Source organism: Tiliqua scincoides, chromosome 7 (assembly GCF_035046505.1).
Source record: "Tiliqua scincoides isolate rTilSci1 chromosome 7, rTilSci1.hap2, whole genome shotgun sequence".
Taxonomy (NCBI): domain Eukaryota; kingdom Metazoa; phylum Chordata; class Lepidosauria; order Squamata; family Scincidae; genus Tiliqua; species Tiliqua scincoides.
In genome coordinates, this window is record NC_089827.1 from 61,927,216 (window position 1) to 62,156,759 (window position 229,544).

At 43.6% G+C, this 229,544-nt stretch overlaps 4 protein-coding genes and 2 pseudogenes across 4 annotated transcripts; all 6 read left to right on the top strand.

Moving 5' to 3' along the window:
- The first annotated feature begins 14,684 nt into the window (after positions 1-14,684).
- On the top strand, positions 14,685-38,308 carry LOC136657569 (sodium-coupled monocarboxylate transporter 1-like). Its single transcript, XM_066634487.1, has 15 exons — positions 14,685-15,035; positions 15,838-15,903; positions 20,991-21,042; positions 24,099-24,166; positions 24,577-24,731; positions 26,539-26,679; positions 28,807-28,936; positions 30,293-30,381; positions 31,559-31,671; positions 32,016-32,083; positions 33,243-33,329; positions 34,910-35,082; positions 36,918-37,021; positions 37,570-37,655; positions 38,177-38,308. The coding sequence occupies exons 1-15, from the start codon at positions 14,685-14,687 to the stop codon at positions 38,306-38,308; spliced, it is 1,815 nt and encodes a 604-aa protein (XP_066490584.1).
- Positions 38,309-40,581: 2,273 nt separating this feature from the next.
- LOC136657570 (sodium-coupled monocarboxylate transporter 1-like) lies at positions 40,582-80,580 on the top strand. The gene is made up of 15 exons (XM_066634488.1): positions 40,582-40,950; positions 46,809-46,874; positions 53,017-53,068; positions 55,512-55,579; positions 57,013-57,167; positions 59,261-59,401; positions 61,790-61,919; positions 63,848-63,936; positions 65,768-65,880; positions 66,660-66,727; positions 69,237-69,323; positions 71,174-71,349; positions 72,333-72,436; positions 74,927-75,012; positions 80,572-80,580. Exons 1-15 carry the CDS (start codon positions 40,582-40,584, stop codon positions 80,578-80,580), a joined length of 1,713 nt encoding a protein of 570 aa, XP_066490585.1.
- Positions 43,058-44,059, top strand: LOC136657019 (sodium-coupled monocarboxylate transporter 1-like; annotated as a pseudogene).
- LOC136657765 (5S ribosomal RNA) lies at positions 68,223-68,339 on the top strand (annotated as a pseudogene).
- Positions 80,581-86,570: 5,990 nt separating the features above from the next.
- Positions 86,571-153,260, top strand: LOC136657571 (sodium-coupled monocarboxylate transporter 1-like). Its single transcript, XM_066634489.1, has 15 exons — positions 86,571-86,936; positions 88,965-89,033; positions 94,589-94,640; positions 96,198-96,265; positions 97,414-97,568; positions 99,861-100,001; positions 110,862-110,991; positions 118,554-118,642; positions 121,467-121,579; positions 127,162-127,229; positions 128,634-128,720; positions 131,722-131,897; positions 142,654-142,757; positions 146,800-146,885; positions 153,099-153,260. Exons 1-15 carry the CDS (start codon positions 86,571-86,573, stop codon positions 153,258-153,260), a joined length of 1,866 nt encoding a protein of 621 aa, XP_066490586.1.
- A 1,353-nt stretch (positions 153,261-154,613) lies between these two features.
- Positions 154,614-228,091, top strand: LOC136657572 (sodium-coupled monocarboxylate transporter 1-like). Its single transcript, XM_066634490.1, has 14 exons — positions 154,614-154,985; positions 156,911-156,979; positions 158,825-158,876; positions 162,065-162,132; positions 164,228-164,382; positions 168,720-168,860; positions 193,838-193,967; positions 207,439-207,527; positions 208,401-208,513; positions 213,497-213,564; positions 217,828-217,914; positions 218,739-218,914; positions 224,415-224,518; positions 227,955-228,091. Exons 1-14 carry the CDS (start codon positions 154,614-154,616, stop codon positions 228,089-228,091), a joined length of 1,761 nt encoding a protein of 586 aa, XP_066490587.1.
- Positions 228,092-229,544: the final 1,453 nt, after the last annotated feature.

Here is a 229,544-nt window from a genome sequence, read left to right on the forward strand (position 1 = left end):
AGTTTCAAATTTAATAAGCAGTCTAGTGTTTACATTAACCACATGAAGTCCATATTTGAGTGTTTTTAGCTTTTGTCACGTCCTATATTTTTCTTGAATGTTCTACATTTTGGACATGAAGGGCACTGTTGTCTTCGATGGCTCCACATCAGACCCCTTTGACATCCGAAGCGGCGTGAAGCAGGGCTGTGTTCTTGCACCAACCTTGTTTGGGATTTTCTTCGCTGTCCTGCTGAAGCAGGCCTTTGGAACTGCAACAGAAGGCATCTATCTCCGGACCAGATCAGATGGAAAGCTCTTCAACCTCTCCAAACTGAGAGCAAAGTTCAAAGTCCAGCTGAAATGTCTTCGTGACTTCCTCTTTGCCGACGATGCAGCTGTCACTACCCACTCTGCCAAAGATCTCCAGCAGCTCATGGATCGTTTTAGCAAGGCCTGCCAAGATTTTGGACAGAAGATCAGCCTAAAGAAAACATAGGTCATGATTCAGGATGTGGACTCACCTCCCTGCATTACAATCTCTGCGCATGAACTGGAGGTTGTCCATGACTTTGTGTACCTTGGCTCAACTATCTCCGACACTCTTTCTCTCGATACTGAGCTAAACAAACGCATCGGTAAAGCAGCTACCACGTTTTCCAGACTCACAAAGAGAGTCTGGTCCAACAAGAAGCTGACAGAACATACCAAGATCCAGGTCTACAGAGCTTGCGTCCTGAGTACACTGCTGTACTGCAGCGAGTCATGGACTCTCCGCTCACAACAGGAGAAGAAACTGAACGCTTTCCACATGCGCTGCGTCCGGCGCATTCTCGGCATCATCTGGCAGGACAAAGTTCCTAACAACACAGTCCTGGAACGTGCTGGAATCCCTAGCATGTATTCACTGCTGAAACAGAGACGCCTGCGTTGGCTCGGTCATGTCGTGAGAATGGATGATGGGCGGATCCCAAAGGATCTCCTCTATGGAGAACTCGTGCAAGAAAAGCGCCCTACAGGTAGACCACAGCTGCGATACAAGGACATCTGCAAGAGGGATCTGAAGGCCTTAGGGATGGACCTCAACAAGTGGGAAACCCTGGCCTCTGAGCGGTCCGCTTGGAGGCAGGCTGTGCAGCATGGCCTTTCCCAGTTTGAAGAGACACTTTGCCAGCAGTCTGAGGCAAAGAGGCAAAGAAGGAAGGCCCATAGCCAGGGAGACAGACCAGGGACAGACTGCACTTGCTCCCAGTGTGGAAGGGATTGTTACTCCTGGATTGGCCTTTTCAGCCACACTAGACGCTGTTCCAGAACCACCTTTCAGAGCGCGATACCATAGTCTTTCGAGACTGAAGGTTGCCAATTCAATACAAAATATACATTTTGGGGTGCCTGGTCCTCTTTAGGGGTTGTGACATCGGATCACGTGGTGTTCACGTGCCAGATGCAAGGGAGGGCACCAGGATGAGGTCTCTTGTTATCTGGTGTGCTCCCTGGGGCATTTGGTGGGCCGCTGTGAGATACAGGAAGCTGGACTAGATGGGCCTATGGCCTGATCCAGTGGGGCTGTTCTTATGTTCTTATGTCCTGTTCTTATGTTCTTATGTTGGCTGCCACTATGTATACCTTCCGTTGTCAGTTCCATAAATGCTGTATTTCTTGTAGATTCGTTTCCAATGTTTCATGTTCCTGATAAATGAATGCCAGTATTATTTATTATTATTTTGCAAAAGTGCATCAAGGATCAATTCTTAAAAGTGGTATCCCTCACCTGTTATTGAGGAGGCCTAAGAACACCAATGGTACGCAGGCAAGCTTTTGAAGCCCAGTTTAAATTCCTACTATGCACACTTGGTTCCCCTGCTAAAGTTCAGAGCAACTTGCTTTCAGCTAAGTCAATGTGTCTCAAACTGTGGGTCAGGACCCACTAGGTGGGTCATGAGCCAATTTCAGGTAGGTCCCCATTTCAATATTTTATTTTTAATATATTAGACGTGATGCTACTAAGGTATGTGACTGCATCTGTACTTTATGGGGAAATGTGACACATCTGTACTTTAACAGGTAATATATATGCTTTTAACAACCATAGTAAATGGGACTTACTCCTAGGTAAGTGTGGGTAGGATTGCAGCCTAGGATTGTTAAAAATTTTCCTGCTTGATGATGTCACTTTGGGTCATGACATCACTTCTGGTGGGTCCTGATGGATTCTCATTCTATAAAGTGGGTCCCTGTACTAAATGTGTGAGAACCACTGTGCAAAGTATGCTTAAAAAATCTCATCTCAAAAAGGACATAGTGGAAATGGAAAAGGTGCAAAAGAGAGTGACTAAGATGATTACTGGGCTGGGGCACCTTCCTTATGAGGAAAGGCTATGGCATTTGGACCTCTTCAGCCTAGAAAAGAGGCGCCTGAGGGGGGACATGATTGAGACATACAAAATTATTCATGGGAAGAATAAAGTGGATAGAGAGATGCTCTTTACACTCTCACATAATACCAGAACCAGAGGACATCCACTAAAATTAAGTGTTGGGAGTGTTAGGACAGACAAAAGAAAATATTTCTTTACTCAGTGTGTGGTTGGTCTGTGGAACTCCTTGCCGCAGGATGTGGTGATGGCATCTGGCCTGGATGCCTTTGAAAGGGGATTGGACAAGTTTCTGGAGGAAAAATCCATTATGGGTTACAAGCCATGATGTGTATTTGCAACCTCCTGATTTTAGAAATGGGCTATGTCAGAATGCCAATGCAAGGGAGGGCACCAGGATGAGGTCTCTTGTTATCTGGTGTGCTCCCTGGGACATTTGGTGGGCTGCTGTGAGATACAGGAAACTGGACTAGTTGGGCCTATGGCCTGATCCAGTGGGGCTGTTCTTATGTTCTTAGGAGTAGGGTGACCAGATACAAAGTGGGGGAACAGAGTATCTCTACCTTTCACCATTGTATAGAAGGGGACTTTGGGTGGGTGCTGCTCTACATGGAAGGGTTTAAAATGCTGCACCTGCCAAAATTCCCTCTTTTATACAGTGGTGAAGGGTAGACACTCTGTCCCCCCACTTTGTATCTAGTCACCCTACTTAGGCGGGTTCATTGGTTTTGCTTTCATTACATTGCTAGTTACTCCAATTAGAAGTAAGTCCCATTGTGTTCAATGTGGCCTTATTGCGATCAATGCAGCCTTATTTACTTATGGACTTGCACATCCCTTTCTCAGAAGGTTAGCAACCCTTAAAAAAAAACAGCATTGCAGGTGGAGAGCTCACATCCCCCAATGATCCTACTAATAAATGACCCCCTCCCAAAAAAAAGTCCTGTGGCGCACCTGTGGATCATTCATACACCACAGCATACTGGTTGAAAATCACTGATCTGACAAGTAACAAGAAGTTCACCTGTTGTTGTAGGACGTGATAGCAGGTGAGCTGCCCTCTAAATGCAACATTGGTTATTCTTGTTATCTTTTCATGAGTCATACCCTTCCATCCAGCTTCTCCCTTTTAAAGAAGGCGAAAGAAAAATATTGAATATCTTTAAAAGTTGGGGGAGGGTGTGCAACAATGATGGTAGCTGACTCTTGCCCACCAAATCATCAATGTATGTATAGGAACACAATTTTTTAAACAGCTATAAGGCAGTTCCTGACTCTTCAACGTGGTTCCATGCAGTGGATTTTTGCAGTATGTGAGCCAGTGTAACAGAGTGGACAAAAATGTTGAACGTGGCCCAGGGGAGAAATCCCCTCTTGGTCATGGAACTCAGTGGATGCCCCTGCCACTAACTGTGACTATCTTATCTCACAGGGTTATAACAATAAATTGAAAAGGGAGGGATGATGAATGCAGTTCTGAGCTCCTTGGAAAGATTCCTTGGAAACAATCACGGAAAGATTTGATTGCACTGTTTATTTATAGTAACATCTACAGTACTGTATTTTTCTTGCCAAGATTATAAAACATAATACAGGTAGATTACATCTTGTTAGACTGGCAACCTTTTTTTTTTTTTTTTTTTTTTGCAGTGACTGCAGTAAGGTTGGATCTTAACTTAGCACCCCATGAAAAGATGAACTTTCATATACTGAGCACTAAGATAGGATCCAATCTCGAAGTCCATATTTAGGACTGCAGTCCAAACTTTTTGCAAGCAATTTTTCAAAGAGTGGCTTGGAGCAGCATATTTATGAATCCTTATACCTGGAGGTTACACCACTCTTGAGTTTCCAAAATGCTTCATGGAACATAGCACCAACGCTTGACAAGCTGTCTTCAGGAAGGTCACTATAAACTCTCTTTCCTCTCGGCTATCCTTCCCCTCCTTCTCTCTCTCTCCTTTCCCCTTAAAATTAGGCTGTGGATCAAAAGAGTAAGGATCCCTTTAATTCTTAGTCCCTTTTTCTTACTTTTCTTGGTGCACAAAATACACATTGCAGACTTTCATACACCACAAACCAGAGACATTGCACACAGTGTTGTTAGTACTGAACCATTGGTGAAAAGGTACCTTTGATGTATATTATTTTTTATGTTTCTTCTTTTTACAATACATCTTTAACTTATTTCATTGGAGGCTCTCTCTCTCTCTCTCTCTCTCTCTCTCTCTCCATCCCCCCCCCCCATATTCCTATAACCAGTTTAGAGATTCCTTATCAACAAAAACTCTTTCTACTTTCTCCCTGGAAGAGGCAAGACTGGCCATCCTGTGTTCTTCTTGGGAGAAACCTTCATTAAACAACTTCCCATACAGCTTCCTTGTTAACAGTGACCATTGTAGGTACAAGGTGACCCACTATGGGTAGCGGCCTGGCTGAGAAGAGACCGACCAGAGCAAATGCAGATAAGAGATGAGGGAGAGTGGTACACCAAGAAGGATGCCAGCACCAACAAAATATTTATAGACCTAAACCAGGTTATATTAATATAGCCTCCTAAACTCCCCTTCTGTGGTCAGAATAGCTTCACAAGAAGTAGGTTGTCTCACAGTGCATGCCTATGCATGTCTACTCAGAAGTAAGCACACTAAAGTAAATGGAACTTACTCCCAAATAAGTGCATACATGGGATTGCAATTTGAATTGACATAATTTCAAATTTTGAACGATAAAAGACCTGATCCCCAAATAAGAAAAGCATGTTTTGGGGTTTAAAAAATCAATGAAATGTCCTTCAAATCATAGGTGCTATCCAACAAGTGTCCACAACAGCCATCATTATTTACATGTTTACGTTTCATTGTTTACAAGTCTAGAGCAACTCTACTGTTCAGCTCTCTGAGATCTAGTTTCAACCTTTCCCAGATATACATTAGATTGCACTAAGAAACTACTGAACCGGTTTAGCTGGAGACCATAGTGGGGCACCAATAAAAACATTTCAACATAGGCTATGATTGCAATACAATTTGTATTAAAATGGCTGAACACAGTCATGTTCTGGCAACTCCTGCGACACTGGTGGAACCAACCGTATTGGCTTCTGCCTTTCCATTGGACCATTTCAGCGACGTGGAGAGGGGGGATTTGCTGCATGGGTAACAGCCTATCCTCCATACCTACTTTACCCAGGCTTCGCGCACTGGAGAGGACACTCTGTTCCAGAACCACCATTCAGAGCGTGACGCCATAGTCTTCCGAGACTGAAGGATGCCAACAACCTTGTATCAAAATTGATCATCTGTTCTGCTTTCAGGTTCAGTTTTACAGCTGAATGTATGGGCTATTGATAGAAGACTGCTTCAGGGCCTTCTAAGGCAGGGGGTTGGACTAGATGACCTTTAAGTCATGATTCTATGATTCTATGAAATACAAATGCTTGAGAGAAGAATGGACAGTGTCTTTAGCAAGAGCAAGCAGAAACTGATATGATATCAAGTGATGGCAAGAATGGAAAAACCACTGTTGCCAAATGAAGACGAAAGGAACATTCTTATGCTGAGACACACTGCTTCTGGTGAACTTCCTGGTGAACATTTGTCAGCTTTTTCTCATATTAACCTGGAGTTAACAAACTGGTTGAATCATAAATCTGTTTTTGTGAAATTAAAAACCTTAAATAAACAAGGTTATTGTTTCTAAAGCCAAAAGGATAAAGTTCAAATGGGCGTAACTAACTGGTCTTTTGCCATTAAGGATTAAGGAAGGCATGGGATGAATGGGACATTGTACATTTTGCTTGCTCCTTCCCAGAAACCCAGCAGCCTCTGCCCATAATAAGACTTGTTTGTACAAGTATAGATGTTCTTAGGGTGTGATGTATCAGAAGCTATGCAAGCACAGCGACACAAAAAATGACATTGTGACAGATACATTAGTGTGACTGTTTAAATCATGAACAACAAGAGGGAAACAATTGTACATAACAAATATTGGTTATTATCAGGGATGGGAACTCAAGTCAGGTGACTTGAGTCTAAGTTGCAAAAACATGTGTTTTTTGATGACTACACTCAAGTCACACGTGTCAATGACATGACTTGAACCATTGAGTCTGAGGCCACTGACTTGGCACTTGGTCCCCAAGCATCCAGACTTGAGACTGTCTGTGTTTGGATGTGCTTGATATTTTTTTTCCCCCTGTGGTGTGAAGGACCTTGTGGGGCCATCATTCAGACCAGGTGAGCATAAGGGAAGTTCCAGCCAGGAGGCAGGGAAGAGTTAATGTTTTTCTTTTGCAATGAGCAGGAGGCAGGGGGGAGACAGCAGCAGGCTCTCTTTTCCCTCTCTGAAAGATCATTGGACAAAAGATGAATGGTCTGATTTTTTTTTGATGAGGTAGGACAGAAAGAGGAGCCCAAGTGGGTTCTTGCCTTAGAAATGGCTGGACAGCCAAAGAGAGGGGAAAAGGAGATGGGGAAGACAGGGGGAGGCGGTTCATAGCAATCACGCTTTCCAGTCACATGGCTCCTGTGAGTTCCATTGTTACTTGGGAGGAGGAAGCCTCACTGAATGACTGACCGCAATGGTACTACTTCTGAGTAGAGCTGCAAAGGATGTGCAGCCTCCCAGTTGCTGCACATGACCCTCCTCCCTCTTGCTGCTTCTGTCCCTCTCTCACCGTGTGTCCCACCCCTCCTGCCTTGTAGGGGGAGTGGTTAAAGATAACTCTCTCTCTCTCTCTCTCTCTCTCTCTCTCTCTCACACACACACACACACACACACACACACACACAAACAGAGCCTGGCAGCAGCTGTGTTTTTTTTTTTGGTTTGTTTTTTTTTGCAGAGCAGCAGCTGGCTTTTTAAAAGGAAAGACTTGAGTCTTTCTGAGTCACCAAAATGCTCTGGGCAACTCAGGTAGGCCTCCTGGTAGGACTAGTTTTCAAGTCGAATTGCAGGAAGCAGATTCATGACTCAAGTCAAGCCGTGCTGGACTTGCCCATCCCTGGTTAATATCCCAGCCGCATTTATGAGACTGTTACCTCTCTTTTGTATGTGACTAGTGAGCATACTTTTAAAAATTTACTTTAAAACAAAGAAATACAAAATAAAGCAGTATTTTTTCTTGGATCAACTTTATGCTTATTATTATTATTATTATTATTGAAAAAATTATAAAGCACATTCTACAAAGGTAGAACTTGGCCATAAGCAACCAAATAATCACAAAAGAGGCAACAGGATTGCACTGCACAACTCTATGTCTCCATCTAACCCATCCTTATGAAGATGCAGCCCTGCACTCTTTCTACATGTTAACATTACAACAGCCAAGAGAAAATTATTTCCCAGGAAGAGGCGATCCCTATTTCACAATTGTTTGTGATGGTGCCATTTTTAACTTATAGTATATATTGCTGGTTTGAAAACTGCAAGTCTGTTCTCAGAATTAAACAATTTATTGAGCCAAATAACCAATTATGTTATTTCTTTTGTGTTCTAGTGGCAAAAAAAGAGATGGCTTTAAAATCTTGAGGTGACTATAGGATGACTATGTGCAGTGAATGGTTTCATCCTGATTTGCGTCTTTCTAAAATGAGAGCTGTTTATCACTCAGGAATATGAACCCAATAAACTCATAAGGAATTACTCCTGGCACTGCCATATCAGCCATCAATGACATGACAAGTCTCGAAACTGATGCACAATCAGTACGGAAGCCTGCCTTCCCACACATCCTCAGCTGGTGTATGCAAATCAGTTTCTGTGGTGTTTTGGAGACTGTCCAGTAAGTGTCACACCTTCCAAGGCTTTGAATGTTATGATTGAGTCCCACATAATTCAAGTTATGCTTTGTAACAAAGATGCTACTGTCATGAAAGCATAACTCCCTGGATTATGTATATAGGCTTCAGCTAATATTTTATGTGCAAGCCGAATACTATTTCGGCCATATTAGGAGAGCCAGGATGGTGTAGTAGCTCTGGTAAACTTGTTCAAATCCCAGCTCAGCCATGAAGTTTCCTAGGTGACCTTGGGCCATCAGCTATCTCTCAGCTTCATCTACCTCATAGGGTTGTTGTGAAGAAAAATGTTTAATGTTTATGGTGAATATATGGTAAATATATTTAAGAATTTAAAGGCTTCTTAAATATTGCACACCCAAACATTTCTCTTGTGGCTCTCAAACATCTGAAGTTGATCGTATGTGGCTCTTACATTATGTAAATTTGGCTACCTATTTTGTGGGAACCAGAGATAGAAAGAAGGTGGGGGGGGGGCAGTCTATATTAGTTGAGGCTTGTTTTTGTCTGGAAAATGTCTCCTTCAGCTGCATCAAAAGTCCAACCTGCTATGTTCTTGCTCTCATAAGCACCCTGCTACGTTCCTTTAACATCTATTCAAAAATTAAAAAAATTAAAATGACTGATGATACTCTTTGTCTGCTATTTTGAGTTTCCTGTCCTTAATCTGGATGCAGCAGTCAGCTCCTAACACTACACGGGGGATATGCATTCCTCTTCCTAAACCTGAGCGCTCTTCATTCAGCAGATTAACAGGGATCATGATGACATCAGTTACACTTACACTTCCCTCCCAAACACATTTGTGTAGGAGGGAAGTATTGCTCCAGCATGAACTCCTGCTAGTTGGCCTCACAGCTCATGCACTCAGCTGGCTTGACTATTGGGAAAGAACGTGAGGCAGATGTACACTCTTCCTGCAAGTTCAGTAATGAGAAGCCAGGCAGCGAGGGTGGAGATAGGGATAAGTTACAACTTTTGCCAGTACGCTGCATATGCCTTATACATCATTGTTTAAGAGTCAGTCAGTACATGTTTTCTTTGGCAATAATGGCTATGTAGAAGTGATTGATGGGCTGAGCAATTGGTTGGCAATGAAGACCACACTGAAAATATCATATAAAACCATAGTATCACATGGAGGGCCAGAATAAATTAGCGTATTACTGATCAATGTAATCTTCTATATAGAATTGGTTTAAAATGTAGAAGTTGCCTAAAGCTCTCCCATGCCACTGACTCAATGGCTGTAATGTCATGAATTGATCACAAATATTGCTTGTGACATACAGATCACAGATATATGCTTGTGATGAAGCAGTGACAGAATGTTGACAAAATGCAGCTGTTGTGACAGGTATGTAGGATCCGGTGGGCATATTCTTGCCAGGAAGCTGTAAATATATATACATATATTTTAAATTTCTAGTCCCTTTCTGTCTTTGTTTTCATGGCAATGGGGGCAGATGGATTGGGCCTGGGAGGGGGCGGAGATAGGGGCTGCTGGCACATGCCGTATCCTATCCCCCTTCCCAGACCCAGTCTGCCTTCATGGATCAGCTTGGACTTGCACCAGCAATATCACTGGCACTGATCCAAGTTGACCCATTACAGTTGCTGAGGCTTACCCTGGGGCAAGAGGACAAATGTCCTTACCCTGAGAAGACCTCCAGTAGTCAAAAGTCCCCCATGGGATACCACGCAGCCTGTGCCAGCACCACTGCATTGCCGCAAGGGAATTTAGTTAGGATTGGACTGAAAGTAACACAATTAAGGGCCCAATCCTATCCAACTTTCTAGCACTGGTGTAGCTGCAGTGCAAACCCGAGCTACGGGAACAAATGTTCCCATGCCTTGAAGAGGCCTCTGTGACTGCCTCCCCACTGCAGGATGGAGCACATGCCCCATTGGCACAGCTGCACCAGCACTGGAAAACTGAATAGGATTGGGTCCTAAGGCTGCAATTCTGTACAAATTTTCTGGGGAGTAAGCCCACTGAACACAATAGGACTTACTTCTAACTAGACATGTATAGAATTGTGCTGTTAGTAACATAATATAGGAGTGCAACACAATTAAAGTGTGATGAAACAGACATTTGAAAAGCAGAAGAGTTGAGAACCGAGATAGCTGAGAGAAGCTATTATATATGGGGGTCTGAAAAAAAGAATTGTAGTTACAGTCAATAGATATTAAAAAATGACATACAGTAGAAATATCATAAAGAGAAAATAGATAGGACTTTGATAGGGCACAAATATGAGCCAAAAACAAACATTAGTATGTTTAAAGCAAGAAGATGCAAAGTATCTGAAGAGAGAGATTAAAGATATGGGCAAGAGATGGAAGAATGGACAAAGCAATCAATAAAAAGTGAGAGGGAACTTTATGAGGAGGACAAGTGGGCTGAACAGAACCATTTCCAGAAGCAGAATCTGGAGAAAAAGAAGGAAAAGAAAAAAACATGAGGAACTGGTAAAGTAGGAGGAAGAAGCCTACCCCATAGATTCCTCATGAGGAAGCTGCTTGAACCATTCACTAATGAGGCTGTACTATATCTCCAAAACTAGACATGATAGGGTAAAATGGATGCCATTTTTGGAATCGGCACCCCAAATTCATATCAAACCACCATAAAGTTTGGGAAAAACTTTTATGACTCTCAGTTTTGTAGGCCTGTGTTATTTATAACCATGCCTGAATAGCAATGTTTTCAACTATATGTAATAAATGTTTTAGCTCTTCAGGAAAGAAGTCCAAACCCCGCCCCCCCAAAAAATAATGGTGCCAAGGTTAAAATACTGCATTTGTTACTTTATTCATTTTCTTGTTTGTGTGTCCAGAAATGAGTTCTGACTGCACATGTGGGCGAAAAAAAGAACATTGAGTATCACTGCCACACAAATATCAGAATGATGACATCTTGTACATGTGAAATTTACATGTGGATACATTATCAATAGTGGGTAAACTTTAAAATTGCCCAAGTGTTGAAGAAATAATCTAAGAGAGGCTTTAAGCCATACAGTAAACTAAGCTGTCTATTTTCTGTAGGCACATTCATAGGTATCATAAGGCATACATCTATTGTAGTATATCTACTATCACAGCTACTTTCAACCAATGTGCTGCAGGAGATTGGGGGAGAGTAATTTATTAGTAGGGCAAATTGGGGGGATGTGAGCCCCTCATCAGCATCATGGTGAAAATCTTCCATTGTCAAAAAACCGATGGTATGCCTTGACAATTTTAGTACCTTGTCAATGTGCCATGAGATGAAAGAGGTTGAAAATTACTGAACTAGACACTGAGAAGAAGTCTGGATAAGTGTAGAGCAGAGGAAGAGCATCTGATTTGCATGCGGAAGGTCCCGTGTTCAGTTCCTGGCATCTACTGATAGGGCAGGAAAAACCTTGGGAGAGCTACTGCCAGACAGTGTCAAAAATACTGAACTAGGTCAGCCAATAGTCTGAATCAGTAAAGGTAGCTTCCATTGTTGCGCAGCACAAAACAGAGCACACATATAGGAGGAAAGCATGAGTTTATAGTGATCAAAATCAGAAGGAAAATTAGATCATCATGACAATGGGAAACAGAGTACAGTTCATCTATTAACTGTGAGAAAATCATAAGCACCCAGCAGCATCAAAGGGAGATTACGAGCTCTCTCTTCTCTTCTTAATTACAACAGTGCACTTACTAGCTAATCCTGCCCTGATTAATTCATGCCTATAAAATGGCTTCCACCCTAAATGTGCATCATACTCTGCTATTTAGGAGCACACCCTCATCATATAGGTGTGGGTGTTTCTAAGTCACTGTTTCTCAGCACACTATGGAAATTTTCATTCTAAGCCAGGGGTGTCCAAAGTTTTTGGCAGGAGGGCCACACCATCCCTCTGACACTGTGTCGGGGGCCAGGAAAAAAAGAATTAATTGACATTTAAAATTTGAATAAATTTACATAAGTTTACATAAATGAATATATTAAAGATGAACTTATATGAATGAAAGAAGGTTTTGCAATAGCTCAAGGCCTATAAAAGGCCTTGCACAAAGCAAGGCTGGCTATTCCTTTGCTGCCACTAGTGCATCACAGACGTGAAACAGCAAGCAGTGGAGGGAGCAAGAGGTCAAACTGCTGAGCAGTTGCATTGGGCCAGTGCGGGCTCCAACAAATTTGCGGAGGGCCAGAGGCTCCTTGGAGACTAGGGACTCCTTGAGGGCTGCATTGGGAGTCTTCAAGGGCCGCAAGTGGCCCCAGGGCTGGGTTTGGGCACCCCTGTTCTAAGCCTATCAATATTCAGATTCCTCTTGGAACTAAGTTCCACTTGATGGTTTTAAATGGCATTTACTATAAAGTAAGTCTAATGTCTCACATAGTTAAAAATGAGTCCTTTTTATTTTAGTGAAATGTTACCAAATAAGGTACTTGCGGTTTTGTTACCATGGGGTCAATAGTAATTTGGGTTGATTGTATGATTTAGGCTGCAAACCAATTCACATTTCCCTCTGAGTGAGTTCAGTTGAATTTAATGCATCTTTACTTCTGAATAGTCACACATAATCTTATGATAAGATTCAGACTTGGCCCAGAGGAAACAGTATGTGCAACTATCTTCCTGTCACAGCTCAATGGGTACAAACTGCAAGAGAAGAGATTCTGATTGAATATCAGGAAAAAATTCCTGATAGTAAGGGTGGTTCAGCAGTAGAAGAGATTGCTGCAAATCTCCCTCGCTGCAAATCTTCAAACGGAAGCTCAAGAAACACCTGTGGGAGATGCTCTAGGACAGCAATTTTTAACCATTGTGCCACAGCACATTGGTGTGTCGCAAATCGTCTGCAGGTGTGCTGTGGGAATTTGGGGGAGGATAATTTTTTAGTAGGGTCATTGGGGAATGTGAGCCCTCCCCACCTGCAGTGCATTGTGCCTTGCCAATTGTAAAAAAAAAAAAAGGATGGTGTGCCTTGACAATTTTAGCAGCTTGTCAGTGTGCCATGAGATGAAAAAGATTGAAAATCGCTGCTCTAGGAGGATTTCCTGCTACAGGCGAGGTTGGACTAGGTGACCTTTTAGGTCACTTCCAAATCTATGATTCTATTACTTCTGAGTAGATATGCATAGGATTGTGCTGTTTGTCTGTTGCAGCAGCAACATCAGTGAAGCATACTGGAGTCTCATGATGATCTTTATCACAAGAACAGGAGCTGGCTGGGCCAGGGTCGCCCTTTGCAGACACAGGAAATGTCGAAGGTGCAGGAGGGGACCTGTTTTGCAAGAAGAGATCAAACAGTGAGTGGACAGAGGCCTCCTGGCAGCAGCAGAGATGCCACCCACGAGCCAGCCAGCCGAAACCACCAGGGCACAGCAGGCAGGGGTTGGGGGTGGGGGCTCAATTTGCTCTGCCTCCAGGGTGCCCTGGTTTCTGGAAGGAGGCCTGGCTCAGCGAAGCCTCAAAGGACAGACCCAGGGCCCGATCCTATCCAATTTCCCAGTGCCTGTGCAGCTGTGCCAATGGGGACTGCACTGCATCCTTTGGTGGACAGGCAAAGCAATCACAGGGGCCTCCTCAAGGTATGGGGACATTAGTTCCCTTAACTCGGGGCTGCATCGCGGCTGCACTGGTGCTGGAACGTTGGACAGGATTGGGCCCTGAGGCTGTGATCCCATCCACACAGTCCTGGGAGTAAGCCCCATTGACTACAACGAGACTTACTTCTGAGTAGCCATGCATAGGACTGGACCCTGAGGTTGCACTCCTATCCACCCTTTCCTGGGAGTAAAACTCATTGAACACAGTGGGACTTACTTCTGAGTAGACTCGCACAGGCTTGGGCTGCCCTGCATAAAGCAAGACGGGCATTGCCCCAGCAGGGACGTGGGTTGCTCCGGGGGGTGAGTAAGCGCCCTGCATCCGGGCGTGCCTCTTGCCCTTCCCACAGCCGGCAGGCCGGAGATGCCCTGCCGGCTCGCGTGCTCAGCCTACCTGGGCCGGTTTCACGGCTCCTCCTCCCTCCCCTGCCCAGGTCCTCGCCGCCTCGCTGCCGGGGCGCCAGTTGCTCCTGCGGGCGAAGAGGGAGAGGAGCTGCCGCCGCCCCTCCGCTCCATCGCCCCGCGCGCTCCCAGGGGCGCCTCCCCAGCGAGAGCAGACGTCCCCGGCTAGGCATCCCCGGAGCCGGCAGAGCGGCTCCCCGGAAAGCGACACCTGCAGGGCGCGCTTCTCTGTGGAGAAGGAGTTTGGGCTGCAGTCCCAGCCCCTTTCCTGGGAGTAAGCCCCATTGACCTTAATGGGACCTGCGTCTGAGTAGACACGCACAGGCTCGCAGCCGAAGCTGAGCGCAGCCAGGCCACGTGCGCCAAGCACAGGCGCAGCAGGTGTCCGGGACGCACGTGCTGAGAGCGCGGCGCCCAGCCCGGAGGCGCGAAGACCAGGGAAGCGAGGCTACCAGCAGGCCCCCCGAAGAGGGCTGAGCCGCGGATTTGCGCACGGCCCTTCCGGGGGCAGCAGCGGCTGCAGCCATGGGTGCCTGCAGAGCCGACGGGGGCTTCCACGCCTGGGACTATGTGGTCTTCGCGGCCATGCTGCTTATCTCAGCGGCCATCGGCATTTACTACGCCTTCGCGGGCGGTGGGCAGAAGACCGCCAAGGACTTCCTGATGGGGGGCCGGAGCATGTCGGCACTTCCCGTGGCCCTGTCCCTGACAGCCAGCTTCATGTCAGCCGTGACCGTGCTGGGCACCCCGGCCGAGGTCTACCGCTTCGGCGCCAGGTTCGCCCTCTTCGCGCTCACCTACACGCTGGTGATTGTCCTGAGCGCTGAGGTCTTCCTGCCCGTCTTCTACCGCCTGGGCATCACCAGCACCTATGAGGTAGGGCACAGGTGCATCTCAGCCTCTCCTCCCTCTTTGGGGGGCCTTATCCTGTGGGAATTCTCCCGCCTGGCATCCACCCTTTGTCCTGTGCCTGAGTCCTGCAGGGATCCAAGGCCATCAGAGCTCCCTCAGGTTGTTCCTCTCCCTTAGACATCAGAGTCTCATCTGGAAATCAACACAAATGATGGAACTATCGAATCAGTGATTCAGATCTATTTGACACAGTGGCATAGCTAGAGAGAGTGCAAGAAGCACTAAGTTTGGCAGGCGCCAGAATGTGCATAGCCTCCCTTTTGTTTCCACTGCCTGGATTGGCTCCAAAGAGGAGGGGCTACACCACTCTAGCTACACCACTGGTTTGACAGTTCCTTCAGTAGCAGTCAGCTAGGGTGAAGCCAAGTCTGCTTTGTGAATTAGGCTGCAATCCTAAACACACTTTCCTGAGAGCAAGTTCCATTGCACACAATGGAGTTTACTTACTTTTGAGTAGATGTTCATAGGCTTGTACTCTCAGGCTGCTAACCTCCATGCATATCCCTAGTTGTGTGTTTATATCCATATTTTAAAAGGTTGCTTGATAAGTAATATAAATGTGTATACTGTACACACATTAAATATATTTGTTACAGAAGTAGGCATGAGAAAAAGTTCAGTTGACTAAAATCTGAGTATCAGATAATAAATGGAAAAGCAATCTTTTTAACCTCCAGGTTAATGTAACTTTCATGAACAAGAGATACAGAAGTTTTTCCTACAAAGGTATCTAACGTATGTGTTGAAATGTTTTGTTTTTTTGCAGTACCTAGAACTTCGATTTAATAAATATCTACGATTGTGTGGAACAGTGCTGTTCATTATACTGACGGTAAGGAAACTGATATTTCCTTACTTATTCTTATCTGAACATTTCCCAACCTTTGTCCTCCAATTTCCCACTTTCAGTGGCCCGCTTACTGGAAGTAACTGGCGATGATGTCATGACATGTCTTGAGGACATGACAAACAGAGGTAAGAGGCTCAGGGAGGGAAGGAGGGCTTTTTCAAGTATGTGAAAACTGAGGGCTGGAGCTCTGCCTACAAAGCAGAACTTCTTACTGGTGTCTGAATTGCTGTCTCACTGTCGGTGGCAGGTGCCTGGGCTGCTGGGCTGCTGTGTGTACTACTGGTTGGGAAATGGCGCTATTCTAAAGCAAATTTCTACACAGTTGCTGTTTTCACTAACAATAAAAGTTCATTTAAATCTACTATAACAAGTAGTTGTAACAAAGTTTGCTTTAGGAACTTCAAAAATTAACCCCTGCTAATTGGGTAAGAGGCACTTTTTTAAGTGGGTGCTCCTTTTTTTAGCAGGGGGAGAGTAACTGGCCCACCTCACCCCAGCACTGTCTGTTCTAGTGGCTGTCTGCTGGTATTCCTTGGCATCCTTTTAGATTGTGAGCCCTTTTGGGACAGGGAGCCATTTAGTTATTTGATTTTTCTCTGTAAACCGCTTTGTGAACTTTTAGTTGAAAAGCGGTATATAAATACTGTTAATAAAAATTATTATTATTATTAAAAATATTTATATATCATTTTTTAACAAAAAAGTTCACAAACTGTCTGGCCCGATTCTATCCAACTTTCCAGCATTGATGCAGCCATGCCAGTAGATGCCAGCTTTTATAAAGCAAATGCCAGCTTTAATAAAATGTGCATGCACTGTGCAGTCATGAATTATTGTGTTAGCTTGTGGTCAGTCACTGTATGTTATATATTTGTAAAGAAAGAAAGAAATTTGACTCTGCCTGCTAATCCTTCTGTTTGGAACCAGTGAATGGGGTGTAACATGAGGCAAAGTAACAGGATAGGTAATGTTTGCGGTATATAAATACTGTTGTTGTTGTTGTGGGGTCTGGAGGAGGAAGACAATTAATGCCAAGCAGGGACTGGAGTCAAAGTCGGATAGCCAGAACATTTCCATGGAACAGGCTGCAGGGTTTTAACTAGCTTGGGGTGGCCAATGGGGAAGTGAATTGAGCATATAGACCTGTCAGGACTTCCTAGAGCAGGGGTGCCTAAACCCCGGCCCTGGGGCCACTTGTGGCCCTTGAGGACTCCCAATCCAGCCCTCAGGGAGCCCCTCTGGCCCTCCGGAGACTTGCTGGAGCCCGCACTGGCCTGATGCAACTGCTCTCAGTGTGACGGCCAACTGTTTGACCTCTTGCATGAGCTGTGGGACGAGGGCTCCCTCCACTGCTTGCTGTTTCACATCTGTAATGCAGCAGCGGCAGCAAAGGAAAGGCTGGCCTTGCTTTGTGCAAGGCCTTTTATAGGCCTTGAGCTATTGCAAGACCTTCATTCATTCATATAAGTTCCATCTATAATATAGTCATTTATGTAAATTTATTCAAATTTGAAATGTAAATTAATGCTTTTTTTCCTGGCACCCAACACAGTGTCAGAGAGATGATGTGGCCCTCTTGCCAAAAAGTTTGGACACCCCTGCCCTAGAGTTAATTCTCTTTCCTAGAATTCTACTGTAATTGGCAAGAATCAAGCAGATCAGATTACTGTCTTGTTGTCTTGTCTTATCTACTGTATTGCTTTATTTACAGCCCAATTCCGTTCCCTGCCACACAATCAAGAATGGTTGCATTTAATGTTGCAGCTATGGGTGTTGATTCTGTTGGGCTTATTTATTAGCTAATGATGCCTTACTGATTCCACTACTGTACTAGTTGTTCAAAAGTTGTTCAAGTTTTTTAGTCATGCAAGGCTGTCTCTTAGGCAAAAATGAATGTATCTGCATCAGCTGCAAAGCTTGGTTTCTCTTACAATAAGGCAGGGCAATTGAAGTGAAATGCAATTACTGTATTAAGTCAATATTACAGTGAACTCTTGATTTAATGGACCTCGATTTAACAGACTTCAGAAATAATGGATGTTGTCTGTGTCTTTAAAAACTAGTCACATGTTTTTTGCATGCATGTGTGCATTGTTGTAAATGCACTTGGATTTAATGGACTTTCAGCATTAAGAAACATCCCTTCCCCTCATTAGTCCATGAAATCAAGAGTTCACAGTAATTAAATTACAGTGCAGTTACTGACCTAGGGTTTACAAAGTTTTACTGCTCCATAACATTTTGGAAAAGAGTAGGTTGAGGGTTGAAATGTATGTATGAAGAAACTTTTTCTCTCTCCTTCTGTCATACTGTGCATCTCCCTTTCCTATTAGCCTGAATGGAAGAAGGGGGCAGAAAAACCCTTTTAATAGGGAATAAAAGGAACACCAAATTCAGTCTTCTGATCAGATGCTGTGTGATTCCCATTTTCCATCATATAAGCAGCATAGCAAAGCAACTAAAAAGGGGGTTTAGTAATTATTTAACCATGTCCTGCCTTTCTTCTATTATGAAACTCAAAGCAGCATACATGATGTTCCCAAGTGGTCACTGATTCAGGCACTGATCAGACCTAGATCTACTTAGTTTCAGCAAAGTGGTAGTTGTTTATCATGTGCTCTTGAGGTTATGCTACAATGTTTGTTAATTCAGTAGAGACAGCAGCAATTGTATCTCAGCTCAACTCAGGTTCTCAATGGAAATGGGATTGTTGAGGGATTTAGACTGCATGTGATAGGTTACACTTGGACCTTTTGGAGGAAGTTGTAGAAATATCCTGTCCAGTTTTAGGTTCAACAGCTTCTTTGTTATGGATACCTCTACCAGTGTGATCCCAAATCTTTTTGGGGAAGTAATGAGATCAGGGCCTGCTAAAGACATTGAACACAGTTTAACAAATTTTTCTTTGTGGAGTAGAATCCTACAGCGGTATTTTGGGGATAGATGGGTAGGGTAGCCTAAGAGCTGACCAGTCTGAAGTTTTTCAGTGCTAAAGCATTGAAGTCAGTCCATCAAAAACCTCAGACTGGTGAGCTCAGGCTGTCGTACCCATCTGCCCCAAAATACCACTGTAGGATTCTATTCTGCAAAGAAAAAAAATCACAGAGCTATGAACGATATGCTGTTCAATGTTACGATAATTAGGAAATCAGTTGTGAAAGTTCAGTACTACAAAAACAGTACTGAACTCTTGCAATTATGAAGGGACTACAGGAAGGATAGTAATTAGTCCTTCTTCACTGAAAGTGAAGAAGTGGCTCAGTTTGCATGTCCTCAAGGCTATGACATCCCCTGCTAATTGGACTGAGGTACCTATTAAGTGGTAGCTGCTTTATATTTATCAGGAGGAGAGTAGCTATCCCTATTTACTCCAGAATAGTATCCTTTCCAGTTCTTGTTTGCTGATGTCTCTTTTGCATCGTTTTTAGATTGTGGACAATTTTGGGACAGGAAACCATCATTTCATTTATCTCGATATGTATGCTTCTTTGTTAAGTGGTGTATACATATTTTGAAGAATAATAATGTAATAATATTCCATGTTTATATTGCTCAGAAAACAATTACTCTAGGTTCGGGTATTCTACAGCTGTTGTCTTGCAGAGGCCACAAAGAGCTTTGTTGCACCTTAAATATTAACATTTTTATAACATGAGCTTTTGTGGGCAAGAATCCACTATATCTGCCTAATCAGTCATGCTACCATATGTTTGTTAATCTTTAGGTGCCATAAAGTTACTGTTACAGATGGCCCCCTGTATCCGAGGATCTGATCCAAGTGCCCCCCCACGCCCATTAACATCCACTGATCCAAGCCCCCCCCCCCCAGCCATTAACTTTGGTTTTATTTCTACCAGTAGCACCAAGGATGAACATGTCTTGCTTTTACAATTTGCTTTAAGCACGAAGCTTACAGACAAGGCAGACAAGCAGATAGGAAGCCTGCATGTTAGAGAGAACAACTCGTGGAACATGAAGCTCTTCTAGTTAACACTCTCTGAGTTGTCCTCTCTAGCAGGTAGCCTTCCTACCTGCTTTTCTGTCTGTAAGCTTCATGATTATAGCAAACTGTAAAAGCAAGACACGTTTGTCCTTGGCGCTACTGGTAGGAATAAAAACAAAGTTAATGAATGCGAAGATAGGGTTCCTCTGTATCCGTGGTTTCCATATCCACAGGGAGATCCTGGAACACATCTGCCATGGATACAGGGAGATGCTTGTACTGTTCCTGTCATTGCTACTGTTAAAGTTGGACTGTTTTTTTTCTTTCTACAGTTTCATTAGAATTCACAATTTCACAAAACTACAGCACAAATACACAAGGGAAACAAGAAGTGTCATGACTTTAGGTTAAGATTAGGATTATTTTGCGAAATGAATTTTGGTTCATATTAGTTTCAGTCTGATGGTATTGTGAGGATTATAATGCTGAATATTCTAATGCCCCAAATCTTTGGTTGTTCAGAGTTTTGCTGACATTTTTACACCAAACTTTCTTCCTTTTCTTCATTATTTCCACTTTGACAACTACACCAACGTTACTAATAGCTAACTATTTTTTACCATGTTTGTCTCACAGAATAAGAGCTATCTCACTTTACTGGAGTGCTACAGAATTTGAAAAACTTCTTTTACATAATTCTGGATGTAATTCAGAGTGCACTTGCTTCAAAGTAGTCTCTCTAGCTAATAAAAATACTTCAAAATATGTGGTTTGAGGCAATAGGATTCTGCTGGTATAAATGGATGTGAAATTTGCACATGTAGGATATGTGCAACCTCCTGATTTTAGAAATGGGCTATTTCAGAATGCCAGATGCAAGGGAGTGCACCAGGATGCAGGTCTCTTGTTATCTGGTGTGCTCCCTGGGGCATTTGGTGGGCCACTGTGAGATACAGGAAGCTGAACTAGATGGGCCTATGGCCTGATCCAGTGGGGCTGTTCTTATGAAACTCCTACAAATGCCTATGAGCTTCAGTAAAATGACAGGATAATAAACAATGTCTACAAATGCGTCAACTTTACATTACTAAAATTTTTCATGTTTTTTTTTTTTTGTCTTCTCCAGATATTGTATACTGGAATTGTCATCTATGCTCCAGCCTTAGCTTTAAATCAAGGTAAGGTTCAGTCGCATATCAAAGTCAAAAAGCTTTATTGGCATAAACAATAAAACCAGGGTGTTAAACAGAAAAGTGTCCATATGCATTAATTAGACTCAACTTCTTGAGACAATTCTTGTATAAATACAATAAAGGTACTTTGCCAAGTTAGGGCCCAATCCTATCTAGTTTTCCAGTGCTAGTGTAGCCTTGCCAATGGGGCATGCGCTGCATCCTGTGGTGGGAATGCAGTCACAGAGGCCTCCTTAAGATAAGGGAATGTTTGTTCCCTTACCTCGGAGTCCCATTGTGGCTGCACCTGTGTTGGAAAGTTGGATAGGATTGGGCTCTCAGTTGTTAAAATTTCATTCCTGCTGGTTAGTAACTGTAGTCGCATATCAGATTGTGTATTGTTTTATATCAAAAAAGTTGATCATTCCATCAAGAGTGTGAAACATTCCAAGACTCCTGCTGACTTGAGCAGAATTTTGTTTAACTAAAGTTCCAGCATTAGAACTGCAGCTATGAGAGTTTTAAGAAGAGACTTGGCCGCAGTGTCTCTGCAGAGACTGCAGAGTGGGGGGGGGGGCTGCAGATACTTGCCCCCCCCACTGATGCAGCCGTGTCAATGAAGCGCTTGCTATGTCTGTGGTGGGTGTACATCTGCAGTGGAAGTCACAGCGGTCTCCTCAAGGTAAGGGAACATTTTTTCTCTTACCCAGGGACAAGACTCTGCTGCCCCAGTCATTTTGCTGTTAAGGAGCGTAAAGGAGAGGGATGAGGAGAGGGAACATGGATAGGTTCCTTGTGCATGCCAGAGCTGCCTGGTTCCACCTAATCCCTCCCAGTTCCCCTTCCTGCCTGTCCCCTCCCCATCTTGTTCTTCCAACTGCCAACTTACTGGCGCTGCAGGTAGGAGGCCTCTCAGCCAGCCTGCGTATGTTACATATCAGCCATATGCACTGGCAGTCCCATTGCACACACTAGAGGTACATCTCTTATGCTGCTAGGCCAGCATATTGTGAAGGCCAGTTGAACACACTGACAGAGCACTTAGTTAGGATTGGGTCCTTAGTATTAAGCATCTTGAATATGTAAACAATCTAAGTTTCTGGGAAGTCAGCTGTGAACCTAGCATCCCACATGCACTTTTAAGGAAAAATCCAAATAACTGAATCCCTAAAAACAGATTCCTAGAAAATCCACGTGGCTGCTCAACTCACATGAAATATTTGCTATATGAATGCTCTGGAAGCAAGTGTGTATTCTCAGATCGGTCATTTTCTGTCCTAGGTATTTAACACTAGTTGCACTCCAGACAAAGAACTCCGCTCCCTATAGGTGTGGAAAACTGTGCAGCTACTACTATGTACCAGTTTGTTGCGTTAATATGAACGATTATATGTCTACAATGTATTTGGCTCCCTCCTTTCTCTGTTTTAGAAACAACAGAGGATTGTTGCATAGTCTGTCAAGCTACAAAAATAGGAATTATTATTATTATTTTATTAATTTATATCCCACCTTTTTGCCCCATGGGCACACAAGGTGGCCTACAACAATTAAAATATAAAAATAGCAATTAAAAACAATAATTAAAACAGTTGCACATATTAAAAGATCTAAAACAAGCCCCGTGGATTCTAATATAAAAGAGAAGGAAGCCAGCCAGCCTGTCAACAATTAAAAGCTTTTTGAAATAAAAAGGTCTTCAGTCCATGCCAAAATATTAGCAACGAGGGAGCAGTTCTCAATTCTAAGGGAAGGGTATTCCAAAGTTTGGGGGCCACTACCAAGAAGGCCCTCTTCCTGGCCGCCGCCCCTCTCACATCTCTTGGTGGCGGCACAGTCAAAACGGCCCCCCCAGATGATCTAAGAGTACGGGCAGGATTATAAGGAAGGAGGCGGTCCCTCAAATACTCCGGCCCCGAGCTGTAAAGGAAGCTTACTAAACATCCAGTAAGCCATAGTATATGGTGTTACAGTCCTCATCTTGTAAACATCAACATTTTTGCTTAGTGATCAGACCAGGGTCCACCTAGTCTAGTGCTCTGCTCCTAACCACAGCCAGCCAGATGCTTTTGGGTTTCACAAGCAGAGAGTGAAGATGATGAATTTCCCTTACTTGTTGCCAGTATCTGGTAATCAAAGATATAACTGGAGGTTCCAGTTAGCCGTCATAACTAATAGCCATTGATAGAACCTGTTGTGCAGGCTTGCTCTGTGCATATCATCCTAAACAGAGGATGTTTAGGAAGAAACAGTTAGGGCCTAATCTATTGGGCCACTGTGCCACCTTAACTAATGTTTGAGCATCACAGCATGCTTTATGGCTGTTGCAAAAGGTGACATGTCATACTGTGTGACTGGGCCACTGCTGCAAGTGGCGAGTGGCTGCAGCCTTGCACCAGCAGCATGCCAAGGAGCCCCTGCCCCTGGAATGTCAGCATGGGAGGCAGGCAGAAGGTGGGTGGAATGAGGCAGGGACCTGGGTGGGAAGGAGGGCTGATTGTGGCCAGGAAGGGGGCTCTGTCTATTCCAATGCCACTGCCAATATTCTATCCCCTTTCCATCTTTTCTGTCTTCTTGGCTCCACTTGGACTTGCATCAGCAATCATTGGCACAAGTCAGAGTAGACCCATTTGGTCAGCAGAGGCTTATCCAAAGGAAAATTCCAGGACTGCAGCCTCCCACAGGATGCAGCATGCACTCCAGTGATGTGGCTGCATTGGCTGGGGAGGGGATTTAGGGCGCAATCTTAACCAACATTCCAGCACTTTCATAGCTGTGCCAGTGGGCATGTGTTGCATCAGTCAGTTGGGGGGCCGTCATGGAGGTCTCCTCAAGGTAAGAAAATGTTTGTTCCCTTGCCTTGGAGTTGCATTGCCCTTACCTCAGTGCTGGAAAGTTGGTTGGGATTGCCTCCTTAGTTAGGATTGAACTGTTAGAGGCCCAAGACCCAATAAAATTATTTTCATCATTCTTTTTATCTATTGTTCAATTAGGTAAAAATCTACTGTTGTGCTAGTATTATTTAAATTGTCATCCTTTACACTTTGTATTTTCTCTTCTAGTTACAGGATTTGACTTGTGGGGTGCAGTGGTTGCAACAGGAGTAGTCTGTACTTTTTATTGCACACTGGTATGTCCAGAGATCATTTTAAAGCTGTTGGTTTCTTATTGATTTTTTAAAATCACATATAAGCATAAGATATTACACTGAACTTTTACTCAGACTCGACATTCTCCATTCTTATATCCTTCCCCACAGCTGCATATAATTCACTGTGAAACTCTTAGTTTATTTTAAGAGTTCTGCTTCTGCTAAATGTAAAAAATTGTTTGGTTCACCTCCTTTTAAGTAGAAGTCAGCTGTCAGGAAACAAGAATAGCTTATTTAGAGAAATGCACTGTGAACCTTTTAAGAATTAATGCACATTAAATTTAAAAAAAATTCCTTCTCTGGTGCTTTCCCTTTTCTTTCAGTATATGTTTTCTGCTGAGAAATGTTCTGGCTTGCATGTTGGAATATATTTGCTTTTCCCCATATAGGGTGGTCTAAAGGCAGTAGTATGGACAGATGTCTTCCAAGTTGGAATCATGATAGCTGGGTTTTCATCTGTGATTATACGTGCTGTGGTGGTTCAAGGTGATATTGGACGTATTCTGAATGATTCCTACCATGGAGGAAGATTAAATTTCTGGGAGTAAGTTTTAAATTTGTTTGGGCTGCAACATAAAAGAAGGATTTCACAACAACATCTTAAGCACATTTATTTTATGTTCTACTGAAAAGTGGCATATTTCTGATAATTTGCTTAAGGTTAGACGGTGTTATGGATGTCCTAAAATATTCATGGAGTGAATAACGTGATAGCTTTTTGTCAAGTAAATAATAAGTTTTGATCTTAATAAGGTAATTTTGATCAAAAGCAGCATTTATGCACTTCTAACAAGTTTAAATTTGCTTGTTACATTTTTATTGTATATGTCCCATAATTATATATTTGTTGTGCACAATTGGTAAATACATATTTCTCCCTGTGTTCTACCTGTCAAAACACTATACACTGAAATAAGTTCAACTGAAACTTTTTAAGACTTAAGGCACAATCCTAACCAACTTTCCAGCACCAAGGTAAGGGCAATGCAGCTCCGAGATAAGGGAACAAACATTCCCTTACCTTGAGGAGGCCTCCGTGACTACCACTGAACTGCAGGATGCAGCACACGCCCCATTGGCACAGCTTTTTCAGTGCTGGAAAGTTGGTTAGAATTTGGGCCTTAGTTTCACTGTAATATGCCAAGGATTGGCATGTCAATGCAAGAGTTTTTGGGGTACAATGGGAATAACTTTATTTGAAGCCACTGAAGTCATACTGGTACCATAGGACTGGTAGCATTGGCACCCCAAACTTTTAAACATATAATCCATAATTCCAGGCCCATTAACCCAGGCCCAATTAAATTCCATCACTAGGAGGGGCCATCACATTTCCAGGTGGGGCTTCAAGAACAGAACAGAAAATCAGTGGTTTCTTTATAACTAACAGAAACATCCATAAAACTGTCACAGAGTCCAAGTGTGTGTGTATTTTAGTGTCTATGCATTGTTGAAAAACCCACCCTGAGTCAGAGGTAATCTTTAGTGTGCGCTGCTGAGTGGGCTGTGGTTAGGAGCAGTCCCACTCTCTTTAACTACTACCAGTGCAATTCTCTGATGATGGGATTTGGATGATGAAGCAGCAGGGATGACAGCCAGAATGCAGGAGGAGAAAGTGAAGTATTCAAGATAGAACTGACTAAACACAGGATACAACTCATTTTAGAGCTTGCTCTGTGGCAGTGATGATGGTCAAGCTATCATACTTTATTAGCATCCTTGCATTAGTGCACCATCTACTAGCAGAGCTCTTAATAGTTCCAGCAGGGAGCCTGGTTTCTACTAAGCCTTGAAGGAATGATTATTTAGTGGTCTGTTGTAACATGTTTGCAAGATACTTTGCAGACCAAATCATTTCAGTTTGCCGGAAGTATCTAGTAAATGTTTTTCTGAGAGAGGGGGTAGTCCTGGGGCTGGGGGGGAACACAGAGAGAGAGAGAGAGAGAGAGAGCCCGCTCTGTTTTGAAGTGTTAACTGAAGAACAGACGCATTCCCCCACAGTGGTCTATACCCAAATGATTCAGAGTCTCTGCCAGGGTTATTTCATTTAGGATCGATGTGCTTGGTTTTCAGAAATTCTAAACATGTTTGCTACTGAAGTAACAGCTCTGCCATGAACATGATCTTGCCTATAAAAAAAATCTACGAATTATATATTTTCTACTCAAATATATATATAATTTAAAATGTGTGTTTAGTTACTTCAGTTTAATATTTAAACTCTGTTGTCAATATTTTTACAAATTGAGTTTGAGAACTTGAATATACATTGAATGTGAAGATGGAAAGAAAATATGCAGATAACCACTAAACATTCAATATTGTAAGAAGGATTGTTTTCTTCATTGTAGTTTTGATCCTAATCCTATGCAAAGGCACACCTTCTGGACAATTGTTATAGGTGGAACTTTCACTTGGCTTGGTATATATGGAGTAAACCAGTCTCAAGTTCAACGATACATTGCCTGCAAAAGCAGATTTCATGCAAAACTGTGAGTCAGTTCATTGTTCTCTTTCTTTTGCCGGAATATATGCTTTACAAGACATGTTTACAAAAATTAGCACCCAGTAATGAAAAGTAATAACAATCTGTGCCTTCTGCTTTGTGAACTATGTCAGAAGCAAATAATTCCAATATTTAGTTTAGACATAATTTATAGTAATCACCATAAGATCCCTACTCAGTTAGGTCAGAGATTCATCTAGTTCAGTACCCTGTTTCATACAGTGGCCCACCAGCTGCTTCTGGGAAACCCACAAGCAGGTGCGAATGGCATACTTCTCTCCCATCATTGTTCCCATGCAACTGTCTCGAGGTAGCATATAGCCATCATGAATAGTAGCCATTGATAGACCTGTTTTCCATTACTTTATCCAGTCACCCTTTAAAGTCATACAAACCAGTGGCCACCACCATACCTTGTATCAACACAGAATAATTCACAGAATAATTATGTGCTTTGTGAAGTAATACCTCCTTTCTCTGTCTTAAATCTCCCACCACTAATTTCATTGGATGTCCCCAGTTCTAATATTCTGAGAGAGGGAGAAAAACTTATTTCTCTCCTCGCTATAGATATTTTTATGTCTCCATCAAATCCTCCTTAATTGCTTTTTTTTCCAAGCTAAAAAGCTCCAAAAGCTGTGGCCTCTTCTTGTAAGAAAGGTCCTCCACCTTCTGATAATTTTGATTGCCCTCTTTTGCATCTTTCCAGCTCTACAACATCTTCCTTGAATTGTGGCAACTAGAACTATACACAGAATCTCAAATATGACTGGACCATATATTTTTTAGGGGAAATATAGAGGAGTGGCTTGCCTGAGACCATCTTGTGAGCTCATGGCAGGGTGAGGAAGTCCTGGGAGAACTCCTTATTCAGGGGAAGTCCTGATTCACAATTCAGTCTCTGAGCCACTATACCTGCTCTCGCAACAAAAGTGCTATACAAATTAGTACTATTAAATTAGTACTCTGCATCATCCTGAAAGTTCAGAGGAAGCAACAGTAATTTACTTGTCTAAAATCAACTAAAAACCAACTAAACAAACAAGAATAAAACAAAAGCAAACTAAAAACCTCACTCACAATCCAATTCTAACCTGTGCTGATGCAGTGGGGTCGTACTGTGCTGTGCCGTATCCAGTGCTAGTTAGGAGGATGTTGGAGATCTACTTGGGGGAACAGGATATTTTCCCCCTGTAAAGCTCCTGTGCAAGCTAAATTGCTGGAGCAAGTCTAAGCAGCTCCATGTAAAACTATCAGGCCCAGGAAGGTGGTTAGGATTCAGCAGAGGCTTCCTCTGCCAATTCTGCCCCCTCCTGGGCCTATCCCATCCTTTGTTCCATCCTCCCTCTGCACCCCCTCCCCATCTCCAGTCTGCCCTTCCCACAACACTGTGCTGCTCACTAGAGTATTCCCCTCTGGCCAGAGATTCTCATGAAGCTCCGGTGGGCTGGCACAGGTCTTTCTGTTGGCGCTGCTTGCTCTAGAGTAGTCACAAACATGGTTTAGGACACATTTGCAACACTCTAGGCTGGTGCAGTGGCTGCTGCACTGGCTGAAGAGGAGGTCAGAACTGTGCTGTCATATGTTTAACTGAAATCATCAGAATGCTTCTGAAAGGTATTAAGGCTTTAAGCAAAGTGTTCTTGGCTGTGACAGAGGAGAGAGGCAGTCCTGTGTTGGACTCAAGCTAACACTATAGTTTTGTAAAAAGCTTGAAATTGTGTGGGCAGTGTGTAGTATCTACTCAGAATTCAGAAAGAAAACTGGGAGGGGTTTCCAGAGGTGATTTACTGTTCCAGAGGACAGTAAAAAAAATGTTTGTAAATATCCTGTATTATCGCAGCTCAGGGAATAGTGGGTTGGTGACAGCAACTTCCTGGCCAGTGACATGCAACAACCTGTTTTAGCCACATGTACACACAAGTGCTAGCAACTTTGCATCACTTCTTTAGCCAAAGAAACTAATCTATCCTTATCTAACAATGATCCCTTTTTCTTTGGCTGCCAGAGAGGAAATGAATACAGGTCAGTACAACACATAATTACACCGTGGTACAACACTGATATTTTCTCACAGTTCCAAGATGAAAAAGCCATGCTTATTTCCTTATAGATCTCTTTACATAAACCTTGTTGGATTATGGGCAATTCTTGCATGTGCAGTGTTATGTGGATTAGCAATGTACTCTATTTATAAAGATTGCGACCCTTGGACAGCAAAATGTGTGTCAGCACCAGACCAGGTACAGTATTAGACATTCCTTATACATCAAAAATAATTAGAAAGTAGATTAGAATTGTGATTTGGGGTTTGGCACTGAGATGCTATGTTGAGTACATGGACTCTGATGATAATGATATAGGTGTAGCCATACCTAGAGAAGAAGAGCGTTTGGAAAGAGCTATTAAGGGATAACATTGTAGCTAGTGTCCTGAAAGGATGACTTGTACAATTCAAAAATGAATGAAATCTAAGTACTAATGCAAAACTTATACCTAGAATTTATTGTGCCTGAAAAAAGTTCCTATGAAAGACCATGGGTGGCATTTCATATTTCTGCCTTAGGGAGCTTCCTCTGCAAATGAAAGCCTCCTCTATGAATGGATTGTTCTGCTCATAAGTGGAATGCTAGTTTCATTCCTGGAGGAAGCTTTCATTTGTGGAGGGAGCTCCCAACATCAGAAATGCTTATTGGGATCCCAGCCATTATTCCTCATATTTAAATTCATTGTTACAAATATGTATGTATATAAACTTAGAGAAATTGTAAAGAATGAAGATGACAAAAGCTATACAAATTATATAGCAGGAGTGGCCAAACCACAGCTTGCAAGCCACATGTGGCTCTTTTAACATATAATATGCGACTTGCAGAAATATGTTGCCTGAGCTCCTTTTTGCATCACAATTAAGATATAAAAGGTAAATTAAAAAATTTTAAGCTTTATAATCATTTACCAGGTACAAACTGAGAGTCTACTGGATTAAATGTTTATGGTAAATATATTTAAGAATTTTACTGCTAATTTTAATGCTAGATTTGAGTCAAGGATTAAAGAAAATTTGAATCTGCAAGGATTACAGAAGAATTGTACTGCAGAATCACTAATTATACAAGCCAGTGTTGACATTGTTAGTTTTGATGAGTGTGGCCTGTGACTGTGTGTTTGTGGTGTGTGTGGCTGTGTTGCGGGCAGTGAAATTATTAGAGTATTAGGGCACAATCCTAACCCCTTATGTCAGTGCTTTCCAGCACTAACATAAGGGCAATGCAGCTCTGAGGTAAGGGAACAAACATTCCCTTACTTTGAGGAGGCCTCTGTGAGTGACACGCAACCACAGGATGCAGCACGTGTCCCATTGGCACCACTATGCCAGTGCTGGAAAGCACTGACATAAGGGGTTGCATGCTTAGTGTGATATTGGGCAATGCAGAGTTTGGTTGCACTGCATGTTGGAGTGGCTCTCAAACATTTGAAGTTTATCGTATGTGGCTTCTAAATTAAGCAAGTTTGTCCACCTCTGATATGTAAGGGGTGAGTGCAAAAAACTACATGAAAATGAAATGTCAATGTATAACAATATTTGAATTTTTCAGCTCATGCCGTATTTGGTACTGGATATTCTACAGAATTTTAAAGGCATGCCAGGCCTTTTTGTGGCTGCTGCTTACAGTGGAACATTAAGGTAACTTCACTGGAAAGATCCACTGGAAAGTGATTAAAATGACTATAGTAACTCTTTATCAATTTAATCAATAGTTCAGTCATTTGAAGCTGTTGATTAATTGGTGGGGGCCAGTTGTAGGGCTGGAGCTCAGTGGAGCTCAGCGCCAGCTCTGGGTGTCACAAATGTGCCATAAGGCACATCCGTGGCACTCAGGAGGAGGGGCCACCAGTGCTTGGCCAGTACCACTTGGCACTGGGCCTCAGCGCCAAGAGGAGACACCATGGGAGCACCTGGGGGTAAGTTGCACTACAAGGTGGAGGTGTGGGTATTCGGGGTATAAGGGAGGCATCAGGGCAGGGGAGTTACTGGCTCGGAAAGATTCTATCCTCCAAGTTTGATTGCAAAGCCTGACATTGAGGTTCTCCAGTCTGCACCAGCAAAACATCTAGGGCCTGCGCCCTCACTCCGGGGAAGGCCCTAACCCCGAGGAGACCTCCAGCGGCTTCTGCAGGGCCGCTGCACCTGGCAGCCCTGCCGGGGATAGGATTGGGCTGTTCATTGGCAACAGCAAATTTGAATCCATGGGGATGTCTACTTGTTTATTTTTTGTTATTTTGCTTTAATTTGATATACTGCTATTAACAAACAATGAAACAAGCTATTAAAGATGGACCTTCGAGACTGTGATGAAAATCTCAGATAAATTTCTTTTACATTTCTACCCATTTTTAGCCCCTCTAATCCCCTGGAGGCTTATGTGATGTCTGTGCATCCTAAAATGTTGCTAAGGCATCCTGCTGCAGTAGCCAATTGGATATTTTTGAGTGTTCAGGGTAGTCTTCGGTGCTCCTGGAAGCCATTTCTTGGTTGTGCAAAACCCCCCCCAGCCCTGTCTCACCCCAGAATGCATCATGCAATCCATTCTGGGCTGAGCTAGGGCCAAGGGAGGCAGTGACTTCTAGGAGCACAGAAGACTGCCTTACACACCTGAAAACAGGGCGATATTGCATTGTGAAAGTGGAGAAACTTATTATCTGACTTATTTTGACACTTGGACTCCTAAGTGGACTCTGATATCTGCAGGAATCTGTGTGAGCAGTGGGGGAACCAAACAGAGGAATGGGGGAACCAAACAAACCAAATGCAACCATAAGTAGGTATCAAATTAAAATGTGCTATATTTTGTCTTCCTTAGTACAGTGTCATCTAGCATTAATGCTTTAGCTGCTGTGACCGTAGAAGATCTCATTAAACCCTATTTTAAATCACTCACTGAAAGGAAATTGTCTTGGATTTCAATGGGAATGAGTAAGTCTGAATATTGATATTTCCAATTTTTATGAAGCTTTTGCAATCTTGATATCATCTTTTATTTCCAGTGGAATCAGAGTGCATTCCTATCTTGCCAAAGCGCCGGCACAGTGACTGCTGTGCTGATGCTGTGTGTCACAAACATGCCATAAGGCTCATTTGTGGCACTGTACGAGTAGGCTGTGCCAGCGGGAAGGCCTGCAGAGCCCCACTGATGCTGCGTCCGCAAGGATGGCCATGGGTCAAGATAAGAAATGTGTGCAGATTGACTGTGTTTGTGAATTGCTGTGACAAAGTCATAAAAATATAATTTGACATCTCTGGATACATCACTCCTTTAGGTCTGTTTTATGGTGGAGTATGCATTGCTATGGCTGCTGTGGCATCACTTCTAGGAGCTTTGTTACAGGTAAGAGTTAATAGTTCCTCAGTTCATTTTAAGTTGTCAAGGACAACCGACCAATCAGTGATCATTCCGTTTTATCCTTTATACTTTGAACCACTTACTACATCGATAGCCTTAAAAGTTATTGCGTAACATAAGAAATCTGAGGATCGGTTTTACAGTTTTGATACTATAGACTTGTATTTAATCGGGAACACATTGTTTTACTTTCAAAAAGGCCAGTCAAATGCATCATTTAAAATGCAGGAGATTCAGGGCCCAGTCCTATCTATCTTTCCAGGGCCAATGCAACTGCAGTGCAGCCCTGAGGTCAGGGAACAAATGTTTCCTTTCCATGTGGAGCCTCTGAGACTGCCTTCCCACCACAGGATGCAGCACGCACCCCATTGAAACAGTTTCATTGGCACTGGAAAGTTGGATAGTATTGGACCCTAAGCTAATTTAGACTAGCTGGTTGTGAAATATAATCGTTGAAGTGGGATACACTTACAAGTAAGAGCAAAATTATGTGTTACGTAAAACTGCATGTAATTAGCTCATTGGTCTATTATTGTAAAAACTGCTTCAGAAGGTGCAATTGACATTGGAGAATATGTTGAGGAGAGAAGTTATGTAACCCTTGTCTAGTGCACTTTTTCTCCACTCTAAATCATACCCTCTGAACGGCTTTTGCTCATATGGACAAAAACACATTTTAACCCTACAGAATGCCAAATTGGGAAATATGGAGTGGACAAAGGATTAAGTATCCCCCCTTCCCACCACTTTTTCATTAACACTCACACCCTCCTGAAGTGCCTTCTAACTTGCTTATAGTAATCTATGGGCCAGCCCAATCCTAACCTGCTCCTGCAGTGGTGTCTTATGGCACTTTTGTGATACTTCTGGGCCTGCACAAGAGCATTTCTGGATTGCATTCTAAGTCCATGATGATATATCCTGAAGAAAAAGAAAGAAAGAAAGAAAGAAAGAAAGAGAAAGAAAGAAAGAAAGAAAGAAAGAAAGAAAGAAAGAAAGAAAGAAAGAAAGAAAGAAAGAAAGAAAGAAAGAAAGAGATTCCAATGAAGTCAAGTGTTCTGTATGGGTTTTAATTTTTTTAGTGTTCAGCACTATTTGAGGATTTTGCTTCTTCTTTCTGATTATGACCTTTTTGCTTTCTCAGGCAGCTCTCAGTATTTTTGGCATGGTTGGTGGACCTCTCCTGGGATTGTTTTCTTTGGGTATCCTTTTTCCCTTTGCCAATCCAGTGGTAAGTAGAAATTCTGTATTTCCTTGTCATAAAGAAGCAACTGATTAGTACAGTATTTATTTAGTTAATTTCTACTCTGTCTTTTGCTTCAAGAAATTCCCCAAGGCATAGATACTAAACTGGTATCAAACCCATTTAAAACCATGAAAAACCTCCAGTCAAATAAACCAGAATAGAAAGTACACAGTGTCAGATTAACAGTGTCAGCAATTAGCCAATCTCATGAGGTTTTATTAATTAAAAACGAATTTACTACCCTCCTTAAAGATTTATGTAAAAACTATCTCTGTGCACAGAAAACTGGCACATGAGACAGCAACTGCACAATCCTGAGGGTTTATTCAGAAGTAAATCTTGTTCAGTGGAGTTTACTCCTAGAAAAGGGTGGCTAGGATTGCTGTTTTAGGCCTAAATAAGCATCAGTGAACACAGTGAGACTTACGTCTGAGTAGATATACAAGAATTGTACTGTAAATTATAATCAACCTCATTCTCTCTGTAAGTTATAATAGACTTCATTCTCTTTTAGTTTTCCACTAACAGGAAATTTTCACAGGGTGAAACATTAACTATTTATAACCCTCCTTAATTCTAAAGTTATAGATCAGGCTTAGTGTAGAAAATAATTATATATGGACTACACAGGATATGATGGGTTAGTTAGTAAATATAGCACTTTTAAATTTGAACCATCTATAATCACACCAAATTTATGCTGTATTCATTCATATTCACCCTGTTTTCTAATTGAACCCCTTTCTAAAAAAGGGAGGACTGCAGATGTAGTAGCCAGAAAAATAGCACTTTCATTCAGTTAAGAAGTTTATGAAAATGGATTGTTATTATTTATTACTATATTTATGCTGTAAAACAAATACACACTATAAAATAATAAACGTTTTGAAATTCTGCTTCTCTTCATTAGGGAAGGGTTTTAAAAATTCATATTTTATTATTAATATAAGCACATTTTTAAAAATGGTCTACGATCACCACTATCCTTAGCTAAGGAGGTATTTTCAGTCCCTTCAGGTTGGCAATGGTGCACAGTCAATGACAGTTATATGGGCAGCCACTAGAACTTTCCCCAACTGTTTCGTGTTCCAGGGGAATGCAAAGCTGGCAGTTCCAATGCCCAAGGCAACAGAGATACTAGATCTGGAGCTCCTGCAAGTGGAGGTTTTGTGAGAAGGGGGAACTGAATGGGCACGTACAGCTTGCCATACTGGTTTTAAAACAGTTCAGGGCAGTGCTGATGAGAAGAAACTGGTGGGCAGCATGGCTGATAGTTTTGTCCTAGGAAAGTAAAGGACCAAGGGAGCAAAAGCTGAGATAACGATAACCTTGGAGAACTACATAACTTAATCTCAGGTGACAAACTGCTGAGGTGTTTGAGGAGTGAAAGACTGTGTGAGCACCCTTCAGTGGTAGCTAGGGACATTATTTCTTCTTTTTCTCCCTTCCCCAATGGGTAAATCGCTTTACAAAATGAAAAAATAAGGAAAAAACCACATTTGTTTCTTGCCTTCGCATTTTCCATTTCCTTAAAGTTTAAAAATAATTTAACCTCTTTTTTGTAGGGTGCATTTGTAGGACTCATTGGTGGATTTTCTGCTTCCCTTTGGGTTGGAATTGGAGCTCAGATTTATCATCCACTCCCCAACAATACTATGCCATTAAGTCTTACCACTACTGGCTGTAACATGACAGAAGCTACAGAGCTGCCAGCATTAGTTTCCTTTGAAACTCAAAGGTACGTAGCAAATTTATTCCTTATCATCCTACATCTATCAAATCTAAAGTAGTCTGCATAGAAAAGTTCTCAGTATTTTCTTTGCTGACAGACCTTATGGATCTTGGCTCATTAGAATCTGAGCAACCCTTCTCACAATTTTATAAGGGTTTGTACTGAGTTCATTTAGATGTGAACAGTGGTATTCACGACCCATCTCATCATTCATCTCCTGCCACTAGTCCCTAGCTTACCACAGTTTGGCTTTCCATGGTGTCCTGAGGGAGTGAAGACACTTCCCTTCTGATTCTTAACCTGTGGGTCTGCTTATCTTCTGGTAACCTGGCATCTTCCAGAGCTTAAGGCAGGAATAAAACAGAATCAACACAGGTCTTCAAACAGGACCCAACTGTATCCAACTACCAGGGCCCAGTCCCACCCATCTATCCAGGGCTGATGCAGCCATGCCAAAGGGTACCAACAGGTACCTTGGTCATACCTGTTGCTTTCTTGCCCCTTCAGTTCTCTATACCAGTCTTCTGTATACATGCAGTCTTAACCACTTGTCCAGTTGCCATGAGCATCCTGGAATTTTTGTTGGGCAAATGAAGACATGTTGATTCTTTTTAAAGAAAACTTTTTTTTCCTGTGCCCCTGCAGGCAGCAGCAGCTCCAGCAACACTTGGAAGTGTGAGTAGCATTCCCAGTAACTGGTTGCTGCTTGTTGCTTCCCCTTTTTCCTTTTAGAATGTGCTTTGAAATAGCCTTCTGAAATGACAAAGGGTTGTCCTGAAACATTCTTGGGGGGGAGGGGAACCTTTATTAATAACATAGTCCACATATACCAATCTTTGATTTATTACCAGAGCTTTAGCCAAAAGTTCCTGATCGAAAGGCTCTTTCTTCAGTGGAAGGAGTCTTTCTGATGGGACATAAAGCCTTTCAGTTTGTACTCTTGCTCCTCCTTAGTGGATCTTCAGCCCAGATAATTTGGATTATTTGAGCAGCAAACTAGATGGGGTGATGGCAGATTTAAGGCATAGCACGTTTTCCCTGTCCTGCTTTTTATCCAAAACTATTCTTCTGCAGCTGTTTCTCATCCTGTGGGGCTCCAAAACTAGATATAGCTTCCAATAGATGCAAAACCACTGGGAAGAAGCAGTTTCAGAAAGGAATAAAATCCTGAATATTTTAAAACGGAAAGAGCTAACCACAAGATTGGCAAGCATCTTAATTCAACTATCTGACGCACACAGCAAGAAAGGAAAGGCTTCCAGAGTGGAAAAAAAGATCTCCTGTGGAAGGATGTTCAAGAGTTTGGGGCTTCCAGGCATCAGGCTCTGTTGCTTATGCTGGACAAAATAGTCTTCAGACAATTTGGAACTTTCAGCAGGCCGTCAATAACTGATGTTGGGGAAGGGGACCTGTGGGAAAATATATACCCTGAGTTAATCAGGAGACAGGCGGTTCTAGGTTTTTAAAAATTAAAACACAGCACCTTGACCTGGGTCAAAAAATGAACTGGCAGCCAATACAGGTGTCTCCAAGCTGGTGCAATGCTAGTGTGCTGACAAGAGAAGCCTTCTATAGGAATTTGGCATGGTCTGTACTCTCAACACATGGGTGAAGCCACTTTAATGACTAGTTTGCCCATATTTTTACGTAGAATTTCAGAGTTGAGTTCAGAATTATTGCTATCTTAGCTTGCTCCAATTGTCCTCCAGCAGATTACTCTCCACATATTAAAAGCAAAATACTTTTTGTGTTCCTCGTTTTTCTTAGTCTTTTAGTTTCTGTTGTCAGATTTTCCACATTTTGGAAAAGTGGTCCAAATAAATTCTGTTTTTCTCTTCTAGACTTGCCCTTGCAGATTATTGGTATTCTTTATCTTATCTGTACTTCAGCACACTTGGAACCCTGGTCACCCTTGCTGTGGGGATAATTGCCAGCCTTTTGACAGGTACTTAGTCCTTATTTTTTTATTTTATTGCAACATAGATTCAGGGCTGGTGTCAGAGGTTAACTAGGTTTGGCACTGCAAAGGGCCAGTTGGGGGTACCGGATGTCCAGCTGACCCCAGAAGCCTCCTGGTACTCACCTTTACAGTGGAGTGGTGGAACAACATGCTCAGCTGAGCATGTCCCTCTGTTACTGCCTTCCAAGCATGACTGACTAAAGAGCAGGGGAAGGAGAAAGAGCCAGTTGTGCAAGCCCTTCCTTCACTCCTGTCCAACTGGGTGGTCTCAGAGGTCTTCTGAACATCGATGGGCCCTGGTAACAAAACTCTGCAAACCAGAGATAAGTTCTGGATGGAACAGGACAGCATAAAATGTGAATTGAAAATTCATCCTTGCAAAACTGGATTTTAAATACAGCTTCTCATATTTAATACCTAAACAAGTAAATACAATTTTTGTATTTTATTCACATTCTTTAAAAATGCTGTCCTATCCTAAAATGACTTACAACCTACAGTGAGCTTTGATTAACCAAAAGGATGTTTTTCAGGAGGTTTACGGCAGAATGTGGATCGGAAATTCATGCTTACAAAAGAGGATTTTCTGTCCAACTTCTCATTTTTTAAACCAAAACAAGTAAGTACTGTTTAATAATTTTCATTTTTAAATTTATTGTAATCTCATATGACTCCTGGGCAGTAAGAGATGAAAATATACTAGGATGTACATTTTATTCTAGTATATATTTAAAAATAGTTTCATTATGGTCCAAGAGAAGTGGAACCTTGTGTTCAACTCACTTGTTTGGCATTCTGCTTGTTTGCAATACAATATATCCCTTGAACAGTACTGGGATGTAGTTGAAGACAAAGTTGTACAGCTATACCACACCCATTTTCAATGGGGCCCATAAAGTTACAAAGCACACTGTAATGTAGTGGTTCTCAAACTTTTTAGCACCGAGACCCACATTTTAGAATGACAATCTATCATGGCCCACCAGAACTTATGTCTTTAAACTGGAAGTAATGTCATGGCCGGAAGTGTTTTAATGGAAAATGCTAGAACCAAATTCAGAAATCTCTTCTACTATGAAATATCTTTTCTCATGTTTAATAGCCAATGTCTTTCTTCTTTGCGAATTTTTATTTTTCTAGGATGAGAAAGTCAAAGTTTTGACCTGGAAGCCTTATAACATAACAGATGAAGGAATTGATAATCCAGCTTTCAATAATATTGAAATGAATTTCACAGACAGTAAAGACAAAGTCAATGGTATTCATATGTGAAAGCTCCCTTGAACTTTGTGAAGTTGGCAACTACTTCAGGGCTTATGAAGCCTTTCTACTTATGAAGGCAGGATTCAGTTCAGTTCATCTCAGTCTCCCAATCATCACAATTCCTATAAAAAATGTTAATTGTCTACTCTTCCCAGGACTGTGGGCAAAAGTTCTGGCCAAGCTGCACTCCATCAATGTTAAGCGGCAGATTCTTGGAGCAAGGAATAAACTGGACGCTATGAAAACTGGAAAAAATTGACAAAAATGTTTAATCCAACATTAGTGATTTGAGAATACACAGTAAGCAAATTTAGAAAATTTAAAATATAAATCCCAGAGAATGTGAAATGAGAACTAAGCTGCAGAATTATTTGACTGTTTCATGGAATTTAATGTTTTGTTTTCCATGTAATCCTGATTCCTCACTCACTTGTGCAGTTTTCCTGTGAGCTAGTTTCCACAGGTAAAAATGAAACGAGAAACAGACCTTCTCTTATGCAAGAGATTATAATATGATAGCAACCTACATATGGTCCTTTGTGGAATTAGTGTCCAGTAGAAAATACTACTATTAATCATGTTTTCAAAATGCTCGCCCATTAGGAGCCCAATCCTATGTGTGTCTTTGGTGCCTTTGGTGCCACTTTGTGTGTCTTTGGACTTTGGTGCCACTTAGTCCATAGGATTGTTGAATGTTGGACTCGACTGAATATGGCTTGAAGAAAAAGGATAGGATTGAAGCCCCTGTTTGCAATCGTCCTTGAATTCAAAGAGGCTTACTTCTGAGTAAACATAAATGGGATTGTGCCATAAGAGAGGGACTTTTTCTTAGTTCTGTACTGGTTGGTTTAGAATCCTGCACACAATTACAGTTTCCCTCAAAAAAAAAAAAGTTACAATTCTTATAAAACCAAAATAAAGTATGCATACTTGGTATGAGTTTGTTTGGTAATAGTTTGGTTTATTTATTTCAGTCATTGGCCATAACAAAACATAAAGAGAATACCAAAATAAACCCAATCAGGCAATAAACAAAGTAATATGTATGAAGGAACCTCACAGAATAAAAACACTCCAAGCAACATGAAGGAACAGTGTTTCCTTGAAAAGGCAAATGATTGGAGCAAATGGTTGATTTGGTGAAGCCAGATGTCTGAACTGGCCAAGATACATTGCAATTCTTCATGTAAATAGAACTTTGACAACCTATTGTCTGGTACACAATCTATTCAGTCAAAAGTTAAACCGAAAGACACCAGTTTGTCTATTCTGAGGCATGCGTCTATGCAAGTTTCAGCAAATATTTGATTTATTTATGAAAATTATCAAATGTTGATCAATAAAAACTCCAACTTTTGGCACCATATAATGCCTGATCATAGTTTCTAAGATGTTCAAAATTGTCACCACCCATTGCCTGCTTGTAAGTTCCAAGATTTCAGTATACCTAAAACCGGTCAAGTCTGATCTAGATTGCTCCCCCTACACCCTTCATTGTGCTCAACATAATATAATGCTACAATATCGCTGTGGTTCTACTAACATACTCTGGACTTTGTGGAAGTTACTACTCATTACAGGCAAGGTAAAAATTGTCAGGCTGACCTAAACTGTGGAAACAGGCTGCACAAAAAAGGCTGTTTTGAGGAGAGACACCTAGTGTCTGGGCACATCCATGTCAACTGCATGCACTGCATCCTGCAGTAGGGGGGCAGTCATGGAGGCATCCCCAAGGTAAGTGAATGTTTGTTCCCTTTCCTTGGGGCTGCATTACAGCTGCATCAACACTGGAAATTTGGATAGGATTGGGTCCTTAGTGGGGCTTACTCTCCTGTGTGGACAGGACTGCAGCCTGAGAGCCTAAGCTTATGCCTGTCTACTCAGAAGTAAGTCTCATTGCGGGCAGTGGGGCTCACTCCCAGGTGAGTGTGGACAGGACTGCAGCCTGAGAGCCCAAGCCTTTGCCTGCCTGCCTGCTCAGAAGTAAGTCCCATAAGAGACAGTGGGGCTTATCCCAAGTAAGTGTGGGCAGGGCTGAAGCCTCAGAGCCCGTCTATGCGTATCTACTCAGAAGTAAGTCCCATTAAAGTCAATGGGGCTACTCCCAGGTTCGGGGAGAGGCTTGTAGCCTGAGCCCAGAGCGCCACTGAGGCAGGCAGTGGACTGAGGAGCACTAACGGACAGGCCACGCCCACCTGGCGCGCGTCCAAAAGGCAGGGAGCGCGCGCAGCTCAAACAACTGACGTTCTTGCGCCAGCTCTGCCCTGGGCCGCATGGTCGCCATGTCGACGACGGACCCCTTCCAGGCCTTGACCAGCGCCAAGGACCACTTCACGTCTCTGGACTACGTCATCTTCGCGCTCATGCTGATCTTCTCCGCGGCCGTGGGCATCTACTACGCCCTCAAGGGCGTGCACAACTCGCAGGAGGAGTTCATCATGGCCAGCCGCAGCCTGCACTGCGCGCCCGTGGCGCTCTCGCTCACGGCCAGCTTCATGTCGGCGGTGACGGTGCTGGGCACGCCCGCGGAGGTCTACCGCTTCGGCATGAAGTTCGGCCTCTTCGCCATCTCCTACGCCGTCATGGTGGCCATCACCGCCCACGTCTTCCTGCCCGTCTACTACCGGCTGCGCATCACCAGCGCCTACGAGGTGCCTTCCTGGGAGTAGCCCCGTTCACTGCAGTGGGACTCGGTGCACAGGCACGGGACGGGCTCTCAGGCTGCAGTCCTGTCCACACTCGCCTGGGAGCGAGCCCCACTGCCTGCAAGGGGACTGACTTCTCAGTAGGCAGGCACTGAGGCTGCAAGTCCATCCACACTTTCCTGGGAGTAAGACCCACTGCCTCATGGGACTTACTTCTGAGTAGACAGGCACAGCTTGGGCTCTCAGGCTGTAGTCCTGTCCACACTTGCCTGGGAGTGAGCCCCACTGCCTGCAAGGGGACTGACTTCTTAGTAGGCAGGCACTGAGGCTGCAAGCCCATCCACACTTTCCTGGGAGTAAGACCCACTTCCTCCAAGGGGACTGACTTCAGAGTAGACATGCATAGAATTGGACTTATGGAGGATTCCCTTCTACCTCCCCACCACCACCCACCATGGTCCTTCTTGAGAAGGATAATTGAGTAGGGTTTTCTATGAGCCAATATTCATCTCACCTCCAAAAGTACAAAGGGGGTGCACAGAAACTATCTACAGAAGTTCTGCTGGTTTGGAGCAAAGGGCCATCATTCTCCCTGGCTGCAAGAACCTCTGGGGCAAGCTGCCCACTCTGGTGGCCATGGTAGAACTTGCAAATTAAATGGTAATTGTTAAGAGAGCCGAAAAGCCGGTTCTCTTTGTCCAGCAGTGATTAGCCAAAATATAGACTGTGACCACAGTCTTATCCATACTTTCCTGGGAGCAAATCTCACTGAACCCAATGGGACTTACTTCAGAGTAGACATGCATAGGCTCAGGCTGTGGAAAGTTTAAAAGTCCTGCCGTACAAGACCCAGTGCCTGGTTTTCAGAGGTGCACCATAAAGAGAATCTGCCGTACAAGACCCAGTGCCTGGTTTTCAGAGGTGCACCATAAAGAGAACCTTGACAGACCTATATGGATTTTTACCAGGCCACTCTAGTCAACCAAATCAGCAGCCTTAGCCAAGCATGCAATTAGTCAGTGTATTCTGTGCATCAGTGCTTCCCAAACCTTTTAGCACCAGGACCCATTTTTCAAAATAACAGTTGGTCACAACCCACATAGCTTTATTAGACAAAAAAGATGTAAAAAGAAATATTTATTAATAATCAAGTGTTGGTTAATAATAAGGATGCTGTGCTCACTAGGCTGCTACAGACCTTACATATTACTCTGTACATTCGCAACACTCTCCTTAGAAATGGAGTTGAAGGATTTCCCAACCCTTTACAGTCATTCCATGGTATCCAGAAGACTGAACTGGAGAGCAGGATGTGCAGTTAGGGACTTCCAGGCCAGAGAGCAGGCTGAAACTGGGTTCACACTTGATCTACAGCAAGTTAATTAGAACAGGGTTGTCCAAACGTACTGGCAGGAGGGCCACATCATTGACACTGTGTCAGGGGGCTGGGGGGGAGTTTACATTTACATTTCAAATTTGAATAAATTTACATAAATCAATATATTAGAGATGGAACTTATATGAATGAATGAAGGTCTTTATAGGCTCATGGCCTATAAAAGGCCTTGCACAAAGCAAGGCCAGCCTTTACTGTCGCTGCTGCATCACAGATGTGAAACAGCAAGCAGTGGAGGAAGCCCAGGTTCCACAGCTCTTATGAGAGGTTGAATAGTTGGCCATCATGCTGAGAGCAGTTGTGTCAGGCCAGCACAGGCTTCAGCAAGTCTCCGGAGGGCCAGAGCTCATTGGAGACTGGGGACTCTCCGAGGGCCAGATTGCGAGTCCTCGAGGGCCACAAGTGGCCCCAGTGCTGGGATTTGGGCACCCCTGGTATAGAAAATAGGGAAATGTGACATTTTAATTTGGAAGATTACCTCATGGCAGAGGTTGGCATTCTAGCCAGGAGAGTGGTCTCTCCAGCTGGATTGCCCTCTGTTGCATGTCAACCATGCTGAAAGGAAGTCTGGCATTGCATTTAACATGTAAGCCTTAGAGCAGCCATTTTCAACCACTGTGCTGTGGCACACTGATGTGCCACAAGTGGCCACAGGAATTTGGAGGAAGGTCATTTATGAGGAGGGCCAATAGGGGATGTGAGCCTCACACCGGCAGCATGGTGTGCCTTGTCAATTGTGAAAAACCCATGGTGTGCCTCGACAATTTTAGTGCTTTGTCAGTCTGCACTAAAAGGTTGAAATTTGCTGCCTGAGAGGGTGGAGGGCTCCGACTGTTCCCTGAGGAAATGTCTTCCATTTTGAACCCTTTAAGGGAAGTTGCCTGAAGGATTTCAGTAGGTGAGCTTCACACGAGCAGCTCCTCTCTGCACATGGGAAGAGGAGAGAGCATGCAATCTGTGAGGGGAAAAATATCTCCAGTCACAAGAATGGAGAGTCACTGTTGCCCCTGAGCAGGGATGTGCAGTGTGTGGGGAGGCAGGTGAGGCTGTGCCTCCCCACCAAAGTCCTTCGAAGAGCGCCGTGGTTGTGTGAGGTGCCCAAGCACTGACTGCGGCGCTCTTCGAAGGACTCCGGTGGGGAGGCACTGCCTCACCTGCCTGCCCACACACTGCAGTACAGAAAGGAAAGCAGCAGCATAGGATGCAGAGGGAAACAGCACCAGCGTAGTTAAAAGGGCTTGGGCGGGGAGAGGGGCGCTCTGAGCAGTAACGGTCGCAGGCCTCAGCCACCAGTGCGTGTGCACAAGGGGCGGGGCCGCGCAGCTCGAATAACTGCCGCGCACAGGGCTAGGGCCCCGAGCGCGCTCTGTCTCTGGAGTGGGCGCCATGTGGGAGGCGGGCGCTCGCCCGCCCGCGACTACTTCACCCCCCTCGACAACATCATCTTCGCCTCCATGCTGATCTTCTCTGCGGCCGTGGATGTCTACTACGCCCTCAGGGGCGTGCACAAGTCGCACGTCATGGCCAGCCGCAAGCTGCACTGCGCGCCCGTGGCGCTCGCTCACGGCCAGCTTCATGTCGGCGGTGACGGTGCTAGGCACGCCCGCGGATGTCTACCGCTTCGGCATGAAGTTCGCCCTCTCCTACGCCGTCATGGTGGCCGTCACCGCCCATGAGTTCCTGCCGGTGTGTTACCGGCTGCGCATCACCAGCGCCTGAGGTGTGGGCTTGAGCTGCAGTCCATCCACGCCTTCCTGGGAGTAGCCCCGTTGACCACAATGAGACTGACTTCTGAGTAGACATGCAGAGGATTGGGCTCTTGGAGGGCTTCCTCCGCCCCGCTCCCCACCTTGGTCTGCCTTGAGTAGGATACCTGAGTAGGGACAAGCCGCCCGCTCTGGTGGCAGTACTTGCAGAAATGTTACTTGGAAAAGTACTTGTGGAAAAAGAGCAAGGACTAGCTGAATTCCTGACTGAAAGCACAAGCCTATACTTGTCAACTCAGAAGCATGCCCCATTGTCTTCAATGGAGCCTGCTCTCAGGATAGTGTGCATGGGATTCGAACCTGTGAAGATTAAAAGTAGGGCGTGCACTGCCCCACAAGGGTTTGTGCCCAGTACCTGGTTTTCAGAGGTACACCATAAACCTCAATAGGCCTATTCTCCATTGGTTCTTACAGGTCAACTCACTAAACCAGCAGCCAGAGCCAAGGGTATGATGGTGTATTCTGTATGCTAATAATTGATAGTAAGGCTGGAATCCTATGCATGCTTACCTCAGAGGGAACAAGTGGTACTTCCTTCTGTGTACCTTCTGTGTTCCTTCCTTGAACTCACTAGGGTGTCAAGCCCTAGAAAGGTATACTGTTGTGCAATCTTTTGAAACTGCACTCATTTCTGTATCTGGAACTTAGTTCTCTTCAGTTCATTTGAGGCTGTTTCTCAGAAGTGAACTGCACATTGCAGTTGGAAATATTTGATTTATTGCCTGAATTTGACGGGAGGGATGTTAAACTAAATGAAACTATGAGGGGGCTGCTGTTTGAGAGGGGAAGTGGTATAGGACTTGAGGGCATCAAACTGTTTGCTTACCTCTTACTCAAGCAGGTAATTTGTGAGGGAAAGTCACACAAAGGCAAGGTAGATATTCCTCTGTTTTTTCTGGTGGATTAAATAGTAAATTAAAGGAGTGATTTAGCTCAAGTCAGTAGTGTAGGGGAAAAGGATGAAATGCCTTCTACTAAAATTAGCAGCCCCTCAGCTGCATTTATTAAAAAGACAATGATGAAGTTGGGATATCATCCATGGATCTCAGTATAATGTGAAGTTTGAGCATCAGGAATTGTGTATACCGCTGCAGCTGTGCAATCAGATCTGATGGATGGTTGCTCAGAAGCAAGCCTCACTGACCTCAGTGGACTTGTTTCTCCCAGGTAGAAACACATAGTACCATCCTTAAGGAGCAGGGCCAGCTTTTAGCCAACTGGACCAATTGCTCCCAGTTGGGTCTGCCTAAGGGGCCCCTCTATGCTAGGGCCATCTACTGTAATGTCTTATTCATAGTGATTTTTAGAAACTCCCATAAGATAATTTGTTCCTAACAAGGCTGTTCACTGACATTTCCATTCTTCCAAAGAGATATAAAGTCCATAATAAATTTTATTTATATCATTGGGTCCCCTTAACTGCAGACCCCGTATCTGTGGATTCTGTTATCTGGAGATCAGGGTCTCCTGTGCTCCCCATATGCATTTCATAGCCTTTTTTATTTAATTGTACTATAAGCCTGATGTTTCTTCCTTTAACCAAAGGAAACTCCTGCTAAACTGAAGAGTGATGTGCAGGCAATCAGCCTCCACACTAGAGGAAGTCTAACTGAATGTTAACAGGACATGCTTTCTGTTAACATTCAGTTAGGCTGCGTTTGTTTCTCCATTAGAAAATAGCAGGAAGGGACATTGCTGGCATGCCTCTAGCATGTTTCCAGCTCTGCTAAAAAAATGACAAATGATGTTGAGTCATTAGACTCAGATGCATGAAGGCTGCAATTTTCTGCCTTTCAATATAGGCTGCCATGGTTCTGCCATTAGAAATGAACTGCATGGAGGCTGCCATCAGTAATAGCTTCAAGCCAGAAGGAAAAATAGTAAGCCTGGTGAGCATGCTTGAAACAGAAAGACAAATGGAACCCTAGCATACTGCTAAGAGGAAAACAAACTGCTCTGTAGTGCTACTAGCACTAGAATCTGAAAAAACAAATGCAGCCTTAATCTCCTGTCTGTAGCGTGCAGGCTCGCTGCCTGCATGTTGCTCTTCAGTTTAGCAAGAGTTTCACTTGGTTTAAGAAAGAAACACCAGTGCTTCCAGAGCTATTACACAAAAACAAAGGTAATTTAATGTGTATGGGGGGGTAGCACAGGGGTTTGCTATAGTTTTTTCCATATCTGCGGTTTTTGTATCAGCGGGGGGGGGGTCTGTGGAACAGATCCCCCCATAAATACGGGGGCACATCTGTATCTCTGAGATTCTACAGACATCGGCTTTTGGTAGGAAACCTGGAGGCCCCACAACAAGTGTTTCCAGCTGTGCTCCGCAGCTCCTAAGGTTGGCCTTGTTAAGGAGCATTTTTAAAAAGATGATTTGTCATTCTGTTTGTACATATAGAGTATATTATTTTTAACATTATTAACAGTATTTATATACCGCTTTTCAACAAAAAGTTCCCAAAGCGGTTTACAGAAAAAAAATCAAATAACGACTGGCTCCCTGTCCCAAAAGGGCTCACAATCTAAAAAGATGAAACACCAGCAGACAGCCACTAGAAAAGACACTGCTGGGGTGAGGTGGGCCAGTTACTATCCCCCTGTTAAAAGAGGAGCACCCACTTGAAAAGTGCCTCTTACCAGTTAGCAGGAGTATATTTGTGTACTTAAGTTTTGTATCTAAATGTAACTTGCTTCTTTTGCAGTATTTGGAGCTTCGTTATAACAAATGTCTGCGTATGATTGGAACAGTCATGTTTATACTGCAAACGGCAAGTAAAGCACAACATACTATTGAGGATCCATACATGTTTGATGCTATGCCTTTTGTTTCTTCTTGTTCATGTGTTTGATGGCTTTACCTCTTATTGTGTTGTTTTTATTTGAGTATGTTAAAACTTTAATGAAATTGAAGCCTGTCTAGATCAGTGGTTCTCACACATTTAGCACCAGGACCCACTTTCTAGAATGAGAATCTGTTGGGACACACTGGAAGTAATATTATGACCGGAAGTGACATCATCAAGCCGGAAAATTTTTCACTATCCTAGGCTGCAATCCTACCCAGGATCAAGTCCCATTCATTGTCAATGTTAAAAGGATATTCATAGTAGCTTGTTAAAAGTACAGGTCTGTAACATTTCCCCAAATGCAGTCACATCCCATGGTAGCATGAAGTCTAACATATTAAAAATAAAATATTGAAATGAATGGGGACTCACCTGAAATTGGCTCGCAACCCACCTGGTGGGTCCCGACTCACAGTTTGAGAAGCACTGGTCTAGATTATCTCATTACTGGAGTAGAAAGGTGGCCTATAAGCTTTCTAAATGAATCAAAATGTATTTTAATTAATTTTCAAGGGTTAGTTTTTTAAAGGAAGACACAAACCATTTTGTGGACTCTTTATAGTGAAAAGTCATGTATAAATATTCTTTAATAATATTGTTGTACTGTATGTAGCTTACAAGGGAGGATCAGATATTAAAAAAATAGCTGTCCAAGACTGAGTAAAGCATGTGACTGCATGGTAAGACTATGATGTAGGTTTTACAGTCTGATTGCCCAATCCTGAGCTCGGCGCTCTGGCTTTCCGCTGGAGTGCACTGTTGCAAACATGCCGTAAGGCACATCTGCGAGGCGTACCACCAGGCTATTGCCCATGCTAGCTCAGCGCTGGCCGGCACTGGGCTAGCGCCGGGTGGGGTGGGGAGGAGGTTTAACGGGGAGACTGAAAGCGGAAAAAGGGCAGGCGGGAACCTTTTGGTTGGTGGTAAAGTGAGTAGTCCCATTGTGGGACTGCTTCACCTTCTACTGAGGCGCCACCTGCGGCAGGCTGAGGCACACAAGATGCAGCGGGAGCCGTTCTCAGCGCCGCTGCAGACGCGCGCCCTGGGAAGCTCAGGATTGGGCTGTGAATGGGTCTGTATCACAGTAGTAAATGGTAGACAGATTTATCCTCTTGTTCCCTGCATGGTTGTGTATTGGTCATAGCTGGAGAAGAGAGGTCTCCTAACTTCATGAAACAGTATCTTCCTAGTATCTCATGATGGAAGATGCTAAGATTATATGGACTTGGGGATACATTTAGTAGGAGGTAAAATGCAAAAGAAACAAAAACTACCTTTGTTAGTTTTCTTCCTACTTTTTATATAGAGTGGTTCTCAAATGGTGGGTCACAACCCAATGTTTGGAGGCTCATCAAACTGACAGGCTGATAGCTGATAAGGAAAGTTTATTGAGTCCTTTGGAAAGTAAAACTGAGCCACACTGAACCTTAATAAAGGCTGCCAAATTTTCATAAATTAATCACGCTTTATTTGTCCTCTGTATATTCTGACTTTATTAGTCAATTTTTCCAACATTACTGTTTGCCAGGTCCTGTTCAAAAATCTCTGTAATGGAAGATCTTGGGGATTTCTCTTTTTGCAGTCTCGCACCTTGCTACTCCAATAAGATTTGCAATTTATTAGTCAACTTCTCATTTCCCCCAGTGAATAGTGAAAATAATAATGATGTTTCATTCCCAAAAACTTTTTGATTAGTCAGTGTTCCTATTCATTTAATTATTTCACGCCAATATTTTTCTATTTTAGGACAGGAAATCCACATATGTTCCAATGTACCCTTCCTTCCACATTTCCTCCAACACATGTCTGAGATATCTCTATTACATTTATATAATTTTGTGGGGTACAGATGTCATCTATGAACTACCTTTAAAACCATTTCTTTTGTTCTAGATGATATTGATTTATAAAAGTATTTGGTCCATATTCCCATCAATACTTCCTCTGGTATATCAATATCCAGATTTGTTTCTCAAGCTATTTTAACTCCCATACCCTTTCCATATTCTCTCTCAATAATGTGCTTATATAAAAGTTAATCCTTTTCTTTTTTTCTCAATACAATATTGTTCAAATTCCATTAATAGTCTCATAGGGCCAGATTTTTTATATAATTGTATCACAAAATTCCTTACTTGTTTTATTTGTAGCCAATTAGTTCTTATTTGACTTGTTTTCTCTTCTCATTGTCTAACTGATTGGTTTCCCTGATTCAGAGCCCAATCCTGTGGTCGGCGGCACGGCTCCATGCCGCTGAGCACAATCGCAAACGTGCCATAAGCCACGTTCACTGGGCTCACTGCTGGTACTAGCCCAGCGCCGGGCGGTCACCCAGGTTCCATGGCTCGGCAGTCTCCCGAACCGCAGAGCAGTGGAACGGGAGGTGGGGTCATGGAGGAGGCATTCCAGGGAGGGGGGAGGCCGGTGGGGGCGGAGAGAGGGCAGGGAGGAGGTGTGCTGGGGGGCGGGCAGGAGGAGGATCCATGGAGCTGTGTTCTGCAGGATCCAGGGTGCTCGTGGAGGGCTGCGCGCCCTGCGCGAGAACCTTTTCGTTACCGCCGACCAAAAGGTCGGTGGTAAAGTCAGTAGCCCCATTGCGGGGCTACTTACCTTACTCAGGGGAAGGGGACAAATGTCCCCTTCTCCCGAGGAGCCTCCTGCAGTAGCATGGGAGGCGCAGGATTCGGCGGCAGCCCTGCTTAGTGCCCCCGAGCCTGGGCACTCCAGGCAGCTCAGAATTGAGCTGTCAAATGAATCTCTAATTCTATGAATTCCAATTTGTCTCCAATGTTTAAATTGTATATATTTCCCCTGGGACTTGAAATTTGGATGATTCAGCAAAGGAGATGTAGGAAGAGCAAGGGTTTTCATATATTTACACCATATTCTTAATGTTTCAAAAGTAAAAGTGTTCTGTATTTGTTGTAATCTGTATCTGTATTTTGTTATATAACAAAATTGTTTAGAAAGGGACAACTATATTAACTATACCAATACAGTAGTTGGTATATTAGCTATACCAATTTCTCCATCTTCCTCCATCTTGACCCAATCAGGAGTTTGATCTCTCCGTATAAATTTAGTTATTTGATTTAATTGGAAAGCTTCATAATATTTTTCCAATGGTGGTATTCCTAAACCTCCTTTTGCACTTTGACCATTTTTAACACTCTTTATAAACCATATTTTCTTTCCTGTTCCCGTGATAAATTTCTCCAATTTTTTTTTGCCATACTTTTATTTATGGTTAAAAATAAACCATAATATCTGGTTGTAAAGGTATATTTTGGAATAAAAATAGAAATTTTGGTAAGAGGTATGCTTTAACTAATGCTATTCAGCCTAACATTGATAAATGTAATCTAGGTCTTCATTTTCTTCTTTGTAAGTTGAAATAGATGTTTATAATTTTTATTACATAAACAAAAAAGCATTACATACATACGTGCCCACGAGTTACATACTTTAAAAAAAAGTTGTTTATAATTTCTAAATATTAATTGGTTTACATAAGAACATAAGAACATAAGAACAGCCCCACTGGATCAGGCCATAGGCCCATCTAGTCCAGCTTCCTGTATCTCACAGCGGCCCACCAAATGCCCCAGGGAGCACACCAGATAACCTCATCCTGGTGCTCTCCCCTACATCTGGCATTCTGACTTAACCCATTCCTAAAATCAGGAGGTTGCGCATACACATCATGGCTTGTACCCCATAATGGATTTTTCCTCCAGAAACTCGTCCAATCCCCTTTTAAAGGCGTCTAGGCTAGACGCCAGCACCACATCCTGTGGCAAGGAGTTCCACAGACCGACCACACGCTGAGTAAAGAAATATTTTCTTTTGTCTGTCCTAACCCGCCCAACACTCAATTTTAGTGGATGTCCCCTGGTTCTGGTATTATGTGAGAGTGTAAAGAGCATCTCCCTATCCACTCTGTCCATCCCCTGCATAATTTTGTAAGTCTCAATCATGTCCCCCCTCAAGCGTCTCTTTTCTAGGCTGAAGAGGCCCAAACGCCGTAGCCTTTCCTCATAAGGAAGGTGCCCCAGCCCCGTAATCATCTTAGTCGCTCTCTTTTGCACCTTTTCCATTTCCACTATGTCTTTTTTGAGATGCGGCGACCAGAACTGGACACAATACTCCAGGTGTGGCCTTACCATCAATTTGTACAACGGCATTATAATACTAACCGTTTTGTTCTCAATACCCTTCCTAATGATCCCAAGCATAGAATTGGCCTTCTTCACTGCCGCCACACATTGGGTCGACACTTTCATCGACCTGTCCACCACCACCCCAAGATCTCTCTCCTGATCTGTCACAGACAGCTCAGAACCCATCAGACTATATCTAAAGTTTTGATTTTTTGCCCCAATGTGCATGACCTTACACTTACTGACATTGAAGCGCATCTGCCATTTTGCTGCCCATTCTGCCAGTCTGGAGAGATCCTTCTGGAGCTCCTCACAATCACTTCTGGTCTTTACCACTCGGAAAAGTTTGGTGTCGTCTGCAAACTTAGCCACTTCACTGCTCAACCCTGTCTCCAGGTCATTTATGAAGAGGTTGAAAAGCACCGGTCCCAGGACAGATCCTTGGGGCACACCGCTTTTCACCTCTCTCCATTGTGAAAATTGCCCATTGACACCCACTCTCTGCTTCCTGGCCTCCAACCAGTTCTCAATCCACGAGAGGACCTGTCCTCTAATTCCCTGACTGTGGAGTTTTTTCAGTAGCCTTTGGTGAGGGACCGTGTCAAACGCCTTCTGAAAGTCCAGATATATAATGTCCACGGGTTCTCCCGCAGCCACATGCCTGTTGACCTTTTCAAAGAATTCTATAAGGTTGGTGAGGCAAGACTTACCCTTACAGAAGCCATGCTGACTCTCCCTCAGCAAGGCCTGTTCGTCTATGTGTTTTGAGATCCTATCTTTGATGAGGCATTCCACCATCTTACCCGGTATGGATGTTAGGCTGACCGGCCTATAGTTTCCCGGGTCCCCCCTCTTTCCCTTTTTAAAAATAGGCGTGACATTTGCTATCCTCCAATCTTCTGGCACCTTGGCCATTTTGAGGGACAAGTTGCATATCTTAGTCAAGAGATCAGCAACTTCAATTCCTTAATAACCCTTGGGTGTATGCCATCAGGGCCCGGTGACTTATTGATCTTTAATTTATCAATGAGGTCTGAAACATCTTCTCTTTTAACCTCTATCTGACTTAACTCCTCGGTCAGGAGGGGCCGTTCGGGCAGCGGTATCTGCCCGAGGTCTTCTGCCGTGAAGACAGATGCAAAGAACTCATTTAATTTCTCTGCCATCTCTAAGTCTCCTTTTATCTCCCCTTTCCCTCCCTCACCATCCAGAGGGCCAACCGCTTCTCTGGCGGGTTTCCTGCTTCTAACATATTTGAAGAAGCTTTTATTATTTCCCTTAATGTTGCTGGCCATGCATTCCTCATAGCCTCGCTTGGCCTCCCCTATCACCTTCTTACATTTCTTTTGCCACAGTTTGTTCCTTTTTATTCTCTTCATTAGGGCAAGACTTCCATTTACGGAAGGAAGCTTCCTTGCCCTTCACAGCCTCTCTAACTTGGCTGGTTTACGTTTTTTATTATCCATATACACAAATATTTGAAGCTTGAATAGCATAACTCAAATTGAGACCTTTTTAAAATTTCTTTTTGTTCTACTCTAGTCAGATTTAAATATAACAACTTAGATTGCTATCTCCTAGCGCATCACTTAGACAAAGACTGGGGATTTTGAGCAGGATTCTCTGCTGTCCATGGTTTTGGGTATCCATGATAGCAGCAGGAACATATCCCCAGCAGAAACATAAAACATATTCTGCTTTTCTGCTATTTATAGGCTTTTGATGTACCCTCAAAGGCTTTCCAGTACTTTCTGAAGAGGACCCTATGACCGTTACCACAATACATTGATCAGATAATAGATACTATTTCTCATTTGAACTCATGTAAACTAGTGTAGAACAAATAAACTCTGATGGTCTGTTTATATCGCATTCATATATTTATTTGTTCTCTCTCTCTCTAGGTATCTTACTCTGGAATTGTTATATATGCTCCATCTCTTGCCTTGAATCAAGGTAATATGAGTACAGGTGCAACCTACTTATTCACAGATTTTTTATTTGCCGATTTATCTCAATCTGGTGGGGGGCACTGAAAGTCGAACACACCTTTGCCTCCTTTGCCCTGTGCTGGCTCTTTTCAAGGTAACCCAATACACAGCAAAAAGGCTTTTTTCTTCTCCCAGGCAGGGAAATAGTCCTGGAGCCATGGAAGAGGTTCCCCTTTTGAAGGAACACTCCTGGAGTCCCTGAGCCAGCAAAGAGGCTGAAGAGGGGAAGGGAGGGAACCTCTGTAGCCAGAACAACACGTGCAGCGAGTTGGAGTGTGCGCTCTCTCTCTCTCTCTCTCTCTCTCTCTCTCTCTCACACACACACACACACACACACACACACACACACACACACACACACACACACACACACACACACACACACACACACACACACACACACACACACACACACACACGGGCAGTAGTAACAGGGGATTACAGACTGAGATGGTGCAGGCTGTCTGTGCTCCAGCCTGCACAAACAAAACAGCCCAGCAAGCAAGTCTTCCCAGCAAGCCAAAGCAAGAGATTTAGGCTGCAATCTGATCCACACTTTCCTGGGAGTAAGCACCATTGACTAGAATGGAACTTACTTCTGAGTAGGTAGGCATAGGACTGGGCTCTCAGGCAACAATCGAATCCACACTTTCCTGGGAGTAGCCCATTGACCACAGTGGGGCTTACTTCTGAGTAGAAATGCATAGGACTGGACTCTTAATAGCTCAGCATCCCACCTGTGCAAGAAGCAGGGACAGCTGGCAACAGGGAGGGCTGAGTACGGAGTGGAGGAGGGGGAGGTGAGTGGGAACTGCTGCCTTAGTTTCCATCCATCCCCAAGTGTCAGGCTGCAGCGTATTTGCATAACTCAGCCACTTTCAACCACTGTGCCGTGGCACACTGGTGTGCTGCGAGTGATCCACAGGCGTGGCACAGGAATTAGGGGGAAGGTCATTTATTAATAGGGCCAATGGGAGATGTGAGCCCCCACTGGCAGCATGGTGTGCCTTGTCAATTGTCAAAAACCTTGACCATTTTAGTTCCTTGTCAGTGTGCCGTGAGATGAAAAAGGTTGAAAATCACTGGCATAACTATGCAATTTAGCACAACGAGTTTTTGCTTAATCGCAGTGGGTCAGGGGATGGAACTCACATGCATAAATAGGCTCCACCTGTATATTTTTTTGCATACCAAGTTTGTTGTTAAACTACAAAGAAAAGATCATAGTCAAATGTGTAGTAAAGGCAGGCTCACATATCCATTGGGGAACCATTCTGGGGATTCCTCGCACATACAGAAACTTAGGATAAGGAGTACCCTGTCTCTGTGCCCTCCTCGTTGTGCCCATTAACATTAATTAAATGCTCACCTGAGAGAAAATGTTCTTGCTTTACAGGGTTGCTGTAAGCATAGAAGCTTATAAAGAAGCATAGAAGCTGCTTGCCTCTTGGAAGCCTAAACATTTGAAAAGACTATATCAAGGTTAATAGGTAGCAGAAGTTAACTGCTTTCTGTTATCCTCAAACTAGTCTTTTCAAACTTTCAGGCTGCCAAGAGGCAAGGAGCACATCACTATAAGCTTGTATGCTTACAGCAGCTCTGTAAAGCAAGAATATTTTTGCTCAGCTAAGCATTTAAATAACATTAATGAGGACGGGGAGGGTGTCCCCAAATCCACATAGAATCCACAGGTACCGGATCTGCGGCTGCAGGGGCCTGCCTGTAATGTAGACTCCTGTAGGAGCTTTGCTTGTTTGAAATGTTCTGTGGCCATACTGGTTTTAAATGAATGTGAAAAATTCCTCTTGAATTCTTTCTGCTTTGCCATATGTGTGAATGGTATGACTCTGATCAATTTATAAGTATATAGTATTTGTGTTGTGGTAGAAATAATGACTCTCTTGATTGGTCAGATAATGAAAGCTGTTAATTAAAAAAATGTTTAGCTCCTTTATAAAGAGAATGAGTGAGGGAAGCGAGAAGGGAGAAGAATTAAGTAAATAATAGACTTGCTTTTTGAGTTTAACATGATTTGGGTTCTAAAGAACTAATGATGATTTAGGAGGATAACTTCTTGTGACTTTATACTTAAAAACAGTTTAGTATTTTGATCATTGCTCAGAAATTCCTAAAATATATATGCTATTCACCACCATGTTACTCTGGAGATTTGTTGTTGATTATCAGCTTCAAATTTACAAATGTGATGAGGGAATTTTTAAATATATTTTTAGTCTTTTAGTCTTTTTCGTTAATTATTCAAACATTATTTCTTCTACTTGTATCTCTAGACGTATTTAACCGTTCAATCGTATACATGTTTACTAAGAAATCAGTGCCAGTGGGGCTTATTTCCAGGAAAATGTGCATAGGATTGCAGCCCAAATTATGTATTTTTCATTTTTCAGTTACAGGATTTCAATTATGGGGAGCTATTGTTGGAACAGGAATAATTTGTACTTTCTATTGCACTCTGGTATGTTAACAGCTCATTTTCATAAACAAGCTTTATCGTTATCATAACTACCACAAGGTAACAAACTCATGTGAAACTTTCAGCTTAGGTATAGCATTTTAATACTTTGCTACATATTTATATTGATTTTATGCCACTGTATTAGCCATCTCTTCTCAGAATTCTTTAGATTATAGTTGTGTGAGGAATTCTCAGTTTAGAGATCCATATCAGTCCCCACTGCAGAACCCCCAGATTCTCTGGGAAGAAAATATGATTCTTGCATGTATGGACAATTTTCTTTTACCTTCCCGTTCCCATTTTAAATGGAAGCTGAAAGAAGGAAGTTTGTGTTTCCTGTATCTCAGTACATAGGTTTATGTATGAAGTGGTTGGAGTATGCAATTGGGGAAAAACATATTTCTTCAGTGCTGTAGATTTAAGTTTGCAAACCTCTCTTTAAATGGTTTGCTATCCATATAAATGGGAATTTTATGTTTTTCTAAATTAAAATTTGAATTATGTTTCCAACTTATACTTTTGTTTAAATTAAAAAAAAAATCAAAACCTGGAATTGAGAACAGCTCCCTCTTTAGAGTCCTTTTGGTGGGGGCTTAAGACTTTTTTATTTGGGGAGGCCTTTTATGCTGACGCCAGGGGGCATGGCACTTTTTGAATGGATTTTAATTTGGGATCCAGGTTTTTATTGTGTTTTATTGTTTTTAATGTCTTTTATATATGTATATGTATATTTTATGTTTTTAATATTTTTTTAATTATGAGCTGCCTTGTGTGTCCTTCATTAGATAGAAAGGCGGGATATAAATATCTAAAATAAAATAAATAAATAAAAAATAAAAATAACTGGGCTTGTTTAGTTTTGAAATGGAATACAAATGGCAGTTCACCACATTTTGAGAAGTTGTTTTCTGCAGACAAATGTATTCTGATATGTTATATAAGAACATATATTCTATATTCTTATATATTATAAGAATAATATATTATTCTTATTCTTATATATTATATAAGAATACATATTCTTATATATATTATATAAGAATGTGTATTATTATATTCTACCCCTGCTAATTGGATAAGAGGGACTTTCTTCAAGTGGGTGCTCCTCTTTTTAGCAGGGGAAGAGTAACTGGCCAGCCTCACCCCAGCAGTGTCTTTTCTAGTGGCTGATGGTGTTCTTTTGCGTCTTTATAGATTCTGAGCCCTTTTGGGACAGGGAGCCATTAGTTATTTGATTTTTCTCTGTAAACTGCTTTGTGAACTTTTTTTGTTGAAAAGCGGTATATTAATAATAATAATATGATTCAGTGCAACATACTTTGAGCCAGTGGGACTGTTTGCGAAAGGCCATAAGAACTAGTGTTTAATCATAAAACTGTGCTTTTAGTTGGAACAGAGTTTATACTGTATGTTGTATCTGCTGTTTTCAATAGGGAGGCCTAAGGGCAGTAGTCTTGACAGATGTTTTCCAGTTTCTACTGATGATATGTGCATTTATATTAGTGATTGGACGCACTGTGTCAATTAAAGGAGGACTCGGACGTATTCTGGATGATGCTCGACATGGAGAAAGATTGGATGTCTGGGAGTAAGTGTCCTTTTACTTAGACAGCAGTATAAATCTCTCAGATGGTCTTAAATGTTTTGAAAAGTTTGGAAGTTTAAGTTCTAGCTAGTGGGACAACTCTTGAGTGAGTGACTTTGTTGATACTACCTCATGAATATATTTCTGAGATTAACAGCGCAATCCTATATATATGTCCAGGGCTGAACGTACCCAGTTCAGGGAGTGCCCTGCCTAGTGAGCCCAAGTCCAGGTGCAAGCCAGGAGGGCTTGGAAACACTGGCGTTCCTGGAGGCAGGGGCAAAACACTAAGTTTCTTCAGGCACCTGGCCACTGGTATAAAATGGCCCCTCCTCCTTGCTTTCAGAGCCTGTTGCAACTGCAAAGGCTTTTGCAGTCATGACTGGCTCTGAAAGCGAGGAGAAGGGGCTGTTTTATACCAGTGGCAGGCACCTGAAGAAACTTAGTGTTTTGCCACCCCCACCCCCACCCCCAATGCCAATGCTTGGAAAGGCCTAGCAGAACAGAACGTGAGCTATCTGTTGGTTGAGCAGAGCTTGTCCCAGTGGCAAGTATCTGCAGGAACCTTCCCATCTCGTAGGAGAGGAAGCATAGAACTCAGAGGGTGACCAGGCAAGGAGGGTGGAATGAAGAAGGAGGGAAAGAACTAACCACTGCCTGGAGAATATAAGGAGTGGGCAATGGGATGAAAGGGGGCTGACTGAGGGCTGGAGGATGGCTGGAAGACAGACTCCAGTCCTGGGAATCTGGAAAAGGCTCTGAGGCTGAGTAGGAATAAGGGGCTCTAAACCTCTGCCCTGCCTTTGCTCTGCTCTGAGGGCCAGACTTGAAAAGCCCTATTGTGGGGCTTGGGGCTTTTCCTGAGATAAGGGGATTATTTATTTATTTATTTATATCCCACCTTTCTATTCAATGAAGGGCACTCAAGGCAGCTTACAATTAACAGCCCCCTCCCCCCGAGGAGACTTTCGGCAGCTTCCTGGTGCCCACTGGAGACAGTGATAGTTGCTTTGTCACCGCTGCTCCAGCTGGGAAGCATAGGATTGGCCTGTCAGTGGCTCCCAGCACTTAAGAGATGTTGGTGTCAGTTGGAAAAAATAACAGAATACTTTTAGGGGAAAGGCGGGAGAGGGAATTGGCCTGCTTGAACCAATTGGAGATGGGGAGATGGAACACTTTGTTGCAGATCCCTTTTGTAAATGCTGGCTGGATTTATTCCTAAAGATAATACAGGTGAGCGCTGCTATGCAATGCTCCAACCAGTGATGGGCCACATATGCGACACCTCCACTGGTCCCTGCCCCTCTGAAGCTAAGGGGAATTCTGGTCCCCTCACCTCTGGAGGCTTTTCTGAACCTCGTAGAGGCAGCAGATGTGTGCTGCCTCTGCAAGATTCAGAAAAGCGTCCGGAAGTGAGGGGAGCGTAGTTTCCCCTCTGCTTTGGAGGCTTTGTATATCACCAAGCCTTGCTTGACAACAGGGTGCCGGTCCTCATTCCTATCGCTAAGTGATGTGCAACTGTCTGTCTCTGACTCCTCTGACTCCTCTATCTGCTAGCAGAGAGGTTTCGCAAGCCAACAATATACTATATTTATCAAGAAGGAATAACTCCCACCTTGCTCATAGTGTGTCTATCTCAGCAGCGAAAGGCAAGTTTCCTTGAGGCTGTGGATAAGGGAGATGGTTAAGAGAGTTAGATTGCTTAGGAAGGAGACTAAAGCTGTTCCATTCCTATGTTAAGATGTAAGAGATGGCTATTCCTGGGCTTAACTAGTTAGGCTATAGTTGTAGTACATTTATCAGACATTGATGCAATATTTGGCAATAGGATTATGCAAGAGATTTCAGTACTGCCATGACGTGGGTCATACAGGAGGTCCTAGTTTTGGACGATGATGAGTACATACAATGTCAAGGTTAGTTTGTTGACCGTCTTATATTAGGAAGAATCACCCCGACTGCCCTACTTGCATTAAGAAGAATAGAAATGTATCTGTAAATTTGAAATTATATTTTCCTTCTTCTGAATTCCTTAGCTCTGTGAAAGACACAGGTTTAAAGATGATGATGATGGTATTTTTTTGTCTTCTTTTTAGCTTTAACCCAAACCCTCTTCAAAGACATACTTTCTGGTCAATTGTTATTGGTGGCAGTTTCACTTGGCTTGGTGTGTATGCAGTAAATCAATCTCAAGTTCAACGATACCTTTCTTGCAAAAGTCAAGTTCATGCTAAACTGTAAGTTCCTATATTATAAATTCATAAATCCAACCTCATGATGTTCCTGTGCAGCACTGGGTTATGCAAATTCTCCTACATGTGAGGATGTGTGCTTTGACTGAGGAATGCAGGCTTTGTTTTCTAGGCAGTGTCTTCATTTACATGAACCTGATCCAGAAAGTTGATCTGCACATGGGAAGCTGTTTCTGTAGATTGGGGTCGGCAAACATTTTGGCAGGAGGGCCACATCTTCTCTCTGACAGTGTGTCAGGGGCCTGGAAAGAAAAATAATTAATTTATATTTGAAGTTTGAATAAATTTACATAAATGAAAGCATTAGAGACTGAACTTATATTAATGAATGAATTTTACTGAACATATTTATAATACACATGAGAACTATAATACAGGCATGTAAAACTGTTGCAGGGTAGAAAGAAGGCAACTCAAGAAATCTCGGTACTCAGGAGTGAATGTTTGCAGGCTTTATTTCATTGCAAGCAATGGGCATCTCAAGGGACTCATGTCCAAAACATTGAGAGCAATTTCCCAATATTAACTGGACCCTTTATAGCATTCTGGGTTCTTTGTTTGAAAATTGCCCATTGGCTGAAATTTGACATCATAGATGGGGCTGACGCTTAATAGGCTATAGATAAATTTAGAGACACCTGATAGGCTTGTTTCAGGTTACAGTTCCAAGAAAAGGTAAAATTAAACAATTAAACATATTGAATTACAAAGTTTTCAGAAACTAGTAGAGTGTGCTATAACATCATCTATCCAGTGTTGACGCATTGTTGACCCTTTTTCACATCCATCAATTCAATTAAAAATGGTTTTGAGAAGGTTTAGACTACCCTCATTAAAAGAGATGACACAGTGCTCAAAGACAGGTGTGAAGACCTCACCTTTGGCAGAACTTCAGACCCATTTTTTGGCATACATCCCCTTCAGACTCATCCTAATTAGGATAGCCTTGCTTGAGCCACCTATCTTATCTCTTCTACATTTCTTCTCCTGGGTTTAGTAAAACACTGTGGGGCCCTCTGCAAGCCTCTGCAAAGCAAAGACCTTTAAACTTCCTATAACAGTTTCACCAAAGTCAAACATTTTGACTTCTGTGTCTTAATTCTATATAACTATTGTGACCTTTTACTTTGGGTACATACTTTGGTTTGGTATCAAGGGTCACTTGGTCTTCATATGTATACTTTTGCTCCTAAAAAGTATTTTAGGAACCTCTTGCACAGTGAAAACAAAACAGACCAAGCCAGGAACACATTGAGACAGAAGTTGTTCAGAGATAGTTTGGGGGGGGGGAGTTAAAATAATGCCCAGGGAAAAGCCAAAAACACTTGGAGACTATAAAAAGCCTTGCTCTAACTTGGCCCACAGCTAACGTCTGGCAGTCGTAGGCCAGTGTGGGCTCCCACAACTACCAGTGCAGGCTCCCATGACTACCAGTTCAGGCCACAGGCTCATTGGAGACTGGGGACTACCTGCGGACTGGATTGGGGGTTTCCAAGGGCTGCAAATGGCCGCCAGGCAGAGGTTTGCCCATCCCTGCTCTAACACAGCACACAGCTTGCGTCTGGTGCTTGCGATCAGGATTCATGGGCCAGTGCGGGCTCCAAAAGTCTCCAGTGGGCCAGAGGTTCATTGGAGACTGGAAGCTTCCTGCAGGCCAAATTGTGAAACCCCAAGGGCCGCAAATGGCCTCCAGGCTGTAATTTTCCTGCCCCTGTTTTCATTCATTCATTCGTTCAACCTGATCCAAGTGTTTGAAATCTAACTACTTTATGGGGTAGTTGTATGCAACTGACTGGCTGGCTATAAGCAGAAAAGCATATAAGATTTTAATGTAGCCACATGCAGCCAATTACCATATGAATCTGTTATTAGATGTTACTTCTATACAATGAAGGAATGCAGTCTTCATGAACACTCATATCTGAAAATATTTTTATTATGAACTATAGAAAACTAGAGCTTTTGCATTGCTCTTTAGGTAATCAGTGTATTCCTATCCTATTTATTAATTTATTAGAAGAGTTCTGCCCTGCCTGTCCCTCCACATTAGGGTACCCAAGATGACCTGCAACATTAAATATAAAAACAAATCTCAACAAAAAACAATACAAGATTAAAAATCATACTAGTGTGCTTGTATAATAAATAATTAAATAATTAAAAACGGCAGCATAATGGCAAAACTCAGACCAGTTCTCCCCCCCCACACACACACAAAACCATACAACACACTATTTACTTTGTCTTTATATTGTCAATACTTGGATGCTTAACATGCTTTACTTAATGCATAATGTTGGCAATGCTCTTCAGTCTCTGCATCAAGAAACAAATTTCTTTAATGATCATAATTTTTCTAATTTTTTTTTGCAGTGCTCTGTATGTAAATCTTTTGGGACTCTGGCTAACCCTCAGTTCTGCAACATTGAGTGGACTCGCAATGTACTCTGTGTTTAAGGATTGCGATCCATGGACTGCAAAGAAGGTTGCGGCCCCAGATCAGGTTTAGTATAGTTACAAGTGAACTCCTTAAATAACTTGTTGTTTAAGGACAACTTTTTTAAAAAATTATAAATAAAAAAGTATAAGTGGTTCAGCTTTAATCAGGTCCTTTGGAAAAATAACTATTAACATGTGATTGTCAGGAATTAAAATCCAGTTTATTACTTGAAAATAAAGGATGGATATAACCAAAAAGCAAGGGATCCTCTCATTCCTAAAAAAAGCTAGTTGTGTGTGTGTCCACACACACACCCCCACTGACTACCTTTGCAAGAATTGAATGCAGTACCTCATGACACAACTCAAAAGATGAGGAGAAGACACAACAGTATATGGTTTTATTGTGGAGATACTGTAACTGGGAGGGGGAATCAAAATGGAATGAAATGCAGAGGGGGAGAGAGCCAGGCATTACATGTCACCGTTTCTAGGCAGGCCAAAAAGAGAAGAAGGAAATCCTTACAAGGAAAAGGGATGTGTTATGGCACAAAGTGGAGGAAGGAGGGGGAACAGAATGAAAAAAATCAGGAAAATTACCAAGGAGGAACAGAGAACTTGTGCAGTAGAAAGGGGAGAAGGGTAGAGGTGGATGTCGGAAAAAGAGGGAGAGAGAGAGAAAGCTAAGAAAGTACCAAAGTTCCAGCTGCAGCATCAAGTCACAGCCTGAACTGTGACTGCACGTGAAGAGTGAGTCCCTCAATTGGACTGTAACACATTTCACTCATTGTAGTGCAAAAGTTTGACTTTTACGTCACCTGATTGCTATTAGTCGATGTTCCAGGTCTCCAAGATGGGGATCTGGTGGAAGTGAGGATTCTCCTTTTTCTCTACTTGATAGATTGGTTAAAGGGAACCACGTTTTGGAAGCCTACAGCTAATCACTATTGGCTTTTGGCTATTGGCTTCTATGAACAATTCCAAGGTCTGGTATTTATCTGCTAAGCCGTAAGTGGTATGGACCCAGTTTACTTTGGAATCTGCCTAGTTCTGCGTGAGATCCTTGCCTTTAAAGATCCAGTGGCAGGATCTGCTCCAGGTTTCATCTTAGAAAGCAGTATCTTCTGTGATGATGGTTCAGAGCAGTGTTTTTGATTGTAACGCTCCAGTTGTAGAATCCACTCCAGAAAGAAGTCTGCCAGGCCCTGACTATACCATCTGGAGGTTTAGGAACTCTTTCTTGTTCCAGCAAGGTTTGGAGCAACACTCTCTCTTACTGTAGTGTTGTAGTGAATTTTTTTTATCTGGATATTTTGGTGACAACATTTCAAAACTTTATTTTAAAATGTTTTGATGTATTAATTGTGAACCTTTTTTTTTTTTTTTTTAAACCTGAAAGTGCTGTAATAAATAAAATGGGTTCTGAAACTCTGGATGATTTTTCAGCTGACTAGCTTTTCTCTTGGTTGTCCTAATTGATCTGGAGAACTGTAGACAAGCTGTGGTCATTTTTATGGTATTCTCAAATCAGTGATTTGAATAATTAAGGGTGCAAAAACCTAATTTATGCTAAATTCCTTTAAATAAAGATTTAAATTTATACTTCTGACGCTTCCTAAATAAAAATACATGCTAATTCTCTCTCAAGAAGTTTCTTAATAAAAATGCCTGCAGTCAGGTCTCTTTGACCAATGTTAGAAAATATTGAAGATCGGAAGCTGAAAAGAATTTTGCTGTTCCCCTGTGAACCATATAGATAATTATGTGGAAAGGGTGTTAGTCTGAAACAGATTGGATTCACAGAAGGTGGTTAACAAGCAGAGAACTCTCCTCCCACCCTAGTTTCCTCTTCCCTGTTTATTTGAGTTTTGATCACTACATAATGATATTGCTGAGGTTAAAATAGTTAATAGTAGATATTTTAAGTGGAGGCTTAGGGAGATAAGACCATAAAAATGTTTAGTGTAATATCTCTATTGTGAAATTTTTCAGCTCATACCATATTTGGTGTTGCAACTTTGGAAAGATTTTCCAGGAATTCCAGGACTTTTTGTGGCTGGGACCTATAGTGGGACACTAAGGTTAGTTGGAATCATGGAATTGGGTTCTGGAAAGTAATGCTGAAATCTAGTCCATCATTTTATGCTTTAGGTTAGAGATCTAGTGAAGTGCCAAGTAAACCCTTACCAGCTCCCAACATTCAGATCCAGTGAGCAGCAGGAAAGTTCCAGCCAGGAGGCAGGGAAGGGTTAATGTTTTGCTTTTGCATGGAGGAGGCAGGAGCAGCCCTCTTGCCCATCTGACAGGAACCTATGATCATTGGATAAAGGATGGGCGGTCTGATTTCTTTGGATGAGATAGGATAGAAGGAGGAGCCCAAGGGGGTTCTTGTCCTAGAATTTCCTAGAGAAGCCTAAGGAGGCAGTTTGTAGTAATCACTCTGGGTCCTGTGGGCTCCAGCAGGGGTGTAAATCATTAACTTTTGCAGGGAGCTTCACCTCAGCTTGCAAAGCACTACATGTTCCAGAGCCTCACTGGTAGCCAACTGGAATGGCTCTGAAGCAGGGACATGTAGTGAAGGGCAGCAGGTGAGGCAGAACCACCCTATTGTAGTCCATGGAAAAGCACCACAACTGTCCCACCTGATTATACCTGAGGAGGTTCTCCTTATATCTGAGAAAGCAGGTATAACAAGAGCCTCCTCGGGTGTAAGCAGGCAGGACAATTGTGCTTTTCCATAGGCGATGACGGGCAATTCTGCCTCACCTGCTGCCCCCTCTCTGAAGGGGAGGGGGTTGTTTGCACCTCTGTGGTGAGGCTTCAGGGAACATGTAGTGCTTTGCAAAACTAGGTGAGGCTTCCTACAAAATTTAGTGCTTTGCACACTCCCTAGCTATGCTACTGGTGGGCTCCATTGTTACTTGGAAGGAGAAAGCCTCTTTGAATGACAGGCTGCAATGGGGCTACTTCTAAGTAGAACTGCAAAGGATTGGGTCATCCTGGTAAGTCTTGCAGCTGCTGCGTGTGACCCTCTTCCCTCTTGCAGCTTCTGTTCCTGCTCTCTCACAGTCCATCACACCCCCTCCTGCCTTGTTTCTAGATGGGATGGGACAACAGGGGAGTGGTTAAAGAGAACACACAAGGCAACGGCTCCGTTTTTTCCATGGCTGGCTTTTTAAAGGGAACAACTTGTGACTTGAGTCTTCAAGTCATGGAAATGCTCAGAGAAACTTGGAAAGAACCCCTGTCATGACTTGTTTCCGAGTCGTGGGAGCGGAGACTCGTGACTAGAGTTGAGCTGTGCTGGACTTGCGCATCCCACGTGTGTGTGTGTGTGTGTGTGTGTGTGTGTGTGTATTTATATAAAACCCCAAAGCGTATTACTAGTTCTAGCTAATGAAAACTAGAAGCTCTGGATGGTGTTAAAAAATTCTAGTGTTGCTTAGGAAGAACTAGAAAGTACCGTTCCTGTCAGGAGAAATTGTTCCTGCCCCCCCCCCACCAGATGTGACCAGAGATTATCTGGTAGCATCTGCAGGTGTTCTGAGACCAGGAGATCAGCATGCAGTCTGGAGGCTGTATTGGAGGATAAGAACCTGTGATAAGTTAAATCTGCAGGTTCCAAATTTGTAGATAAACAGTTTGGACCTGTATATGTATTTAATGGAGGCCTATTGTAGAGCCAAGAGTATTAGGGCAACCCCCAGTAAAAGAGCAACAGAACATAAATCCTCTTATATGGGCCTTGGGAACCCTGAATTCATCTGTATTTTGCTCTCTGTCGCTGTTTCTGCAAATTGTTAGAGCTATGCCTCTTTTCTTATTTCTTAATTGTCCCAGTTTTTAAACTTTTGTGAAACCATAATTGATGAAGGTACAAAATTGAGAATATTTTAATTTTGTATTCTTTAGTTCAGTGTCTTCCAGCATCAATGCATTAGCTACAGTAACTGTACAGGATCTTGTTAAACCTAATTTCAAAACGCTAACTGAAGCAGATCTGTCATCAATTTCCATGGGAATGAGTAAGTTTTCATGAGGTTTTCCATTTTAGGTGTTTAAAAATGGAAGTTAGTAGAATTATCTTAGAAAATAACCTGATTGAGGTTATGATAATTTATCTTATAGCTTTTATACATAATAAAATAGTTGTAGCAACTGCCTTCACTTTGTTTCTTTGTGACCTCTTTACCACATGCTACAACTAAATAGCAGGCGCAGCATAACCATGCCTGCCACTCTCAACCAGCCACAGGATTAAATAGAAAACTGTGCAGAATGTTGCTTTCTGATCTGTTTCCTGGGCCCTACAGTCCTGTTCAAGTGCAGATATCAAAATGTTTGAAATGATAAATTGAAAACACTATGAAGTAACCATCTGGATGTTTTCAATCTTTTCATCATCTCATATCAGAAACTCAGAGGACCAAATGAGATCTGTGCCTAAATATGCAATGTGACATAATAGGAGGGAGTTAGGGTAAAGATTCTTGTTTGTAGGGTGTGTGAGTTTTATCACCACTTTGTAATTTGTTTCCACCACTGTTTTGATCCCAGGAAGTTTCTGCATGCAAGGAAGTTCAATCCTTGCCATCCCTAAGTAATAGGACTGGGAAAGACTCTTGTCTGAAACCCTGGAGAGCTGCTGCCAGTCCATGTAGATAATCCTGATCTAGATAGAACAAGTGTCTGTCTCAGTAGAAGACAGTTTCCTGTGTAACCATTATAAATGTAGCCTTCTTAAACTGTTATCAGGTGACATTTGAATGCATCATATAAACATTTGTATAAATCATCTCTTTAGATCTGTTGTTTGGCACAATATGCATTGCCATGGCTGCAGTGGCATCTCTTTTGACCAGTGTTTTACAGGTAAATGTTTAACAGTACTAATGTAAGTATTAAACTATCTATAAGTGGTTTAGATGTGAAGAGCAATCCTATACATGTATACTCAGAAGTCCTGTTAAAGTCCATGGGACTTACTCCCAGTTATGTGTATACCTTTCAGAACATTAATTTCCTTCTTCAGTGTTTGCTTTGATAATAAAGTGAACTAGAGATATGCCCAGTATGCATCATAATTCCAGTTACTTAACTAGAACTATTATACCCTTACAAAGTATAAAATTTAGCCTAGAACTATAAGATCTCTGATTTGAGATACTGTTCATCCAATTAAAAGATAGCTGAATTGATTTAAGTAAAACAAAAAATCACTTAACTACTTTTCCACAGTTCAGAAATGTTTTCCTAGGTATGTGAATGTCTGTAAGTATGTTTAAAGTATCTTAACCTCTCTTTTCCCTTTGTGGAACTCAGGGTGACTTACAATATCAATTAAATTAATATCATAAATAATAATAATAAAAAATAAAAAACCAATATTACTATAAAGCAAGCAGATGCAATTAAACAGCATTTTAAGTAGAAGTATTCTGTGTGTTTTTAAGTTCTTACTGCTGTTTCTATAGTAGTGTTGCACTCAATATCCTTTGTTTATGATTCTCAAAGGAGAGAAATACCTCTCTGCATCAATAGATAAATATTTTGAATAAGCCAAAATTTTCTAGTTGTTGTTATTATTATTATTATTATTATTATTATTATTATTATTATTATTATTATTATTAACAGTATTTATATAACAGTATTTATAAAAGTTCACAAAGCGGTTTACAGAGAAAAATCAAATAACTAAATGGCTCCCTGTCCCAAAAGGGCTCACAATCTAAAAAGATGCAAAAGAATACCAGCAGACAGCCACCAGAACAGACACTGCTGGGGTGAGATGGGCCAGTTTCTCTCCCCCTGCTAAAAAAAAAAGGAGCACCCACTTGAAAAAGTGCCTCTTACCCAATTAGCAGAATCTCTGAAAAAGAAAAACATGCCTCCCTGTGTAGAAGAATCTTTTATTACGGTCACTGACCAGTACATAAAATATAAAACTATGCACTTGAAAATATCAGTGCACAAGGAATAAAATTTAACAATTATACAATTAAAAACGTTGAACTAAACAATCAAAAGACCCAAACCCATCACCCATTCTCAACGGCAAACTTCCCAACAAAAGCGGCAGCTCTACTGAATTTAGTCCACTTTCAGTATCAGTGTCCTGATGTGTATCGCTGAAGCAAAGAATCTCGCAACACTAAAAGTAGTAGCTGGACTTGTGTCAGAAAGCAACAAGTTCATATATTGTTGTTGTGTGTGTCCCAAAAAATGGATCAGCAATGGAGTGATAAAGGTGGCACGAATGTTCCTGTAAAAGGAACAGTGAAGCCTCCCTGTGTAGTTAAACCCACGCACTAAGACAGTGCAAAGGCAGGCCACTAGCATGAACTTATGATGAGCACTGTGTAGTCGCAGCAGCTGTTATCCTGCCCATGCCGGATCTCGTCTGATCTCAGAAGCTAAACAGGGTCAGGCCTGGTTAGTACTTGGATGGGAGACCGCCTGGGAATACCGGGTGCTGTAGGCTTATACCATAGTCTTTCAAGACTGAAGGTTGCCAACCATCTGCAGGTTGCCAACCATCTGCCAACGGTTGTAGTCGTTCATACAAGCTTACAATGAAGTGCAGGCAGTTCTGAATGCTTGAAAAGACTATTGAACAGTAACGGGAAGCAGGAGGTTAGCTGTTTCCTGTTAGGATTTGATAGTGTTATATAGTGGGTCCATGCAAATAAAGGAAGGCATAGTGATAACAGCTCAATACGTTTATTCCATCTTCAGAACAGAACCTAGCAAAATACAAGGCAAACCCCTGGCTTTTTATAGCCTTTAACTCTGCCCCGACTTCCCGTGATTGGTGCAATTGAAACCTTAACTAGAGGGCCAATCGGATGGTAGGATTTCGATCCATCACCCGATTGGCCAGCCATAAGTCTGGGCCAATTGGTTATGCAGGATTTCGATCCTGCATAACTTACATACATAACAATAGTCTTCTCAAGCATTCAGGCTGCCTACAGGTGGCTATTCCTCCCTGAGAATTACATTTGCATTATAACTGATGCAAAGTTCATAAATGCATATTACACTCATTATATAGGCTTGGTTTGTAAAGAATTCTGTGGGTCGGGATCATTACCTAACTGCCTGATCTCAGTATTGTTCTGTGATTTAAAGCTTGTTTATTATCAGTGTGTGGATTCTTTGGAAGATGAAGCATTTCCCAAACTCTTTGGAGCTCTTCCTCCCTGAAAATGATAAAATTATACAATGATGTCTCCAAGTGAAAGGGAGGAATTACCCACTCAGGGATGCCTTTCCTTACACTGAAGAGAATTATTATTTGTGATATGACCAACATTCCTCTTTGTTACTTCTTGCCTTTACCAGAGATTGTGATTTGTTTTTCCTTTTCGTTCCTTAGGCCGCACTCACTATTTTTGGAATAATTGGTGGACCTCTTTTGGGAATATTTAGTTTGGGTGTCCTTTTGTCTTCTGCCAATTCTAAAGTAAGTAATTGATTTGCATCTTATTGTTACTAAATGAAATGGTGTGGGGGGGGGGCCTCATTTTACACTTGGGCAGCCCAATCCTAACATGCCCTGGAGCAGTCTGGCCAGGTGGCCTGCGCTGCATCCAGAGCAGAGCTGAATGAGTTGCAGTGCAACTTGGAGTAAGGGGAATTAATTCCCCTGATGCTGTGTTGCAGGGCATCTGTCCTTGTAGGAGCTACTCGAATCTGTGCCACCTAAAGAGGTGGTGCAGATCCGAGCAGCCTGGTACTAGGCTGGGTTGCTTGGGACCGGGGTTAGGATCCAACCTAAGTGCTAGATCTTAGCACACACACACCCCCAGTCCCGTCCTCCTACCAGCCCGCTCGTACCACTCCCTGGAACACCCCTTAAAACTTTCTGCCACCCTCCTCAAGTCTGCACGCTGGCTTTCCCAAGCCAGTGCTTACTTACCAAGTCTAGGGTTGGATCCATCGGGAGCAGGCTGGTGCATGTCCTTCCACCGTCACAGTCTGCCCCTGAGTCATCACAGAATTGCCTTAAGGCACTTTTGTGACACCCCAAGGCCAGTGTAAGGGATGTGCACCAGCCTAGGGCACAGTTTGTATTGCACCCTTAGTATTGTTTTACTGGCTCAGAATAGCATCTGAATAGTTTTATATAAACAAAGGGGTAGTTTAGGCATAATGCCAAATCTTGGGCTTTTACACTCCCTTCGCTCTCTGTATCCCTTGTGTAAGGAAGCCATGCCTCCTCTCTTGGTTTGAAGCAAACTACAGGTTCAATCTTGTTATAGAAGGGATTCGACTCAACATGAATGGCCACTGCAAGTGAGAAGGAATATGCTGATCCCTGGAGAAGGGGAAAAATTCATCCCTTTAAAATCACACTTTAAAAAACTGCTTTTCTTACTGTTGTATGAATTTTTCTACCTCAAAGTGATTAGAAGGGCTCTTTAAATTAAAGGAAAACAGTCTTTTAACAATAGCCTCATTAATAGGAGAGAGGACAGCCTGCTGACAATCTATCATTCTCTCTCCAAGGCAACCAACCCCTTCCTTCCCCCTGAGCCAGTGAAATATAATCACTTTCACAGGCCTACAAAATTGAGGGTCAGAAAAGTTTTCCCCAAACTTTATGGTGGTTTGATATGAATTTGAGGTGCCGATTCCAGAAATGGCATCTGTTTTGCCCTATCACGTCTAGTTTTGGAGATATAGTATGGCCTTATTAGTTCAAGCAACTTCCTCGTGAGGAATGTGCATGTGGGCCTTGTCCTGCATTGTAATGATTGCTGAGCCATTGCCAGTGTCTAAGGTCCAACAACCTCAACAGACCAGTGAACTGCAGTAAAGCAGCACACTAATACAACCGTACCTTGACTTTCATCCACTTGGTTTTCATCGCTTTACTCTTTCAGCTATTTTCAGTCATTTCAAATTTCATCCATGTGCTTTTCTTTTTGTCCAATTTCATCCAACCTTCCACAACATTCATAAACATTCTTATTTTTTCTTTTATTTCTCTTTATTTAGGTTTCATAAGCATTTGCATGAGTTATATAGTTAGTTAGTTATGTGTTTTGCCAGCCAAAATAAATTTGCAAGTTAAAAATGACTATACTTCTACATTCATCCTTTTTTGACTTTCTTCTATGCTCTGGTCCCTAACCAGATGAAAGTGCAAGGTATTGCTGTAACAATCTGCTAGAGTCATATGAGGTCCACTTTAAATATTTGGTAGGTGGTTTAAGATCCTTTTAAAAGTAAAAAGGGCTTTCAGTTCTTGGAATGATTTGTTACTTTGGTTGTTTTTATCCTTACAGTGTGCATAACTTTGTTTCTTAGGGTGCATTTTCTGGTCTCGTTTGTGGATTTATTATTGTGGTGTGGGTTGGAATTGGTTCTCAGTTGTACCCTCCACAACCTCACAGAACTGAACCATTACACCTTTCAACTGCAGGCTGTCATGTATCCAATTGGACTGTGCCCACTACCATTGCGAAACCTCCAACAGCTCCAAGGTTTGCACAGCCTATTAACTGCATACTGAATATCGGTCTAGATCAGGGGTGTCCAAAGATTTTGGCAGGAGGGGTGTCCAAAGATTTTGACAGATCATCTCTCTGTCACCGTGTTAATTTACATTTCAAATTTGAATAAATTTACATAAATGAATATATTAAAGATGAACTTATATCAATGAGTGAAGGTCTTGCAGTAGCTCAAGGTCTATAAAAGGCCTTGCACAAAGCAAGACTGGCCTTTGCTGCTGCTACTGCATCACAGACATGAAACAACAAGCAGTGGAGGGAGTCCTCGTCCCTCAGCTCACTGAAGAGGCCAAACAGTTGGCCTCACGCTGAGAGCAGTTGTGTCGGGCCAGTGTGGGCTCCAACAAATCTCTGGAGGGCCAGAGGCTCATTGGAGACTAGGGGCTTCCTGAGGGCCGCATAGAGAGGCCTTGAGGGCCGCAAGTGGCCCCAGGGCCGGGGTTTGGGCACCCCTGGTCTAGATTTACTTACTTACCAGTAATAATTTGCTTGCAAAAACTTGATCCATTTTTGTAATGATGCAGACCTAATTAATAGCCTCAAGGTTTGAGGAGCTTAGTTATGTGACCCATTCTTCACCTGCCCCCACTACCTGTCATTGCTGGACTTGGGGAAAAAAACACACCAGAAAAAAGATGCTCAAACATTTATCTCCCTATATTTACTCAGCTCAGCTCCTTCCGAACTGCAGTAGCTCAGCTCTTTGCACGGCAGTTAGAAGCTATCTGATTTTTGAATATCCTCAGAGATTGAGACAGATATCTGATCTTTCTGTTACCTGGGTTTCATTGGAGGCTCTCCAGGACCCACAAGAAACTGGGTCATGATTCACCAAGTGGGTTCCAAGTCACAGTTTGACAAACACTGAACTATGGTATATTTTTAGTAAGTTTGTTGCTATTCTTGCATAATTTAAAAGGCAATATTACATCTTAACTTTCTTTCTCTTCCAGACCCTCCATTGCTGAAAATTGGTACAGCATGTCATATCTATATTTAAGTGCATTAGGAACCCTAGTCACATTCATGGTGGGAACAGTTGTGAGCCTTTTAACAGGTTAACATTTCCAATTTTATTTAGTATAAATCCATTTCTAGTTTTTTTTTCAAATTGCTATATGACCTCAATATAGCAACATGTGTATGTAAGGCGTAATAAGTTATTTAATATCTGCATGAAACTATTTGGTGAGGTCATTCAGAGATTTGGAATTGGGTGTTGCCAATATGCAGATGACCCCCAACTCTACCCCTGTGTTCCATGGAATGGCATGGAAGCAATGGAAATCTTAAACTGATGTTTGAGGTCAGTAGGAGACTGGATGAGGGTAACCAAGTTGACATGAATCTGGACAAAAGTCCTCTTAGTTCAAAGACTTGTGATGCAATGGATTCAGCAATGGGATAGCACTCTCTCTGCAGGAGCAGATCTGCTGTTTGGGAGTCCTCCTGGATTCATTGCTGTACCTGAAAGCCCAGGTGGCAGCAGTGGCCAGGGAGGAGGTCTTTGTCCAACTTTGGCTGCTACCGTAGTGAAATTGTTCAGTTCCTGGCTGGAGTACCCCATGTACTGGTTTCATTGCAACTCAACTGCTTTAACTCACTTTACATGGGTCTGCTCTTGAAGACCATTCAGAAGTTGTGGTTGGTGCAGAATGCAGAAGCCTATGTGGTATTGTGAGGAGGTTAGACTGTTACACAGCTCTTCCTCCAGCTGCACTGACCTGCTGGTTCAGTTCCAAACGCAATATGTACAAGATACTGGTTTTGGTCTCTAAAGCCCTTCCAGGCTTAGGGTCAGGATATCTTAATGATACACTTACTTCCATATGAAACAGCCAGCCCTTTTTTCTTGTCTGGGGGAGCATTCCTACATGTGGTATCAGCTTCTGAGGCTTGGGTAGTGGCAACAAGGGGGGAAACCTACTGAGTAGCAGTGCCACAGTTACGGAACACCCTCTATGTAGAATTAAGATCTGAACCTTCCCTGTTGGCTTCCAGTGTGGGGTAAGACAGTGCTTCTCCCTGGAAGGGGTGAGGCTTGACTGCTTCTAATCAAGACCATGGATCTAACTAAGGGCTATGGATAGAAACATAAGGCTGAAGCACTGTGGGGGATCTGTGTGTCTAAGGCCTTGCAAATTTGGGCTCCCCACTTTGGCATAATCTCATTTGCAATTCACCTTAATTGCCAGTGGCCAGAGCAGTTGGATAGTCTTTTCAGACTCTTCCTCCATAACTTCTCTTTGACCAGCAGCCCAAGAATGAGTGATTCACACACCCTGCCTCAACTGTTTGTCCCTTCTGGAATTTCATTGATTGGGGTGAAATTCAACTTTGTGTCCTCCTGGAAGGATGCACCTTAGTCCAGTTAAGCCCAGGAAACTCCTTGCTGCATGTCCAGCAGATGCTCTGGATACCATTATTTGTCCAGGAATGTTTTTGTATTCTTTATCTATATCCCTCCCCTGCACTGGAAGAAAAGCTTTGGAATGTTTATTCCCTTCCTCATTGAACCTGTTCACACTGCCCATTTTGGTACTCCCTCCCTCCAATTTTTTTTCAGTGGGGGGCCTGCATTTTTCCATGGAGACAGAGAAAGTTATGTGATCTGAAGAGCACACCAGTGACCCAGAATTTCTCAAAAATAGCTGGCTAATGGAAATATGTTGCCCTATAATAATACCTGTGGTAATAATTATTGTATTATCCAGAATGTTTTAGATATTTCATCACAAACCTCAGTTAGAGGGAGGTGATTTTTGTTCCCTGCCAGGACTTCAGGAGAAAATCTCTCAAAGAATTATAGAGTTGGAAGGGGGCCTAATAGTCATCTAGTCCAACCCCCTGCCATAGGCAGGAAATCCTCTTAGAGCATCTCCAACAGGTGCTTGTTGAGGCTCTGCTTGAATATCTCTAGTGAGGGAGAGTCCACCACCTCTCTCGGCAATCTGTTCCACTGCCGAACCGCCCTAATCCTCAGGAATCAAAATCTCCTCTCTTGCAGTTTGTACCCATTGCAAACTGGGTACAAACAGCAAGAGAGGAGATTTCTGTAAAACCGTGTTTCTCAACCAATGGTGTGGGTACCACTAGTGGTACTTGAGGTAGTATCTGCTGGTATTTTCAGGACCCTTGGACCTCTGCCACCCAACAACGAGATCAGGAACACGACACAATAAGTAATGGTAGGAGGCTCAGCTTGGTGGGCAGAGCTGCAAAGCATGTTTTTCCACTCAAAAAAGCCCTCCTGTCCACCCTGTGCCTCTTATGGGTGTTATGGCCTGCCAACCCAGAAGTTACTGGTAATAATGTCATTGCCAGTTACTTCCAGTGGTACTTTGAATAGGGGAACCATGCAAAGTGGTATGGCAGAGGACAAACTTTGAGACACCAGTATTCTAAGTCTACGTAAGCTGCAAAAGAGGAACAGATCCATGAGGCTGTTAAGTTCAAAGGCAGAGTGCCTGGAGCTGGCCGGGTCAGTATCTGGACTGCAGCAGCCTTGGTATGAGACAATCATGTTGTTAATCAAATTATCTTCTAGGAGGACTGAAGCAAGATATAGACCGCAGCCTTCTATTTGGCAAAGAGGACCTGATAGAAGACTATGAATACTTGAAAGCTAAAGCTGTAAGTACACATTTGCAAGTTCTCCTCTTGTGCTTTCACACAGAATGGTAGTATTCCCTTCAAGAAAATATGAATATTTTCAGGTATTTTCAGGAAAATATGAATGATCTCAGGCATCCGGTACAAATGTGCAGGCGCTATCAGTATGACACATTGACCCTATGTTTAGAAATAATCTTGCACAACTGCGGGCTCCATCAAAGAGGCTTTCTGCCTAGCAGATGCTTAGGGCCCATCACCCCCTCATTAGTATTTCTCTCCCCTTCCCTGAAAGAGTGATTGGCAGTGCATGTCTAGACAGGATTCAACAAGAGGCTCCTCGTATGCAGCCACAGGGGTTGGCTGCTGGGGTTTTTGCCTGAACAACACATTTTTACTTACGCAAAATCTGATTGAGAAGATGATCAAAACATACAGTCCAGTTTCAACCTATAGATTGCAATGACTGTACTGGAGCAAGATTTGTCTGCTTTTAACACAACCTTTACAAGTAGGCCCATTGAAATCAGTGACCTTCGGTGTGGTTGACTTTGCATTATGTTGTGGCCTTTATAAAGAGAAACAAAGAATAAGCTCTCGAGGCATTAAAAAAAATAAAATTATGACCATTATGTTTACAGGCAGTGATATATGAAGCCTTTCATCCGGCACAGCATGAGGTTTCTGAATAAGGCTGTTGGAGTCACAGTTTGCTGCATTCATTGCTGCAGGAGGTGCTGATCCTCTGAAGAGACACAGAAGAGTATTCCTTCTGTAAATGAATTGCTTTGCATGTGGCAGTGTATAAAGTCCAGAAATGTTTGGTTTTTATTATTAATTGACATTAAAAAATGGAGAATCTGGATTTTATCAATAACTGCGTTTTGAATTAGAACTCAGTTTGGTAACTAAAAGCTGACTTGAGAAAGTTGTCTCCTGCCTTAGTTATATGTACATTAGTGCTTATTGTAAAGCAACAAACCATCACAAATATAAGCAAACATTAAAAGTTCAATATACACACATCCCTTGTTTAAAAACCTTAAATAAAATTTTGTTTGACTATTTGTCACTTCTCTATAGAAGAGACTGTGCTGTGAATACTTTTCAAATGATAAATGCTCTAAATTGTGTAAACACCATGGTATTGCCAATGTCTGTTGCTCAAGAAATAAAATAAAACATAATCCAAAGTGGCGATGTCAAGAATTTGTCCTCCTTTTCCTGTACAAACTACTATTTTGGGTGGTTTTTCCTGTTCTTCATACTCTATAACAGGGGTCTCCAAACCCCGGCCCGGTGGCCAGATGCGGCCCACAGCAAGCCTCTTTCCGGCCTGTGGCCAACTTCTTGTCCCCTGAAAGCCTCTGGCCCACTCAACTGAACATGACCAGAACTGTGCTCTCACAAAGACCTTTGACTTCCGACGGGTGGACTTCCCTCAAATGATGAGGCTGGTTAGAAGGAGGTTGAAAGGGAAGGCAAAAAGAGTCCAATCTCTCCAGAGTGCATGGAGGCTGCTTAAAACAACAGTAATAGAGGCCCAGCAGAGGTGTATACCGCAAAGAAAGAAGGGCTCCACTAAATCTAGGAGGGTGCCCGCATGGCTAACCAGCCAAGTTAGAGAGGCTGTGAAGGGCAAGGAAGCTTCCTTCCATAAATGGAAGTCTTGCCCTAATGAGGAGAATAAAAAGGAACATAAACTGCGGCAAAAGAAATGTAAGAAGGTGATATGGGAGGCCAAGAGAGACTGAGGAACACATGGCCAGCAGCATTAAGGGGAATAATAAAAGCTTCAAATATGTTAGAAGCAGGGAACCCGCCAGAGAAGCGGTTGGCCCTCTGGATAGTGAGGGAGGGAAAGGGGAGATAAAAGGAGACTTAGAGATGGCAGAGAAATTAAATGAGTTCTTTGCATCTGTCTTCAGGGCAGAAGACCTCGGGCAGATACCGCTGCCCAAACGGACCCTCCTGACCGAGGAATTAAGTCAGACAGGTTAAAAGAGAAGATGTTTCAGACCTCATTGATAAATTAAAGATCAATAAGTCACCAGGCCCTGATGGCATCCACCCAAGAGTTATTAAGGAATTGAAGTTGCTGATCTCTTGACTAAGATATGCAACTTGTCCCTCAAAATGGCCAAGGTGCCAGAAGATTGGAGGATAGCAAATGTCACGCCTATCTTTAAAAAGGGAAAGGGGGAACCCCGGAAACTATAGGCCAGTCAGCCTAACATCTATACTGGGTAAGATGATGGAATGCCTCATCAAGGATAGAATCTCAAAACACACAGACGAACAGGCCTTGCTGAGGAAGAATTAGCATGGCTTTTGTAAGGGTAAGTCTTGCCTCATGAACCTTATAGAATTCTTTGAAAAGGTCAACAGGCATGTGGATGCGGGAGAACCTGTAGACATTATATATCTGGACTTTCAGAAGGCGTTCGACACAGTCCCTCATCAACGGCTACTAAAAAACTCCACAGTCAGGGAATTAGAGGACAGTTCCTCTCATGGATTGAGAACTGGTTGAAGACCAGGAAACAGAGTGGGTGTCAATGGGCAATTTTCACAATGGAGAGAAGGAAAAAGTGGAGTGCCCCAAGGATCTGTCCTGGGACCTGTGCTTTTCAACCTCTTCATAAATGACCTGGAGACAGGGGTGAGCAGTGAGGTGGCTACGTTTGCAGATGACACCAAACTTTTCCGAGTGGTGAAGACCAGAAGTGATTGTGAGGAGCTCCAGAAGGATCTCTCCAGACTGGTAGAATGGGCAGCAAAATGGCAAATGCGTTTCAGTGTAAGTAAGTGTAAAGTCATGCACAATGGGGCAAAAAATCAAAACTTTAGATATAGGCTGATGGGTTCTGAGCTGTCTGTGGCAGATCAGGATCATTAGAAAAGGTATTGAGAACAAAACGGCTAATATAATGCCATTGTACAAATCGATGGTAAGGCCACACCTGGAGTATTGTGTCCAGTTCTGGTCGCCGCATCTCAAAAAAGACATAGTGGAAATGGAAAAGGTTCAAAAGAGAGCGACTAATGATTACTGGTCTGGGACACCTTCCTTATGAGGAAAGGCTATGGTGTTCGGGTCTCTTCAGCCTAGAAAAGAGGCGCCTGAGGGGGGACATGATTGAGACATACAAAATTATGCAGGGGATGGACAGAGTGGATAGGGAGATGTTCTTTACACTCGTATAACACCAGAACCAGCGGACATACACTAAAGTTGAGTGTTAGGAGGGTTAGGACAGATAAAAGAAAATATTTCTTTACTCAGCGTGTGGTTGGTCTGTGGAACTCCTTGTCACAGGATGTGGTGATAGCATCTGGCCTGGACGCCTTTAAAAGGGGATTGGACAAGTTTCTGGAGGAGAAATCCATTACGGGTTACAAGCCATGATGTGTATGGAACCTCCTGATTTTAGAAATGGGCTATGTCAGAATGCCAGATGCAAGGGAGGGCACCAGGATGAGGTCTCTTATTACCTGGTGTACTCCCTGGGGCATTTGCTGTTCCGCTGTGAGATACAGGAAGCTTGACTAGATGGGCCTATGGCCTGATCCAGTGGGGCTGTTCTTATGTTTTTATGTGCTCTGATTGTGTCTGGAGGGTTTTTCTGACGGCCAGAGAGGTTGAATGAATGAGCCCATTCATTCATTTATTCACTCATCTAAGTTCCATCTCTTATTTATTTAAATTTTATATTTAAATTTTTTTTCCGGCCCTCCACACCATGCCAGATAGTTGATGTGGTCCTCTGGCCAAAAAGTTTGGAGACCCCTGCTCTATAAAGTAAGCCAGAAAAATCTTTAACCAAATAACTAAGGGTGCAATCCTGAGGCACCCTTGGGCTGGCACAAGTCCCTTGTGCCTTGGGCCGGCCCAAGAGGGTCCGCACACCTCCTCCTCGTGAGTTGGCTGGGCCGGCACAAGGACATGCACCGGCCCATGGAGGCTGAATCTAGGGCGGGCGGGTGGCAGGTGGAAGGGCTGGAACCCAGCTCTTATGCCAGATACAAACCACCATTCCTGAGCTGCATGGAGTGGCTTCAAGCCACTCCATTCTCCTCTGTCTTATGCCACCTTAGGAGGTAGCACACGTCCGAGGAGACCCACTGGGGCTGCAGTGGCTTACCTGGGGGATAAGGGGAATAGTTTCCCCTTACCTCTGGCTTAGCTGCTTCAGGGCTGTATCTTGCACTGGATACAGTGCAGGCCTTCTGGCCTGCCTATTCCAGCCTAAGATAGGATTTTGCTATAAGAGCAGAATCCCAAGCACTCTATTGGCCAGTGAAAATCCCTTGCAAACATGCAATAAGGCACATGTCTGCAATGACTTGGCAGTCGGGAGGTCATCCTTCTGCACTGGAGCAAGCTCTGGGTCAGATGACTGCACTGCCTGCAGGCTGTCCGCTTGGGGGTCTGGGGAGAGCAGAACTGGGATGTTCCAGGATGGGGTGAGGGCAGGTGAACGGGGCCCAGGAGGGGGTGGACCCAGGATCCCACACTTTGGCCAGATCCTAACCGCTACAGCCTGATCTCGGAAACTGTGATTATAAAGGAGGAAGTCAGTGTAATAGCTAAGGGGAGGTCAACAGGGGTACATTTCCCTGGGTACCACGCCTTGAGGGGATGTCTTAGAGGGCTATGAAAGGTGGTTTTCAGTTTTTGCCAAAAACTGAAAGTTCCTTTTGGAGGCTTCTAAGATACACCTTCAAGGTGTGGTACCCAGAGCCTCAGAAGGGCCTCTAAGCTGTCATATGGTGGTGTGCATTAAATTAGGGGGATGTTATGGGGCATGGGAGGTATTAAAATTTTTTTGCTTCCACGTGCCAAATGCCCTACCTGCACTACTAATACTCTGTATTATCGAAGTCCCAAATATTTTACATCTTTATTTTTTTTATATTTTTTTTCAAAAACCTTTATTGGCATAATCCAGTGGTGCCCAAACCCTAGCCCTGGGGCCATTTGTGGCCCTTGAGGACTCCCATTGTGGCCCTCAGGGAGCCCCCAGTCTCCAATGAGCTCTGGCCCTCCGGAGACTTGCTGGAGCCCGCACTGGCCCAACACAACTGCTTTCAGTGTGAGGGCAAGTGTTTGACCTGTCACGTGAGCTGTGGGATGAGGGCTTCCTCCACTGCTTGCTGTTTCACATCTGTGATGCAGTAGCAGCAGCAAAGGAAAGGCCGGCCTTGCTTTGTGCAAGGCCTTTTGTAGGCCTTGAGCTATTGCAAGACCTTCATTCATTCATATAAGTTTATCTTTAATATATTCATTTATGTAAACTTATGTAAATTTATTCAACTTTTAAATGTAAATTAATCCTTTTTTTCCCCAGCCCCTGACACAGTGTCAGAGAGATGATGTGGCCCTCCTGCCAAAAACTTTGGACACCCCTGGCATAAACAATAAAACCAGGGTGTTAGACAGAAAAATATCTGTGTACATTACTTAGATTCAACTTCTTGAGATAATTCTTGCATAAATACAGTAAAAGTACTCTGCCGTGTTGGTTGTTAAAATCTCATTCTTGCCGGTTAGTAACTGTCTAACTGTGTCCGTTTCAGATCCATTAAATGACTTTAAAAAAGGGTATAAGTAGTGGCTGTGTTGCAAGGTTCAAAAGCAAAACTCAGTAGGCAAGAGTGGTAATCGTCTGCAAGCTTTATTTCGTTGCCAGCAACGGGCGTCTCAAGGGACTCCAGTCCAAAGCAGTGAGAGCAATTTTCCAATCTGAGCCTGTCCCTTATATTTCATTTTGGGTCCTTTGTTTGAGGAGTTTTACACTTTTCATGGGCTGGAGTTTGACATCATAGATGGGGCTTACTCTGGGTTGGCCAGAGATAGCCTTACAGACATTTGACTGATGAGCTTCAAGTTACAGGTTTCAAATAAGGCAATACCATACATTTAAACATACAGAAAACTTTGTTTTCAGGTACCACTAGAGTGCACTGTAACCTCAATTTTATTCAGAACTGGCCTTTTGGCATGTCCTTCATACTTATTTCTTGGCATCCTTAATTTGGATGGCCTTGGTAAGAGCCACCTGTTTATCTCTTACATTCTTTCTGTCTGTTCCCATCAGACACTGTGGGCTTCCTGCCAACCTTTGTTAAGCTGAGCCTTTTCTATTCCATGCTGTGATCCCATATGTGACCTGTTACCTTTGGATGTATAGTGGTGTAATTTATTATGTTTAATACAAGACAAACCAACCTCTTATTGTAAAAAAGGATTTCCTTTAAGGAGTCTTATTTACTTTTAACCAAATTACATTTCCCTCTGTTTGTTGCAGCCCAGACAAAGGCTTTCTCAAGAATGTTTCTGCTTATCTTATGTCTAGCTGTTTGTATCTTTGTTTGTTAGGAATTCTTATTTTAACCTGCCAACCGATAAGCTGTCCTTGCATTGCTTCTCCACCATAATGTTGCAAATTTGTGTGTTTTCAGCCTCATAACATTCCAATTTTCCCGCTTTCTGGTGCCAACAGAGCCTTATCTATCTTTGAGATGCTACTCCCTTGTTCAAATTCTGCAAGACTTTGAGTTCTCAAGGTCTACAGAGATACAGGATTAGTGAATGCTTTTGCCAAGACAAGAGTGTTATCTTTGAGAAGTTGTTTTTCCCACATTCCAAAGTCTCGCTGTGAGCTGTCTGTGAGACAGACCTTTGATTTTTAGCTGGAAATAGCTTTTTACCTTTCTATGTATTTTTATGCTTTTATTAAACTTTCTAACAGTTAAAACTCACTTCTAAAGCCACTATGCCTTTATATATATATTGATTACACTTTGAGACAATAACTATTAAGGCATTGAAGAATATTTGGCAAGCATGCAAATATTGTAATCCCTTTGGCATTTCTATGAAACTTTGGTATAGTACCTTCTAAATAGCTCTCCTAGTGTTATAACACTGTCCTTTTGGTTTAAAAGAACCTGAAAGAATTATGATTTTAAAATTGCAAACTTTTTTTTCTTTTTTTTGCCAAGGGTATTCTTCTGTTTATTGTTTAGCTATACAAGTAGGGAGCTTAAGATGGGAATTTCCTCCCTATTTACTATGTGTGTATTGTTCTCCTGCTATCTTCTGCCAGATGCCTTGGTAAGCTGCCAAGAGCTTCCTTGAGATTCTGCTATTTTTAGCAAAACTGCCAGTCTGCAGTTTCAGACCTGCTTCAGACAGAGACAGTGATGTGGATTTTTAAGTTTTAAGCATATGAACATTTTCCCATTAAGCTGTTCTATTAGGCTTTAAACTAATAATTTGTTCTAATTGCATAGCATAAATAGCTTTCATTACCCTGTATCAGCTCCGTAAATCTTGTTGGCATCCTTCAGTCTCGGAAGACTATGGTATCGCACTCTGAATAGTGTTTGGAACAGAGTGTCCTCTTCAGTGCGCGAAGCCTGGGTAAAGTAGATATGGAGGATAGACTATTACCCATGCAGCAAATCCCCCCTCTCCACGTCGCTGAAATGGTCCAATGGAAAGGCAGAAGCCAGTACGGTTGGTTCCAGCGACGTCACAGGAGTTGCCAGAACGTGACTGTGTTCAGCCATGAACTGCCTCAGGGACTCCGGCTCCGGATTTTGCCTCGAGGTTGACTTCTGAAGCCTTTTCCATAACTGGATGTAGCCACAAGGCAGTGGAGGTTTGGGATCAGAGTTTTCCTTCTCTCAGATGAGCTACCTTCCCAGGCTAACGAGTCCCATCTACCCGGTGGCTGTTCAGTTGCCTCTTACGACAAGTACAGCCAAACTGAGGGCCTATTCTTATCCCCAGCCTCCAGGAGAAGCCCTCAGCCCTCCGTAAATCACAGTTTAGTAAAATATGAGGAAGTGTCTCACTTCCTGAACCACAACGACATAGTTTAGATTGTTGAGCATTGAACCTGGCTTTCATCTCATTCAAGGGAAAATCACTGAATCTGGCTAGGGAAAAGACTCTATGTTCTTGTGGTTTTGTTAGAAAATTTAAATAGTTGCTACCAAAATCAGCTGCCCAAGGTAGTCCAAAGTAAAGCAGGGAGCAGGTTTTATTGGCCTCAGCTAAAAGCTCTTGTTTTTCAATGTCCCTTAGCAAGGGGAATAAGATCTTAAATGCAATTACCCATGGCATTGTGCCCAGCAGATCCAAGGAAAGCCCTAGAGTTTGGACTTTTTTGCTAAGCAAGCCAGTCCTGGAGAACAGAAGGAATCTTCTAAAATACTTTTCAGTAGAAGGTCCTTAGCTGCAGCAGTGCTAATTCTAAACCAATGTTTGAAAAAGCAAAGCCAAACTAGAGACTCCACTTTATTTTGGCCAGCTTCCAGACATAAAACAGCATAAGATACGCATTGGGGTATTGCAAAGATTTTATATAGGAAGAGAGACTGAATCCTCTCAACCAAGATGCAGAAGGCAGAGATTCGAATTGGAATGTCTGGAGAACTACAGGTATAAAGGAATTCCCCCAAGCATTAAAAAATTGAATCATGCTTTGAATGCTATTGGCACTTAATGCAAACAGGATGGTGTTTCTTGTATAATTCTAGCTTCATAACATTCTGCACCAGCTGCAGTTTCAAACACTGTCTCAGTGTAGACCCCATTGCCTTACTGAAGCTGGGGAGCCAAATCCAATGCTTCCCAAGGCTGTAGCAGCACTGAAATAGCAACCATTGCATACAGCGGGGCTGGAAGCAGCACCAGGTCTCCTCAGGGTAAAGGAACTGATGTTTCCTTACCCATGTAAGATCTCGTGGCCCAGGAGACCCATGTTGCATCTCCTGGGCCGGAAGGAGAGGTTAGGATAGAGCAGCAGAGCCTGCTGCCGTCTCCTGCCCCATACTTCCCTGCTCCAGAATGCCTTCCCCCTGCCCTGACTTACTGCTCCACTGCCTTGTGCTCATGCTGAACTGGCATTGGCGCTGGACCTGTGGTGAGTGTCACAGGCATGCCTTATGGCATGTTTACAACATTCAGCACATGTGCTGGGCTGCCACAGACCCGATAGCATCGAATCGTAAGATATTCACAACAGGATCCAATACCCTGTCATATATTGATATAACTTTCTTTTATTCCAAATGTTTTTACTCCAATATAAGGCGCTGTAAAAAAACATTTTTGAAAATAGGTGACTTCAATAAAAACCGGCAAAAAACTTTGCTTCTCAAAATAACATTAAAAGACTATTCTATGAAATTTGTGCTTTTGAGCATGCACACACTCTGATTTTATTGTTTTATCATACTTTTCAAAAATCTGTTATCATTCTGTTCAAAAATCTCTGTTGAGCATAAGAATTGTAATGTGTGGCCTGGACAAGAGGGTGGGCAGACACCAGAGAACATGTAGGTGGTACAAATACATTTTATTTTATCAACAAATTAAGTGGAACAGCTAGTTCCAACAGTCTTAACTACCTTCCCTAAATCCTCATAAAATCTCTTCTCAGGTAACTAATCCTCCTTTCTATCAGCTTACCTCAACTCTCCTCAGCTGTTCCCCATAACTCTTCTCCTCCACTGCTGTCCAGCAGCTGTTCTTTCTTAACTGCCCTCCTCAACTGCCACTGTCTCAACTCTCTTCAGCAACTGCCCTCTCTCAAGGCTCCCCTCAACTGTCACAGTGATCACTACTACAGTGTATCACTGCTACAGGGTGAGAGACCCAGGGCCCAATCCTATCCAATTTTCCAGTGCTGGTGCAAATGTGCCAATAGGCACTGTATCCTGTGGGGGGGGGGGGGGCAGTCACACAGACCTCCTCAAGGTGTGGGAACATTTGTTCCCTTACCTCGAAGCTACATTGAGGCTGCACTGGTGCTGGAAAGGTGGAGAGGATTGGGCCCCCAGTTAGTTACTGTTACAGTGGTGTTAAACTTAACACAATCTACAGCAAACACTTCCAACAAGGATTAACAAGGGTAAAATCAAATCATCACCGCTGCATCCATTTAAAAAACACACATTCCTTTCAGAAATCAAGAGCAGTTTTCTGAACTTCTTATGACACTAATATTAATATGTCCAGAAAAGTCTAACACACACACACACACACACACACACACACACACACACACACACACACACGGTATTGGTAAACAATGGACTTTCCTTTCACAATATAAATCAAATGTGAAGCAATTTGTTAAAAAATAATGGGGAAGAATCCAGCCAAATTAAGCACTTTCAAGTTCTGGTGATCATTTTACTTAAATCAGTTGATTTGTGTCTTTTACTGCTTCTGTCACAGAACACTTCTGTGTTCACTGCACTAACAGTGCAATCCTATGGATGTTTACTCAGAAGTAAGACTCTACTCTGCTCAGTGGGACTTACTCCCAGGTAAGTATATATAGGATTTGTGATGTGAAAGGGATCCTGAAACCGACTTTGGTGACTGGCCACTTTCTGTAATGCTGGATTTGTCAGGTTAGTGCTTGGTCCCTACAGACAACACTGACAGCAGGATTTCTTAAAAAATTTTTTACTATAAACTTTAGAACAGTGAGGTGAATATTAACACTTTCTCTACAGGAGGCTTGCTCCTCAGTGGGACTTTCCAGATGGTCTTCAGCAAATGCTCCTCCTGTCCCTCAGCCCTTCCCAACCATCCCCTCAGCAGCTCTGCCTCAGGGCCACTGTCTCTCGCCCACATCTTTTCCAAGTGCCCTTTCAACTGCTCTTTCTAAACCTTCCAACTGCTTTTCCCCAACTGCCATTCCAGCACACAAAGTTCTCCTTTTCTAGAATGTCTCTGTTCCTCTAATGCTTTATCCTAAACGCATCAGACAATTAAAAGTCTAAAATCAGTAATGCAGAAAGTCTAAAAATATATAAAAGTTAATAGAATTATGACCTTTACATCTTTGCTGCCAAAGGAATTGTAAGTAAAATGGCTGTAAGTAAAATGAACAGACGCTGGTCAAGCCAACAATGTGAGAACCTGCAAATGAAACCATTAAATGCATCACAAAGAGCAAAAGACAAGAAGTCAGTAAAAATTTGTCCTTTATGAAACAGCTGATTTCTATTAAATCCTGTTTGTTCTTCTGACACCCAAATCTTCTGAGTCACTTAAGTCTGAAGCCTGACATTGAAGCTAACAGGTGGGCCTGAGAGGAGGAGACTTCCCAGAGAGTCTGATGAGGGAGGGAGGCGGAGGGAGGACTGACTGCTATCCCAGGAGTGTCTACTCAGAAGTAAGTCCCACTAGACTCAGCGGGACTTACTCCCACGTGTGTGAACAACACTGCAGCCTGAGAGCCCAAACCTATGCCTATCTACTCAGAAGTAAGTCCCACTGCAGTCAGTGGGGCTTACTCCCAGGTGAGTAAGTGACAGGACAGCAGCCTCAGAGCCCAAGCCTGTGTCTGCTCAGAAGTAAGTCCCTCTAGAGTAAAAGGGCTTACTTCCAGGTGAGTGGACCACTTGTAGCCTAGCCCCGAATGCCTCAGAGCACCACTGAGGCGGTATGAGTGGCGCTAACCGACACCGGCCACGCCCTCCAGGCGGGCGCGCGACGCTCGAGTAACTGCCTCTCGAGCTCTTCTGCGCCCGCTCGCCCGCCCGCCATGTCGACGGCGGACAAGCTGGCCTTCGTGCGCATCCAGGACCACTTCACGCAGCTGGACTACTTGCTCTTCGCGCTCATGCTGCTGGTCTCCGCCGCCATCGGCGTCTACTACGCCTTCAAGGACGTGCACAAGTCGCACGAGGAGTTCATCATGGCCAGCCGCAAGCTGCACTGCGCGCCCGTGGCGCTCTCGCTCACGGCCAGCTTCATGTCGGCGGTGACGGTGCTGGGCACGCCCGCGGAGGTCTACCGCTTCGGCATGAAGTACGGCCTCATCGCCATCTCCTACGCCGTCATGGTGGCCATCACCGCCCACGTCTTCCTGCCCGTCTACTACCGGCTGCGCATCACCAGCGCCTACGAGGTGCCTTCCTGGGAGTAGCCCCGTTCACTGCAGTGGGACTCGGTGCACAGGCACGGGACGGGCTCTCAGGCTGCAGTCCTGTCCACACTCGCCTGGGAGCGAGCCCCACTGCCTGCAAGGGGACTGACTTCTCAGTAGGCAGGCACTGAGGCTGCAAGCCCATCCACACTTTCCTGGGAGTAAGACCCAATACCTAATGGGACTTTCTTCTGAGCAGACAGGCACAGGCTTGGGCTCTCAGGCTGCAGTCCTGTCCACACTCGCCTGGGAGCGAGCCCCACTGCCTGCAAGGGGACTGACTTCTCAGTAGGCAGGCACTGAGGCTGCAAGCCCATCCACACTTTCCTGGGAGTAAGACCCACTGCCTCATGGGACTTACTTCTGAGTAGACAGGCACAGGCTTGGGCTCTCAGGCTGCAGTCCTGTCCACACTTGCCTGGGAGTGAGTCCCACTGCCTGCAAGGGGACTGACTTCTCAGTAGACCTGCACAGGATTGGGCTCTGAGGCTGCAATCCTATCCACACTTTCCTGGGAGTAAGCCCCATTGACTACAGTGGAACTTACTTCTGAGTGCACATGCACAGCATTGGGCTCTTGGAGGGCTGCCTCCAGCTCTACACCATCACCTGAAGGTTGTGCACGCTGTTCCATCCCCCCTAACTGCCCACTGTGGTCTCTCTTGAGCAGGCTACCAGAGTAGTGTTTTCTCTCCAGCCAATATGCACCTCACCTTCAAAAGTACAAAGGGGGGCATAGAAACCAGAGTTGGAGCAAAGGGGGGCCATCCATCCCTGTGCTCTTTAAGCACCCCAGGACTGTGGGCTCCACTGTCATGGTGACCACTGGGGACTGCTCAGCCTCATCCTGCAGGGCTCTTATGTTCTTACTGCTGAAAGCAGGGATGGGAGCACCAGGTACAGGTGTGTGGCCTTTCAGAAAAGGCAGAGCTTGGGGAAGGTGGGGGAAGGGCACAGAACAGATCAAGAGGAAAAGTATGTCCCCAAAAGTGCTGAAAAACTCTGTCCAGAAGTGACTAACTGAATTGTCAGCCACTGTAGGGGGCATAGGGGCTTTTATAAAATGTACCTCAGTCCCGGCTGGCATCCAAAGACTGCAGGCAGACCCACATCTCTACAGGGAGCCTCTCCACAGGTCTCCCTGAGCCTCTAAACTGAAAAAACAAGATTGTGACCCACTTCCAGGTTGAGATCATGAAACTGAGTGGCAATCACATTTTCTCAGTGTTTAGAGCCATGGGGAGACCTGCAGAGGGCTCAGTGGGGCTCCCTGTACCCCCTCCAGGCACCAGCAAGGACTGAGGCATGTTTTAAAAAAGGTCCTATGTCTCCTGCAGGGACATGATCCTGGGGATCGCTTTGCTGCCTTCCACCTTTCCCTGTCCCTTACAGGGGCAATGGCAGGAGTTCTTAGACTGGTGAGTCACAACCCACCAGTTTGGGAACCACCTGCATTGGGGAAGAGAGTGAAATGCCTCTTGACAGCTGCAGCTGTGCAATCAGATCTGATGGATGGTTGCCAGGAAGCAAGTCTCACTGACTTCAGTGGACTTTGATCTCCCAAGTAAGAGTGCATAGTACTATCCTTAAGGAGCAGGGCCAGCTTTAAGCCAACTGGACCAATTGCTCCCAATTGGGTTTGTGCCTAAAGGGCCCCCTGCACTAGGGTCATATACTATAATATGTCTTATTCATAATGTATTAATGTTAAGTGATTTTGAAAAACCCCCAAATGATAATTTTGTCTCCAACAATGCTGTTCACTTTCATTTCCATTCTACCAGAGAGATATAAAGTCTCTGATAAATATTATTTATATCTTTAAGATTCACAGACCTTGGCTATGAACATGGGGCACTGCAAAAAAAAATGGTTTCAGTTGGACCCTGCAACACCTAAGGCCAGCTCTGATAAGGGGCTTTTTAAAAAAGATGACTTGTCAATTCTGTTTCCACATATAGAGATTATTTGTGTACTTTTGTATCTAAAAGTAACTTGCCTCTTTTGCAGTATTTGGAGCTTCGTTATAATAACAAATATCTGCGTATGACTGGAGCAGCGATGTTTATGATGCAAACGGCAAGTAAAGCACAGCATACTATTGAGGATTCCTGCTAATTTTTTGAAGTGTTTCAAATTATATGTAGTAGTTGCATCGTAAGGTTTTATTATAAAAAAATACAAATGTCACTTCTAAAGTTGTGCTTACTGTGGACTAGCTCCTCGATTTTAACCATCAAAAAGTTGCATCTAAATGCTGTTTGTCACTGGAAGCTTAATACTACCTAGAATTAAGGAATCTGTGTCAGTTTCTGTTATCCTTCTCCACACCTTTCAACACTCCCACAAATCCATTCTCCTTTCCTCAGCAGGCTACTGTCCTTGCTACATGTGATTAAACCTGGGTTTGGGAGCATCCATTTTAACCAGGGTTAACAATGACCAGAAATAACGATGAATCAGAAAAAAGGAAGTCAGTAGGATTCATGCAAGAGAGAAAACTTTGGGGAGAGAGCACATGTCTGGTCCCTTAATCCAAGCAGTGTTCTATATCCGAAGGGTCCTTAGAGATTTATAAAATCACAAAATGATTGTCATTTATATCTTGTCTTTTAATATAGTACAAATACATGACTTACTATTTAAATACAAGTTGCCTCAGGATATTCATAGTGCATAGCGGTGTTTTTAATTTTTTTTGTTTTGCAAATGTTTTGAACTGAAGGCTTTTAAAGGCTTTATTTGCCTGGTCATCAGTAGGGGAGCTTACTTTTGATAATTCGTTTCAAGAGTATTTACAGACATATAATTTTGACAGTAATTGGTTGTGGAAGCACAGTTGCCATATTTTGGTTAGATATACAAGCTTTACCCCTATGCTGAGGGCAGGGGAAATCTATTCTTGTTTTCAGCTGAACCTAGCTTTGCACAACCTTTCTCAGACCTTTGTCACAGGCACAGAGCTGCCTTCCATCTTCTCAGAGTCAGGCTGTGCACAGTGTTGACTGGATGACTGTTGTGTCAATTGTCACAAAGCTCTTCAACCCTAATCCTTTTATAAGTCATGGACCCCTTTAAGAATCTGATGAAACCTATGCCCCCCCCCCCCCGAAAAATACACATAGACTACAATCCTCTACACATTTACCTGGAATTAGGTGTCACTGGAACTCAGTGGACTTTGCTTCTGGGTAGACATGCATAAGATTCCACTGATAAAGAAAGGCCCAAATCCTAACCAACTTTCCCGCACTGACATAGCTGTGCCAATGGGGCATGTGCTGCATCCTGCAGTTGGGTAGCAGTCACAGGGGCCTTCTCAAGGTGAAGGAATGTTTGTTCCCCTATCTCGGAGCTGCACTGCCCTTACCTTGCTGCTGGAAAGTTGGTTAGGATTGTGCCCCAAAAGGCACCATATTTTTTTTTAAGCCTGGTTCATGTACCCCCTAGGCATCTAGTAGCTGTACATGCATCATTAGAGTCTGTATGTGTGAGTGAAGCAGAGTTTATTCTGCTGCAGAAAAATCCAGAGCTGCTCCAGTTTTGTCCAACTTTTGTGTGTGCTCCACATTTACAGGACAGTTTGCAGATTGTGGTTTAAAATTATATATTTGTGGGTAAAGTTCCATTTCCACTTGCTCAAAATACAGTGCACAGTATAAAGAAGAGCCAGGCTTCCAGTTTTCATAGGACGTGGACCTCAAAGTAGTTTATGCTTCCATTGCAGTCTAAAGCAGGGGTGTCAAACTCATTTCATCCTGGGGGCCACATTGGATTCATGGCACCTACTGAGGGCTGAACTCCAAGTGTGGCACCCGGAAGTGACCTGAACACAGGTTCAGGTTTTAAGAAAGCTGAGGCTTCCCCCATGCTACCTCACCCGAACCCAGACCCCATTCTACCACCAAGCATACCCTGCCTCACCCCACACCAGACCCCATTCTACCACCAAGCATACCCTGCCTCACCCCACATCAGACCCCATTCTACCACCAACCATCCCCTGCCCGCCAGCCAGCCAAGCCTCCCAGTCACCCCCAGCCCCCACCTACCTGCCGCTAGTCAGGGCCAGGGAAGCCACGCACAGCGGCTCCTGCTCCCAGACCCCCTCTGGCCATGACCAAAGCCCGGGAGAGCTCTGGCCGCAGCTGGAGGGAAGACTGAAGGCTGGAGATGCTGTGCGTGGGTGCTCCAGCTCTCAGTCACCCTTCTGGCTGTGGGCGAACCCTGCTCGCGCCTGGAGGGAGGATGAAGGACTGGAGACGCCGTGCACAGCTGCTCCAGCCCTCAGTTGCCCCTTCCAGCCGTGGGTGAGGCCTGCTCGCAGCTGGAGCGAGAACCAAGGTCTGGGGACGCTGCGCGCGGCTGCTGCAGTCTTCGGAACTCTCTCCAACTGCGGGCGAGCCCTGCTCATGCCCGGAGGAAGGACTGAGGGCTGGGGTCACTGCGTGAGGGTGCTCCAACCCTCAGTCGCCCTTTCCAGCCGCAGGTGAGGCCAGCTCGCAGCCGGAGCGAGGACCAAGGGCCAGGGACGCAACGCATGGCTGCTCCAGCCCTGGGAACTCTCTCCGGCTGCAGAGTTGTGCTCGCGGTTGGAGTGAGCGGGGGTGGGGCAGCCCCCGAACTCCACCAAAGCTCGGGGGCCGCCCAAAATGGCTCTGTGGGCCGGATCCGGCCCGTGGGCCTTATCTTTGACACCCCTGGTCTAAAGGTATTATTTTGAACATTACAGGCCTGATCATGACTTGTGGTTGAAGTCTCAGAATAAAATGAAAGCGTGTACTTAATTGAGCAACTTGACTAGAGTGTTTGTTTTAGTTCTAAATACGAGGAAGGAAGAGGGCCTCGTAGGAAGAGGGCCTGAGAATTGGAGCAAAACCATGGTGGGGGAGTGGGGAGACTTTAGTAGTTTGCCCCCCCTTGTGTTTTGTGTCTGATTGCGCCACCCTATGCCTTAATTTTAATGCTTCAAAAGCCTTTGTTAAAAGTGAGTGTAAGTTTTCTTTCATTTCAGTAAATGGAAGACAGATGTATGTATTTGGCCCCTGCACTACTGGTGTATTGGTCATAATCGGAGAAGAGAGGTCTCCTATATTCATGAAACTGTCTTCCTCGTGTATCATAGAAGGTGACGCTAAGATTATATGGACTTGGGGATACGTTTAGTAGGAAGTAAAATGCAAAAGAAAAAAAGCCAACTTAGAGAGCAATGCTAACCCCTTATGTCAGTGCTTTCTAGCACTGGCATAGTGGTGCCAATGGGACATGTGCTGCATCCTGCAGTTGGGTGTCACTCACAGAGGCCTCCTCAAAGTAAGGGAATTTTTGTTCCCTTCCCTCAGAGCTGTATTGCACTTATGTCAGTACTGGAAAGTACTGGAAAGTACTGACATAAGGGGTTAGGATTAAGAACATAAGAACAGCCCCACTGGATCAGGCCATAGGCCCATCTAGTCCAGCTTCCTGTATCTCACAGCGGCCCACCAAATGCCCCAGGGAGCACACCAGATAACAAGAGACCTCATTCTGGTGCCCTCCCTTGCATCTGGCATTCTGACATAGCCCATTTCTATAATCAGGAGGTTGTACATGCACATCATGGCTTGTAACCCGTGATGGATTTTTCCTCCAGAAACTTGTCCAATCCCGTTTTAAAGGCGTCCAGGCCAGACACCATCACCACATCCTGTGGCAAGGAGTTCCACAGACCAACCACACACTGAGTAAAGAAATATTTTCTTTTGTCTGTTCTAACTCTCCCAACACTCAATTTTAGTGGATGTCCCCTGGTTCTGGTGTTATGTGAGAGTGTAAAGAGCATCTCTCTATCCACTCTGTACATCCCCTGCATAATTTTGTATGTCTCAATCATGTCCCCCCTCAGGCGCCTTTCTGGGCTGAAGAGACCCAAACACCATAGCCTTTCCTTATAAGGAAGTTGCCCCAGCCCAGTAATCATCTTAGTCGCTCTCTTTTGCACCTTTTCCATTTCCACTATGTCTTTTTTGAGATGCAGCGACCAGAACCTGACACAATACTCCAGGTGTGGCCTTACCATAGATTTGTACAACAGCATTATAATATTAGCCGTTTTGTTCTCAATACCTTTTCTAATGATCCCAAGCATAGAATTGGCCTTCTTTACTGTCACCGCACATTGGGTTGACACTTTCATCAACCTGCCCACCACCACCCCAAGATGTCTCTCCTGATCTGTCACAGACAGCTCAGAACCCATCAGCCTATATGTGAAGTTTTGATTTTTTGCCCCGATGTGCATGACTTTACACTTACTGACATTGAAGCACATCTGCCATTTTGCTGCCCATTCTGCCAGTCTGGAGAGATCTTTCTGGAGCTCCTCACAATCACTTCTGGTCTTCACCACTCGGAAGAGTTTGGTGTCATCTGCAAACTTATCAACCTCACTGCTCACCCCTGTCTCCAGGTCATTTATGAAGAGGTTGAAAAGCACCGGTCCCAGGACAGATCCTTGGGGCACACCACTTTTCACTTCTCTCCATTGTGAAAATTGCCCATTGACACCCACTCTGTTTCCTGGCCTTCAACCAGTTCTCAATCCATGAGAGGACCTGTCCTCTAATTTCCTGACTGTGGAGTTTTTTTAGTAGCCTTTGGTGAGGGACCGTGTTGAACGCCTTCTGATTGTGCCCTTGGTTAGTTTTCGTCCTACTTTTTAATGCTTTGACAGTGGTTCTCAAACTGGGTCATAACCCAGCCGTGGTCATGAAACTGACAACCTGATAGCTGACATGGAAAATGTATTGAGTCCTGTGGAAGGTGAGCCTCACGTGTGTGTTTACTCATAACTAGGTGACTGTACCTTGGTCCACTTCAAAGGGCATGCCGAAAGGAACACTGCACCGCCTGAATGGTCCCAAACTGATGAATGCAGGCCCCAAAATATACTTGATAAGGAAGTCCTGTTCTTCCAAGCTAAGATCTTCCAAGATAAGGAAAATGCACTGTATTGAACCCAATGAAAAGTGAAACTGAGCCACACGTGTTTTCAGAAAAACCAGAAGTATCTTTCTGGAGCCTTTGGGTGCCTTTTGGAACCTTTCTCTGCGGGCCTTAGAAAGACCTCCAAGGTGCCTCAGAGAGGCTCCCAGATGCGACCAGAGAACATGGGAACTCAGCTCCTGCCTTCATTGTGGGTTCAGAACCCACAGTTAGTTAAAACTACAGGTCTCAAATCTGCATATAGGAAGGCGGACTTGTAATATTAATACATAGGTATTATAGGCAGAAGCTTATTATAGGTGTCCCTTCCCTCCGAGTGCTTTATTTCTTCAAGAGCTTTTCTTTGAAAAGAGAGAATCCACATACCAGGATTGCTTTCAAGGCTTATGTTGTTTGTGCATGTGAATTCTTGGAAGGATTCTTTCCTCTTAAAATTCTAGTCTCTATTCTGTTTTGATGTGCCCTCAGTAGGCTTTTCAGTTCTATCTGAAGATAACCCTATGAAGTTTAAAAATCAACCATTACTATGGGTGCGTTGATCAGATAATAGATGTGATTTTTCATTTGAACTGGTGCATACTTGTGTAGAACAAATAAAATCTGATGGACCTTTTATATCACATGCATATTTATTTGATCTCTCTCTCCAGATATTTTACTCTGGAATTGTTATATATACTCCAGCCTTCGCCTTGAACCAAGGTAATATAAATGTATTTTACAGCTTACCAATTTTGTTGTTAAACTACAAGGAAAAGATGAGCATCTACAGTAAAAAGTAAGCCTGCATCTTAAGTTTAGCATGATTTGTGTTCTAAAGGATGGGCAGCCCAATCCTAACCTGCGCTGGAACAGCTGCCACTTGGCCTGTGCTGTATCCAGTGCACGTTAGGAGGTGATTGTAGCACAATTCTAAGTAATGGATATTTATTCCCTTACTGTCTGTCATGCGCCAGCCACCCCTGTGGGCCTACTTGGATCTGCACCAGCGAAATTGCTGATGCAAATCCAAGCAATCCAGTGTAGTGCTGGCTAGCCGAGAGGGGAGTTAGGATTCTACCTAAGTTGCCAAGGCTGGTCCCGCTCTCCTTCCGGGTCTGCCCCATCTTCTTCCTGCTCCCAGATGCCCCTGTTCTGCCCTCATACCACCCTCTCCAACTCCCTGTGCCATCCTGCCTCATCCAATACTTATTTACCAGCTCAGGGTCTGGATCCGGCGTGGGACAGCCAGCGCATGTCCTTGTGCCAGCCCAGCCTCCTCCAGAATAGTTTTGTTTTGTAGCATGTTCATTACACTCCTGGGCTAGTGCAAGGGACTTGCACTGGCCAAAGACAAGGTCCATCCTTGCACCCTAAGGATGGTTTAGGAGGGTAACTTCTTGTGACTTTATACTTATAACAGTTTGGTATTTTGATCATCCCTACCAAATTGCTCAATAATTGCTAAAGTATGTATGCTACTTTCCACCATGTTACTCTGGACATTTCTTGTTGATGACCAGTTTCAAATCCTTCACAGATGTGATGATGAGAATTTTTATATGTCTTTATTCCTAGTCTTTTGTGCAGTCATTAATTATTTGAACATTATTTCTTCCACTGGTATCTCTAGATATGTTTAACAGTGCAATCCTGTAGATCTGAGTTTTCAAACCTCTGGGAGTTTGAAAAGCGCAGTAAGTTCTTGTAAGGGAGGGGAGAGAGGCAGTGGGGGCAGGGGGAAGGCAGCGACGCGATCCCCTGGATTGCGGCGCTCAGGGGGGCTGCAGGGACTGGGATGCACTCACCGGTCTCTTCAGCATCATCCTGGGGGTGCGGGGAGCCCTGCTTGAGCACCTGCAGGTTTCCCCATCTGGTTCAAAGTGGAAGTAGAGCAATCGCGCTCCACTTCCACAAAACCGGAGGTGGAGTGCGATCGCTCTACTTTCAATTCAAACCAGCTGGGGAGCCCTGCAGGCACTCGCGCAGGGTTCCCCGCACCCCCAGGACGATGCTGAAGAGACTGGTGAGTACATCCCAGTCCCTGCAGTCCTGTTAGTGATGTAATCCTGGGGATCGCGTCACTGCCTTCCCTCCTGCCCCAGCCCCTTAAGGGGGCAGAGGCCAGGGCCCTCAGGCTGGAGCGTTGCAACGCCCCAGTCTGAATACCACTGCTGTAGATGTTTACTCAGAAGTCAGTGCCAGTGTGTTCCATGGAGCTTATACCCAGGAAAGTTTGCATAGGATTGCAGCCTACATTATATATTTTTTATTTTTCAGTTACAGGATTTGTGTTGTGGGGAGCTGTTGCTGCAACAGGAGTAATTTGTATTTTCTATTGCATCTTGGTATGTTGACAGCTCATTTTCATAAAACATGCTCTAACTTAGTGTCTTGAGTACCATAAAGTAAGAAAAATGTCACATTAAACTTTCAGCTTTGGTATAGCACTCTATGCTACATATTTATATTTATTTTATACCACTGTGTTAGCTGTTATTCCCTACCCCTGAGGAATCCCTGAGACTGTAGGTGGGTGAGGAATTCTCAGTTTAGAGATCCATACCAGCCCCCCTTGCAGAGCCCCCAAATCATTGGGAAGAAAATATGATTCTTGCATATACGGGCAAGTTTCTTTTACCTTCCCTTTCCCAGATTAAATGGAAGTTGAAAGAAGGAAGTCTTGTGTTTCCTATATCTGGATAGAGGGGTTTATATATGATGTGGTCCGGTGACATGCGGTGTGAGGATGGAAGGTGAGGCAGCGAGCCCTGCCAGGGTTCTTTGACAAGTGCTGCTGTAGCTGTGATCACAAAAACACAAACTAAGTGCTCCAGCTGCTTAGAGCACTTGGGTTGTGTTTGTGTACTCACAGCTTTTGGCGGCAGTGATACTTTTAGAACTCTGGTGGATGTCACTGCCTCACCTTCTTCCCCCATACAGCATGTTGTTGAAATGGTTGTATGCACTGGGGGGGTGCATCTTTCTTCAGTACTATAGTTTTAAGTTTGCAAATGTCTTTTTAAATGGTTTGCTATCTATATAAACAGAAATTTTATATTTTTCAGAAGGAGACCTGGTGTAAAATTTAGTTATCGACTTATGCTTTTGTTTAATAAATATGTTATTTTATGCAGACAAATGTATTCTAATATGATTCAAAGCAACATACTTTTGAGTCTGTGGGACTGTTTATTTGAGAAAGGTCCTAAGAACTGGCCTCTAATCGTAAACACAGGGTGCAATCCTAACCCCTTATGTCAGTGCTTTCCAGCACTGACATAAGGGTAATGCAGCTCTGAGGTAAGGGAACAAACATTCCCTTACTTTGAGGAGGCTTCCATGAGTGACACCCAACTGCAGAATGCAGCACACGTCCCATTGGCACCACTATGCCAGTGCTGGAAAGCACTGACGTAAGGGGTTAGGATTGTGCCCACATGCTTATAGTTGGAACAGAGTTTATACTGTAAACTGTATCTGCTGTTTCCTATAGGGAGGCCTAAGGGCAGTAGTCTGGACAGATGTTTTCCAGTTCCTAATGATGATATGTGCGATGATATTAGTGATTGCACGGACTGTGTCAATTAAAGGAGGACTTAGTTGTATTCTGGATGATGCTCGACATGGAGGAAGACTGGACTTCTGGGAGTAAGTGTCCTTTTATTTAGGCAGCAGTATAAATCTCTCAGAAGGTCTTAAATGTTTTTGAAAAGTTTGAGAGTTTAGGCTGCAGCTAGTGGGACAACTCATGAGTAAGTGGCTTTAGAAATATATTTCTAAATATATATTAGAAATATATTCATGAGGTTGTAACAGCGCAGTCCTATATATATGTCTAGAACTGGACTTAACTGACTCGGGGAGTGGCCTGCCCAGCAAGTACAAGTTCAGGTTCCAGCCTTGAGGGTGTGGGAAGGCCTCAGCAGGGCATTGCATGGGCAATCGATTGTTGACTAGAGCTGGCCTACTACAGTGGCAAGTATCTGCAGGAGCCTTCCCATTCCCTGGCAGAGGAGGCATAGGACCCAGAGGGTGATCAGGCAGGGAAGGTGCAACAAGGAAGGGGGGTAAGGACCAGCCACATCTGGAGAATACAAGGAGGGGATCAGGGATGAGAAGGGGTTGGTGAGGGCTGGAAGCTGGCTGGAAGAGTAGTCCTGAAAGGCTGGAGAAGGCCCTGAGTCTGAATAGGAGTAGGGTGCTGTAAACATCTACTCTGCCTTTGCTCTGAGGGCCAGGGAAGGAAGCGGGAGACAAGCCAGGTGGGCATGGCCCTGGAAGCCCTACATAAACTACTGACCCTGTACTGGCTGGGATCCCACTGGCAGGCAGGAGCCCAAACCCTCCTTCCCCTTCGCAGAATCCCTGACAACATATTTACTTAAAATTAAGTTGTACTGTGCTCAGTGGGGCTTGCTTCCAAGAGGGTGTGTATAGGATTGCAGACTAAGTAGTTTTAGAACTCCAAAATAATAAATATAATGCATACTAATAATAAACTCTTCACCATCATGTACTAAACTCTTCACCATCATGTACTGTAATAGTGAACTCTGGTGATTATCAGTTTGTATGCAAAACAGGGCCACTGACAGGTAAGACAGTACTCCCTAGTATACTGAGTAGCTAGGGCTCTTTAAGTACGTAGAAGTAGGTAAGTTTGTGAATTAAAAGGGGGGGAATATCAAAACAACCTTATGACTCAGTGGCTCTGAGCAATTATGAAATGTTAGTGTCAGTTGGAAAAAACAACAGCAGAATACTGGGGGAGGGGGATGAGGGAATTGTCCTGCTTAAACCAACTGGACATTAGAGGTGGGGAGATGGAACACTTTGTTGCAGATCCCTCTTGTATATTTTTTATTTGTAAGGCTAAATGCTGGTTGGGTTTATGCCTAAAGGTCAATAGTATATTATACATAAGCACCAACTTGCCTAGGCACTGACAGTGCTACTTTGTTTAGGATTACAATGATGTTATGAAAAACTTATATAATTTTTTTAAAAAGACTACGTGCTGTTCCAAATTTGTTGCTAGTGATCGTTAAATGAGTATGACTTTGCTTAGTGATGTTTGCCTGGGAAAAATAGGAAGAGTTGATTATTTCACATAAAGTGAACATGGAAGCCTTATAGATAAAAGAGGCATCAATTATTTGATTTTTCTCTGTAAATCGCTTTGTGAACTTTTTTTGTTGAAAAGTGGTATATAAATACTGTTGTTGTTGTTGTTTGTTGTTAATAATAATAATAATAAATAATAATAGAAATTTATAAATAAATTGATAAAATGAAATTTCTAACCAATTTGAGACACTTTGGACAAATTGGTAGAGAATATTCTCTTGGTGTTGGTAGAACAGTCGCCTCTGACTTGACTCCTCCCCCTGCTAGCAGATGGGGTTTGCAAACCAAAGATATACTGTAGTTGTCAGGGAGGAAAAAACCCCACCTTTGTCTTAGCAGCAGAAGGCAGGTTTCCTTGGGGCTGTGGTTAAGGGAAATAAGTAAAGTAGTCTGATCCACTCCTGTGTTAAGAGGTGGGAGTTTTAGAAATTGCTAGTGATGTCTTGCTTTGCTAATTTATCTTACAATATTTTTTTCAGTTTCCAGTTCATTTGCTGTTACTAGGTTTAACTGATGTGGCTGTAGTTATAGACTGATGCACTATTTGGCCATAGGATTATGAGAGAGATTTCCGTACTGCCTGTAGGATGACATGGGTCATTCAAGAGCTCCTAGTCCTGGATGATCATGATGATTACATACGATGCTAACTTTATTTTGTGGACCCTGTCTTCTACCAGGAGGTGTCACCCCGACTGCCCTACTTGCATTAAGAAAAATAGGAATGTATCTGTTAATTGGAAATTATATTTTCCCTTTTCTGATTTCATTGGCTCTTTGAAAAACACAGGTTTTTTTGTGTCTTCTTCATAGCTTTAACCCAAGCCCTTTTCAAAGACATACTTTCTGGACAATTGTTATTGGTGGCAGTTTCACTTGGCTTGGTGTATACGTAATAAATCAATCTCAAGTTCAGCGATGCCTTTCTTGCAGATCTCTAGGTCATGCTAAACTGTAAGTCCACGTATTATGAATTCATTAGTCCAACCTCATGATGTTCCTGTGCAGCACTGCGTTGTGCATGTTCTCCTGTATGTAAGAATGACTGATGTGTGCTTTGATTTAGACGTGCAGGCTTGTTTTCCAAGGATGGTCTTCATTCACATTGAACCTAATCCAGAAAGATAATCTGCACATGGAAAGCTGTTTCTTTTTGTATTAGAATGATTGTTTAGTACTTTGCCATTCTTTCATCCTGTTCTTTGCCATTCTATTCTTTTTTTCAACTTCTATGAACATTTTTTTCTCTAGTGTGTGTACATATTGTAGTGAATGAAATTGTTTGTCCTAACTGAAAAAAGTAAATGACAGATTGAGAAATTCATGCCGGACATTCATTTACTCCTAAAATGGGAGCCAGGAGCAAACCATGTATACCGTCAAAACCCATTTTCCAAGAGCAGAACATGGGACCCTGGATAGGACTGCGTCATAAGTTTGTCTTAACTTTGCCAGTTTATTCCATACTAGTGACTCGAAAACCTTTTACAAAGGGTGTATTTCTTTGAAGTGCTGGGCTTGCTGCAACTCAGTAAGTGGCTGGTAAAGTATGGTAAGGAATAGTATTTTCCTGTGTATTTTATTTTCTGAATATTTATGAGTGTGTTTAGGTATATGTAATTCATAAGCTTATGAATTTTACACATACAGGAAGTGTTCGTAGATGTATCTGTTGTGTACAGCATAGTTGTCCAGTGTACTGTGCACTGCTGGATATAGCAGCAGGTCTTTGAAAGCACCTTGCATCTATCTTTGCAGGGTTTCCCCATGTACCTCAAAACTGTTCAGTGGGCACAATGTTTCTGCTCCAGTGTTCATAGTCTCCTGCTGCTCCTGGAGTTCCATTGAGAAGCATTCACTTTCTATTTTGTGTCTGGTTACTTTAGGTACAATCCTAACTATCACGTAAAGCACGTTTGTGCCCCCTCGGCTTGTCGGCTTGGCCAGTGCAGGGACATACACTGGCCCATGGAGGCTGCATCCAGCCTCCATGCCACCCGGGGAGGGAAGGTTATGTTGGCCAAGCTTGTCCGACGCAGGGGTCTGGGAAGGGTGGGGAAGAGGCTGAAGAGAAGTGTTCTGTGGCGGGGGAAGGCTGGGCAAATGGTGTTCCAGGGGATGGGAGGTGGGGAGCGGCAGTTATGCTGGATCCTAACCCTATTTCCAGAGCAGCACAGAGTGGCTCAAAGCCGCTCTGTTCTCCTTGGACTTGCACCACCTCCTGAGGTGGTGCAAGTCTGAAGACAGCCATTGGGGCTGTGGTGGCTTATCCGGGGGTAAGGGGAAGAGTTTCCCCTTGCCTGCAGCTGAGCCACTTCTGGCCCCAGTCTTGCACTGGATACAGCGCAGGCCTCCTGGCCAGCCTGTTCCAGCCCAAGATAGGATTGTGCTATTAATTATGTAATAGGGGTTTTAGTAGTCAAGAACACTATCAAGCTCCTTTACAACATAGAGATGGTCAGCCCAATCCTATACTTGGTGCTGCTGCTGGGTGCATCAGTGCCAAAATGGCTACTGCTGTATCCAACAGCACTGCTGGAGGTCTCCTTGGGGAAGCGGACCTTGGTCCCATTCCTCCGAGGAAAGCCCAAAGCTCCATAATGGGGCTTCTCAAATCTGCACTGGCTATTTTGGCAGTGCATACTTGAGAACCTCTGTGTCGGGCTGAAAAGCCTAGAAAGGAGAATAGGATATGGTGGTCCCACCCCCTCTTGCCCTGATCTATCCCCCTGCTCTCCCCTCACCCCAGAATGCCTACCGTCCACCATGAAAGTCTTTATTGCTGCCTGGAGCTCTTTCCTTGCTTGGGGTGGCTTCCGTCTGGTGCTGGGCCCAGCACCAACTGATGCTGAGCTGCACGCTGGTACTCCCTCCTCTCTGGGTGTTGCGGACGTGCCTTTTGACACATTTGTGACACCGCAGCACTGGCACTGGAGGGCCATAGGATTAGGCCCCAAGTTAGTGTTTCTCAGTGAGTGTTGTGAGCCAATTTTAGGTTGATCCCCATTAATTTCAATGTGTATTTTATTTCTAATATATACTTGATATTAGACTAATATTAGATTAATTATATATTAGACTAATATTATATATTAATCACATGATATGTGACTGTATTTGGGGAAATGTTTCAGATATGTAGTTTTAATAGACTACTGTTTATATGTTTTTAACAATGATTAGTCAATGGGGCTTACTCCTGGGTAAGTCTGAATAAGATTGCAGCCTTTGTGATGTTTGGGGATTTTTAAAAAACAGATCAACGTCTGCTTGGGAGGGTTCTTAATTGATTGATTTGATTTGGTTTTGTTGTATGGGGGGCAGTAAAAATTATCCTGTTTGATGACATCACTTCCATCAGTGGCATAACATCCAAATTAATGATGTCACTTCCAATGGGTTCTGATACATTGTCATTTTTAAAATTGGGTCCCAGTACAAAAAAGTTTGAGTATTGCTGGATTAAATTATTTGGGTCCAGGCCAGCTAGCTATGACACAAGTCAAAAACTTCACTTTAGGTGGCAGTTTGGGGAGGCAGCACGTTGGCAGAGGATTCCCCATGCCTCCCTGCTGCTTCCTGCAGCCTGTCACATGCCTGGAGGCCAGCTTTGTCTTCTCCACTCTTGCTAATGCACAAGGGGGGAGAGGATAGAATTTATCTCACTACAGTTAGTACAGTGCTGTCATAATCACCGCAACTTGTGGTGTCTGTTGCAGGGAATGTCCAGCACATGGGTCAGAAGCAGCTTACCTCCCTCTTCTGATGAGTCTAGCGCTGCCACCTTACCCTTTACATTTAGTGACTGGAGGAGGCATACCCTTGGCAGTCATTCATGACTGTTGGATGAAATGGCAGTGATGAGTAGGCAGTGCTGGACTTGTAGAAGGAAGTATGCGCTCTCCATGCTTCTCACATACTCCTTGAGTGTGTAAGATGAGGTTGCCAGGTGGATTCTGCTGGTGTGCACCATCGATGGCAAGTTATTGGGAAGTGCATGTTGTGTATACATGTGCTTGGTTGTGTGCATGCCTGACAGGGATGAATAGTGGAGTTGGGGAAGAATTGAATTGAGAGGTGGATTCAGGCTGTAGTTTGGCACAGACTGTGCCTGAAAGTATTCTTGATATTAAATTTTCTTGTTTGTTTATTTGCATATTTAAAAATGTATAATCATAAACTTTCAGGGTAGCATACATTTAAAATTTAGTCTTCTATTTCCACAAAGGAGGCTCCTTTTTGGAAACTTCAGTGTGGTACTGCAGTGTTTGTAATATATGTTAGATGTGGTTAGATGTTCATTAAATATTATATATGGCTATTTTACCTATGTAATATGATGATCCATTAGTATGTATATCTTTTTAATTTGAGTTCCAGTTCTTTGTGATGACCTATGGTTGTAATAAATCAGCTGACTGAAATATAGTACCAGAATTCATCATCATCATCATTGTACAGAGAGGGAGAGGGAGTCCTAGAGCAGATAGCAAATCTAGAAACTACATCAGATTCCAGCCAAGCAACTTTAGAGGCTGTACCCCAGTTTAGCTAACTCTAAATAAATTATCAGGTCTCTTCCAAATTCAGAATGACAAATTGCTTTTCTTACTTGCACATGTTCCTGTAGAGAATGCATCAGACCCAAGTCCCTGTGGTTAGATTTGGCCATGCAGGAGAAACATCTCTTGGCCATTAATTCCCGCTGAAAGAATTTCATTCAGTTATCTTGGATGACTGGCAGCTATCTTCATAACAAAGGATTGTCTCTGGCAATTCCTAACAATATATAATATTTGTCCAATATATGCTCACTCCACTGTGGTTTCTTCAGTTCTATTATGCCTTCCTAACTTCCATATCAGACACAAACCCCTAAGGCAGGGCTCGGCAACCTGCGGCTCTAGAGCCGCATGTGGCTCTTTCAGCTGTCTACTGCGGCTCCTCCAGGTGAAAGTGGCAAAGAGTGTGACAGGAGGCACCTGTGTTGGGAGTGCAGGCTGCTTCCCTCCGCCCCCTGAGCTCACTGCCCTCCTCTCCCTTCACCCCCACCTGCCCCGCATTGGTTTCCCTTTTCAATTTTGCCCGCTCTGCAGGCTTAAGCTCCCTGTTTTTCCCTTCCCCAACTCTCCAGCAGGCTCAGCCAATCAGCATCCAGCAGGCTCCTGCTTTTTCTGTTGGAATGGCAGAGGGCCCTTCACTGGCTGACCACCAGCCAATCCTGAGCTGCCTTCCTCCTCAGCCATTGCGAGCCCTTGCAGCCCGCCTTTCCCTGAGCAGGTCCCCACTCAGTGCAAGGAGAGGCTTTTCCTCCACAGTAGAGGAGACATCCTGTGTGTCTACTCAGTAGTAAGCCCCATTACAGCAGATGAAGCTTACTCCCAGGAAAGGGTGCCTGGGATGGCAGCCTTGAAGCCTGCTCAAGGCCAAGCGCAAGGACGGGTGAGTGGGAGCCCTCGAAGGTCTGTTCCAGAGTAAGCCCCGATGTAGCCCCTGGGCTACTCCCAGGAAGGTGTGGAGGGCTGTATCCTCAGCCTCCTCCTGTGCAGGTCTACTCACAAGTAAGCCCCGCTGTAGTCACGAAGTAAATAAATAAGTAATCTTCAACGAAGTAAATAAATAAGTAATCTTCAACAAAGGAAAAAGTCTACTTTCATTTTCCCAGCAAAAAGCCTTGATTTAAGCCTGGTCATTGCTACTTTCGGTTTCTCAGCAAGAGGCTTGAATTTTTTTGGGGTTATTTAAAGGCATACTAACCTAATTTGAGTGTGTTGATTTGACTGACTTTTTTTGGATATAAAAATTGGAAAGTAGCCCTGGATACAAAACTGGAAAGTAGCCCTGCAGGAAGTGGTTCAAGTTGGTGTTGATAAAAATGGCTTTTGAAAATTTAAAAGATGTTCATGAAAGCCAGGCCTTGTTGGTGGATTTCGTGATGGATTTTAGAAGAGAAATGGAGCAACAGGTCAGAGAACTGTCTGAACAAATTGGGCAAATAAGCTCCTCCCTTGTAAACTCACAGGAACAGATTATAAACAATAGAGAAGAAAAAAGAATGGATCAGATGTCAGGTGAAGTTAAAGAAGTGGAGTATTTTGAAATGGGACATGAGACGGAAGAAGCAATTGTCATACTAACTAAGAACATTAAGGAAGAAAAAAGAGGAAATGTTCAGAGAGCAAGCTGTCTCAAGAAGAGGAAGAATTTATGGATTGAATTCAAGAATAACAGAATGAAAAAGAAGAAAGAAAAACGGAGGGGGGCCAAGAAATTCAACAGACTTAAGAAGAAAAAGAAGTGGAAGAACCAGTTGGAGGACTAAGAGGGAACACCAGTAAGATAGAGTACAAAGTAAGCAATAAGAAGAAGGTCAAAATGGTTGAACAATAAGTAGAATTTATTTTTTTAATCATATTAAATCAAAATAGATGTAAATGAAAATTCGAAATATAAACATTGCGGAAATTAAGTGGTATTAAGATAAATATTTTATTAATTATATTAAATTAAAGTGGATGAAAATGGAATTTGGAATATAAGTATTGTGAAAATTAAAGTGGTAAACATATGAAATAAATTAGATGGAATTGTAAATTTGGAATATAAGTATTGTGTAAACTAAAGTGGTATTAAGATAAATAAAGGGGTTATTTTTTTAAAAGAGGAGGTAAATAAAATAAATTATAGATGTCAATTTATTTTGGAGAAAATATTAAACCTGTATTTTGGGTTAATAAATATGTGGTGGATAAGCGAAGTATAATACCATTGTAATTGGAGATATTTGTTTTTAGATGTGATATTAGAAATTAAGAATTAGATAAGAGATTTTATTTTAGAGGTTAGTTTATTGGTAAGAAGAGTCTATAAGTAAAAATTGGAAGCCTGTTTTGATTGGATAGTTATGGAAAATGATATATAATATGCTATAAGAGATATTGAAGGGGGTAATACCATTGTAATCGGAGACTTCTTTTTTAGATGTGATTTAGAAATTAAGAATTAGATAAGAAAGATTTTATTTTAGAGACTAGTTTAGTGGTAAGAAGAGTGTATAAGTAAAAATTTGAAGTTTTTTTTATGATGGGATAGATAAGGTTAGAAGAAAAATATGGAATGTTAAAGTATAAACCAGTTGGGTTAATGAATATGATAATTTTTGTATTGATGAATAATTTCGTTTGGATTAATGTTTGTGGTAATCGATGGCCACCACCCTTGTGTGTAACCTATGTAGTCCTAGCCCTAAGTCTATCCAATTTTCCTTACCTGTATCTGTAATAATAGATTCCGATGCATTCTCCGACGCATTCTCAGCATCACCTGGCAGGACAAAGTTCCAAACAACACAGTCCTGGAACGTGCTGGAATCCCTAGCATGTACGCACTGCTGAAACAGAGATGCCTGCGTTGGCTCGGTCATGTCGTGAGAATGGATGATGGCCAGATCCCAAAGGATCTCCTCTATGGAGAACTCGTGCAAGGAAAGCACCCTACAGGTAGACCACAGCTGCGATACAAGGACATCTGCAAGAGGGATCTGAAGGCCTTAGGAGTGGACCTCAACAGCTGGGAAACCCTGGCCTCTGAGCGGCCCGCTTGGAGGCAGGCTGTGCAGCATGGCCTTTCCCAGTTTGAAGAGACACTTGGCCAACAGTCTGAGGCTAAGGGGCAAAGAAGGAAGGCCCATCGCCAGGGAGACAGACCAGAGACAGACTGCACTTGCTCCCAGTGTGGAAGGGATTGTCACTCCCGAATTGGCCTTTTCAGCCACACTAGATGCTGTTCCAGAACCACCTTTCAGAGCGCGATACCATAGTCTTTCGAGACTGAAGGTTGCCAACATGATCTGTAATAAATAAATAAAGTATTGTAAAATAAATAAATAAATCCTCCAAAGGTGACCCTGGCCCTCTGTTGGTACTGAACAACATTGAGCGCCTGCCTGTGTTGATCAGCGCTTCTTCGGTGACTACATTTTCTCTGGAATATAGCTCAGAGTAGTACTGCACCCAGTGTTCCATCTGCTGTGTCCGATCCTGGATGACCTCGCCTGTGGCAGACGTCAGAGGGCAATTTTCTTCTGCATTGGACCTAGGGCCTGCTTGATACCGTCATACATCCCCTTGATGTTGCCCGTGTCAGCTGCTATCTGTATCTGGGAGCAGAGCTGGAGCCAATAGTCGTTAGCACATCTCCTGGCAATCTGCTGGACTTTGCTGCGAGCAGCTTGGAGGACCTGCAGGTTGCGCTCACTGGGACAGGCCTTGTATGCTGCTTGAGCTCTCCTCTTTTCTTCAATGACTGGTGTCAACTCCTCAGAGTGGGCTTCAAACCAGTCTGCCGTCTTGTTGGTCTTCTTGCCAAATATGGACAAGGCGTTGTTGTAAACGGCATTCTTGAAATGTTCCCATCTGTTGGATGCATTTGCATCGACCGGGCCTGGAAGAGATTCCTCAAGCGCTCGTGCAAATTCCTCCACTTTTGTCTGATCCCAGGTCTTGCTGGTATCAATGCGAGGTCTTCCTTCCTTTTTCATGTGGTACAGTCACTTTGTTTGCAGTTTCACTCTGCTGCACACCAGGGAGTGGTCGGTGTCGCAGGCAGCACCCTGATAGCTGCTTGTGATCTTGATGCTGGGAAGGTTGGAGCGTCTGGTGAGAATCAGGTCGAGCTGGTGCCAGTGCTTTGATCTTGGGTGTCTCCAGGAGACTCTATGTTGGGGCTTCGTGTTGAAGAATGTGTTGCTGACACAGAGACCATGAAGACAGCAAAACTCTAGCAGGCGTTGGCAATTTTCGTTCATCTTCCCAGTGCCGAACTGACCCAAGCAAGTGGGCCACGAACTGTTATCAGCACCAACTCTAGCATTGAAATCGCCGAGGATGAACAATGGCTCTTTTACTGGGATCTTCTTGATAGTGGTGGCCAGGTCATCATAGAATTTGTCTTTGGCTTCTGCTGGAGACGACAGAGTCGGTGCATAAGCACTGATGAGAGTGACAGGTCCTGCTGATGACTGGAGCTGCAGGGACAAAATTCTTTCACTTCCCACAGTAGGTGGGATGATGGATTTCAGCAGGGTATTTCTGACCGCAAAGCCAACACCATGTTCCCTGGTTTCGTTTGGTGGTTTTCCCTGCCATAAAAATGAGAAATTTCTCTCCTTGACAGATCCGGAATCTGGCAGCCTAGTCTCTTGAAGGGCGACAATGTCCATCTGCAGTCTGCTCAGCTCCATGTCGATGACAGCTGTTTTGCGTGCGTCGTCTATTTTTTGCAGGGAAATAGTCTCCAATGCCTTTTAAAGGCATAAAAGGGTCACTTGCAGTTGTAGTCTGAAAATTAGAACTTGCTTTTTTTTTTTAACCTCTAGAAGGTATTCTGAAGCTCATAGAGGCCGCAGGCAGACGTGCACAGCCTCTGCAGGCTTTAGAAAGCCCTCTGGAGGCAACTGGTCACCTTTGCAGGGTTCAGGTTCAGCCAAGGCTGGCTCAGCACTGGTCTGGAGGACCCTCATTGAGCCAAATCCGTGGATAAAAAATTCACAGGTATGTAGGCTGAACCTATATTACCTGATTTCCCAGGCCAGGTGAATTATTGGCACTTGTGTAAATGTGTCACTAGAAACAACTGAAGTTTCTTCCTGTTTGACTTGCAAGTGGTGCAGGGAGCCAGTGTTTTATCCACTGGTCCTAGTTTGAGCTGCACAGCACCTGGTATTTACATTCTTCACTGTGGCATGGATTTGATTTTTGTGAAAATTCTGTGCTTTAAATATTGGATCAGAAATATGTGTCATTTGACTTTGCATCTTTAATGTAACTTTGATTTCCTTTTTGAAATTACTTGCTCTTTATTTTAAAAGATTTATAGCCTGTCTCATTCTCAAAAAGATTTGAGGCATCTAACATATTTTAAAAAACAATAATTTTGTATAAAGCCATTATTAATACAATAAAACATTAAACAAAATAAAAAGTTGATAAGAACAAATCAATTGTGACGTAAGAGCAAAACCAGAAGACTAAACATAATCTGGGAAAACCTCAGTGAATAAGTAAGTCTTGAGAGAGTGACAAAATGAAAACAGGGAGAGAATTCAGCAAACCTCCTGGAGGAGTGAGTTCCATAGAGGGCAGGACCACCACCAAGAAAGCCCTCCTTTTTGTTCTTTCTGATCTCACCTTGGACAAACATGGGTCCCATAAGGCCCCCCCCCAACAGATATTCAGGTACTGGTAGGTTCATTTGGGGGATGCTGGTCTTTCAGGAATTCCAATCCAAGTCATTTAGGATTTTAAGCAGAGGCGCATGCTGGCAACAGGCCCCCCAATCTGAGTGTCTGTAGGCTACAATCCCCGCTTACTTTCCTGGGAGTAAGCCCCACTCATTGTAATGGGACCTATTTCTGAGCAGGCTTTGCCTTCCTATTTGTAAGCCCCAATCTGAGCATCTAGAGGCTGCAATCCCCACCTACTTTCCTGGGAGTAACTCTGGGAGTAAGTATATATATAAAATGTGTATATATAATGTGTATAATACATACATACATACAGTCTGTGTGTGTGTGTGTGTGTGTGTATAATGTGTATAATATACACATATATATAATGTGTATATTATAGAGGCATAAGGTGTAATGGAAGATCAGAAGATCATCAGGTGGATGATGTGGTGTTGACAGTGATCCAGTGATCACTGGACAGTGATCCAATGTTTTGACAGATGTTTGACAGCTCTGGGAAGGGCAGGGCTGTCCCCACAGCTGTAATCAATCAAGGCCAGTAGAGACTTGGTTGGACACCCGAGCTTCATTTGAACTTGATGGGACTTTGTGAATGGACATGGACTGAAGGGATGGCTCACCTGAGCCTAATTTGGATTTAACAAGGGACATACAAGGATAAAGGCAGCTTCTGAAGGAGCAAGGCTACCTGACCAAGAGCTACCCTGACCCAGAGGAAACCTGATGAGACAGAGCTACCTGACCCAGACCTATGGGAAAAGGGGACTGCCAGGACTCTGCTGGAGGACACAGAAGATAGGATTGCCAGGACCCTGCTGGAAGAGACACTCTGCTGCAGAGGACACTGCTGGAGAGGAGGGACTCTGCTGCAGAAGTCTGGATTGGGAAGACTGGACTGTGCTTTGGAGACTGGATTGAACTTGGACTGGAGGTTTCAGGCCTTTACCCACTGAGTTAAGTGGAGTTTTGGGGAGGGAAAGCCACTGGACAAGAGGACTTGCAGGGAGTGTGTGTGTTTGGAGCAATAAATTCTTGTTAATTGCTCAACTGATAAGGAGTTCTGCATTTCTTTGCACACCACAGCTGTTCTTGGAAAAGGAAGGTGTTAATTAGCCAAAAGTGGGCATTAGAAGGGAGTTGGAATATTCGGACGGGACAAATTGGCGTAGTCGGCAGCGTAGGGAAAATTGGATAGGACAGCGCAGAAAAGGGCAACAGCAACAGGAGCCCTGATCAAAGCGCCTGGAGGCTGCAATCCCTGCCTACTTTCCTTGGAGTAAGCCTCACTCATTGCCTTCACATTTTTTCAGGGTGTGTGTGGGTGGTTTGGCAGTAAAGCTAATTAGGCTATCTCAGGTGAGGGTAGTATATGTGGTTGGTCGTTAGGTGGAACTTTGCTAAGCGGCACACACCTGTATTTACAAAACTGTTTACTTTGGGTGCTTAACATGCAAAGATGATAGTACGTAACATGCCTTAATGCTTAATATTGGCAATGTTCTTCAGTCACTGCATCATGAAATAAAATTTCTTCAATGTTTGTAATTTTTCTAATTTTTTTGCAGAGCTTTGTATATAAATCTTTTGGGACTCTGGCTAACTCTCTGTTGTGCAACACTGAGTGGACTCGCAATGTACTCTATGTTTAAGGATTGCGATCCATGGACAGCAAAGAAGGTGACGGCCCCAGATCAGGTTTAGTATAGTGACAAGTGAACTCGTTAAATAACTCGTCATTGAAGGGCTCTTGTGGGCTTCATGTGCCCTTGACTGAAGTTTGAAACCTGCAGCTAGAGCAGTGGTTCCCAAACTATTTAACACTGGGAACTACCCTTTAAATGACTCTCTAATGCAGCCATTTTCAACCACTGTGCTGTGGCACACTGGTGTGTTGCAAATGGTCTGCAGGTGTCTCATGGGAATTTGGGAAAGGGTCATTTATTAGTAGAGCTATTGGGGGATGTGAGCCCCCCACAAACAGCATGGTGTGCCTTCTCAGTTGTCAAAAAACTAATGGTGTGCCTTGACAATTTTAGAACCTTGTCAGTGTGCCATGAGATGAAAAAAGATTGAAAATCACTGCTCTAATGGAACCCATCTAGCTTTACGAGACTAAACAAAAACGTTTCACTTTACCAGCCATCCAAGCCTCTGTTTTTATCTGCTTTATAGTAGGGGTGGAACTGCTTTCTGAAGCATTTGTTGAGATTGATGTTCATTGGATTAAGACCAATCTGATGGCCTTGCGTTCCCCTTCACCTGGCGTTTGATAGAAGCAGAGGCATGTTTGCTGACTCATGAGTAAACACTCACGTGCAGCTCAGTTTCACTTTCCTTAGGGCTCAATATATTTTCTTGGTCAGCTATCAGCTTGTCAGTTTCAGGACCCACCACCAATCAGGCCGTGACCTACTGGTGGATCCTAACCCAGTGTTTGGGAAACTAGAGTGATTCTACTGCCTTTTGTGCTGGGTGGCAAGTCATAATGGCATCAGGACCAGAATTGGAGGAGAGAAGGTTGACATGGCAGGAATAAGAGTATGTTCTAGGAATTTGGAGGCAAAGGGTAGGAAGGAGACCAGGATAGAGGTAAGAGATGATTTTGGTGAATAGGGGAGATGGTAGCATGCTTGAATGCTGCAGGAAGAAGCTGAGAGACAAGTTGATGATGTGTAGAAGAGAAATGATTGCAGGGGAAATGGCAACCAGGAGGGAATGAGAGGGAATGAGTTTAAGGGGGCAAGTGGAGGAATTTGCCAAAGCCAACAGAGTAGTAATTTTCTCAGGAAAAACAAGGGAAAGATAAAAGAGTGGAGAATGAGGGAGGAATGGAAGGGGGCAAAGGATGAGAGATTGGAATGGATCATCTCCATTTGGAACTAAAGGAGAAGACAAATCTTAGGCAGGGAGTGAGGAGGGGAGTGTTATGGGGAAGGCCTTAGCGGATCAAAGATAACGGAGGCACCAAGTACTGCTAGATTTGGTGTGGATTAGGGAAGCTAAGCAGGGTCAGGCCTGGTTAGTACTTGGATGGGAGACCACGTGGGAATACTGGGTGCTGTAGGCTTATACCATAGTCTTTCGAGACTGAAGGTTGCCAACCGATGGGGGAAAAATGAGGAGGGGATAAATTCATAGTGAGTATAGTCACACAGCTCTTTTGTTCTCCTTGAGATACATTGTTGAAATGAAAGCATGAGCAAAAATACTGAATGAAGGGAGTGGAGTAAATCGGTTGTGTGGTAAGTGAGAAAAGCAAGTCATTTGTCGAGGACAGAATGAACAATGAAAAGGGCAGAGTCCAAGGAAGATGCAGAGATGGCCAAGGGGAGGACAGTGCTTCAGAGAAAGTCAATCAATGGCCTACAGCAGGGATCTTCAAATATCCAGAGGACTGCATAAATTTCTGGCACAGTGTTGAGGGCTGGAAAAAAAATTGAAGTGAAATAAATACATCAGGATTTCTCCAAGCACCAACACACACCACAGAAATAAAACACACACTCGAATAGACCCCCATTCCCCCACCTCCCTGGCCCTCTAAACACACTCTGGACACGACTGGAGCACAGCTCAGGTCATGTTCGGTTGAGTGGGCCAGAGGCTGTCAGTGTACCAGAGACTGGCTGCTGGCCTGATAGAGACTTGCTATGGGCCACATCTGGCTCCTGGGCCGGGGTTTGGAGACCTCCTGGCCTACAGGTGACAAAGGATAATGATGCAGTGTGCATCTGAAGGGGCTCTGAAGGAGAGAAGGTGGTGATCAGACAGAGGGAATTCCACAGCTGAAGGGTTGGAGATGTTGCAGTTCTTGGCAAAGACAATGAAGTGGCCATGATGGTGCATGGGAAAGTCTGTTCAGAGCTGGAGGTCAGAGGAGGCAAATGACAGGAAAGAGGAAGTAGCTGAGTCTTAAGGATCATCAACAGAAATGTTGAAGTCACCAAAGAGCAAGGTAGCGGTACTGTTGAAAAGGAAAAGCAGAAGTTAGGGTCAGAAATGAATGTTGAGAGTAGCCCAGGAGGAGGATGTAAGAACGGGAGTACAGTGATGCAGAAAGGAGTCACTTCACAGGTAGAGAACTATTGTGAAGAAAGGGTGGGCTGTGGCAGGAGCTGATAAATGTAGAGAGGAAGTCCAGCACTACCACCATGGTTTTCAGGGTGACTTGTATGAGAAAATTAGAGACCTCCAAAGGAAAGAGCAGCAATGGTAGCAGCGTCAGAGGTAAGGGAGAGCCAGGTTTTGATGGGGGGATAACTCATTGACAGTTGAGAGGAACAACTCATGAACAGTGGCAGCTTTCTAGACATGGGAGTAACAACCAGATTTGAGGAGAGAGGGCAGGAAGGTGCCATGATGCTAGAAGCAAGTCAGAAAAAAACCCAGGGTGGAACAATAAAACTGGATCTGTTGAGCAGAGGTAGGATAGCTTGGGATACCAGATACCAGAAGGTATTACCCAAGAGCTAGGGATTTGCCACTGCTGTTTCTGTCCTGATAACTTTCCAGATTGGTTCCTGTAGTGCTCCTTCAGCAGGGCTATTTTTAACAATCAGTCAGAATCTGCTTATGGTACAAAATGGTACAGTTTGTCTTCTGATGGAAATTGGCAGCAGTGAACATATTGCATCTGTTCTTTCTCAGTTGTGCTTGCTAGCTTTGGCTTCTAGGAGCAATTCCAAGTGCTGATACTTTCCTGTTAAGCCAGTTGTTCCCAAACTTTTTAGCAACGGGACCTACCTAAAAACAAATGTTTCACAAAATCCTCTGTGGCTATAATGGTAGCAGCGGTGCTCCCCCCCCCCGAAGTTGCAGATTGTTTAACCCTTGATGCACATATCCTAATCTGCCTTGTCAGTTTCACAAACCACCAAAAATTGAGTCATGATCCACTGGTGGGTCCCAGATCCACTGTTTGGGAGCTGCATGTTAATCCCTAAGTAATATGGATCCAGTTTGTCTTGGAATCTGCCTAATTCTGAATGAAGCCCTTGCCTTGAAGATCTACTGGCAGGATCTGCTCCACATTCTGCTCCAGAAAATTGAAGGTGAGTTCAATTCCACTATGGAATTACTCGGGGTTAAGCTACAAGGCCCAAGGAGCAATGCAACAGTGGGCACATGCTCTCTTGCTCCAGATCAAAAACTTGAAGGGGACCTTTAAATGAGGAACAAATCAGGGAGATGTCAGAGACATGGTTATAATCATGGGGGACTTCGGTTATCCTCATATTGACTGGGTCAATTCATGCTCTGGTCATGAAAGAGACCTGATTTTTTGACATGCTAAATGACTGTCAGAGCAGCTAGTCAGGACCTGGTTAGGGATGTAAATGTTACTGAGTCGTTGGGGAACATGATGTGATCTGTTTCGCTGTGCAAGTCAGGGGAAGAGTGCCAAGTAACTTTGACACAAAAACCCTTGACTACCAAAGAGCAGACTTCACTCAAATGAGGAGACTAGTTAGAAGTTGAAAGGAAAGGTAGAAATCTCTCCGGAGTCCATGGAGGATATTTAAAACAATAGTAATAGAGGCCTAGTTGATGTGTGTACTGCAAAGGAAGACAGGCTCTACTAAGTTTAGGACGGTGCCAGCATGGCTAACAAGCAGAGTTAGAGAAGCTGTAAAGACCAAGGAAGCCTCCTTCTGTACATGGAACTCTTGCCCTAATGAGGAGAATAAAAAAGAACACAAACAAAAGAAATGTAAGAAGATGATACGGGAGTCCAAAAAAAGACTTTGAGGAGCATATGGCCAGCAACATTAAGGGGAATAATAAAAGCTTCTTCAATTATGTTAGAAGCAGGAAATCTGTCAGAGAAGCAGGTGGCCCACTGAATGGTGAGGGAGGGAAAGGGAGGTAAAATGGAACTTGGAGATGGCAGAGAAATTAAATGAGTTGTTTGCACCTATCCTCGTGGCAGAAGACCGTGGACAGATACTGCTACCCAAATGGCTCCTCCTGAATAAGGAATTAAGGCTGCAATCCTATACACAGGTTCTTGCGAGTAAGCGTCAGTGAACTCAGTGGGACTTATTTCTAAGTAGACATGCATAGGATTGTGCCCTAAGTCAAATATGGGTTAAAAGAGAAGATGTTTCAGACCTGATAAAAAGTCATAGGGCATAGATGGCATCCACACAAATGTTCTTAAGTAACTAAAGAATGAAGTTGCTGATCTGTTTACTAGAATATGCAACTAGAATATGCAATAATAACTGCAATGGTGCCAGAAGATTGGAGGATAGCAAATGTCACTCCATTCTTTAAAAAAAGGAGAGGGGACCTGGGAAACTACAGGCCGGCCAGCCTAACATCTGTTCCAGGTAAGATGATGGAAAACCTCCTCAAAGATAACGAAGAGCAAGCCTTGCTGAAGGAGAATCAGCATGGCTTCTATAAGGGTAAGTTTTGCCTCACAAACCTTTTAGAATTCTTTGAAAAAGTCAGCAGGCATGTGGAAGTGGGTAAACCCATAGATATATATCTGGATTTTCAGAAGTTTGACACTATGCCTCACCAAAGGCTGCTCAGAAAGCTCCACAGTCCAGGAATAAGAAGGCAGGTCCTCTTATAGATTAGGAACTGGTTGAAGACCAGGAAACAGAGTAGGTATCAATAGGCAATTTTCACAATGGAGAGAGGTGAAAAGCAGTGTGCCCTAAGGATCTGTCCTGGGATTGATGCTTTTCAACTTTTTCATAAATGACCTGGAGTCAGGGATAAGCAATAAGGTGGTTATGTTTGCAGATGACACTCAGCGTTTCTGGGTGGTGAAGACCAGAAGAGGTTGTGAAGGGATCCAGAAGGATCTCTCCAAACTGGAGAAATGGGCAGCAAAATGGCAAATGTGTTTAAATGTAATTAATTGAAAAGTAACACACATTGGGACAATCAAAACTTCACTTGTAGACTATTGCAGTGTTTCCCAAACTGGGTCAGGATCCACCAGTGGGTTGCAACCTGATTGTAGATGGATTGTGAAACAGAAACAGACAAGCTGATAATTGATGAGGAAAAGGTTTTCAGCCCTATTGAAACTGAGCCAGATGTGCACATTTATTCATGAATAGGCAAATATGCTTTGGTTGAAAGGCAGGCTGAGAGGAATGCAGTGCCACCAGAATTGTCTCAGTCTGATGAACAAAAACCCCCAAAACAATCAAGAAGGAAAGGAAAAGGAAGCTGAAAAGGAAAATGTATTGAGCCCTATGGAAAGTGAAACTGAACCACATATACCTGTTTACACACTATTAGGTGAACGAGCCTTTGCGATGATCTGGCAGAGGAGAATGCAAAAAACCAGAATGGTCTTGATCTTGGATGAACTTGGAGCTCAACAAATGCTCCAGAGAGCAGCCTCCTGCCACCCCCCCCCCCCCAGTGGTAATAAGAACTTCTGTAGCTGGTAAACATTTCTGTTTGTTTTGTAAAGCTAGGTGAATCCCAATAGAGTGTCATTTTAAAAAGTGGGTCCCAGTGCTAAAATGTTTTTGAACCACTGGGCTATTGCCTTCTGAGCTGTCTATGATGGATAAGGAAAGAGATCTTGGGGTGCTGGTGGGCAGCTCAATCAAAGTGTGGATCCAGTGAGTGGCTGCATTGAGAAGGCCAATTCTATGCTTGGGATCATTAAAAAAGGGATTGAGAATAAAACTAACAATACTATTTTGCCATTGTACACATCAATAGTAAGACCACATCTGGAGTATTGCATACAGTTCTAATTGCCACATCTCATGAAGGATATAGTGGAACTGGAAAAGGTGAAAAAGTGAGCCACCAAAATGATTAGCAGGCAGGGGCACCTCCCTGATGAGGAGATGCTACTGCATTTGGGGCTCTTCAGTCTAGAAAAAAGGCGTGGGAGGGGGAAACACATGATTGAAACATATAAAATTATGCATGGGATGGATAGAGTGGATAGAGGGATGTTCTTTTTCCTCTGACACAACACCAGAACCAGAAGACATCCACTAAAGCTGAGTGTTGGGTGAGTTAGTACAGACAAAAGGAAATATTTCTTTAGCTAGTGTTTAATTAATCTCTGGAACTCCTTGACACAGGATGTATTGATGGCATCTGGCCTAGATGCCTTTGAAAAGGAATTGACAAATTTATGGAAGAAAAGTCCATCACAGGTTTCAAGCCACAATGGGTATGTGCAACCTCCTGGTGTTAGAAATAGGCTACCTTGGAATGCCAGATGCAGGGGAGTGGCAACAGGATGCAGGTCTCTTGTTGTCTTGTGTGCTCCCTAAGGCATCTGGTGAGGCACTGTGAGATACAGGAAGCTGGACTAGATGGCCTTTAGCCTAATCTAGCAGGGCTCTTCTGAAGTTCTTATGTTCCATCCTAGGAAGCAGTATTTTTTGTGACAGTTCAGATTAAGAATGCCTTTGGTTGTAATGCTCCAGTTGTTATCCACTCCAGAAAGAAGTCCGCCAGGGCTTGGCTGTGTAGTTTCTGGAGTCTTACGAACTCTTGTTCCAGCAAAGTTTGGGGCATCTCTGGACTATTTCTCTTACTGTCGTTGTAGTAAATTAATTTGTTATATGTGGAAATTTTGGTAAAAACATTCAAAACATTATTTTAAAATACTTAGATATATTTATTGTTAACCTTTTTTTGCTTACAAGTGCCATAATAAATAAAACAGGTTCTGAAACTCTGTGGTTGATTTTCCTGCTAACTTTAATAGCTTCTCTCTTGGTTGGCCTCATTGAAGAGGTTCCTAAATAAAAATGCCTGCAATCGGGTCCAATTGACCAATGCTGGAAAACATTTATGATCAAAAACAAGATCTATAACCTGAACAAGTTAAGTGGATGGGAGTAGTTTTTAGCTAAGCTTGTTTTCACATCAAAGTTGGGACATACATTGCAGTCCTTATTTGAAGATATACTGTGTTTAGCTTTCTTTGGTGAGTTGAGGGGATAGTTTACTTTCATATAAAACTAGAAGCTGAAAAGAAGTTTGCTGAAGTTTGCTGTATGATTCACAGGGAAATTCTATGGAAAGGGTATTAGTCTATGAAATGGATTGGATTCACAGAAGGGGTTTAACAAGCAGAGTACTCTTCTCCTACCCTAGTTTTCTAACCTGTTCATGTGTGTTGTGATCACTACATAATGACATTATGGAGGTTAAAATAGTTAATAGTAGATATTTCAAGTGGAGGATATATTTTTCATAGGGACATAATACAATAAAAATGTTTTGTGTAATATCTCAATGGTGAAATTTTTCAGCTCATTCCATATTTGGTATTGAAACTTGGGGAAGATATTCCAGGAATTCTAGGATTTTTTGTGGCTGGTACCTATAGTGGGACGTTAAGGTAAGTTGGAATCATGAAATTGGGTTCTGGAAAGTAATGCTGAAATCTAGTCCATCATTTTATGCTTCAGTTTAGAGACAGTGAAGTGCCAAGTAAACCCCTGCCAACTCCCAATCTCTAATCACTCAAATTTCCTAGGCTTACAATTTCTCAGTAACCTTGGCCTGTTGAGGGGGGGGGGGCGCGGAATGTTCCCCTTCCTCTCCCAGAACAAGAATTTGCAGGTAAGAATTCCATTTTTCTCTGGAAGAAGAAGGGGGCATTCCTGAAACTTTCAGGGACTTTCCAGAGCCCCTCATCTGGGTGTGACAGGCATGATGAGCCAATTTGATGTGAAGTACCTTCTGAAGAATGCATTTGCCAAAGGATGCATCCTCTGAACCCGTCACATCCACCTTGTAAAACTTTGTGCATATGTGGCCGAAAGGAGACATTAATGTCACATAGCTCTCATTTTAATCAGGCGTGTTTAATTGCATAACTTGGCAGATTTGATAGGATGTATATGCCTTAGTACTTGGGACCAAGGGTGGGGCTGTAAAACCCCATGGCAAAACCATTAAAGGGTAAAGGGGTTTTGTGTTGCCTAAAAAGAGCTAGAAAGTACCATACTGGGAGAAACAAGTTCGGACTAGTCAACACTAGAAGCTCTGAGTGGCATTTGAAGTTTCTAGAATCACCTGTTCAGAACTAGAAACAACTGAATCTGTCTGGAACAGCTAGTTCCAACTGGGACAACAGAGAATCTCTGGACATTTTCAAGATACTAAAAATGCGGTTTTCCTAACTGGAAGTAGTTTTCCCCACAAGGCACTGTACTGAGACAGACCAGGGACAGACTGCACTTGCTCCCGGTGTGGAAGGGATTGTCACTCCCGGATTGGCCTTTTCAGCCACACTAGACGCTGTGCCAGAACCACCTTTCAGAGCGCGATACCATAGTCTTTCGAGACTGAAGGTTGCCAATACAATACTAGGAGAGACTAGAAACTTCCATCCCTGTCAGGAGTTTCTAGTTTTTCCTGTGTGGAAGTATTTTTTTTTGCCTATAAGGCACTATATTTTCTGGTTGGAACTAGGAAACAGTAGAAACTGCCAACATCATCCAGAGCTACTACTTTTTACTAGTCAGAAACAATAATAGATTTTGAGTTTTTACTGTAATATATATAAAAATGACTATCTTTAACACCAGTGGACTGTTCTCTATGAAATGCCCTACCCAATTTTGTAGGCATGTGTGTGGAGTACATTGTGTGCTGCCTCCTGTCCATTATGTACAATGTATATATTAATGAATAACATGCACCCCAAGGTAGACTTTGGGCTACTGCAAGTAAGGCACCCTCACCAGTCCATTCTTTTAATGACAGCCCATCATGTTCAACCCAGTGTTTTACTATAGTACAAGACATTATCAAATGGCTACCCAAATGCCAATATATGTATGTCTGATAAAAGTATAAGAAATTGACTGTGTGCACCTTAAGTCTAGAGAGCCATTCCAAATCATGCTCATAGTAGTTTATGTATCTCTCACCCATTTTACCCTGCTAAATAATCTTATGTGATAACTCAAGCTAAAAGATGATGACCTTTCCAAGACCCCTGGTGAGCTTCATGATTTAGTGGGGATTTAATTCCATGTTCCTTCTTCTAGCCCAGCATTCTGTCTGCTCCCCTGCAGTGGTGGTAATTGTCAATACTCGTAGTTTTTCTGCCCATAAAACATGTTTTGCTATCAAAATCAACTTTCTGTGTGCACTTGTAGAACATGTCCAAATTCATGCCTGCCATCTTGGCAAATGTTTGTTACAGAATTAATGCCACCGATTGAGCATATCTGCTCAAGTCAATTCTGTACGTACATGGTCCAGAAATGTGCTCAAGTTTCAAGATGCACAAATGCACATGTGTATTTAATTGAGGCATATTGTAGATCTGAGAGTACTGGAGCCAACTCCCAGTGCATGAGCCGTTCACTTCAGTTCAGTTCAGTAAGACCTTTATTGGCATAAAATACAGAGAAAGAACAAAACAAAACAAAAATATACAAAGACAATACAACATAAACATCAGTCTTTTCCTCACACACTGCCCAGAGCTCTGCCTGGCTATTACCCCAGATAAAAAGGAAGTGACCTTATCCAGGGTCTCAGAATCAGGTGTGGAAAGGAGAGACTAAAGCATGATTGACTCCTCCCAGCCCTGCATTCTAGTTAACAATGGGCCTAGATATTTCTTGCATGAAGCATCATGTAGCGGGCAGTAGAAAAAGGTATGTATTAGAGTCTCAATGCAATCCCTACCACACTTGCATTTCCACTTCGAGTAGGGAATACCACTGAACCTGCCCGTTAACAAGGCTGATGGAAGAGCGTTACATCTTGCAAGTGTGAATGCTCTCCGAGCCTGCGAGCACTCCAGATGGTAAAAGAAGAAGGCCGGTTTCCCAAAACTGACTGGAATATGGAGATAGAGTGGAGAGCATGTGGTTCTGGCGACACTAAACACAGTGCAAGAGCAACAGAACAGAAATCCTCTTGTACGGGCCCTGGGAACTCTGAGTTCATCTATGTTTTGCTCCTGGTCACTGTTTCTGTGACTGATTAGAGCTATGCCTCTTTTGTTTTTTCTTAATTGTCTCACAGCCCAATCCTATGCATATCTTCTCAGAAGTAAGTCCCATTAGGATCAATGGGGCTTACTCCGAGGAAAGTGTGGAAAGGATTGGGCTGTCAGTTTTTAATCTTCTGAAACCATAATTGTGGAATCATAATTGGTAGAGATGCAAACTGAGAATTTCAAATTTTATATTCTTTAGTACAGTATCTTCCAGCATCAATGCATTAGCTACAGTAACTGTGGAGGATCTTGTTAAACGTAATTTGAAAACAGTATCTGAAGAAGACCTGTCATCAATTTCCATGGGAATGAGTAAGTTTGCATGAGGTTTTCCATTTTGGGTATTTTAAAAAAGAATTATCTGAGAAAATAACCTGATTGAGGTTAGAAGAATAGATCGAATTGCTTTTATACATAATAAAAGAGCAGTGGCAACTGCTTTCATTTTGTTTCTTTCTGGCTTTTTTTTTTTTTTTTGGCAATACTTTATTTATTTATTACAGATACAGGTAAGGAACATTGGATAAACTTAGGGCTGGGACTACACAGGTTACACATGAGGATTTTGGCCATCGATTACAACATACATTGCCCAATGAGATTATTCATCAATACAAAAATTATCATATTTATTAATCTACTGATTAATAGTTTAACTAAACAATCAGCATTTTTTTCTCTAAAATGATCTATCCAGTCATAAAAAGGCTTCAAATTTTTACTTATACACTCTTCTTGCCACTAAGCTAATACTTAAAATAAAATTTTTCTTGTCTGATTCTTAGCTTCTAATATCACATTTAAGAGGAATGCCTCCAGTTAAAATGGTAATACACAGTTCAATATCTCTTATAACATGTTATGTATTATTTTCCAAAATTTCTTTACTTTTTCACCTATCCACCACATATAATAAAAAATTCCCTCAATTCTTTACTCATCCGACATTTGTATGATGACCCAGGGTACACTTTTACTATTTTCTCTAGAATAAAATGCCATCTATAAATTATTTTATATAACTTCTCTTTTAAAAAATAACCCCTTTATTTATCTTATTTTTGCAATATTTGTATTCCAAATTTCCATTTACATCTACTTTGATTTAATATGATTAATAGAATACTCTTCATTTCTAAAAAAAAAAAAATTGATCCATTAATATCTACAAAAGAAAAAAAAAGTTCTACTTGTTTTTCAGCCATTTTAACTTTCTGTCTTAGTACTTGCTTTGTTCTCTGTCTTACGGTGTTTTCCTTCCTGTTCCTCCCACTACTCCTTCCATTTCTTCTTTTTTCTTCTTAAATCTCTTAAATTTCTTGGCCCCTCTCTTTTTTTCTTTTTCTTCATTCTGTTGTTTTTGAATTTAATCCAAAAATTCTTCCTCTTCTTGAGACAGCGTGCTCTCTGGATGTTCCCTCATTTTTCTTTGTTAAAATTCTTAATTCTTATAGTGACGGTTGCTTTTTCCATCTCCGGTCTCATTTCAAAATACTCCACTTCTTTAGTTTCATCCGACATTTGATCCATTCTTTTTTTCTTATCTGTTATTTATAATCTGTTTCTGCCTGCTTACCAGGGAGGAGTTTGCTTGCTTCATTTGTTCAGATAATTTTCTGACCTGTTGCTCCATTTCACTTCTAAAATCCATCAAGAAATCCATTAATAAGGACTGGCTTTTACTAACCTCCTTTAAATTTTTAAATGCCATTTTTAGCAATATCAAATCCAGCCACTTCTTGCAGGGCTAATTTTCAATTTTTGTATCCAAAAGGTATAAATCAATATTCCACGTCCAATCAATAACAATGTCAAATCAGTCAAACAATTAGAGAGTCATCCAAATCTTTATTTTGCATCCCTTCTTCCAAAAAGGGTGGATCAGTAATCCAGGTCAGTAACACAGTCAAATTAGGATAGTATGCCTTTAAATGACCAGGCCTGAATCAAGGCTTTTTGCTAGGACAGCGAAAGTGAAAATTATTTCAGCCTTAGAAGATTAATTTTTCATTTCTTTTCCATGCATACCATTAAACAAAGTAATCTTGTGTTTGCTCCAGCAGGGGTTTCTTTAAATCCAGATTTGCTCATTTCCCCTCTGGGTGGCTACCAGCCAACGTAAATAATCTTAAAATTATCTTTTTCTCCTTCCAACCTCTTGATTGCAGTTCTTGTTATAGCCTTTTAATGAGTCAAGGTTACTCACATTTTTAAAGCTTTTTTCACTGTCATGTTGTTGTATCTAGGCCGTGGGAGACGGAGTTCCCAGCTTTCCGGATCTTCTTCAAGATGGCAACCGTGATTCAGCACAGAGCAAACGGGGAAAAATCTTTGAAATTGCCTGTTTCAAAAGACTCCCCCGTTCAAGCTCTCAGCTCTTCGTACCATCTTCTTGGCAACGAAGAGTGCCTCAGTTGTTGAGGCACATGAAAAACACACGTATTTAGCAATCCCCCCAGGAGCCCTCTGAGGTTCACTGCTACTTCGTTGTTGGCTCTGCCCCCTCTTTCTGGCTTCTTAACCACATGCTAGAATCTAATTGCAGGCCCAGCCTAACCATGTCTGCCACTCTCAGCCTGCCACAGGATTAAATACAAAACTGTTGTTAAGAATGTTGCTTTCTGATCTGACAGTTTTGTGAGCTCCTACAGTCCTTGTCCCATGCGGATACCAAAATGTTTGAAAGCCGAAATTGAAAGCGCCAACAATAAGAACAAAAGAAGAGTCCAGCTGGATCAGGCTAAAGGCCATCTAGTGTAGCTTCCTGTATCTCACTGTGGCCCACCAGATGTTATCAGGGAACACATAAGGCAACAAGAGACCTGCATCCTATTGCCGCTCCTTTGTATCTGGCATTCTAGGGATCCTTCTTCTAAAACCAGGAGGTTGCACGTATCCATCATGGCTTGAAATCTGTGATGGACTTTTTCTCCCTAAATTTGTCCAAACCCCTTTTAAAGGTATCTAGGCCAGGTGCCATCACCACATCCTGTGGCAAAGTGTTCCACAGATTAATTGTGTATTTGCATCCCTCAGTGTCGGAAGACTATGGTATTGCACTCTGAATGGTGGTTCTGGAACAGAGTGTCCTCACCAGTGCATGAAGCCTGGGTAAAGTAGATATGGAGGATAGACTGTTACCCATGCAGCAAATCCCCCCTCTCCACATCACTGAAATGGTCCAATGGAAAGGCAGAAGCCAATACGGTTGGTTCCAGCAGCGTTGCAGGAATTGCCAGAACATGACTGTTCAGCCATGGGGAACACATGAGGCTGTGTTCAGCCTCTGGGACTCCAGCTCCTGATTTTGCCTTGAGGTTGACTCCTGAAGCCTTTTCCATTACTGGATATAACCACAAGGCAGTGGAGGTTTGGGATCAGAGTTTTCCTTCTCTCAGATGAGCTGCCTTCCCAGGCTAACGAGTCCCACCTACCCGGTAGCTGTTTAGTCGACTCTTACGACAAGTACAGCCAAACTGAGGGCCTATTCTTATCCTCAGCCCCCAGGGAAACAGATTAATTACAGGCAACCATATGATCTATTTGAATGTTTTGAATCTTTTTGATGAAGTTTCATATCAGAATCTCAGCAGGCCAAACTAGAACTTTGCCTAAATATGAAAAGAGACATAAGGACAGGGGGTAAGGTTTTTCTTCCAAATAGTATATGAGGTGAAGGGAAGGGGAACTTTAGTACTTTACCCCAACTGTTTTATCTCCACTTTGTAATTTGTTTCCACCACCATTTTGATTTCAGTTATCCACCCCATCCCACTCCTGGCACTCTGTTCAGATATTTTTTTAAACTTGTCTTTCTATGGAAGTTTTTTTAAAAATAAAAAACAGCACTGGAGTTGGTGATTGTGATCAGGATGAAAGTCACAGTGGGATCAAGTACTAAAGCCCCCTTCCCTTACTGTTTCATTATATTTTGTGGCCTCCTCTCTGCACTATTTATTACAAAAGCATGCCCCAGTGGAGCCACATTGTACATGGGTAGCCTAATTCTATGAAATGAGCATGTACACTATCGCAAACGTCCCATAAGGCATGTTATGGTAGTGTAGAGGCTTGTGACACTGGCGGAAAGGCCTGTGATGACCAATTGGTGTCAGTTGAAGTCCTGCTCCCACTGGAGCAGGTAAGCTCTCTGTGGGCCAGTGGGGGGAGAATGGAACAGAGGCACAGAGGGAGTGTTATGGGGGGGGGCAGATGGAGCAGAGGCGGGGGAGGGCAGAAACCAGTGGCAGCGGCTACTGCCATATCCAATTCCTGATTTTCTGACAATGGGCTACTCAGACATGCACCAGGGGAGGTTCAAAATTAATAATCATCTTCAGGGAATTGGAGGGGGACAGACATAAATGGAGAAAGGATTGATTTGAACTGTATGTCACAGGTTTCCTGTTCCCTGGACCAGTGCTGTCATTAGGCCAACTAGGCAGCCACGTACTGCACAGACTTCTGAGGGGCACAGTACTGGCTTTTGAAGGACATAGTTATGTGCAGATTAATTTTTTGAACCCATGTAAAAAAAATGCAACTGACAATTTTTTACTTTAAGATAAATGCCACAACAGAGCTATATTAATAATAATGTCTTACGAAAAATATCTGTTTCAGTTACCCTTGCCTAGGGCATGAAATAGTTTGGCACTGGACCTGCCCATACAAGCCCTACAAACCTTCAAGACAAAAAAGTCTATAAAGGGATTTTATTTTTATTTATGCTAATTTATATTTTAAACCAGTGTCTGGCATTTAGTGCCATACTCTGTTTTCCTTTGACCTTTTGCTAATGAAAAAAAGAAAGGTGTTTTGTTGGTTTGGCGTTTCCTAAAAGCCAATTTTTGTATCTAAGTTGATTTATTATTAGTAGAAAAATGGTCTAGTTGTAGTACATGTACAAGTAGTACATGGTCTCTGTTTACTTGAGGGTAGAGGTTATGGCTCAGTGGTGCAGCATCTCTTTTGCAGAGAACAAGTCCCATTTCAATCCCTGCCATCTCTAGGTAGGACTGGGAAAGACTCCTGTCTGAAACCCCCAGAGAGCTGCTGCCATTCCGTGTAGATGAGGGGTGTCCAAAGATTTTGGCAGGAGGGCCACATCATCTCTCTGACACCTTGTCGGGGGCCGAATTAATTTACATTACAAATTTGAATAAATTTACATAAATGAATATATTAAAGATGAACTTATATGAATGAGTGAAGGTCTTGCAATAGCTCAAGGTCTATAAAAGGCCTTGCACAAAGCAAGGCTGGCCTTTGCTGCTGCTATTGCATCACATACATGAAACAATGAGCAGTGGAGGGAGCCCTCATCCCACAGCTCACTCGAGAGGCCAAACAGTTGGCCTCACGCTGAGAGCAGTTGCGTCAGGCCAGTGTGGGCTCCAACAAATCTCTGGAGGACCAGAGGCTCATTGGAGACTAGGGACTCCCTGAGGGCCGCATAGAAAGGCCTTGAGGGCTGCAAGTGGCCCCAGGGCCGGGGTTTGGGCACCCCCGGTGTAGATAATCCTGATCTAGATAGACTGTGTATCTGTCTCTGTAGAAGGCAGTTTTTATTTCACATTTTTATACTGCCCTTCCTCAAAAGAGCTCATAGCAGTGTACACAACTGCTCCCCTCCTTCTTGTCCTCACAACAACCCTGTGAGGTAGGTGAGGCTGAGAGAAAGTGACTGACCCAAGGTCACCCAGGAAGCTTTGTGGCTAAGGGGGGATTTGAACCTGGCTTGTCCAGGTCTAAGTCCACCAACCAAACCAGGGTAGCCAGGGACTACCCTGGCTGTCCTTTGTAACCTTTGTAAATGTAGCCTTTTTAAACTGCTAAATCAGGTGACATAGTTAAATGGATCATATAAACATTTGTATAAATTATCTGTTTAGGTCTGTTATTTGGAATAATATGCATTGCCATGGCTGCTGTGACATCTGTTCTAACCGGCGTGTTACAGGTAAGTGCTTAACATTACTAATCTCAGTATAAAAATGGTTTAGATGTGAAGAGAAATCCTACATATGTCTACTTGGAAGTAGGTTCTATTAAAATCCATGTAACTTTCAGCTAAGTGTGCACTTTCAGAACTCTAATTTCCTTCCTACATGTTTGCTTTGACAATAATGTGAATTAGGGACATACCCAGTATACATCATAATTTTCTGGAACATAGAACATTGCCTGGGTACTGGGCAGAAGATGGGTGCCCAATCTTTTTGTCCTGTCTGGCTCATGCCCTCATCAGCAAGACTTGAGTTAGTCAGTCTGGTCCTCCTTTCAGAAGTCAGGATACTCCTTTAAGGTGCAGTCTCAGTCAGTGGCCACATTCAAAACCCAAAGACAGTGATTTTTAAACATTTTCAACTCACGGTACACTGTCAAGGGACTAAAATTGTCAAGGCACACCATCAGATTTTTTGGGGGGTGGCAATTGACAAGACACACTGCACTGCCAGTGGAGCACACCCCACTCCCAGGGCACACGTGCAGGCCATTCACTGCACACTAGTTTGCAACTGCACACTGGTTGAAAATCACTGCCCTAAGACTTTGTGCCAAAATCTTTATCCTCTTCAAAGCAGGGATTTTATCTCCCTTTCTATTTTGTTACAGGCTACAAGCTGGTCCCAATGCTACTATTCTCCCAGTTGCTCACTCCAGTAGTTGGACTCGCACTTCAGCACATCTTCACCCTTTCCTCAGTGCATGACACTGAATCACTTCAGATGCTTGGATGCTCATGCTGTTTATATTGACTGCATTGTGGGGTTCACTTCTTTTCCAGAAGGGAGCCAACACGACAATTTAGCCATTGAGATTTATTATTATTATTATTATTATTATTATTATTATTATTATTATTATTACAGCAACAGTATTTATATACTGCTTTTCAACAAAAAGTTCACAAAGCAGTTTACAGAGAAAATCAAATATCTAATGGCTCATCTATATAGACTTGGTTTGTAAAGAATCCTGTGGGGTCCTTATTTACCTGCCAGAACTCAGTATTACTCTGATTTAAAGCATGTTTATTATCAGTGTTTGGATTGCTTGGAAGATGAAGCATTTCCCCAAACTCTTTGGGGCTCTTCCCCCCTGAAAAAGATAAAATTATACAGCGATGGCTGCAATCCTAACCTCACTTTCCTCGGAATAAGTCCCATTGAACACAATAGGACTTACTTCTGAGTAGACCTGTTTAGGATTGTGCCCGATGTCTCCAAGTGGAGGGAGGAGTTCCCTATTTAGGGATGCCTTTCCATACACTAAAGAGAATGATCATTTGTGGTATGACCAACATTCCTCTTTGTTTCTTCCTGCCTTTACCAGAGGTTGTGATTTGTTTTTCCCCCCTTAGATTACGCTCACTGTTTTTGGAGTAATTGGTGGGCCTCTTTTGGGAATATATGCCTTGGGTGTCCTTTTGCCTTCTGCCAATGCTAAAGTAAGTACTCAGTTTGCATCCTATTGTTACTAACTGAAATGGTGGGAGGGAGGCTTAATTTATACTTAAGTTTTATACTTATGCTCAGAATAGCATCTGAAATAGTTTTATATATACAGACAAAGGGGTAGTTGAGACATAATGCCAAACCTTGAGCTTTCGTGCTCTCTTCACCCTCTGTAGCCTTCCCTCTTCTGTGGGAAAGTCATGCCTCCTCTCTTGGTTTAAAGCAAACTGTAGTTTATTTTGTTCAAGCCTGCAAATGGTGGTTTGTGCTTTTTCAATCCCTGTTGTATGGCAGCCACAAACTGTATTTTGTTAATGCTCAGGTCATGGCAAAGAATTTTTAGATACACTAAATGCCTATGCCCTCAGGCCTCAGAAAGGCCTCTGGAGGTGCCAGAAAGGCACATCTGACTTTTACGAAAACTGAAAGTGCCTTTCTGAAGCTTCTGGAGACCTTTCTGATGCCCACAGAATTTTCCTCCTTCTCTCCAGGCCTCAGAACCCAGGTGTGATTGGAGAACATATCTGGTTGCACCCTGAAGTCATGTTGGACCAACCTGTTGATTCTTTTATTCGCAGGTTTCGGTATCCATGAAGGGTCTGGAAACAGATATCCTGCAGATATTGAGATCTAACTGTATTTCAGTTTTTCCTTTAAAGCTCCCTCCTTTGTTTTCCTTAACCTTTCGTTACAAACAGCATAAGCAATAAATTTTCCTCTCAATCCGGTTTTAACAGCTTCACATTCTGTCACTCTAGAGCAGGGGTCTCTAAACTTTTCAGTACGAGAGCCACATTGTATATTGTACACATTTTCACAGTGTGAAAAAATCAGTTATATAAATGTATGAATGAAATTCATTCATTTAAATTGTGTCGGGGGCAGACACAAGAAAATAATCCAACTGAAAACAATTATAATGAACTGCATAGGCAAGTGTATATTACTGTTCACATGGATAAAGTGAACAACGAGGATCAATTAAAGCACGGGTCTCCAAACCCCAGCCCGGGGGCCAGATGCAGCCCGTGGCAAGCATCTATCTGGTCCCCTGCAAGCCTCTGGCCCACTCATCTGAATGTGACCAGAGCTGTGCTCCAGTTGCGTCTGGACTGAGGGCCGGTGAAGCCACGTCCCTCACCTCAGAATGCCTTCTAAAGGCCTGAAGGCATCACTTCCTGGTTTTCCTGAAAAACCAGAAGTGATGTTTTGGGGTCACCTGAAGCCTTAGGCTTTCTGAGGCTTTCTAATGTATTTATTTAAATTTTGTATTTAAAATTTATTTATTTTTCCGGCCCTTGACACCATGCCAGATATTCGATGTAGCCCTCTGGCTGAAAAGTTAAGAGACACTTGAATTAAAGCCTAGTTTAATGGGTCTGAGCAGTTTGTGACAAACCAGGATAGAGATTTTGAGTTCATGGTGGATCACTCAATGAAAATGTCAGCCCAATGTGCAGTTAAGTTGCAATAAGAATGTGCAAATTCCATGCTAGGAATCATTAAGAAAAGAATCAAGTATAAGACTGCCAATATGATATTTCCCCTGAAAGGTCTATGGTGTGGCCACATTTGGAATACTATGTCCAATTCTGGTTGCCAAGGGAGGATATTGCAGAAGTGGAAAAGGTGCAAAACAGGAAAACCAAAATTAACAGATAGCTAGAACGCCTCGCTTATGAGTTAAGGTGATACACTTTATTGCTTTTTTGCTTAGATAAAAGGCATGGGGTGAACATGATTGAGAGTTAGAAACTTATACATGGTGAGGCTAAAGAGAAGCTCTTTTCCCTTCTCACAATACTAGAACCAGAAGTCATTCATTGAAACTAGTCAAAAGGAGGTGTTTCTCCACATAGCTCATAATTAGTCTGTTAAATTCACTGCCATAACGATCCCATTTAAACCAAGGTAAGCTAGTGGCCATCACCACATCTTACGGCCTACTAGCCTACATTGCTTTAAATGGAGAATTGACAGATCCATGGAAGAATTGGCTACTAGTCATTATGATTACGTGCTACCTCCAGATCCAGTAGGAGTATGCCTCTGGATACCAGTTGCAGGGGAACAATGGTGGGAGACAAGTATAGGTGGGGCCTTTTTATCTGCGGGGGTTACATTCCCTGTTCCCACACAGATATAGAAAACTGCAGATAATGAAATCTATTGTTTTCGGGGCCCACTGGATCTCTGAATGGGACCAGAGCCTTGCTCCAGTTGTGTCTAGAGCCATTCTGAGCCTTGGAGAGGCAGCACACAGCCTCTCCAAGTCTCAGAAAACTTCCCAGACACGACTGGAATAAGGTTCCGGTCGCATCTGGGAGGTCTTTTAGTGGTTAATCTGCTGGTTCTGAAGCTGTGGAGAGGCAAATCCACAGATGCTGAATCCATGTATAGAAAGGTCCTACCTGCATGCCCTTTTTTTTGTTTGTGGACTTCCCAGAGGCAAAATAGATGCTGACTGGATGGGCCTTTGGCTTGATCCAACAATGTTCTTATATTTAACTTTCTAATATTTTGGATGATTCAGACAAAACCACAAACTGGGCTTTTCTTCAAACTGGGATAAGAGGCAGGTAATCTATGAACATAGGAGGAGAAAGTGCATGAGCCCAAGGCTCCTAAGTGCTTGTTCACTGAAAGTGAAACCATGGCTTAGCATTTATGTATGAACTATCCCATTGTAGCAAATAGCACTTACGTGGTTAAACAGCTGCTGGGGGATGATTGTTGGCGCAAAAAAAAGTGCAGATGTAAAAGGTTAAATGCCGCTCTGTGAAAGTAAAAGAAGCCATTTTTGAACCATGATTTTAAAGGGACATTTCTTGTTCCTCCAGAGACTGGTAGTGCCCTTCTCATACGAGGGTAGCTTTCAATATTTGGTAGTGGTTTAAGATCCTTTTAAAAGTAAAAGTCAGGGTCTTCAGTTCTTGAAGTGAGTTGTTACTTTGGTTGTTTTTATCCTGACAGTGTGCATAACTTTGTTTTTAGGGCGCATTTTCTGGTCTCATTTGTGGAATTATTATTATATTGTGGATTGGAATTGGTTCTCAAATGTACCCCATACCACCTCAAAGAGCAATGCCATTACACCTTTCAACTGCAGGCTGCCATGCATTCAACTGGACTGTGCCCACTACCATTGCAAAACCTCCAACAGCTCCAAGGTTTGCACAATCAATCACACATTGAATGTGGTTCTAGTTTTGTTCTAATACTTAGCGGTGTTCTGTTTGCTTGAGTAATGTGGTTTTGTCTATCAACATTTTTGTTTTGTTATTTTATTTCATTAAGGCCCTTTATAGCATACCATTCTATTTTTTTTACTTCCCAAGATAGCTTTCATAAAAATCAATTTAAAAATCTGCTCTAATGACAAGCATAGAATAACATTACAGAGTACAAGCAAAGAGCTGTTTCAGAACACAGCAGCAATGTAACAATTACAGCAACTCAGGAATAGATTGAAAAGTTTTTAAAGCCTGAGGAAACAGAAAGGACTTCATCTAATGCTGGAAGAATATTAGAAAATGCATTATGTGAGTTTCCCTGAGGAAATAGGATTCCACAGGTGAGTCCTATGATTGAAAAGACCCTTTGGTCTGTTAGCCCCCCTCTAAACACCTCTGAAGGCAGAGGCACCCTGAGAAGAGCTTCTGATTATCTTATCATTCAGGCAGTTTCATGTGAAAACAGATGTTCCTCCAGCGTCAAGGTATGATATATCAGCACCACCAAACTGCTAGCTGGATTCTTAAGGGGGAGCAGAACGCTTGCCAGATGAGAAAAGGTTGAAAACTACCTCCCTAGACAGACAGACAAACCACCCAACAACCGTCACTCTGTCATGCTTGAAATGCGTTTATTCACCTCAACACCAGACACTGATTAATCACTTCCACCATCCATGCATGCTGAGCCCATGCCTCAGAGGTTTTCATGTAGGCTGATAGGTCTCAAATTGGTTTGTTCTCTGCCAATACAATCCGTGATAAGGTCTGACACATGCTCTGCAAGTAAATGGATATTCGAGATCAGAAATCAAAAGTAGTGCAACCCTTTTGAGGAGGTACATCTCTAAAGGAACAACCTGACCAAAGACTTAAAGTGTTCTTGCCATATATTAGAAGCACGATGGATCATTTTGGCAAAACAAGTGAATTTGAGACCTATGAATCAACCTGTATGTGCTGCAAGTTCTATGCTCAGCTAAAGACCCCAATCAGCTTTGAACATTGGGGTTTATCACCTTCCTTGTAGTTGCAAAAAGTGTACATTGGCTCAACAAAAAGACATATTAGCATGAGGATAAAAGAATGTGAGAGACTTTGCCATCTACAACAGCCAGAAAAATCAGCTGTTGCTGAACATGTCCTAAAAACAGGACACCAGATGGATTTCGAACACCTCCAGTTCCCTGGTGGAGATGGGGGCATTCCTGACAGATGGGAATGTCCCTCGTTGCATCCTGTAGGCAGGTCAAAACCCAAAGGGTGGAGCTCCCTGTGCGCGGGGACCAGGACCACCATATCGTTCCTGCCTCGCACACAGGCTGGTCACCTGGTCACAGAGCTCTCCTGCACAGCGTGCCTTTTTTCTCCTGTGCTTTCTCCTCCCCCTCCCTTGGGCTCATCGGCTGGGGTGGCGGGAGTCTTTTTCCGGAGCAGGCAGGCACGCTCCACTTAGCAGCGCTTCCAGCCTGCCTCCGTGCCTTGCCGCTCTGAGGTCCCTGAAGCATGGCAGCCCTGCGCCTGCCTGCAGGGATGCACAGCAGCAGCCATCTTGGCACGCCTGGTCTGCGCCTCTCAGAGGTAGCAGCAGGGAAGGGGGGGCTGCAGATTTCCCCCCAGGTCTCCCCAGCGCTAACACAGCGTCCTGGGTGAGACCAGGCAGACCCCTTCCACAAATCTTGAGCGCCCAGGTCTGCCCCATGAACTCCAGCTTCAGGCGCCTCCACGGAGGCACGGGCGCCATTTTGTGCTGCCTGCTGCCACCTGCTGGTACCTGGTTCCGCCTTTCCTGCCAAAACTATAAGTGCAAGGGCTGGGAAGCCATTTTAGGGACCTTGTTTTGTATCTTGGCTCTGGCTGGTACAACTGTTGTGAGACCTGGTCTGGGTGAATTTTGAAGTACCTCCTTTTGTGTCTTGGCTTAGGCTGGTAAATTGTTAGGTGTTTTTTTGCGCCTGCCCCCCCCAATAAATCCCCCCCCCCATTTTTAACTGCTGATTTTTTCTGCTGAACTCACTATGTCTTCTGACACAAGTTCTGAGTCCAGCCTGCCTGACCTGGGCACTTCATGTATACCCAGATTAGCCAAATCTTTAGCACCCACTCACAAGGGACCCAAGACTCCTGCAGCCCCTTCTTCCATAGGGAGCACAGACAGAGAACACATTATGCAGTGGCTGGAGGGACTTATAGATGCCAGGTTGGGTGCACACAGCTCTGCTGCTCAACCATCACAGTCCTCCAATGACAGGGGCAAGGGCAAGGCTAAACATCTCGGAACCCCTCCCTGCCCACCCTTAGCCCCGCAGGTTCTGATTTTTCTGCTGCCTCAAACTCTGATGCCCCCAGGCGTAAGAAAAGTCTTAAACACTCTAAGCCACGGGTAGCCACACATGCTGAAGTCCAAGTGCTCACCAGTTGCTGCCATGGGACATGGGGGCCTTGAGCTCAGTTCTTCTGAGGAACACTCCTCTAGAGAAGAAGGAGAATTGTCTGGGGAGGACCAGGGAGGTGCTGACTCCAATGTGAATCGCCTTTTTCCAGCAGAATTCCTACCCAGGGTGTTGGAGAAGGTAATCAGAGCCTTGAGCCTCAATCCATCCACAGATGTTGAATCTGGCTCGGCTGCACTGTCTTCCGCTTCAGGTCGGTCTCTGTTTCCCCAAAGGCTCCTCCACCAGGAGGAGATTGCTTTCCCTGAGGCCTTCCTTAAAGTGATGGAATCTGAGTGGACAACACCTTTGCATGGCAGGAGGGATACTAGATTAGTCAACAAATTCTACTCCCTCCCCAAAAAGGTTCTTGAGAAAATTAGGACACCTTCTGTGGATGCCCCAGTGGCAACTTTGGCCACCAATGCTATCATTCCATCCGAAGGGGAGGGAGGACCTCGATATCCCTCTAATAAGAGGATCGAGGCCACTCTTAAAAGAGCCTTCAAAGCCTCCTCCTTTGCCCTGAGAGTGGCAGCAGCCAGTTCTATCTTTGGGACGGCCACTTTTCTTTGGATTGATGAACTCTCTAACTCCAACCCTTCTCTTCCTAAGGCTTTCAAGGAATCTCTCAGAAAGTTCTCCCTGGCAGTAGCATTCACAGCTGACTCCTCCCTGGACGCTCTCCAGTTCTCGTCCAGGACCATGGCCTCCAACGTAGTGGCTAGAAGCAACCTGTGGCTTCGCTCTTGGGACGCAGATCCTGGTTCGCAAAGCAGGCTGGTAGCTACCCCCTTTGTCAGGGGTAAGCTATTCGGTCAGTCTCTTGAACCTGTTCTGGTGGAAAATAGGGACAAGCGAAAGGTCTTGCCTTCTGCACCCAAAAGTCAGGTAAAATTCAGACCCATCCTGCCTTTTTGCTCCTTTCGTGTCTCAGGCAAATCCAGAGAACAAGCTTGATTCAAGCCTAGGTGGAACAAGAGCAGGTTTCCCCAGAAACGGGGAAAATTCCTCCCTTCTCAGGAGGCCAATTCACATCCCAGGTCCTCCAAGGACAAATCTGCATGACGCCAGACCTCCTTCCCCCTCAAGTTCCAGTCAGTGCCCGGCTTCTGCAATTCACCCCTCTCTGGCATCAAATCATTTTGGATGCCTGGGTTCTGGAAAGCATCTCCAGAGGTTACTCCCTAGAATTTCTCAGGAAACCTCAAGACAGGTTCTGGCAGGTCCCCCCTTCCAGGGTTCCTGGAAAGCACTCTGCCATGATAGAAGCCACCAACCACCTCCTCGCCATAGGGGCAGTAGAGGAGGTTCCGATACCAGAAAGGAACTTGGGGGTCTATTCAGTCTTTTTCCTAGTGCCAAAACGAAATGGAGAGATACGGGGATCCTAGATCTAAAATGACTGAATTTGTTTCTGGTCAAAAGAAAATTCAAGATGGAAACAGTCCAGACCATTTCCTCAGCCTTTCAGATGGGAGACTACCTTTCCTCAATCGACCTATCAGAGGCGTACCTTCATATTTCCATCCTCAGGGAGCACCGGAGATACCTGAGGTTCTTCTACGGTTCCTTTCACCTGCAGTACCGCGCTCTCCCTTTTGGGTTGGCCACCTCTCCCAGGGTGTTCACCAAAGTCCTAGTTACCCTGATAGCACACCTCAGGCTACAGGGTCTGCATCTTTTTCCTTACCTGGACGACATCCTGATCAAAGCATCGTCCAGGGATTTAGCTCAGTTGCTCACCACCCTTACAGTACAGTGCCTCAGGCAATATGGGTTTGTTATCAATGAATCCAAGAGCATCCTGACACCCTCACAAGTACTGGAACTTCTGGGTGTTCAGTTTGACACCCAGAGTTTCTGAGCTTTCCTATCGCAGGACAGACAACACAAGATCCTTCAATTGCTTCATAAGGTTATGAGGGACACACACACTGAATTATTGTCACTTGCCAGGCTTCAGGGGATGCTAATCTCGTGCCTCCAACTAGTCAACTGGACATGTTTTCACACTCGGAAACTGTTAGCTTTGTGTTCTGAGGGAAGCAGAACCACAGCTTACAAGTTGGTTCAGGGAGCAGGTGTAGATTGCTGAGTCAGCAGAGTCAGCAGGCACCTCGGACTGACACACCCTGGGTGTGACCAAGCCAGCACTGATTGGCTAAGCTGACTACATAAGGTTAGTCTGCTGGAGCTTCCAGTGCAGCAGTAAGGGAGTTGATGGAGATAACTGAGGAACTGCTGCCAGTGACTGAGGAGGCTGGATACTGTATGTATATGTTATTACTGACTTATGGACTGAACCTTTGACTGTGTATTGTTGGAAACTGATTTGGATTTGTTATACTTGGACTGACTGCTCTTCGTGTTGACTCTTGGACTGTTTACTGACTACTCTACTTGTGATATCCCTTGCTCAAATACATCTGCTGAAAGTACTCTGCTGTATTTGCTGTTTTTCTTGCAACCTGCTCACATTGGGACAAAGCAGGGATCCTACACCAACCATCCCATACATAAATAATCTTAACAGAAACTGCAGCAGTTTCTGTCCCCTTATGCAAAGCTAGTAGAGAGATAGTCACAGATCAGGCTTCAGATCCCCTTGTTTCTGAAGAGGGACCTGCAATGGTGGATGACTGACAACCGGTTAGCCTGAGGGGTCAGTCTCCACAGCCATCCAGATGCCAGTCTGTTAGGATGGGGGCCCCATCTGAATGGGAGACTGATTCAGGGGCGTTGGTCCTCTCAGGAAGCTTCCCTCAGCATCAGTCTGCTGGAATTGAGAGTGATCTGGCTAGCTCTTGCCCATTTAGAGCTTCTTGTCCTTCAGGAACACATTCTAGTCAGGACCAACAATGTGTCAGCCAAAGCCTACCTGAACCACCAAGGGGGGTCACGGTCAAGGCAACTTATGAGGGAGGCAAGCCTGATCCTTCAGTGGGCAGAAAGAAATCTTCTGTCTCTAAGTGCCCAACACCTGGCGGAAAAATCAAATGTAGAGGCGGATTGGCTAAGCCAGAGAAGGCTTGCAAAGGCAGAATGGGGTCTGCATCCTCAAACCTTCAAAGGAAATCACAGCCTGTTTCAGCACACCAGTGCTGGATCTGTTCGCCACAAGCAAAAACACCCAAGTGGAAAGGTTCTTTTCCAGAACGGAGGATCCAAGGGCGGAGGCAATCGATGCTCTTTCGACCCTTTGGCCCAAGGGACTTCTTTACGCCTTTCCCCCGGTTCCTCTTCTGGCACAGATGCTCAGACTAATAAGGCTATACAAGGCAACAGTGGTCCTAGTCGCCCCAAACTGGCAAAGGCGACCCTGGTATCCAGAACCAGTTCTCCCCCCTTGGAAAACTCTTCACTGGGCAGATCTTCTTTCCCACAGCCCACTACATCATCCACAGTTACACAGGTTCTATCTGACTGCGTGGAAGTTGAAAGGCTAGAGCTTAAATGCCTAGGTTTCTCTTAGAGGGTCATCTCCACCATGTTATCCTCTAGACGGTCTTCCACAAGAAGGGTTTATAGAACCATGTGGAGGAGGTTTCGTTCATGGTGTAGAGAAAAGGATCTTGACCCCAGTTCCCCGTCAGTTTCTATTATTGTTGACTTCCTACAGGACAGGCTGGAGATCTGAGATTAACTGCTTTGAGATTAACCTGGATCAGAAACAAAGATCTGAGATTACTGCTCAGGGAGATCCCATCTGTCAGGAATGCCCCCGTCTCCACCAGGGAAATCAGGAGTTTATGGCTTACCTTGGTAAGTCCTGTTCCTGGTGGAGACAGGGGGCATTCCGTCCTCCCGTTTTTCTATTCTCGTTGGACTCGGCACCTTTCTGGTCCAGTTTGAGGTTTGAACACACAATGAGGGGTTAGTCTTTGCTTGTTTGGGGTCTACTGCACTCTTGTTTTTCTATCCTGGGTGTCTCTTCACCATTTTTTGTCTGAAGTTGACCTTTTCCGCGTTATGAAGTTGTTTTTTCTGAGGACTGTGGCTCGGCTATGTCTGGGTCCTGGTCCCCGTTCACATGGAGCTCCACCCTTTGGGTTTTGACCTGCCTACAGGATGCGACAAGGGACATTCCCATTTGTCAGGAATGCCCCCTGTCTCCACCAGGAACAGGACTTAACAAGGTAAGCCATAAACTCCTGATATATTATCTACAATGAGATAATACCATCTGTGCATGTATAGGGAGGTGATAGCAATTCAGAAACATGAATAGAGAGGAAGAAACCTTGAGCAATGTGTGGCTCTCAGAAATGTGAGGATATGGGAACTTTAAGTTCCCAGCAATTTTTCCATTCTTCATAGCATCCTTGGAAGTCTTCAAGTGGCATGGTATTCAGAGCCTGTGTAGTGGCTCTTTGGACGTTATCCACACTACCAAAATGGTGTCCTTTCAAACCATTCTTCATCTTTGGGAATATGAAAAAGATGCAAGGAGTCAAGTCAAGGCTGTAGTGTGGATGGGGAAGCACCACGATGTGTTTTTCAGCCAAAAACTCTCCGACAGCCAAAGCACTGTGACTTGGTGCATTGAAGGATCCAAGCTGAGCCAATCTCAGGACGCATACGTAAAGCTCTTTGTCTCAAGTGATCAAGAACTTGTGCAGATGATAGCGCAGCTTTTCCCTAAGCTTTCCTCACCATTTCCAACGTTTCTGATGCACTTTTGCCCAATTTCACACAATTTTATCGCGTGCTGCTATTCCAAACTTGCTTGCACTTTTCTTACTATGAGGCACGTGTCACAAAAAAGAATGTCTCGACTCTGACACGGCTGGAATGCAACTGATCAGTTTTCTAACGTATACCTGGCACTTCAACTCAAGTGACCTTGGCCAACTTCTCCCTTCACAGAGCCCTTCTGAAGCGTAGGAAATTCATTCTCATTACTTTCTGGACACACCTCGTATTGGTGCATCTTTCTCCCAGGAGACCAGGGTGGTTTGAAGCAGTGCTTCCCAAACTTTTTAGTGCTAGGACCCACTTTTTAAAATGACACTCTAAGACCCACTAGATAAGCATTTATTATCATTAATAACAAATTATTAATAATGGGGTCTTGTGTTCCTAAGGCTGCTGAAGACCTTACAGATAATGTGTGTGTAGACATTTGCTAGACCCTCCCTAGAATGGAGTTCAAGAATTGGTTCCCCAAACCTTAACAGTCATTTGAGGGTACCCAGGAGGCTGAACTGGAGAGCAAGATATACAGTTAGGGACTCCTAGGCCAGACAAAAGGCTGAAACTGGGTTCACACATGATCTGTGTCATGCCAGTTACTAGAGAATATTGTAAAATGTAATATTTTAATTTGGGGGAGGGGGTATGAAGATAACTTCCTACCACAGGTTAGCATTCCAGCTAACAATTTTCTTGTGCAAGAAGAACTGGGCAAGGGTGCTTGCAAACTGTATGTTTAAAAAAACTTTTCACAACCCACCAAAAATTGTCTCATGACCTGTGGGTCATTGACCCAGTTTGGAAAACATTGGTTTAGAGTACTCTAATGCTCCTTTGAAAATGCCTGCCAAAGCTGCAGGTGAAATGGCAGGAGATAGAGGGTTTATTGGACCATGGCCATCAAGCTCAAACAGTTTTAATATTGTTAATCCTACCAGCCCTGAAAGCCTTAAATCAGCTATTTTCAACAACTGTGCCATGGCACATTGGTGTGCCAGGAATGGTCCCCAGGTGTCCCACAGGAATTTGGTAGAGGGTCATTTATTGTAGGACCATTGTGGATGTGAGCCCCCCCCCCCACCATTGCCAGCATAGTGTGCCTTGTCAATTGTCAAATGATGGTGTGCCTTGAGCATTTTATTGCCTGGCCAGTGTGCCTTGAGATGAAAAGCGTTGAAAATCACTGCCTAAGAATATAGTATATTATTGGTGCTTTATAGTTTACACAGTGGTTGAAGTTGTCATTTAGGCACCTGTTATACTCTGTGGCCGCTGTTCCCCCCAGACTGTGCAGCTTGAAGCCAAACTCAGTGCAGCACGAAGCTCTGCTACCTGGAAATTGGTGATGAAATGTGGGATCATCACTGAGAATCTAGAGGCCCCACCTTGCAGCCACAGAAGGTCTTCTTGCAGCAGTGGGATCCTTTCAGAGATGAATTCCTTCCCTGCAGAACTGCACCATTTTGAAAGCCCTGCTGGTTTTAAGTGGTCCATCCCAGTTTGTTTTTTTTGGGGGGTGGAATGGGGTGTGAGACTGAAATACCCCTACCAGTACTTGAGCACACAAAGAAGAGCCCTGCTGGATCAGGCCAAAGGCCCATCTCGTCCAGCTTCCTGTGTCTCACAGTGGCCCACCAAATGCTTCAGGGGAATAAACAAGACACAACCTGTGTCGGGGTGCCCTTCCCTGCTGCTCCCTTGCATCTGGTATTCTGAGGTACCCTACTTCTAAAATCAGGAGTTTGCACATACCTGTCTTGACTTGTAACCCATGATGGATTTTTCCTCCAGAAATTTGTCCAATCCCCTCAAAGGCATCTAGGCAAGATGCCATCACCACTTCCTGTGGCAAGGAGTTCCACAAACTAATTACATGCCAGGTAAAGAAATACTTTCTTTTGTCTGTCCTAACTCTCCCGGTTTTAGTGGATGTCCCCTGGTTGTGGTATTATGTGAGAGGGAAAAAAGCATCTTTCTATCCATCCCCTGTATAATTTTGTATGTCCCAATCATGTCCCCCCCTCAGGCACCTCTTTTCTAGACTGAAGAGCCCCAAACGCTACAGCCTTTCCTCATAAGGGAGGTGCTGTAGCCCACTAATCATTTTGGTTGCTCTCTTCTGCATCTTTTCTATTTCCACTATATCCTTTTTGAGATGTGGCGACCAGAACTGGATGCAGTACTCCAAGTGTGGCCTTACCATCGATTCGTACAAGGGCATTATAATATTAGCCATCTTATTCTCAATACCTTTTCTAATGATTCCAAGCATGGAATTAGCCTTCCTAGGAGTATGTCCTAGTAACTTAAACAATGAATATCATTTACTGGCAAGCTAGCCTTGTGAGAAGCTAGGGCACTTTCACATCAGAGCCCTAAGTGTTGCAGGGTTCAAGAAAGCAAGACTCGGTACTCAAGGGTGATTGTTTGCAGGCTTTATTTCATTGCAAGCAATGGGCATTTCAAGGAACTCAAGGAACTAAAGAGATGACACAATGTACTTCTCTCTCTGCATCTCTCTCTGCATGCCTTTCTCCTATGCTAATGTCAACATAGAAACACCTATGAAGCCTTCCTGCAATGTTAAAGCTTTTGTCTGTTCTTAAGACTTTTCTAAAATCAAGCAGCAAAGGTTGCTTTAGACTTACTTCTAATGACTACTATGTCCCCATATATGTTGGTTACACTTTAAGGCAAAGATTATTTTACCTATATGTGCCTATATGTGTCTTTTCCTTTGAAAGCATGGAAGAATAACAGTTTAAAACTATAAATGAACACAGGCAGACTGTCCTTGCTAAGACAGGTATACTTCTGCCAAGTTGGGGCCTATCTGCTCATTACCTAGCAATCTTATTTGCATTCCAAGGTGTTTATGCCTAAACAGCTCTTTGAGAATACAATTTTGCCTTTAAATGAAGTCATACAGCTTCTTCTATTCTGTGTTTTTCTATACTTTTGCAGTGTGGCTTTTGCTTTTAAAATGATTCTTTCTTTGCTTTTACTTATACTGGGCTATTCAGTGACTTTACAGTCTAGGGTCAAGGGTCACCGTGCTCATAAGAACCCTAAGCATTGCTTTCCAACAGTTAGCTGGAAAGGAAATGAATTCATTTAATGTAGTGCTGTATCAACTAGCAATCCTTCTCTAATATCTGCTGTCAAGTAAGTCCCATTCAGCGAAGGTTCATGCCAACTTCAAATAAAAGTTTATTCTTACAGTTTCAGCCATTCTACTGCTTCTGTTGATTCTGAGGGTTTAATCAGTAATTTCCCCTTGAATAGCCTCTCTCTGTTTGCTTGCTATCAGATTCTGTTCCTGCATGGGAAACCTTCATTAAGGCTGCAATCCTAACCACACTTTCCTGAGAGTAAGCCCCATTGAACAAAATAGAACTTACTTCTGGGTAGGCCTGGTTAGGATTGTGCCCTAATTGATTTTTCTTTTTTTCAGGGATGAAATTATACTAAATAACCTTCTTAAATTATGGTATGTTTTTAGTAAGTTTGTTAATACTGAGCTGCAATTTAAAAGGTAATATTACCATTTTCTTTTCTTTTTTTAGACCTCCCATTTATGAAAATTTGTACAGTATTTCATATCTATATTTAAGTCCATTCGGAACCTTAGTCACACTCATGGTGGGAACAGTTGTGAGCCTATCAACAGGTAACTTTTTCCAATTTTTATTTATATGATTCCTGCACATTCTTGCATATGATGTCAACTTCTGAGGCTTGGCTAGTGGCAACAAGGGGGAGAGCCTACTGAGTCACAGTACCAAAGTTATGGAACTCTCTTCCTGTAGAATTAAGATCTGAACTCTCCCTGTTGACCTTCCACTAGGGACGTAAGACTTATTTTGTATGGATTTCTCTTTGCAGTGATTTATGGTTGGTTGCTGCTTTTATTGTTATGCTTCTCATTATAGATTGTATTTTTTATTATTATTGTATTTTGTTGAAAAAATTGGGAGGGGGAAGTCATTAGCTGTCTTGGGTCTTTCTTGTAAGAGAGAACGGTGAGGTACAAACAAAAGTGTCTCAAGTATTAATGTAAAGTCCTCTGTAATCATTCCCTTCAAATGTCTGTTTTCTTTGCATAACTGCATCAAATTGTAATGCTTTATGAGTGATCTGCACGCAATGTGCCTGAACCCTATTCTGTAACAGTGCATGCAGGGTGAGGAGTCCTACTCAGCATCTTGTTCTGATCCAGGTTTCTTTCACACATCCTCTTTTCGTGTGTGTGTGTGTGTGTGTGTGTGTGTGTGTGTGTTTCTCCTTCTGCACTGTCACAGTTCAGAAATCTAGTCAGTTTTAGGGGGTGACTCTGTCTGTGCAGTTGGTGCACTGTCTAAGGCTTGCCTGAGCTGCTATGAAACGTCATTCTAATATTTTCTGTCAGTTTTTGACAGGTGCTTGGTGTCTGTCAGTTCAAGGTCCTGGCAAAGCATGTATATTCCAATATCATGATATTCAAAGCTGTGGTCCACGGACAGGTTGCTGGTCTGTGAGTCATTGTTTGCTGGTCTATGACATGTCTCTTGGTCTTCCTTCTTCTGGCTTGCTGTGAGATGTTGACATGTGCCAAGCCTTCTGAGAGGCTCTGGGAAGGCGGAAGAAGGAAGCAGGAAAGCTCAGGAAAGCAGATGTGCTGCATATCAGCACTCTATGTGTGCGCGTGCACACATGCCGCATGCATATTCATGCACAGTGCCAGTCTACAGCACATTGGGAAAAAATTGTAGCATACCCTTTGAGAAGCACTGTTCTAATGCACATAGAAGGTGTACTGAACATGTCCTGGCCTGTTCATGGTAACAAATCAATGGTTTCTCTTGGTATATAAAGCAACCGTTCCCATGACAGTGGATTCCAATTGAAAGTGGCTTTGAATCTGAAATCTGGATATTACTGAAACTGGAATAACATGTTTTAATAGAAACACTCTTTCAGAATTAAAAGGAACTAGGAGCCATTCCCTTAATTATGTGGACTAAAATATATATGTAAGATAAGAGTCATTAAGAAGACAATCCATCAATCAGTCCTCCTCCAAGAGCTTACAAAAGCACTTCACTCAGCCCCTCCTTTCACCAATGTAAAATGATCACCTTTCTTTCACTTGCTCAGGGGGAAGGGAGGGGTGCACTGGAGAGAGAAGGATTGATGGATTGTCAGCCAGCTGCCCCCCCTCTCATTAATGAGGCTATTGTTAAAGGACTGTTCAGTTTTTTAAACTGATTTTAAAGGGATGCATTTTCCCCTTCTGCAGGGATCAGTACATTCCTTCTCATTTGTAGGGGCCATTTGTGTTGAGTCAAATCTGTGTATAAAAAATCCGTGTATAAATAGGCTGGACCTGTATGCTTGACAAGGGGCAGTTATGCTAAATTTTAATTGTTCATTGCAATCAAAGTATATTGGAGTCAAAATGGATTTAAAGTAGCTAAATATTGTAGTGAAGCAAGGGTGTCGCACTATCTATTTATAAAAGTGTAAGAGACAAGACTTGTGAGAACCAGAGGTGGGTGCATCATGAGTGATGACATATGCCAGAGCTGCACCACTAGACTGATTAGCATTTAAATTTGGATTTCAAGAGATAGGCAAGCAGACAGTGCACAAGAAAACAAGGTTTGACGGGCCTTTGGTTGTGTATGACAGGTACAGAATACCCATAAAACAAAACAATTTTTTTGGACTCTCCAAAATGAAATTTTAGACTTTTAAACACAGAAGGTACAAGATCAAGCTGGCTACATCTTGGCCATCATGACCAGTAACTGAGCCATTTCTCAAACTGTCTTGGGACAGAAAACTGCCACCTTTGATGTCTAATGTACAGGTGGCATTGAGTACAATTCTGTTCACCTCACACCTCACATAGACTCGCTTCCTTATTCTGGAAAAAAACACAAATCTGACCCCTGGCTGACATGCATTGATTACATTGTGGTTAGGTTGTTACAGTGCACCCAGAAGTGCCTTTGAAGAGTGTTTGGAAATGGCAAATGCTGCTGCCAGGAGCCAGTCGTACAGAGCAGGTGGCTCTGCTATTAGGTCTACACTTGCCCCTGGTTTGTTTCCTAGCCCAATTCAAAGTGATGGTCATTACATTTCAAGCTCTAGGTCAGGAGTGTCAAACTCGTTTCATGCAGGGCCAAATAGCATTCATGATGCCTGCTGAGGGCGTGAAGTGATGTCATAAAGCAGGAAGTGATGTCATTAAGCAGATCTTGAACAGAAATAAGCACTTTGTTCTTGTTCTTATTAACGCCTTTAAGTTACAAATAACAGAAGAGAAAATATGCAAGTTTTGATCATGTTTTCAAGATATGGGAGAGCCCAATTATTTTGCCAGTTGCTGTTTCAGCAGTGAACCTCAGCAGCTGCAAGCAGCTAATGGTGGTACTGGGAGAGCCCAAGGCCAAGCAGAGCTTCTGGGGGCCATATTTGGTCTGTGGGCCTTATGTTTGACACCCCTGCTCTAGGAGGATTGGGGCCAGCATATGTAAAAGTTAAGCTCCTCCCACATAATCCTGCCAGTCCTCTGTGATCATCTACTTCTTTTCCCTTTTCTGTCTGAAGTATGGTTGGTGTTATATAGTGGGTCCATGCGAATAAAGGAAGGCATAGTGATAACAGCTCAATACGTTTATTCCATCTTCAGAACAGAACCTAGCAAAATACAAGGCTAACCCCTGGCTTTTTATAGCCTTTAAACTCTGCCCCAACTTCCCGTGATTGGTGCAATTGAAACCTTAACTAGAGGGCCAATCAGATGGTAGGATTTTGATCCATCACCGATTGGCCAGTCATAAGTCTGGGCCAATCAGTTATGCAGGATTTCGATCCTGCATAACTTACATACATAACAGTTGGTGTGGTTGGTTGCCAAGGCATGGCACCCAGGTTTGGAGTCCCTGTCCCTTGGGAGGCTTTTCTAGAATCTTCCCTCTTCACCTGTTACTGATCACTGAAGACTGATCACTCCCCCCTGCATCTTTTATTTGGGGAGGGCGCAGTTGTTGTTGTAATGTGAATGATTTTATTTTGTGCCCCTTTTAAGATTGTATTATTATTAAAAATATTTTAATGGTTTTATTGAAAGTTGTATGCTGCTTTAGAGTGTGGCCAGTGACCTCCCTTTTCAAAGAACAGTCTGCCCTGATTCCATCTTGGTTCCTTAGCAGACATTCTAGAAGGTCAGCCAGTGCTTCACCCTGGAGGGGATGAGGCATGACTCCTTCTAATCGAGACCATGGATCTAACTAAGGGCCATGGAACAGAAGGCTGAAGCACTGTGGGGCATCTGTATGTCACCCTTCTCTAAGGCCTTGCAAATAGGGTTCTTCACCCTGGTGTAATCCTATTTGCAATTCAGTTTAATTGCCAGTGGCCAGAGCAGTTGGATAGTCTTTCAGATTCTTCCTCCAGAACATCTCTCCTACCAGCAACTCAAGAATGAGCCCCTTCAGGAACCTCTGATTAGGGCGCAATTCCTGGATTAAGGACACACCTTAGTTCTGTCAAGCCAGGACTTTGGGAGAACATCTCTCTAACATCCACTTTAGCTGCAAAAGAGGAACAGATCCAGGAGACTGTTACTGTCTGAGGGGAGAGAGCCTGGAGCTGGCCATGTCAGTATCTGGATTGCACCAGCCTTTGTATGAGTCAATCATGTTGTTAATCAAATTATCTTCTAGGAGGACTGAGGCAAGATATAGATCGCAGTCTCCTATTTGGCAAAGAGGACCTGATAGCTGACTACGAATACTTGAAAGCTAAGGCTGTAAGTGCACATTTGCAAGTTCTCCTCTTGTGCCTTCACACAGACTGGTGGTATTCCCTTCAAGAAAATATAAATATATTTCTAGCCCCATAGTTATTTAAGCTTGGAACATCATCTCAGGCATGCGGTACAAATGTGCAGGTGCTGTCAGTGTGACACACATTGACCTCTCTGTTTAGAGATAGTCTTGCACAATAGCGGGCTCCATCCAAGAGGCTTTCTGCTTAGGGCCCATCACTTCAGCATTTCTCTCCCCTTCCCTGAAAAAGTGATTGGCAGTGCATCTTTACATAGGAATCAACAGAAGGTTCCTCATGTGCGGCCACAGCAAATGGATGCTGCGGTCTTTGTGTGAACAACACTCTTACTTATGCAAGATCTGATTGAGAAGATGATCAATATATACAGTCCAGTTTCAACCTATAGATTGGAGTAACTGAACTGGAACAAGATTTGGTGGCATTTAACACAGCCTTATGCCCATTGAAATCAGTGATCATCAGTGCACTTGGCTTTGCATTATGTTGTGTGGCCTTTATAAAATGAAACAAAGAATAAGCACTTGAGGCTTTAAAAAAAAAATTATGACCATTATGTTTACAGGCAGTGATATATGAAACCTTTCATCCGGCACAGCAAGAGGTTCCCGAATAAGGCTGTTGGAATGTAGTTTGCTGCATTCATTGCTGCAGGAGGTGCTGATCCTCTGAAGGAGACACAGAAGAGTATTCCTTCTGTAAATGAATTGTTTTGCATGTGGCAGTTTATAAAAGTCCAGAAATGTTTGGTTTTTATTATTAATTGACATAAAAAATGGAGAATCTGGATTTTATCAATTACATTTTGACATAGGACTTAGTTTGGTAACTAAAATATAAGCCAATTTGAGAAAATTATCCCATCTTAATTATATGTATTTTGGCCTCTACAGTAAAGCAACAAGACATCACAAAAAATTATAAGCAAACATTAAAAGTTACACACACATCCCTTGTTTAAGTACCTTAAATATAATGTTTTTATTTGTCACTTCTGTATAGAAGAGACTGTGGGTTGTGAATATTTTCAAAATGATAAATGCTCTAAATTGTGTAAACACCATGGTATTGCCAATGTCGTTGCTCAAGAAATAAAATAAAGCATAATCCAAAGAGTTGTTGTCAAGCATCTATCTTCTTTTTCTTATGCAAACTGCTGCTTTGGGTGGTTTTTCTTGTTCTTCATACTCTTTATAAAGTAAGCCAGCAAAATATTTAACAAAAAAGGGCACAATCCCAAGTGCTTTATCCACTGCACCAGTTGAGAAGTGTCACAAAAGTGCCATAAGGCATGTTTGCAATGACATAGGCCCTCCTCCCTGGACTGTAGCAAGCTCCAGGTCAGGTGTGTTTGTGTCGCTGGTGGGTTGCCAGCTCGGGAGTCTGAGAACGGAACTGGGATGTTCTGGGGTGGGGGAGGGCAAGTGGGCCTGTGGGTGGGCTGGGCCAGGGTGGGGGGTGGAGTCAGGATCCACCACTTTGGCCAGGACCTAACCCTGCTTAGAGGTCCGGGCTAGTGCTGCGCTGCACTCCTCTTTAGGGGGCGCAGATCGGAGTAGTCCCATTCAGGCTGCTGCCACATTACCCAGGGTAAGGGGAATCGATTCTCCTTGTCTCAGGTTGCGCCGTAGCCTATCCCAATCCTTTGCTGGATAGGGGCAGGCCAGCTGGCCTGCCTGTTCCAGCGTGGGTTAGGATTGGTCTTTAAGAGTCTTGCTGGATCATCTAGTCCAGCTTCCTGTATCTCATAGTTGGCCACATCAAGATCCCAAATCCTGCTGCCACTCCTTTGCATTTGGCATGCAATGATAGGCTATCTCTAAAACTCAGAGGTTGCATACAGTCATTATGACTAGACATTTCATGGCAAATGTGTATCATAGGGTGCAATCCTAACCAACTTTCCAGCACTGAGGTAAGGGCAATGCAGCTCCAAGATAAGGGAGCAAATATTCCATTAACTTGAGGAGGCCTCTATGAGTGCCCCCCAACTGCAGGAAGCAGCACACACCCCATTGACACAGCTATGTCAGTGCTGGAAAGTCGGTTAGGATTGGGGCCATAATCTCACAACTTTTTAAACAAAGTTCCCAATTACAAATTTGATGAAACAAATGGTGCACTTGGAGAAGCTGCTTAACTTTTCCCATTCCTACTCACTTTCTGCTTAGATTGATCACTTGTATAGTTTCTCCAGCAGGTGGAAAAGCAAGTTGGGAGGAGGGTTGAGTAAGATTTAACAATCCTTCTTAAGTCAGTAAAAGTAGCTATCTTTGTTATATTTTATATTCTAAATTCCCAGCAGACTAATCATGGCCACCACAGGCTTATCCTTGAAATAAAGATATTGAACATCTTCCCCCCAAATTTTCCCCATTAGATTCTGACAAACAGTGGTATATGAAGGCCATTTGGCACCTGGGGCCCATAAATTTTTGTACTTTCCCCATGATAAAATTGTCAGTAATAGTCATGATATGAAATGAATAATAATGGCCAAAGAAAAAATGCAGACAGTGAACATTTTCTTTTATTGAACTTGTATATAATAGGTTTCACATATGTAGTGAGCATTAGAGATCATAACCCAAAACAAAACAGGAAAGGAATGTCTATCAAGATAATATACAGTGGGCTTGTGGTCTATCAAACATATAAAAGCAGTTTTGTTGTAATAGAGAAGAAAGGCAAAACATGCATACATTTATGAAGAATACATTTGGTTTTCTGAAATGCTTGCAACAACCCATTTATTCCCAATGGTAATCCACTTTTTGTCACAGTGTACAACTTTTGTTACAGGATTCCTGGTGTAATCCAGTTTTTGTTACATAAAGTAGCTGTGTTTCCTTTTCTGTTTTTTTTTTTTAAATTGGCATAGAGATATTTCAACACTGTTTCATTGCATTCTGCATGAAATTACACACTGAATGATATATAACATGATTAACATTCAAAAATACTAAGATTATAAAATAGGGAGGCTGCCTCTATCACCCTATGCAGCTTGACACCAGGAACCCGCTGCCCCCTATTTCTATGCCACTGTTGGCAAACCTTTAAGGAAAAAGAAACAGTCCTGGGGGAGGTTTTTCTATCTTGTTCTCTGGTATGCCTCATATTGTTAGTGAATATTCTTTGTCGATCTCGGAGGCTGTGATTATAAAAGAAGAAGTCATGACATAGCTATGGGAAGGTCAGCAGGGGCAAAATCCCCTGGGTACCATGCCTTAAGAGGGTGTCTTAGAGGCCACTGAAAGACACTACCAGTTTTTGCTGAAAACTGAAAGTGCCTTATGGAGGCTTCTAAGATATGTCCCCAAGGTGTGGTATTCAGGGTCTCAGAAGGGCCTCTAAGATGTTGTGTGGGGGTGTGTATTAAAATTATGAGGGTATTATGGGGCATGGGAGGAGTTTAAAAAATTGTGCTCCTGGGTGCCAGATGCCTTAGCTACACCACTGGAAGAAGTAGCTCTGTATTATAATCAAAGTCCCAAATATTTTACATCTTTATTGGCGGACAACAATTTGAATCATGCTTTGAATGCTATTGGTAGTTAATGCAGACAAGATGGTGTTCTAGCTCCATAACATTCTGCATCAGCTGCAGTTTCAAACACTCATTGTAGACCCCACTGCCTTACTGAAGACTAAGATATTCACAAAGGGATCCAAGAGCATGTCTGATAGTAATTAATATACCTGTCTTTTTGTCCAAAAGTTTTTACTCCAAGTACACTCCAGTTCTGCTTCATACATAATTTCCTGGATCAGATATTTTTCTCTTCTTATCCTGTCCTTGGGAATGTCTGAAATTAAATAGGAAATCAGGTGCTTTATGCAAAAGAAGAGATGCTGTAAAAAATTTTTTTATAAAATAGATGACTTCAATAAAAATCAGGGCAAAAAGTTGTAAGTTTCCCCAAATACGTAACATTAAGAGAGCATTCTATGAAATTTGCATTTTTGCGCATGCACACACTCTGATTTTAGTGTTTCATCATCCTGCCATTTTCAGCTCAAACATCCCTATTGAGCATAAGAAAGATTAACAAGGGTAAAATCAAATCATCACTGTTGCATCCATTTAAAAAACAAACACATTCCTTTCAGAGATCAAGAGCAGTTTTCCAAACTTCTTATGACACTAATATTTCCACACATATTAATATGTCCAGAAAAACCTTACAAACCCACACTCCTCCAGCAATCCTGGTAAACAGTGACCTTTCTTTCACAATATAAAGAAGCAAATGTGAAGCAATTTGTTAAAAAAAATATTGAGAATCCAGCCAATTTAACTGATTTACTTAGAACAATCACCAGAACTTGAAAGTGCTTAATTGCGTCTGGATTCCCCCACTATTTATTAACACATTGCTTCACATTTGCTTTATATTGTGAAAGGTGTGTGTGTGTGTGTGTGTGTGTTAGGTTTTTCTGGACAAAAAAAATTGAAAAATATTTTCAAATTTTTTCTTTGCAACACAGCGACCACGACTAAGGCTGTTAGGTGCCGAGGCCATGCAGGTTTAGTTCTCCACCATTTGGGGATTCTTTCCCTGCCTGTGCATCCAGGACAGCCAGGTCCTGGCACCTGGACCCTGTGCTGTGTCCCTTTGCCTGCAATAGTTGTGTTCTGCTTGCCCTGTGGCTGCTGTTCCTTACCTCCCAAGTCCTCAGCTGTGAGAGGGAGCGGTTCTGGGGTGACCTTTGGAAGCTCTGCAGCCTAGTGTACGATCCTCCCCCTTTGTGGGCTCTGGATCCGGTTAGTGTGTGCGGTCCCACATAGTGCTTTGGTTCCACTTCCCGGAGGCAAAGACTTTGACTGCTGATCTTCTGGAATGGACTCCACCAGTGCACAGCACAGAGGGGTCCTCTGGTCCTCACCCCGAGCGCACTCCCCCTCTCAACTGGGATGGCATCAGGGCCAGAATTGAGAGACTGGCTGCTGCCATGCTCTCCAGCCTCCCCACATGGCTCAGCTTGCTCCCCCTCCTGCCATCCCCTGCCCCGCTCCTGTTGCTCATGATGAGGTGAACCAGGTGCATGGATCCAGGTCTGAAAGTGGACACAGGCATTTTTCCAGACCCCCACAGGAACAGCTCCTGCCTGAGGCTGTGGACTCTGACTGCGAGGTGAGGAGGCATATGGCAGATCTTAAGAACATAAGAACAGCCCCACTGGATCAGGCCATAGGCCCATCTAGTCCAGCTTCCGGTATCTCACAGCAGCTTCTCCAGAAGAAGGTGAGTGCGATCTTCATTGAGAGGGAATGGGAGCACCTGGCCAAGAACAAACAGTTTTGCCTTCAGATTCTGAGAGCCTTCCTAAGGGTCCTGTGGACGGAAGGATAGAGAGTGTCTTGGCGGCCATTTTTTACCTCAGCTGTTTGGGCTGGCAGCACCAGGTCCGCACCTCTCTGAGGTGGCGGCAGGTTTGGGGGACAGCGGAAGACCCCTTGATCAACCCGGCTCTACTGCAGTGTTTGGGGACCACCAGACAGGGCTCTCCATCAGCACTCCCAGAGCCTGCCTGGCGCTCACAAGCATCGGCTGTTTTTACCTCAGCAGGCGACATTTTTACCTCAGCGGGCAACACTTTCCTCATATGCAGTGAGAACCCAGTAAGGGTGTGTTTCTCCTTCATAAACAGTCCAGTGGAAAGCAAGATTATTATCCTTCAGCTGTTCAGTGAGGTATTATATATTTTTAAAAAGGCCAACATGTCTTCTGAGGCCAGCCTGTTCAGACCAAGCACCTCCAAAGAGCCTAGAGGTGCTAGTAAGCGGAAGGGGTCAAGCACTGGTACTGCTGTAGCCCCTAGTCTTCCTGCCCTGGGTACTATGGCTCAGACCCACATTCTCCAGTGGCTCAAGGGCTTGGTTGATAGCATGCTAGCTTCACAGGGTCTGCTTACTCCCCCTAAACAACTGGAAAAGACCAAGGTCCAGAAAGGGAAAGCATGCTTCGAGCATTGGAGGAGTCCTGTCGCTTCCAGCTCTTTCACAATGTTCAGGCCAATCTGATTCCTTACAGTTGCCCATTCCTCAGAAAAGGACCAGAAGATCTATGGAGGTTAGTCATGTTGTGTTGAATGGTGAGGACGTGGAGAGTGCGGAAGCTGACACCAACCATCTCTTTCCTGTGTAGACGGTCCTTCCCCTCACCTTCAGAGCCAGTCATGGCTGCAGAAGCAAAGGCTTTTACAACCCCGACTGGCTCTGAAGGCAAGGAGGAGGGACCGCTATACACTGGCGGCCAGGCACCTGAAGAAACGTAACATTTTGCCCCCCCTCCGGAATGCCACTGCCAGCAACCTGACAATATGTACCTGACAATAACCTTTTGTAACCTGAGACTATGCACCATACTGAGCTATGGCTTTTCATTACCAAACTATACCAGCTTCATGCTTTTATGAGATATTTTAATTTGTTGGAGATTTCTGGAGTGCCCAGACTTGTGGATTCACCCACCCATGGGTGTTGTGGTTCTGCAGATGCCAAGGGCCAAATATACGGCCCTCTATTTACTGAAGTTGGCAAACTTCAGGAGCCCAATTGTGTGCAGGGTAATTAGCAGCTATCCTGCAAACTGCAGGGGCTCAGCTCTTTGCATGGCAGGTTGCAGCCATCTGATTTTTGAAAAGCATCTGTGTTTTCATTGGAGGCTCTGCGGGACCCACCAGAAATTGGGTCCCGACCCAGCAAGAGGGTCCTGACTCACAGTTTGAGGAACGCAGTTCTAACAACTTCCTTCTATTGAAATGATTCCTTGAAAAGGCAAATGATTGGAGCAAATGATTGATTTTGTGAAGCCAGATGCCTGAACTGGCCAAAATGCATTGCCTTTCTTCATGTAAACAGAACTTTACAATCTAACTTCAGGTATACAATTTATTTTAAGCCAAAAGTTAGAAGACATCAGTTCTCTTCCCAGCTGGGTCTATTCCTGTCTATTCTCAGGTATGCTTCTAGGCAAGCATCAGCAAAGATTTTAAAACTCCAACTTTTGGCCCCATAAAAAGTCCGTGCATAAAGTTTCTAAGATGTTCAAAACTGACATCACTTACATGGCACCATGTAAGTTCCAAAATGTCAGATATATCGTTGCCATTGTGTCTAGCTTGGTTGGCACATTCAAAGCCCTGTCCTATGCATGTCTATTCAGAAGTCAGTCCCACTTCTGAGTCCTTTTCGTTTTGACTTTTATGTCTGAACTGAAGCCTGGCATTGCAGTTAACAGGTGAGCTTGAAAGGAGTCCTCCCAGAGGGTCTGATGAAGGAGGGAGGACTGACTGCCAAATCCCAGGCATGTCTACTCAGAAGTAAGTCCCACTAGAGTCAGTGGGGCTGACTCCCAGGTGAGTGTGGACAGGACAGCAGCCTGACAGTCCTATCCTGTGTCTGCCTACTCAGAAGTAGGTCCCATTGCAGCCAGTGGGGCTCACTCCCAGGTGAGCGTGGACAGGACTGCAGCCTCAGAGCCCAAGCCTCTGCCTGCCTACTCAGAAGAAAGTCCCGCCAGAGTCAGCCGGGCTCACTCCCAGGCGAGTGCACAGGCTCGTAGCCTGAGCCCTGAGAGCACCACTGAGGCGGGCTGAGGGGCGCTAACGGACCCTCCAGGCGCGCGCCGCTCGAGCAACGGCCGCGCGGGCTCTTCAGCCTGCGCCCGCCCAGCCGCCCGCCATGCCGGCGCCGCATCCAAACCCGCTGGCCTTCGTGCACATCCAGGACCACTTCACGCAGCTGGACTACTTGCTCTTCGCGCTCATGCTGCTGGTCTCCGCCGCCATCGGCGTCTACTACGCCTTCAAGGACGTGCACAAGTCGCACGAGGAGTTCATCATGGCCAGCCGCAAGCTGCACTGCGCGCCCGTGGCGCTCTCGCTCACGGCCAGCTTCATGTCGGCGGTGACGGTGCTGGGCACGCCCGCGGAGGTCTACCGCTTCGGCATGAAGTACGGCCTCATCGCCATCTCCTACGCCGTCATGGTGGCCATCACCGCCCACGTCTTCCTGCCCGTCTACTACCGGCTGCGCATCACCAGCGCCTACGAGGTGCCTTCCTGGGAGTAGCCCCGTTCACTGCAGTGGGACTCGGTGCACAGGCACGGGACGGGCTCTCAGGCTGCAGTCCTGTCCACACTCGCCTGGGAGCGAGCCCCACTGCCTGCAAGGGGACTGACTTCTCAGTAGGCAGGCACTGAGGCTGCAAGCCCATCCACACTTTCCTGGGAGTAAGACCCAATACCTAATGGGACTTTCTTCTGAGCAGACAGGCACAGGCTTGGGCTCTCAGGCTGCAGTCCTGTCCACACTCGCCTGGGAGCGAGCCCCACTGCCTGCAAGGGGACTGACTTCTCAGTAGGCAGGCACTGAGGCTGCAAGCCCAACCACACTTTCCTGGGAGTAAGCCCCATTGACTACAGTGGGACTTACTTCTGAGTGCACATACACAGAATTGGGCTCTTGGAGTGCTGCCTCCAGCTCTACACCATCACCTGAAGGTTCTGCACGCTGTTCCATCCCCTCTAACCGCCCACTGTGGTCTCTCTTGAGCAGGCTACCAGAGTATGTTTTCTCTCCAGCCAATATGCACCTCACCTTCAAAAGTACAAAGGGGGGCATAGAAACCAGAGTTGGAGCAAAGGGAGGCCATCCATCTCTGTGCTCTTTAAGCGCCCCAGGACTGTGGGCTCCACTGTCATGGTGACCACTGGGGACTGCCCAGCCTGATCCAGCGGGGCTCTTCTTATATTCATATGTTCTTACTTCTGGAAGCAGGGATAACTGGAGCGCCAGGTGCAGGTGTGTAGCCTTTCAGAAAAAGCAGAGCTTTGGGAAAGTGGGGAAAGGGCATAGGACAGATCAAAAGGAAAAGTACGTCCCCAAAGGAGCTGAAAAACCAGTCTCTGTCCAGCAGTAACTAACTGAATTACCAGCCACTGCAGGGGACATAGGAGCTTTTATAAAATGTACCTCAGTCCCTGCCAGCATTAGAGGGGTGCAGGCAGTCCCACACTCTGCAGGGAGCCCCTCTACAGGTCTCCCCATGCCTCTAAACACTGAAAAAACAAGATCGTGACCCACTTCCAGATTGCGATCACGAAACTGAGTCGCAATTGCATTTTCTCAGTGTTTAGAGCCATGGGGAGACCTGCAGAGGGCTCAGTGGGGCTCCCTGTACCCCCTCCAGGCACCAGCAAGGACTGAGGGATGTTTTAAAAAAGAGCCTATGTCTCCTGCAGCGACATGATCCTGGGGATCGCTTTGCTGCCTTCCATCTTTCCCTGTCCCTTACAGGGGCAACGGCAGGGAATCTCAGACTGGTGAGTCACCAGTTTGAGAACCACCTGCATAGGGGAAGAGGGTGAAATGCCTCTTGACAATGATGAAATTGGGATATCAGCCATGGATCTCCAGCAAAATGTGAAGTTTGAGCATCAGGAATTGTGTATACAGCTGCAGCTGTGCAATCAGATCTGATGGATGGTTGCCAGGAAGCAAGTCTCACTGACTTCAGTGAACTTTGATCTCCCAAGTAAGAGTGCATAGTACTATCCTTAAGGAGCAGGGCCAGCTTTAAGCCAACTGGACCAATTGCTCCCAGTTGGGTCTGTACCTAAAGGGCCCCCTGCACTAGGGTCATATACTATAATATGTCTTATTCATAATGTATTAATGTTAAGTGATTTTGAGAAACCCCCAAATGATAATTGTCTCCAACAATGCTGTTCACTTTCATTTCCATTCTGCTACAGAGATATAAAGTCTCTAATAAATATTATTTATATCTCCAAGATTCTACAGACCTTGGCTATGAACATGGGGCCCTGCAAAAAAATGGTTTCAGTTGGACCCTGCAACACCTAAGGCCAGCTCTGATAAGGGGCTTTTATAAAAAGATGACCTGTCCATTCTGTTTCCACATATAGAGGTTATTTGTGTACTTTGTATCTAAAGGTAACTTGCCTCTTTTGCAGTATTTGGAGCTTCGTTATAATAACAAATATCTGCGTATGACTGGAACAGCGATGTTTGTGATTCAAACGGCAAGTAAAGCGCAGCATACTATTGAGGATTGAGGATTCCTACTCATTTTTTGAAGTGTTTCAGATTATATGCAGTAGTTGCATCATAATGTTTTATTAAAAAAGAATTACAAATGTCACTTCTAAAGTTGTGCTTACTGTGGACTAGCTCCTCGATTTTAGCCATCAAAAAGTTGCATCTAAATGCTGTTTGTCACTGGAAGCTTAATACTACCTGGAATTAAGCAATCTGTGTCCGTTTCTGTTATCCTTCTCCACACCTTTCATCACTCCCACAAATCCATTCTCCTTTCCTCAACAGGTTACTGTCCTTGCTACATGTGATTAAACCTGGGTTTGGGAGCATCCATTTTAACCAGGGTTAACAATGGCCAGAAATAATTTGATTCGAAAAAGGGAAGTCAGTAGGATTCATGCAAGAGAGAAAACTTTGGGGAGGGAGCACATGTCTGGTCCCTTAATCTAAGCAGCAGTGCTCTATCCGCAGGGTCCTTCTTAGAGATTTATAAAATCACAAAATGATTGTCATCTATATCTTGTCTTTTAATGTAGTACAAATACATGACTTACTATTTAAATACAAGTGTTACTTCAGGATATAGCGGTGTTTTTAATTTTTTTTGTTTTGCAAATGTTTTGAACTGAAGGCTTTTAAAGGATTTATTTGCCTGGACATCAATAGGGGAGCTTACTTTTGATAACTTTGTTTCAAGAGTAATTACAGACATATAATTTTGACAGCAATAGGCTGTGGAAGCACAATTGCCACATTTTATGCAAGCTTTACCCCTACACCAGTGGTTTTCAAATTTTCATGGAAAGTTTGCACCGCTGTAAGTTCTTGCAGGGGCGGGAGTAGGCAGCGGGGGCGGGGGGAAGGCAGTGATGCAATCCCCAGGATCATGTCGCTTAGGGAGCTGCAGGGACTGGGATGCACTCACCACTCCCTGCAGCAGCCGTCCTGGAGTCATACAGCCTCCCTGCAGCAGCCATCTGCAGGGCTCCCCAGCTCGTTCGAAGTGAAAGTGAAGCAATTGCGCAATCACTCCACTTTCACTTGTAATTAACTGGGGAGCCCTGCAGACGCTCACACAGGGCTCCCTGCACCCCAAGGAGGCTGCTTCAGGGACTGAAGCATCCCAGTCCCTGAGTGCATCCCAGTCCCTGCAGCCCTGTGAGTGATGTGATCCTGGGGAGTGCATGGCTGCCTCCTCCCTGGCCCTTCGCTGCCCCCGCCCCTTAAGGGGAAAGAGACCAGGACCTTCAGGCTGGGGCGTCATGACGTCCCAGTTTGAAAACCACTGCCCTACACTGAGAGTAGGAGAAATCTGTTCTGGTTTTCAGCTGAACCTGGCTTTGCACAAAACTGATTGGTAGACCTTTGTCTCAGTCATATAGCTGCCTTCCTTCTTCTCAGAGTCAGGCTGTGCACAGTGCTGATTGGACGGCTGTTGTGTTGGTCGTCACAAAGCCCTTCACCCTTTACTGAGACATGGACCTCTTTGAGAATCTTATGAAACCCCCCAGAAAAATACATATAGACTATAATCCTATACACATACCACGATTGCTTTCAGGGCTAATGTTATTTGTGCATGTGAATTCTTGGAAGGATTCTTTCTTCTTGAGATTCTAGTCTGTGTTCTGCTTTGATGTACCTCAGTAGGCTTTTCAGTTCTATGTGAAGAGAAACCTATGAAGTTTAACAACCAACCATTACCATGGGTGCATTAATCAGATGATAGATGCAATTTCTCATTTGAACTGGTGCGTACTTGTGTAGAACAAATAAAATCTGATGGACCTTTTATATCACATGCATTTTAATTTGTTCTCTCTCTCCAGATATTTTACTCTGGAATTGTTATATATACTCCAGCCTTCGCCTTGAACCAAGGTAATATGAATGTATTTTACTGCTTAACAATTTTGATGTTAAACTACAAGGAATAGATGAGTAACTGTAGTGAACTGTATAGTACTGCTAAATGCAAGCTGACTCCTGTAGGAGCTTTGCTTCTTTGAAATGTTCTGTGGCCATACAGGTTTTAAATATATGTGAAAAATGTGGGCCTAATTTTGCTTGCATTCTTTCTGCCTTGCCATACATGTGAAGAATATGACTAGTCAGTTTAAATACAGTATTTTGGGATAGAAATAATAACTCATTGGTCAGTTAATGAAAGCTTTTAATTTAAAAAAAATGATTGGCCCCTTTGTAATGGTGAAGGGAAGAGAGAAGGGAAAAATTAAGTACCGTAGATTATACTCACCCTTAAGGCAAAAAGATTCTGCCCATAAATCCAGCCTAGATCACCTCCTCGCCTTAACTGTGGGTCACTCAGGGTTCAGGCCTGTTCAGGCATTTCAGCCAGCTCAGAGGAGAGGAAGAGGGCAGAGGAGAAGAAAACAGAGCCTAGCTAAGCTCCGTCCAGGCTATTCCATTACACAAAAGGAGGGAATGGCACACAGTGCTTCATAAGAACCTTGTTAATCTCTTCAAAAACAGTGTCAAGGCTCAGATTCATTCCCTGCTTTCAATCAGGCTACAGGACAATCGGTCTACAGGGCAATGAGGCTCCAGGGCATGCTGCAGCCAAAGTTAACACCAAAGTTTTGTTTCAAGAGTAATTACAGACATATAATTTTGACAGTAATAGGTTTTGGAAGCACAATTGCCACATTTTATGCAAGCTTTACCCCTACACCAGTGGTTTTCAAATTTTCATGGAAAGTTTGCACAGCTGTAAGTTCTTGCACGGGTGGGGGGAGGCAGTGGGGGCAGAGGGGAGGCAGTAATGCGATCCCCAGGATCATGTCGCTTAGGGGAGCTGCAGTTTTGCAGTTAGCCAAATTTTTCACTCCTGAGAAAAAAGTAAGCAAGGGCTCAAGCCTTCCATTTAAATCAAGTGTGCCTCCTTACCATTAGGTCATTTTTAAAAATCTGGCCTCAGGTAATATCAGACAAAATTATAGTCAGATGCCCCCTAAGTTTCTTATCCAAAGGTCATAGAAAATACTATGATTTTTGACTCAAAACCTGCCCTTGACTTATCTGTGAAATCAACTTGTACTTTAATATCTATGGTGATTACCGTGTTTCCCCGAAAATAAAACACTGTCTTATATTTTTGGGGGCTCAAAAAAACACACTAGGTCTTATTTTCGGGGTAGGTCTTATTTTCGGGGGGAAACAGTAGTCACTGGGGCTTCCTCCCTGGAAGTTGTGGAGAGGGTGTCCCCTCAGCGCCCAGGAGGTTGCCTGCCTGCCTGCCTACTCAGAAGTCAGTCCCTTTATAGTTAATGGGACATAGGGCCCAATCCTATGGTCCGCACCACGTCCCCTACTCCCAAGGTGCCTCCCGAGGTAGTGCAGGAGGCACTGGATTCAGCGGCAGCCCTTGTGGTGCCGCCAAGCGGGGGCTCCGCGGGCAGCTCAGGATTGGGTTGCCCATTAGGATTGGGCAGTTACTCCCTGGAAAGTGTGGAGAGCCTCAGAGCCCGGTAGGCAGGGTTGCCTCACTTGCTGTTTCCCGCCTCAGCAACTCCTCATCGTCCTCTGCCCAAGGCAGCACAGCAGGCACTTTCTAGGTGGTGTGCGTGGGAGTGCAGTGTTCCCGGTCACGTTGTCCACCTGCCCCCGCCTGAGGACCCCTTCCGCCCCCCCCCCATACTGGCCATCATCACAACTAGGTCTTATTTTTGGGGTAGGTCTTCTTTTTCAGCAATTATAAAAAAAACACATTAGGTCTTATTTTTGGGTTAGGTCTTATTAGGGAAACAGAGTAGTAAGCTTGCATCTTAATTTAGCACAATTTGGGTTCTAAAGGAAGGGCAGTCCAATCCTAGCCTGCACTGTATCCAGTGCAGGTTAGGAGGTAACTGTGAGGCAACTTGAAGTAAGGGGATATTTATTCCCTTATCCCGTGTCATGTACCAGCCACCCCTATGGGGCTACTTGGATCTGTGCCAGCAAAATTGCTGATGCAAATTTAAGCAACACTATGTAATGCCAGGCTGGCCAGGAGGGGAGTTAGGATTCTACCTAAGTTGCCATTGCTGGTCCCACCTCCCTCCTGGGCCCATCTGATCTTCTTCTTGCACCAAAATGCCCCTGTTCCACTCTCATGCCACCCTCTCCAGCTTCTTGCACTGGCCTGCCTTGGCCAATACTTATTTATGAGCTGAGGGCCTGGGTCCAGTGTGGGGTGGCCAGTCTACATCCTTGCACCAGTTCAGCCTTCTCTGGAGTAGTTGCAAACATGCTTTATAGCACGTTCACAGCTCTCCTGGGCCATTGCAAGGGACCTACGCTGACTGAATACAAGATAAGGATTGCACCCTAAGGATGGTTTAGGAGGGTAACTTCTTGTGACTTTATACTTATAACAGTTTGGTATTTTGATCATCCCTACCAAATTGCTCAATAATTGCTAAAGTATGTGTGCTATTTCCCACCATGTTACTTTGGACATTTCTTGTTGATGACCAGTTTCAAATCCTTCACAAATGTGATGATGAGAATTTTTATATATGTACAGTATTTATTTTTAGTCTTTTGTGCAATCATTTATTATTTGAACATTATTTATTCTACTTGTATCTCTTGACATGTTTAGCAGTGCAATCCTGTAGATCAGGGGTCTCTAAACTTTTTGGCCAAAGGGCCGCATCAAGTATCTGGCACAGTGTTGAAAAAAAAATTAAATATAAAATTTAAATAAATACATTAGAGATGGAACTTAGATGAATGAATAAATGAATGGGCTGAAATTTCCAGGACTTCTCCAAGCACAAACACAGCCCAAGAAATAAAGCACACACTTAAAGACCCCCGTTTCCTCCACCCCACAAGCACAACTCTGGTTGTGTCTGGTCAACTGGGCCAGAGGCTCTGAGGGGATTGGAGGCTGGCCGTGGGCTGGATAGAGGCTCACCACACCACATCTGGCCCCCAGACCGGGTTTTGGAGACCCCTGCTGTAGATATTTACTCAGATGTCAGTGCCAGTGTGTTCAGTGGGGCTTGTTCCCAGGAATGTTTGCATAGGATTGCAGCCTACCTTACATATTTTTCATTTTTCAGTTACAGGATTTGAGTTGTGGGGAGCTATTGTTGGAACAGGAGCAGTTTGTATCTTGTATTGCATCTTGGTATGTTAACAGCTCATTTTCATAAAATATGCTGTAATTTAATGTGTTGAGTTACCATAACAAAAATGTCACATTAAACATTCAGTTTTAGTATAGCACTCTAATACTTTGCTACATATTTATATTCATTTTATACCACTGTATTAGCCCTGCTTCCCTACCCCTGAGGAATCCCTCAGACCAGTGGTTCTCAAACTGATGGGCCGCGACCCACCAGTTCGTGTTAAGGTTCCCCCATCCCTTTAAGGGGCGGGGGAAGGGGAGAGGCAGGGAAGCGATCCCCAGGATCACGCCCATATGGGAGGCGAAGGGGATGCTTGTGACTTACTTTATGAAGACAGGGCTGCAGAAGGCTGCAGGAGGTGCGAGGAGCCCTGCGTACCCCTGCACAGCGCTTGGAGCTTGGAACGTTCGGAGAAAGCAGGTGCAAAGCACTTCCGTTTTGCAGAAGGTACTTTGCGCCTGCTTTCTCAGAACGTTCCGAGCCTTGGGGAGCGCTGCAGAGGGCCGCGCAGGGCTCCTCACACCTGCAGCCCTGTCTTCATAAAGTAAGTCACAAGCACCCCTGTCACTCCCCTTTAGCGGCGTGATCCTGGGGATTGCATCACTGCCCTAGCCCCTCCCCCGTAAGAACTTACAGAAGGAGTAAAGCTCCCTCAAAGTTTGAGAACCACTGCCTCAAACTTTAGGTGGGTGAGAAACTCTCAGAGATCCATATCAGCCCCCCTTGCAGAGTCCCCAGATTCTATGGGAAGAAAATATGCTTCTTGCATATATGGGCAAGTTACTTTTACCTTCCCTTTCCCAGATTAAATGGAATCTGAGAGAAGGAAGTTTTGTGTTTCTTGTGTCTGGTTAGAAGTACTTTATATATGGTTCAGTGACGTGTGGTACGAGGATGGAAGGTGAGACAGCAATGCCCTGCCAGGGTTCTTTGACAAGTGCTGCTGCGGCTATGATCCCACAATTACAAACCATGTGGCCCAGCTATTCATAGCATGTGAGTTGTGTTTGTGTATTCACAGCTTCAGCAGTGGTGTTACTTTTAGAAGAACCCCTGTGGGACTTTACTGTCTCACCTTCCACCTGCACAAAGCGTGTCGCTGAAGTGGTTGGATGGAGTATGCAGTGGGGGGGGGGGGAGCATCTTTCTTTATTACTGTAGACTTAAGTTTGCTAATGTCTCTTTAAATGGTTTACTATCCATGTAATGGGGACTTTGTTTTTCTAAAGGAAATCTGGTGTAAAATTTAGGTTATGTTTCCGACTTACACACTTTTTAAAATTGAAACAAAAACCAAAGTGGCTGAGCTTGTTTAATTTTGAAATGGAATAAAAATGGCAGTTCACCACTTTTTGAGATGTTGTTTTCTGCAGACAAAAGTGTAGGTGTGCATCGCTTAATGATAGGGATGCATATCCGCACCTGCATCGTCAAATGACACCTGATGTTAAACAAAGCCTACAAAGCCAAGGGGAGCTGTGCTGCCCTTTCCTCCGGGGGCTTTTCTGTGTCCCGCAGAGGCAGCGCACGATAGCATGCTGCCTCTGCAAGGCTCAGTTGGCCTTTTCGGCTAAAATATCACAATGGCGATGTTTTTTCACCTTATAAGGCATTCAGAGTACCAGGTAATCCCTCCAGGGTCCTCTGAAGGCCTTATAAGGCAATAAAATGCCTTATAAGGCCTTATAAGGCACTTTTATATAAGGTGACTTTCCGTGGAAACCAAAATTTGCACTTTTTTTTGGCTGAAAAGGCCATTCTGAGCCTCACAAAGACAGCGCACAAAGGTGTGCTTCCTCTGCGGAGCTTAGAAAAGCTCTCAGAAGTGCAGGGAGCAGAGCTTCCCTCAGCTTTGGAGGCATGGAGGAGAACAGTGATTGGCAACAGAGCGTTGTATATGCTGCCTGTCGCTGGTCGGAATGTCACAAAACGATGTTCACCTGAATTCTTATACGATTCAATGCAACATACTTTTGAACCAGTGGGACAGTTTATTTGAGAAAGGCCCTAAGAACTGGCCTCTAATAATAAACACATGCTTATAGTTGGAACAGAGTTTTTACTGTATGCTGCATCTGCTGTTTCCAATAGGGAGGCCTAAGGGCAGTAGTCTGGACAGATGTTTTCCAGTTCCTAATGATGATATGTACAATGATATTAGTGACTGTACGGACAGTGTCAGTTAAAGGAGGATTCAGTTGTATTCTGGATGATGCTCGACATGGAGGAAGACTGGATATCTGGGAGTAAGTGTCCTTTTATTTAGGCAGCAGTATAAATCTCTTAGAAGGTCTTAAATGTTTTGAAAAGTTTGAGAGTTTAGGCTGCAGCTAGTGGGACAACTCATGTGTAAGTAGCTTTGTTGATACTCTCAGAAATATATTTATGAGGTTGTAACAGCACAATCCTATATATATGTCTAGGACTTGACTTACCTGACTCAGGGAGTGGCCTGCCCAGCAAGCACAAGTTCAGGTTCCAGCCTTGAGGGGGTGGAAAGGCCTTGGCAGGGCATTGCATGGGCTATTGGCTGTTGACCAGAGCTGACCTACCATGATGGCAAGTATCTGCAGGAGCCTTCCCATTCCCTGGCAGAGGAGGCATAGGACCCAAAGAGTGATTAGGCAGGGAAGGTGGAACAAGGAAGGGGGGTAGGGGCTTGCTACAGTCTGGAGAATATAAGAATGGGGCCAGGGATGAGAAGGGGTTGGCTGAGGGCTGGAGGCTGGCTGGAAGAGAGAGTCTAGAGTCCTGAAAGGCTGGAGAAGGCCCTGAGGCTGAGTAGGGTGCTGTAATCTGCCTTTGCTCTGAGGGCTAGGGAAGGAAGAGGGAGAAATGCCGGGTGGGCATGTCCCTGAAATCCCTATGTAAACTACTGGCCGGGGATCCCACTGGCAGGCAGGAGCCCAGAGCCCCTGACAACATATTTACTTAAAACTAAGTTTTACTGCACTCAGTGAAGCTTACTTCCTGGAAGGTGTGCATAGGATTGCTGACTGAGTAATTTTAGAACACCAAAATAATAAACAAATATCATGCATACTAATAATAAACTTATCACTATTATGTACGCTAACAGTGAACTCAGTGACTAAGGGTACAATCCCAATTCCTACTTTTGCGTCACTTCAAGCGGAGATTGGCCAGAGCACATATGTGCACCGGCCTCCCCGCGCCACTGTGGGCCCTGGAGGAAAGGTGAGTAGCATCAGCCAAGCTCAGCCGACGCAGGGATCTGGGGGGGGGGGCATGGGGATGCAGGAGGGAGGCGTTCTAGGGCTGGGGGAGGATGGGGGTGGGCATTCCTTGGGGCAGACGGGCAGGGAGCGAGAGGCAGGGCCAGGATCCAGCTGTTATGCCATATCCTGACCCCATTCCCAGGCAGCACAGTGTGGCTCCGGACTGCTCGAATTTGCTCCACCTCATCAGGTGGCGCAGATTTTAGTATATCCATTGGGGCTGCTGCAGCATGACATGGAGTAAGAGGAAGCAATTCCCCTTTCCTCAGGCTGTGCTTCTTTAGGCCCCAACCTTGTGCTGAATACAGTGCAGGCCTGCTTGCCTGCCTGTTCCAGTACAAGTTAGGTTTGGGCTATGAGTATCAGTTTGTATGCAAAACAGGGCCATTGACAGGAAAGACAGTATTCCCTAGGTACACTGAGTAGCTAGGGCTCCCTAAGTACGTAGAAATATATAAGTTTGTAAATTAAAAGGGGGGGGGGGAGCTCAAAGCAGCCTGGTGTCTCACAGCCCAATTTTGAGCTGCCTGGCGTGCAGGGCTGCAGCGGCGCCAAAAATGTTGACCCGAAGGTTGATGTAGAATTCAGAGCCTCCATGTCTGGCTGTGAGCCAAACATGGAGGCGGTCCCGCCTCTCTCCTGCCCTGCTCCCTCCTTCCCAGCACTCCTCCTCCCTGCTCTCTCCCCACCTTCCCTCTGCCTCCTCCCGCCCTGAAACACCTCCTCCCCACCTCCCTCCATGCCCCTACCTCCCTCTTTGTTGCTTGGTGGTCTGTGTGACCACTGAGCAGTGGGCCAGTACTGGGCTAACACCGGTGGAGCACCGGTGCTAGGATCTGCAAACATGTCTTACGGCACATTTGCAACAGTGTATGCCAGTGGTGAGCCGGCATATGAAGACTACGTTTGGGCCTCAGTGGCTCCCAGCATTTGTGAAATGTTAGTGTCAATTGGAAAAAACAACAGCAGAATACTATTTGGGGGGGTGGAGGTGGGAGAGGGAATTGTCCTGCTTGAACCAACTGGACATTAGAGGTGGAGAGATGGAACACTTTGTTGCAGATTCCTCTTGTATATTTTATATTTGTAAGGCTAAGTGCTGGCTAGCTGTACATAAGCACCAAGGTGCCTAGGCACTGACAGTGCTACTTTGTTTAGGATTACAATGGTGTTATATTAAGAAAAAAATTCTGTAGCTCTTGTGTTAAGACTACATACTGTTCCAAATTTGTTTCTAGTGATCATTAGATGAGTATGGCTTTGCTTGGTGATGTTTGCCCAGGTGAAATAGTAAGAGTTGATTATTTCACATAAAGTGAACATGGAAGGCTTATAGATAAAAGAAATTTATAAATAAATTGATAAAATGAAATTTCTAAGCAATTTGAGACACTTTGAACAAATTGGTAGAGAATTATTCTCTTGGTAGAACATTTGTCTCTGAATGACTCCTTTCCCTGCTAGCAGATGGGGTTTGCAAATGTACCATATATGGTGGTTGTCAGGGAGGAAAAAACCTCACCTTGCACATAGTGCCCTCTTTTAGCAGCAAAAGGCGGTTTCCTTGGGGCTGTGGTTAAGGGAGATAATTGGTTCAGGAGGAGAGTAAAATAGTCTGATTCACTCCTGTGTTAAGATGTGAGAGTTGTAGAAATTGCTAGTGATGTCTTGCTTTGCTAATTTATCTTACAATATTTTTTCAATTACCATATTTTTCGCTCTATAAGACGCACCTGACCATAAGACGCACCTAGTTTTTAGAGGAGGAAAACAGGAAAAAAAATATTCTGAACCAAATAGTGTAATAAAATATGTCTCTCCGCTGCTCTGTTTCCATGCTCCTTAGCATATTTTACTACCTCTAGTTTAAAAGGAATTTTATATGCTAGCCTTTTCTGCTTTATCATCCTTGCACTGGTAGAATGAGGTACTGTAGTATTTTTCTGCAAGTGCATTGCCACTAAGCATTACATTTGCATTACCATTGAGCGCCTGCATTTGCATTACAATTTGCATTTGCATTACCATTGTATTTGCATTTGCATTACCATTGAGCAGGCAGGCATGACCCTAGTCAGGGACAGAAGCACCTGCCAAGGAGGCTCTGCTGCCCTGAGAACGCCTGCAGCTTTGCAGTATTCGCTCCATAAGACGCACACACTTCTCCCCCCACTTTTTTGGGGGGAAAAAGTGCGTCTTATGGAGCGAAAAATACGGTATTTCCAGTTCATTTGCTATTACTGGGTTTAACTGATGTGGCTGTAGTTATAGACCAGGGGTGTCCAAACATTTTGTCAGGAGGGCCACATCATCTCTCCAACACTGTGTCAGGGGCCGGGAAAGAAAAAGAATTAATTTACATTTAAAATTTGAATAAATTTACATAAATGAATATATTAGAGATGGAACTTATATGAATGAATGACGTTCTTGCAGTAGCTTAAGGCCTCTAAAAGGCCTTGCACAAAGCAAGGCTGGCCTTTCCTTAGCTGCCACTGCTGCATCACAGACGTGAAACAGCAAGTAGTGGAGGTAGCCCTCATCCCACAGCTCACGTGAGAGGTTGAACAGTCACCCTCACACTGAGAGCAGTTGCCTCGGGCCACCACGGGCTCCGGCAAGTCTCCGGAGGGCCAGAGGCTCATTGAAGACAGGGGACTCCCTGAGGGCCAGATTGGGAGTGCCCCCGGGCTGGGGTTTGGGCACCCCTGTTATAGACAGATGCAGTATTTGGCCATAGGATTATGAGAGATTTCTGTACTGCCTATAGCAGTGATTCTTTTTGCACCGGGACCCACTTTTTAGAATGAAAATCCATCAGGACCCACTGGAGGTAATGTCATGACTGGAAGTGACATCATCAAGCAGAAAATGTTTAACAATCCTAGGCTGCAATCCTGCCCACACTGACTCAGGAGTAAGTCCCATTGACTATCATTGTTAAAAGCATATACAGAGTAGCCTGTTCAAAATACAGGTCTGTAACAGTTCCCCAAATGCAGCCACATACCATAGTAGCATCAAGTCTAATATATTAAAAATAAAATCTTGAAATTAATGGGGACTCACTTGAAACTGACTCGTGACCCACTTAGTGGGTCCCAACCCACAGTTTGAGAAACTGTGGATGATGATGATGATGATTACATATGATGTTACCTTTATTTTGTGGACCCTGTCTTCTACCAGGAGGTGTCATCCCGACTGCCCTACTTGCATTAAGAATAAGAATGTATCTGTAAATTGGAAATTATATTTTTGCTTTTCTGAATTCCTTAGCTCTTTGAAAGACAGGTTTAAATATAATGATGATCATGATTTTTTTTTGTGTGTCTTCTTCATAGCTTTAACCCAAGCCCTTTTCAAAGACATACTTTCTGGACAATTGTTATTGGTGGCAGTTTCACTTGGCTTGGTATATACGTAATAAATCAATCTCAAGTTCAGCGATGCCTTGCTTGCAGATCTCTAGTTCATGCTAAACTGTAAGTTCACATATTATGAATTCATTAGTCCAACCTCATGATGTTCCTGTGCGGCACTGGGTTGTGCATGTTCTCCTGTATGTGAGAATGACTGATGTGTACTTTGATTTAGATGTGCAGGCTTGTTTTCCAAGGATGGTCTTCATTCACATTGAACCTAATCCAGAAAGATGATCTGCACATGGAAAGCTGTTTCTTTTTGTTTGAATGATTGTTTAGTACTTTTCCATTCTTTCATTCTATTCTTTGCCATTCTATTCTTTTTTTCAACTTCTACGAACATTTTTTTCTCTAGTGTATGTACATATTGTAGTGAATGTCATTGTTTGTCCTAACTAAAAAAATTAAGTGACAGATTGAGACATTCATGCCGGACACTCATTTACTCCTAAAATGGCTGCCAGGAGCAAACCATGTATGCTGTCAAAACCCATTTTCCAAGAGCAGAACATGGGACCCTGGATAGGACTGGGTCATAAGTTTGTCTTTAACTTTGCCAGTTTATTCCATACTAGTGACTCGAAAACCTTTTACAAAGGGTGTATTTCTTTGAAGTGCTGGGCTTGTTGAAACTCAGTAATTGGCTGGTAAAGTATAGTAAGGAATAGTATTTTCCTGTGTATTTTACTTTCTGAATATTTATGAGTGTGTTTAGGTATATGTAATTCATAAGCTTATGAATTTTACACATACAGGAAGTGTTCATAGATGTATTTGTTGTGTACAGCATAGGTGTCCAGTGTACTGTGCACTGCTGGGTATAGCAGAAGGTCTTTGAAAACACCTTGCATCTATTCTTGCAGGGTTTCCCCATGTACCTCAAAATTGTTCAGTAGGCACAGTGTTTTTGATGCAGTGTTCACAGAATCTCCTGCTGCTCCTGGAGTTTCAGTGAGAAGTATTCACTTTCTATATTGTGTCTGGTTACTTTATTTATATAATAGGGGTTTTAGTAGTCAAGAACACTATCAAGCTCTTTTACAACACAGGGATGGTCAGCCCAATCCTATACTCGGTGCTGCTGCTGGGTACAATGGTGCCAGAACAGCTATTGCTGTATCAAGCAGCATTGCTGGAGGTCTGTCCTCTTCCTTTGAAGAAAGTCCAAAGCCCCACAATGGAGCTTCTCAAGTATTTTTTTGGTGCAAGACTTGAGAACCTCCGTGTTGGACTGAAAAGCCCAACATGGAGGATAAGATATGGCAGAGCAGGACTCCCCTGCTCTCACCCCCTCCCACCCCGGTCCCTTCCCCTGCTCTCCCCCCTGCCCTGGAATGTCCCCCCTCTGCGAATGTCCTTATTGCTGCCCGGAGCTCTTCCCTTGCTCCAGATGGTGTCCATCTAGTGCTGGGCCCACTGCCAACTGGAACAGGGCTGTGTGCTGGTAGTTGCCAGCACTGGAGGCTCATAGGATTAGGCTCCAAGTTAGTTTTTCTCAAACTGTGGTTGGGACCCCTAGGTGGGTTACAGGCCAATTTCAGGTGGGTCCTCATTCATTTTAATGTGTATTTTTAATATATTAGACTTGATGCTAATATGGTATGTGATTGCATTTGGGGAAATGTTACAGATCTGTACTTCGAATAGGCTACCCCTTATATGCTTTAAAGTGATAGTCAATTGGGCTTACTTAGATGTTTATTAAATGTTATATATGGCGATTTTATCTATGTAATATGATGATGATCCATTAGTACAGTGCTTCTCTCACATTTAGCACCGCGACCCACTTTTTAGAATGAGAACCTGTCAGGACCCACCAGAAGTGTTGTCATGACTAGAAGTGACATCATCAAGGAGGAAAATTGCTAGGCTGCAATCCTACCCACATTTACCCAGTAGTAGGTTCCATTGACTATCTGTAGTTGGCAACCTTCAGTCTCGAAAGACTATGGTATCATGCTCTGAATGGTGGTTCTGGAACAGCGTCTACTGTGGCTGAAAAGGCCGATTCAAGAGTGACAATCCTTTCCACACTGGGAGCAAGTGCAGTCTGTCCCTGGTCTGTCTCCCTGGCGATGGGCCTTCCTTCTTTGCCTCTTTGCCTCAGTCTGTTGGCCAAGTGTCTCTTCAAACTGGGAAAGGCCATGCTGCACAGCCTGCCTCCAAGCGAGCGGCTCAGAGGCCAGGGTTTCCCACCTGTTGAGGTCCACTCCTAAGGCCTTCAGATCCCTCTTGCAGATGTCCTTGTATCGCAGTTGTGGTCTACCTGTAGGGTGCCTTCCTTGCATGAGTTCTCCATAGAGGAGATCCTTTGGGATCCGGCCATCATCCATTCTCACGACATGACCGAGCCAACGCAGATGTCTCTGTTTCAGCAGTGCATACATGCTAGGGATTCCAGCTCGCTCCAGGACTGTGTTGTTTGAAACTTTGTCCTGCCAGGTGATGCTGAGGATGCGTCGGAGACAGCGCATGTGGAAAGCGTTCAGTTTCCACACCTGTTGTGAGCGAAGAGTCCATGAAGAAGTACAGAAGTGTAATCAGGATGCAAGCTCTGTAGACCTGGATCTTGGTATGTTCCATCAGCTTCTTGTTGGACCAGACTCTCTTTGTGAGTCTGGAAAACGTGGTAGCTGCTTTAACAATGCATTTGTTTAGCTTGGTATCGAGAGCAAGAGATCATTGAGCCAAATTCATGGACAACTTCCAGTTCATGTGCAGAGATTGTAATGCAGGGAGGTGAGTCCACATCCTGAACCATGAGCTGTGTTTTCTTCAGGCTGATTGTCAGTCCAAAATCTTGGCAGGCCTTGCTAAAATGATCCATGAGCTGCTGGAGATCTTTGGCAGAGTGGGTAGTGACAGCAGCATTGTCGGCAAAGAGGAAGTCACGCAGACATTTTAGCTGGACTTTGGACTTTGCTCGCAGTCTGGAGAGGTTGAAGAGCTTTCCATCTGATCTGGTCCGGAGATAGATGCCTTCTGTTGCAGTTCCAAAGGCATGTTTCAGCAGGACAGCGAAGAAAATCCCAAACAAGGTTGACGCAAGAACACAGCCCTGCTTCACTCCGCTTTGGATGTCAAAGGGGTCTGATGCGGAGCCATCGAAGACAATAGTGCCCTTCATGTCCTTTTGGAAAGATCTGATGATGCTGAGGAGCCTGGGTGGACATCCAATCTTGGGGAGAATCTTGAAGAGGCCGTCCCTGCTGACCAGGTCGAAAGCCTTTGTGAGATCTATGAAGCCTATAAAGAGTGGCTGTTGTCATTCCTTGCATTTCTCCTGCAGTTGTCTAAGGGAGAATATCATATCAGTGGTGGACCTGTTGGCTCGGAATCCGCACTGCAATTCTGGATAGACGCTCTCTGCAAGTACCTGGAGTCTCTTTAGTTCAACTCGGGCAAACAGCTTTCCTACAACACTAAGGAGAGAGATGCCACGGTAGTTGTGTAGTTACCCCTGTGGCCTTTGTTCTTGCACAGCGTGATGATGTTTGCATCCCTCATGACTTGAGGTACTCCACCTTCTCTCCAGCAGAGACAGAGGATTTGATGCAGCTCAGTGACGATGATCTCTTTGCAGCACTTTAGGATAGCAGGGATGCTATCTTTTCCAGGTGCCTTGCCAAAGGCAAGGGGGTCCAGGGCCATGTGAAGTTCTTCTAGGGTTGGTTCACTGTCAAGCTCCTCCAGCACAAGCAGCTACTCAATGTTGTTCAGTGCTTCTTCAGTGACTACATTTTCTCTGGAATATAGCTCAGAGTAGAACTGTGCCCAGCGTTCCATCTACTGTGCCCGATCCTGGATGACCTCGCCTGCAGCAGACTTCAGAGGGGCAATTTTCTTCTGTGTTGGACCTAGGGCCTGCTTGATACCATCATACATCCCCTTGATGTTGCCTGTGTCAGCTGCTATCTGGGAACAGAGCTGGAGCCAGTATCTGGGGACAGAGATGGAGCATATTGCCAATCCCTGTTGACAGCATATGAGATACATTCACAGGAAGGCTATGCAGATGCTCAATATAGCTTATAGAGAAGAGACTTTAATTATTAGGTGCTAAGGCCCAAAGGTGAGCCATTACCTTGGAGTGTCAGGTATCAGTTGTCACAGGAGAAGGCTGTGGTTGGTCCCCCTCAATGACCAGTTGCTCAGACTGAAGAAGGGCAGCAGATCTGGGAGACTAGTTTAGTACTAGGTTGACCTTCTTGTACAGGTGGGGCCTCTGTATCTACAAGAGATCTGTTGTCGGACCCCCACAGATACAGAAAACCATGGATAACAAAATGCACGGTTTTGGCCCCTTTAAATTCTCCGAAGGTGACCCTGGCCCTCTAATGCCTTTAAAGGCATAGAAGGGTCACTTGCAGTTTTTGTCCAAAAATTGGAACGGCTTGTTTGTTTTGCCTCTAGAAGGTATTCTGAAGCCCATATAGGCTGCAGGCAGATGTGCACAGCCTCTGCAGGCTTTAGAAAGCCCTCTGGAGGCAACTGGTCACCTTCGTAGGGTTCAGATTCTGCCAAGACTGGCACAGCACAGGTCTGGAGGACCCGCATTGAGCCAAATCCATGGATAAAAAATTTACAGGTAAGTAGGCTGAACCTATGTTACCTGATTTCCCAGGCCAGGTGAATTATTGGCACTTGTGTAAATGTGTCAATAGAAACAACCGAAGTTTCTTCCTGTTTGACTTGCAAGTGGTGCATGGAGCCAGTGTTTTATCCACTAGTCCTAGTTTGAGCTGCACAGCACCTGGTATTTACATTCTTCACTGTGGCATGGCATTTGATTTTTGTGACAATTCTGTGCTTTAAATATTGGATCAGAAATATGTGTTATTTGACTTTGCATCTTTAATGTAACTTTGATTTCCTTTTTGAATTTATTTGCTCTTTATTTTAAAAGACATAGTCTGCCTCATTCTCAAAAAGATTTGAGGCATCTAACATGTTTTATAAAACAATAATTTTGTCTGAAGCCATTATCAATACAATAAATCATTAAACAAAATAAAAAGATGATAGGAACAATACAGCTGTAAAGTAAGAGCAAAACCAGAAGACTAAAGATAATCTGGAAAAACCTCACTCCTGGAAGAGTGAGTTCCATAGAAGACAGGGCTGCCACCAAGAAAGCCCTTTTTTATGTTCTTTCCGATCTTACCTTGGACAAATAAGGCACTGGTCAAATAAGGCCCCTCCCAACAGATATTCAGGTACTGGTAGGATCATTTGGGGGATGCTGGTCTTTCAGGAACCCCAATCCAAGTCATTTAGAACTTTAAATTCATAACCAGCACTTTGAATTTCACCAAGAAGCAAAATGGCAAAATGGCAAAAGGAACAGCAGAGGCATTAACTTGGTGCAATATTATGCTCTTAGCTGTCTCACAATCACCTTTTGTGCCAGCTGTAGCCTCTGAATGGACTTCAAGGGCAGACCCATGTAGGGCATGTTCAGAGATGAATCGGAAGATGAGGAAGCTAAGGCAAGGGGATAATAATTCAGAATTAAGTTCAGGTTATTTGCCCCTACACAGCCCTTCACTGACTCAAAGTCATCAATTCAAGACATTCATAGCACCTCTAGCTAAGGCTGGGAATGAGCTGTATAACTGATGGCATCTCACTCCAAACTTGTGTTGGATCAGATTCAGCACGAGTCTTATGCCACTGTTACTCAAGCTGTCTTCCAAGCATTTCATCACTAACAGCTCGCCTGGAATACCAGGGGCCCCAAATGGCTCTGTGTGTAGGAGGAAACTTGGAAGAGATCATGTGAAGCACCCTTGTCATTTCCCCATCCCACAGGTCCTCCAGGCTGTCAACAGGACCATCAATCGTGGCAGCAGGAAAATCCCCTGAACCCTCAAGAGCAGGGACATCAGTCTCATCATTCACTGGGGTCGGACCATCTGATCCTCCAGTGCTGTGGAGATTGGGGTTTGGGGGATGGACCACAACACTAATTAGTTTAAACCCTAAAACAGTGTTCTTCTACCATGGGGTTGTGAAGCCTCAGTTGTGGAGTTGTGACAACTTACAGGAATGAAAACAGTTGAAGGCCTGTGGACTACAACACCAGCAGGTATTGAGGGAGACATCTGGTGTACCCTTTCAGGTATTAGGCAATTGTGTCCCAGTCCTGCTCAGATTCTTAACAATTGTGCTAAAATAGGCTTCACTAGTGCCTGGCTTAATGGCAGCCTTTTCTGTTCTCTCTAATAAGAATATCTGGTTTCAGTGAACACTAGCAGTGAGTGGGTAGCAACAGGGATGGGGTGGGCAGCTAGGGTCTCAGGAGGAGGGCAGGATCAGTGGTGGGTCCCCAGTTTCATATTTTATTTCTTTATTTGGGTCATGGCACAAAAAAGGTTGAAGACCACTGCCCTACCAGGTGATGATTTGACCATAACAAAGGAGTGTACTTCTCCTCTCCCAGAGAACCCTCAACCAGCCCAGCAGCAAATATTAGGTCCAAATGTGGCCTGTCCTCTGCATTGGTGTTGGTACTAATCGAGAGAGACCCAAGGTGTCAGTTTCTTAGCATAATTAAGAGATGACCATATAAGCATCTGGGCACATAGTAGCTGCTTGAAAAGGTGAATATGTTGGCTGCCTATCCATGTCCAAGTAGTCTGAGCATTCCCAACATCTGGGGAAGCCCCTTGCGCCAGGACAAAGTAGGGTTGACTCTCCTCCATGCATTTCTCCAGTTTGATGCTACCTTGTGGAGAGATAGGATGTTAACTGGAAGGGCTTGTGGCCTATGGCTAAATATTTTTAATTTGTTTTATTCTCAACCTTTTCAGTGTTTTGCAGGGGGTGCAGAAGCCATTTTGCTGAGGGAAGGGGTCATGTTGGATACTCCTTACAGTAGATGCAGTTTGTTTGCAGCAGAGTGAGGGAATCCGGATTGCATTTGTAGAGCACACAGCACTATTTGTTTGATGGACCATGTGTCAAGTTTCAGTAGTGGAAGTCAGCAAAGCTTGCTCAGTCATGCTATTGTTGACTTTGCCGATTCAGGCAAGCTGTGTCCTGGAGGGCTTCGCTTCAACATGCCCGTATCTAGTGGTAGCAGAAGGCTTCCGGAAGTGTTTTATTCTCCTTAAGCCTCTAAAATTGCTTCTGTTGATGTGATCGGGGTGTACAGAAGCAGACGCCAGGTATGTGCTGGATGGAACTTTGTAGAAGAGCTGTTGGGAATGCCTGCAATGCTGTCAGGCTCTGCAGGAGAAAGGAGATAGAAGCCTTTTGGTTTGTCCTTGACATGTGAGTGTGGGTTTCCACGTTTATTCATGCTGCGTTGTCTGATGAGGAATTATCCCCTCCAGTACCTGGAGAGTACCTCCAGAAGGGTGCATGATTTGTTGTCCTCTAAGGTTCAGCGCAAATGCACCAAATGATACAGGAATGAACATTAGAGCAGAAAGGGTGTAAGCAGGGTTCTCGTATGGAATCAAAAGAAAGAGGCAGAGACCTGCATAAGAAGCAGCCTGCCAAATGTAAAGAAATAAGCCCTTCTTCCACTAAAGCAGCCATTTTCAACCACTGGTGTACCGCGAATGGTCTACAGTGTGCTGCGGGAGTTTGGGGGAGGGTCATTTATTAATAAGGCCATTGGGGGATGTGAGCCCCCACCAACAACATGGTGTGCCTTGTCAATTGTCAAAAGACTAATGATGTGCCTTGACAATTTTAGTACCTTATAAGTGTTCTGTGAGACAAAAAAAGGTTGAAAATCACTGCTCTAGAGTCTCAGATTCTGAAGTGGATAGGCTGTTTCCATGAGATATGTTTCAAATTTTGTTGGCTAAGATGGTAAAGGATATGAATTTGGGTGCCAGTGAATCGGAATCCAGTGCAAAGGAATCTGAGCTGATACCTTCCTCCTCCTTTCTGTTTTCACAGGGTCCATCTAAACCTGCTGAATAACCCTTTCCTGAACCATTCAAAGAATTAAGATCGAGGAGTGGAATTCTCCTTACCATAGTAGGCGCATGCCACAGAATGTTAGTAGATTGTATTCGTTATGGAAGGCGGCATTGGATTTATTAAAAATACCTGGTCTGGATGCTCCAGTTGGTGTAATTCCCGGACAGTAATTCCCTCAGAGAGTGAGAACCAAAGGATCCGCATGATCGAAGAGTGAAGGTGGAGTTATAATGTAATTTGAAGCGTCCTCTTTTGCTCTCAGAGTTGTAGCGGCAAATTCTTTACTATCAAGGGCCACGTTGCTGTGGGCTAGAGAGTTAGAGCAGATTGAACTTCCTAAGGCAGCAAGGAAATTTTAAAGAAAATATCTTAGGCTGCAGCTTTTCAGGGGATGCTTCTTTAGGTTCCTTGAGATTCTCTGCTAGAGCCACGGCTCATAGCGTTACAGCTGGAAGGAATATTTGGTTGCGCAGGGAAGTGGATTCTGGATCTCAGGAGTGTTTAGTAGTGTTAATTTATGTTGGAGAGAAATTGTTTGGAGAAGTGTTAATGTGTTGATTGAGAATAAGGTGAAAAGAAAGGTGTTGCCAACTAGGCATAAGGAATTTGAGATGGTGTCAAAGGTTATTTGAGAGGGTTTGCAAGTCCACCCAAAAAATTGAATATGGAAAAGACTAGTGTACAGCTCACCAGTAAAGCTAGCTAATCAGCATCTAGTTCACATAGGTGCAATAGAACCAGTGCCATCAAAAGAAGGTCTGGAGTGTATATTATCTTTTTAAGTACCAAAAAAGGATGGAGAATTCAGGGCAGTGCTCAAGTGGTTAAATTGGTGGATACGAGTATGCAAACTCAAGATGGAAACGAGATAAATAATAGCAGCACGGAGAAGAGAGTTTTCAATACAGGATTCTTCCTTTCGGTTTGGTAATGGCACTAACGATTTCTTCAAAAGTCTTGGTTGCCTTAGTTGCATTATTAAGAGGGGTCTATATTTACCCCCATGTGGATGATTTTTTAATAAGAGCTTTGTCCATAGAACATTCTCTTCTTTTTTTTTTAAAATAAGTTTTATTGAAATTTTCACAATACATTATACCTTCAGTATCCCCAAATCAACAATTTTCATTTCATTCATTACATTTCTACATATTTCCTTTACTTCACTGTATATTTCATTTCCACTCCCCCCCTTGGACTTCCCACAGTGTTTTTACCATTTACAGTTTATATTTTAACCAAGATAAACTTTTATTCATTATATAACTCTTATTAACATTCTAATAACCATAATAAACCCCTAACCTCCCAATTTTTCTCCAAATAAACTTTAAATTTGTACCATTCTGAGTAGAATTTCTCTGACATTTCTTCATTCAAACTCCTCGTAAGTTTATCCATTTCCATCATATACATCATCTTTTGTAACCATTCATCTATTTCGGGGACTTTGTCTTGTTTCCAATACTTCGCATACACCATCCTTGCTGCTATCACCATGTACCATAATACGGCTCTATCATTGACTGCTATTTTTTCCAAATTTAAACCTAATAAAAACAGTTCTGGAGTCTTATGAATTGTGTAATTTAATACCTTCGTAACCTCTATATATATTTCTGACCAGAAATGTTTTGCTTTCTTACACGTCCACCGCATATGATAGAAAGATCCATCATGTTCATGGAATTTCCAACATTTGTTAGATAACTTATTACTCATATTCGCTAATTTTTTTGGAGTTAAATACCACCTATACATCATCTTATAGCAGTTTTCATTTATATTATTACATACCGAAATCTTTAATGATTTCTTCCAAAGATGTTCCCAAGATGTCATCATTATTTCTTTATTTACATTCACTGCCCATTTCACCATTTGTACTTTTACAAGTTCATCTGCAGTATACCATTCATTGATCAATCTATAAATCTTTGAGATTTGCTTTTTCTTTTCTCCCAGCAGCAACTCCTCCAATTCAGAATTTTATTCCCTAAAACCAGCAGTTCTCTTATCTGCATCAAATAAATCTTTAATCTGTCTATAACCAAACCAGTCATATTTAAAAGCTAAGTCATTCTCTTTCTTTAGTTCCACCTTCCCTCCCTCCATATCCAAAATATCTTTATATTGTAACCAATCTTCTCCTTGAGAGGTTGACGTCGATTTAATAACTTCCGCTGGAACGATCCATAGCGACTTTTTTCTCCCAGACATTTTTTATAATTAATTAATTAATTAATTAACAGTATTTATATACTGCTTTTCAACTGAACGTTCACAAAGCGGTTTACAGAGAAAAATCAAATAACTAAATGGCTCCCTGTCCCAAAAGGGCTCACAATCTAAAAAGATGCCAAGGAATACCAGCAGACAGCCACTAGAACAGACAGTGCTGGGGTGAGGTGGGCCAGTTACTCTCCCCCTGCTAAAAAAAGGAGCACCCGCTTGAAAAAGTGCCTCTTACCCAATTAGCAGGGGTTATGTTTCTCCCAAAATATGTAAATACTTCTTCTTATGAAATGGTGCATAAAATGTCCATCCATCTGTTTTTTCCCATGCATCAAATATGCATGCCACCCAAAAATCTTGTCATGACCTTCTAAACATAAAAGTTTTCTATTTTTCAGATTTAACCATTCACTAAGCCATGACAAACAGACTGCATCATAATACAACCTCAAATTTGGCAATTGAAATCCTCCTCGTTCCTTAACATCACACAGCACCTTCATCTTAATGCTTGGTTTTTTCCCCGCCCATACAAATTCCAAATGCTTCCTCTGCCAATACTCAAACATTTTAAAATTTCTAACAATCGGTATTGTTTGAAAAAAGAACAGCATTCTTGGTAACACGTTCATCTTAATCACCGAAATTCTACCTAATAATGATAACTTCAGCTTGTTCCATCTTAATATATTCTTATCAATTTGTTTCCACAGTTTTTCATAATTATTTTTATACAAATCTATATTCTTCATTGTTAACTCCACACCCAGATATTTCGTTTTTTGCACTACTTCACATTCAATCAATCTTTCTATATCTTTTTGTTTATCTTTACTAACATTTTTACATAGAATCTTGGACTTTTGATTTATTTACATAAAAACCTGCTAAATCTCCAAATTCTTTTATCTGCTGACAAATTTGGCAATGATTTCATTGGGTTCTCTACTATAAACAACACATCATCTGCAAAAGCTCTATATTTATATGAAAAACCTCTACACTTTAAACCTAAAATTTCAGAATCCTCTTTGACCTGTACAAGTAAAATTTCTAGAACCATTATAAAAAGCAATGGAGATAGAGGGCACCCTTGTCTTCTACTTTTTTCAACTTTAAATTCTTCTGTATTGTCAAAGTTTATAATCAATGAGGCTCTCTGGTCACTATATATTGCCTTAATTGCCTTTGCAAAATTCTCACCCAAACCCATCTTATCAATTAACTTCAACAGAAAGTCCCAGTTCAGATTATCAAAAGCTTTTTCAGCATCAACCAAAAAAAAAAAAAGCAACTTCTTTCTCTGGGTGCTTATCATAAAATTCTACTGCGTCTATCACCATTCGCAAATTATCTTTTATTTGCCTATTTGGCAAAAAACCTGCTTGTTCTTCTGATATCAACTCATTTAACGTTTCCTTCAACCTTTCTGCCATTATCTTTGCAAAAAGTTTATAATCATTATTTAAAAGCGAAATAGGTCTATAATTCTTGACATTTGTTAAGTCTTATGCCTCTTTTGGAATCAAGGAGATATTTGCTTCTCTCCATGTTTCTGGAATTATTCCCGTTTTAAAATATCATTCAGGAGACTCTCTAACATAACCATCAGGTCTAATTTTAAAGTTTTGTAAAATTTTCCGTTAAGCCATCTGGACCAGGAGATTTTCCAGATTTTGTATCTTGTATGGCTTTCAATATTTCCTCTTGTGTAATCTTATCATTTAATCTGTCTTTCATTTCTTCCTTTATCATTGGCACATCGAGCTTTAACAAATATTCTCAATTGCCACCTTAGCTATTTTTTGCTTTCCATATAGTTTGGCATAATATTTATAAAACTCTCTATTTATACCATAATGATCCACTATATCCTTACCATCTTGGCAAATCTTTGTGACAATTTTTTTCTCTTTTCTTTTCTTCAATTGCCATGCTAAATACTTCCCTGGTTTATTCCTCCTTCAAAATTTTTTTGTTGAAGTCTTTTCAGATTCCATTCCAATTCTTTTAATGCTATTGCATTTAGTTGTTCTTGTAGAATCTTTATTTCTCTTATTATAGATTTTTTCCCTGGCCTTCTCTTTAAATCATTTTCTTTTTGCTTAATTTTCTCCTGAATGTCTTTATACTTGGATTCTTTTTCTTTTTTCCCCTTACTATTTAAACTTATCAGATTTCCTCTTATCACAGCCTTGTATGCATCCCAAACCTTCCTAATTTCTACATCATTATCCATATTAGCTTAGATAGATAGATAGATAGATAGATACTTTATTTACAGTCATCCGACCAGCTGATCACAAACAACAAAACAAAATACACAAAATTAAAACCAACATCCCATTACACATATGTAAAATCATAAAATCAGAGATTTACACTCTCAATTTTCTTCCTTACCAACTGTGCAGCATAACAGAAGTGGGCAACCCTGAGTGATATATCTGAGTATACATCAGAAAGCAGAAAAGCAAGCTTTTCCTCCACCTGCATCCCCATTTCAATACTGAAGATCGGGGAGATAAATTTAGATCTCAAATCATCATAGTATGGACATTGCAAAACAATGTGGGCAGTTGTCTCCACCACATTTTGAGGGCAGGGGCACAGTCTCTCTGAGTAGGGACGCCTTGCATAACACCCCAAAAGAACAGCTGATAAAAGTGCATTACACCTAGCTTTAGTAAAAGCAATCCTAAATTTAGGAATAACAATATTATAAAAATATCTGGCAGGAGAAAATGCAAGAGCTTGATCCCCAAGAAAAACATACACAGAAAGTCTGGCTCTCGAAGATCTCAATTCAAGGTCTACCAACCTCTGAAGCAAAATTTCTTTTGCGTCTCCCGGGCTCATCATCACTCTGGGGAGAGATCACAGAGTTTGAAATGATCCAAGCACCTTTTTTCCCAGGTGCCTACAAAAGGATCCGAAAAGATCAAATAAGTAAAGTTATCCTGTCGCGAGAGAATCTTCAAAAAATATTGTAAGGCATTTAGCCACATCAACATCTCTATACTTGGGGTACCGGATTCCAACCTGACCACAGTGTTCGGCACACATCGGGGAACATACATCAGTTGGTGCAAAAATTTGGTCTGGATCACCTCCAAAGACCTGGTATTTAAATATGGGGCAATCTCAGAGCCATAGAGCAACTGAACCTTAGTTTTAGCAGTGTGCAGCCTTAAAGCCGCAGGGAGAAATTTGGCGCCTTTAGATGAATAAAAACGATAAATGGCACCAGATGTTTTCTGTGCTGATTGACTGACATAGCTTTTGTGGGCCAAACGGCCTCCTTGATAATGAAAGATCACCCCCAGGTATTTTATTATTTTAACCTGCTCAATGGGTTTCCCATTTAGGAGCCATTGAAAGGCCTTATAACTTCTAGCAAAAACCAGCACCTTTGTTTTATCAGAATTAATAGTTAATTCCTCCTGTGAACTAACCAGGGGTAGATGGCGAAGAGCCCTCCTCATGCCGACCTGTGTTCTTGATAATATAAGCAGCACTGTCACCCCAGCACTGTCTGTTCTAGTGGCTGTCTGCTGGTATTCATTTGCATCTTTTTAGATTGTGAGCCCTTTTGGGACAGGGAGCCATTTAGTTATTTGATTTTTCTCTGTAAACCGCTTTGTGAACTTTTAGTTGAAAAGCGGTATATAAATACTGTTAATAATAATAATAATAATAATAATAATAATAATAATAATAATAATAATAATAATAATAATAAGCACATCGTCGGCATGTGCCAGAACAGGGACATGACGATCAGCAAGCTTCGGAGGATGTACGGCCAGATCATCAAAAGAAGTGATCAATGAATTTATATAAAAGTTAAATAAGAGGGGGGCAAGAACACAACCCTGTCTAACCCCGTTATTAACCAAAATTGGATTTGTTAGATGACCATTAGATGAACACCTAATCCTTATGCCAGAATTGCTGTACAAGCTAACCATAAGCAGCAATAATCGACGGTCAATGGACGAAGCTGCAAACTTATCCCATAGCCTTGATCTAGGGATTAGGTCAAAAGCAGCCTTGAAATCAACAAAGGCTGCAAAAAGTCTAGAACTCCTAGTGGCCGGATGTTTTTCGACAAGAAATTGCAGCACTAAAGTCTGATCAAGATGTGATCTTCCAGGGCAAAAGGCTGCCTGAATATCGGCTATAATGTCTTGAGATTCCATCCAGGCCAATAGCTTCTCTCTCATATGCAAGGCATAAAGTTTACTGATGACATTGAGCAAGCTAATAGGCCTGTAATTTGAGGGAATTTCATGACCTCCTTTTTTATAAATGGGAACTATAATCGCCCAACCCCAATCAGAAGGCATATTAGCTGTTTCATCAATATACGAAAATAGGGCAGCCAAAGTTGGAGCCCACCAATCCTGATGTTCTTTAAGCAAATCACTTCTAATAAAATCTTCCCCTGGAGCTTTTCCACTTTTAACTCTCCTAATAAGAGAGACAACCTCCTCACTGGTTACAGGTTCCCAAGATGGGAGATCTTTAGCTAATAATTTAGATCTCAAATCTGGACAAGGGGGTTCCTCCGATGCATAAATCTTCTGAAAATGTTCCACCCATTCTGATGCTGTAATATAATTTGAGGCTCCCGAGGGAAACACCTTCAGTAGTGGATTAATTATGTGCCAGAAGAGAGATGTATTTTTCTGATTAGCTGCACTAATTAAATCTTCCCAATTTTTTTTATAAAGAATTCCTTCTTAAATTTAATAGTTTCCTTAAATTGTTTTTTAAAATTTTTTAAATGCACATAATGAACCTCCAATTGAGATTCTCTTGCCATAATCAAAGCAGCAGTAACCTGCTTCTTCAGGATCCTACATTCAGAATCATACCAGTCATAAGATCTACTTCTCAGACTAATATTGTTGCGCGTATAACTACTTAAAAAAGGTTTTAAGGCAGCAACAACATTATTATAATGTGACAAAAGATCACCTTCCTTAGCTATAATTGCATCCTTAAAGCCCATTGCCCGCTCACAACTCAAAAGCCCTTGAATTTTAGCACTAACATGACTGGTCCATTTCACACAACTTGTCACAGGACCTAAATGGTCAGTAGGGTGATGGATCTCTCTTGACTTAAACTGCTCAACTGTTGAAAATTTGAGCGATAAAGGGAGATGGTCGCTCTCTGATCAACTGAGTACCCTAAAATCCAACAAATCCGGTAGCAGCGACCTAGAAATAGCCACATAGTCTAGGTTTAGTCCCCTTCCAAAAGGAACACACTGCCGGGTGATCCTCCAGCCATGAGCTGTTAAGGATTATTAGATCTTGCTTTATGCAGCATTGGGCCAAAAATAAGCCCTGACGATTACACCTACAGTCGTTAGAAACCCGTTTGCGCAATGGAGGAGGGTCAGAAAAAGACAGGGGGAAAGCTCCAAATTTTGTAAAAAGTTCCAAATCATTTCTGCCCATTTTTGCATTAAAATCCCCCAAAATGACCACCTGAGCAGAAGGATATGCCTCTTGGATCTCCCCGAGATGCTTCTCAAAGTTGATCCATATTTGCCTTAAGGTGGTTAAACCCACAAGTGGCGGGAAGTACACATTTACCAAAATTAAGGGAATTGGCTGTAAATTAAGTTTTACCACCAAAGTATAATGGTCAAAAGTGGGCAAGGATTCCACTACAATAGACAAATTTGTAGAAACCAATGAAAGTAATCCCCCCTTAAGTCTGCTCCTTCCCAAACCAGGGACCGCCAGGGTTAAGAAAGCTCTAAAGCCATCTACTTGGGGGGGAGAGGCAAGCCAGACTTCCTGAAAACATAAAACATCCCATTTCTTGATGAAATCAAAAAAATCAGACTGCCCAAATTTCCTGGCCCACCCCGCCACATTCCATGAAACAAGATGAAGTACATTAGCTGCACTCGGGTCAAATACCCACTGAAGGAGCCTGACTATTTGCAGCAGAGGAGATGGTAAAACTAATATCGGCTGCCACACAGGGATTCAATACCAGGGTCACAGCCCCCACATTTCTACAGGGAACCCCACTGGAAACTCTTTGAATCCCAACTGGGCTTGAGCCCAACTCCACAGCAGGATACAAGTTTGCAGTTTTTGGAGAACACTGAGTACCCTGAGCTGGACAATCCAAAATTGTCTGATCATTGCCAGATGAAGGTTCAACAGACTCCAATACAGTCAAATTACTAGATAGATTACTTTGCTGTAAAACATCAGTTTCTATTAATCCAGGGGTTTGACATCCACTTTGTGTAGATAGGAGCACCGAGCCATGGGCAACAGACGCAGACTTTACTTCATCCAGGGTATTCTCTCCAACCTGAGAAGGGAGCAACAGAGAAGTTGAAGAAAGAGAAGATATCATGGACTGTTCTTTAAAGTCCATTAGACACTGTAGGTCTGGATGAAAAGTCCTAGGAGCAGGTATCTGCTTCGCAGCTACCTCCATATCCATCGAATCTTCTGGAGAAACATCCTGTTTCTGGAAAGGAGTAGAAGCTGATGTGTCATGTATGTTTTCAAAGTCCTGCACCAGCTCTTTCAAGGCAGAAATCAAACGCTCCTGTTCTAGCAGAGCTAGCTCTGAAAATGACTCTTTCAACTGAAATTCAAAAGTGGAGTCCAAGAGTTGTGAATCCAGATGCTCAAAAATTCTAGGCCTAATAGGAGAAACCTCTGCCCTAACTGTATCGGGATGTCTAACTCCCCGAGACTGAGTAAAAGCAATAATGGGAGGTTCATAATAGACTTTCTTAGGTCATATTCCAAAATGATGTAAAAGGGAAGATGACTTAAGAAGCATTTGAGGTATAACATCCTGTTGAAAAGACAACAGGATATTTTGCCAATTGGGAGAAGAACTTAATTTGGTCGCATTCTGCAAGTCCACCTCGTGCAAATTGCAGCGTAAAAGACTGCTCAGAGAAGATTTTGCTCTGAATTTTGTGTGTCATCTGCCATAGTTTAACTGGCTTTGAAAAATGGAGAGGGAGATCTTGCAAGGTTGCAGTCTTCTTCCCGTCCTCACTTCCGACGTTGAGGAAACAACAGGAATGTCACCCACACTGGGAGGCCTGTCCTTCACTGTGAGTGTTTTCAACTGACGACACAAAGCCTCTAACTTACAGGCCATAGCCTGCTGGCCTCTGAAGATAGTAAGCAGTGTTTGTGAGATAAGAGCACATTGTTTGCCAGACAGGGCTTTCAGTTCCTTGAGACCTATCCATTCCAAATTATCTGTGCTGGTAGCTGCATTACACACAGAGCTGGATTTCACCGCCCCCTTGAAAGCAGTGGAGGATAATGGCGTCTCACTCCTCTCTCCAGGATGACTTAATGTTTGACTCCCTTCTTCTACCACCTTGGCACCCTCTGAGATAAATTCCACAGTCTTACTCACTTTTCCATGATTAAGTGGACATTCCGATAACAGCAGCTGTTTAGAGACCTTGACGCTGCGTTTCTTCTTCAGGACGATTTCCCCGGAGGCAGCTAGGCTGGTTCTCTGTCGTTTACTTCGTTTCTTCATCCTTACAGATAAAAGCTGATTTCTTATCCCCAATAGGGACATTTGCAAACCAAAACACTTGGCTTGCAAAACTGCATTCAGAGGTGCCACAGAAAAGAAAATATTGTAATAAGGCACACATAAACAGGAAAAAAGGAAGTTTTTTAGACGGAGCTCAAGTAAATGTGTGCAGCCCCCCTGTTAAAAGTCCATATTAGCTTGAATGAAGTGTTTGGTCTCTATCTGTAAATATTCTACATTTTCCTGCTTTGTCAATAGATCTTCATTTATTCTCCATATCTTCTTTCTGGCCTTCGTTGCTGCCTTCCATATCATTGGATTATGATCAGAATTCTGTTTAGGCAGTATATCTACACTCTTGGTTATTAAAGTTAGTTCTTTAGACATCCAAACCATATCTATTCTCGAAAAGGATTCATGACTTGCCGAATAAAATGTATAATCTCGCACTCCTTGATTTAATTTCCTCCACATGTCTTCCAAGTTTTCTTGTTTTATCTACTCAAAAAAAGATACTGGTAGTTTGCCTTCATTTCGTTTACTTTTGCTCTTCTTATCCAATTTTAAATCCACCACTCCATTTAAATCTCCCATCAATATTATTTGTTCGTAATGGAACTGTCCCAATTCCAAATTCAACACTTCAAAGAAGCCATCCTTAGCTCTGTTTGGTGCATACACTCCAACTAGCAATGTCTCTTTGTAGTTCAACATAACTTCTGTTGCCAAGTATCTTCCTTCTACATCATTAAAAATTAATTTTGGTTCTAGTTCTTTCTTTAAATACATCACTATTCCTCTTTTTTTTTTATTTGTTGCCGAAATAAATTCTTCCCCTAGGTTCTTATTTTTCAAAAATCTATGATCCTTTTTACAAATATGTGTTTCTTGCAAGCAAACAATATTTGCCTTTTGTTTTTGTATCCAATGAAAGATTAATTTTCGTCGCTGTGGTGAATTTAGTCCATTCACATTCCAAGAAATTAATTTGTATTCCATAATTAATATTAAATTAAACTTTATTTATTTTTAGTCCAAATCTTCTTTATTATTCACCAGAAAATCTTCCATCTCCCTGGCTGATTTAATTGTAATCCGTGCACTTTTAAAGTAAAAACTTAATCCTTGTGGGATTTCCCATCTATATCTCACACCTTTACCAATCAACTTATCTATCAATTTTCTGTATATTTTTCTGTCATGTACCACTTTCCTTGGTAATTCTTTCATAATCCCTATTTCTGCCCCTTCTATCTTCAAAGGGTCCTATATTGCTTTCTCAGTATTTCTTCTTTAGTTCTCTTTGTTAATAATTGCACTATTATATCCCTGGGCAGATTTTTTTGACAGGTGTACTGGGAGTTTATTCGATACACCATATCACATTGATATTCCATTTCCTCTGGCTGTAGGTCTATAAATTCTGCCAAAATTCTAATCACTTTTTTTCTATCTTCTTTTATGTCTTCTCTTAAATTCTCTGGCACACCTCTCAATCTTAAACGGGTCTCCATAACATGACATTTCAATTTCAACATATAATCTTCAAATCTCTTAGTATCAGTAGTCACTATACCAATCTTTTCCTCCACTTCTTGTGTTTTCTTTTCCATATCTTGTACTTTTTGATTTATCGTCTTCAACTCAACTTTAACTTGTATCACTTCGTTTTTAAGGTCTCCTATCATCCCTTTCATTCCGTCCATCATTTTTTCTGTTATTTTGGTACACCTTTCTTTCATAGAGTCATTAAATTTCTTCTCTAAACTTTCCATTGCCATTTGCAGTTCTTTGTCTCCCTTTTTTGCCATTTTCAAACTACTCCAAGTAAATGCTCTTTGTCTCTCTCTAAAGTCATACGACATATAGCAAGCGTTTCCCTATCAAGACACCTTGTTTCCAACTTTCTATAATACTAAATAATCAATTTATTATTGAAATTAAGTTTTCCCCTACTCAAAATGGCGGGCTCGACTTCTTCAAGATACGTCACGAAATAACCGTTTCTTCACTTCCTATCTTCTCTTGTCCTCTTTTGAAATAGTCGCACAAATATTTCCTCTTGATCTTCCAACCCTCTCAGAGTGTCCACTCCTCCCCTCCCTATTTACTGTAAGACTTTCTCTCAATGGCGGAATCTCACTTCCAGGCTGCAATCTCACGATATTTCGGCACAGCTTGCTGACCAACCAACTTAACTCTCATTTCTTCATTCCTCCTCCTCCTCAAATCTCGCGTTTATCATTTCAACCCCTAAGCTTCCTTGTCATTATTAAAATTCTGGTTCAAACGCTGTTTCTTTTTTGCCAGTTTTGTTCAAATATAATTCAAGAGGCTGATTCAACGAAGATCTTAAGTCAAATTTCTTGACTCGAGTAACTTCTGCAGAGATTTTAGCGAAGTCTTCTCCGGGAGGGAGTTCAAAGCAGGTAATGAAACCCCTATTCAGAGCTCCTTTATCGCCAAACTCACACCCCCCTCAGGTCTCCAGCGTCCCTAGCCCTTCCCGTACCTGGGGAAGAGTATTGGTAGGCTTTTAAATGCCTACCATCCAAAGAAACAGAAGTTCCCATTAGCCCCGCTCTCACCAGGACTTGCTCAGAACTCCATGACTCAACCGGAAGTCGAACATTCTCAAAACAGCACACAAAGAGCAATAGAGTGCTTGGAACAGCATGGTTTTGTAGTGAATCAGAAAAAGAGTTTCTTAAATCCTACACAAGTATTGGACCATCTGGGCATCCATGTAAACATGTCTCAGTTTTGAATCTCTTTGACATTGAAAAGAAAGGAGAGGCTGCTGGAGCTTTTGCGAAAGTTCATGAAGGCAAAGGCTATGGATCTAATGGAGTTGGCAAGGATGTTAGGAAAGTTAGTGGCTTGGTGATCTGGGCAAGACTAGGTGATCTGGGCAAGATTTCATACCAAGCTACTGCAAAGGTTTCTAAGACCATTTCAAAAAGTATAGAAAGAGAACAAATTACTACAGATTCCTGTCAGATTCAAGATAGATCCTGGGGATTGTGTTGTTGCCTTCCCTGTCAAGTCTTATCTCAGGAGTCTTACTCCGGAGAAGTTTGAGAACCCCTGGGCTACAGTACTATCGTGAGGCCTCCCTTTGAACTCATGGCCACAGTTTCTCGAAAGATGTTATCCATGAAAACCATTTTTTGGGGGGGCTGTTACGTCGGTGAGAAGAGTTTCAAAACTGAGTGCACTTTCAGTGAACCCAAACTTGTGTATTTCAAAAGGATACAGTTGTTCTTAGAACAGATCCAGCATTTATACCAAAGGTAAATATAATTTTTCATAGACAACAGGAATTAATATTGCTTTCATTTTGTCCAAATCCATCACATCCAAAGGAGAAGGAGTGGCACATGTTGAACGTTAGAAAGGCACTTAGGGTGCAATCCTAACTTGCGCTGGAACAGGCAAGGCAGGAGGCTTGCGCTGTATCCAGTGCAGGATTGTGGCCAGCAGCATTTTAGCCAGAGGCAAGGGGAAACTCTTCTCTTACCCTTTGGTAAGGGCTGCTGGCAGGGCCTCTGAGAGGAATTTTATCAGGGGATATAAAGTTTTTTTTGGGTTCCTTTGCAAAAGAGGGAGGGGGTGAAACAGAGCAGGGGGAGGGTGGTGATGGGTGAGCAGAATAGGGGCAGGGAGGGAGTGAAACAGGGTAGGGGGAGGGTAGAGACAACTGGAAAAATGTTTGGAGCCCCGGTCTACCAACCCATGTGACACCCGTAGAGTCCCCAGCATCCCCAGTTGTGGTAGTGTCCCCAGCAACCCGTGCAGGCAACAAGTCTGAGTAGATAGGAAAACGTAAGATCCCAGGACATTTCTGGGCCCCCTCCTTTGGCTTCAGGACCCCCCTTTTGACCCTGGGCCCGGGTACAAATTACCCCCTTTACCCCCCTCTCCTAGGCCCTGGCTGCTGGCCCCAATAGATCTCGTCGAACTTGCGCTACCATCTGAGGTGGCACAAGTTCGAGGAGAATGGAGCAGCTTCAAGCCGCTCCGTTCTCCCCAGGGATGGGGGTTGGGATCTGGCATAACTGCCAGATCCCAGCCCCTACTCCAGCTCCCTGTGCATGCGCCCTCAGGGCCGCCCATCGCCCTCCCTCCCCCGCCCAGGAACGCCTCCCTCCCTCCCCCTCCCTGTCTCCCCCATGCCTATCTATCACCCTGCAGGGAGTGCAAAAAGCCTGCAAGGAGCCAGCTACCTGCAAGGAACCGGGAGGAAGCCAGCGTAGAGGCCTCTGTCGACCTCTGCAGGCCAGTGTTTCTGGAAGCGCTGGCCTGGCTTCCTCCCATGGAGGCACAAACGTGTTTTAAGATAAGTTTGCGATCCTCAAGGTTTGGATTGCGCCCTTAGATTCTATACAGAGAAAATGCATACTTTTTGCAAGACTGAAGCATTGTTTGTAGCTATGCAGGAAAAGAACTTAGGTTTAAGGGTGTCTTCGGTGGCATTAGCAAAATGGTTCAAAGAGTGCATTCAAGAGACATATACAGCAGCAGGTTTGGAGGTGCCTCAGGGTATTAAGGCACACTCAGAGGTATGGCAACATTTGCAGCTTCTAGTGGAGCGGTTTCCTTGCCAGACATTTGTAGAGCAGCCATCAGTCCATATCTTTATAAGGTGGATAAATGGGCATCGGCAGAGGCTGCATTTGGCAGGAGAGTTTTGTAGAAAGTGCTAGATAAATAGAATGATCACATAGGGCTTTATAACCCACCCTATAGATTATATACTGCTCTGGAACGCCCAGAATGTTCAAAATGCCCTTCCTCTGCTAGGAAAAATAGGATTTTACTTACCAGGTAAATTCCTGTTCCTGGTAGAAGGAGAGCATTTCCCCACCATGGTTTTTGTGAGCACTATTGTTGGAAAATGATGTTTGCTATTGGGCAGTACGATTTGTTTAGAGTTGAAGCTAGGAGGTTGAAAGAGTTTTTAAAAACTGAAAGGAAGAAAGAGGTACACTGTTGGAGATGTCAGTGGTTGACATGTAAGGTGTACTTCTGGTTGCAGGCTTGATTGTTTTTTCAGCTTGCTAATATAGTCTGGAGAAATGGTCAGCCTCACACAGAGAAGAAGCCTTTAACAGTCGACCCTACTTTGTTCTGGCATGTGGCTTTCCCAGAATGTTCGGAATGCCTTCTTCTACCAGGAACAGGAATTCAACGAGTAAGTAAAATTCCCATTAAAAATTTTTTTTCCTCTTTTTTGCACCTGATCCAAATGTTAAAAATCTTAGTACTTTTATGCAGTATCTGTATACAGCTGACTGGCTGCAAACAGACAGAAAAGCATACAGGATTTTCACACAGCCAACATGCAACCAACCACCATGTGAACTGTTACTAGATGTTACTTCCATATAGTGAAGGAACACAGTCTTCATGATCACTCATATCTGAAAATATTTTAAATATGTGCTATAGAAAGCTAGAGCTTTTGCATTGCTCTTTATGCAAAGGTATCAGGGTATTCCAATCCAATACATTGTGTATTAGAAGAGTTCTATCCTGCCTGCCCCTCCACAATAGAGTGCCCAAGGTGGCCTACAAAACAAAATAGAAATATGATGAAATCACAATTAAAGGCCGATTCGGGAGTGACAATCCCTTCCACACCGGGAGCAAGTGCAGTCTGTCCCTGGTCTGTCTCCCTGGCTAGGGGCCTTCCTTCTTTGCATCTTTGCCTCAGACTGTTGGCCAAGTGTCTCTTCAAACTGGGAAAGGCCATGCTGCACAGCCTGCCTCCAAGCGGGCCACTCAGAGGCCAGGGTTTCCCACCTGTTGAGGTCCACTCCTAAGGCCTTCAGATCCCTCTTGCAGATGTCCTTGTATCGCAGCTGTGGTCTACCTGTAGGGCGCTTTCCTTGCACGAGTTCTCCATAGAGGAGATCCTTTGGGATCCGGCCATCATCCATTCTCACAACATGACCAAGCCAACGCAGGCGTCTCTGTTTCAGCACTGAATACATGCTAGGGATTCCAGCACATTCCAGGACTGTGTTGTTTGGAACTTTGTCCTGCCAGGTGATGCCGAGGATGCGTCGGAGGCAGCGCATGTGGAAAGCGTTGAGTTTCCTCTCCTGTTGTGAGCGAAGAGTCCATGACTCACTGCAGTACAGAAGTGTACTCAGGACGCAAGCTCTGTAGACCTGGATCTTAATATGTTCCGTCAGCTTCTTGTTGGAGCAGACTCTCTTTGTGAATCTGGAAAACATGGTAGCTGCTTTACCGATGCGCTTGTTTAGCTCGGTATCGAGAGAAAGAGTGTTGGAGATCGTTGAGCCAAGGTACACAAAGTCATGGACAACCTCCAGTTCATGCTCAGAGATTGTAATGCAGGGAGGTGAGTCCACATCCTGAACCATGACCTGTGTTTTCTTAAGGCTGCTTGTCAGTCCAAAATCTTGGCAGGCCTTGCTAAAACGATCCATGAGCTGCTGGAGATCTTTGGCAGAGTGGGTAGTGACAGCTGCATCGTCAGCAAAGAGGAAGTCACGCAGACATTTCAGCTGGACTTTGGAATTTGCTCTCAGTCTGGAGAGGTTGAAGAGCTTTCCGTCTGATCTGGTCCGGAGATAGATGCCTTCTGTTGCAGTTCCAAAGGCATGCTTCAGCAGGACAGCGAAGAAAATCCCAAACAAGGTTGGCGCAAGAAAATAGCCCTGCTTCACTCCGCTTTGGATGTCAAAGGGGTCTGATGTGGAGCCATCGAAGACAACAGTGCCCTTCATGTCCTTGTGGAAAGATCTGATGATGCTGAGGAGCCTGGGTGGACATTCGATCTTGGGGAGAATCTTGAAGAGGCCATCTCTGCTGACAAATGTCGAAAGCCTTTGTGAGATCTATGAAGGCTATAAAGAGTGGCTGTCATTGTTCCCTGCATTTCTCCTGCAGTTGTCTAAGGGAGAATACCATATCAGTGGTGGACCTGTTGGCTCGGAATCCACACTGCGATTCTGGATAGACGCTCTCTGCAAGTACCTGGAGCCTCTTTAGTGCAACCCGGGCAAACAGCTTGTATAATAAATAATAATAATAAACAGCAGCATAATGGAACAATGCAGACCAGCACCCTGCCCCCCAAAAAAACACACATAAAAACTACACAACACACTATTTACTTTCTTTTTAAATTGACAAAATTGTTTTCTTTGGATGCTTAACATGCAAAAGTGATAGTAACATGCCTTAATGCTTAATATTGGCAACGCTCTTCAGTCTCTGCATCATGAAACAAAATTTCTTCAATGTTCATAATTTTTTTAATTTTTCTGCAGCGCTCTGTATGGAAATCTTTTGGGACTCTGGCTAACCCTCAGTTCTGCAACACTGAGTGGACTCGCAATGTACTCTATGTTTAAGGACTGCGATCCATGGACAGCAAAGAAGGTGATGGCCCCAAATCAGGTTTGGTATAGTGACAAATTAAATAACTCATCATTCAAGGGCTCTTGTGGGCTTTATATGCCCTTGACAGAAGTTTGAAACATGCAACCAGAGCAGTGGTTCCTAAGCTATTTAACACCAGAACCCACTTTTTAAAATGACACTCTAATGGAACTCACCTACCTTTGCAAGACTAAACAACAGCATTTCACTTTACAAGCCACCCAAGCCTCTGTTTTTATCTGTTTTAGCGTGGGGGTGGAACTACTTTCTGGAGCATTTGTTGAGATCCATGTTAATTGGATCAAGACTGATCTGATGGCCTTAGGTTCCCCTTTACTTGGCATTTGATAGGAACTGAGGCATGTTTGCCTACTCATGAGAAAACAGGCATGTGCAGCTCAGTTTCACTTTCCTTATGGCTTCATACATTTTCTTAGTCAGCTATCAGCTTGTCAGTTCCAGGACCCACCAACGATCAGGCTGCGACCCACTGGTGGGTCCTAACCCACAGTTTTGGAAATACTGAACTAGAGTGATTCCACTGCCTTTGGTACTGAGTGGCAAGTCATAATGGCATCAAGACCAGAAGTGGAGGAGGGAAGGTTGAGGTGGCAGGATTAAGAGTATTTTCTAGGAGTTTGGAGACAAAGGGTAGGAATAGACCAGGATTGAGATGATTTTGGCGAATAGGGAAGATGGTGGCATGCTTGAATGCAGCAGGAAGAAGCCTGAGAAGAGAGACAAGTTGATGATGTATAGGAAAAGAGAAATGATTGTAGGGGAAATGATGTGGAAATGTAGGGGAAATGATGCGTATGATGCAGTACTGATATCTCGTACTAGGATTGGCCTGAAACGTCTGCTCAGTCACGCCACAGAGTATTTTTGTCTAACAAATTGCAGATTAATTATGCTAAATCTAAGATAATGATATTTGCTAACAGATGGAAAGCTTTTAAGTGGTCTTGTAATGGCAACAAAATGGAACAGGTTAAGCATTTCAAGTACCTGGGTATCAACTTCCATTACAGGCTCACTTGGGCTTTTCATTGTAAGGCAGTGCAGAACGCATCCAAACTAGCTTCCTCAGCCATTTCCCATTTCTTTTTCACCTGTGGCAATGGTTATGTTCCGGCCGCTCTGGAGGCATTTAAGGGAAAGTTTCTTTCCCAGGTTCTTTATGGCTCTCCTGTCTGGTATAAGGTCATTAACCAACCACTAGAACGCATCCAAGCCTCCTTTTTACGGAAGATTTTGGGCTTCCCCAGGTGCGTTCCCTACTCGGTTCTGTGTCTTGAGGTGGGGTTAATTCGATTAAGGACTACTGCGTGGTTAAGACTACTGAAATTTTGGTTTAGGATTTTATTTAACCCTACCTCCTCTGGTCTAATGCACCAATTATTATTGGATTCAGTCCTGCCTATAGAGATCACTGATCTTCTAACTAAAATTAAGTCAATAGGGCTGGACACTGCAGAGTTAGGTATGATTGGCTATGATGCAGCTTACAGAATCGTCAAAGAAAGAATTCTTGATATTGAACAACAAGAGCTGTTAATGCCGCCAGAACCACATGCTCTCCACTCCATCTCCATATTCCAGTCAGTTTTGGGAAACCGGCCTCCTTCTTTTACCAGCTGGTGTGCCCGCCGGCTCGGAGAGCTTTCACACTGGCAAGATGTAACGCTCTTCCATCAGCCTTGTTAACGGGCAGGTTCAATGATATTCCCTACTCGGAGAGGAAATGCAAGTGTGGTAGGGATTGCGTTGAGACTCTAATGCATACCTTTTTTTACTGCCCGCTACATAATGCGTCACGCAAGAAATATCTAGGCCCATTGTTAGCTAGGATGCAGGGCTGGGAGGAGTCAATCATGCTTCAGTCTCTCCTTTCCACACCTGATTCTGAGACTCTGGATAATATTGCTTCCTTTTTATCTGGGGTAACAGCCAGGCAGAGCCCTGGAACTCTGGGCAGTGTGTGAGGAGAAGACTGATGTTTAAGTTCATGTTGTGTTGTCTTTGTATATTATTGTTTTGTTTTGTTTTTTTCTCTGTATTTTATGCCAATAAAGGTCTTACTGAACTGAACTGAACTGTACTGTAGGGGAAATGGCAACTAGGAGTTGAGAGGGAATGAAATTAAGGGGGCAAGTGGAGGAATTTGCCAAGGACAAACAAGTAGTGATCATTCTCAGGAAAAACAAAGGAAAGACAAAAGGGTGGAGGAAGGTGGAGAATGAGGGAGGAATGGAATGGGACAGAGAAAGAGAGATTGGAATGAATCATCTCAATTTGGAGCTGAAGGAGAAGGCAAATCTTAAGCAGGGAATGAGGATGGGAGTGTTATGTGGGAGGTCTTAGCATAGTGGTTCTCAAACTCTAGTAAGTCCTTGCAGGGGCAGGGGGAGGAGGCAGCGGGGGCGGGGGGGAAGGCAGTGGCGCGATCCCCAGGATTGCGCTGCTCAGGGGGCTGCAAGGGCTTGGGTGCATTTACCCAAGCCTCCTGCAGCTTCCTTGGGGTGCGGGGAGCCCGGCACGACTTCTGGCAGGGCTCCCCGCAGCAGGGAAAGCAATTGCAATCGCTCCGCATCCACTTTCCCTTTTGTGGGGAGCCCTGCCAGATGTTGCGCCGGGTTCCCAGCACCCCAGGGAGGCTACAGGAGGCTTGGGTAAGTGCACCAAAGCTCCTGCAGCCCCCTGAGCGGCGCGATCCTGGAGATTGCGCTGCTGCCTTCCCCCCACCTCTAGGCTGCCCCCGCCCCTTAAGGGGACAGAGACCAGGGCCCTCAGGTTGGGGCGTCACGACGCCCCAGTTTGAATAGCACTGCCTTAGCAGATTAAAGATAAGAGATGAACCAAGTATTGCTAGAGTTAGTGTGGATTAGGGAGATGTAGTAGTGTTGTTCAGCTAGGTAGATGATGGGAAAGAATGAGGAGGGGATGAATTGATAGTTGGTATAGTTAGCCAGCTCTTTTGTTCTCCTCGAGAGGCATTATTGCTTGATACAAAATACTGAGTGAAGGGAGTGGTGTAAACCAATTGTGTGGCAAGTGAGAAAAGCAAGTCATTTGTCGAGGACAGAGAATGAACGATGAAAACTGCAAAGTCCAAGGGAAATGCAGAGGTGGCCAAGAGGAGGACAGAGCTTCGAGGGAGTCTTTGAATCAATGGTCTACAGGTCACACTAGCTAATAATGTAGAGTGTGCATCTGAAGGAGCTCTAAAGGAGAGAAGGGGGTGATCAGAGGGAATTCCACAGCAGCAAGGTTGGAGATATTCTTGGCGAAGACACAATGGCAAAGACAGAGCATGGGAAAGTCTGTTCAGAGCTGGAAGCCTGTTTCCAATTACTGGAATTCCAAGTACTGATACTTACCTGTTAATCCAGTTAACATTTTAGCATTTTAGCACCCACCTAAAAACAATATTTCACGAAATCCTCTGTAGCTATAAAGGCATTGGGCAGCAGTGCTCCACCTCCCCAGGTTGCAGGTTGTTTAACCCTTGATGCACATATCCTAATCTGCCTTGTCAGTTTCACAAACCACCAAAAATTGAGTCATGACTCACTGGTGGGCCCTGGACCCACTGTTTTGGAGCTGTGTGTTAAACCCTAAGCAGTATGTTCCCAGTTAATCTTGGAATCTGCCTAGTTCTGAATGAAGCCCTTGCCTTTGAAGATCTAATGGCAAGATTTCCTCCACATTCTGCTCCAGGAGATTGAAAGTGGGTTCACCTCCACCATAGAATCACTGAGGGTAAAGCTACAAGGCCCAAGGTGCAATGTAATAGTGGGGGCATGCTCTCATATGCCAGATCAAAAACCTATAAAGGGGACCTTTAAATGAGGAACAATTCAGGGAGACGTCAAAGAGAGACAGGGTTGTAATCATGAGGGACTTCAATTATCCTCATATTGACTGGGTCAATTCATGCTCTGGTCATGAAAGAGACCTGATATTTTGACATGCTAAATGACTGTCCGTTAGAGCAGCTAGTCAGAACCTGGTTAGGGATGTAAATGTTACTAAGCCATTGGGGAACCGTGACCATGCTGCGATCCCTTTCACCACACATGTTGGGGGAAGAGTGCCAATCAAACCTGAAACAAAAACTCTTGACTACCAAAGAGCAGACTTCACTCAAACGAGTGTATAGTTAGAAGTTGAAAGTGTAGGTGGAAATCCTCTCCAGAGTTCATGGAAGCTATTTAAAACAACAGTAATAGAGACCCAGATGAAGTGTATATTGTAAAGGAAGACGGACTCCACTAGGAGGGTGCCAGCTTAGCTAACAAGCAGAGTTAGATATGCTGTGAAGGGCAAGGAAACCTCCTAATGTACATGGAAGACTTACCCTAATGAGGAGAATTAAAAAGAACACAAACGAAAGAAATGTAAGAAGGTGATATGGGAGTCCAAAAAAGACTGAGGAGCGTATGGCCAGCAATGTTAAAGAGAATAATAATAATAATAATAATAATAATATACAGTATTTATATACCGCCTTTCTTGGTCTTTATTCAAGACTTTATTCAAGGCGGTTTACACAGGCAGGCTTATTAAATCCACGCAGGGATTTTTACAAATTGAAAGAAGGTTCTCTCTTTCAAGAACCAGCACATTCAAGGTGTTACACTCCGATCTGGTTTAACATTCTGGCCTCCATCCTCCCACGCTCCGAGCAGATGGAACAGCTCAGCTGCAGCTTGCCAGCTGCTTCAAGGTCGCACGGTGCCGGTGGCCTCGAACTGGCGACCTTGTGGATGTTAATCTTCAGGCAAATGGAGGCTCTACCCTCTAGACCAGACCTCCTGCCCATAATAAAAGCTTCTTCAAATATGTTAGAAGCAGGAAACCTGCCAGAGAAGCAGGCGGCCAACTGCACAGTGAGGAAGGAAAGGGAAATAAAAGGAAACTTGCAGATGGCAAAGAAATTAAGGGCTCAATCCTAAAATGCTCTAGGGCCAATGCAAATCACTTGCGCCTGCCCAAGATGGTTGCAAAAGTGCCATAAAGCACTTTCGCACCAACTTAAGAGGAAAGAGGCCAGCACACGGAGAGGCCAGCACACACGCACTGGCCTTTAGATGCTGACGCAGGACCTGGTCCACCAGTGCAACAGTAAGCCCACAACAACCAAGCTTGGCTGGCGCGGGGGTCAGAGAGGGCATGGGAAGAGCAGGCAGCAGGTGGGCCCGTGCTCAGGCGGGGCCAGGATCCAGCACTTATGCCAGATCCTAACCCCGTTCCAGGGCAGCCTCAGTCAGCTCCAGGCTGCTTGGATCTGCACCACCTTTTTAGGTGGCACAGATCCGAGTAGTCCCATTGGGGCTACTGCAGTGCAACACAAGATAAGTGGAAGCGATTTCCCTTGCCTCAGGCTGCGCAGCTGTCAGCCCCAATCCTGCCTTGGTTGCAAGGCAGGCCCAGTGGCCTGCCTGCTCCAGGACACGTTAGGATTGGGCTGCCCATGTGTATCTGTCTTCATGTCAGAATACCTTGGGCAAGTACCATTGCCTGAATGGCCCTCCTGACTAAGGAATTAAATCTAATAATAAGAATAATACTGGTAATTATATACCACCTTTCTGGCCATTGGATTGCTCCTTTGGCTTTAATCAAGGCTGTTTACATGGGCAAGCTTTCCCTATACCCCCAAAGGGACTTTTACAATAAACAAAGAATGTTGTTTATTGTAGAATGTGTGGTATTTCAGGAACATACTACTTTACAGGTGGATCTTCTTCTGTCTGGTCTTCATTCTGGCCATGTCATCTCCCACAGTGAGAAACAGCTGCAGCTGACTTCTTATCTCCCATTCAAGAGCTCAACTCAGCTTGTCAGTTTGGAAATATTGCCATACCAGAAATGTCCAGTGTTCTTGAACTGGCAACCTTCAGATGTTGTCTTTGGGCTTATTGACGGCACTAGCCTCTAGACCAGACCTTCTGCCCAGGTTACGGGTTAAAAGAGAAGTTGTTTCAGACCTGACAAATTTAACATCAATAAATCACTGGGTTCAGATGGCATCCACCCAAATGGATGATCTGTTAACTAAAATAGGCAACTTGTCCCTGAAAACTGCTACAGTGCCAGAGGTTTGAAGGACAGCAAATATCACTCCAATCTTTAAAAAAAGGAGAGGGGACCCAGGAAATTACAGTCCCATAAGCCTAACATCTGTCCCATGTAGGATGGTTTAAAGCCTCATTAAAGATAAAATCTTAAAACACATAAAAGAGCAAGCCTTGCTGAGGGAGAATCGACATGTCTTCTATAAGTCTTGCTTCATGTACCTTTTAGAATTCTTCGAAAAGGTCAGCAGGCATATGGATGTGGGTAAACCCGTAGATATTATAAATCTGGATTTTCAGAAGTTGTTTGACACTGTCCCTCACCAAAGGCTGCTCAGAATGTTCCTTAGTCCTGGAATAAGAGGGCAGATCCTCTTATAGATTAGGAACTGGTTGAAGACCAGGAAACAGAGAGTAGGTATCAATAGGCAATTTTCACAATGGAGAGAAGTGAAAAGTCCTGGATCTGTCCTGCGACTGGTGCTTTTAAACTTTTTCATAAAAGACCTGTAGTTACGTTTCATGAAACTGAAATGGACAAGCTGATAACTGATGTACTGTTGGCAACCTTCAGTCTCAAAAGACTGTGGTGACATCATCAAGGAGGAAGATTTTGAACAATTGCTAGGCTGCAATCCTACCCACATTTACCCGGTAGTAGGTTCCATTGACTATCTGTAGTTGGCAACCTTCAGTCTCGAAAGACTATGGTTTCGCGCTCTGAATGGTAATTCTGGAACAGCATCTAGTGTGGCTGAAAAGGCCGATTCGAGAGTGACAATGCCTTCCACACTGGGAGCAAGTGCAGTCTGTCCCTGGTCTGTCTCCCTGGCGATGGGCCTTCCTTCTTTGCATCTTTGCCTCAGTCTGTTGGCCAAGTGTCTCTTCAAACTGGGAAAGGCCATGCTGCACAGCCTGCCTCCAAGCGAGCCGCTCAGAGGCCAGGGTTTCCCAGCTGTTGAGGTCCACTCCTAAGGCCTTCAGATCCCTCTTGCAGATGTCCTTGTATCGCAGCTGTGGTCTACCTGTAGGGCGCTTTCCTTGCACGAGTTCTCCATAGAGGAGATCCTTTGGGATCCGGCCATCATCCATTCTCACGACATGACCGAGCCAACGCAGGCGTCTCTGTTTCAACAGTGCATACATGCTAGGGATTCCAGCACATTCCAGGACTGTGTTGTTTGGAACTTTGTCCTGCCAGGTGATGCCGAGGATGCGTCGGAGGCAACGCATGTGGAAAGCGTTGAGTTTCCTCTCCTGTTGTGAGCGAAGAGTCCACGACTCGCTGCAGTACAGAAGTGTACTCAGGACGCAAGCTCTGTAGACCTGGATCTTGGTATGTTCCATCAGCTTCTTGTTGTACCAGACTCTCTTTGTGAGTCTGGAAAACATGGTAGCTGCTTTACCGATGTGTTTGTTTAGCTCGGTATCGAGAGAAAGAGTGTCAGAGATCGTTGAGCCAAGGTACACAAAGTCATGGACAACCTCCAGTTCATGTGCAGAGATTGTAATGCAGGGAGGTGAGTCCACATCCTGAACCATGACCTGTGTTTTCTTAAGGCTGATTGTCAGTCCAAAATCTTGGCAGGCCTTGCTAAAACAATCCATGAGTTGCTGGAGATCTTTGGCAGAGTGGGTAGTGACAGCTGCATCGTCGGCAAAGAGGAAGTCACGCAGACATTTCAGCTGGACTTTGGACTTTGCTCTCAGTCTGGAGAGGTTGAAGAGCTTTCCGTCTGATCTGGTCTGGAGATAGATGCCTTCTCTTGCAGTTCCAAAGGCATGCTTCAGCAGGACAGCGAAGAAAATCCCAAACAAGGTTGGCGCAAGAACACAGCCCTGCTTCACTCCGCTTTGGATGTCAAAGGGGTCTGATGTGGAGCTGTCGAAGACAACAGTACCCTTCATGTCCTTGTGGAAAGATCTGATGATGCTGAGGAGCCTGGGTGGACATCCGATCTTGGGGAGAATCTTGAAGAGGCCGTCCCTGCTGACCAGGTCGAAAGCCTTTGTGAGATCTATGAAGGCTATAAAGAGTGGCTGTCATTGTTCCCTGCATTTCTCCTGCAGTTGTCTAAGGGAGAATACCATATCAGTGGTGGACCTGTTGGCTCGGAATCCGCACTGCAATTCTGGATAAATGCTCTCTGCGAGTACCTGGAGCGTCTTTAGTGCAACTCGGGCAAACAGCTTTCCTACAACGCTAAGGAGAGAGATGCCACGGTAGTTGTTGCAGTCACCCCTGTGGCCTTTGTTCTTGTACAGTGTGATGATGTTTGCATCCCTCATGTATTGAGGTACTCCACTGAGAGGTACTCCTCCAGCAGAGACAGAGGATTTCATGCAGCTCAGTGACGATGATCTCTTTGCAGCCCTTTAGGACTTCAGCAGGGATGCTATCTTTTCCAGGTGCCTTGCCAAAGGCAAGGGAGTCCAGGGCCACGTGAAGTTCTTCTAGGGTTGGTTCACAGTCAAGCTCCTCCAGCACAGGCAGGCACTCAATGTTGTTCAGCGCTTCTTAAGTGACTACATTTTCTCTGGAATATAGCTCAGAGTAGTGCTGCACCCAGCGTTCCATCTACTGAGCCTGATCCTGGATGACCTCACCTGTGGCAGACTTCAAAGGGGCAATTTTCTTCTGTGTTGGACCTAGGGCCTGCTTGATACCATCATACATCTCCTTGATGTTGCCCGTGTCAGCTGCTATCTGTATCTGGGAACAGAGCTGGAGCCAGTAGTCGTTAGCACATCTCCTGGCAGTCTACTGGACTTGGCTGCGGGCAGCTTGGAGGACCTGCAGGTTGCGCTCCCTGGGACAGGCCTTGTATGCTGCTTGAGCTCTCCCCTTTTCCTCAATGACTGGTGTCAACTCCTCAGAGTGGGCTTCAAACCAGTCTGCCGCCTTGTTGGTCTCCTTGCTGAGTATGGACAAGGCGGTGTTGTAAACGGTATTCTTGAAATGTTCCTATCTGTTGGATGCGTTTGCATTGGCCGGGCCTGGAAGAGATTCATCAAGCGCTCTTGCAAATTCCTCCACTTTTCTCTGATCCCGGGTCTTGCTGGTATCAATGCGAGGTCTTCCTTCCTTTTTCGTGTGATACAGTCGCTTTGTTTGCAGTTTCAGTCTGCTGCACACCAAGGAGTGGTCAGTGTCACAGGCAGCACCCTGATAGCTGCTTGTGATCTTGATGCTGGGAAGGCTGGAGCGTCTGGTGAGAATCAGGTTGAGCTGGTGCCAGTGCTTTGATCTTGGGTGTCTCCAAGAGACTCTGTGTTGGGGCTTCGTGTTGAAGAATGTGTTGCTGACACAGAGACCATGATGACAGCAAAACTCTAGCAGGCGTTGGCCATTTTTGTTCATCTTCCCAGTGCCGAACTGACCTAAGCAAGTGGGCCACAAACTGTTATCAGCACCAACTCTAGCACTGAAATCACCGAGGATGAACAATGGCTCTTTTACATGGATCTTGATAGTAGTGGCCAGGTCATCATAGAATTTCTCTTTGGCTTCTGCTGGAGACGAGAGTCAGTGCATAAGCACTGATGAGAGTGACAGGTCCTTCTGATGACTGGAGCTGCAGGGACAAAATTCTTTCACTTCCCACAGTAGGTGGGATGATGGATTCCAGCAGGGTATTTCTGACCGCAAAGCCAACACCATGTTCCCTGGTTTTATTTGGTGGTTTTCCCTGCCATAAAAATGAGAAATTTCTCTCCTTGACAGATCCAGAATCTGGCAGCCTCGTCTCTTGAAGGGCGACAATGTCCATCTACAGTCTGCTCAGCTCCTTGTCGATGACAGCTGTTTTGCGTGCGTCATCTATTTCTTGCAGGTCATCAGAGAAGCCAGGTGTCATTGTCCTTATGTTCCAGGTGCCCAGCTTTAGGGCAGGAGTTTTCTGTTTTCTGTTGCATGGTGCAGAGTTGTTGATCTGCTTGTCGGTTTTCACCCTAGACCCCACGTACCCCTTGAGGTTAACGGACCGTGACGAGGCAACACCTTACTGGCTGGGGACTGCCCAGCTTAAGGCGGGTGGTAGCTGCCCAATGAGATGCAATGATCTCTCCCACCGTCGGAATCAGCCCCTGGCGTCATGCTCTACACCAGTCGAGCGAAGACTTATAACCGGTAAACTGCTGCTTCCTGTGTTGTGCCGACGCTGTATGGCGAAGTTGGAGTGTCCTCTCCAGTGCACGAAACCTGGGTAAAGAAGGTATGGAGGATAGGCTGTTACCCATGCAGCAAATCCCCCCTCTCCACATCGCTGGAATGGTCCAATGGAAAGGCAGAAGCCAATACGGTTTGTTCCAGCGGCGTCGCAGGAGTTGCCAGAGCGTGACTGTGTACAGCCGCGAACTGCCTCAGGGACTCCGGCTTCTGATTTTGCCTCGAGGTTGACTCCTGAAGCCTTTTCCACAACTGAATATAGCCACAAGGCAGTGGAGGTTTGAGGTCAGAGTTTCCTTCTCTTAGATGAGCTGCCTTCCCAGGCTGACGAGTCCCATCTACCTGGTGGCTGTTTGGTCGCCTCTTATGACAAGTACAGCCAAACTGAGGGCCTGTTCTTATCCTCAGTCCCCGGAGGATGACGCAGGAGTGGAGGGGCAGAAAGGGATACCCACATACCCACAACCCTCTCTCTTCCCCCTCCCCTCTCTACAATCCTCCATTTGCCTCATCCCTGCTCTCCGTCTGCAATTCCCAGATACCCACAGACCCCTCTCTTCCCCCTCCCCCCTCTGCATGCTTCGTTTGCCTCAACACTGCTCTCCCTCTGCAATTCCCAGCTGCCCAGAACCCCCTCTCTTCCCCCTCCCCCCTCTGCATCCTCCACATTTTATTCATTTTATAACTGATGAGGAAAACATTTTCAGCCCTATGGACACTGAAACTGAGCCAGATATGTGCTTTTGTTCATGACTAGACAAATGTGCCTTGGTCAAAGGGCAGACTGAGAGGATGCCATGCCACCAGAATTGTCCCAATCCGATGAACAAAGCCCTCCCCCCCCCAACACTCAAGAAGGAAATTCTCCACCTCCAAGCTGACAAGGAAAATATATTGAGCCCTATGGAAAGCGAAACACAGTCACACGTACATGATCTGGCAGAGGGGAATGCAAAAGCACCAGAATGGTCTCAGTCTGATGAACCTGGAGCTCAACAAATGCTCCAGAGCAGTGGTTCTCAAATTTAGCACCAGGATCCACTTGTTAGAATGAGAGTCTGTCAGGGCCCACTGGAAATGATGTCATGTCCAGAAGTGACATCATCAAGCAGGAAATTTTTTTTACAATTCTAGGCTGCAATCCCTATCCACACTTACCCAGGAGTAAGCTTCATTGACTGTTATTGTTAAAAGCATATACTTAGTAGCCTGTTAAAAGAACAGAGCTGTAACATTTCCCCAGATGCAGTCAGATAGCATGGTAACATCAAGTCTAATATATTAAAAATAAATTTTTTTATGAATGAATGGGGACCCACCTGAAATTGGTTTGTGACCCACCTAGTGGGTCCTGAACCACAGTTTGAGAAACAGTGTTCCAGAGAGCAGCGTCCCACCCCCGCCCCCTTGTGGTAAAAAGGATGAAAACTTCAGCAGCTGCTAAAGTCAAACCTTTCTGTTTGTTTTGTAAAGCTAGGTGAATCCCAATAGAGTGTCATTTTAAAAAGTTGGTCCTGGTGCTAAAACGTTTTTGGACCACTGGGTATTGCTTTCTGAGCTCTCTATGATGGATCAGGAGAGAGATCTTGGGGTGCTGGTGGGCAGCTCAATCAAAGTGTGGATCCAGTGAGTGGCTGCATTGAGAAGGCCAATTCTATGCTTGGGATCATTAAAAAAGGGATTGAGAATAAAACTAACAATATTATTTTGCCATTGTACACATCAATAGTAAGACCACATCTGGAGTATTGCATACAGTTCTAATTGCCACATCTCATGAAGGATATAGTGGAACTGGAAAAGGTGAAAAAGTGAGCCACCAAAATGATTAGTGGGCTGGGGCACCTCCCTGATGAGGAAACGCTACTGCGTTTGGGGCTCTTCAGTCTAGAAAAAAGGTGTCGGGGGGACGACGACACATGATTGAAACATATAAAATTATACATGGGATGGATAGAGTGACCAGATGGCTGTTCTTTTCCCTCTGTCACAACACCAGAACCAGAAGACATTCACTAAAATTGAGTGTTGGGAGAGTTAAAACAGACAAAAGAAAGTATTTGACACTTGTTGACACAGGATGGTCTAGATGCCTTTAAAAAGGGATTGGACAAATATATGGAAGAAAAGTCCATCACAGGTGTCAAGCCACGATGGGTATGTGCAACCTCCTGGTGTTAGAAATAGGCTACCCTGGAATGCCAGATGCAGGGGAGTGGCAACAGGATGCAGGTCTCTTGTTGTCTTGTGTGCTCCCTAAGGCATCTGGTGAGGCACTGTGAGATACAGGAAGCTGGACTAGATGGCCTTTAGCCTAATCCAGCAGGGCTCCTCTGAAGTTCTTATGTTCCATCCTAGGAAGCAGTATTTTCTGTGATGGTTCAGATTAAGAATGCCTTTGGTTGTAATGCTCCAGTTGTTATCCACTCCAGAAAGACGTCTGCCAGGGCTTGGCTGTGTAGTTTCTGGAGTCTTACGAACTCTTGTTCCAGCAAAGTTTGGGGCATCTCTGGACTATTTCTCTTACTGTGGTTATAGTAAATTAATTTGTTATATGTGGAAATTTTGGTAAAAACATTCAAAACATTATTTTAAAATACTTAGATATATTTATTGTTAACCTTTTTTACCTACAAGTGCCGTAATAAATAAAACAGGTTCTGAAACTCTGTGGTTGATTTTCCTGCTAACTTTAATAGCTTCTCTCTTGGTTGGCCTCACTGAAGAGGTTCCTAAATACAAATGCCTGCAATCAGGTCCAATTGACCAATGCTGGAAAACATTTATGATCAAAAACAAGATCTATAACCTGAACAAGTTAAGTGGATGGGAATAGCTTTTAGCTAAGCTTGTTTTCTGATCAAAGTTGGGACGTACATTGCAGTCCTTATTTGAAGATATACTGTGTTTAGTTTTCTTTGGTGAGTTGAGGGGATAGTTTACTTTCATATAAAACTAGAAGCTCAAAAGAAGTTTGCTGTTTCCCTGTGAATCATACAGGTAATTCTATGGAAAGGGTATTATTCTATGGAATGGATTGGATTCACAGAAGGGGTTTAACAAGCACTCTTCTCCTACCCTAGTTTTCTAACCTGTTCATGTGTGTTGTGATCACTACATAATGACATTATGGAGGTTAAAATAGTTAATAGTAGATATTTCAAGTGGAGGATATATTTTTCATAGGGACATAATACAATAAAAATGTTTTGTGTAATATCTCAATGGTGAAATTTTTCAGCTAGTTCCATATTTGGTATTGAAACTTGGGGAAGATATTCCAGGAATTCTAGGATTTTTTGTGGCTGGTACCTATAGTGGGACGTTAAGGTAAGTTGGAATCATGAAATTGGGTTCTGGAAAGTAATGCTGAAATCTAGTCCATCATTTTATGCTTCAGTTTAGAGACGAGTGAAGTGCCAAGTAAACCCCTGCCAACTCCCAATCTCTAATCACTCAAATTTCCTAGGCTTACAATTTCTCAGTAACCTTGGCCTGTTGAAGGGGGGGGGGGCGGAATGTTCTCCTTCCTCTCCCAGAGCAAGAATTTGCAGGTAAGAATTCCATTTTTCTCTGGAAGAAGAAGGGGGCATTCCTGAAGCTTTCAGGGACTTTCCAGAGCTCCTCAGCTGGGTGTGATAGGCATGATGAGCCAATCTGATGTGACGTACCTTCTGAAGAACTCATCTGCAAAAGGATGTGTCCTCTGAACCCGTAGCATCCACCTTATAAAACTTTGTGCATATGTGGCCAAAAGGAGATGTTTATGTCACTTAGCTTGCAGTTTAATCAGACATATTTAATTGCATAACTTGAGCAGATTTGATAAGGTGTATATGCTTTAGTACTTGGGAACTAGTGTGGGGCTGTAAAACCCCATGGCAAAACTATTGAGGCATAAAGGGGTTTTGTGTTACCTAGAAGGAACTAGAAAGTACCGAGAGAAATGCGTTCTGATTAGATCTGAGAGTATTGGGGCCAACTCCCAGTGCAAGAGCAACAGAACAGAAACCTTGTATGGGCCCTGGAAACTCTGAGTTCATCTATGTTTTGCTCCTGATCACTGTTTCTGCGAATGATTAGAGCTATGCCTCTTTTGTTTTTTTCTTAATTGTCTCAGTTTTTAATCTTATGAAACCATAATTGTGGAATCATAATTGGTGAAGATACAAACTGAGAATATTTTAATTTTATATTCTTTAGTACAGTGTCTTCTAGCATGAATGCATTAGCTACAGTATTTGTGGAGGATCTTGTTAAACGTAATTTGAAAACAGTATCTGAAGCAGACCTGTCATCAATTTCCATGGGAATGAGTAAGTTTGCATGAGGTTTTCCATTTTGGGTATTTTAAAAAAGAATTATCTTAGAAAATAACCTGATTGAGGTAGAAGAATAGATCGAATTGCTTTTAGACATAATAAAAGAGCGGTGGCAACTGCTTTCATTTGGTTTCTTTCTGGCTTCTTTACCACATGCTAGAACCTAATTGCAGGCCCAGCCTAACCATGTCTCCCACTCTCAGCCTGCCACAGGATTAAATACAAAACTGTTGTTAAGAATGTTGCTTTCTGATCTGACAGTTTTGTGAGCTCCTACAGTCCTTGTCCCATGCGGATACCAAAATGTTTGAAAGCCAAAATTGAAAACGCCAACAATAAGAACAAAAGAAGAGTCCAGCTGGATCAGGCTAAAGGCCATCTAGTGTAGCTTCCTGTATCTCACTGTGGCCCACCAGATGTATCAGGGAACACATAAGGCAACAAGAGACCTGCATCCTATTGCCGCTTCCTTGCATCTGGCATTCTAGGGATCCTTCTTCTAAAACCAGGAGGTTGCACGCAGTGGTGGGATTCAGCAGGTTCTCACCTATTCTATAGAACCCCTACCTAATCTAGCTGTTGGTTCTAAGAACCGTTTGCTGGCCAGGGAGCTCGCGCCTTGGAATGTCAGGGCTAACCCTCCTGGGGGCAGCGGCCGTGCAGGGCCAACCCATCCCGGGGGAAAGGGGGTCGCTCCCAGCGGATGCCGAGGCTGCTGGGGCTGAAGGGGCGAGCCAGACGCAGCCAACTGGAGTCTCCCGCGATGTGGCTGCCGCTCACCAGCCCTTGCGAGCTCGCTTTTGCAACTCCTGCGAAAGGGCGCGAACGGCCGGCATGCCCGCAGATGCAGCCTCCTGACAAGGGTGAGAGAAGCAGCCCAGCTGCCCACCCCGTGCCTCCCCTCCCCGGCCAAGCTGGTCAACTGGCGAGTAGACTCTTCCTGCACCTGGAAGTTCAACTCCCCTTGAACTTGTTGGGCTTCTGAGTAGACGTGCATTGGATTGCAGAGTTGGAAGTGTTGGAGGGGGAAGTTTTAGAGTTCACTGGAATTCTTTTTGGGGCTGAGTGGTAAAAGCAATAGAGCAGCATTTCTCAACCAGTAGTATTCATACCACTAGTGATACTTGAGGTGGTGCCCAGTGGTACTCATGGCAGGACCCCCCCCCCCAGACCTCCACTGCCTGACAGTGAGACCAGCAATACAATGCAACAAACAGTGGTAGGAGGCTCAGTTCTGCTTTCCTTGCACTCAAAAAAAGCCCTCCCATCTACCCTGGGAGCCCAATCCTATGCATGTCTACTCAGAAGTAAGTTCCATTATAGTCAATGGGACTTACTACCAGGAAAAAGTGGATAGGATTGTAGCCTGAGCTTCTTATCGTGGATCATGTCTGGCCTCTTAGTATGGAAATAACTGGTGATAAAGTCATTCCAGTTACTACCAGTTGTACTTCCCAGAGGTGGGCCATGCAAAATGGCGAGAGGCAGATGCTGAGGAATGCTGTAATAGAACAAAGAAGAAGGGGAGATGTAAAGATGTTACTATGCTGTTGTTGCTTTGGTTGATGATGAGGTGTCAGACTATGTGCTCAGTGCACTTTTGCTGACCAGATGTTCACCACTAAAAGTGAACCAGATCTTTGAGAGGATTGACTGCTCTGGTAAAAATCACCAAGTTCCCACTGAGAAGGAAGGTGGCCCAGCTCAAAGCCCAGTGCAGCAAGTTGGTTTGTGCAGATGTGAAGGTGCTATGCTGCTGTGGTGTCTCCAGAAGTTGGTAACCTGGAGCCCTGGCAGTTTCCACCTCCTCTTCTTGGTGCCTTCCTGATTTCATTATACAACTGCCTTGAGAATTCAAGAAAAAGTGTCCATTTGAAGTGTGCATTTCAGCCGCATGTTTATCCTCCTTGGAAACTAGTGGCCAGAGGCCTGTAAGTGTGACTATAGAGGACAGAATTGCAGCCTTGCAATTTGGATTTAGACATTGGGTGCGTGTTAAAGTTGCAGTTCAATCCTATGACTGTCTACTCAGAAGTAAGTCCCATTATGTTCAATGGGACTTACTCCCAGGAAAGTGTGTACTGTACAGTATAGGAGTGCAGCCATAGTCTTTCAACTTCCTTTGCAGCAGACAATTGAAGCTGAGTTGCTCATTGCTCATTAGGACATAGAACCTGTTGTTAATTTATTTGAATCCCACCACTGGTTGCACGTATCCATCATGGCTTGAAATCTGTGATGGACTTTTTCTCCCTAAATTTGTCCAAACCCCTTTTAAAGATGTCTAGACCAGGTGCCATCACCACATGCTGTGGCAAAGAGTTCCAGATTAATTACAAACAACCATATGATCTGTTTGAATACTTTGAATCTTTTGATGAAATCCCATATCAGAAATTCAGCGGACCAAACTAGATCTATGCCTAAATATGCAAAGAGACATAATGAGAGGGTGTAAGGTTTTTCTTATAAATAGTTTAGGGGGTGTGGGTGGGGGGTAGATAAACTTTAGTGCTTTACCCCAACTGTTTTATCTCCACAGTTCCCACCATTGTTTTGATCCCAATTATCCACCCCATCCCACTCCTGGCACTCTGTTTAGATGTTTTTTTAAAACTTGTCATTCTATGGAAGTTTTTTAAAAAAATAAAAAAACTGCACTGGGGTTGGTGATTGTGATCAGGATGAAAGTCACAGTGGGATCAAGTACGAAAGCTCCCTTCTCTTACTGTTTCACTATATTCTGTGGCCTTCTCTCTTCACTATTTATTATATTGAAGCCACATTGTACATGGACAGCCTAATCCTATGGAATGAGAATGTGCACTGTTGCAAATGTGCCATAAGGCATGTTACAGTAGTGCAGAGGCTCATGGCACTGGCAGAAAGGCTTATGCTGGCCTATTGGTGCTAGTCAAAGGTCTGTTTCTACTGGAGCAGGTAGGCTCTCTGTGAGCCGATGGGAGAAGGGTGGAATGGAGGCACAGTGGGTGCACAATGGGAGGGAATAGATTGGGCACAGGAGAGGGGGCAGGAACAGCAGCAGTGACTATTTCCATATTCTATCCCCCTTCCTGGACCTGATTTCCTGAAAATGGTTTGCTCAGACATGCACCAGCATTTTTACTGGTGCATGCCTGAGTAGTCCCATAAGGGCTACTGGGGTTTTCCAGTAGAGGAGGAGACAAAGGTCACCTTCCCACGGGGAGACCTCCAGCAGCTTCTTATACCCTGCTGGATCACGTTTATGTGCTGCATTGCAACACAGGAATCCTGGTGGGATTGTGTCGTTAGTCATACATTTAGAAACCCTGTTAAGTTACAGGAGATGGTCTTGTCCTGGATTAGTAGCTTTGTTACCGCATTGAAAGTAAATGGCAGGATCTCACATCTAGATTCTGAAATTATGTATAATTTTGAATAGTGAATATTGAGAGACCCTGGGAGGCCTGATCTCCCTGCTCCATTCAATTCTAGATACCAAAACATTCTTTCTTCTTATTTTTTTATTCTGTTTTAATGTCCCCTTTCCTTTCAATGGATGCCCAAGGTGGCTCTTGATTTGCTAGTATAAATCTGATTCTGGACAAAAAAACATCAGGGCAGGTTCAAAATTAATAGTGACCATCCGGAGATTCAAAGGGGACAGACAGAAATAGAGAAAGGACTGATTTGAACTATATGCCTCAGGATTCCCGTTCCCTAGACCAGCGCTATCATTAGGTCAACTAGGCAGCCACCGACTGCACAGGCTTCTGAGGGGCACAGTAATGGCTTTCGAGGGGCATAGTTATGTACCGATCAGTTTTCTGAACCCATGTAAAAAAAATGCAACTGACAATTTTTTTTTTAATTTTAAGATAAATGCCACAACAGAGCTATATTACTAATAATGCCTTATGAAAAATTTCTATTTCAGTTAGCCTTGCCTAGGGCACGAAATAGCCTGGTACCAGCCCTGCCCATACCAACCATAAATGGTACATAGCTATACATATATGGTAAATTATTTTCCTTCAAGACAAAACATCTATAAAGGAATTTTATTTTTAGTTACGCTAATTTATATATTTAAACCAGTATCTGGCATTTACTGCCATACTTTGTTTTCGTGTTAACCTTTTGCCAATGAAAAAAAGAAAAGTGTTTTGTTGGTTTGGCGTTTCCAAAAAAACCAATCTTTGCATCTATGTTTATTTATTATTAGTAGAAAAATAAGTATATGGTCCCTTGTTTACTTGAGGGTAGAGGCAATAGGTCAGTGGTGGAGCATCTCTTTTGCATGCAGAAAGTCCCAGTTCAGTCCCTGCCATCTCTAAGTAGTCGGACTGGGAAATATTCCTGTCTGAAGCCCGGAGAGCCGCTGCCAGTTCACATAGACAATCCTGATCTAGATAGACCGAGTATCTGTCTCTGTAGAACAGGGGTGTCCAAAGTTTTTGGCAGGAGGGCCACATCATCTCTCTGACACTGTGTTGGGGGAAAAAAGAATTAATTTACATTTAAAATTTGCATAAATTTACATAAGTTTACATACATATATTAAAGATGGACTTATATGAATGAATGAAGGTCTCGCAATAGCTCAAGACCTATAAAAGGCCTTGTAAAAAGCAAGGCTGGCCTTTCCTTTGCTGCCTCTACTGCATCACAGACATGAAACTGCAAGCAGTGGCAGGAGCCCTCATCCCACAGCTCATGCAAGAGGTCAAACAGTTGCCCTCACACTGTATCAGTCCAGTGGGGGCTCCAACAAATCTCTGGAGGGCCAGAGGCTCATCGGAGACTGGGGGCTCCCTGAGGGCCTCATTGAGAGTCCTCGAGGGCCGCAAGTGGCCCCAGGGCTGGGGTTTGGGCACCCTTGCTGTAGAAGGCAGTTTCCTTTGTAAACTTTGTAAATGTAGCCTTTTTAAACTGCTAAATCAGGTGACATAGTTAAATGAATCATATAAACATTTGTATAAATCATCTGTTTAGATCTGTTGTTTGGCTTAGTATGCATTGCCATGGCTGCAGTGTCATCTCTTCTGACTGGTGTGTTACAGGTAAGTAACATTACTAATCTCAGTATAAAAATGGTTTAGATGTGAAGAGCAATCCTATACATGTATACTTGGAAGTAGGTCCTATTAAAATCCATTTGACTTACTCCCAACTAGGTGTGCACTTTCAGAACATTAATTTTCTTCTTACATGTTTGCTTTGACAATAATGTGAATTAGGATGTTTCCAGTATATACCATATTTCCAGTTAATTTTCTGGAACACAGAATGTTACCTGGGTGCTGGGCAGAAGATGGGTGCCCAGTCTTTTTTTGTCCTGTCTGGCTCATGCCCTCATCAGCGAGACTTGAGTTAATCAGTCTAGTCCTCCTTTCAGAAGTCAGGATACTTCTTTAAGGTGCAGTCCCAGGGCCCAGTCCTATCCAAATTTCCAGCACCAGTGCAGCCGCAATGCAACCCTGAGGTTAGGGAACAAATGTTCCCTTACCTTGAGGAGGCCTTTGTGTCTGCCATCCCACCAAAGGATGCAGTGGCCCCATTCAAAACCCAAAGACAGTGATTTTTCAAACTTTTCAACTCACAGCACACTGTCAAGGGACTAAAATTGTCAAGGCATACCATCAGTTTTTATTGACAATTGATAAGACACACTGCACTGCCAGTGGGATGCTCACATCACCCAAAGGTCCTACTAATAAATAAGCCTCCCCCAAACTCCCATGGCTCAACTGAGGCCCATTTGCTGCATACCAATGTGCCATGGCATGCTGGTTAAAAATTGCTGCCTTAGGACCTTGTGCCAAAATCTTTATCCTCTTCAAAGCAGGGATTTTGTCTTCCTTTCTATTCTCTTATAAGCTATGAGCTGGTCCTAATGCTACTGTTTTCCCAGTTGCTCACTCCAGTGGTTGGGTTCGCACTTCAGCACATCTTCACCATTTTCTCAGTGCATGACACTGAATCACTTCAGATGCTTGGATGCTTGTGGCTGTTTACATTGATTGCATTGTGGGGTTCACTTCTGCCCCCCCCCACAGTCTTGTACAGATTCCACTGCTACTTTACTCTTCTGCATGAGGTTCAGAAGATTCTGCAAATCCTTAGAATGGGAGCAAAATAGCCCTCTCTCTCCTTCGAACAGTTGCTTTTATACAAACTGTTCCCATGACCAACATCTCTCACCTCAGAGATGTGAGTGCCTTCATCAATGCTCACAAATTCCAAATATTCTCTCTGCCAACTCCTCTGCCAGTGCTTAGTGATGAAGACTGGCTGGTCTCCAATAGTCCAATGCACCCATACATCCATGATTTGGCTTTGACTGAGTCACTGTTGGTGTTCTGCAGTTGGAACTGACTGTTATCAGTACTGCATCAAAATGGAGTGTGTGCATGACAAAGTTAGACAGGATGGGAAAGCCCCAAATACTACACATACTGAGTTTGATCTGCTAGGTGTGAGATAAATTTCTCTCCCTTCACTCACACAAAAGGAATTGACCAAATTTTCACACCAGTTTCCTGATACCGCTTCTGGTGCTTCTAGTTTCCTCCAGATTGTGGATAACTTAGTTCCAGGAAGGGAACCAACATGACAATTTAGCCGTTGAGACAGAGGAATGAATTGTTCAGAACACATTATAGTGCCCTTAGAACAGATGTAGAGGATCCAAGGACCAGAAAGACCTAGGCTGGGCAGAAAAAAGAATTTGAGGTATAAGTGATAATCCAGTGAGATTACAGGACTCCCCCTGGAATGAAGGGCACTACTTCATTCATATATGAAGTTGCCTTATCATTGTCAGGTGTCTTGTCAGAGTCAGATTAATGGTCTATTTAGCTCAGCATTGTTGTCAATGACTCATTGCAGCTCTCTAGTTTTCAGTAGAAATCTCTCTCTGTTATACTTGGAGATGTCAAGAATTGAAGGTGGGACCTTCTGCATCCAGGTCATCCACTCTACTACGAGCTCTAGCCTGCTCCAAGGCGCCCTCTATTTCTAGACTTACAGTGCATGTTAAGAGAATTGGATTTTATCTGTTTTTTTCACAATAAGATTAATGTCCTAGGTATACAGATTTAACCAAAAGTTAAGTACTTTGCAAATATTCCTCCCTGAAATAACATTTGCAGTATATCTGATGCAGAGTTAATAAATACACATTACACTCACAATGTTGATGATGATGATTCAATTTTCACACAGTCATGTTGTTTTTGACTGGATTTTGTCAAAATCCAGTGAAGGACACCTATCGAGTCCTTCCCAAGGGCCTAGGATAGGCAGCTATTTTTTATTTTTATATTGTTACATTACAAAAATTGCCATAGTATTTGTGCTGTTCCTAGTAAGGCAGCCTTTTGTAATTGACTGCTAGTGCTTGTGCTCATCCCCGTGATGCCCAAATGCTTTTCCAGGTGTTTCGGGATAGCACCCAAGGCCCCTATTGTTAAGGTTATAAGAGATGGAACCTTGGCTTTCCCCAGGTGTGAGCAGGGTGCACAAAACAGCATACACAGCAGAGTCATTTAAATGCAGCAGTTGTATTATAGAGCAAGGGTTTTCACAAGTGGAGTAGTCAGTAAACAGTCCAAGTCATATACAATGAGCAGTCCAGTATTAACAAATCCAAATCAGCTTTCCACAATACACAAAGTTCAGTCCACGGTCAGTAACAATATATACATACATAAATCCAGCCTCCAAAGTCTCTGGCAGCAGTTCAACAGTTATCTCCTACTACTGCACTGGAGGTTCAGCAGACTAACCCTTAAGTAGTCTGAATCAGTGTAGGCTCAGTTACACCCAGGGTGTGGTAGTCACAGGTGCTGGTTGATTCAGCTGACTCAGCAGCCTGCACCTGTCCCTGAACCAATTTGTTAGCTGTGTTTCTGGCTTCCCCTGAACACAGACTTAACACCTATGACTATTGGGATTACTCTTACTTTCTTGTGCCACAGTCTTTCATTTTCTATTTGTAGATCTTGATACTTGGTGATTTTCTCCAGTTCTTTATCTTCTGTTCTACTGTCACCATGTTACTGCAATGTCTACTATTCAGACTTTCTTATCCTTCTTGTCGGTGATGGTTATGTCTGTTGAGTTGTATGGCAGATGTTTGTCGGTTTGTATTCTAAAATCCCAGATCAAACTTCTTCATTCTCTACATTTTTTTCAGTTTTGTAGTTTCACTAGTTATTACTTGCAGGCAGTTTATACTTTTTGCACAAGTTCCAGTGAACAAAGTTACTGGAGTTACCTATTCATGCTTTTCTTTGTAGTCAGTCTGCACGATCTACTTGCAGTAGCTGACTAGGTGGTCCACTGTTTCATCAGCATCTTTACACAAGTGGCATTTGCTGTCCGTAGATGTCTTCTCAATTTTGGCTCTGTATACACTTGTCCTTATTGCCTGGTCTTAGGTAGCCAAAATTACAGCCCAAGCCTGAGCTACCCGGGGCTGCAGGACCCGGCGGCTCCACAGAGGGCTCCTGCCGGATCCAGAGCCTCCCACGCTACTGCAGGAGGCTCCTTGGGAGAAGGGGACGTTTTTCCCCTTTCCCCAAGTAAGGGAAGCAGTCCCGCAATGGGACTACTCACTTTAGCGGCAATTGTTTGGTCGCCACTAAAGTGAAGGCGCTCGTGTAGGGCGAGCAGCCCTGCCCGAGCGCCCTGGATCCTGCAGAGCTCAGCTCCGTGGACCTGCCTCTCCCCCGCCCCGGGAATGCCCCCGACCATGCCTCCCCCCTCCCCGGAATGCCTCCCACATGCCCCCATTCCCCGTTCCGCAACCTGGTGGTCACAGGCACCGCCAAGCTGCAGAACATGGGCACCTGCTGGGCAGTGGCTCAACGCTGGCCGGAGCTGAGCCACCTCCAGCAGGAGCCCGACAGTAAGCCCTGCAAACTTGCCTTATGGCACGTTTGCGACTGTGGTCCATGCCGCGGAGGTGCGGTGCGGACCATAGGATTGGGTCCTTAATCCCTCTTTCTCCTTGTTTAATCTACCTGTTCTTAGCCAGTACCAGGTTTTGTTGTTGTTGCTGTTATTAACAACAGTATTTATATACTGCTTTTCAACAAAAAGATCACAAAGCGGTTTACAGACAAAAATCAAATATCTAATGGCTCATCCCCCCTGAAAATGATAAAATTATACAATGATATCGCCAAGTGAAGGGAGGAGTTACCTATTCAGGGATACCTTTCCATACACTAAAGAGAATGATCATTTGCGGTATGACCAACATTTCTCTTTTTTTTCCCGCCTTTACCAGAGTTTGTGATTTGTTTTTCCTCCCTTAGGGTGCATTCACTATTTTTGGAGTAATTGGTGGGTCTATTTTTGGAGTATTTGCCTTGGGTGTCCTTTTGCCTTCTGCCAATGCTAAAGTAAGTACTCTGTTTGCATCCTACTGTTACCAACTGAAATGGTGGGAGGGAGGCTTATTTTATACTTATGTTTTATACTTATGCTCAGAATATCATCTGAATAGTTTTATACATACAGGCAAAGGGGTAGTTGAGACATAATGCCAAACCTTGGGCTTTTGCACATTCTTCAACCTCCTTACCCCTGGAGTGGGGAAATCATGCCTCGTCTCGTGGTTTAAAGCAAACTAGTTTATTTTGTTCAAGCCTGTAGTTTGTGGTTTTTCAATCTCTACTGCATGGCAGCCACAAACCATAGTTTGTTAACACTCAAACCATGACAACGAATTATTATATACATTAAATGACTATGCCCTCAGGCCTTAGAAAGGCCTTTGGAGGTGCCAGAAAGGCACATCTGTCTTTTACAGAAACTGGAACTGCCTTTACGAAACTTCTGGAGGCCTTTCTGAGGCCCACAGAGTTTCCCCCTGCTCTCCAGGCCTCAGAACACTGTCAGATGCAACATCCAGTCCTGTACTGAAGCTAAATAAGGTTTTGCTTTCATCCATGCTGTGCTCCCTCATCAGATGAAAGTGCAAGTATTGCTGTTACAGTCTGCTAAGTCATATGACAGCTTTATTTATTCATTTATTTATTTATTTATTTATTTATTTAATAGTAGAATTTATATCCCGACTTTCCACTCCAGAAAGGAGCACTTTAAATATTTGGTAGTGGTTTAAGTTCCTTTTAAAGGTAAAAGTCAGGGCCTTTAGTTCTGGGAATGACTTGTTACTTTGATTGTTTTTTATCCTGACAGTGTGCATAACTTTGTTTCTTAGGGTGCATTTTCTGGTCTCATTTGTGGAGTTACTGCTATGCTGTGGATTGGAATTGGTTCTCAAATGTACCCCATACCGCCTCACAGAACAATGCCATTACACCTTTCAACTGCAGGCTGCCATGCATTCAATTGGACTGTGCCCACTACGGTTGCAAAGCCTCCAACAGCTCCAAGGTTTGCACAGCCTATCAATCACATATTGAATGTGGTTCTAGATTTGTTCTAATACTTAGCAGTGTTCTGTTTACTTGAGTAATGTGGTTTTGTCCATCAACATACTTGCTTTTGTTATTTTATTTCATTGTAGACCTTTATATCATACATTTCCATCTCTTGCTGCCCAAGATAGCTTTCATAAAATTCAATTTAAAAATCTGTTCTAATGACAAACATAGAATAATCAATAAAAACTACAGAGTAATAGCAGAGAGCAGCATGCTGTTTAAAAGCACGTCAGCACCATAAGAAACAGAACATCTTAGACATAGATTAAAAAGTTTTTAAAGCCTGAGGAAGGACTTTGTCTAATACTGAAACAACGCTAGAAAAGGCACCATGTGAGCTTCCCTGGGGAATGAGGATTCCACAGGTGCGCAGTATAATTGAAAAGGTCCTTCCCTGTGTCACCCCTTTCCAAACACCTCTGAAGGCAGAGGCACTCTAAGAAAATAATCAATCTTATCATTCAGGCAGTTTCAGGTGGAAACAGATGTTCCTCCAGTGTCAAGGTAGGATTTATCAGCACCATCCAACTGCTAACTGGATTCTTAAGGAAGTGCAGGCCAGATGAGGAAAGGTTGAACACTACCTCCCTAGACAGATGAACCACCCACCAATCGTTACTCTATCATGCCTGAACTGAGTTTATTCACCCCAACGCCAGACACTGATTAATCACTTCCACCATCCATGCATGCCAAGCTAAACCTCAGAGGATTTAATGTAGGGTAATAGTTAGGTCTCAAATTGGTTTGTTCTAACACTCTGCCAGTACAATCTGTGATAAGCTCTGACACAGGCTCTGCAAGTAAATGGATACTCCAAATCAGAAATCAAGAGAGCAGTACAATCCTATCAGAGGGGTACATTGCTATGGGAACAAGAAGCACAATGGATAATTTTGGAAGAACAAGACAAGCTAACTATCTATATACTGCAGATATTTGCCTATAAGTCGATCTCACAGATAAGTCTAGGGCAGGGTTTGAGCCAAAATCAAAGAATTTTCTATGACCCTAAGTTGGGGGGGGGGGGGTTTAAACTTGGGGGGGGGATCTGACTGGTTTTTTAAATTTTACCTGATGCTAGATCCTGAAAAATTGCCTTCCAGTAATTGTAACCTGAGAAATATACAGTCTCTACTTTATTAAAAATTTAGTAACAGACTCTAAGATACATTTTATTTCTTAACTTTTTAAATTCTGGTCTTCACAACCTTTCTGTAAACACTATCAGAGTAGTATACTGTAAACAACATACCAATAGAACCATTAATCAGATCCTTCTTTAAGGTACCTGGTGGCTCTACAGAAATTCTACATATATTATGCAACATAAAACACGTAACTGGGAGTGTGCAATTCATTTTAGAGCGGAGAGACAAGCAACATGGAATGAGCATGAGCAAGCACAGCTACATGTAGATGCAACCCTATTTACTCAGAAGTAGAACCGTTTCTTTCCATGGGTTTTATTCTTAAGTCACAGTGCACTGAATTGTAGCCTGGGACTTTGTTTCAGGTGGAAATGAGGATTACATCCTGGTATTTAAAAAAAACCAGACCCCTAAACATAAGGGGGTGTGAAATTCTTTGAAAATGACTTGCTAGGAACTGTTCTGAGGCAGCAACAAAAAGGAAAAAAAGGAGACATTTTAGCTTCTTCTCCAACCAGAAAGGGCGTTGAAGGTGCTTATGGGAGTTGTGAGGCTTTGTGAGGAGTACAGTGCTGCACTTCCATAGCAACAGCCCTCATACAAACTACAGTTCCCATAAGTGCTTTCACTTTTCCTATTTGGAGAAGAAGCTAAAATGGCTGCCTCTGCATACCGTAATTATTAATTTAAATTATCCTTTTTCCTGCTCCACCTCCCCCCATTTCACCATACAGCTTCCCATAATTTTCCGAGAGGCCTCAGCTTCATTCACTGGATCGACCCCTGGATCGACTGTATAAGTCAACTCAGGGTTAATTTTTAGGCGTAAATTTTTCAACTCATAGACTCACCTATGGTGAGTGCAACTTTCTCCCAGGAAACCAGAATGGTTTGAAGCAGTGCTTCCCAAACATTTTAGCGCTGGGACCAATTTTTTAAAATGACACTTTTCAAGACCCACTAGATAAACATTATTATTATTATTATTATTATTATTATTATTATTATTATTATTATTATTATTATTATTATCATCATCATCATCATCATCATCATCATCATCATCATCATCATCTAATATTTAATTACTAAAATAGTAATTATCTGAGTCTTGTGCTCCTGAGGCTGCTAGAGACCTTATAGATAATATGTTCCCCAAATCCCCAAATTTGGTTCCCCAAATCTTTACAGTCCTTCCAGGGTACCCAGAAGGCTGAACTGGAGAGCAGGATGTGCAGTTAGGGACTTTCAGGCCAGGTCAAAAGGCTGAAACTGGGTTCACACGTGATCTGCATCATGCTATTTACTAAAGAAAATTGTAAAATGTAACATTTGGGGGTATGAAGGTAACCTCAGACCACAGTTTAGCATTCGGGATAACAATTTTCTTCTGCAAGAAGAACTGGGCAAGGGTGCTTTGCAAACTGTATTTTTAAATGTTTAAAAAACTTTCATGACCCACAAAAATGACCCACAGTTTGGGAAACATTGGTTTGGAGTACTCTGGTGCTCATACACCATTGAAAATAACTACCAAAATTGAAGGTGAAACAGCAGGAGATAGAGGTTTTATTGGACCATGGCCATCAAGCCCAAACAGTTTTAATATTGTTAGTCCTATCAGCCATGAAAGCCTTAGAATGTATATTGTTGGTGCTTTATTGTTTACACAGTGATTGAAGTGGTTGTGCAATCACCTGTTATACTCTGTGGCCACTCTGTGGTTTTCCCCTGGGTGTTGTTTTTTTTTTGAGGGGGTAGGGGGGAGAGACTGCAATGCTCTTCAGTGCTTGAGCACACACATCCTAGGAGTTTAAACAATAAATTTCCTTTATTGGAAAGCTAACCTTGTGAGAAGCTAGGGCACTTTCACATCAGAGCCCTAAGCACTGTTGAGAAATTGCTTTTCCACAATTAGCTGGAAAGGAAATTATATCATTTAACATAGTGCTGAATTGACTAGCAATTTCCTTCCCCTTGGCCAAGATCCTTTTCTATTGTCTACTCACAAGTAAGCCCTATTCAGTGAAGGTTCATGGCAACATGAAATAAAAGTTTATTCTTACACTTTCAGCCCATTCTACTGCTTCTGTTTGTTGTACAGGATCGAAAGAGACAACTGACACCAAGCTAAATTTAAGGCTTTTTATTAGGAGGAATGGAACCTGAACCAATAAATGGAAAGGCCTTGTTTCAAATTCCCCCAATTGAGACATGACCTGAGGGAGGCAGGCAGGCAGGCAGGCAGGCAGCAGGCCTTGAGGCAGGCCAAGAACTGGAGGCTTAATGGAGGTTCCCCTCTGGTTCTCAGCTCTAGCTGAGGCTCTCTCAGGGCTCCTTCCAGCAGCTCTCTCCTTAGCACTCCCGCAGAGCTCTGTCCAGCTCCTCTCTGTGGTTTGGTCTCTCCCAGCTCACTCCTCGCAGCTTCTCTTCCCCGGAGGTCTCTCTCTCTGCAGAGCTTGCTCTCCAAAGCTCCTCACAGCCAGTGCCTAGGAGAGGGGGTAAAGGGGGTAATTTGTACCTGGGCCCAGGGTCAGAAAGTGGGCCCAGGAGCCAAAGGAGGGGCCCCAGAAATTTCCTAGGATTTTACATTTTCTTATCTACTCAAACTTGTTGCTTGCATGGGATGCTGGGGACACTACCACGAGCGTGCAGCTTCAGCTACTGGCAAGCCATATATGCTGGGTCAGGGAATGCATACATGATGCTCCTTTACACAGTGTCAAACCTGGGAGGCAACTGGCCTGCTATAGTAGCTCTTTGGCTTGTGGGATCCACTTAGCATGAAGGAGCATATAGGAGTTCAGGGACACAGTTGAGGGACTACAGAAGGATGTTTTGGGGCACACAGGACACTTTCCATTCTAGTTTGAGCCTAAATATGATGATGCTAATTTTCTGCATGATTTTTTATTTTTGAAAGATTTTAGAGATACTTAGGAGTGTGTCTGGTTTTCCATATTACTGTATCTAGTTGCTAATGCCACCTGGGTGGGTAGACCTGGGCTCCAAAGACTTATTCAGCTGTCTCTAACCTCCCCCCATCCTATTTTGCCCCCCCCATTCTGCTCTCCAGTCACCACCCTCCCCTGCTCCGTTTGACCCCTCCCCCTTTGCAAAGGAGCCCAAAAGAAACTTTGTACCCCCTGATAAAATTCCTCTCAGTGGCCCTGCTCACAGCAGCTCTTCCCTGGTGGTCTCTGAGCTCTCTGTGCTGGTGCTGCCCCTTTTATATCCTCAGTGGCTCTGCACATGGCAGCCCTCTAGCTTTCCTTCAATGGTACTGCAGCCTTTTTTGCACACGGCACTCAAGTTATTTGCACTCGGCATTAAAATCTCCTGCCTCAGCCCCTCTCAACTCTTAAGAGCTTGTTACATGGTCATACATAGTTCATTTTGCTCAACAGTGAGCCAATTGGCTCAGACAAAACCTCGTAACTATTGGCGCAGACAAACTCAAACTGTCTATTGGCTCATGAAAAGCACAGGCTACGATCTCACCAGGCCAAGTTACAGCAGTCAACTGAGCCCAAGTTCTGCACATATCATGTTGATTCTGAGGGTTTAGGGCCCAATCCTGTGCTCGGCGGCGCTAAGCACTGTCGCAAATGTGCCGTAAGGCATGGTTGCAGGGCTCACCACCAGTGCTAGCTCAGTGCAAGCTGGTGCTGACTAGTGCGGGGCGGTCGCCCAGCTTCCATGGCTTGGCGGTCTCATGGATCGCCGAGCTGCGGAATGGGGGGTGGGACGGAGGCGTTCCGGGGAGGGGGGAGGCCAGCGGAGGCGGAGGGAGGCATGCCAGGGGGCGGGGCAGGAGGTGTGTCGGGGGAGGGAGGTAGGAGGGTCTGCGGAGCTCTGCTTGCAGGATCCAAGGCACTTGTGTAGGGCTGTGTGCCCTACACGAGTGCCTTTCCCTTACTAAAGTGAGTAGCCCCATTGCAGGGCTGCTTACCTTACTCAGGGGAAGGGAGCGAACGTCCCCTCCTCCTGAGGCGCCTCCCGTGGTAGCACAGGAGGTGCAGGATTCAGTGGCAGCCCTTCTCGGTTTGGGCTACCCATCAGCAATTTCTCCTTTAATAGCCTCTTTCTGTTTGCTTGCTATCAGATTCTGTTCTTGCATGGGGAGCCTTCAAGTTTTGATTTTTCTCTCCCCCCCCCTTTTCAATGATTAAGTTGTACTGAATAACTTTATTAAACTATGGTATCTTTTTAGTAAGTTTGTTGATATTGGCGCGTAATGTAAAATACACCAAAATACATTGGTGCATAATGTAATATTACGACATCTTTTTCTTCCAGACCTCCCATTTATGAATATTGGTACAGCATTTCATATCTATATTTAGGGCCATTAGCAACCCTAATCACATTCATGGTGGGAACAGTTGTGAGCCTATCAACAGGTAACTTTTTCCAATTTTTATTTAATAGAAATTCATTTCTGGTTTTTTTCGAATGCATATTACTATATATCCGTAATATAACAACATATGTATGTAAGGCATAATAAAAATTAATATCTGCATGAAACTATTCAGTGAAGTAAATCAGAGATTTGGAATTGGGTGTCACCAATATGCAGATGACCCCTCAACTCTATGTGTCTTCCATGGAATGGCATGGAAGCAGTGGAAATCAAGCAGTGGAAGTTTGAGGTCACTAGGGCGGTGGTTCTCACACATTTTGCACTGGGACCCACTTTTTAGAATGAGAATCTGTCAGGACCCACCAGAAGTGATGACATGACCGGAAGTGGCATCATCAAGCAGGAAAAATTTAACAATCATAGGCTGCAATCCTACGCACACTTACCCAGGAGTAAGTCCCATTTACTCTCATTATTAAAAGAATATACATAGTAGCTTGTTAAAAGTACAGGTCTGTAACATTTCCCCAAATGCAGTCACATCCCATGGTAGCATCAAGTCTAATATAGTAAAATTAAAATATTGAAATGAATGGGGACCCACCTGAAATTGGCTCGCAACCCACCTAGTGGGTCCTTTCCCACAGTTTGAGAAACACTGCAGTACGGGACTCGATTAGGGTAACCAACTTGAGATGAATCTGGACAAAGCACAAGTCTCCTTGGTTCAAAGACCTGTGAGCAGATTGGATCAGCAAAGGCATAGCACTCCATCTGAGGGAGCAGCTCTGTTGTCTTGGGATCCTCCTGGATTCATTGCTGTACTTGAAAACCCAGGTGGTGGCAGTGGCCAGGGAGGAGGTCTTTGTCCAACTTTGGCTGGTGCACTGGCTGCTGCCGTTGCTGAATTGTTCAGACCTAGCTAGGGTAGTCCATTTACTGGTGACATTGAGACTCAACTTGAAGAATGTTCTTGAAGGCAATTCAGAAGTTGTGGTTGGTGCAGAATGCAACAGCCCTGTGGTGTAGTAAGGAAGTTAGACTCTTATACAGCTTCTCCTCCAGCTGCACTAGTTTGCCAGTTCAGTTCCAAATGCAGTATGTACAAGGTGCTGATTTTGGCTTCTACAGCTCTTCCAGGCTTAGGGTTGGGATATTTTAATGATACACTTACTTCCTTATGAAGCGGCCAGCCCCTTTGGGAGCATTCCTACATATGATGTCAACTTCTGAGGCTTGGCTAGTGGCAACAAGGGGGAGAGCCTACTGAGTAGCAGTGCCACAGTTATGGAACTCCCTTCCTGTAGAATTAAGATTGGACCTCTCCCCCTTGGCCTTCCAGTAGGGGCGTAAGACTTGTTTTGTATGGATTTCTCTTTGCATTGATTTATGGTTGGTTGCTGCCTTTATTGTTATGCTTCTTATTATAGGTTGTATTTTTTATTATTATTGTATTTTGCGGAAAAAATTGGGAGGGCCAATCATTAGCTGCCTTGGGTATCTCTTGTAAGAGGTGAATTAGGAAGTACCTCATAGAAAGCAGCTGCATTCTTACTTTGTCTCTTAGGTTGTAATTGTTCTAATGGTTGTATTCTGAATTTGTACATTATTTTGTCTCCCTTTAAAAGAGTGATGACTCAAAAGTAGTCCTTGAAAATAAAAGTACCTTCTTGAATCATGATGCTTTGGAGCTGTTATGGATTTTGCCCCACACGTTCCTCCTTTGCTGTTCTTCTAGTATGTTGGGGCTAGCAACATTCAGCATAGGAATTGCCACATTTGATGTTTAATATGCAGGTGGCATTGAGTACAATTCTACTCACCTCACATGACATATACTCGCATCCTTATTCTGGAAAAACACAAATCTGACCCCCTGGCTCACATGCATTGGTTACATTGTGGTTAGGTTGTTGCAATGCACCCAGATGTGACTTTGAAGAGTGTTTGAAACTGCAAATGCTGCTGCCAGGAGCCAGTTGTACAGAGCAGGAGGCTCTGCTGTTAGGTCTACACTTGCCCCTAGTTTGTTTCCTACCCCAATTCAAAATGCTGGTCATTACCTTTCAAGCTGTAGGTCAGGAGTGTCAAATTTGTTTCATGCAGCAGGCCAAATAGCATTCATGATTCCTGCTGAGGGCACGAAGTAAGATGTCATAAAGCAGGAAGTGATGTCATAAAGCAGGTCCTGTACAAAAATAAGCACTTTGTTCTTGTTCTTATTAACTCCTTTAAGTTACAAATAACAGAAGAGAAAATATGCAAGTCTTGATCATATTTTCAAGAAATGGGAGAGCCCAATTATCATGTGGGTTATAAGCAAGAATGATCACTTCCTCCTGCAACCTTTTTTTTTTTTTTTGAATGTGGGCGATTGTTGTAATGTGATTAATTTTGTTTTGTGCCACTTTTACTTTTGCATTATTTTATAAAATATTTTAATGGTTTTATTGAAAGTTGTATGCTGCTTTAGGGTGTGGCCAGTGACTTCCCTTTCCAAACAAGAACAGTCTGTCCTGAGTCCATCTTGGTTCCTTAGCAGACATTTTAGAAGATCTGCCAGTACTTCACCCTGGACGGGATGAGGCATGACTCCTTCTAATCGAGACCATGGATCTAAGGGCCATGGAACAGAAGGCTGAAGCACTATGGGGCATCCATGTGTCACCCTTCTCTAAGGCCTTGCAAATAGGGTTCCCCACTCTGGCATAATCTCATTTGCAATTCAGCTTAATTGCCAGTGGCCAGAGCAGTTGGATAGTCTTTCAGATTCTTCCTCCAGAACTTCTCTCCTATCAGCAACCCAAGAATGAGTCCCTTCAGGAGTCTCTTTGATTGGGGTTCAATTCAGCCTTTGTGTCACCTGGATTAAGGACACACCTTAATTCAGTCAAGCCCAAGAAACTCCTGGCTGCACATCCAGGAGATGCTCCTAGTACCGTTATTCGTCCAGGAATGTTTTTGTATTCTTTGCGTGGATTCCTATAACCTCCCCTGCTCTGTAAGCAAAACATTGGCATGTCCAGTTCCTTCCTCATAGAACCTGACCACACTGTCCATTTTGGTAGTCCTTCCCTATATTGGGGAGGCTTGCATTTTTCCATTGAGAGAAGGATCGTTATGTGATGTGACGAATACACCAGTGACCCAGAATTTCTCAAGCACAGCTGGCTAATGGAAATATGTGGCTCTATAATAATACCTGTGTTAATAATTGATGTATTATCCAAAATGTTTAATCACAAGCCTTGGTTAGAAGGAGGTGATTTTTGTTCCCTGCCAGGAATTCAGGAGAAAATCTCTCTAACATCCACTTTAGCTGCAAAAAAGGAACAGATCTATCAGGCTGTTACTGTCCAAGAACCTGGAGCTGGCCATGTCAATATCTGGACTGCACCAACCTTTGTATGAGACAATCATGTTGTTAATCAACATGATTATCATGTTGATTAACATTATAAATTATCTTCTAGGAGGACTGAGGCAAGATATAGACCGCAGTCTCCTATTTGGCAAAGAGGACCTGATAGCTGACTACGAATACTTGAAAGCTAAGTTTGTAAGTACACATTTGCAAGTTCTCTTCTTGTGCCTTCACACAGACTGGTAGTATTCCCTTCAAGAAAATATGAATATTTTTCTAGCCCTATAGTTATTTAAACTCAGAAAACATCTCAGGCATCCGGAACAAATGTGCAAGTGCTGTCAGTATGACACACATTGCTCTCTCTGTTTAGAGATAGTTTTGCACAACTGCGGGCTCCATCCAAGAGGATTTCTTCCTAGCCCTAGCAGATGCTTAGGGTTCTTCATCCCCTCATTAGTATTTCTCTCCCCTTCCCTGAAACAGTGATTGGCAGCACATGTGTAGACAGGATTCAACAAGAGGCTCCTTGTATGCAGCCACAGGGGTTGGCTGCTAGGGTTTATGCCTGAACAACACATTTTTACTTACACAAGATCTGATTGAGATGATCAATACATACAGACCAGTTTCAACCTATAGATTGCAATAACTCAATGGGAGCAAGATTTGGCCGCTTTTAACAGCCTTTACAGGTAGGCCCATTGAAATTAGTGACCTTTGGTGTAGTTGACTTTGCATTATGTTGTGGCCTTTATAAAGAGAAACAAAGAATAAGCACTTGAGGCTTAAAAAAAAGAAATTATGACCATTATGTTTACAGGCAGTGATATATGAAGCCTTTCATCCAGCACAGCATGAGGTTCCCGAATAAGTAGGTTGGAGTCACAGTTTGCTACATTCATTGCTGCAGGAGGTGCTGATCCTCTGAAGAGACACAGAAGAGTATTCCTTCTGTAAATCAATTGCTTTGCATGTGGCAGTGTATAAAGTCCAGAAATGTTTGGTTTTTATTATTAATTGACATTAAAAATGGGGAATCTGGATTTTATCAATAACTGCGTTTTGAATTAGGACTCAGTTTGGTAACTAAAATATAAGCCGACTTGATAAAGTTGTCCCCTGTCTTAGTTATACGTACATTAGCCCCTATGGTAAAGCAACAAGGAATCACAAATAATTATAAACAAACATTAAAAGTTTAATATACAGACACCCCTTGTTTAAGAACCTTAAATATGATTTTGTTTGACAGTTTGTCACTTCCGTATAGAAGAGACTGTGTGCTGTGAATACTTTTCAAATGATAAATGCTCTAAATTGTGTAAACACCATGGTATTGCCAATGTCTGTTGTTCAAGAAATCAAGCATAGTTCAAAGTAATGTTATCAAGAATCTGTCCTCTTTTTCCTGTGAAAACTGCTGCTTTGGGTGGTTTTTCCTGTTCTTCATACTCTTTATAAAGTAAGCCAGAAAAATCCTTAAACAAAAATAACGGGCAGCCCTATCCTAGCTTGCTTTGGAACCGGGCAGCTGACTTGCCTGCTTCATATTCCAGAATAGTATTGGCGCTAGTTATGACTCAGACCGGGGCAAGGGGAATGCCTTTCTCAGGGAAAGCCACAGCAGCCCCAGTAGGGCTCCTTGAATTGTGCCACCTAATGAGGTAGTACAGATCCAAGAAGCCCGGAGCTAGAT

What these genes read in the sequence shown, in the direction of transcription:
- LOC136657569 (XM_066634487.1), top strand. Translation starts at nt 14,685, where the DNA reads ATGGGTGCCTGCAGAGCCGACGGGGGCTTCCACGCCTGGGACTATGTG. An exon ending in TGCTGTTCATTATACTGACG is followed by an intron (nt 15,904 to 20,990) that starts GTAAGGAAACTG and finishes TGTCTTCTCCAG; the next exon opens with ATATTGTATACTGGAATTGT. An exon ending in CATTTTTTAAACCAAAACAA is followed by an intron (nt 37,656 to 38,176) that starts GTAAGTACTGTT and finishes TTATTTTTCTAG; the next exon opens with GATGAGAAAGTCAAAGTTTT.
- LOC136657570 (XM_066634488.1), top strand. Translation starts at nt 40,582, where the DNA reads ATGTCGACGACGGACCCCTTCCAGGCCTTGACCAGCGCCAAGGACCAC. An exon ending in TCATGTTTATACTGCAAACG is followed by an intron (nt 46,875 to 53,016) that starts GCAAGTAAAGCA and finishes CTCTCTCTCTAG; the next exon opens with GTATCTTACTCTGGAATTGT. An exon ending in AAACCTCCAACAGCTCCAAG is followed by an intron (nt 71,350 to 72,332) that starts GTTTGCACAGCC and finishes TTTCTCTTCCAG; the next exon opens with ACCCTCCATTGCTGAAAATT.
- LOC136657571 (XM_066634489.1), top strand. Translation starts at nt 86,571, where the DNA reads ATGTCGACGGCGGACAAGCTGGCCTTCGTGCGCATCCAGGACCACTTC. An exon ending in TCTCTAGGTCATGCTAAACT is followed by an intron (nt 100,002 to 110,861) that starts GTAAGTCCACGT and finishes ATTTTTTTGCAG; the next exon opens with AGCTTTGTATATAAATCTTT. An exon ending in AAACCTCCAACAGCTCCAAG is followed by an intron (nt 131,898 to 142,653) that starts GTTTGCACAATC and finishes TTCTTTTTTTAG; the next exon opens with ACCTCCCATTTATGAAAATT.
- LOC136657572 (XM_066634490.1), top strand. Translation starts at nt 154,614, where the DNA reads ATGCCGGCGCCGCATCCAAACCCGCTGGCCTTCGTGCACATCCAGGAC. An exon ending in AGCCTTCGCCTTGAACCAAG is followed by an intron (nt 158,877 to 162,064) that starts GTAATATGAATG and finishes TTCATTTTTCAG; the next exon opens with TTACAGGATTTGAGTTGTGG. An exon ending in AGTTGTGAGCCTATCAACAG is followed by an intron (nt 224,519 to 227,954) that starts GTAACTTTTTCC and finishes ATTATCTTCTAG; the next exon opens with GAGGACTGAGGCAAGATATA.